This window comes from Conger conger, chromosome 9 (genome assembly GCF_963514075.1).
Source record: "Conger conger chromosome 9, fConCon1.1, whole genome shotgun sequence".
Classification (NCBI taxonomy): Eukaryota; Metazoa; Chordata; class Actinopteri; order Anguilliformes; family Congridae; genus Conger; species Conger conger.
Window position 1 is genome coordinate 38,554,381 of NC_083768.1, and position 288,358 is coordinate 38,842,738.

Here is a 288,358-nt window from a genome sequence, read left to right on the forward strand (position 1 = left end):
TGGTCTTCAAAAAGGCTAATCCTGACAAATATCCAAAACTAAAAGTTTTATTGAATCCAATTTTTTCCTTAACCCTGACTCTCAATAATACATTAATAATCAAATTAAAACTTGCATTAAAAGTCTAAATTCATGACAAAATGTATAAGTTGGCAGAATCAAAGCTTAAGTTTAACTTCCCTTTACAAGTTTTGAAATGTCTGAGTTATATCGAAAGAACAGGCCATTAATAATCTGGACACTAAAAGAGAAGCATCATTCCCAAAGGAGCCATGTTGGGTCCACTACCGTGTTATGAATAAATCAATGTCCATCTAAAGCTGTGTAATTTATTATAAAATTAAAAAGGTTAAATTCCTGCTTGACATTATGTACAAAGAAAATGTTCCATTTTTAAACCAAAAGCTATCTTCCAGTGAAATCATTCAATGTCAAAATAATTTGGGAACACAAGTGAGGAAGGAAATGAAGTTCCAGCAAGTCTAATGGATTAGAGATTGCAATTTCATGAACATGGCGGCACGGATGGTGCAGTGGGTAGCACTGCCGCCTCACAGCAAGGAGGTCCTGGGTTCGAATCCCTGTCGGCCGGGGCCTCTCTGTGCGGAGTTTGCATGTTCTCCCTGTGTCTGCGTGGGTTTCCTCTGGGTACTCCGGTTTCCTCCCACGGTCCAAAGACATGCAGGTTAGGCTGATTGGAGAGTCTAAATTGCCCATAGGTATGAGTGTATGAGTGTATGAGTGTGTGAGTGAATGGTGTGTGTGCCCTGCGATGGACTGGCGACCTGTCCAGGGTGTATTCCTGCCTTTCGCCCAATGTATGCTGGGATAAGCTCCAGCCCCCCTGCGACCCTGTTCAGGATAAGCGGGTTAAGATAATGGATGGATGGATGGATGGTTAAAAAGCCTTTAACCATTAATATCTAAGTGAACAGAAGCTAACCTGACCTCAAAATGGTACAAGGTTAAACATAACATTATTTTAAAGCAAGATTACTTTTTATTTTAAGTTTTTACAGTTTCAAAAGAATAAAAAAGGAAAAAGGCCCTGTACAAAAATTTGGGAACCCTGTCAGTTAGTACTTTGTATCTCCTCCTCAAGCAACTATAGCAGCTCGTAAATGCTTCCTGTAGCCTTTCAATTCTCGCTTTTGGAATTCTTCCCCATTCTTCCTAAAATAACACCTCTAGCTCTGAATATTCCTTGCATGTATGGCTGTTTGAGATCTCTTCATAGATTTTCTATAATATTCAAGTCTGGGGACTATGGTGGCCATTCCAAAACCATCATCTGACTTGTCCTGGAGGTACTTCATGGTTGATTTTGAGGTATGCTGTTGTCTTCCTGGAACCAACCTCTCCAACTTGAATATCTGGACTGACCTTTTGAACATTTGCACCTCTAGAATGTCTTGATTTTTGGTGGAATCCATTCTTCCTTCTGCTTGCACAATATTTCCTGTGCCCCCAGCTGCCACACCCCCCCAAAGCATAACGAATCCACATCCTTGCTTCACAGTTGTAAAGGTGTTCTTCTCTATGAAGGCTCACCCTTTTCTCTTCAAACATACCTTCTTGGTGGTGGCCAAGAAAATCGTTCTTGGTCTTCCAGACCTTGCCTTGACCTCAATTGTTCTATTTATCTTCCATTTTCTAATAATGTTTCTGACAGTGGAAATAGACAATAAACATTGAGATTTGTTTGTGTAGCCTTGTCCTTCTTTGTGGAAATGAACCATCTTCTTTCTGAAATCTTTGGACAACTGTTAAATTCAATTCAATTCAATTTTTATTTGTATAGCGCTTTTAACAAAGAGCCTTTCTCACAAAGCAGCTTTACAGAGAAACTGGGCCCCAAGAGTACGCTTATGTTTAGAGGAACCCATGGTTGTTAAAACCAGACCGAACAGCCACTGCAGTTGGATATTTTAGAAGGCATAGATTTATTTCAGAATAAAAAGTTAAGCTCTGAATTTATACTCACCCCTGACTTATTTTAGCAAGTAAATCACCTGGGTCTGGGCCTTTGTAATCATCTTTTTAAAAAGTAACAAATAATAATCCAAAAGGGTTCCAAAATGTTTCCACGGGGCCCATTTCATATAAAAAGGGTAAAAAATGAAAAGAAAAAGCAATCTTTCTTTACAATTTGCAGAAAGGTCGCATGTTTGATTAAACCAGGGGTGCCCACTGTAGCTCAGCCATTTATGCATGCAACTGACATATTGTGCAATCTTTGGAATGCCACATTGCATGAAATATCAAACATATATAACATTTGCAAACTGTTTTGAACATATTTGGATTTGAACACCAAAATATTTTGTTTGTGCAAAGTATCCAATATCATAAACAAATGACTGCAAACTGCAAACATCATGGTAACTTTGTATACAATATGCTTTATGTAAAAAAAAAAAATGTTTGACACATATCCATTCTTCAAAGCACCAAAGGATAATTTTGAACTTATAAGTTAAATTTGTAGCATAAGTAAGTTAGATTTGTAGTAAAATATCTAAGATATAGGGGATAATACAGGATTCACAGAACTGGATTATAAGTTATAGTTGCCATGAATACTAATAAATACACACTACGTATTCCTCACCATATTATTAGTAAAATATATTGAGAGTTAAGCAATGAAACAGTGCCTGTTTCACCTGCCTCTCACTGAGGGAAACGGACAACATTTGCATTATGCAACACAATCGATAGCGTTTAGCAATGCCAGCAATGAACGTGAACACCAATGTTATGGGCTTAATGACTAGTCTAAAGTGCATTGTCTCCTGTCCCTTCTTCTGAAGAAAAGATTTATCAGGCTCTGTTCATCCAATTACTATTCAAACCCAACTAAAAGCAAAATCAATACATGTCCCCGTAGTGAAGACCCTGGCTGAAAAGTGCAGACAAGCTTTCTGGATCGTTCTTTCCCCATCTCCCTTGGGCTGCAGAAAGTGTCTGAGATATACCCCAAACTACTTACCTCCCCTCTACAGCCACTTATTTCACCCTGCCTGTGTCTGACAGGAGCACATTTAATTCACTCCTTGCTTCTCAGTGTAGAACAAGGTAGCAATGTTATGGAAGTTGCACTGTGTTCTTTCTTTGAGTGCCGTCAAATATGAATAAAAGCAATTAGGCGTGCTGTGTTCTTTACTCAGAGAAATACATTTATACAAGCATTTAACGTGTGCAGACAGAAAGACACAAACACACAAACACACTTCAAAAGAATGCCAACATTACAGCACACACACAGACATGCACACGCATATTCAAACGAATGCAAACACTACAACACACACACATACAAAAGAATGCAAACTCTAGAGCAGACACACCCATAAACGCACACACATATTCCAATTCATGCAAACACTAAAGAGCGTGTGTACAGATCAAAAATGTCAATTAAGAGTTACAGCTCCCCTAGGTATTGTTTACTAGAGTAAATGTTCCGTAAAAAATCCAGTAATGAGTTCCGGGAACTTTTCTGATCTGCTATGAGGTATTGATCCCCGGCATCAATGACAGTTTCCTTAATGAAATACACCACTATGCATAAAATACAGTATTAAAAAAACCTAAACCTAGACTGGAATACACCATCAACGTGGATAACATCGTAAAGAGTTATGCTCAAAAGACGTGAAGCCCAAGGTCACCGGAAAGGACACAGGAAACTTCACTGCTTGCAGACTTTACCATTCTCATCAAAATTACAATGTGCAGCGACAACCCTACTGACACTTAATCTACTTTGACAAATGAGTTCAATTGGACTCTATTTGGAAAGATAAGGAGCAAATGAGGGAAAAATTAAACATTCCCTAAAATGATGAGCCTTCCAATTACTCAGGACACATTCTGAATAGCTCTTTTCATTATTGTTTGGGGATTTATAATAGCTTGTTCATTTTGTTTTCTTTGAAAAAAGAAATGCCTGAATGCATGGCTCGTGATCAAAATGGACCATTTAGTAATAGTTAAGGCTGGGTATTCGATGTTAAGGCTGGGTGTTCGATGTTAAGACGAAACTGTGTGTTTGTCACAGAAAATATTGGGTAAAGTCACAAAGTAGTCATGCCAAAGTTATTGAAAGTCATGGAAAATTTTAAAAAGAGGCAAAAATCACATCTCAATCATATTTTAAAAACTTGAATTTATTTTCAATTAACAAATTAATCACATGCGTAGCAGTGGGGAATGATAGAAATAACATGCATAATAGCGACAGTAGTGCCTGAAAACCATTGGCACTAGTAACAAACAGAAGTAAACTGCATTTATAGGCTAATGTGTTTAATCATGACTGGTCCACTGCTGAAAGAAAGAGCATGCGTACAGAACTGTGTTTAAACTGACAATGTTAAAGGGCGAAGGAACACTTGGCAACAGCACTGTCGATAGGAGCCTTAAAATATCGGATTGCAACAACTGACTGTAGGCTACGTTAAGGTTTACAGTTATCATCCAGCACTGCCAAAAAACCACAGAACACAGTAAAAACTGGGGAAATTGCTGAAACGGCAAAACAATTTCGGAAATTGTCAAAAACAAAATGGCAAAAATCAATGAATCCATGAGACTTGTGACTTTGTGACAACACACAATGTTCAGTGTTAATCTAACACTAAAAGGAGTACATAGGAGTCAATTAGGAACTATACGTATGCTGCAAGAGCGGATTTAACATTAATATTTTACTGTGCAACCAGCCATAGCTATAGTTAGAATGCATTTGCCAGGAAGTAGAATATACAGAACAAAATGTTGAGTGAAATTGTGATGGAGCAAGATTACTCTTTACTGTGTACATGCATACAATGCAAAGCATGTGTAGATAAAACTGTGTTAAAAGATAAACCAAAAATGTTAAGATGAAACTGTGTGTGAAGTTCATCCTGCTATGATAGCAGCACTTATATGCAAATGCTTGATAAGACTGTGTTAAAACATCAAACCAAAAATGTTAAGTTGAAACTGTGTGTGAAGTTCATTCTGCTGTGTGGCTTAAAGAAGTGTCACAGTAAATATACAGTGGTAGCCAAAGTTTTGAGGTCCCTACCAAGTCCTGGTTGTTTTCACTATTTATTACACACAATAATTACTAGTATTAATAGTATCTTATTCAAGAGTACATTATTGAGAACAGGGGGAGCTTATTATGATGGCATTCCCACCACAGTCCCCAGACCCAACAGATCATCCATCCATCCATCCATTATCTGAACCCGCGTATCCTGAACAGGGTCGCAGGGGGCTGGAGCCTATCCCAGCATACATTGAGCGAAAGGCAGGAATACACCCTGGGCAGGTTGCCGGTCCATCACAGGGCACACACACCATTCACTCACACACTCATACCTACGAGCAATTTAGACTCTCCAATCAGCCTAACCTGCATGTCTTTGGACTGTGGGAGGAAACTGGAGTACCCGGAGGAAACCCACGCAGACAGCAGACACGGGGAGAACATGCAAACTCCGCACAGAGAGGCCCCGGCCGATGGGGATTCGAACCCAGAACCTCCTTGCTGTGAGGCGGCAGTGTTACCCACTGCACCATCCGTGCCGCCCATCAACAGATCATCAATGAGTCTATGAGAATTATTGAGGAAGTGCTGAAATGCTGGGATGAAATATAAAATGAGCGGTTGCATAAGCTGGAGGAATCAATGCCAGGCAAAGTGAAGGCAGCAATCAAGTCAAAAGGTGAACCCACCAAGTACTAACTAAGTACTAACAATCTTAGAGCTGCAATAAATACCTACACTTTCAGTATTCTTGAATATGAAATATTAACAATTGTGTTGATACGTAAATAATGAAAACCACCAGTTCTTGGCCGTGTCCTTTGGTTGGCGTGCTATCCAACACCTTCTCGGCTCGGCTTTTGGTAAACAAAATAAATAAATAAACAGAAATCTCTATGACAGACAATGAAGGGCCCTCTATTCAGAAACTGAATCAATCTTCCACCCCCCTGATACACCCTGGGATTAAAAGGCCAGGCATAGCTTTCACCCCCCTGATACACACTGGGATTAAAAGGTCAGGCATAGCTATTGCAATATGATGACCATCAAGCTTTACATTGAGGGCAAATTTACAAGGCCTGACATCTATTCTGACACTCTGTATAATAAATGAATGGGGAAAGCACAGCTGTTCATCACCAAAATAAGCTTTCACAGTAAATCTGGCATCTGTAGAAATGAGATTTGAGGGCACTTACCGAAGAAATGGATACAGGCAAATCAATCAGTACTTACTATTTTGATGGAGAAGAAGAAAGGGTAAACAAGGGTAGGAAAGGATACACGCTGACATATTTATCATTTACTTGTACATCCTGCTCAATCCAGATGAATTTATAACACAATGAGCACAGCATCTGAAGCATTTCAGGACTTTCATGGCCAAACTTCAACAACAATGTATTTTTTCTTTAGCGCTGATACATTAATTAAATCAAATCATGTCTGTTTTTTCCGCAATTAGAAGTTTGATAGATGCGTAAAAGAGTTTTTACTAAGTGTAACTCTCGCTAAAATTACTAACAGTTAACACCAAAGTGAACTGCGGTTGGACTAAAGGCCAGTTTATAGTCCAATGACAGAACGACACTGACTGGCGACATGCAATGGATGTCACAGGTCACAATGACATTTGCTTTATACTCTGGAGTGCGTTAATACTTTTTGCTCAAGAAAACGACCAGTCTACATCAAAACAATAACCTCCTGCAAGAGAACTGTAATTGCTAGTTGAAGAGGTTGAAGTTAGCAGTACTTTTTAATTCCCCAACCGGAACTTAGGCACTCCAACGCCTGTGTTTGAGTGTTTTGTGTCTCCATGTTCAATTAATACTGTTAATGTGCACATCGTGACCCTAATCCATCCATCCATCCATCCATCCATTATCTGAACCCGCGTATCCTGAACAGGGTCGCAGGGGGCTGGAGCCTATCCCAGCATACATTGGGCGAAAGGCAGGAATACACCCTGGGCAGGTTGCCGGTCCATCACAGGGCACACACACCATTCACTCACACACTCATACCTATGGGCTATTTAGACTCTCCAATCAGCCTAACCTGCATGTCTTTGGACTTTGGGAGGAAACCGGAGTACCCGGAGGAAGCCCACACAAACACGGGGAGAACATGCAAACTCCACACAGAGGGGCCCCGGCCGAGGGGGATTCGAACCCAGGACCTCCTTGCACCATCCGTGCCGCCTCGTGACCCTAATCCTAACCCTAAAATCTAACCGCCCTCCGGTTACAATTATTAAGGCACCATTTAAAACAGGAGAGTACACATTGAAAGTGACTAGGAACACCTTTTGCTTTGAATAACTGGTTCTACATAGAAACTTCCCAATGCAATAATTCAAATGAAAGGATGTGTGTGAACATTTCAGCGTCTGGTGCGAGCAAACTGATTAACTGATTAAATGCAGTTAACTGAAAGGTCACTTCCATAATAAGGCTGTGCAATTGGTCCATCACCATTACCATGGATTTCTAAGACTTACTACATTCATACCCACAACCGCCCTCACCTCCACCCATATAAATTCCACCAAAACCTCCTGTCATATGTTGCTTCCTTCCTTTCAATTCCAGTCATCCATTCAACACGGATGGTTTTCATAAATGCATATAACAACTTTCATGGTTCCTGGTATCTAGTATTAAATGTAGAACAGAATTTATTTTTTGTGGCACACACTGAAGTGGTATCACATGACATTCATGTGCCATCTCATAGCATGCATGTGCAGATTTAAAACTGAGCTTTTGCCAACACGCAAATATGCTTTTCTTAAATTCAGGAAATACTCCTCTGAGGGGACATTTGGTCAAGTAACTAATGTGTACATAGTAGCTAATCGCATAATCCACACACAGTTGTACAATGGTACTTGCTTATCAACAAAAGATCCCAAACTCATTATCTTCTTTTCTCCCAGAAAGCAAAGATTTCTCACCAAAATCACATTGTTCATAATGACAATTTAATATTTATTTCCTAAGAAACAAACACTTTCTGTTGAAATACACAATAAAACTACATTATTACAAAATATGTTAAAAGCAATTAAGGTATATAATCAATTCCATCTATAAATGCTTCTCATTAATTTGTTGCATGAGCACAAATAAGGTTAATCGGTTATAATGTAAACTAAATCACTTTCAGTGTGTGTTAAGAAAAAAGTTACTTTGTTGTCAAGCATCTCCACAGAAAGGAGTGTGATCTTCACGTTATCTCATTAAATCTAACGACAACGTTTCTTTTTTTCCAGGGTCATTTCAAACAATAAAAAATGTGTGCTGAAGATCAATTATTTTTCTCAGCATTAAGGTGTGGTGTGGTTGATTGATCCTTGAACACTGAGACTGAACCTTGTTAGCAATTAAAATAAAACATGCATCTGTTCTGAGCTTGAAATGCTGCCAAAGATCTAGGCCCAGATTCAATCTACCATGAATCACTTCATTGTGCCCTTATCTTTAACTGTTACGAATAAGCTGTTATTTTTTGTTAAGTTCATATTTGTATAGTTAACCTGCTGAACTCACAGCAGCTGTGAAAGCAAAAAAAACAAACAGTTTCTTTCAAGTAACAAACAAACATTCAATTTATTATTCCAATTTTTAAGACAAAAAGCACACGGTGTGTTAGAATGAATTTGGGCCGTACGCTGCACTGTGCTAACAAAAAGCTACAAAGCCATATGACTGACAGTGGATTCACTGCTCACTTTCACAATGATATTTAGACAGTTTCCAACAAAGGCATTAAGACAATATGAATACATATTTCCAGAGGCCCACCCGCACCTCAGCTGTCTAACCCGGCCCTGGTTGGACAGCGCTGGACAGCCGACACATATCAGTTCTTACTCCACAGGACAGAAGAAGGGTGGCAGCCAGACAGATCCATCAGGAGAAATGACAGCCTTGTCAAAATGTTTCCTTACTGCAGATGTGATCTTCACAACCACTCCCCTATTCCCTAAACACACCTCCAGCCCTACTGAACTCAATGGAGCTCAGGAGCTGGCAGAGTTCCGGTAGCTCTGCTAACTCTTTCCCCACATGGTGTGTTTTTTCATTGTGATGTCACCTCCTTAAACAGGGTTACTCCTGCCATCATTAAGCTTGCCAGGACGAATTATGAGGAGGACACATTCTTTAACACGTATGTCCCTTGTTTCGGAAGGACAAGGTTTATTCTTATTCAGACTTTTTACCATCTCTCTGTAATTTGCAGGCAGAACCTGACGCCTTTGGGATGAGGTGACCATGCAGAAATGAGGCAACAGGCAACATGTTCAGTTAAGTCATGCAGTCATCCAGTACCATCTCTCCACAGGTTTTCTGAAAGATAGAAAAAGAGTTTCCTTCCTCTTTTTTTTGCAACAAAAACACATTTTCAAAGTCACCCCTCCTACCCCCAGCAGGCCTTCACTGCAGCATTTGCAGAGTTGAGAGGAGTCACTGAAATAAGTCTTCCCCCAGGCATCTGAAAAAGTACTGATGTCCTTTGGCTGGCTGGGAGTTAAGAGCTTCTTTACTTTAGGGCTACTAGTGAAGTAACCACAATGCAGTCCATAGAAAAAGATGAACATTTCAATGCAAATCCATGAGTAAAAAACTCATCGCAGAGGGTGAAGTCATCAGGAAGCAGCCCAAGGCTAGTCATCGTAGGTGTTCAGGTCTGTGAAGTAGGCGTTAGCGTAAGTCTTCGCTGCCAGGTGAGGACTGAAGTACTTATTCCTTTCCTCTAAAATCAGATTGTTTTTATTGAAAATCTGGAAATAAAATGAGAAAAAACATATCAGCATCACCGGCTAAGCAGACAGAGGACCTGCCAGCATAACTGTGTATCTTACATGTATCAGTCCAGTCGGGTGGTCAGAGATCATGTATCATGCAATAAATGTACATAATTTGTCAAATCACATTTTCTATTTTATCGGGAGAGTATGTTTACTTCCTTGAGTCACCATAATGGATTTTTTTTTTTTACCAGATAAATATTCCTTCAGCTGCTAAATGTATGCAAGAACTATTAAAAGTCAGGTGGAACATCAGAGTGATGTTTTCATTTTATTACAGTGACCATGGGAATGAGAGCAAGTATTTTGCCTGATTAGTTGATGGTTATACAGTCGGACCCAGAACTGCAACGGTTTGATAAAGCACATTAAGACAAAGAAAGAGGACATCTTATGGAAAATGAACATATGGTCTCACAGTGATTTCACAAGGTAAGGGCTGGTCCAATGACATGGAATGGGAGTGGATGCTTTCTGCAAATAGAACTCTGAGCAGACCTGCAACCAATCAGAAGCTCTCGGGGAGGGGGGGACGGAATACGGAAGAGGTCAGACAGGGGTCAGTAGTTAGTAGTAGAAAATCTCCCGGCCACTGGACGTCCCAATTTTAGAGGTCAAAGGAGGGCGCATGCTGTGGTCGTCCGGGGGCAACAGAACGGAAACATCAGGCTGTGAAGAGGGAGAGGAATGAAGGAGAATGACCCAAGGAGTGAGTATGCGGCTTTCATTTAAAATGTCTGCAGGACGTGTGTACAAAGTATGCATAGTGGATGTTTGAGTGAAGAGATAAAGCCTTGATTTGAGCATGTGTGCTGGTGCGTGTGTGTCTCTGCGTGTGCGCGCATGTGTGTTCATGCACGTGTGTCTGCATGCATGCGCAGCTGTGTGTGAGAGATAGGAAACGCTAGAGAGAGAGAGTGAGAGAGTGTATGCACATATATGACTGCATCTAGGCGCTATCCATGTCAAGACTAATCAGGGCAGTGTGTGCAGCTTAATGCAATATTATAGCAGGGCTGCTTGTCCAAATCTCAGGTGGGTCATTGCTGCGGTAGCCTGGAGCCACTGCTACCACACTTGAATTCCCTCATTGAAATATAGATAGACAGTTACATTAAATGCAGGCTCTTTAGTTTAAGTGCCCAGGTAAAGATAGCATACCAAGTAAATAAACACTCTAACGTGATGTGGATGCGTTTGTTCATTTGTATTTAAACAGAGGCTGAGAAAATTGACAGGCCCTTAAAACCAGGTCTCTAACAAGAGGAAAGGGCAGGGACGCACCTACAAAACAAGACATCAAATCAAAAAGTGCCATGCCATGTTGCTCGCTGCTGGTTATAAATAGGGTTTAACACTGAATTACATTTGACAGATTAAAATAAGGTTTCTGAACAGCAGGAAACGAGACAAATGAGATGAAAACTCGGTTGTGAAACTGCTGGCACAAACACAATTGGTTTTCATTTTAGCCAAATAAAACTTCCCATAAAAACACAAATGGAGTTACAGACTGTAACCAAGTAATGAATGGGCACAGTTTAAATTAACTTTGCACTGAAATGAAGTAAAACTATTCAATATGACTTATAAAACTCAAGATTGAATACCTCTTGGTTATGGATTGTAAACACATTTTTGCCATTTAGCTAACATTTATCATTTAGCATTTATCACAGCGCAATACTTCTTCATGGAAGTGACTCCAAAATTTTAATGCAACAGTTCATCACCTAACATATCAAAATAATTAATAACTGAGCATTGTAGGAATTTTATGATGGGATGAATACAGATTTAAAATATAATAATATTCATCACCATATCTGAGCATTTTCTGACTGCAGTATTTTCATCTGAAGATGACCTCTGTTTCAGCAGCACTGCAATTGAAATGCAGTTTGCCAAGAATAAAATGCATACTGCATCATAACTGCTACATCATGAGAAGTATTTTATGGGAGAAATAAACTGACCAGTGTGGTCTTCCAAAACAATGCAAGGCATAAAACTCACTTTGTCACTGAACAATATGGTTCTGAACATATGCATGATATCTTCACATGCGTGTTCACAAAAGTTTTACTTCACTCCTGATAACATTTCCTACCAACCTTCCAACCTTTTGGTTAGATATTCATCCAACAGGTTAAATGTAAAAAAAATTAATCCTTCCTTTACATACAGTAACAATCAAATTAATTGCACCCTCTTGCCTGGAATTTCATCATGAAATACCCATGAGTAACGGGAGGGGGTGGTGTGAGTGGAAAAATAAGCTGGCAAGGTTCAATATTCCAAAGGCACCTGTCACTTCTGTGTAGACACGTTTCTCATCCACGGTTGGATGAGCTACAATACTAACACAGTAGGTCAGAAACACTCCCTTTATTTGTCTAGGACAGCCGAAGCGGACATTGCTTATGTCAACTAAATGACATAATGTATGAGATCTGGCTGACAGGAAACCCCACAGTCATCATCTCCCACTGGTCCCTAGTGCACATATTTATCAGGAACACCGCTAAACCCTGACAGGAGCTGACCTTTTGTGTGATTGATTTGTTTTTTGCTTTAAGCGGACCCCTTTCCCGACCAAGGAACTGACCTTAATGGCCTCCACAGAGTCGTACTTATCCAGCTTGTTGATGTGGTTGGTGACACTGGTGTTGAGCGGGGCGGCGGTCACGGGGTGGATGACCGTTGCATCGTGGGATTGCTGCTGGTAGCGCTGGCAGTAGGTGTAGACCAGCAGAGTGGACAGACAGCCCAGGATAGAGCTACTGAGTCCCACAGCCAGCATATGAAACCAGTTAAAATCAGCTGCAGAGGGCACACAAACACATCACACTATCGTTCAATTTCATTTCATTTCATTCCACCAGAACAGAGTTTATAAGAGTCCAAAGGGAATAAAATGGGCTCCGTTACTCTGAGTTGATTTAACACTGACCATTTTACATTCAAACTGCCAAAGGCCCTCTGTGGCTTAATGACTAATGGGCTGTGAATGTATTCAAACACAGTACATGCTGTATATTACTTTATGATTAAAGTGAAGAGGTGTAAGGTTTGCTTACAATGGCTTCAAAAAGTGCATCTATATATAAAGGTGTTATGCATATTTCACATTTAAAATTTCACTTATTTTAAAGTTAGGTTTAGCAGGATTCCATCTGTTTTTGTATGGATTTCAGTGAACATGGATTGAGAAGCTAGATTGATTTCACGTATTACTGCCTAATCCCATCGGACCCTCATGCAAATGCATATTTCATGTGCATTTTCTGAATGTACATAAATAATAGGACCAATGACTAAAAGCTGCATGCATCAATGCATCAAATTGAAAATCAAGCCTCAATGTGGTAATAAAAAAATGTAATAAATAAAAACTGACAAGGAACTACCGAGTGAGACTCAGAGAAATGAGTTTCGCTCCTCTCTTAATGCTCATCTGCCGTAGAGGTAAGACCAGACGCAGCGCGCTAGAAGTGACAGGTAAATGGAGGGAGAACCAGGACAGAGTCGAGTGCAGAATGCTTAGAGTCTCTGTTGCCGTGCCTGTGTCACACAGAGCTGTGAAATGTTCCACTGTGAGCGTGTTACAGATGAAATCACACAAAATAAAACCTGTTTTGCCGTCACTTTTATTTTTAAATGTTTGCTGATGCACATCTTTCTCCCTGTGGGCTAGTCAAACTTAGAATTTTGCTAAAACGTTTCCATCGATAAACAGCTTCCTACCAATGCTAAATATACAGTTTGACCTCAGGGCCTATGTCAGCGTATACGTGTCAAATCTATCACCATCTTTGGGTCTAATTATCCATCAAAAGGCAGCAAGTATAATGAAAAGAAAAACAGGGGAAATCATTTGAATGGACAACTCACACATTTTAATCCAGCATTGCCACTGGCATCTAATTACATGGAGCTCGCTTGATAAATAATGAAATAAACACCTACTCTGCGATTTGTTGTTCATATTTTTACCTGAACAATTTCATATTAACCCGAAGCTTCTAATGTAATAAACACTTCAAACCACTGAATGATAACTTACCATCCAGAGTGCTTTTATGTGTTGTCTGCAGAAAAGAATGATAAAACAATGCAAAATTTCACATTTCCCTGCATATGATACAGCTGAACGGGGGCTCAAACAGCAGAATAGTGCAGTTCAGTACAGGAGGATGAGTGAAATATTACCTTCACAACGTCTCTTTTCCAAACTGGACTGTGCATTGGATTCTGGGAAGAAAAAAAAACCTGGTCATTACTCTGATAGATGTCAAACTCAGAGTCAATTCAACAGATTGATGAATTTGAATCACAGGTAAACAAACCTCAGAACATCAGCACTACACTGTGCACCCATTAACAAGAGAGAAGTGACATCCTTTCATGAAGATGCAATTACAGACAGAATGGTAGTGCTGAATATGACTATGTATGTGGCCTGGAATACAGATTATACATGATGATATACAGATTAATCTCAAAACATAGTCCACATTCTCTAGTGGACAATGCTAAAGGCTCTCCAGTTTATCTGCCTCAGATCATCCTATCCTCACACTACAGAAAAGAAAGGTTAGGATGACACTGAATGCACAACAGCTTAAAAAATGCACTGGATACATACATACATACACGCACAATCACGCTGGCTGACCTGGGATCAGGTTGGAGTCGTAGGCGCAGGTCCTGGTCTCTGTGCTGTTCCCTGTGCACTGGTTTCCAGTGGGGAAGAGGATGTTGCAGTGGCGAACACGGACCTGCAAGCCTGTGGGCTCACACTGCGACCAGCGTGACCATGGAGACCAGCTCTCTGCAGAGGAAACATGGGGACAGGCCCTCAGCCAAATGCACGCAATGTGTGTGTGTGTGTGTGTGTGTGTGTATGTGCGTATGCATGTGTGTGTTTATGTGTGTGTGCGTGAGCATGTGTATGTGTGTGTGTGTGTGTGTGACAGTGTGAGTATGCATGTGTGTATGTGTATGTGTGTGTTTATGCGTGTGTGTGCATGAGTGTGTATGCATGTGTGTGTGCGTGTGTGTGTTTGTATGTGTGGGTGAGTGTGTGTATGTATGTGTGTGTGTGTGTACCTGGACAGGGCTGGGTGTTGCACAGGGCTTCCTCAATGTGTGTGTGTGTGTGTGTGTGTGTGTACCTGGACAGGACTGGGTGTTGCACAGGGCTTCCTCAGTGTGTGTGTGCGTGTGTGTGTACCTGGACAGGACTGGGTGTTGCACAGGGCTTCCTCAGTGTGTGTGTGCGTGTGTGTGTGTGTACCTGGACAGAACTGGGTGTTGCACAGGGCTTCCTCAGTGTGTGTGCGTGTGTGTGTGTGTACCTGGACAGGACTGGGTGTTGCACAGGGCTTCCTCAGAGTGTGTGTGTGTACCAGGACAGGGCTGGGTGTTGCACAGGGCTTCCTCAGTGTGTGTGTGTGTGTGTGTGTGTGTGTGTACCTGGACAGAACTGGGTGTTGCACAGGGCTTCCTCAGTGTGGGTGAGTGTGTACCTGGACAGGGCTGGGTGTTGCTCAGGGCTTCCTCAGTGTGTGTGTGTGTGTGTGTGTGTGTGTGTGTGTGTACCAGGACAGGGCTGGGTGGTGCACAGGGCTTCCTCAGTGTGTGTGTGTGTGTGTGTGTGTGTACCAGGACAGGGCTGGGTGGTGCACAGGGCTTCCTCAGTGTGTGTGTGTGTGTGTGTGTGTGTACCTGGATGGGGCTGGGTGTTGCACAGGGCTTCCTCAGTGTGTGTGTGTGTGTGTGTGTACCTGGACAGGGCTGGGTGTTGCACAGGGCCTCCTCAGTGTGCAAGCCCAGGCAGATGTCTCCTCCGTAGGCAGCAGGGGGGCTGCTGCAGGTCCGTGTGCGTGTGTAGTGTCCCCCTCCACACGGGAGGGAGCACCTCGACCAGGGGGACCAGCACGACCAACCACCATCCACTGCGAGAGAAAGAGAGAGAGAATGAGAGAGAGAATGAGAGAGAAAGAGTGAGAGAGAATGAGAGAGAGGGAGAGACAGAGAGAGATTGAAAGCGTGAGAGAGAGAATGTGAGAGGGAGAGAGAGGATGAGAGAGAGAATAAGAGAAAGAGAGAAAAAGAGAGAGAGCGAGAGGGAGAGAGAGAGAGAATGGAAGTGAGGCTCTACATGTTTGTGAGAGAGAGGTCAGTGGAGATGTTGAGCTGGTGGAAATGAATGTCAGATTCCAAATATGAACTCAAAAAACATGTTTCATCAACAGCTAACACGTTTCATCAACAGCACAGAAGTGCGATGCAAATAACCACAGGTCCATGCCCATCGCCGTGTGACATGACACTGCCGCTGGGTTGGGGGTGGGCCTCTCACCAGGGCAGGGGTTGATGTTGCACTCCTGGTACTCCAGAGCGGGCCCCAGGCAGGGGATGCCCCCGTATCTGGCCTCAGGGCTGCTGCAGACACGCTTGCGGTTCCGGATACCGCGCCCACAGTCCCGGCTGCACTGGGCCCAGGAGCCCCAGGGCGACCACCCGCCGTTCACCATGGGGGAGGTGATCCGGCTGGACCGCAGGAGGTCTCCTGCAGAAAAGGGCACGGACGGGGTCAGAGTCAGGCACAGTATCCACACAGCCTTCTACACCATCACATACTACACTGCTGTTATTCTGAGCTAACCTTACCAGCACCAAATGGAAGTGAGAAGAAAAAGACAGAATAGTTTAAAAAGTCAGTTTGAATATTCAGCATTTCCATGCAGCATTTGCTCATTTGCATTTGCCTTTTACTCTCTGACCCAGAAGCTTCCTTCTTATAGAACACAATGTATGCATGTATTTACATATTGTCAATTTCTGCCCTATATTTGACCTTTGGCTGTGTACTAAAGTAAACTAACAGTAATTGTTATTGTTATTGATGTAAGGGCTCAATAACAGTGGCTTCTGGCTGCGAGTTAGAACAGAACTACACACCGTCTGTGGGGTTGTTTCACAGACCTTAAGAGGGATGAGAACAAAATATCTGGGGTGCTGCTTCTACACACCATTTTAAAATCATTGCGACAGCTAAATGAACTTCAACTTAGATAGACCTTGAGAGAAATATATATATATTTATATATTCCCCAAGAAAGAATGAATATATGTATTTTAAATGAGAGGGTAGTCCACTGCATTGTAATGGAATCCACAGCCCTTGGAGATGGGTTGGTCTTGCACAGCAAGGCACAGCTCTGTATTACACGCGAGTTAGCGGATGGCAGCCCACAGCAGGTTGGTATCGATTTTCCACGCTTCTCCACCTTCTGCGGCCCGACGCCTCTGCGGGGTGGCGGCTGCATTGTGAGAGAGCTGTGTGACAGACGCCCAATTATACATTCAGGTCAGGCGGTGACATCATCGCCTTTGCTGGCGAGCCCCCCCTCGTCGCCCGGGAGACGGCAGGGCACTTGGCAATCTGCTCACACCTGGACGCGCTGCGCGGGTCACCCTGGGTGAGGGCTGGCGTCGAGGCCTACGATAAATCTGAATCCCTCGCACGCCCCCGGAGGGCACAGAGCGAGCATGAGCGCGCAGCTTAAGCAGACCACTGACGCTTTTATCTGCAATAAGGCAGCCTACCGGAACTTTCCCTCTGGGCTAAAACTCAACACCATCATTCACCCCAAGCTAAAACAAACTACCGCCGTCTTAATTCTAAGCTAGAATGGACTACTGACACCATCAATCAGACCATAACTAACAACTGATGTCCTCACCAATCCGTCGATAGTCTGTTCTAGCTGTGAGTGAAGACATTAGTAGTTACTTTTAGAACAGTCAATAGTCAATAGTATTTTAGCTCACTTTCATTGCAGAACTAAATAAAACTACTGATGCCTTAACTTTGAGCTACAACAGGCTAATGACACTTTCATTTCAGAACTAAAACAAACTACAGATGACTTCACACTCAACAAACACAGACAGACACTCCCAGCAACGACTGACATCTGGCAAACAGTCAAAGCAGACCACAACTGACACCTTCACTCAGATTCAAGACTATTGCTTCCTTCAGTTAAAACACTGACTGCTGACACACAGATAAAAACAGACTTCAGACACCCTCACACTGAGCCAAAGAGCGTACAGACACAATCTAAAAACTAAAACAGACAGTAGAGACAAAATAGACAAATGCAGACATCTCACTGATCTATAAAAGGCGACTAACCACTTCACTCTGCACATGAGAGGACACATAAAACACACTACTGACAAACCCACTTCATATCTATGTGGGAATTGTTTATGTCAATATCTATGTGGGAATTGTCTATGATAATAACTATGTGGGAATATGTTTACATGGGAATATTTCCACATTCAATATGTAAGTGTAATTCTGTTGATTAAACTTGAGTGGGCAGCTAAGACAGACCATGCAACCCATCTCCTCCGAGAGCCCAATTTAAAACTGCAAACGGGTTTCAGTTTTTACATGAAATTTCCATTGCTTCACAGCTTGGACAAATGAGGATCACCACCACAGCATGTCCTGCCTCAGATCAGCGCCGGGGGCCAAGCCGAAGGACCTTGTCCACAAAGCCGTAAAATTAATGAAGAGTACTTGGAGATCAGGCAGCACAATTTACGGTCTCCAGTACAATTCCCAGAGCTGTCAAATATGCAGTTTGGAAGCCCCAAGGAAGCCATTTTAATTGATTAGCGAAAAGTCAATTAAAACTCTGTAACACTCTCTGTGGTGGCTCTGAGGATTAGAGGCAGTTGTTTAGTGTTTATACCAAGCCAAGACCAAAGGGGCATAATTATGAAGACAAGGTGTACGTGCTCCCAAGGTTGAAACAGAGCAATACGGTACCTGTGATCCTGGGTTTCACTGGCATTACTGAAGAGTTTGGTTTTCTCTGAGCCAGTGACTGAACTAACAATGCACAAGGCTCAGGGCCCACAATGACAGTCATCATGATAACTTTTTTGCCCCTGAATTCCCGGGAAAATTCGTTTTTCCAACTTAAATGTAAAAGCAGCTTTATGGCATTATTGCCTCATGGGTTTGCATGATGACTCCCTTGATGAAGAGACCAGAAACAAACTAAGCGCCCCTTATGAGATGAAACCCGACTTATAAGACGAAAGGCAGACTTTTATTGAATTTTTGAAACTTTTATAACATGTAAGTATATCAAATTCACTTGTGAAAATGTGATTTTTACTTTTGAAGGCACATTTCACAGGTGATTTTTCCATAACAGGAAAACCGCAGCCTACAGTGTTAGAGAAAGAAAACGAATTCAGGGCTGGCCTTGTCCAGAGTGCTCTGAAAAGCGGCAGAGATCTCTTTCTCTGAAGAGAAAACAGGCAATCATGTGCAGGCCTGGGAAAATGAAGAGTAAAATGACAAACCCCATCATCAGTTGTGTCCTTTCAGTCTCTGCTGAAGCGCATGAACCTGAAGGTCTGGCCACGAGTCGTCTGATTGAGCTGTGAGGTAATGACTGTCATTTGCGCTGTGCTCCTTCCTAACAGAGGCACCAATGCGTTACCGCCTTGAGATCTTCAAAGCGCTGTTGAATCTGAGGGTAATGGGAAGCCTTGAGAACAGCCACGTGTGCGTGGCTGAGAAATTAGGCCACGGCAGCCGGATCAGTGCAATGATCACTGAACTAAGTTTACAACATTTTCAGAAAAACGATGTATCTTGGGAGAAACAAGTCATTACGGTACATGCCAATTACTGATAGGAATGGGAATGAGAAAGAGGAATATATGCATACGCACACACGCTAGAAAATGCTCACACAAACATACACTTGCATTCACAAGAACATATACACACACACACACACACACCTGTGCACAGGTCCATGCACTCTAATGTTAAAAGGTTTCCATCCAAACAAATGGAATAGGAATGGAGGCTAGTTTTGTTGCACAGAATAACATGGAGTATAGAATAATGGTTATAGCAGTTACCAGTCGTTACTCATTTCGATTTGCTATCTCAGTTCTGCTTTTGCTTCGGCATTGTGCTGTGATGTGAAAAGGTTCTTTAAAGGCAACTCTGTCCTTCACCAACAGAAAAATCTGAAAAACATATAGGTTCTGACAAAGGGTATAACGAGAATAAAAATAACCCTCCAGCTGGAAAAAGAATAAGTACAAGAGTATCTTGACAAAAAAAACATAATTTAGGTGCACTGTAAAACAGCTCAGAAAAGGAGAGCTTTGTACAGAAAAAAGGGTGAAGGCACATTTCGTTCACAAGCCATGACAAAGTAAGAAGAGGCTTCTGTGTGCTGCCCATTTTAATTTCTACTCCTGGCCTCTAGTTTCCAGCTGATGCACTCCAATCGATGGAGAGGGTCTACTGCAGCTCATGCATTTAGGCATTAGTTTCTCTCCCACTATGCACAGCTAATTACTAGAAGATGCCCTTTCTATTGACAAAGAGAATGATAGGTACTGACAGACACACAGACAGACTTATACAGAGGGACCTCACCACCAGGTGAGTAAGAGAGGGACACTGGTTACACAGCTCTCGCTATATCAATGCATTTTAATGTATTACAATTACTATTTAATTTATGTTCTTCTCCCCTTGTGACTCATGAGTTCAGCACTGTAATTGTCAACAAAGTATTAATACAGTGCTTTGGTAGCACTGTATTAATGACTTGTCACAAAAGGTACCAAAACATTTCCTTTCAGAAATGGAGACAGACAGACAGACAGATAATGTGATTGTGAGACTAAAGCATATAGAGTTATAGATGGTGAAAAATATTTATAGAAAAAGGAGTGACAGAGAGAGAGGCAGGTGGATAGTGAGAGAGAATGAGAGGGAGAAAACAGAGAGGGGGACTGCAAGACAGATAGAGAGAATAACAGAAAAAGCAGAGATTGACAGAGAGGGGAGCAGATTTTGACAGAAGAGAAAGAGAGAGATAGAAAGAAAGTAGAAAATAGACAGACCCTTAGAGGGACTCATTGTCTATAGAGGGACATGGACTGATTGACAGATGGACAGACAGACAGGTAAAGGGACTCACCGTCAGTAGAGCACCTCACAGAGACATGGACTGATTGACAGATGGACAGACAGACAGGTAAAGGGACTCACCGTCAGTAGAGCACCTCACAGAGACATGGACTGATTGACAGATGGACAGACAGACAGGTAAAGGGACTCACCGTCAGTAGAGCACCTCACAGAGACATGGACTGATTGATAGATGGACAGACAGACAGGTAAAGTGACTCACCGTCAGTACAGCACCTCACAGAGACATGGACTGATTGACAGACAGACAGAGAGAAACTCACCGTCAGTAGAGCACCCGGTGGACCCATCGTTGGAGCAGTAGCGCATCTCTATCCTCTGCCGGCCCACCTCCAGCAGGGAGGGGTCGGGCACGCTGGCCTTGCAGGTGTAGCGGAAACGCTGCTCGTAATGGCCGCCGTGGTCGGAGATGTTCACCGGAGCCCAGGGAGTCCAGGGCGTGGTCTTCTTCAGGTCCGGGCAGGGGAAACTGTTACAGGCCTGGAACTCCTGTCCAATCAGAGCAGGAACAGACACAAAATCAGGCATACCTGAAATTTCCTTAGCACATATATGTAAACACACTCCAGTCGCCTGGAGTACAAACCAAATGTCGCTGTGACCAGCAACATCCATTGCAGTTTTCCAGTCACAGTGACGCTCTGTCGCTGGACTATAAACTGCCCTTATGTGCCACTTATTTCATTTTTGGGATGCTATCTAGGTCACAGTTATAGTACTGGTAACAATTCAGCATCTCAAAGTCTGTCATTAAAGCTGCATCTGAATGATTGATTAATGTGATGATGTCAGCTTATCACTGTCTTATAGTCATGGTACATTTGCATACTGGTTACACTTTTGGAGTGACACTGCAGTTACATTTGCAGATGGTTTGCCAATTTTCAGAAGGTCATTCTGAGGTCTAAGACACATGTGATGCCACCTACTTTGCAGAGATAATGGATTGTGACGATCAAATCCTGAAAGAGTCAAAAGGAAGCCAAAAGCTCCTACTGCAAACTTTTCCAACATTCAGCTACGACTCTATATTTAAGTGTGTGTTTAATAGAACTTAATTACAGTTTGAGTGCAAAATGTTTATAATGACTAAGAAAAAAACCCTTCTCTGTGCAGTTATTTCCAAGCAATGTAATTCAGAATTATAAAACATACTGCATCCTTTGAATAACACTTCAATCTAGCTGCATAAAATGATGTATTTTCACCGATTAATGAAAAAGCAGTAATGTCCCATCTGCTTGAGACAGAAGAGCAGGTGGCATTTTTACCACTGAATCTTTGTTTAATGAATCACCTTAACGACATACGGCAATTATGAAAGTGAGGCAGTTCCCAAGGTCATACAGGTAGTCATGGCAACACTAAAAAAGGCCGGGTAACTAATGCTAACTAATTCTATTCACTCATACCAATGCACGAATTGAAAATCACTCACAGAAACATAAATTGGATGATGACTCCTTTCGGGGTCACGGAAGTTATTAAAAACAGTGGGGGGAAAGCAAAGCTTTGTGTCACACAAAGAAATGTGTCACTTATTCGTTAAACAGATAGGAACAGAGCACTTTGTGAACCCTTACATACATTAATCAGTGGTTTGTGGAGTACAACACACATACAGCAAAGCACTGCATAGTGTCACATTTAGAGTCATTGTGTCTTTCTGCAGGCTTAGACAGCAGAAAACAAACCTGACAGAAAAGGTCACATCAATCTTAATTCACATCAATGACACTGAAAATTCTTGGCCCTGTAGTCTTTCTGCACTTTGCTTAAAAAGAACCAACATCTTGGTTATGAATAGTAGACCTGGCAAATGAACAAATGAATCACACACAATCCAAGCTATGGCAGCAATACCCTTTTGAGGTGTGTGTATGCAGATGGGAATATACTTTAGCTAAAGCCAACCTGACCGAACTGTAAAATATGATTTCAGTGATGGCCTTAGGTCCCGGGGGGTGTCAGGGGAGACATCTTTGGGAAGACATCAAATACCCCCCCCCCCCCCAGTATTATCATGTTGCTTTGGTTGGAACTATTAGTGCCCCTACAAAAAAAAATGGAGAAAATGTCCTGTTGTGTTGCCCCGCCAAAATGAGATCTACAGAAAACTCTTATTTCAGTGTGAGGGTTGATGACCTTCATCAGTAGAGATTTCTGTCTGGCTCATTCAGTCGTGCCCTTGGAAGAGCAAGGGTAAGTATAAGTACAGGACCAAACCCAAGGGCCCTCCCCACTATCACCCTGCACTTAGTCCTCCTCTACATCACTGATCACCAGTCAATACACAGCAGAAGCTGGAAAACTACAGTTTCTACCTGTGGAGGAAAGAAGCAGATTGCCTTTTTTTCTAGCCCAAAATTCAGAATGGCTGCATTATGACATGTAAGAAACACTACTACTGCTACTCTGTGGCAGATCTCAAATGTCAAAGTATGTTTTTTTGGAATTCCAGAAACAAAACAATGCCTACTGCATACTGAACTACATTTACAATATTTTTGGTCTCACTACTCATAGCTTTAAAGGCGGCCAAGGTATGCCTCTGAACAAAAAAATAATTAACCATTTAACTCTGCTGTCAAAATCTCATGTTCATATCAATAGGTTGAATTTATTATCAAAGTTTCCCCAAACAATAGACAGGAATGGTTTATAGTGGGTCAAAGTTTCCCCAAACAATAGACAGGAATGGTTTATAGTGGGTCATACTCTATATGTGCTAACGTACATCAAATCAGACAAGCAGGCAGGCAGCACTGTCCATCAGCTGAGATTTCCACACTAAGCGAGAACACCCCTCTTAGTGTAAATGCTGTAACATTCTTAGGTACTTACTGTATGTTTCTACTAGTAAGCACCTGAGGAACTAGTGATGTGTCACAGTTTAATTCAAATACGTTCTATTTATTTTGGGCAGAAACCAGGCGTGAACCCCTAAAACAATTCCCAGTGAGAAGGAATCTCAGGAGGACCCCAGCTACAGAGGGGGAGGCCATTCTCCGCTGCCCATCCTGGTGTAAAGTAAGGGCAGCCTGGATGCTAACAGAAGCGTAATGAGTTTTGGCGAGTGCGTACCAAGCCACAGCCGGGACACTCGTTCCCGTTCTCACACGCCCTCCGCCGTGACTGCACCCCTCCTCCACAGGGCGCCGAACAGCGTTCCCATGGCGACCAGCCCGACCAGTAAACGTGCGGGGGACAGGGAAGGTGCTCATTGCAGTACCTGTGAACAGAAGGCAGTTTAGCATCCTTCTGCTAAATAAATGCAGTGTCTAAAACAGCAGTGTGACTGACAAACAATGCATGTCAATGTATCTAACAGTTAAGAGTGTTTCATCATCTGTGGAAAAGGGTAGTTAACATTATCAGTGTTAAATCACAGTTTATTTTAATCCAACAAGGAACATATGTACTCTTTTAGATGTGGAAGCATGCAGTAAAATGTGTGGCACTGAATTAATTTAACTAGCAGAGTTTATATGAGCTCAATAAGGACCATGTGCACTCTGTAAGAGGCAGAGGTGGAAAGTCCAGAGGACAGAAGGAGAAGTCTTCTACCTGTGTTTCTTCCACCCATTAACTCAGCCAGCAGCTTTCACTAATTAGCAATGACTTTTTTAAGCTTGGATTTTTCACCCCTGGTATTCACTCAACACTGAATATTTTACTGTGCATCAGAACTTATTTTACACTAAACACCAGCTGTGCAGTAACAAGCAAATACATGTTGGAAATCACAGAAATCATAATCTATCATAATTTAACACCAACTGAGTTAACATTATTAACATCTTGACAGCTATGTTCAATCACTTGACTGTCACTTTATCAAGCAATGAAAAAAGTGAAAGATTCTTCTTGGTAACTTGAAGAACATCTTAATTTGACTCATTTAATTTAATTAAATGAACCTAATAGTTTTACATTCAATTTCACTGAGTTCAGTGAAATTTCAGTGCGTATTACATAGCAGGTGATGATAAATTGTATTTACAGTCACCTAATACGTATGATAGAGTAATGATAACACCAGACAAACCCTCAGCAACTTGCTTTATATAATTATATGATGAAACTGTATAATGAAACTGTACAATGTACATTTTTTATGTCACCTCTGACATTTTATGTGTCATATTCTTATATTGCAATGATAGAAGGATTTTTCGGTAGGTTAGCATATTTTCCCAGGAATGCTAATCAAACCTTAGTCATAATGCAGTGCCATTAGCAAATCACCAAGGACACTTGTCATTGTAGAAAGAATCTGATTGATTCAATAAGAATAACATTATTATTATTATTATTATTATTATTATTATTATAATAATAATAATAATAATAATAATAATAATAATGTGGCATTACGCACACATTCTAATAAAAGTTCAATGCATTTTGACTAATTTATGGAACAAAACACTATGTCCTTTCTACAAGTAGAACACTGCTCAAAATTCCTTTAGAGTGCCTTGAAGGCAGGGGTGCACAACAAGGGTGATCCGTTTGAGGATTTTCTGCACCCATGCTTTAAGGGAGGAGGAATGTTGAAGAATTATAGCAATGCAGGCACGACACTTGTATCCCTGGAGGGACCCTCTCGCCCTGGGTGGTGCGGAGCACCAAGGAGTTTATACACAAATTGTAATTCAGACTGACTTACAATTAATGAATGCAATTTGGACTCAAGCAAACACAAACATATTTACGTATACAAGTCCATTTTAAAATTGCTGGACCACAGCTTGCATGAAGATACGCAACCTTGCCAAAAGGTCAGAGCTTTGGGGAACAGTGGGAAGGAAAATGCCAGACATTTTATTATTTTTAGTTCTAAAAAAAAAAAAAACGTTTGTCAGACCTTAGGCACAAATATTTTCTATTTTCCAAGACTAAATGTTTCAGCCATAAGAACATTTATTTGTCTTTTTTTGGCAAGCATATGACCTATTCGTACATTAACACATGAAATTTAGTAAAAATATTAGAATATAAATTTAGTCAAGCTAATGGATGACGTTTTATATCTCTGCTAGTGGCAAACTGTGAAGGATATACTAATATGAAGGTATACAGTACATTGACATATTTCAAATATATTTTTAAAATATATAATCTTTCAACTGATTTTACACTTACCACCTCACACTTTTTTAGACTGTCATGTCAGTGCCACAGTGAGAAAATAACCTGGTGCATTTTATCAAGGAATAAAGAAATGAATAAGATTCAGGGAGCAAATACAGTAATGAAGCATCTCCCGTTCTTACTGTCCTGCTGGTGCGCAATGAGTTCTAGTCCTGCGATGAGCACCAACTCGTTGCCTTTTCACAGAAATTTCACATAACAGGCAAACCCGTCTCTTATTGAACAGCAAAGGGGTGTGAAAACAGCAGGCACCTCTTCTAATTAGGCAGAGAGAGAGTCAAAGATTACCCTGAATCTGACCACACTCATCTCCCTGCGCAAGTTTCCACCGCGCACAGCAGAGCTGCCCAGCCCTGTTTCTCAAGATCTACCGCCCTGTACGTCTTCATTTCAACCCTAATTTGGCACAACTGATTCGACCAATTAGCAGCTCAATGAGAGCTCTATCTGCTGAATGAGGTGCGCTGGTTTGGAGTGCAAACCTGCAGGCTGATAGGAACAGGGTTGAGAAGCCATGGCATATGGTGTTATAATTTCCTACATTCATACTAAAAGTTAGTAGTAATATTACATTAGTTGTATTTCTATTATTATTACTACTACTAAATTGCAAGTGTTTTGCAGATGCTCTGATGCAGAGCATTTTGATATTACTGCTACAATAAACTTCTGTTGCTACTGATACTACAACTACCACCACCACCGCCACCATTTCTACCACTATCGCTACCGATATAACAACAGTACATTCAATCACAAAATGGACACTGTCTATGTGGTACATGAGTCCACTTTCAGGCCACTGGCTCATCTGAAAAACTGAGCTCCATTGCTCTGGTCTTCCACTTTCAGGCTAAACGTACTGTAGACATAATACAGTACATACAGTGCAGTCTGGAAGTATTTGGACAGCAAGTAATTAATTTTGGTTCCCCTATGGAGTTGCTAGCAATGGTTGGCACTGGCAAGGTCCAGATTTGATTTATCCATGCACCACCAAAATAAATAAATTCCCAATGCCTTCTCACAGAGTCATCTAAAGTGCCCTTTAAAGCAATACTGTTAACTGGTTTATCTTATGCATGTTGTCCGGTCTTTGGGAGGATTCCTAAATGGAGGTAAGGTCCCATCTAAGGCACATTCTCACAAAGCATATCAACAAGCCTTAAACAAGTGCATTAATTATGCCACAAAACGTAAATTACCACAAACAATTATGCAAAATGTTACATTTTTTTACTATCATTATGAATAGGAAAGCAATGTGTCATAAAACAGAAAACATATTATCAGGATATTACAGGTTTCTCCCCTTTGTCAATTTCATGGGTTAAAATAAGGATGAAATATGACACTGACATTGCAAAAACAGCTGAGTACAGACAAGTGATGTGGTGCATATTAATACGCAACAGTATTAGGTGTGGAGAGAACACACTGGTGTTGAGACCTTGAAACATCTATTACCCTTTGGCTGCACAACCAGTGATGATTTCTACCCTGCTGTACTTATTTTGTTTTTAAACTACAGATTCAAAGGTATCTTAGCAACCGGCTGGACCACATGGGTTGCTAGGACACATTCATTATTAAAGCCACTATGTTTTTTTTGAGGGAATCGCGCTTTCAAGCTAAACTCTTAATTGGGTACCCGACCCTTTATCTGAGGGACAGAGGCGGTTTGCAGGAGCGTTTCACCCCGCAGAGCGCTCATTAGCGGCAGGCTGGGGGACGGCGCGGGCCCCCGGCGGTGCGTACCTCTCCTCGCGGCCCGGCCCCACGCACACACGGCCCCCGTGGAGAGGGGAGGGGTTGCTGCAGGCGCGCTGCCGGACCTGGAAGCCGATGCCACAGCTCGTGCTGCAGGGCGCCCAGGGAGACCACTGAGTCCAGGCGCCGTTTCTGCAGGAACACGGAGAACGGTCACGACAAGAGCAGTGTGACCAGCGACCGGAGATGACACCTGTTACGATGCTGCCTGTGACCGGCTGCTGTACCCACAGAAGCCAGAAGAGACAGAAAAACTGACTGAAACACAAAGGAAAATGTTGAAATAAACATGTTGACAAATGAATAAAAGTAAAAGACTGTAATATAAGCAAAGTAAAGAAGTAAACAACTAAGGAAGATCAGAGATTAGTGTTGGGAGAGAGAAAGAGAATTTCCAACAGGAAATGATGCAATGTGTTTTACTGCTGACTTAGCAGGAAGTGACATGTGGGTGTGGGTGCACTTCCTCCTGTACCTGGAGCAGTTGGTGACCTCGACGCTCAAGCCCGTGCACGTTCGCCCGCCGCACTGCGGACTGGGGCTGTCACAGGACCGGGTTCTGCACAGGCAGGACCCTGCCGCCCCCTCGTCGCTATGACTACAGGCCCGCCACCCAGACCACAGCCCAAACCTTCCATCAACGGTCACGTTCTTCCTCTGTTCGAGATGATAGGGGGAAATAGGGGGCACAGTCAGGAAAACACAGAAGACTAATGGCCACGTGACCAAGCACAGTATATGAACATGATAAAATTAATGTGGAGCCACTGACTGTAGATCAAAAACAGTACATAACATTAGTGGAGGGGTCTGTAACACAAGTGCCTCAACAATGACCAATAACAGATAAGTGTATGTGCTCAAAATATTAGGGAAAGGTAGAGAGAGAGTGAAAGCAAGAGCGTTTCAACTATATATACTTTTCTAACTATATATACTTATTATGTCCGTTCAGAGACCCAAGCGCAGACCAAGGGAAAATCAGGAATCGTAGTTCATTCAGTCCAATTGTCAAAGCCAGGCAATCCGAAAAACGCAGTGCCAAATCGAGTTGCAAAAAGAAAATAAACAGGTAACTAAACAGTCCAAAGTCAAAAATCCAGAAGCAAAAGTACAAAGGGGCTAGGCAAGAGAGATGTTGAAAACACAAAGCATAGATCAAATCAAATTAGTGCTACAACATGCAATGGAGAGAAAGCAGGAAGTAAGAACAGCGAGGCTGAGAAGGAATTGTGGGAAACCAGAAAATTCCAAAACCACCCAAATAGTGAAGCACGTAGACAGGGGAGTGACTCGGGCTCAGAATACATTCAGACACAGACACCACAGGGGAGATGGATGCAATAACTATGAATGGATGAAGAGAAAAAACGGATAAATAATGAAAAATAATAAATTATAAGAATAACAAAATAACCAACAAACAGAAATACAGGAACATTACAATACTTCTACATACAATGATATCTGAGCACTAGCAGATAAGAACCCATTATTCAAGCTTCCCACTGTGGAATTAAACCTCAGTTTAAAACCCCAAAAGGTGTACATTCTTTATATTCCTTTTATAATTCCCTCACAACGCCACGTCAAGGCTAGGAAGAAGCTTTCAGACAGTTCATTCAGTCTTTTATTAAGATTATGCCACAGTTGTGAGAACCTCTGAGGTCCAAATGGATTGTTAACTTCAAGCAGCTTCTTTCTTTTCATACATTCAAAACTTCATGTTCAAAACATTCTCCTTGAAAATATGTCCAAGATTGCATTTCCTGCTGTGAGCCTCTGGCCTGGAGGCAGGGCCTCTAGTCTGTTTCTGTTGCCAGAATTGGTCTATTCAATTCAACCTTCATGCCTTTTCACAAACACACTTTACAATGGGGAATACAAAAAATCGCTGTTGGGAAAAAGTCTTGAGAAGAACCTGGCTATTGGGATGGGGAGCCTGGTTGTGGGGTAGCAGCTTGAACCTGAGATATTCTGCTTAAGAGTATTTGGTGAGAGAAAATGTAAAATAATTTCCCTATTCAATCGAGTTTTATCTGCAATCTGCCATCACATAAGCAGTCTATCAAGAAATCTAACTCACAATTTACCCCTCCACCATTGGCTCCTGGAGACCTACACAGTCTCAGACACTTATGACATGGCAAATGTTAACAGATTTTGGAATTGTTTGGGGTAAAGAATTTACTCAATCTTATATCAGCACCACCATCCTCAGCATTCACACAGCAAAAAACACAATTATTTTAGTCTTATATTGATAATTCAAATCTTATTTCTTTTACTTTTTTGCTAAACAAGGACAACATTTTGACTCATTTGAAGATTTGCCAATGGAATAAGAAAACTTAACTTGTCAAGCAAACTTAAAAACTTTGACATCATGAGTATTATGACATCATTAGTCATACATAGAGGATTCCAAGAGACAACATAGAGCACAGGTGCTCCTGAGGACAACTTAACCTGCTAGTTGAATTAAAGCAGCTTGAGGAAGCTCATTGGCTCATTGGTGAGTGCAGCTGAGCAGTGCACAGTACATGTCTCTGGTGTAGTAGACCATGTGGGTGCAGCAGAGCAGTGCACAGTACATGTCTCTGGTGTAGCAGCCTATATTTATTCAAATAATTTGCCTGGAAGACCCTGAGCCCGTTCGAAAAACAGACGGTTATCAAGTAAGGCTCTTAAGATGAAGATCGAGTGCCAGCCCATGTCAATCTGGTAGCAGGTACAAGTGACAGAGCAACACTCCAGACGGCAGGGAGCCTATCTGCTTTCACATCAGGGGAGATCTTAAAGCCTGACTTTAGCCATACGGTTTGGCTCAGAGGGAGTATAAATCACACAGCTTGTGGCCCTGTTAGCCAGGCAGCTGCTAGGACTGAGGCAACAGATGTAATGTGGCTTTCCTGGGCAGGTAAACTGCTTAACCGCTGAGCTGCATTAAACCCACAGGAATATGTTAGATCAGCGGGGTGCCCTTGATGCACACTATTCCCCATGGTGCCATCCTATTATCACTGAGAAGCTGATTCAAGTAACTGTTCCAAGCTTTCATCAAACACATATCCATGGAGAATATAACTGGAGAATGAAAAAAAACTTTTTGAGTACAGAAAGAAGCCATTTTCAGTTGCATAGCTGGATTTTAATAATGCAATGTAAATGGACTTTGACACCGCAACAAATGCGAAATGTTATTTCTAGGCGTATAAAAGGTAGTGAGTCACGGTGCCCTGCCGAAACTAATCACCGATACACTGTGACATTTAAAAGATGTGGTCTGGCCTGATACCAAAATCATCCTTTTTAAATGCCCACCTAGCTACAATAAAAGGGCATGGTCTACCCGACCTCATCCTCCAGAATATGAATGTGAGCATTGTTTTAGGAGAAAGACTGGTGTTTCTGATATCACCAGTGCCTCACATTAAAAGGATTTCACATGCATTACGATGAGAGTTCACTCCATTGTGACAACAGTCAGATTGGGTAAGGTGAGTTCTGCTCCTAACCAGAGGAGTCAGTCTTAGATACAGGTCATGTTTTCTCCATGAAGAATTTGTGATTACCCAAGTTCCTTTTAGCCAATATGAAATTAACACGGTGCTTTTTTCAACTTTCAGTGCTTGGTTTCTAAATTTTACATAAGCTAATAAGGTACAAATGTGTTTAGCTATTCTATTTCGGGCATTAGCATCTTTGCTGTATTTCTGCTCACAATGTCTTGACAAATACCATCCAATCCTGCTTTTCAGGAATGTGACACTGCTATAAAATGAGGAAAAGATTGAAGATTAGCTTTGGTTAGGTGTTAAATTAAATTATTAAATAATACACATGTTAATACACCTCATGCTTTATCTGAGTTCTTCATATTCATTAAAGATACTTAGCCTTGGAACAGTTTATTTACAGACTCTTTGGAAATAGTCTACATTAATATCCCATGAATTAATCATGGACAAAACACTATTACTATATATTAACGTTATTAACATTAGTTAATCATGCAAAGGAATGAGTAATAGAATCTGATGTCTGGTGACATCACAATGGGAGGTTGAGGTGCATTCTGGGTAACTCACAGGACACTCGGTGATGCTCTGCTCCCATTGGCTAATGCTGCGATTCTCATCCAATGTGGTGCACCTCTTCAGCACAAGATCCCAACCGCAATAGGGATCTCTGGCTCCCACACATGCCCTGTATGGGGAGAAAGGAGGGCTTTTAGGAGGGGATCATCACAAAGGCCTGTGGGTAATACTTCAGCTAAAAACATAATACAACAATAAATATCAGTTTGAAGGAGACCAGGGGCATTTCTGTGACAAATATGGACATGCATCTCAGGAAAAACATCTGATTGGAGGAACCAAGAATGCATAAATGTGCCTTTGCTTGGCATGCATTTGGCACATACAACAAGACATTCTCTAGGGTTCATTTCAATACGTAGCTAACGGAAAACTTGTTTGAGTTATAATGATGAAAATGATGAATAGCGAGTCAAAATCACGGTAGAATACACTGTACCGACCGCTTTTAAATAGGGTTCTCCCAGGCTTCTCAGTCAGCCTGTGTCACCCGCCTCCCTGTAATTCCACAGTCGTCTAATAAAACTGGACGGTTATTTCCCAACTGCAGGTTTCTGCATTTAAATGCCAACGGAGAGCTTCCTCCTTTCCTCCACAGAGAAGCTAAAACAGCAGCCTGATTGCCTCTTTATTATTCAGCACTAGCAGAAGTGTTAATAAACTTTGCATTGTTTAAACAGAGGGGCTTTTGCACTGTGGGATCTGAAAAAAAAAAACACAAATCTGATGACAAAAAAGTGCCATTACTCATTTCCTTTCCAGTTGCAATTCATTTCACTCTTGCTTCAGCACTTGGAAGTGCTAAAAAAAATAGTACTGGCACATATGTGTAAGATTTAGATCACTTTTGTTCATTAATCAGTAATACGATATCTGACAAATGTGTGTTTAACCCCATGCCACAGTGGCAGAGAAGACTTCACATCACGAATGAATACATTTGTCATGGCAACAAAGCTTTCCAGTTATGAAGATGAATACCTATTGTAGTGCACAGCATGAATACCGTCTGTACTGCACAGCATTTAGACATAGTGGTTTCTGCTGATCATGCACTCAACTGAGTGGGCTGGCTAGGATCCATATGAGGTTCTGTTTTCATCCCTTAAACACGACCCTGGTGTAAAATCCAGCAATGGCCAGTTTGAAATGACCAGCTACCATGCTGCTTCAAAACATAGCTTGGTCAAACCATGTTGAGTATGGAGCTGACAATAAAAACAATAATAATAATTTGTTATTTAGTTGACACCTTTATCCAAAGCAACTTACAATTAATTAGGCTAAGCAGGGGGCAATCCTCCCTGGAGCAATGCGGTTCTTAAAGCCCTTGCTCAAAGGCCCAACAGCTGTGCCGATCTTACTGTGGCTACACCTGGGCTTTACCCCCAACCTTCCTGGTCCCAGTCAGGTATCCTAAGCCACTAGGCTACAGGCTGGCCCTACAATTATCCAGTTGTACAACTGTGAAATGTTGCACTGACACTCCAGTATGTGAGGTGGGTTGCCATGGACACCGCAGTGCGGTGGTGCACTCACTCTCTGCTCTTGTGGAAACCGCAGCGCTTCAGCTGCACCCTGATCACCTGATCCCGGACACCCACAAACAGAACACTGCGCCTGGGCTGGATCAGGAGGCTTCTGACTGGCTGAGACTTCCTGGGAGGGAAGAGCTTGATCTCGTCCAGCACACAGCTGCTCAGAGACCGGTTCAGAGGAGCCAGGACCTTCCGGATGGTTCCGTAATCTGTGAGGGAGAGGGGGCCAGGAAGAGGAGGAGAGATGAGAGAGGAAATGACAGGGATGGAGGGAGGGAATGAGAAAGGAGTGACAGTGAGAGTAAAAGAGAGGTTGAGGTAGAGACAGGGACATAGAGTGAGTGATGAGAAAAGTAGTGAGGGAGGAGGGGATGGACTCCCTGCTGTGAACTGAAGTATTTCTTCACTCCCATTGGATCATACAGAAGAGTGGGAAAGGCTTCTAAAGTCAGGCACTTAACCTGAATTGTAAAAAATGCCATATGCTGTGGAGGGTGTCTGCAAAACAGATAAATAGTGTAAAACATTTGGCCTAGACTTAATTAGAGAAATTCATCTTTATTCATGCACGCTGCCTCTGTTGATCTTTCTCCAAACTGTCCCCTTTTCTAATTTCCTCTCAACTAAAATAAAATGGAGGGGGGGCAAAGATGTTAAGCACACAAGACTAAACCATTAATCCAGCACAAGATAATTTGGTTTTACACATGTGTAGAGAGTGACATAAAGTAAGTGGATTCTCCAGTAAGGTATTTTCGAGTGCCTGCCATACCTGTGGCCAGGTAGATGACATGGAAGACCTGGTCTCTGCCCTGCACCACATCCACCACCATGTGGGAGAAGCGCACACTGTCCTCCAGGAAGCGGGGGGTGGGGGTCGCCGGCTGCACCACCTCGTGCATCAGGAGGAAGCGCTGGGCGTCCTGCAGGTTCCTCTCCGTCAGATTGACGTACGAGCCGTAATCTATGGTGCCACACTAGAGCAGACAGGATTTACACATGAGCTGTATTCTATGGTGCCACACTAGAGGAGACAGGATTTATACATGAGCTGTAATCTATGGTGCCACACTAGAGGAGACAGGATTTATACATGAGCTGTAATCTATGGTGCCACACTAGAGCAGACAGGAGTTATACATGAGCTGTAATCTATGGTGCCATACTAGAGCAGACAGGATTTATACATGAGCTGTAATCTATGGTGCCACACTAGAGCAGACAGGAGTTATACATGAGCTGTAATCTATGGTGCCACACTAGAGCAGACAGGATTTATACATGAGCTGTAATCTATGGTGCCTCACTAGAGGAGACAGGATTTATACATGAGCTGTAATCTATGGTGCCACACTAGAGGAGACAGGATTTATTCATGATCTGTAATCTATGGTACCACACTAGAGGAGACAGGATATATACATGAGCTGTAATCTATGGTACCACACTAGAGGAGACAGGATTTATACATGAGCTGTAATCTATGGTGCCCTGTTTAAGGGCAGCAGATTTACAGCACATATTGGTGGCAATCTATGGTGCCACACTGGAAGAGAAAAAATTATATGAACCACAGTCTATTGTCACACTAGAGGACAGTAGACTCTCAAATGAGCCATGGTCTATGGTGTCTCACTGGAGCTGCACTTATTCTTGGTAATACTGATAGGGACCACCCTTTCATATTAGCACTGTATTAAAATTGAATTCAACTGGATAACTAATTATAGTAATGAAGAGCAGATATGCTATTTAATAATGAAGCTATAGTTCATTATTGAATACATAAGCTATTCAGTATGAGCAAATTTTGTCTGGTGCCTCAGAGAACCAGTGGATTAGTGCTCGGTGCTGATTCTTACCTGGAAGTCGGGGTTGGGGTTGGGGTATGGCAGCCAGGCCGAACGGGAGTTCTCCTGGTACCGGAATGGTCCCCTGAACACCTGGTTGATGGCGCTCAGGTTGAACACACACACAGCTGAAGCCGCAACACTGTTCCTGCAGGAGAAACCAGGAGACAACAGTCAGCCCACCCAAAAGAAAGATTGTCTGTGGACAGTCAGTAATCACTTGCTTATGATCTTACAATTCATATAAAATCTGACTCCATAGGGACAACATACAAACAGGAGTGGTTTTCATCAGTTGCTAGTGGTTCTGAACCCTCCAAAATGGCCCTTGAAAATAAAACTTAAATAGAGTTTTACACCTCAGGACAAGGGTTCCGAGACTTCCCCCTCTCAATGATGAGTCTGTGACAGAGGACTTGGACAGTGCAATTTAACATCGTAAAAGGTTAACCTGGGAAACAGATGTGGTGAATCTAAAGTTTACAGCCCAGCAGAATTTACAGCCCCTGTTCCTGCTCAGGCTCTCCTCCCAGCTCCAGTCACAGTCCGCCACAGGAGCTCTGGAGCAGGGCTGCCCAACCCTGGTCCTGGAGATATACTGTCATGTGGGCTTTCACTCCAGCCCTAACAAATCACACCTCATTCAACAGCCAGATATCACGTCGAGCTGCTAATTAGTAGGTTTGTCAAATTATGGCTGAAATGAAAAGCTACAGGACGGCAGATCTCCAGGAACAGGAAGGGGAGCCCCGCTGTAGAGGTGCCCGCTCAGAACGAGCAGCCTCCCACAGCCAGTCCGTGGCGGCGCTATCCCCAGCAGTAGCACACAGGAAGGACAGGGGGTGCCCTCACACATTGGTGGTGAAGATGGTGTAGAGCAGCTGCTGCTGGGGCAGGAGGAAGGTGCCCTGCAGCTCGCTGTAGTAGAAGGGGACATCGCCCGGGCGGGAGCAGTTGAGGCGCGCCTTCATGAAGGTGGTCCAGGTGTCCTCCAGCAGGAAGCGCCCCCCGACATCGTTCTTGCACACGCGGGCCACGCGTGAAAACACCGTCCGCCCGCAGTCCTGCTCCACCGCGTTCTCCCGGAACAGGAAGTAGGTGAAGTTCCCGATGTCGTAGGAGGACACGAAGTTGGGCTCTGCCGTGAAAGCAGAATGAGAGCATGGGATGCAAAACTGTTGCTGTTAGGCTTGCTTAGTTAGAGCGAAGCATTCCTGAAATCTTTAGTCGATTTTTCTGAACAATGTAATCAATAAAATAGCCCAAGTAATTGAACATAAACTAGTTATATCACAATGAAGCAATGCAGTGAAATTTAACAAGCACTGTCGCACTCAAATTCCCATTTCCACTATTTAGGATAATGTACATGTAAGTTCCAGAAACCTAGGTGTTAAAATTGATGGAAAATTGAGTGTTTTGTTTTTTCTGATGATGAAGTGAGCTTTATATATATATGTATGTGCATTGTGTCAAAACTGTGGCAGAACCATTTATGTGTTCAGAGATGATCTTCTGCATACCACTGCTGTAATGTGTGGTTATTTGCGTTACTGTCACCTTCCTGTCAGTTTCGACCAGTCTGACCATTCACCTATGACGTCTCTCATTAACAAGGCATTTCTGTCTGCAGAACTGCTGCTCACTGGATCTTTTTTCTTTTTTTGCACCATTCTTCGCAAACTCTAGAGACAGATCAGCAGATTCTGAAACACTCAAACCACCCTGTCTGCCACAAACAATCATTCTACAGTCAAAGTCAATTAGATCACATTTTTTCCCCCATTCTGATGGTTGATGTGAACATTAACTGAAGCTCCTGACCCGTATCTACATGATTGTATGCATCGCACTGCTGCCACACAATTGGCTGATTAGATAATCGCACGAATAAGTAGTTGCAATAAAGTGCTCGGTAAGTGTATATTTTTTAATTAAGTGAAAACCTAAAAGTACTTTACTAAAAAAATTTATGGACCATTAAAAAGGCCACCAGCCTTTCCAGACTTTTGCCCATGTAGCTCAAAATCTGTGACAGTCTGGTTTTAAGATTAAGGAACAATGGTCTGGCTAATGCTAGGCTAACGTCTGTCCTTGAGCCAGAAGAGATCAAAAGATTTTTTTCCCCTCTGAATAAAAGACGCAATTTTGAAATCAAATACCGTGGGTCAAGAGTGAACATTGAATCTTTTCACACAATGCCATTAAAAACCTGCCCTCCCCAGCTATAACAACACCTGTATGGTTGAAGAGGCTCTGCTTTCAGTGGCGTGACTGTCCTCATATCTCTAAAGGCTATGAAGATGGTTTTGTGCCAACATAAACCCCAGGGAAAGGTCAGGTTGGACGTCACAAGAAATTCAACACTTAAAAATTGTTTATTCTTTAAGTTTTGTTAAAAACAATTCGTCTCAAGGGGACACTCATTTTAAATATAACAGATGTGTCCTGTATATCCACTGAAGCCGTGTCTGAATAGTACAGTTTTCCTGCAATGAAGGCCTTGGGTCTCCTTGTGATGTCACAGCAGGAAGGTCGTTTATTCATAGTAATAACATAAATATTAGCTGAGACATGAACTAATGTCAAGTGTGATACCAATAATAGCCTTAGATGCAGAAATACACCTCAGATTTTCCCATATGTACTAACATTACCATATTAATAACCCTCTCTCCTTGTAGCTGACGATAGAAAAATGTACCCACTGTAATGAAGGCATGCTTTTCACTCCCAACGTGACACCCTCACTCCCTCACTCACCTCCCCTCCTGGCTACATTTGTCCTCCAGACCTTGGTGGGGCTTCAACTTTACTTATTTATTTATTTGGTGTAAAATGAAGCTCTAATATTTTACAGTGTAAGGCTCTAATTAAAGCTTTTCGAATGTACATATGTTTTTTTCCTATGGCCTGATAGGCTAATCAAACAACCTGCCAAAAGCACCTGTGATAGTGCTCAATGGCCTCGTCCTCCAGGGTCAAAGGTCAACCTCTATCGTTCTGGGTGATATACCGTAACACAGGAGACTTTGGATAATCGGACGGTATGTTTACAGTACGGCCTCTCCTCCCTTCCTAACCCCAGACCCCCTCCCCCCCTCACCGTTGAGCCATTTGGAGTTGTACTGGGCGGTGCGCAGGGGGGGCAGGCCCCCCAGGCTGCGGTAGATGGCGGGGTCGCGGCCGGAGAAGTCCATGGCGGTGGCGGCGTACAGCTCTCCGCTGGCGGTCAGGAGCACGGTGGAGTTGTGGCGGGGGCTGTAGGGACAGCGCGCCATGCCGCTGATCTGCTCGTGCACCTGCGTCAGGTTGGTCAGCTGGCGGCCCGCACAGGATGGGAGAAACACAGACACGCACAGACACACGCAGACACACAGACACACACAGACAATCACAGACACACAGACACGCACAGACACACGCAGACACACAGACACGCACAGACAATCACAGACACACACAGACAATCACAGACATCCGCGGACATCCACAGACATGCAGACACACAGACACACACCCACAGACGCACAGACACACAGAAACACACACACACAGACATCCACAGAGACACACAGAGACACACAGACACCCACAGACACACAGACACATAGCATTATAGCAACGATGGTAATTTAAGTCTCCTGAAACTTTCTTTTAAGTTGAAATTGGTTTGCAGGCAATAAAGTTTGGTTTGGTCTCAGTAGATTTCATTTACAACTGTGCTGGATATTTGGGTTATGATTGCATGAGCAAAGCAGTGAACCCTGTTCCTGTTCCTGAAAAGTGATACAAAGTGTGAATATAAATGAGTTATGTTAGCATAAATATGGGGCAAATAATTGATTTACTGTTCCTATATCAAAGCGCAAACTGAATTCATTATCATTTGGCTCAAGCGAGACCTTTTTTTAATTGGAGAGGGGTGACAGTCAGTCATTTGCTTTGCTTTAAACCCAGTTCCTGGTGTTCTGTGTGCCAACACAGCTATCAGACAGTTCAGTTGTTTTGTTCTTTAAAAAAGTGACACCACTGGCTTTCAGACTGCCTCCCTATAGACCAGCGATGGCGTGTTCCCCCATTCAGAGCCCATGTGACCCAGAAGAGTCAGGCCCAGCGAGCGCCTTCCTCACATCAATGCTGATTATGAGAACTCAGAGACCTGGGACCAGAGCCTATTCTGCATATCAAACAGGGCTCAAAGCAGGCCTTCATTATAGCAGAGGTGCAGCTGCGCTTGAGAGACACAGTGGGTGACTTTACTGCTGCGACACCCGCCTCTTTCAGGATCCGGCACCATTACCCATAATGCCAGAGTACACAGAGCTACACTTATTCACTCCGGTTCTTATTGAGATATTCCCTTTTCCTGGTTCCTGTCATCAATGGTTCATACTTAGGATGCCAAAATACTGCCATCGTGACTTACAAAACATGCACACAACACACACACACACACACACACACACACTTTCACACTTCTGTAGAGGTGTATCAGTAAAAAATGTCATAGGCTCAAATAAATAAAATGTGTGAAATGGATGAGGAGTTAAGGGGGTGTAATGTCCCCTCTATACAGTATGTGCATATGAGGCCATTGCTTCTGATAAAACTCAAGCCTCAAACTGTAAGCCCTGATTGAAATGCAAAATATTTAACATACTATCCAATGACTCATATGCAAATCTGTCCCCTAAATATGTCATGAGAGCACTGTTCTACCACTGTGACTGGGATAATCTTCTCTGATCTGCCTCAACCCCCAAAATTCTCTTTCTGAAATGCCAAGGCAGTCTCTTTAATGGTGAATCACACATCTGATGTCATTCTTTCTGACTAGAAAAATCAGGAAAGAATCTAATCCTGGAAGAAATACAAACTGACTGACACAGCAAAGGGGTCTCGTTTGGTGTATTTTTTGTCAGCAGAAGCTGGTGATGGAAATGTCTCTGTCACTAGTCTGCCACTGTGGCCCAAAGCAGCCTTAAAATGTGAGTGAAGGGTCTATATTGAAATGTAGACTGTATACTCCCATTTTATTTCATTTTTCTTTATTCCTAAGCCTGTCACATGGTTGCATCATCCTCCAACTACTCAGAGTGCAGCTAAGCACACACTCCTCAAGAGCAGCCATTTTGTTTCATTCAACAGTCCACCACCAGAGTCACTGCATTCATGCACAGCTAGAGCAGGCAGAATACACATGCCTGACCAACCAGTGGAGGTTGCTGGGATGCCCCAGATGAGATGAGGGCAATCGTGAAACCCTCAATCAATTCTGTATCACCCTCCATTGGGATTGTAGTCATAGCTGACAATGCTACATTTAAATTAAGCATTCACATGGCAAGAATAGCAAGTGCTTTAATACTACTGGTGAAACTTAACAAATGTATTCCCATTACCGTGCGATTGGTGCAAATAGGAGTGAATGCATTAGTTCCACAGGTGAACAACCTGTCGCCTTTAACAAGAAGGACACGGATGTAGTTCTGGCACTCCTCCTGCAGTGAGCGAGAAAGAAAATTCATGTTCATTTATCAGAAAATTAAGATAAGGAAGCAATATATTACACACAATTGCATCCTCCTCCTTGTGAAGTAACTTTAGAGTCATTCCCAAGAATATCAAGCAGACTTTTGAGACTTCAGCTGGGCTCCACTGAAAATAAAGGACTTTTTTTTATCATGTATCAAGTATCGATATCTCTGATCTGCTTCATTCGTTAATTCTAGTGTAACTTTTTCAAGCACATAGCACTGAACCATGAGTGAGCAAAAAAAGAAGGTCCATTGTTAAAGTCTATCAGGATATGAGGTGAATAAGGCCACCAATTCTGCAGCATGTCCTTTGAGAAACAAATGAAGCAATATATAACAGTTACAAATTAAAATATTATGTGAAATGCATTAACAAGAGTTCTGCATGAATCACCACAAAACAAAGTTTGCACCTCCAACAGCTTTTTCAGAGTCCAGAACTGTAACATGCTTCATAGGCTGATGCGTATTGGCTTACCTCGGACTTGCCACGACTGAAACAGGCAGCTTTAGTAAACTCATCACTCTGCCACTGCTCCCCCTGGTGGAAGAGAAAAGCATGGCAGTGTCATTTACAGGATTTAATGCGCAGTCGAGGAACACAGAGATGCGTTCACGTTTCAGTAGATCCTGTCCAAAAGTCTGGATATTTCACCATCCTGAGCAGGACTCAGTCAGGCCAGGGGAATACCTAGCAAGTTAAATATTCTTAAACAGGAAAACCTGGCCTGTTAAAATAGCATTACACAGGAATACATGGGCAGTTAAAATAGTGTTAGACCAGGAATACCTGGCCTGTTGAAATTGTGTGAAACAGGAATAGCTGACCAGTTAAAACAGTATAGAACAGGAATAGCTGGCCTGTTTGAACAGTGTAAAACAGAAATAGCTGGCCTGTTTGAACAGTGTAAAACAGAAATAGCTGGGCTGTTATAACAGTGTAAAACAGGAATAGCTGGCATGTTAAAATAGTGTCAGAATTGGAATACACGAATGTGACTATATTTCTCAGTGCTCTGTGTTTTGGCTCAGTGGGAAGTCATTTTATTTTATTTGCTCATCTCCTGCCATTTTCCACGGAACAGAGGATTCAGCAGAATGTCACTCAGCTTAATCTGTAAACTTCCTCGCTGATCATAAAAAGGAAAGTAAGGCCTCGGTAACCATTTGCTATTGGCAGGAAAACGGAGCCTGACGTCCTGCCTTTTCAGCCCGTTCTGACGTTTCTTTCTTTATGGCCAAAAAGCAAATGTGCCCATTTGATAACTTGTCATCTAGCAGATGAAATTCAAAGCCATTTCCCAAAGGTAAAAAAAAGAAGTCAATGCAGTATGAGGACTGAGACACTCAGACAGCTATTGGCAGAAACCGCTATTCCTTTGGTGTTAAAGAAAAAAAAAGTTACCTCACAAAAGTATTTTTTCTAAGAAAGTGAGGTAGAATGCAATTGTAATATCAATCTTCCCTGAATATTGCTGACTCAGTGGCCTTGTCCTGTCTGCAGGTAAAGTGCTCCCTGCTGAACAGTGTTTGCCAACCATGAGAACCATTGTTACATTACCATTTGCTATACAATTACCTCTGACAGCCAATGTGAGCACAATGCAACTGTAACAAGTGAGAAATTGAACGAACGCGTTACCAGTCAGCTAAAGACGAACTCGCCTCTAGCCAAGGGCAACAACGTTCTTTTGAATTTGAGGGTTACGTCATCGGGGAGTGTTGTCGCGATAACCTGCTACCAGCCTTCGCTTTCACTGCACATCACCATGCTTACTAGCGAACTAGCTGAGCTAACCGTGCTACACTACTACACTAGTAATTCAATCACGTGTGGTTTTATCAGCAATGTGACAGTGCATGAGTTACAATTCAATTAGCAAAAACAGAGTGGCCCACAAGCAGGGTGTCATTCAGGGAACATACATGTGAATGGCCACACTGCTGCTATATACAATACCGGTGGACCAACAGATCATTTCTTGCTGTGACATAGGTGAAGGTAGTTGCTCCTGGGTGTTAGTATAAGTCCATTCCTGACAGGTGAGAACATTTTACCAGATGTACGCTCATGGCCTGGTTTCAAGTGACTGATGGAACGGATTACATAAACTATTGAAAAAGAAGCATTTCAATAACGCCATTTTCCTGCGCCTGTCTCCAGAAGGAAGCTGTGGAAGAAAGGACAAGGTAGCTCGAAAGTACAGGCACACAATACAGAGGAGGAAGAGGAGGTTATTGAGCAAATAGAAACACATTTTGCTAATTTAATCCTTAGAGAACTGACGACCATGACCAAAATCTGAACGCACAAGAAAAATCCAGCAAGCTCACCCAAACTTTCTACTGAGTTTCCAGAGATAAGCAAGAAGGAAGAAAAGTCAGAAATGAAAGTAGGAAAGCATGTTAATAATCACAGCCACTTGGCTGAGGTTTTGAGGCAAATCACAACAGCCTCTAATTCAGAAAAAAAACCCAGGCGATGTCTCAGCCCCTGTTCCATCAATTAACCTCCAGCAACCCTAATTAATTGTGCCTTTACCTGGGAAAAATCCCCACTAGACAGAGTTTTCCTCTAAGCCCAGGGTCAGGAGTCACACTCTGAGACATGACCGGAAGATGAGCCAGAGGGCTGGGGGGAACGGGGGTGGGGGTGGGGGGATGAAGGAGCAGAAACAGTAGCCTGCATCTGGTTTACTGTCACTCCAATCCCAGACCACACACAGCTGCTTCTGGACCGAGCTCCCTTACTAATGCACCTGCCAATACACCAGAAAGCTTTAGGCAGCTCACAACTTTGGCATGCGAGGGTGTGAAGGTATCACTTTTCATGAGTTCCCCTGCCCTCCCCGTACTCCACCCCCGCAGAAATTGCCCAAAAAAAACCAAAAAAAAAACATGCAGGCATTTTAAAATATGCCTTCTCCGTTTTGTTGCCATAACTTTTGTTTTTGTTTGCACGCAAATGCCACTAAACTGACAAAACAAGAGTGCTTTGCTGGATATGGTATATTTTTGCACCTGCTGAAATAATAACCTTTCATTTAATGAAATTCTAAGGCCGCTCCCTTTTGTTTTTCTAATTATTGATCCTCTTTGAGCACCTTTCATTTTCAATCCATCGCCTGATGCATAACCAGCACTTTTCTGATGGATGACCTTTTACAATTTTGTAGCTTGCCAGCCGTCTCTGCTTTCAACGTGACACAGCAAACAGTGGCAGTCCAAGGACACTTATGCTTCCTAAATTCTTGTTTTTTTTTTTATTTAACAAAAAGTACAGAGGCCGGAGATGAAAGTAAACAGAAATTAATGAAAGTGAAGTTCCAGAAAAATGCATTGCTTTGATTATCATTCTGCTGAATGAGTATGAGGTTAAATGGTTGGCATTTATATGGAACCTTTATCCAAAGTGCTGTACAATTGATGCTTCTAATTCACCCATTCATACACACACTCACACACCAACAGCTATTGGCTGCCATGCACGGCACCAACCAGCTCGTCAGGAACATTTGGGGGTTAGGTGTCTTGCTCAGGGACAATTCGACAGGGTGGGATTGAACCGGCAACTGTCCTACTGCCAGACGACTGCTCTTACTGCCTGAGGGCCAAATGTCATAACTTGATCCTGGACAGTTTTGTCTTCTGACGTGTAATGTCTAATTACAAGATCTAACCAATGAGTAATAGATACTACTATAGAGCCTAATTCACCCCTGGAGCCATCTACAGCTTTATCCTTTATATGTACATCTGTAATGTACATCTACTCCTCCCAGTGCAGAGGCATTCCAGACTGCACTGAACCAAACTGGAGATGGAGTGGCTGAATGAAGGGGAGCGGAGGTGGAGGACCTGAATGAAGGAGACCGGAGGTGGAGCTGAATGAAGGAGACCGGAGGTGGAGCAGAATGAAGGAGACCAGAGGTGGAGCTGAATGAAGGAGACCGGAGGTGGAGCTGAATGAAGGAGACCGGAGGTGGAGGAGCTGAATGAAGGGGAGCGGAGGTGGAGGAGCTGAATGAAGGAGACCGGAGGTGGAGGAGCTGAATGAAGGAGACTGAAGGTGGAGCTGAATGAAGGAGACCGGAGGTGGAGGAGCTGAATGAAGGGGAGCGGAGGTGGAGGAGCTGAATGAAGGAGACCGGAGGTGGAGGAGCTGAATGAAGGAGACCGGAGGTGGAGCTGAATGAAGGAGACCGGAGGTGGAGGAGCTGAATGAAGGGGAGCAGAGGTGGAGGAGCTGAATGAAGGAGACCGGAGGTGGAGGAGCTGAAGCGTAGTGGTTAAGGTAAATGACTGGGACACCCAAGGTCGGTGGTTCTAATCCCGGTGTAGCCACGATAAGATCCACACAGCCGTTGGGCCCTTGAGCAAGGCCCTTAACCCTGCACTGCTCCAGGGGAGGATTGTCTCCTGATTAGTCTAATCAACTGTATGTCGCTCAGATGAATTTGTATGACAATACAAGTAAGTTATTTCCCATTGCACAAAACAATAGCACCAATGTGTTCCATTTAAAACACATTGGTGCAAAATATATGCAAGAAGTCTTTCTTGATGACTTGCTCGGGGTTGTTCCGGGGTAGAATTTCAGATGTTGAAAAAGAGCTTGTGCGAAGAGAAGATAAGAAGATAAGATGAGAGCATGAATAGGAATATGTTTCCTGGCATTTCTGCCAGCCTTAGAGAATGCTCTAAAGGGCACAGAGAGTACACACAAACTAAGCTTCAGCAGTCAGAATGACCGGATGAGTCAAACATCCATAAATCAGGCTGCCACTTGCCATTTAACAAGATGGGCCCCCAGTGCAACCAAATCCTGAAAAACAAAAGTGTTTACCATTTCTGGTTTACTTCACACTCCATTTACATACCCATTTGAAATAATAACTCTCAGATTATTCATTTGGATATGGGCCTTTGCTGCCCTTCAAAAAGCTTGAGAGTGATTATTCTAGACCTTCCATGTGACAGGAGGGTGTGGCAACTCTGGCAACAAATGGGGCCTTGAATGATATATTTTTATTTATCTGTGCCACTGGGCATCATTGCAGCCCTAAATCCCTGTGTTAGGGGGTCTTACGGGGGGAAAGGGGAGCAGATGGCAGGAGGCGAGTATCACAGGGGCAAGACAGGCAATCTCACGGCCAGCTGGATCCAAACGACTCGGTCAAGGACCCCTGCCCTTTCTGAGAGGAGCCTTCTCTTTATGATGACAGACTGATCTTTCAGAGCACACACCAAGCACGCGCATTCTGCTCTAGATGCACGCACAAACGCACACACATTCCTCTTTAGTCTACTTTGCATAAAAGGTTTTACTTTGCCATGATAATAATGTTGGTTTCATTGCATATAATATGTAAATGGTGCACATGAATCAAAAATAAGACCCACTCTTCACAGAATAAAACAACAAACTACAAACCGTTTCTGATGAAAAGGTAGTTACGGTTCATCTTGTACATTGAATATTATTCTTCTAGTCCTTTTCACTATTCATGATAATTCACATGCTAATGCAAATTTGCTTATTATCAGTTTCTAGTTAGTGTTAGTGGTTTTCCAAGGCAGAGAACACATCTACATCTACATGTAGGTTTATATGACGTACCTTCATTAAAATCTTCAGAAGAATCTTGATAAACTTCACTCTATAGAAATCCCAATTTAATACATTGCATAGATCAACAGATAATGCCAGGTCCGGGAGACAATACAACATTCAGCATTCAAAATTAATCAAACGGACTGCTGAGGGAAGATCAATGAATCAATGTGTGTAGAGTTTCTAGCCTAACCATCCTGCCAAGCCATCCACCTCTAATGAGTTGAAATCAACTCTTTGCAAAGTTTCAAAGGCTCACAGCAGACATTGGTCCCGTTGCGACTGGAACAGTCGAAAAATGCCAAACCTTGCCTGCGGATAAAAAGCAGGACAAAGGGCAAGCCATTTTGTTTGGCTTTTCAAAATGGAGGGCGAATCAGAAGAAAACCTCACACAGTTCCAGGCAGAGTTCCGGGTTAAAGTATTGAACTCTGACACTGAGGCGTGAACGCCACAGCCCCGTCTCTAATGGCCGCCCAGCCCCGTCTCTAATTGCCGCCCAGCCCCGTCTCTAATGGCCGCCTAATTGGCAGCCTGAGGGTTCAGCGACAATATCTTCTGATGCTCCGCGACAGACAAGACCCTGCGAGAGAGAGAACAGAGAGATCGAGAGGGAGGGGGTGGGACGGAGGAGAAGAAAGGAACAGGGGAGTGTAGACAGACTGGAAGGGACTCAGAGAAATAAGAACAGAGCAAAAGAGAGAGTGAGGGAGCGAGAGAGACTCAAGACAGAGAGAAATGGCAAGAAAGTGAAAGTGGGTGAGAAAACATGGGGGAGAGGGAGGAGGAGACGAGAGAGAGACAGAAACAGAGAGAATGAGAGAGAGAGATCCCACCTGAATCAATGACAGGTCCTCCAGACGTAGCCTGAAGAGGTGATTTCTGAAATGGAAAAGATAAAAGTATGATCACCCTTATCAGTCTAACAGAGAAAAGCCAAGCGAAATCCACACCACAATGTAATACACTGTAGACAGCCTGCGGTGGAGACGCCATTTCTTCTTACCCTTACGGAGGGGAAAAAATGACACTTCATTACCTAAAGGTTTTATCTTTCACACACCGAACAATGGAAATCAAAAAGGTTTAAATCCACAGACGGATCAGGCAGTGCAGAGTTACTGCTCACCCCCACCCCTCCCCCAAAGTTCATAAGACAAGCCGGGGAATAGGAAGCACTAACCTGCTCATAAAACATTCATAGCCCTCCTGCACATGTCTTGTGAATCTTATAAATGAAGGACTCCTGTATGTGGTCTGACTTTGTGATCAGATCTCAGTGACTGCTGAACGGAACAGAGGCCCAGACATGGACGGTCTCAGAGGCAGTGAGACAGCAGAACCACCGCTGCCTCCTGTTCTGCAGTACGCACTGTCTGTCTGCCAGTCAATCAGTAAAAGAAACAGAATGACCAATCAGCAGTCCAAAGATGAATCGATTAATAATGAAAAAACGACTTTTGTTTAAGAAACAACTATAACACCAAGTCATTGAGGACCAGGACCTCTCAATAAGGCCTGAACTGCACCACAACCAAACCTTTCCTTCCCTTCCTAGGCAGAATGGTCACTACACTACATTTCCCATGATGCAGCCTCATTTGAGAAAAGTAACCTGCTTCAGGCTTTCCCAACGGTTTAAAGACGAACTTGGCACGTCCCTTCCACAGCCTTATCAGCCTTCAGCAAATCACAAACAAGCTTTTAAGCCCAATGACACAGATGCCCGTTCCCACATGGTGGCAATCCTCCCCGTTCTTAACTTACTGTAACACTGGAACAAATGTTACATTTTAAATAAGATTTCTTGTGCAGCGTTAGAAGTTTGCTAGCCATGGACTTAAATGAAGAATGTGAAGGTAAAATGTCTCCAGCTTACTCAGAAAATATACCAAACACAACAGACAGAAATCGACTGCCCTTTAAATTATTTTATTAATTATTTTTACAGCTAAATTAGTCTCAGCGTGTCCTCAACCCCAACCCCCCCCGCCCCCCCCCCCCCCCCCCCCCGCTGGTCCAGTCTCTTCCCTTTGACATAAAACGCATTAGCGTTGCCCCACAGTAGGGCTGCCCTCCCTCTCATTTCATCTCCCAGGGCCCAGTGTATCCCTGACCGTCTCACACACGCTCCGTAATAGAATCTGCACTGACAACCCAGGCTATTAGCACCAAGTGAGAGAATTGGCAGACCTCTTATCAGATGCTGAGGCTGTCCCCTTTCATAAACATTACATTACATTACTGGCATTTAACAGACACTCTTATCCAGAGCGACTAAGAATGCTTTTTGCATTTTTACATGGCATCTGCTTATACAGCTGGATATATATTGAAGCAATTCAGGGTAAGTATCTTGCTCAAGGGCAGTGTCCTAGCTGGGAATCGAACCTGCAACCTGTAGGTTATGAGGCCTGTTCCATTCCCTAAGCATTACATTACACTCCCACCCTAGCACCCTAACCTCACAAAACTCACCAAGCAGACCATGTGCTGTAGGCAATGGGGGTGCCTGACAAAGGTCTCCGCTGAACTAAGGCCGATGCTCTTTGCAGCACTTTCCACACAGTTAATGTTAGCGGGAGGGAAACCACGTTAGCCACAGAAAACAAAACAATCTGAGAGGGGAAGAGCCCCCCCAAAAAAACAACCAAGGTGCTGTACCTCCACCAACAATGTTTTTACAATTCACTTCAGGCACTTAATAATGCACCAAAGCTAAGAAGTGTGAGACATAACTCACTGCTCACCTGCATTTTAAATAGGATTTATAGGACTAACAATAATGAATATCTGCACAAATCAGAAGTGATGTCATGAATTCATATACACACACATTGTGGTGTGGAGGCATAGTTTTAGAATTTTCCATTACAGTAATAATACTGATTGGGTGCTTTTATATTGTGATTTTCTTTTATGCATTGTCTTCTATAACTCTGAGATGGGGGAGCAATCTCCACTAAAACCATCAACTTGCAGCCCTTACTGTACCTCTGTGATGCACGGCAACCATTTTGTTCCAAAATGCACAGCACAAATCGGCTGAGGTGGAGAGGGAGGGATTTATTTAGCCAATTAAAATGGAGGAAAATTAGATAGCCTTTCTTTGTGATAACCACCATGGGATTTTTAATGGCTGCATCGAATCTGGAGCTCAATTTAAAGCCTTACCTGAAAGATGGCATCTTCTACCTGTCACAGTATAATCCCAGAGGGAAGACTGGCCCGTGCATACTATCAGAGTACTGATTACACCCATCCATGAAGTGAGAAAAGGCAACAAGGTGGGAATCTTCAATGCATACTAACTGCTATTGTGTTTCATATATAGGTATATTATTAAATATTTGTTCTTCCGGGTTAAATATTGAAATATTGATTTAGTAAGATTTAGTAAGTAAAGTGAAATCACTTGATCTTTGCATAAACTCCAATCATACTGTTTTGCTGAGAGGAGAAATGTATATTATTCACTGGTTTCAAAGTACCACAAATGACAGAATGGCTGTAATCTATTTCTGGGTTCAAGAAGCCTTATTCCCCAATGGCCTCTGAACAAACAACGCAACAAACACATTTTTGGCATTGTTTTTACACTATACTGGAAAATGGAGCAATTACATTATGATAGATACTAAATATAAAACGTAATTTGATTCCCAATGATTACACTTTTTGCCAATACAAATTAAATTAAATGACCAACCATAGGATTTTACATAAAATGTGTTGGATTATTCAAAATGAATAGATTCTATTAAATCTTGAAGCCTACCTTCATTTGTAACATATTATAATGAATATAACTCATTCTTCAGTAAAAAACAGTTATCCTTTTAAAAGGAAGTATAATGCAGATATCAGTAGTGCCTTAAGCACAAATACCTGGATCATCTTTTAAAGCCCTGGTTTATTACCAAACATTGCTCTTGTTCTGAGGACATTTTTATATGAAAGACATCTATTCAGAGCATCAGCAGGGGACAGATTTCACCGTGCTCTTTACTAAACTTTCCAAACAATTTTTTTTTTTGTTTGTTTGTTTTATTCTTTCGTGTCAATTGAAGCTTGATATACCAAGGTAGAGCAGTTCTTCAGACATAATAGTGCCAAGGAAAAAATAGCAGGACCTGGCAGTTGAAAAAAAAAAAAGTTTTCTGAAAAGTTTGCCTGTCTTGTTAAAAACAAAAGGAAATATTGAGAGATAAAATAAAGAACCAGTTTTATTCTTACTTCTCAGATATATGACAATGCTGAAATTCTGCAGAAATCGTTTCGGTTTCCAAATGTGCACTTCTGATGGGAATACGAGCAGGAGCTGAGGAAGACTGTGGGAATCTTCTTAGCAATTCGCTCAAACTGAAAAACATTTTACCCGCTCTAGCTATTGTGTAAGAGTCCCGCATGTGACATAATGGCTACCCTATTTCCTGAAGTCTTATTCTTGAATAACCTCCGAAAATCTAATGCAAACAGGTCATTTTACATCAAAAATGTTGTTTCCCAACAACATATACAAATGTATATTAGGCAAAAGTGACACTATTAAATGTTGAAAGTACCGATGTGTGAATTCATAATAAATAAATAAATAATATATATAAATATAAATAATAAGTCTAAGGCTGCTTTATTTCCCAGTAAGGACAAGGGGAGGATACACTGCAGTGAATCCATCAGTCCAGGGCAGAGGGAAAGCATGTCATAGCTTTGCACCATCTCCTCTAACAGCGCTGATAACTGCGTTTTTACACAGCGCTGATACCTGCATTTTTACACAGCACTGATAACTGCGTATTTACACAACGCCGATAACTGTGTTTTTTTACACAGCGCCAATAACTGCATTTTTACACAGCGCCGATAACTGCGTTACTACACAGCGCTGATAACTGTGTTTTTACACAGCGCTGATAACTGTGTTTTTACACAGCGCTGATAACTGCGTTTTTACACAGCGCTTATAACTGCGTGTTTACACAGCATGGATGAGGGGAGCTTGTAGCCGCCAGTCTGACCTTAGCAGCGGTTAAACACTGTCCGTGGTCCTGAAAGCCCCCCAGGGTTTCAGAAACACCAGGAACCTCCAACAGCAGGCAAAGAGGAAGAGCCTTTACGCACCTGTCCCAGTCAAATGCAAGACAATACAAACATACTGCATCTGCATCACTGTTTAATAACCTGTCTACCCTCCTGCTCCCGTTCAGTGTTTGTGGGGACAATATACACAAACCCATCTGCCTCGCTTCAGATCTCTGATCACAACCCCGCATCCCGATTCTGCAAAAGTAGCATTTTCAGTGAAGTTTTCTGAATCTCTGTAAATGTGAAAAAAGTATTTTCAATTATTTTATCTCCCTTACAAAACGTAAAACTGAGCACTCTAGTAGGAGAAAAATAACATTTCAAGTAAAGAATATTGCTGTAACGGGCATTTACAAAACATTCAGAAAGTAGATTCAGAATGTATTGGAATTCAAGGCACATTGGTAGTTTCAGAACATCTGACATTGTAGGACTGCCGGCTTTCAGAATGCTCAGCGATGTCACAATGGAATATCGCACTAAAAAGGAGTGGGAGGGTTCACTCACCTGGCTCCCACAATCAGCTCCTTCTGGCCAGGGTCAAAGGTCAGCTGTGAGTAATCCATCGTGCCTTCGGCTCTGAACCTATGGGTCCATTGCTCAATTTCTGCAACAGGAGACGGAAGGGAGGGGGGAGAGGGAATGGGGGAAGTCAGAACCGACAGCGGGAGAGAAAGGGGTTGAGAAGTTAATGGAGCGGAACAAGCAGGGAATGTGCGCAGACTGCCAGCGTCGATTAAATCCTACCTGACACAGAGCACAGAGAGCTAGGCATGAGCTGTCATCCCCCCCCCCCCCCCCCAGGGGTGCACATGGTATATGTGTGAGGATGGTAGCCCACAGGGGGGCTCATCCATGTGTACCCACCCCCTGACATGAGCTACCATCCTCACCCATATACCATGTGTACCCAGCCCCTGACATGAGCTACCATCCTCACCCATATACCATGTGTACCCACCCCCTGACATGAGCTACCATCCTCACCCATATACCATGTGTACCCACCCCCTGACATGAGCTACCATCCTCACCCATATACCATGAGTACCCACCCCCTGACATGAGCTACCATCCTCACCCATATACCATGAGTACCCAGCCTCCTGACTGCTACGTTGACATCGTCACCCTGGTGCTGGCCCATGTCATCCTGGGGGGCATGTCATTAAAGTCTCTCTGAGGCTAGACAGAGAAATGGCCAACTTTCGCCCTCAAACAGGGACCTCTAATGGCTCTGCGGATCTTTGGGCTCTTACCCTTAACTGGAGGCCTGCTCCTCAAGAGCTCATTACAGCTCAAAACACTGATTTAATGCAACAGAAAACAATGCATTAATTCTGTTACAAACACTGTGGCATCTAGAATTGGGCACAGTAGGTTGCAGGGCTGAATCCAGCATGATGCTCTGCCACACTCACTTGCTTTAACAGCTTTGGTAAACTATCCACGGGTGCCAATGAGAAATATAATCTGTAGAATGCAATTTGCTGGGGTTTCTCTAGGTAAAAGAAAAAACATTGTTCATGGTCCAATCCAATCTGATTAAATCGCCTTTCTGTTTTATCCTTAATCATTTACTAATTTCAGCTTTTTCCCTTGCCTTGCATTTATACCTGACGCTATATGTGGGAAGTAGGGGAATGTTGGATTGCTATCTTGGGTACAATGCATTGCATGCCATCAATGCGTGTAAGCCCTGAGAAATAATAAAAACTACATAGATATTTTTAAATGTATTCACCCTCACACCCTTCTGCTCATTCATTAGTGCCACAGACTCAGCAGGGATTTACTTGATTAAGCTTGACAACATTCAGAAATTACCAACCAAATGACAAAGCAGAATATACACAGGTTCACACTCCAGTTGATATTAGACAATAAGTAATGTTTCACTGATTACTTTACTGCCACACCAAGCCAAAAAAATGTATTAATGTATTCTCAAATAATTTATACTGGATCATTCTGGATTCTAATGAACTATTTGGTTGAGGGCTTTTAAGGCATAATTATTTCAAGAATTTATACACTGTGTATGAGATAAGCCGAAAGGTTTCCAGACAAATGTCGAAAAACATTGCATAAAGTGAGGTATCACACACAACACTGATTACCACGCTCCATTGGCATGACCCTAAATCCCAGAGAAAAGAAACGTGGGATTAGTTTCTCCCAAGTGGGAGATGAGGTCATTTCTCATCAAGAGGAACATTTTAAGGTACACGCCCCTAACAGCTCCCTCTGCTATATCTCACACTGTCCCTCTGTAAATCTTAAAAATCACTGGAGGATGTCTCCTTTTATGTCCCTCACTTTAGATCTCAAAGACATCAGTTACAGTGCAGTTCTAGCCTTCTCACGCATTCTCCTCACGGGTTCTATGTGCAGGTTTCTTCATTACTGCCACTAGAGTCCATTAATGCTAAACATATGCTAAACAATGCTAGGACTAACAGTGAATAACCCTCTTGAAAAGTTTGCGCTAGCATGAAATTGTTTACCAATAAAAAAAAGCCTTAAGCCCCAATACTCTTAGATTATTTCTTTCTCGACTTGGAATGCCAGCCTGTAACTGTAATTCATTCTGAATTAATTCAAATGTTCCTGGGATAAAAAGTTACAGAGCACCTGAAAATGCACCCGGAGGAAAGGGATTTTGCCAGCAGTACCAAGCACGATTCTATGGCCCACAAATGCCTTATTTAGAAAAGCTTTTTCCATCCAACTGAACTTTTTCCTTGGAATATATCCCTTTGACAATGCCAAGTGCCTCTTAACCAGGAATTATCACTCTAACAGACTACATTCAACAATTATATTGTTCTTTAGAGTACCAAACAAGCCCACACTGTTGTTATTCAGAGAGTTCTGGCCTCATACAGATGGTTCTTTTGGGATTATAATAAATATTTTCCCCTGATAGAGGAGCATAACAGATGGATTTCTGAGGAGCACTTGACAACCCGTGAGCATCACACCACTTTTCTTACAATTCAGGAACACATTTATAGTATGCCTAAAGTCAATAATCACCTCTACTCTCTCAACTGCAGGTCTTGGTTCAAAACTTTTGAAAATGATGTCCTGATCTTCCCAAAACATATTCCCCTGCTTTACAGCAGCACCATGTCCTCATAAAATCGCATAGCGCTATCTGTATTAGCTGAACACCAGCTTCCCCCGCCTCGTTTGAATGCTAAGTCGTCCGTTACTTTTACTCTGTGCTACCTGACAAAGAAAACATAACATTTACCCAGGGCCTGTGTAACACTGTCAATAGCACTGTGCCAACTGTCGCTTTAGGACGTGTGCTGCCGCTTCCTTATCGCAGGCAGAACACCTTGATAGCCAATTAATTTCACTGACTGAAGTCTAATTCTCGTCCTCATTTACAAGTCGCTGGGGGACCGACAGGGACCCTTTGGGATTTCAGTTCACCTGTCTAATCCACATAAACATCTGAACTGACGGATAGCGACTGCTTATCATTACCGTCCTGCACCTTCAGGTGGAGGGAAACATATATCTCAGGCAAAACGGCTGCAATAAATTAAAAGGAGGAAAGAAGCCCATTAAAATTGTGACACAAATATTAGGGGCAGTATTCCAGACCGTATATTTGGAGGTACTCAATGCACAATGCAGTCTGTGATAACAAAAGGTGTCTCTCATTGACAGTAAAAATATTGTGGCATTCATCACCGTTATTTTTCCAGCTCAATGAAATCAAGGAACTACAGATGAACTTCAGAGAAGGAACACATCAGGAATGAAGAACATTCAGAACTCTGAAATGGTTTGTAACTTTGAGAGGCATGTCAAAACATTTGAAGAAATGAATAGCCTTCATTAATTGGAATGTCTCATCACTTTGCATTAGGTTTATTGTATAAATGGGCTTATCTTGTTATGTATCAATGAAATTGATTGTGAAGTTACTGAGCTGTGAAGTCAGGATATCACTACAATGTTAATTTATCTGTATCTGCACTGTAGCCACACCCCCGGCTCACCTGAGTGGGAGAAGACCGGATGGTCCACCCGGTGGCATGGCGATGTTGAAGCCTGGGCGGGGTAGCTGCTGCTGGCTCCGCCCCCAGCCAGCAGGAGCAGAGCGCCCAGGAGGCGGAGCAGAGCCCCCAGGAGGCGGAGCAGTGGGGGGGCCGGCTGAAGCGAAGCTGCTGGAGCCATCGGGGGAGCTGTGCTGTCTTCTGCACAGGCCTGGAGGCAGGGCTCTATTCATCCGCAGGGGGCAGCTGTGAGTGTGTGTGTGTGTGTGTGCGCGCGAGTGTGAGTGTGTGTGTGTGTGTGTGAGTGTGAGTGTGAGTGTTTGTGTGTGTGCGCGCGAGTGTGTGAGTGTGCGAGCATGTGATTGAGTGTGCGTGTGTGTGAGTACGTGTGTGTGTGCGCGTGTGCGAGTATGTGTGTGTGTGAGTGTGTGTTTGTGCGTGCGAGTGAGTGTGTGAGCGTGCATGTGTGAGTCAGTGTGACAGAGAGAGAGAGAGAGAGAGAGAGAGAGAGAGAAAAAAAGAAAGACTACCAATTATCATCTGTGAGGTTTAAATCCACCACTGTACAATTTATTCACAACTAAAATGAAATTTTAATTTTAAAGAATGAGAGCTGCAGAAGAGAAGGTGACAGACAGGAGAGGGATGGACAGAGTTGAGAAAGAAAAGTGTGTATTCTCTTTTCAGCCAAGAAGAGAATGCAGTGTATGACATGACCGGACCACTACCAGAAACATAGAAAATAAGCGTTTACGCCAAGTCTAGACTCTGTGAGCACAGCTTAGTCCTAGAGACAGCAAGACAGGCTTGGCTGCTCAAAAAGCTCCCCCAGGCAACTAAAAGAGATTGAGACAGAGCTAAAGTTTATTCAGAAAGAAATGCATAAAAAGAAAAGGAAAAGCCTGCATCCTGCAAATTAATTGGAGTTGAAACATGAAAGGACGCTTGGATTGCCACAAGCAGTCTTCAATCCAATAGTAATACACTTTTGTATTCAGTTTGTGTAAACTTTGTCAGTGAGCAGAGACAGACATTGTAGAAGGGGAAATAGGGCCATGGCTCAGGTTAATTATCTTGATGTGAGCAGAAAGAGACACAGAGATTTACATACTTTTGGCCTCCCCACTGAGAAGCTGCTGGATATAGGTACCCATGATGACAACCCTAAGCCTGCCCTGCAGTCAAATTCTGTCTAACATCACTAACATCACTCCTGAGTTTAACACGAGACAAAGCTTCTGATTCGACACAGGTCCACACATTCTCCCTGGCAGCAGCAAATTAGAACCAATACAGTGCTCTGGACAAATGGTTCTCTGACCTACCAGAGGCTGGTGAAATGGTCTGAAGCTAAGAACAGCTCTTACAAGCCACTCATCATGAGATGATTAGGACTGGGCTAAAAGCAGGTGATGCCCTGTGATTGGCCAGAGCAGGCTTGGTCTTATGCATGATTGGGTCAACACATTGATCAGTCAAATTACAGGGGAACATAGGACTCTGAATAAGTATAAAGATACTTTTGAGTGAGCTGCCCCTTTAAAGGGTTAAAGTAGAGCATTTTTCTCTTTCATTTTGTTTATACATATTTATATACACATTATTTATTATAATCATATGCCTTTATGTACAAGACATTCTTAGTAGATGGTAGATGGATCCAGAATATAGGAACACAAGAACATAACACATGACAATAAATATAGGTAATTTAGCTTACACTTGTCATCTTAAAGTCTTCCATCACGAAAAACACACGCTGTTAACTCTTAATTAAACAAGCTGATGTAAATGAAAAAGCCCCCAAGGCCAGCTCAGACAAGAGGGGTTATCAGATATGAGAGTGCACAGAAGCGTTTATCAATGAGAAAAGTGAGTACTTTAAACAAGCACATGTCGGGGGCTGCTGCTCGGCTCATCCTGCTAGGACAGGTTCCAGTGTGTGGATGCGCCCCAGCCCATGGTCGGGTGACTGAATTCTGAGAGTGCCAGTGTGGACTACAGAAGGCGACAAATAACTGGCCCTAGTGTCAGCCAAGGAGAGAGCTGAAGCCCACTCTCCTTGGCTGACACTAGGGCCATTAATGTGTCGCCTTCTCTAGTCCTAAGTGGCAGTCTCTTCCTCTCAGAGTGGTTTAGGGAGTCTGCTGGGTGATCTGACACCTGCAGTCTACCTGAGCCAACGGCATAATGCACACTGCTCTAAAGCATTGACTGCACAGCTCTGCCGATTGGTGTGGAAGGCCGCCCGTGCCAGTGACAGTCCATGAACATCTGCGCTATCTTCAAATTAGACGGGACGATAAATGTAACCGGACGTTGCAAATGAGCAAATCAGGGGAGAAGTATCAGTCCAAAAATAAATAAATAAATAATAAATGTGGGGCCAGAATCATTATTGCAAACCACTGTTGGGTTTCACCTTACAGACTGAAGCAAACAAAAGGGATAATTGTGGCAGAGTGCACCAAGTGTAAGGGTCAGCTCTACACCGTGACATCACCTCTCTGCCGTGACATCACCTCTCTGCAGTGACATCAGCCCTCGGCTATGACATCACCTCTGCATTGTGACATCACCAGGGTCTCTGGAGCAGCAGGCTGACTGTGACTGCTGTGAAACTGATATTGCGTGACAGCAATGACAAAGACGCACGGATGATGGACGGCACGCTACCCCGCGGGCCAAGATCAGCAGTGGAACAGATGCCAGATAAACAGATTGCTTTCACACCAAAACAAAGGAAAAGGGTTCCAGTTATAAAAAAGAAATGCTCTGCGCAGCTTTCTAATGAAATACTAGTAGCACGTATACCACAAGGTAATAATTGTAGGGGATTATAAAATGAAATGTGAACATTAGTCGTCGGGTTGAGAGCGGATAATGCATTGGGCTGAGTGCAACAGTGCAGGCTGCGACAGAGACATGGAGCACTAGCTCAGACACAAGCAGCCTCACCCCCTTTAAAGTGCACACAATACACGACACACTACGGTGAAACAACACCAGCCCGGAGAAGGAGAATCAACCTTCTCCATGTCCCGGCCCTAAGCAGAGACTTCACAAAGGGCCGGGAACCAGGACTCTGACACATAATCTGTGCCTCCGTGTGGAATAATGGAAAACTGATAGCAGGAATAAGGGCTGGGTGGTGCCGTGCCAAGTTCTGCATTTCCCAGCACAGTCTTTTTTTCCCCTGACTCGGATGAAGAAACATCAGCTTGGGCCAGAAAAATCAATCCTAGATAATGTATTTTTTGGGGGAATATGTACTGTATAAGGTGCAGTCTGTATTTGGACAGTGACACATTTTTTTTTGTTTTGGCTCAGTACTCCATCACATTGGATTTGAAATGAAAGAATCAATACGAGTTTAAAGTGCAGACTTAAAGTGCATGGATCACTGTATTGGGTGATCCATGCAGGGATTGCAGACTTTTTTAAACATGCATACACGCAGTGACATATTTTTTAGACGTATTAAGTCTGCTGCTGTAGTCTATCCGCTTTGGATAGAGGTTTGACACATTGTGTGTTCAGAGATACTCTTCTGCATACCACTGTGGTTATTTGTGTTACTGTCACCTTCATGTCAGCTTCGACCAGTCATGCCCTTCTCCTCTAAACTCTCTCATTAACAATGCATTTATGCCCACAGAACTTCTGCCCACTGGATGTTTTTTTTTTTTGCACCATTCTCTGGAAACTCTAGAGACTGTTGTGTGTGAAAATCCCTGGGCAGTCAGCAGTTTCTTAGCTACTCAAACCACTCTGTCTGGCACCAACATACATTCCACATTCAAAATTACCTTTCTTCCCCATTTTGACATTTGGTCTGAAAAACAGCTGAACCTCTTCACCATGTCTGCATGCTTTTATGCATTTAGTTGCTGCCACATGATTGGTTGATTTAATATTTGCAAGCTGGTGTACAGCTCTACCTAATAAAGTGCTCAGTGAGTGCATATTCCCACAAACAATATACACAAACACAGAAACACACATATAAATACATTATGGGAAGGAGGATAAAATCAATCCAAGCACTTCCAAGATTAACGGCCCAAGGATTAACAGTGCCAATGGCTGTTTAGGAACTAGTCACAGTGGCTAATTACCACTTAAACAAGAATAAATGAAAGGCGGTTTTAATAGCATTTGAGAGCCAGTTGGCTTATCAACAATTCATGAACTGCTTTTTAAATGAGAACACCACAATGAGTAAAACTCTTAAATTCATCCTGCCCAGGAACTACAAATAAAATAATGCTAATAAAAAAAAAGATAAATAAAGTTAAAAAGGTCTTGTGCAGTGCATCCTGGGTAAACCTGCTGTTGTTTGTCAAGTCACACTGACCGCATGTACGCCACGCCCAGCGCTCAGGCTGCAGCTGGGAACAACGTGACTGACAGGACTGCTGCCCAGTAGATGTGACTCATTCCAGGGAAGACCAGACAGCCATGTAATGAGACAGAGACCAAACCCAGTAAAGAACCTGTCCTGAACATTAACAAGGAGGCGGGCACTGCTGGTCTGCCCCTTTCTGTTCGATGAAGTATTGTCTTTAAAGAGAGAGAAAATAAGACCCAATAAAACACAGGCTAATGCTCACAAAACCTGCATATTGTTCGGCATATTAAAAAAGAAAGCAATGGTATTTGAAATTCTTCCTGCATGCTAAATGACTCTGAGCCGCATGTATTCCAGTATAAAACCATGGGCCCTGCAGTTCACCCAGCCCCCGGCCTCGATGAATGACATAAAGCACGCCATGGGACGCATATTCTTGTGCTTAACTACAGCATTTCAATCACAAATTAGCATTACATTCATTATTTGCCAATTATAAGATGCACTTATCGAGGAAGACTTGCGCAGCTTATTTTTGACACATTATCCATTTATGCAACCAGATATTTTCATGAATCAATCAAGATAAAGCACTCTAATACTTAAGTACTCAAGTGCGTGCCCCAGAATGATGCTTTGCTCAGTGTGTCACTGCGTTAATTGAACACAGCATTCTCCGTGTCAGAGCACGGGACATTTAAAACATATTAGATGTGAATCAGGCTAAAAGGATGTGAGTCAGATTCATCAAACTTGCTTTCGTTTCAGTCCATCTGTGTCTTTAAATGTACCAAATGTGTATTCTGCAGGCTCCAAAATGCATTAGTTCCTGTTTTCAATATAACAAATAAATATAAATCAATCAAGTAAATGAGCAAGCATGTTTGTATTAATTTATTTCTCTTGCAGGGTTTGGAATGTTAATGTGCAAGCGAAACATCACTTGCTCTTGCGGTATCAGACCAATGAGATTCTCAAGATTTTCTGTAGATGTTCTGTCCAACACAAGTTTTTTCTCTCTCTCCCTCAGAGTGACTAAGGCTTGAGCTCCCTGTGTCTGCTTGTTAAATCATCTCTCGGTAAGCACTTGAAATAATGCTGGAGGGAATGAGCAGTTTCACTTCAGGGCCACACACGCAATACTGGCGCACTCCTCTGGCACAATACCTGGCTTGTGTCAACATCAGTTCTAGCTCTTCCCTTTGGTTCATAAATAAATACATTTAATAATTCATGTTTCTTTATTTCAGACCAAACACATTTTTTCATGCATTTTTTGGGGGATTGCTGAACTCTGCTCTGCCTGTGTTTGTGAAGTGAAGTGTAATGGAGAAGCTCTATCAGAATCCAGATCAGGGTGCAGGCTGAACAGAGCCAGCGCTATGAAGAAGCAGCATGGAGGGCTGTGCCCAGACCTCCAGCACGCCCATCTCAATGCAGAAGGCCAGAGAGTCTCACACACCTGCGGCTGGGCTCGGTCTTGAAGAAGGAATCGGGGCAATACATACTCCCAGAAGGAGTCCAAGACCAGGAACCCCTACGCCAAAACAGTGAGTCTGAGAGAGGTAAAGAAACTATAATGAACCTGGTTGAAAAGCTGCCGTCCCATTGCGGTTTATTCTGTGACCGGCCGTGTCATTTAGTGAGTGGGAACACCAAACCCGGAGAAACAAAGTCAATAGCCTGAAGTTTTTTAATCCATAAACTGACACAGCTAGCCCCCCTGATCACCAAGCAACATGACAAATGCGAGTGTGTGTGCGTGTGTGTGTGTGTGTGTGTGTGTGTGGGCGCACACGTGTGTGCTTATATGTGTGTGCGTGTGTGTGTATGCATGTGTGTGTGCATGAGTGTGCGTGTGCGCATGTGTGTGTATGTGTGTGTGTGTGCGCGCGCATGTGACATAATGCCGCAGCCTCATTACTGCCTTGTTGTTGTGATCTGAAACTGATAAACTTAATGAAAGTCATTAATTATTCAAATTAGTTCTAAGTTCAAGGCATTGTTCAATATCAAATGAATAATGAACTACTCTTCTACCTTCTGTCTCCACTCATATTTTTAATATTCAAATATAGCAATTAACATACGCGCTGGAAACAGAATAGTACCTAAATGTTTTCAAAGTATAATAATGAAATTACACTTCAATGCAGTTGAGGGGAGAGGCCAAACCGCATAGCTGAAAAATTACGAACATTCATTCAGTCAAATGAATAACTACATTCATTCAGTAAATTCTTCCTTTCATACATAAATATTTCAATGCTATGTACAGGTATTCACAGTGATCTCGAATGTCGTTGCACTCCACTACTGCTTTCACTCGTCATACTCCTTGAAAATTCCATCAGTTCCCTTACCGGTAGGTACTGTCTTTGCTTGTCTTTTTAGTCTAGTCGATACGGTCTTTTTTTGCCTTGAGTACAGTACGGCATAATGATGTAACCGCATGATGTAACCTTGCTCTGTAAAAAAATCACACTGAATAAGAGGCAACGGCCTCATAATGAGTAACTAATAAAATGTGTATTTTCTGGGGTGGCAGGGCAGTGCAGTAAGTAGCGCTGTGGCCCAGTTTGAATCCTGGCTCAGGGCCATTCTGTGTTAGCATGTTCGCTCTGTATTTGCGTGGGTTTCCTCCAGGTACTCCAGCTTCCTACTTGAGTCCACATTCCTGCCTTAAACCCAATATCTGCTGGGATTCCAGCTGACCCCCGTGACCCTGACCAGGAAGAAGTGGTTTATAAATGGGACGGACAGATGCATGTTGCTGTGTTCCCATTTAACATGCATTTGCTCTGTGAAACGTCAGCAGAAGATGCAATTATTGCCACTAGCGTTCTGTTCCAGGCCGATATGACAGCTCCATTTTCAACCTGTCTTCTGTTGTATCATGGCTTAACTTCAGCTTGAATTATCAATTATTCATTAATCCTTCAAACTTCCTCATGACACAAAATCAGTTCCCTATTCTGAGATAGGCCAAATACCCACATCTGCACACTTATAAACTGAATTATAAAGTCGATGATTGAGAAGGGTTACAAGATCAGACAAAGGAGTGCTATTACTGCAAAAGAAACAATACAGATTATACTTTTATATGCATTCATTCTGCAATCAAGGTTGTACGTGCACATCCAAATCTTAAGGGAATATGCACAAAATAGCAAAAGCAAGGAGACCCACATACTAATTAAGCTCCCAATAGAAAACTAATGAGCAGACGAACATGGACCTGCAATGGGTCTTCATCAAGATGATAGATGAATTCCACTAGTTCTACTTAATATTTTTATACAGATACATTCAGCTCACTATCTACTGTACGCAGGGAACTTCACCAAAATTCGTAAAATTATTACTTATTATGTCCGCTGTAGCCACAGCGGTCAATACAGTTTCACAAACACTTCATAACTCATTCCATAGAGCATTATGGGACAGCTCCAATCTACTGCATGGGGAGGAAATAAACACGGCAATATCACCGTATTTCAAAAAGGCCACTAAATGACTACATTTACATCAAAACCCTTTTAACTGCATGACATAATGAAATACAACTACAGAAATAAAATAATCCACATACACAAACACACACACACACACAATTCTTATACAGAAGTGGTGGCATTCCCCTTGAAAACAGAATCACTTCAGGGAGCAATGATAACCCAGCCATACACGTCCCAGTTTGACATTTGAAATGTGATTAACGTGAGATGCCACGGTCAAATTCCGTACACACAATGAGGGACAGAGGGACACAGCCAAGCTAGATAAACTGAAAAGATATAGATAAAAGCAAAAGGCACACACTATCACTTTACACTCGTCTTTGTTTGACCTGCTTAAGAAATATGCTTTACAGAACTGCAGTCCCATATTCACCGGAGACACTTGCAGTGCAGTAACACACCAAACAGTCCAGGCTGAATCCCAACCCTGCCAATGCCACCAGTCATTGCCTAGAGGGTAGGGCCAGGTTCTTTGTCATTGCTCAGTAGCGCCTCTCCTGGTCAACTGGGCACATGCGGCATCCAGCGATACTGTATTAATCAGTCATCACCAACTGTTCCTGGAGATCTACCATCCTGTAGGTCTTCATTCCAACCATATAGGCACACTGGTCATTACTAGCAGCTCAACAAGGCCACTAGCTGTTGAATGAGATGTGCTTTGTGAGGGATGGTGTGAGGAACAAGGCTTGGTGCCACTGGTATATATGGTGCATCTTGTTCTGTGGATCTGCAGAGTAAGTAAATAGGATAATTACACTGCGGCGATGAAAATGGTTTATTTTTTTATTTATTAAAGTCTCAAAGGTTTCTTTTCAAGAGAACCAATACACACTGCTGTCCCACACTATTGCATGGTGTTACCTCACCAATACAAGTTTCAAGTTATATAAGATGGTAAAGTTTTGGAAAGCATTAAAAAGTCAAAAGGAATTTTTAATCTGAAATTCAGTACACAAAAACATGCCACTTCAAATTAATGCAATTTAATGCAAATGTCCAATTAAGTAAAATAACTTTAATCATACCATCAATAGCATTTCCCAAATACATAACTTGTTGTTAAACACAGCGACGCTATAATCTGAGATACGCTAGTGGAGATGCCTAGCCTGCAGTAGCATTCATAACAGCCCTCACTATGTTTAGTGTGACCGTAATGCTCACCATTGGATACAAAAATGTAAAATGCTGCCATGGGCAAAATCAATCATCTTTCTTATAACTTCTCTGTTTATAAGAATTCAACAGGTTGTGATGTTCACATTTATTTTACAAAGCAAATGTGAAGGTTGCAAAATATTTCTGGAAAAAATTTGCGTAATTCAAAAAAAAAGGACCGTGCTTCATATTCCCCAGGTGCAGACTCCATTTTGCAATATGAATCGTTGACTTTGCCTGAAGGGATCCCTCAGTGTCTCTTTTCCGTTTGGCTCATTCTCTTTATCAGCACTTCTTCCTCCATGGAGAGCTCTGATCTTGCATTTCTGGGAAAATGAACTCCAAAAACCCTTGTACCCGACACAGCTCTGTGAACAAAGTTCATCTCTGACAATTGGTTTTGGATTGCCAAGGGATTCAACATAATGTGCATCAGCACACTGTCATGTGACACATTATTTTGGTGGGTCTTAGCCCCCTGGAGCTAAAGTATGTGATTTATACACTGAAGCGTATAAGTCGCATACTACAAAATTGGTGATTACAGTATTACAGTGAGAGAGTAACCTGGCAACAGTGCAGGGGTCAGTGTATGGGATGATGAGGCTTAGGAAGCAGATGAATACCCACTGCTGTGGAAGCCCTTTTAAGGCCTTTTGCCTTTTCATAGAGAGATAGAGAGATAGAGAGAGAAAATTCATGTGGGATGGATGGAAAGGTATTCAGAATATGTGGCACTGGGGAAACCAGCTGGCTCACACATAACCCATCTTCATTTTAGGTGGCAGACTGACACATTGTCAGGCAATTGAACTGCAGCCAGAAGGACATGCGTTTTAAGCCTGGAGTTTATTAGCCTGCAGAGGATACTAATGAGTAATATATGAGTATTCCCGTTGCTACATGTCAATGGTTACTGAGGGTTATTAAGAAGTATCTATGTCAGATGTCAGCAATTTAAACACTAGCAATTGGCACAAGTGGCAATGCAAAAGCCAACACCAGTGAGAAACCATTCATAAATAGTAGTGGTGTAATCTGAACCTAAATACTGTATTTGGAAATGCAGACCTGTATAAAGATGGATTTTCTTCTGTAAGCTGATCAATGGTATTTAAAAGACATTTTGAAAATAAGATTGACAGATAAAGTAAGCATCATATGGAAAATGCTGCAACTGTATTTTTTTGCCCACGTGTTTGCCCAAGGCATTTCAACACATTGACATATGCATTTAGCAAATAACTGTGCAAAATGAACAGGTACCCCCATCATTCTGAACCAGACCCTCATGGGATCATCTGAGTCATTGAGAGAAGGAATTATTCATCCCAGTGCAGTATAAATGATAAGATATCCACATGTAGTAGTACTGTAGTACTGGAGGGTGCAGCTGAACACCACTCTATGTGAAGGAACCAAATGTCTGTAAAGAAAATCCAGGTCTGAAGGATGACATTTTTGTGTACAGCCTGCTTTGCCCAGTGGGTTAAAGTCATTTCAACCATTCCAATGGGCAGACTCTTTCAATTTAAAATGGACTGCAAGTTTTGCTATGCATTTTTGGTTGAATTGAAGTCTGAGCACTGAAGACCATTCACCTTCTTCCTCTAAAGAATTCCCATGGCGTCTTTGCCTTTTGCTTTTAGTCACCCGTTGAAATCACTCCAGTTTTCCCCCTAGGATTATTCTCCACTCCATACCACCCATTTACCACTCAATCTTGACTATGCTCCGAGTCCTCACTTATGAGAAGACAGCACCATTACATGAAGTCACTCACTGCTGCTCCACCATGTTTAACAGCTAGAATGGTTCCGGCTGGGACCTGTGCTGCATCCATCTGGTGCTAGAAGCTGTACTTTCAATTCTAACCAAGAATTTCTCACTTTATCTTATCTGGTCACAAAACCTAACCTAATCGAGGCCGGTCTTAGAAATGGATTCTTTCTTTCCACTTGTCCAGAGAGGCCAGCTCTGTTCAGGGACTCTTGTGTTGTTTAAATAAAAATACTGTCTATCTTAAATACAGAATGTCAGCTCATCTATTTTACAATTACTGTTAGTTGCTGAATGGCATGAAATATGTCCCAAATTTGAATGGTGGTGTTCATATTTAAACAGAAATTTCCTCTCCAGTTTCTCATGCTCTTTGCTTCTCTGCTACAGTACATCATCCCTGACATGTTTCAAAGGCTTCTCAGCCTTCATGGTCAGCTTTGAGTATCACCCATGGAGTAAGTTGTGGCTTCACATTAAATATGCAACAGTGAAGCCTTACAGAGCCAGAAGCATTTATTCTGCAGTCAACTTAGAGAACTATGATTACATACAGACCATTCAATTTTTGTGAAATTTCACATTTTACCTAGGCCTCAATTCACATAATCAATAATACTACTAATCTCAGATCAGGTCTCCCCTGTTGATATGATAACCTTAAAGGCAAATTCACCACAGATAAGCACTCTAATCAGAAATGCTTTACGAATACAGGACCTGAATGGATTCTGCCACAACTATTTTTCCATACTTATGCCATTCAAAATCTCACTAACATACATAATATCATCACCACTTAGCTTGATGTGTATCAAGCCTATTTTGCAGGGAATACAAATATTGTTATTAGCAACACACATTTAAATGCGGCACATGCTAAGTCTTAGGGTACTGTAATAGAATAAGTGGCTTTCAAAAGAGGATATGAGATAACAGCCTACATAATTTAGGGTAGCATAATGCACATATTTTCTGGCAGCACACTACAAACATTCTATTTGAAAAATCAAACATAAGCAATATGAGGCAAAATAATTAAAACCATAGATCCGTGATATGAGAATAAATTACCCAACGACATCTCAGTTATACAACAGTATGCGTGATGACATTCATATTTCTGGCATTCAGCAGACAATCTTATCCATACAACTCAGACATCTTCCACTCTTTACATACAATCAATTTATATAGCTAGATAGTTTAACTGAAGCAACTGCTTTAAGTACCGCACAGCAGCACTCCAGCTAGGACTCAAACCAACAACCTTGATCTACAAGCTTAGTTCCCTAACCATTAAGGTACACTACTGCCAAATACCATTTTGTTTCAGCAATAGAGCTTGTATCTTATTATGGGGGATAAAATATGAGATGGGACACCTCCATTGTACCTTCAAGCAAGGATCTTAACAGTAGGTAAACACCTACTATAGTTTTATAAATAAAATACATATTTAAAAAAATACACATTGTAGTCTGAGTAAAGGAATCTACTAAGTAAATACATTGTGTCTTAATAACAATACACAACCTGGGCAGGTGTGGTGTTAATCGATCCAAACTCACATGGAATATAGCTTTGCTTGGAGAAACCGATACTCGGTGGAACACAATGAAATGTCCTTGCCAATAACAAAGAACGCGCTTCAGTTCTGTAAAAGGAAAAACTTAAGTCATTTTACGCAGTGCTTCCCAGTGCATCTGGGAAACGTACACGCGCAAATAATTTAGGATGTCTTGCTGTGTGGTCGCCATATGTCCCAATTTACCACCAAAGTGCAACATCTTTCCCTCTTCTATCACGTTGTCTGCACGGTAATGAGGACTTGTATTGAACCCTATGCCTCGCGCACTCGATGCATTCAGCAAATACAGTCACAGTTGGTTTCGTTGGTTTTCAGCAAATCACATAGCTCGATGTGTCTTTATAAGAAACAAATCACCTGCATAAATAACACATTTGAAAAAACTCATCCGCCAAAGTGAATTCCATATCGATACTGTTTCCCAAGTTTATCATCAGTCGGATGTCAATTTCTAGTTTAATTTGGATAGAATTGATTCACTTTCCCTAAGTTTTGTGATTCGTCGTTCTCCAACAACAGATTTGCCGTAAGACAAAATATAGGAATAATAATAATTGCATGAACGAAAATAGTTTCAGTGTGTTTTAAATATCTTTGGACATTTGTAAACGAAAAAGCACTATCGACGAGCCACATTGCTCGTTCAAATTGCTCGTGATGACGTTTAGACGGAGAAACCTTTGCATAACATGTGTTGTGTGAATTACATTAATCAACATGTGGTTGATTCAGTAATATATGTTTTCATCGTGCCAATAAAATTGTTTAAATCAGAGCTTCTACAAGTAGTTAGATATTTACGTGATGCATGACATGTACTATTTTATATCTTCACTGGAAGCCAAGTAATAATTAGGCTACTTACAGTAAATACTGGCAGCCTGGCGTAAGAATTGACAAGGAAACCACATTTCTGCTCATTTCAACGGAATAGGAGTGACACCGTGCGTACAGTAAGAACGCAAAAAACATACAAAATAATATATATATTCGGAGACTCACCAAGTGAAGTAACCAACTGTTCCAGATCATCTGGTAGGGTAGATTCAACTAAACGACCTGTTAAAATGACTGTTCAAACGTCCCAGTTGCGCAAAGTGGGGGAAACTGCAGTAATCCAAGTTGTGCTCACTACCTAAAGCACGCGCAACATTCGAATGGCATCGTGTGCGTCACCGGTACAAGACCCTTTCTACTGAAGATCTTTGGTCGTTTGGAACAGAATACCGTACGCGCACTTTCATACGAAGAATGGATTCAGCCAGTACATTTTGGGAGAGGGGGGTGTAAATCCCAATTAAGTCAGCGAACTTTGAACTTTGTAAGGGGGTATCTTCGGTCCTTTATGTGGCCCGTCTGATCAAGTGCATTACTGTGTGCCTTATGTTTAGTCATTATCGTTATTTCATAGTGCTAAAGTCAGTACGCTTTCCACTTTAATAACCACTGTTCCCGAACCAAATGGTTCATCCCAGCACAACCACTGAACATAAAGCGCAGAAGGAATTCATCGAAAAGGTGGGAAACGCATAACTAGAATACACACCTGTACACATAATTGCAGATGTATAATCGAAGTTGAAGACTTCTAAAGTTATTTTGAATATGAATACTGTAACTACTATTTAATACAATGTGAAAACGCGACTGAATTTAATGTAAAAACTAGTGTAGTTTGAAATGGAAAAGTTACTCACGTGTATGCATAACACATACGAGAGACATTCGTTGAGGCTACTGCCAATTTTTATTCTGTCAATCATAACTTAAGCCATGTACAATTTTTCATTACTGTAATGGACACATCCACTTTTGGGAGACAATTCCCACGCTGATCGTGTGCTAATGGTCTCAATTACTGACCCCATAACGCTCATGTACCTACTTGTGTCTCTTAGCATTCAGAAATAGGCCTGTCCGCTATCTACAGTAAACTGAAAAAGCTACCTTGCGACATGCTGAGCAGACATTGTGAAAATATATACATACAGATAGAGAGGGGTACAGAGGGAGATTATCTCCTGAATGTAATATCTTATTCAGGTGATCAGCTCTACATTAACTTCAATGTAATGACTGGCCTATTTATTTTCATTGAATGAATGGGAAAGGGCTTGAGAATTCCTCAATTTAAATGTCTTATAGAGTGGTATAGAGTGACTGGAAATTACATAGATGAGTGTTTTTATTTTTTCCTTTTGTTCTTAAGAGGGGAAGACAGCAATAAATATGCAGCTGAAGTACGTGATTCATTTTTTATGTACCATCTTACACTAGGGAATACCCCCATTTCCATTTATTCTTATCCGCTTATATTGGACAAAATTAGCAAACATAGTCAACTAACTCATTCTAAAACTAGAATTATCAGTAGTAGCACTCATAGGAATATAAGCACTAGTAGGCAAAAGGTAGGAATATGAAAAAAGCATGTTTTTGTATTGTCTGCTGTGTTCCTCTATGCTTGATTTATGACTGCTATAATTTTTTTCAGCCTGCATTGTGAGCCCTGTTCTTTTAATGCATCTGCACAGTGCCAAGTTCTATAGATTCTAGTGAAGTACAAAAAAATGACTCTCATCCAATTCATCTTTAAAGAGTATCTCAACGCTACACCTCAGAGGGATGCTAGCGCATTGACCGGCTTCCTTCTCTAAACTAGCGTGTTATTGAAGCTAGACTCCTTTTCACATCTTTGTTCGTTTCTTTGATGTACACTGTTACCTAGGGTGACACACAGAGCGGTGTTACGGCAAGTGCAATTACACGGCACGGGGGGCAAGCAGGCAAAATTAAATTGACGCCCAGAAGAGGTAGGATAGGAATTTGGATAGATGAGATTAAGTGAGTATTGTATGTTAGAAAAAATATTCCAGACAGGGGCCGTAGCACGGCTCATTCTGCTGAGACACCGAATACGGTCTACGGATGGAAGCCACGGTCTGATGGCGAACACTGACTAGGCTGTACCAGTTTTGAGCATGGCCAGCCGCCCAGTAGGGTGCGCTGTCACCCAGGGAGGGAGCTGGCAGGCTGCCCTCTCATCCTGCAGGAGCAGCTCTTTTCCACCAGGCACCTGCATTCTGCCTGAAGCAACCTTGAGCAAAGCCTGCTCTTTCTCTGCGTGCAATGCATGGGCTCAGCCAGCGGACACGAAAGGATGTACACGCAATAAACTCCAAAATGAAAAGAATGTGTAATGTAACAGAAAATTATTTGGCAGTGTGGTTTGTCACCCCCTTTGGTCCAGACTCTCTGGTTCCAGGTAATGGAGAGTGAAAATATTGTTCCGTATTGCTTACGGAAAAAACTATGGCATATATCATACCTAGCAAAATTGTTCTGCAACTGGCTGGCCTCAACATTGAACTTCATATCAGATCAAATCAGATAAAGCCGTATTTTCTCAAGTGGTGGCAGAATAGAGAAAAACAGATAAACAGATAAACAATGTTGTTCTTTGTGTAGAAAGCCTTTTTAAAGTATGAAAGAGAGTATGTTGCCTTTGTTTTTCTTCCTGGAAAATGTCAGGTTTTATAATAATAAAAAACCTAGGACTATAAGGATACAGGGTGCTCCTTCACAAAGACGTTTGAAAACCCCCAGGAGAATAAAAACAGATAAGAGTTAATGATGTTTAATACATAAATAAATTCCCTTTCAGCTCTTGCCTGCAGTTGCCGGCAGGGCCTCTTCAAACATATATTTTTTCTGAATTTCACAATCTGATTCATGACTCAGAGATGTTGCTTTTATTAGTACCCTCCTTCTTCTAACCCTCCTTTTGTGACTTTGTCTATAGTTGCTACTACCTGTCTACTGCTGCTGTTGCCACAGAGGCTGCCGCTAAAGTGTTAATGTCTGTACAACTACTACCCCTGCTGATTTTGTCTGTATTGCAACACTACTATGCAATAATCTGGCTGCTCACTCACCCTGGGTCTCATACATCACTGGTCCTCTTGGGGACAAACAGAGCAGCTTGCTAAAGATACTCATTAAGAGGCAGCCGCAGTTTTGAGGTGGATAATTTATCAAGATTCAGAGGTGTGCTGCAGAGCCCAGTGGTGTTCTATTTTAAATGACTTGCTCAGGTTTGTCACAAGAGGGGGCACTTTAGTTGACAAGAAAGTACGCACTCGATTAATTGGCCGTGGCGACACAGCAGACATGTTCCCCTAATTTTAATTTTCATTGCACGACTGCCATGGGATAGACTAGCGCACACTGCAAATGACACACTGGGCATACAGTTAAATGCTAAAATGTCGGGACAGTACACTGATTTTGTTGTGTTGGCTCTGTACTCCACTGCACTGGATTTGAAATGAAACAATGAATATGAGGCAAAGTGTAGACCGTCACTTTTCATTTAAAGGTATTTACATATCTAGTGATCCATGAAGGAATTGCAGCCCTTTTATATACCCCCCCCCCCCAAAAGTGGACTAAAAACAACTGGCCAAATTAGCATAATCTGACATTAAGTTGTATTTAGTACTTGGCTGCAAATCATGTGCATTTGATGAGTACCTGAAGACCCTTAAGCTGGGAATACAGCAGCGGATACAAGCCGACGGACACCCAACATCACCAAACACTGAGTATCCTCCCTGGTAATGCTCAGCCAGGCCTGTACTGAACTGTCTTCAGTTCCTGTTTGTTGCTGGGGTGTTTTGCCTACAGTCTTGTCTTCAACGAGGAAAACAGTTGGATTCAGGATGGGTGATTGAATTGGAGCAGTGGGTAGCGCTGCTGCCTCACAGCAAGGAGGTCCTGGGTTCGAATCCCGGTCGGCGGGGGCCTCTCTGTGCGGAGTTTGCATGTTCTACCTGCGTTTGCGTGGGTTTCCTCTGGGTACTCCAGTTTCCTCCCACAGTCTAAAGACATGCAGGTTAGGCTGATTAGAGAGTCTAAATTGCCCGTGGGTATGAGTGTGTGAGTGAATGGTGTGTGTGCCCTTGATGGGCTGGGGACCTGTCCAGGGTGTATTCCTGCCTTTCACCCAATGTATGCTGGGATTGGCTCCAGCCCCCCTGCGACCCTGTTCAGGATAAGTGGGTTAAGATAATGGATGGATGGATGGATGGATGATTGAATTGGCCAGTCAAAAACATTCCACACTTTTTAGCCCTAAAAAAAACATTTGGGTACTTTGAATAATGAGCTGTTCCTTGCTTTCACCACACTTCTCTCTTTCCATCACTTTGGTATAGGTGAGCAGTCTTCTCATCTGTCCATAAGACTGTTCCAGAACATTGTAGTAACTGTCGTGTTTAATATACTGTAACCCGGCCATTCTGTTCTTGAGGCTAACCAGTGATATCTTACAGTAAACCTGCTGCAGTGTTCTCTAGATGGTTGTCAAGTATCAAGCAATTTTGGCTGACATCTGGTTTCCTCAACTACAAGGCTGAGACTTGGCTGTAGGCGCACTTTCCAGCAAGACAATGACCCAAAGCATACTTCAAAATCCACACAGAAAGTGTTCTGTGACAAGACCTCAATCTCAATCCAATCAAAAACCTGTGGGCAGAACTGAAGAGGGCAGTTGAGAAGCGCAAACCCAAGAATCTGAAGGATCTTGCAAGGATCTGCACAGAGGACTGGTCCAAAACCCCTCCAAATGTATTCCGTATTCTTGTCAAGCATTACAGGTAAAGACTCCATGCTGTCATGCTTGCCAGAGGTGGATGCACCAAGTACTAAACCAGGGGTGGCAATAATTATAAAACCATGATTATGGCTAAATCTTTTTTTCAATTATTATTAATATTTCATTTTGGTTGGTTCTAAAATACAGTATTTTTCACATGTTCAGCATTTTGAGTTTATCAGTTATCATATTGTTTATTTTCTGTATTTTTTGTGCAATGCCGGACAGGGGTGCCAATAATTATGAATCAGAAATGCAATACACAATTTTTCTCAACAAAAAAGTTACAGATTGGAAGCAAGAGACTCATTCCGTGACCTGAAGAAAACTGCTATTATGGTTTATTTTAACAACTTAATGGCAAATAAAATGTGATTGTACCTCAAATCTCAAGAGTCCATTTACACAGAAGGGCAAGTTTCATTCATACATTTCTGTAGTCCAGGACCTCCACAGATAAAGTGAAGGTGAACAGTTAATGTTCAGAAATTGGTTTTACAATCTAATAATTGTAGGAATCAATGAGGTCATTTTCAATTTTACTCGGAAGTTCATCTGAAAGAATGACTCCTGCGATACAAGAAGCCAACTCATTCATAATACCTATTTCTATCTAGAAATATCACCTTAAATATTAATAATTATAATCATATTTATAATAGTTTATTTTTATATAATATTCCTGCAGTGATTTGTAACCTCTGTTTCCTTTTGAGTGCAGTTTAAATACTATATTAAATATTAAACCCTTTCCAAGTCTTACTGCCTCAGGCCCAGCACTTTATTCAGGCTAGATGTGAAACATAATCACTTTGAGACATTTCTGAGCTTTAACATTAACAATTAAGCTCTTGTCACAGCTTGTCCTTTTTGGAGAGAAAACGGTGAGGAATCTCGAGGAATCATTAAGAGCTTTTTCTACCTTGTTTTCATACCTGTCTAAAACGTCCATCAAATGAAATGTTTTACATGAACATATATATCGTGATCCCATCATCTTGAAGATGACATCTGAAATAAGATGACCCCCAGTAGAAATGGTAGCAATAATCCACACACTGCATCCTGGATTAGAAATCAAAGGAATGAAACAAAGAGAAGCAGACTTTTTTGTTGTAAACTTGTAATAAGACTGCACTTTTTAATTGTTATTGTTATTATATTAGAATTTTTTGAAGTACTGAAAAATAAAGCATTAAGATGCTTAATTATTCAATTATTAAGTTATTAAGATAATAACTGACCAGTGCTTCGCTTTCTTAGCACCCCAATCTCATACAACACACTTTTCTTATAGCGGATTAACAATCAAGTTTGGTATTGAATAAAACAGGCCGACTGAACTTAATTAATTATTGGAACAAGGTCTTGTAATGTCCCCAGAACCAGGGTTTGGAAAGAAGTCACTTAATTTATCAAATTAAGTCCAAAACAACCATTTTCTCTGGGGCCAGTGTACAGTAAGACTGGCCAACTGTTGTGTTAAACCTATTGATGTTTGGCTGTTTTACAATTGTGGTCTTGTTAAGAAGCCTGGACCTCCCTTTGATGAGATAATACCTTTGGCATGGAAGCAGAGTTTACTTGCCTTAAAGATTACAAGTAAGTTGTTATTTCAGAGCTAAGTACAAGACCTGCAGGAAAATAAGGTTCCTGCTCTGGCACAGCTTTAACTCTCTCAGCATCGAGACCAAGTGCTGGAAAGTATGCCCAATGGCAAGAAAACGGAAAAGGTTAAGGACAGCTACTTAATGGATCAATACCGCCACCCCGTGGCAGAAAAAATACAAATCAAACACAAAATAGCAACATGGCTACTGTTCATTTCTACAGTGGAATAAATATGCAACAATTTAAGTAAATAGCACATGTGAAAGACATTTTTAAAATAAATGACACATTCAATTTCATGGTTCATTGAATTAACTATGTTTATATCGACAACCTAGTAGCTTAAGAACAACAACAATAATAATAAACATAATGGATAATCATAATAAATAATAAATAATAACAACAATACGTTGAGAAAATTTCAAAACGTTCAAATGGTCCCATAATGCACTGAAAATTGCATTAACTTAATTAAAATCACACAACAGAGTCTGAAATAGAGACTGCAGAGAAGTCCATAAACCCAATAATAGACCGTCTCGGACAAAACGTTTCTTTTTCGAAGTTCTTTCCACGCAGCCTACGGCCTGGCATCCACCGCCGAGTCAACATCGTTTGGGAATTCAAATCCTTTATGCAGCAGGCAACTTCGTCGCGGGTTCCAAATCTGGACGTGTAGTCTGGAATCCAGAATTGGCAAATTGGCACATTTTTTATTTGCCACGACCCGTTCGCATGTTGTTTTCTGTACCTTTATTTATGAGGTGTTTTAGTCTTGTTATCATTGCTGGAGTCCGCCTTAGCTTTACTGTCTTGGGCCGTTTGTCCGTTGACTAAGACACTGCCAAGCCAGTACATCATGTTGTAATTGTCCCCGATTTCGCGCAGCTCCAGCGCACACTCCTCAATGGGATCTTCTTCTGTAAAAGCAGAAAAAACAAGCATTTTTAGGGAGCATCAGAATGTGACTTGAACTGCTTTATTGGAAGCTGATCGTTTAAACTACTAATAGCCTTGGTTATTCTCGAAGCACTTACTTTTAGACATGTTTATTTTCTTAGGGTAAAAAGCCTGGTCTTCGTCTCAGTTGGTTGGTCTCTGCGCTCAAAAAGCTCTGTGAGTTACTAACTAACTAACTAACTTCCTTCTTTCCGTTTTGATCTATGGACGAGTTTAGTTTCCTTTTCGATGTCATTGCGTGCGAACACGGTATGCAGTGGATCTCACGCGTCCTAGACGGGTGTTCACGGGAAGAAGGTATCTGGCCACTAGCCTGTGGGGGTTTTCCACCACCGTAGGCCATATAGCCTGCCAAGGCAGAGCGTAAAGGCTGTCTTGTGACAGAATAGGCGTACTCAGAAATTATGCTGCTGCTACCTGTAAATATGACCCAAACGCTGCCAAGCAAGAGGAAGTACAATTCGTCCCAGTAAATGATTCTTACAAGTGATTCATGGTACATGTTCATGTTGCAAAAACATATCCTGGAACGATTCCATTTGATTTTTCACGTGGCAGCAAATAAGTTAAATTCAAATTATTATTTTTTTAATCGCGCGGTTTTAGTTTTTTTTATTTATTTCAGTGAAGCGTGTTCACCTTGTAAAAGTAGTGGTTTGAGATCATCCAAGGACAGAAACATTTTCGCTGGCATTTCAAGGAAACCACTGTCGGGTGACTGGCCATTCCGAAAATAAGACACTCACAACTAAGCAAATAGGAACGAAGGGAATGTTGCATATTACATAACCATGCACGCTGGCGGCTGCTGATAGTAAACGCCCAGGTGCGTCACAAACATTTTATTGTCATGTTCACTGTTCAACAGCCATCTGGTTGGCTGGTGTCAAACAAATATAACCCCCTTAGCCCCTTAGGTACGGTAGACACCGTTGAGGAACTGATTGTACACGAACAGAGTAACCAAACCATTGTACATTTATTTAAAAAAATAAATAAATAAATAGATAAATAAAGGGAAAAAATGAAATGGAAAAATAATTAAAACTTTGCAAGCACCTTCCCGAATCCACATTTCATTTATAAAGTATAATTATATTGACCTCGTTTATGTTGAAAACGATCACTGCAACACTGCAATGAAATGCCACAGATTCATCACAGCGTTTTGTTCCAGACACGCTAAGAGTCTTTCCGTTGGGTTAACCAGAAAGTGACCTCCTTCATGTCAGAACTCTGGAACACTGTGTAGGAGTAGAAGTGAAGAAGTGAAACTGCACCCATGATCTTTATCTGTTGAATTCTTCCAATTCTCTTAACCCACCAGTTATGTTCGTTTCATGTTAATTTAGTGTTCCAGTCAAAAATGACCGCCCCATTACAGCTTACAAATCCATAATAGTACATATATTATCACCTAATGTTGTGTTCTTTTTATCAACTTAATGTTCTTGTAAACATTACAGGTTTTGAACTTCTATTTACTATTTATGGCCTTTAGGCCTCATTTACCTGACCTCATACAACTTGTTTTTGAGTAAAAAAATAATATGTGTATTATTTTGACAATAACAAATACTCAGATTAAATATACTGTGCTATTTATCAGAGTACTCTGTGTCAAAGTTTAACAAGGACAGTTTAAAAAGGTTTTTGAAACCATTTTTAATGTTAAATAGTGGCACAAAATAACATCTGTTGTGTTCCTGGTCAAGACTGACTGGTATGATTTTAGTAGTAAAGAAAGGACATAGGCACAAAACTACACATGCAAACTTTACCATATCACAAAATGAATGTCTGAACACATTAAAGAACAACAGTAACAATAACAGTATTACTAACAATAACATTAAAATCAATAAATCTGTCAATCAATGGTGGTTACATTTTGTGTGTTCTCATGCACGTTGGACAATACGTGGTGGTTGTTGCATGTGCCTTGCAAATATATGCACTGAAATTATGGTACATAATGCTCATTTTGACATTTGTGCTCTTCCTTTTGTTCCAAGTTGGTCACGTTTATCACAATAGTTTAAACATGATAGTTAAAAGTTGATTGACAGTTAAAAACAGGATTTTATGTCATCAACCTGGGATATGCCGTATCTCATTGGCCCTGGGGTCATCCTAATAACATTTTCAGCCGACAGCCAACCTCTCCTCTCTGGTGGGGATGAAGACCAGGACAAATCCCCATTCTTTGACCTGAATGTAACAACAACTTCAGCATGGCCCTCTTCCTCATCACTGCATTCTTCCACATCGGTTCTCTTGGTCTAGCTCATATTCTGTGTTGTCTTCCAACTTCTGACACTTCCTCTTCTAATGCATCTTCATTGTCAGTTTCCTGGCCTCTCCCCTCCTCACCAGTGTCTTGATCAAAGATATGATGAAGATCCTCAAATACAGTATATCAGGTCATTGTGCTGCCACAGAATGAATCGTGAGCAAGGCCTCAAAAAAGCTTTATCTACCAGAGCTGCAAGAAAAGTTCTACAAATTATTGAAGTGTTGCGATTGTTTATGAGAATGCCAACAGGTGTGGTTCCCATGGGATAAAGTGGGGGTTTCCATGGAAGCCAAAAAGGGGAGTGAGGCGCACGCGTTTGTGTGTGTGTGTGTGCATGTGCTCAAACACACATGCATGTGGAGGTCTGGGAGAGAAAGTGTGTGCATCTCATGAATGGCCATGTGCCTAAATGTAGTCTTACCCATTCATTTCTAATGTCTGGTCATTTTTGACCGGGAACACCACAGGTGCACAAAAGTTATGAAAACAATCACATTTTCTTTTGTGTGCACTTAACAAGAGTACATGTACAGTATGTCATACAATGAAAAAACCTGAGTATGCAATAACAGGGAGTTACGATTAGGCACTACATTATTTTGAAGTGACCAATAGAATGTTCATTGCATTGTTCTGGCTGTGGTGGGCCTGTTTGAATATTTTGCACCTACTGTGATACATTCATTGTCACATTTTGGCGATTAACCAACCAGTAAAAAAAAGGCAAGTAGTAAGTGGCTGTGACTTCTCTGCTCACTCTTTGAGATTCTTCACTTACAGAAATAACACTGGCTGGAAAATTAGAAGACTAGGCTGGTTTTAACTCAATTGTGAATCCATGGCAAGGGAGGAAAAGACAATCAAAGAAAAGATTTCTGCTGAACTCCGCCAGCCTAATCAACTGAGGACAGATGAGGCCAGAATTTGTCACACAGCCTTCCTTCTGTGTGCCCGACAAGCCTGTAGAAAAACCCCACCCAAACTGCCACTGTTCATAAAGCGTCCATATTTCCCTCTTTTCCCTTCATCCTCAAAAAATAAATGTTCCAGGGATACCCTCCCCTGCCCGTGGGTACTGAGGCAGCCCTGCTCCAGGGGGCCCCTCCCCTGCCCGTGGGTACTGAGGCAGCCCTGCTCCAGGGGGCCCCTCCCCTGCCTGTGGGTACTGAGGCAGCCCTGCTCCAGGGATACCCTCCCCTGCCCGTGGGTACTGAGGCAGCCCTGCTCCAGGGGGCCCCTCCCCTGCCCGTGAGTACTGAGGCAGCCCTGCTCCAGGGGGCCCCTCCCCTGCCCGTGGGTACTGAGGCAGCCCTGCCTCTATGTGTGGGTGGGCCTTGTAGGGAGGAGGTGCATCAGTGACTTGTCGGGGGTCGGAGGTCATGGTGGCGAGATCGGTCCAGGGACCTCCGGTGGCTCCACCCTGTGCGTATCCGGGGGCGTATGGGGGGGGCTTCAGCTCATCCACTGTTGGGGAGGGGGAGGGGCAAGAGAAACAAATGTTACTCCACCAAACTTTCTCCACCAACCTCTAAACTTCACGCAGGAGACAAAAGCAGAGCAACAGCAACTCAGATGCACAAACAGGTAGTTAAATATCAGTCAGAATGGGCTCACAGCAGTTTCCTGTCAGTAGGGTCAACAGGGATAGCATGTCTATCTGATGGCAAATCAGTGTCAAAAAAGATAGTAATAGTCAATACAAGAACCTACCGCATAACAGAAAGTGCAAGTGCAGTTTTGCAGTGAGGAGAATGTGTGTGTGTGTGCATGTGCCTGAATGAGAGAGAGAGAGATTCTGTGCAAGAAAATTGATTTTTTTTTTAAAAGCTAAAACTCTTAACATGAACTCTTTCAACAGAGTGTTGCAGATAGCATCACTCTGATGATCACCACTGACTAGAACTGGGACTAGAACCAGACAACTTGTGATTGTTCCACATGGAGCACCATGCCTGGTATACAGTTTATACATCCAGTGATCACTTTACTAGGTAGACCTGTACACCTGCTTGGTAATGCAAATACACAATGCAAATAATGCAAATCAGCCAATCATGTGGCCCCAACTAAATACATACAAGCATGCAGACATGGTCAAGTACTTGATCTGTACTTTTTCAGATCAAATATCAGACTGGGGAAGAAATGTGATTTAAGTGACTTTGACCATGGAATAATTGTTGGTGCCAGACAGGGTGGCGTGAGAATCTCAAAAACTGCTGATCTCCTGGGATGTTCATGCACAACAGACTCTAGAGTTAGCAGAGAACGGTGAGAAGAACAAAAAACATCCAGTAAGCAGCAGTTCTGCAGGCAGAAATACATTGTTAATAAGAGAGGTCAGAGGAGAAGGACCAGACTGGTCAAAGCTGAAAGGAGGGTGACTGCACATTACACCAGTGGTATGCAGAAGATCATCTCTGTACACATAACGTGTCAAACCTCTCAGTGGATAGGGTATAGCAGCAGAAGACCAATAAGTCAAAAATATTCCCATCACTTCACTGAGGTAAAAGACTAGCTCAACTGGTCCAACAACATCACTTCCTGTTTCTCGTTTCCTGTTTTTGCAATGCTCTGCATTCAGTTATCAGCCCACACAAAGCAGAACATTATTTCATTGGAAACTGGGCCAAAGCAGCAGATAAGCTGTCAGAGATGGTGATACACGCCATAGAGGAGAACTGACTTCTGTAGATGGCCTGATATGGAGGGGGTGCGTCCAGCGGAGAATAGAGTGTAGTGGGAGGTAGAGGTCCAGAAGTCTCTCCAGTAGAGCCGGTACTCACACCACCTCTCAAAATGGGCTGCACTGCAGTCTGCGAGGTAAAACATCAGTACAGTTACACTAGAGACCGACACCTCAGACCATGTTAACAAAACTGCAAAACCAACCCTATGATAAAGAGCAGGGATGTCTACCGGGTTCAACTAGTTAATGTATCAGGGGCTGCAAGGAAGACCCGGATAAGTTAAAAGCAGAATCAGGCAGAATCAGAATCAAACAGCTTCTAAATTTAGCTCTATTTATTCAAACATTTAATCTTATCTTTTATTTTTTTATTTTATTATTAATCAATGTTCAGTTATGAAGCACACGGTGTCATGCACCCCATACAACACGTGTTGCATCTTTGCATCTAGTCCTGATTCCAGACTTTTCCCTCTCAAGGACATAGCAATTGTCACATTCCCCTTTCTAATTCTTGAGATTTTAAGTCACCATGTGTGGAAACACAGTCTGTGTGAAACAGATGCTTTTCAAACTAATGAGAGTACATTTCTAAAGCTGTGCAATGTTGGCAGCAATCGCTCACAAGCCATCTGTACATCATTATGAAGTAGGAAACCATCAAGGTAAAGAAGAGAGAGAACCTCTCTTTTCCCTATCAGTCCCTTTTTTAATTTCAGTGCAAATGGAGATGGACTTAGACCAAGCTGATTTGTTTATGTCATTGAAAAAGCTCAAAGCAGCTCAGAGTACCTGAGGACAAAGGCATCATATATTATGAATATTACAAATTTGTAAACTCTATTACAAATGAAGTACCTCATAATCACATGCTACTTATATGAACTAGAGTCTTCACCATCATCTTAACCATTTCCTGTTAACAACTCGGTCAGCTTCTACAAATAACCCGTTACGGACCACAGCGTTTGAAGATGCGGTTTCTCATCTGGAATGAGGACCTACTGACCAGTTTCACTAAGGAAATTCTGAAGGGCACATCCCCAGCCATGTAACGACAAAGAAACACAACCAAACAATTTGACTTCTATTCCATTCTTATGTAACTGGGGCTGACATGAAGTGCTGGGTTGCCATTTTGTTTCCTGCCGACCCGAGGCTGCATAATTGGCTGTTATAACGATTTGGACAAGGATGAGGGTTTGGGACCATTTCAGTTTTGTGGTATACTCACGTTTGGTCTTTCACACACCTGGTGCCCGTATGCACGCCCTCCCATGACAATGACCTGATTGCTGTGTGGGTTACCAATATAGGCCCCCAACTGACGATGACGTGACCGGTACCAGCAGATGTAGATAGTGATCTTTAGGATGATGAAGAGGAAGGCGACTCTACAGGTAAATACAAGAAGAAAAAAATCAAGTCTGCCCATTTCACACACATCCTACACATGGTCTGCATTTTATTTATACAATCAGAAACGGTTTGCTCTTGTAATGAGAGGTTTGGTTCAAGGAAATCAAGACAATAGCGGTTGTCACAGAGAACTGTCACAAAGACACTCCCCAGAGTAACAGAAGGGAAAAAAATAAAAGGGAAATACCAGCCCTGAGCCCCCAAATAGTAAGAGGCAAAAATAAACTTCCTCTTGGGGAGAAGAAACCTCAAACAGTGACGAGAAAAAAAAAACTCCCCAATGTGAAGGAACCTGACTATAGGGGGGTGCCCATCCTCCACTTTCCTATAGGTTGAGTTAGTAAAGTCCACAGAACATTTTAAAGGTACAATAGGTCATTTTGGACTTCTAACGGTAAAGAGAGGAATAGCAGCAACAAACACCTTCAAACCACAACATTGTTTAGCCCTCCCCCCTCTGTAAACACGCTTACGTTAAAACGCCACTGGCTGTGGCAATTAAAACCTATTTTCAACCAATAAGCTTCAATTATTGTTCAGTTATAAAATGTTTTGGTACGGAGTGTCGGCCGTCAACTGTATATTTTTTATATATATATTTCGACTATAAACACAGGCAGAGGGTGAGTCAAAATGTCAGTGAGCCGTTTTCAATGATAGGAAGGGATTTACAATGGTCTTGTAACAATGTTTTAACACAAAAAATCTTACCTTGTACCTTTAATGAAATACAATTCACAGATTTTAGTTTTAAGGGTTTTTGTTTGAAATTTGGGCAGCAGTGTAGTATACAGTTTAGTGGACTTGGCTTGATGGTTGCAGATACAATTCTCAAGTAGGACACTGCTGTTATACCCTTGAGCAAGGTACTTATCCTGAATTGCTTCAGTATATAGCCAGCTGTGTAAATGGATGGCATGTTAAAGGCAAAAGCATATGTACATTTCTCTGGATAAGAACTTCCGTTAAATGCCAATAATGTGACGGTAAAGTGATTTTTTGGAAATGTAGACACTGTCTCAGCCTACGTTTTGCCTCTACCCATTACACTACACCTCTGCAAATGCTCTTATCGAAAGACATTTGTTTGCTCATGTTTGTTAATAAGAACCTACAGTAAGGCAGCTGATGGTGAACTGCATACACAAGCAGTAAGATTCACATGAAAAAATTAAACAAGTGTACTTACATGTACCAGAACAAGTCCATTTTTCTTTTCTTTTTGTTTAGCCTGAAACAATATCCATGGAATAAGCTCACTCACAGGAATGTCATTTTAGCATAACTACACTTATAGTGATATTCTTAAAAACCTTTTCCAGCATCCAGCACAAGCTTTAACACAGCAATATGTGCCCACTGGGTGTAATTCTTTAAAAAACCCCATTAAAATACAAATAAGCAATCAAGATGTGAGAAGTTATATTCTGGATTTCCCCATAACTGTAATGTATGCTATACCGTGCGGCCTTGACAGCTTTAGTTTAATTCTGTTTTCACATGAGAGATATTCTGATAAATACAGATTAGATACCCGCATGTACTAACGTAAATAACACTGCAGACAATTAGCAAGTGAAGGGAACATTACAAAGGACTCCAAGTAATTCTAAGTATGTTCACAATGAACTATCAGCCTAAACAGAAAGCAAAAGCAAAAACGTAAAACACTACATAAACCAGTTGCCTGAAAATTGATATTAAAGAGGATAAACTATCAATTATTTTTTCTTATTTAATATATTGCTAGTTGGCTAATTTGTCTTACACATCCTGGTAAAATGTATAATTGTCTGAAAAGACACATTTATGAACATTTGAGAACAAAGAGTGACGGATTCCACATGATACTTACACTATAGGCTTTACTTTTAAAAACCATCAACAAAATTTTATGAAAACTCCTCCACATTCAAAAAGGTCAGCCTTGTTCGTTTCCACTCGGCATGTCTGCACTCCTGTAACAAAAGCAGAAATAAGGCCCTACGTTGACAACCCCCGTTTGAAATAACCTCAGCTCCAGTCAATAGCAGTAAGTGTGCGCTGATCTGACTAATCGCGCATGTCAGATACTCTGTGGGTGGGTTATATGCCAGCAGGAAAACACCTCAGCCCTTCAGTGTCAGGGCTCATCCTACCAATCATGTTTGAGTAGGCAAAACTTTGTTGGCTTAACAACTAGTTTTGTGCAGTACAATGTGAGAGAGGCTGTCGGTTTAACAACTTTTATAAATAAAGTTTATTATTATTATTATTATTATTATTATTATTATTGTTGTTATTATAATAAAAGCAATTTTAAAGATGGAAAGGCTGGTGATGACTGGAAATAAAGATCACAGAGGGGGTAAAAGCGGCACTTGCAAGAGTGAGCTCCACTGTTTCAGATCTAATCTGGTCCTGCCAGTGTCTGCAGTGAGCTCCACTGTTTCAGATCTAATCTGGTCCTGCCCGTGCCTGCAGTCAGCTCCAGTGTTTCAGATCTGATCTAGTCCTGCCAGTGCCTGGAGAGGGAGTGCAGTTGGCATCACCCAAGGGAAGGGACTGGATTCAGTCAGTGGGGACAGCAGTGTTCTCCTCTGGAGCGACTCTTGTTGGAGATTCCAGCTTGCTCTCCATGCATGCATGCGCATGATTGGACTCCCCCGGCTGCTCTGGTAGCATGTTTTTAATGGGAGATCCACCATTGTTTTCCCTACGGATCGTGGCATCTTTATTCTAGCTAGCTGGCTAAATGGATTGCCGGATGTTTGGGAGTGTGGCAGTGAATTCAAGCAAAGCACCTGTAGATTCCCGGCTGAATCCACAGTGAAACTGCAGTGTGCAGTTTCAATCTGTTTGGTGGGGTCGGGTGTGATGTCCCCACCACATTCAAATTTGATGACACAGGCGCAGAATGTTGCAAACCAAAAGACCGAGAGTGCAAAATCAAAAAAGCATCTTTAAAATTAAGTTTTAATGAGGCTCAATGTTAGACAACACTGTTTGTTGTCTCTATGCAGTCAGTCGTCTTTCTTCAAAATAATACTGCTGTATTATCCTTAAAAAACGAAAAACTCCTCATTTTGAATGGAACTCTGGTTATTTAGAGTGTGAAAACAAACTTTTGGGAAAACCAGTCATAACAGATGCTGCCACATCTGCCAAAACTATAAAATGAAGGATAGACAATTTAAAAAACAATAACCAACTCGGTTTTAATTACTTAAATTGCTCTTTGTGAACAACTTGTTCTTTTTGGATTAATCTTTGTGGTGAATGAGTGTGAACGAGAGCAGGGAACAAATTGGTGAAAGGTTAATCAACCGCGCCAAATGATTTAAGGTCAAATTAACACCTGAAGTGGAAGTTGACTTGCAGAGAGGGAAGGCAGGAGAGTTTGACATTTTTTCAACGGATTGCTTGGTTTTAAACATTTAATTGCGTGGGGTTTCTTTTGGAACAGAGTTTGGATTAAGGATGAAAGGACTTTAACAATATGGTTATGTATTGATGTGGTAGAGAAAAGTAAAGGAGAAAGCAATACAATTTTAATTCATCTGGCTACTCTCAGTCGTTTTTATAATATAATAATTTCTATTGCGTTATTAAATCACTTGCAGTTTCTCAAGAGTATAAAAATTAGGTAACAAGCATGCAGAATCCCTTTGTCATCCATCAGCCAAAGAACTGTCAATTCAAAGTATTGCACAAAGTATTAAACCAGGGGTGCCAATAATTGTGAAACCTGATTTTAAGGGGAAATACATTTTTTATTTGAAATGTAAAACGTTGGTTGATTCCGTTGAATCATTACTAAGGCACACTACTTTACACATGTTGCAAAATGTGTATAACTATTAACTATTATTTTTTGGTTTACAACATTATTTGTGCATATTTATCATTAATTCTGCAGCCCATACAGTAGGATTGAAGGTGGAACTGGGATTGGAGTGAATTGCGGTTTTAATGAGGCCCATGAAGTTGGGAGATTCATGAAGAAAAACACTGGAAAAGGAAAGGCAGTGAGGATATCCATCAATCGTAACAGTGGAATGCCAGACAAAGAAACAGAGGAATAAAGCCTTAAGACTTTATAAAATATTTGGCCTTATGAGAGTGAGCAGCTGAAAAGCAATGGGTATGGAATGAAGTTCTGTACTTCTAGAGTTTGACCGTCAGCTTCCAGAAAGGATGTTATTAGATTGCATTAGTTCATACGATGAGGGCATTGGAAATGGTTCCACTAAGGTGTTTTTGGTGTCAAGATTATAGACATGTGGCAGCTGTTTGTAGGAAAAGGGTGCGCATGTGTAGAAGGCATGGGAAAGATGGGTGTTCAGAAGAAGAATGTAGCCTAAGCCATCTCAAGATCAGGCCGTATGTTTTACCTGCAGGGGAAATCTTTGTGGTAAAACATTGTGAAAGAAGGAAGATGGAAAGTGAGGGGGATGCGGATGAGAGCACAGAACAAAATGTCAAGCAATAAACGAGGACTATGAGGAAAGAAAAGGAGAGCTTGGACAGTGGAAAAACAACAAGGGGGTGGATCAAATGGATCAAAGAAGGTTTTTTGGTATTTATCGCAATGATTATCAATTGTGCAAGTGCAATAGAAACTAAGGTGGTTGAAGCAGCAAGCGTGATCTTGGGTGCAACAACTGTGAAGGGGGGGATTTTGGAGAAAGGGTTTGGAGAGAGTTAGATGCCAGGGGAATAGAAAAATGGTAAAGAAAAGACTGAGGGTTTAGGAATGGGAGAGTTTACTGTATTTTTAGATAAAGAAGAGAAGAAATAGAATACATTCACTAGGTGGCGGTAATGCACTATTCTTGTATTACCAGAAGACGAGGAAGAACAGACAGAGGAAGAGAACTGTGAAAAAGAAACCGTAAAGAACAGCATTCTTTGGACATAAGTACAATTTTATCTTCTAGCTTTAATCAGCATTAAGCCACACAATGAACTACAGCCCGATAAGAACACAATGGTGAATAAACAGCATCTTTAAAATAACTCGCAATTCAACCGAGCCGTAACCAACTTTTGAAAGGGGATTTTATGGTGACCGCATTTAGCCAAACGTTAGCTGCTAACTTTGCGACAATCAAAACAAAAGCACAAAACTGAATCGAAATCAGACAAATTCGACAATCGACATTCAAAACATTGTTTCTTGTTTAGCCTGCTTGTCACATATTATGAGTTTATAAATTCGACAGGTGACAGTAATGTAACAATATGATCTCACATTAGCGTTACATTAACAAGAAATCAAACATACACCGGCATCTGATACAACAGTAGTCTAAGTGTAGCCTAGCTAAACACATAGTATTTGCGCAATAACTCACGACATGCATTGATGGTTACTTGTACGTTCCAATTTTGTAGACTGAAAAAACTATCCAACGTCAGTGGAATCACGTCCTTCTTCTTCTTTGAGTTTTACGGCGGTTTAAAGACCGAGAATAGTGCATTACCGCCACCTATTGAAGGTATTATATTATTTATCTTCTTAGTTTATTTCTTAAAGATAAATAAATACATTTCCTGTTTCCTGTTCTTTCTCACAATTTCCTTTTCTGCCCTCACTCTCTTCGTTATATAGGCTACGTCCTGCTCTGAGCTCTTGCCCTTTCCAGCTCACTTTCCATCTTCCTCCTCTCACACTGTTTCGTACCCACTTCACATTTCCCCCCACAATGAAAACATACAGCCTGGTCTTCAGAACACCCATTGCCACACCTTCCACATCTATGCACCAGTTTCCTACCGAGCATATGCCATTACCCAGTAACTGACAAAATCAGGTGGAGTTATACTAGGGGATTTACACTACTGGGGGCTAAAACTACTGGGTTATATCACAATGCTGTTTCTTGCAACTGGTTAAAGGCTTAAAGTAAGACAACATGGTCACAGAACATTTCTTGTAATGTTTTTATTTTTTGTATATGGCATGAATATGGTTTACAGATTGGTGTCGGAACAGATGTACGGAACAGACCTACAGTACTCACTTTTCATCATGAGCATAAATGCATACAAAAACAGCTGAATCTCTTGACCACATCTGCATGCTTTTACGCATTTAGTTGCTGCCACATGATTGGCTGATTAAATATTTTCATTAACAAGCTGGTGTACAGGTCTACCTAAAATGCTCAGTGAGCGTATATTGAACTGACATGGGTTAGTGTTATGGATTACTATTCTCCATATTCCCTGATATAAAGCCAGTATGGGTAACATTAATGATTACTAAATATGCTGTAATTGTAACAATATAGATATATACTTTTGGGTTTTTTTTTATTAAAAATTATTAAATGACATTATATATGTCCAAAAGAAGGGGTATGTTCAAAAGAAGAGAGAAGAGAGAATACAACGTAAAACAAAAGCGGCATGAAAAAAGAAACAGCTTCCTAATACCTACAGTGATACTAGTCCAAGCCTTAATACTGTAACTATTACCTCCCAGTAACCAAGCAGAAAATGCATGCAAATAAGATTGGCCTTGAATTTTAAAAGATTAGGCCCACAAAGATATCACAGGTCATAAGAAATAAATTTAAGGCACTCCAAAATGATTAAACTAACAAATAATACTGTTTACGCTTAAGCAACAGAAAACCCGACTTTGATGAAAAATTTGTCTATGTGAACTATTAGTAATTCTCAGTTAAGGCAGACCTCATATAATGCAATGCAGTGAGCTCGCTCACTCTGTCAGACACTCTGGGCACAATTCACTCTGGCTATTGGTGTCAGCACTTTCCCTGTAGTATACGTGTCCTCTGCTACACTTGAACCAATGGGCAAGTTTCAGAAATTTGCAACTGAGGACAGTTGAGACATCCGTTGTGTCCTCCAGCATCTTCCATTTTGTGGATGGGCTAATCTCCTTTGCAATACCATTGAGAACTTCTTGCATATTTTTCAAATCAGGATTGCTCAATGGGGGCTTGTTGGCCAACAACTTAGAAATTACTCCCTGCAGTTGCTCTGGAGTGAGCCAGTTGGCAAAAAATACAGGATGTCGAGGTTTTGAATAGATAGCTGCTAATCCATATGCTTCGGCCAGACACAAGATCCGTTTCACTTCTGTCTGACACTCGGACACCTGTGTGGGTTTGGCCGTGGCAACCTTTTTAATGCAAAGATGCACCGCATGGTCTATCGTTATCCGATGGCGCAATGGCATGTCCATCATTACATTCCATTCTATTTCTGCCAGCTGTGAGAGGAGTGTAATCTGCTCACCGAGTAACGCCACTCTTCCCAAGTCAGCACCTGTTAACTTAGAAAGCAGAGGCGCGATTTCTGGAGATTTTATCCCCTTCTTCTCTTTCTCCTTCACGGTACTTTGAATATGCTCCACCAACATCACTGCGGCTTTCTTCTTCATTGTCTCCATGTCCAGCTGTGCACTTTTAATGATAGCATTGTAGCGCACACTCCTTCGGATGGGGGTCTGGCACTTGGGACAGGACTTTTGTCTGATGGCCCCATTTTCCTCTGGCGATGCCATCCAGGAGTCGAACCCCGTCACCTCAAAGATGTGGTTGCAGTCAGCCAGCTGCACGAAGCGGGCCTTGGGGTTGGCCTCACTGCTGACGAACAGCTTGAGAACCTCATCAGCATTGCAGACACGACACTTATTTGGGCAGGGCTCCCCGCACATACCAATGCAGGAATGTCCGCATTTCAGCTTTCTGTAGCAGGCAACATTGCATGGTGGTCTGTCACATGGCTCGTGGCACAGGCGAGTGCATTCGTGGTGCTTGCAACGCCAGCCACAGGGGTCAGTGCATGGTGGACAGGCCTCTGAGCACAGCTTTGGGCATTTTCGGTGGTAGCATTGGGTTTCACATGGCTTACTGCAGGGCATGCATCCCTGCTTGCATACCTGCTGGCACCGGTGGAAGCAGATCAACTGAGTGTTGCAAGGAGAGGCGCATGGAAGATGCATGCTGCCCCCTGCACACTGAAAACAGCTGCCCAAGCAGATGTGTCCACACTCAAGCTCTGCATCGCATTTCTTCCAGCACTTAACCTGCTCCTGGTTATTATCGACCTCTTGCTTCACGTGACACTGCATGACTCTCTGGTGGCCACAGTCCAGAGGGACCGTCACTCTTTGGGGACAGTTTTCGGTGCAGGACTCCCCACAGCCACGGACACATAGGTGACCACACTGCAGCATCTTGTTGCAGGGGACCTGGCAAATGAAACTGTCGAGAGAATGCGAGCAGGGAACCTCCTGCTCGTGGCCACATTTGGGCATCGTCCTGGTGACGATCACCTGGCACTCACCACACTCTTCGGAGCACTTCTTGGGGCACCTGTGCCCGTCCTGGCACAGGGTCTTGGTGCAGGGCTTTGTGCATTTGAACAGTTTGTGGTCTGAGTCGGTTGGGTGGCATAGCCTGGTGCAGACATGGCCACAGTCCAGCCGGTACTCACAGGGCACACCACAGCCACCAAGCGGCACCTTGAGGAAGTCCTCCTGCTTGGACACCTCTGTGATGGTGGCAGGATGGTTCTCACACCGCAGCATCAGAGCCTTGCCAATCTGCTGGTTGCGGCTCAGCACAGCCATGATTTTGCTCCACAGAGGGACTGAGGAGAGCATGGTCATGTTACTGATACAGAACAGGGCCTTCCTGGCTCTCGACAGAGCCACGCACACCCGGTTGGGGATTTTCAGGAAGCCCACCCTCCGTTCCTTGTTGCTCCTGACTAAGGAGAGTATCACAATGTCATTTTCCTCACCCTGGTAGCGGTCTACCACACAGAGGTTGACACCCTGAAATATGCTCTTGGGCATGATCTTCTTCAGACAGGAGAGCTGGCCATTGTACGTGGTGAGGATGGTGATCTGGGAGGGCTTATAGCCCTGGCACATCAGGTAGTGGCAGAGAGCTTTCACAAAGGTGGCCTCATGCATGTTCTGGTGACTATGGCCTTCTTGGATGTTCTCTTCCAGATGCTCATGATCCACAAAGAACACATTTGTTGTTACTCCCTAAAAAAGAACATTTCATAGTAAATATACACTCAAGTTGACCTCACACATACCTCATAAATAGTGTAGATGTTGGTGTTCCACATAACAATGAAGAATATAAAATTTTATGTACTTTGGTAAAAATGGCAGATACTGTTATAACATGTTCCCATACTGCACTATATAGCATGGACTAATATCTACATGCTACGTACAGTAAAATGGAGAATAATGTGGACACTTTATACCAGGGGTTTCCAAACTGTGAGTTGTGACCCCATGTGAGGTCGTCTGATTTGAGGATGATATATTTTTTTAAAAGGGTACATTTTCTCAATTATTTTATTTTAATTTGTAAGGATTACAATTTTTTTGTGTTACAAATATGTCAATATAGGTGACTACATGTCAAACATTACAACAACCAAACCATAGTAAAGCAACAAGGCCAATCTAGTCACATATATATGGTGTTGTTCAGCACGAGGCATATGTGGGTGGGATGTTTGGGTTGCATACATTTTTTAAGAATCATTCGTGGTCGTATCAGAAAGACATTTGGGAATTCTACATTATTCTGTTTGGTGTTAGTATAATATTGACAAACTCCCATTTTCCTCATTTGAAATTACTTTAGTTCCTTTGTTACCAATAATTTATTTGCACTACCTTAATATTTTCATACAGATGAACAGAGGAGTGGTTTTTCAGTTTGTCGTAGATGTGTGGTGTCAACAGCTTTGCAATCTCAGGACGCATTCGGTGCTATACAGGAAAGAACAAATTCAATATTACAGCATATCTAGGTTTTCATTTAAAAAAACAATAGCAGTTTTTAGGCATTCTTTTCACTATTCCAGGAACTTGGCTGCCGTTACTATACCTGGTAGTCCAGTCTGACATAAGGCACGTCCATATGAACGAGACGCTCAAACAAGGACACTTCCAAGTTAAAGTCCTTTGCGAGCTCATACACTGCAGTGCTGGGGCGGAGCTACAATGGTGGAAATGAGAAATATAAATTATTCCAGGAACATTTCTCCCAGAATTCCAAGCAAAACAAATATGACAAGAAATTCAGATCACTGAGAGATCATGGAAAAAGCCTCCCCCCACCTCCCCTTCCACTGCCTTGGTTTGTTTTTCTAATGTAATGCATTGCAATACCAATTTCAATAGAAGTCCCTTTCATATTGCAGGCTGTTAAGTTGAAATTAATTAATTAATTAATTATCCTAACCCGCTTATCCTGAACAGGTTCACAGGGGGGCTGGAGCCTATCCCAGCATACATTGGGCGACATTTGGAATACACCCTGGACAGGAATACACCCTGGACATCCAGTCCATCGCAGGGCACACACACCATTCACTCACACACTCATAACTACGGGCAATTTAGACTCTCCAATCAGCCTAACATGCATGTCTTTGGACTGTGGGAGGAAGTACCCAGAGGAAACCCACGCAAACACGGGGAGAACATGGAAACTCCACACAGAAAGGCCCCAGCCGACCGGGCTTCGAACCCAGGACCTCCTTTCTTTCAGTGCTACCCACTGCACCATCTGTGTACTACTTGTACTATGGCAGAGATTAAGTGCAGATCATGAACATACATAGGCAATATTATTTTTATGCCAAAACGTACCAATTTTTGTTGTAACTCTTAAAATTGTCCATATGACCTTGTCATCTGACCTATATAGATGTCATTTGAGTCAAGCTTCAAGCTTGTTTTCCAAGATGGCCGCCCTACCAGATGAAAATCATTCACTACGGTGTATCAGCCTTATTTTTCTATGATCAAACCTGATGCAGGACGGAACATCCAAACTTCAAAGGACATGTTTTTTGTCAAAAACAAATACGCACCTGACATCATTTAGATGTTGATATGACAGTCAACCAAGTGGTTGACAAAAACACATCACAAAAATAAATAAATCAGGATTATTAGGTACATTTAATATTGACGAGCAGATGAAGTTAAACTGAAGATGGGCACCTGCTGGTGGTCTCCGATCAGTATGAGGTGCTGGCAGGCAGAGGTGAGCGTGGTAATGATGTGGGCTTCCAGAACCTCAGCTGCCTCCTCCACCACAACTATCCTGGGCTGGATGTCCTGCAGAACCCGTCTGCAACGAGCTGCACCTACAGAGAGCCAGATACATTATTATTATTATTATTATTATTACTATTATTATTATTATTATTATTATTATTCATTTAGACCACCACTGTTGCTTGTACGCAAAAATATGTTAATGGTTTACAGTACAACAGAATATAAATAAACGGAATATATTCAATATATGAATAAAAAGAAAGTGAAAAATGTTCATCTCTACACTGGCTTACATGTGGTTGTCATTCCGATGACGCTGGCACTCCTGAGAAGAGTTTTGTCCTCCAGCTGCCTCAGCTCATCCATGCGGTGCACAATGCTCTGGTACTCATTCTCATGACTAAGAATCTTGACCCTTAGGTTTCTGCGGTATTTTGACAGCCAGAGTCTATGGGTAAGAGCAATTTGTGTGTGTCTCTACCAATTTTAGACATGACTAAAACAATCAATTCTTTCACTACTTCATGTTTGAATTTGTTTATGTTAGTTTGTTTTGTTGAGAGCATGTCTTCCAATATCTTTTAACCAACAGCTACTGACATGATCATACAGAACAGCCCTATTTCACAATGACTTTAGAATATGAGGACAAACTGTGTTCATCTTATGATCTAAAGTTCCCTTCATCAGCTGATAGGTATGGCATATCACCAGCAAGCATTTTATCTGTGCCTGTAACAGATTCTGTACACAAAGCTGACTACCGGTTTCTGTTAAGTTCCTTCCATCCTTCCTTCTTCCTGCAGAAAGTTCAGTTGGCAACAGTTTCAAGTACCATATTACAGCTTAGGAATTTTAACGAATACATCCATTGTCCTTGGTTATGCCCACTCAGGAAAATGCAGTAGTGGTAGAGACAGAACTTTAAATGAAGCAGAAAATCTGGTTACACTGTATGAACTGTGGATGAAAGTTCACCTATAGAGATGCCAGCGTTGCTTTTCAGGCACGGCCCAGAGATCTCGGATCCGCTTTGCACTCTCCTCTAGCATGTGGTCCGTTTTCTCAAGTTCCTGCTTTACCACATTCTTCAGCTTCTTCTTCATTGCTCGGGTTATCTGGGGGAACGGTGGTATTGACAACAATCTGATACCCACTTACATTTTATATTTATGTTTGAGGTATGTACAGACACATTTTATCTGCTCAAGTTCAAGCAAATGTCCCCAAACTCATGCAAGACAATGATCCCAAACATACTGCTAAACCAAAAAATGAGTTTTTCAAAAACAGGAAAATCCTTGACTAAGTCAGGCAACTGATATGAATCCAATTGACCATGTCATTGAAAAAATGTATGGCATGAAATGTCTGATTATAAAAAAGAGTACAGAGCCAAATCCATCTATCCATCCATTATCTGAACCCGCTTATCCTGAACAGGGTCGCAGGGGGGCTGGAGCCTATCCCAGCATAAATTGGGCGAAAGGCAGGAATACACCCTGGACAGGTCGCCAGTCCATCGCAGGGCACACACACCATTCAGTCACACACTCATACCTACGGGCAATTTTGACTCTCCAATCAGCCTAACCTGCATGTCTTTGGACTGTGGGAGGAAACCGGAGTACCCGGAGGAAACTCACGCAGACACGGGGAGAACATGCAAACTCCGCACAGAGAGGCCCCGGCCGACGGGGATTCGAACCCAGGACCTCCTTGCTGTGAGGCAGCAGTGCTACCATCCGTGCCGCCCAGAGCCAAATCGCCAAATCAAAACATTATGGAGAGCACTGTACATACAACCCATTTACATGGCTGGATATATTATATGCTGAATCAATTCATATTAAGATATTTGCTTTCTAGTGGTGTGAGGGGGTGGTCCAGTGTGGTTCCACTCTGGGCTGCTGGGAGGCTCCCACGCATTTTCTTCTATTTTTGTTTTCTCTGTCTGTTTCTATCACCTGCCAATTTTAGCAGTTAGACTACATGCGTTTCCTCTCAGATACTTTTTGGTGTTCCAACAATTGGTCAGCTAGGTTTTCATCTGTGGGAGTTATCACAGAACCAAGCAGAATGAAGCAGCGAGGATCGGTTTTTCAGGGCTGCTGTCAAAGCAGTTAATGTTTTCTGTTTTATGTTATATAAAATTAAATACAACTATGAACCATCGACAATAACAGAATTTTGCAGGGCCTAACACACAAGCTCACCTCCCACCCCTCATCACCATCCTCCTCTGGCTCATCATTGTCCTTTAACACAAAGGCGAGGTCCTCCCTCTCTCTGGCCTCCCTCCTCTTGAGGGCGCTGTGGATGTGCTTCTGCATGTCGTCCCCCTCCATAATTCTCTCAGCCTGCATCTTTTCCGCCTCTTCTGTCACTTGGAGCAGATTGGCCACGTCTCCATCTCCCTCGGTTACATCGCTTGCAGAGTCTATCAGTCAAACCATTGTTCAGTAAATAAACTAATTGATCTTGATTTTGCAATTGGTTTAAATCAGTACGCCAGTGATAACATTTTGTGGATTACACCGCCTCACTCTTAGGCCAAAAGGGGGAACAGTGAAAATATACACTTAGTGACCAATTTATTTGGTAGACCTGTACACCAGGAACACCAAAAACATCCAGTGAGCAGAAGTTCTGTGGGCAGAAAAGCGTTGTTAATGAGAGTTCAGAGGAGAAGGGCCAGACCTCGAAGCTGACAGGAAGGTGACAGTAATGCAAATAACCACACATTACAACAGTGGCATGCAGAAGAGCATCTCTGAACAAACAACGTATCAAACCCCTAAGTGAATAAGCTACAGCAGCAGAAGAATTGGGAATTGCATGTTCCAATCCTCTCCACCAAATTAGCCTGGGCCTCTCCCCCCAGTCCTTGGCTTTCTGATGCTCTACGAGCTGTCCGAACCGAACTGCCGGCAGTGGAGAAAAAATGGAAAAGGTCCTGCCTCCCAAGTGATATAGCTTCCTTCCATGCCCTCCTATCATCTTTCTATTCCTCTGTCTAAATCTTCCTTCTTCCTCCCCCCCCCCCACCTCCCTCATCACTCACACCTGATGACTTTGTCTCCTTCTTTGGAAAGAAGGCGGATGCCATTCACAATTCCTTTCCCCCACCCTCTCCCCCTGCTGACCCTCCTACCTTCCCCAACTCCCTATCCTCCTTTTCTCCCCTCTCTGACTCCGACACTACAATATATGCCGTATCCGTCATCTACTGACGGAGAAAGCCACCCAGCTCCTTGTCCGGGCGCTCATCATTTCCCGCCTGGATTACTGCAACTCCCTCCTAGCCGGTCTCCCAGCTTGTGCGACCAAGCCCCTCCAGCTGGTCCAGAATGCAGCAGCCCGCCTGATCACCAGTCAGCCCAGGTCGGCTCAAGTCACCCCACTCCTCATTGGCCTCCACTGGCTTCCTATTGCTGCACACATCTGCTTCAAGGCCCTAGTGTTGGCATTTCAGGCTGCTAAAGGGACTGCCCCACCTTACATCCAATCCTTAATCACTCCCTACTCCCCAGCGAGACCACTCCAGTCTGCCAGCTCTGGTCGCCTTATGGTTCCCTCACTACGAGCACCTGGCGGTCGAGCTGCACGTTCACGCCAGTTTTCCGTTCTGGTTCCTCAGTGGTGGAATGACTTGTCTACCACTGTTAGGACAGCAGAATCCCGCCCCCTATTTCGACGCAGACTAAAAACACACCTTTTCAAACTGTACCTTAGTCCTCCCTCCTGATTTCCCCCCTTGTGGAAGAACCTATGCACTTGTAAATCGCTTTGGATTAAAAGCGTCTGCCAAATGACTAAAATGTTAAATGTAAATGTAAAGACTAATAAGTGTAAAAATAAGTCTAATAAATACCCAATAAAGTGTTCGCTGAGTGTATATTGAACTATGCTAAAAATGTTTAATTTCACTGCTTTCCTAATTGTGAATTATGGGACTCATGCTTGGTCCAGCATGACAGAACTGTGACATGTACCTCCACTGTCCAATGGCCCTAAAGAGAGAACTTCTGTCACTCTTGCAAGGTCATCCACTGTGCAGCTGGCCTCCTCCCAGCTGACCTGTTCATCCCACCCTTTAGGAATTCATAAAAAATACAGATTATGTATAGCCCAGTGACACTATTTTTAATTACAATCTTTAAAATGAAAGGCTGCCAACTAAAGCCAAAGGCATTGTCAGATGTGAATGACCAATTGCAGCATGTCTGGCCACAACATGTGGGCTTGGCTGTCAATCATGTGATAGGAGGGCTGTGATAAGAACAATGCTCCAAACTGTTTTTTCAATTGGATCAGTCAGCGTGGCTGCTGCACACTGTGCATAGTTTGGTATTGATACGTCTGGTTAAACCATTTGCTGCTCTGTAGTACACATAGCATTATCACCGAATGGAGGCAACCAAAATGTTGTAAACAGATGTTATTGACTTTTAGATTTTTACAATTTTATTTCTGTAGCATTTCAATGGACATTTAACTATAACATTATACAGGTGTTGTCCACATTTCCCCCATTCCAGAAGCAAAGCTGTGGATCAATAGGAAGGGATATTTTTCTCACCAATTGTCCTGGAGCTGTGAGTCGACAAGGAAATTCCCAGCCAATCCAGCATCAGTGACTGAGCCTTTCTTCTACAGGACCCTCCTCCTCTGCCAAGCTGATCAGGAAATTATAAAATTGCTCAATGAAGGGGGTGCTATATGCAGCAGTGTAAGAAAATGTCAAACCACAATACTGACCTGTCGTCCAAGCGTCACACCATGGAGAGAGAGTATGTATTCTTTCAGCACACTCTCGTGTATAACTCCCTTAGCTGAGCTTGCAAACATGGCCGCCAAACTTTCAATTTTGCCCTCCAGAATTTTTCTTTCTTCCTTGAGCTACAAGCAGAGCGTTACTTTCATTAAGGCTTTCTTTATGAATCTCCTGCATTTGTGGTGTAGCTAAGAACATCTGCATCTGTCGCCTGCCAACATTTCTCAACATTTCTTGAAACATCTTCTTGACATGGCAGGCTAGTGATCTTAAAATTTAAATTTAGATGTACCAATATGTTCAGTGCTCATTCATAATGAGTTCAGAATTTTACATACAGAACTAAGTGACCTGGCAATTTTTTGACATGTGATTTTGTGATTAAAAATACATTGACATTCTCAGTAAATCTCATCATGCAACAATTAAATTGAGTTTGATAGCATCACACATTTAAACTTATTTTTAGTCTCACCTTGAACTTCATGGTTCTCAGATGACCCGGCAGGTTCTGCCAAAACTTTCCTTGGTTCCTCAGGTTAGTCAGAGAGAGCTTCTTTAAGGCATCGTTTGTGCTTCTCCCTCCCAATCGCACCAACACTGAGGATTTACTCATGAACTTGAGAATGCCTTCACAGAAGAAATCCAACAAGTGCAGCATTAATATGGAACTGAAGACTGTGAACAGGGTGAGCAACTGATAGAGCATCAGAGCAACTGACACAATATCACTGATAACTGAATGGTATCAGAATAACTGACACAGTATTGGAATAACTGATTCCGTAACAGAGTTACTGATGCAGCATGATTGGTGAGAGTAAATTAACAATATGAGCAGTGGGAGTGAAAGAACAGCATAAGCAGAGAGAGAGTAACACAAGGAAATATAAAATAATAAATATATAGAAAGGTACAGCACGGTACCTTCCAGGAATTGATCCAGTGCATGGTTTGTGTAACAGACAACCAGGATAGGAGAGCCTGCTGTTGAACGCCACATGTCAGCATTGTCCAGAAGAGCCTTGACAATTTTCAGACCAACAAAAGTCTTTCCTAAAAGCGAAGAATTTGGAATAAAATTATAGACTTATAGTGGATACAATTTATGTTATTTTGGCGCTGTACACCATATGAATATGAGATTAAAGCGGGTATTTACATCCGTATCGGGTGATCCGTGTTGGAATTACTTCCATTTTTATGTAGTCCATCCAACTAATTGGACGGTAGGATTCTCAGCTGTTTCTGATTTGTCAGGTGGATTTAGTTGTTGCAGTTGTTGCAGTTATGCAAAAGTTGTCAGCAGCACTTTTATTCCATGTTTAACTGGATTAACAGGATGATCGGAATAGAAATGCCTCATGTAACCACTCAATCGGAACAAAGTATCCTATTCCGATTGAAATTGTATTCGGTTTAAAAGGGGTAGTCTAAACCTTTTGACAATCTGATTAACAAGAAAATATATGCCATGTCAACACTCAAACCGATTACTTTGTTGGCATACTGCATATTGTTTCTGCGCATATTCGTTTATATGGTAAGTGACGCCACCGAGTTTCGCCCCAGCAGGTGAAATCATCAGATTAAAAAAAAAAAAATCATGAAATGCTTCGATGGTTGAAAGACTCAAAAGTTATTAAATTGCTATCCAAATAAAGTTTATTATATATTAATATATGATATATTATATTATATTATTATTATATTATACATGCCCAAACTATAACACCCCAACTACCAAGTTTCACAGATGAGGGAGGTGCTTTGTTTCTTGGGCAGTTCAGCCACCACACTTTGCTCTTGCCATCACTCTTGATAGAAGTCAATCTTGGCAATCTAGGTACATTACTACTTAGCAAACTATAATCTGGCCACCCTGTTTTTGCAGCTAACTGGTGGTTGCAGTGTAGCCTCTGTAGATCTTTTTGAAGTCTTCTGTGAAGAGTAGTCACTGATCCACGCCTGCTTCCTGAAGAGTGTTTCTGATATATCGGACAGATATTTCTTCATTGTGGTGAGAATTATTCTGTCATCAAATGTATAGGTCGTCCTTAGCCTACCAGCCCTTATGCAATTACTGAACTCCAAACTGATTACTTTGTTGGCATACTGCATATTGTTTCTGCGCATATTCGTTTATATGGTAAGTGACGCCACCGAGTTTCGCCCCAGCAGGTGAAATCATCAGATTTCTCTGGGAGACTTGCTTTTTTCTTGCAGTCAACATTAAATGTTAAAAAAAGTAAAAATCATGAAATGCTTCGATGGTTGAAAGACTCGAAAGTTATTCAAACAGATGTTTGAAAAAATGGAAGAAAGTGGAATCGACAGAATTAAAAAAAATTTAAAAATGATTTTTTAAAAAATCTGGAAAAATTTGAGGACTGCAGTCCGAATTTGGAGGCATTTATTTTTTTATTATTCCTCAAAACTGTGGAACATGGATGGTGCAGTAGGTAGCACTGCCGCCTCACAGCAAGGAGGTCCTGGGTTCGAATCCCTGTCTGTGCGGAGTTTGCATGTTCTCCTCCGGGTACTCTGGTTTCCTCCCACAGTCCAAAGACATGCAGGTTAGGCTGATTGGAGAGTCTAAATTGCCCGTAGGTATGAGTGTGTGAGTGAATGGTGTGTGTGCCCTGCGATGGACTGGCGACCTGTCCAGGGTGTATTCCTGCCTTTCGACCAATGTATGCAGGGATAGGCTCCAGCCCACCTGCGACCCTATTCAGGATAAGCGGGTTAGGATAATGAATGAATGAATGAAAACTGTGGAACACACTACCCAGACAGATCAAAGCTTTGTGAACATTTTTCTAAAAACTTCTCAAAACCTACCTATTTGAGCAGATCTTGTCTGTGAACTTGCAGAGGGAGCTCTCTCCCTGTGTTCCTTTATAATTGATACTGTATATCTAGCATCTCTGGCTAGAGTCTCCCATTATAATTTATCTCCCTGTGTACCTACCTAGAATCTCTAACTAGAGTGTCCCACTAGAATTTCTCACCCTATGTATCTAGTGACCCTGACTAGAGTGTTCCACTGACGTGGAATTTGCAGAGGGAATTCTCTCCCTGTGTACCTAGCATGTTTACGTTTTTGTCTGTGGAACTTGCGGATGGAGCTCTCTCCCTGTGTACCTAGCATCTCTCACTAAAGTGTTTGCCTAGAATGTCTCACCCTATGTACCTCGCATCCCTAATTAGAGTGTTCCACTGATGTGGAATTTGCAGAGCGAATTATTTTTCCTGTGCACCTAGCATGTCTGACTAGTGTTCCACTAGCAAGGAACTTGCAGAGGGAGTTCTTGATCTTTATTTACTATTTTATTACTTTTCAATGTATTCTATGTAATTTTAACATATTCTCACTTTCATGTACCTTAAAGGCTTTTATCTAAGGACATTTACCATCTTAATTTATCTTTTATTTCATTGTTTTATTATATTTTCTTAAATTCCTTTATTTTTATTAAATACCTAGATCAAGATGGTTTATTAAACCATCTTAATCTATCTCTGCTTTTTAATTAGTTCTGCTACGATGTGAAGCACTTCCATGCATGGAAGGTGCTATCCAAATAAAGTTTATTATATATTAATATATGATATATTATATTATATTATTATTATTATATTATACATGCCCAAACTATAACACCCCAACTACCAAGTTTCACAGATGAGGGAGGTGCTTTGTTTCTTGGGCAGTTCAGCCACCACACTTTGCTCTTGCCATCACTCTTGATAGAAGTCAATCTTGGCAATCTAGGTACATTACTACTTAGCAAACTATAACCTGGCCACCCTGTTTTTGCAGCTAACTGGTGGTTGCAGTGTAGCCTCTGTAGATCTTTTTGAAGTCTTCTCTGAAGAGTAGTCACTGATCGACGCCTGCTTCCTGAAGAGTGTTTCTGATATATCAGACAGGTATTTCTTCATTGTGGTGAGAATTATTCTGTCATCAAATGTATAGGTCGTCCTTAGCCTACCAGCCCTTGTGCAATTACTGAACTCCATAGTGTTCTATTTCTTCTTAATGATGTTCTAAAGTGTTTATTTTGAACAATTAAGCTATTGTTTAGCCTATATCTCAGACTGGTTTTTCCTTATTAATCAGCCTCATAATTACTTCCTTCACAGTTCTTGGCACCACTCTGGTCATCATGTTACCAAACACCAATAACAGACTCCCTAGGCAATCAAAAGCTTAGAATCAAGACCTGATCCTGAAAGCTTTCTGATACCTGCGCTATGGAAGTAATTAGATACACCCGAATAATCAGAAACAGCTGAGAAGCCAACTGTCCAACTAGTTTTGGTCCCCAAAAATGGGGGAACGATGAATCTACAGTTCAACCTCATATTCATTGTTTCATTTCAAATCCAATGTGCTAGTGTAGAGTCAAGTGAACAGGAATTTTACCAGGCTAAATACTCACAGACTCCACTGCACATCAAAAAGTAACATTGACAATTACTTGTATTAATACAGGAGGATTTAGTGTTGGTATACTGTAGATACAGTCATTTCAAAAACCTTTGAAACAGAAAGGTCAATCCCTTTGTTTTTGATATACACTGAAGATTTGAGGTCCAAAGATGTACACTCATTCATTATCCTAACCTGCTTATCCTGAACAGGGTCACAGGGGGGCCGGAGCCTATCCCAGCATACATTGGGCGAAAGGCAGGAATACACCCTGGACAGGTCGCCAGTCCATCACAGGGCACAAACTATTCATTCACGCACTCACACGCACACACACGCACACACACACACGCACACACGCACACGCGCACAGGGAGAACGTGCAAACTCCACACAGAGAGGCCCCGGCCGACCGGGATTCATACCCAGAACCTCCTTGCTGTGAGGCAGCAGTGGTATCCACTGCACCATCCGTGCCGCCTCCCAAAGATGTCAAATCCGAATTTCAGTTTTTATTTCCTGGTATTTCTATCTAGATAAGTTCAACAACTTCAGAACATATCACCTCTTGTATCAGACCACAACATTTTTAGGTGAGCTTAGGTGTATTGGTAGACATGACTGACAGGTGTTTCTTGTTGCCCAGATGTGTCCTGTTAGATTGATTGGTAAGCCAATAAATACTTCTGAATGTCTGCTCTTGGTTTTTGCCTGTGCAGACTGCATTTGTGTTACAAAAGATAAAGCAATATAAAGAGCTGTCTTTTGGAGAAAAGAAAACCATTTTGATGCTTAAAAAAGAGGGGAAATCGATCAGAGCCATTGCACAAGTGACAAAAGAAATAAATTGCTAGCGTACTGAGCAACAGTTATCGATCAGCTCAACCAAAGAAAACAACAGCAGTTGATGACAGAAACATTGTGAGGAAAACCCCAAAACATCAGTCAGTTACATCACAAACAATCTCCACAAGGCAGGAGTGAAGGTATCTCAATCAACCATGCGAAAAAGACTTAGAGAGCAGCAATACAGAGGCTACACCACAATATGCAAACCAGTTGTAAGAATGGGAAGGCGAGAAGTACAGAGATGAGCCAAAAAAGTTATTAAAAAATGTTTGATGGATTGATGACACCAATATTAACCTGAAAAAGTGATGGAAAGGCCAAAGTGTGGAAAAAGAGGGCATCTGCTCATGATCCAAAACATACAAGCTCATCTGTGAAGCATGGTGGAGGAAGTGTCATGGCTCAGAAGTCTACAAAAACATTCTGTCTGCCAACTTACGGAGAAATGCTCCAAACTAATAGGTAGGAACTCGCAGCAAGACAATGACCCAAAACACACTACCATATCTACCATATCACCTTTGACACCAAAGGTGATATGAACCGGGGCGACATTAGCTCAGGTGGTAGGAGCAGTCGGCGGATTTCCGGTTCGATTCCACCCAGGGTGTGTCAAAGTGTCCCTAAGCAGGACACCTAACCCCCAAATGCTCCTGAAAAGCTGGTTGGGCCTTGCATGGCAGCCACTCACCATTGGTGAGGTATGTGTATGAATGGGTGAATGAGAAGCTTCCATTGTAAGTAGTTTAACAGATCTCGGTGTAAATACAGGAAATAAAAGCTGAAATTCTGAATGAGTCTCATGTTCATCTTTTTATCTCAACCCCAAATGTATTAAACGCATTGCAAAAACAAAGGAATTGGCCTTACTATTCCAATACTTTTTGAGGCACTGTACTGTATATGTATATATCCAATACTCATATCGACAGCAGATTACCTGTTCCTGGTGGGCCTTGAATGATGGCAAGCTCCTTGGTGAGGGCCAGCCGCACTGCCTTCATCTGTGACTCGTCCAGTCCAAGCATTTCTTTACTGGGCCAGTCACTGAAGTTCAGGATATCTCTCACGGTATGCCTTCTTGTGGTGTGTTTGGAATCCATCGCCATGGCTGAAAAGAAAGGCCTTTGCTTCATATGTAATGACTGTGTTTTCAGCTGGTTATTGTTCTTCAGAGCCTCCAGGCTATAGCCATGCCGATGAGCAAGAACGTATTTTGGGGGGGATATGTCTTTCTCACAGCTGACGATGTACCTTTGCATGGGAAAGTCCTCTATGGACATCTCCTGCAGGCCCTCCAGGACATGACGGTAAGCTTCGAAAAATGCCATGTTCTCCACCATGAGGAACACATCATTTGGAGACATGTCTGCCAGTTTACTCCTGCTTTCTTCAGTGAAAAAGAGAGCGGTAATACCCTTCTGGAGGTCTTTCACATCCCGGTTGGCCACAGTGGCAAAAATCATTGTCTGGAAGTTGTCCATGGACAGGCACACCAGCGCTCCAAACAGCAGCCTCTTGGAGCTCTCCCAGTTGACAATTTTCAAGTTCTTCTTGTCAAATTTTACCATGTAAAGGATTCCCTTTGGTGTGCACACTGGGGTTATTATTTGTGCATTGAAGTAGATACGAATGTCATCGAAACGTCCCTGCCGAAGGTCCTTCCCCTTGAAGTGGAGGAGTTGGGAGATCCCATCCCTCAGGGGTTTGATGAAGTCCTCCCGGAGCAGGCGGAAATGTGTGTCCAGGTAGGTCTCGCCATCTTTGAACTTCTCCTCCACGATGTTGGGCCTCAGGAACGGCAGCTTGGTGGTATGCACATCCTCATATGTGGGGAAGACGGACATGAGCCTGAAGTCACCCACACTCTCCTCCAGTCTGCCCGGCAGAAAGGAGTAGGTGTCTGACCATAGAGTGCCATCTTGCTTATTCTCCTGCAGGTGGGCTGCCATGTTCTGGAGCTTCCCAAGGCTCTTATAGACATCCTCCCCAATGGTAACACCCACCTTCTGCAGCTGGGTGAGGTGGAGGGCATTGATGGTACTGGATGGAAACACGCTCATCAGAGTGATGTGCAGGTCAATAATCTGCTTGAATCTTGCTATATTCTGACCCCTCCTGCCCTGGTCATTTGTGCCTAATGTTGCTCCTAGAGTCTTTACAAACATGGGGATGGTGCCCTTTAGGAACTGGGAGTCCTTAACCTCAGAGAGGAGGTGCTGCAAGTTATAACTTTTGGTCCGGCAGTTGCGGGCCTTACTGAGGACATCCAGGGTAATATGGGTCAGCCTGTCTGTGGTGTTCTTCCTGTTAAGGAGTTCCTTCAGGCCGCTCCCTGGAGCAGCCAGCTTCATCACTACCTCTGAGGGCTCCATCTGCAGGATCTTTTCCAGGGAGCGGAAGTCTAACCTATGGGTGGGCTTGTGATCAGGGTCCTGGGGCGTCTCACCCCTCCTGGGCCTATGTTCACGGCTCTGTAAGCGATGACTAAGTTCAAACAGGTTGGGCTGGCTTGTTCTGTTTGATGGACCAAGCTGGCCCCTGTGTGAGCTGTGCTCTAAAGGATTCAAAATGGTGCACATATTAGGATGACTTGAAAATAAAATGACAAATATACAAAGAAGCAAAAATGAGCAAAATATCATATTATATCCTGGTAATTTAGCAATAGGTCTAATGATTCATTTCTAACCACTACACAACTAACCATTGATACATTAATTGACAGTATAGTCATGTCATAATTGACTTCAGTTAGTAAAAATGCTGTCACTGCTAGTTTCCATCATACATACATGAGTGTGCACTTAAACAGGCAGAAAAGCACCCAGCAATTGAGCAATAAGACGCAGTGATCCCAGCTGACTGGGCCAACTGCATGTGGGACAACAGTCAGCACTGGCAGGGTCCAGATTTGTCACCAAAGTTTGGGGCCCATGCATGACTACGGCAGTGCCTTAATAGGATGAGCCACCCAGCAGAGCAACCCACAGCTGTACTGCACAGATTACATAAACACAATTTGCATGGCCGAAGCACTGACTGTTTAAGTAAAATAGTCAGCATGTAAGCAAGATACTGGCAATACAGTGTATAGCCTATAGATGTAATGTAAAGACATAATTTAAAAATGCATACTATCCTGCCCTATCCTGACATATATTTTGTCCAATTTAATTGTACAAAAGTGGCTGAAGCCCACCCTTACCATTCTTTGTAGCACTGCAGCCTTTGGTGCCATTTGGAGGTCTCGGATTTCCTTGGGACTTGGGTACACCTACTGCCGGGATTCTGGATGGATTTTTCATGGGATGGAGAGAAAGGTTTTTCAGTCTGTCCCAGAGATCTGTTGTGGCCTCCTCTCCTGCTGTAAGAAGTGAAAAGATATCATGCAGCCATGAATGCAATTACAGTTGCATGGAGTAATTGTCATTACTCTGGAATGTTTTAGGTTCTTTACCTGGCCTTACAGGCCTTACTGTCTCCTGGATTTGCACATCTGCTCCTGCTGGAGGTGGACAGTGCTGAAACAGGGCCGTTTGCTTGCTGTGTTCCCCTCTCCATCGCGAGCTTCCACCTGCCTCCACCTTTCTGCTACGGGACTGCAACCTGCCCCTTCCCCCCTTGTTCTGAGAGTGGCCATTAGGGGCTTCGGTTCCCCAGTGTTCCTCTGCAAAAGAGACATCTGTATGATTTGTCACTGTCACAGTTCAAGGAGGCATCTGAAGCAGCATGGGCTGCCTTCCTGCAACCATACCCCTGTTTACACTGAGACTTGAACTCACCTTTCTCGCGCGATCCTCGGCTTGAAGGTCTGCCATGGCCCTGGTGTTGGGTCAGCCTGACCCCTGTGGCAGAAGGATTAAAAAAACTTACTAAGTGACCTGTTCTATAAAACAAACCATTCAAAGAAGTGTGATTTATAGACAGAAAATACACGAGACTAGACGCAAGTGATCATAGTTTTATTGCGTATCACAAATTTCCCACCAGATGGAGAGCCTCATATTATGTCAATTTTCCTTACATTAGATACAAAGATGTTCATTCAAGACAGCGAACGTTTATGGTAAACTATGTTTGGAGAAACTGTTACCGTTGAATGATTGTAAATGGACAGTCCATTTTAGTTCACCCAATGTATGCTGGGATAGGCTCCAGCCCTGTTCAGGATAAATGGGTTAGGATGATGAATGGATGTGACTTAGGCCTAACAGTGCCAGCTAGCTGATTCGTTGCTTATCTGTGATTTATTAATTTGTAGCTAATAGTTGTCAACTTTTGTTTTTTCTGCACTTTACCCATCAGCAGCCATTTTTCTCTTGCATTTACACCTGTTTATGTGTATTCTCCTTATCAGCATTATGTCTGCACTGTGATATCAGTAAACAGTGGTGTGCAAAAATCTGGGCGCCCCTGGTCAAAAAGTTAACAGAAGCAAACTTAGTACTTGGTTCACTAAATGGTACAAAGTTAAACATTATAAATTTCTTCAAATTTTAAAGCAAGATTACTTTTTTATTTTTTACAGTTTCAAAATAATACTAAAAAAGGAAAAAAAAGGCCCTGCGCAAAAGTTTAGGAACCCTGTCAGTTAATACTTTGCAACTCCTCCTCAAACAAACATAACAGCTTATAAACACTTCCTATAGCCAGATAAGAGTCTTTAAATTTTCCCTTTTGGAATTTGTCCCCATTCTTCCGGACAGAACCTCTAGTTCAGAAATATACTTTGGCCTGCACAGCATGTTTGAGATTTTCAATAATATTCAAGTCTGGGGACTGTGGTGACCATTCCAGGGCACCTGAGCATTTCTCACAAGGTCTCCAGCCATTCCATCAGAAATCTTTCTTGGTCTTCCAGACCTTGCCTTGACTTTAACTGCTCCATTTATCCTCCATTTTTTTATTATGTTTCTGACAGTGGAAATAAGTAGTTTGAAACATTCTCCTTCATGGTGGGGGCTCGTTCCAATCTCGTGTTTTATCTTTGGCTATGTGTAAAACAGCCTGCATCCTGTATACTGTATCCTCCAAATATGTACTGTCTACCAGAGTGTTCCTCAAGTATTTAAGTCAAAGGCCGAAGAAAAATGGTAGTAGAGGCAATTTGGAGGCTTCTGGTGCAATTTAATATGTTCAATTAATCCTTAATAAATGGCTTTATTCCAAAGCATTTTGTTAAATTAAATTAATGTTCAACTATACCAACATCGCATACAATTTAATCTTGTTGTGCCATTAACCAAAATTTGTTCAGAAAGAAAATATGTTAATGATAACTCTTTACTTCAATAAACAAAGTATTTTACAAAGTGTTATGTAAAAGATAAATGTTTCCACTTTAATGATATTGAACAATAACTCTAATATGACTATGTACAAATTCAACTTTTATATAGTCTGTCAACCATGTCATACTCTGCTAGCTCATTATGTAAAACTTGTAGTCATCCTCCCTTTTTGCAATGTATCTCAAAGCCTATAGGAGTTGGAACCTCCTGGCTGATAAGATATTTTTGTCACACAGTTACTCAGTAATTCACAGTGCCCTTTGCAATACAGCTACCACACCAGTGTCAATTGGGTTTCACATCCAATGTTCTATTATTATTATTATGATGATGATGATGATGATGATGATTATTACTATTATTATTATTATTATTATTATTATTATTATTATTATTGTTGTTGTTGTTGCGTATAGCCTACAGCCTTGTATGGATAGGCTATTTAGGAGAGTCCTTACACTTTTACCTCATTAGCAAGATTGCTGAAAATTAATGGGAGCCAGGTATTACACATATAAATACAGTGCAGTCCATAAGTACCTTTAATTTGAGGGTATTTACATCCACACGGGGTGATCCATATAGGAATGAAATCTGTTTTTGTGAATAGTCTCCCCATTTTAGGTGACTAAATTTAATTGGACAGTTGGCTTCTCAGCTGTTTGCCTGTTGCCTGTATTTAATCACTTCCTTAGTGTAGCTATAAGAAAGTTTTGAGTATCTAGTGTTCATTCTTTTGATTGCCTTTGGAATCTTTGGAGGACCTCAGTTGTGCCAATGACAGCCAAGGAAGCCACCAGGCTGAGAAATAAATCTATCTTTCTAAATTGGCACGACGTTTGTGGCCTACGCACTGTGGCCAACTATACCTGGGTCCTAACATACTATTATACATACATATTATACATTATACTAACATACATTATTTATTACCATCTTCAATCACGCAACACAAAGCAAAAAACCCAGGAAATTCAAAAACACTTACCTCGTTGGCCTCCGCTACCAGACATGTATAAAGACACATAAGCATGCAGTTTCCTTTTATATTGCAGTTGGACCTGAATAACGAAGGGATAAAGGCTTCGTGAAGAAGCTGACAAACTTTTCATCATCTATACGCACAATGAAAAAAGGTTTAAACCACATCCTGACATCTTCGCAAACGAAATAAAGTTATGCTTTGTTTGTGGACTGCTATTGTAGCCTGATTTTCTGCGAAAAGTAGGCTAAACCATAGTAGGTATCCTGATATTTTACCTAGTGCGCACGTTGTATACCCATCTCATATATAAGTACTAAACCTTGTATGAAAAACGATGCTAGGAAAAATAATTATATATATATATATGTATATTACTGAGATGCCTAATTATCACACCACAAATATATATAGATTAACTAAGATTGACTTACCGAATGCTCCTCGGTAGGCTAATTGCTGTTAAAGTCAGAGCCCAGGAAGCACCGTTTTTAAATGATTCTTAGGTTTCTATTTACGATTAAAACGGACGTCATTGCTGGGTTTACAGATGAAACTCATGACATCGAATACATACCCGGATATTATCAAACTGATACAACAAACTCGTTCGTAAGTTGTAGCTACATTAAGATCTACCTTAACGCTTCGGCGTGTTTCTCGAAACGTTCTTAGCTAAGTATACCTTCTGTACATCGTACTTTCGTAAGGCTGGTCTGGACCACTCTTCGCTATACCTCAGCCATGTTAGCTCACTGCGCTAGTGGCCACCACTGTCACAACCGCAAGCCTCTAAAATCAGCTGTTGCACTTAGTTACATTTCAATCTGTTAAGCAATATGCGCACTAATGATTATCCAGTTGTAGTTGGGATAATAATATTACTAAAATACCATATTAATGGGACTGTTTTTATGCAAATAATAAAATTGTACTTTATGAAGGATGCTTGTTGCACTTTATTGAACAGGTTGCCTAATTGCCTTTTAAATGATATTCATAAACTGACGATTTCCCACTGGGCTGGAGCGATTTTTAACCATCGTTGTTTCTTTGTTTTGTTGGACGCCGTAGTCCTAAAACTGGAAAATAATGTTTCTTTATTCACGCCACATCTAACAATATCCCCAATTAATTTGCTGTGAAGCTGTCGGTCCGCTTATTTCTTAGTTTTTTTCACCATATCTTATGTTGTTTTCGTGTTCGTGCGTTTTGCTTGTTGTTGCGCTTTTATTGAAAATCATAGGAAATAGTCAATCACACCAGGAATGTGTTGGTGCTTCTGGAAAATCAACCCTGAGAGCAAAGTTATTTAAAGCATCATGACAAAGATAGTAAAATAATGTAAATAAAACGTGACATGCCAAAGAAGGCGTATTGCTAGATGGCGTAGCCACAAACCGTATAACTAACCGTATATATAATTTGGCGATTTGTGCTGAATGCAATATTTTTAAGTATTCCTGAAGTGTTTCATTCATAAATAACATTACTTTCTCTCATAACGCAGTCAAACAGTCGCTGCATGGAGTGCATGTGCATCGATCTTAGAGCGAGTCGATGGGCCTAGTAACGTCGCACTTAGTTCCCTTAAGCATCCGCCTAAGTGATAGGTCGGGGAACACACTTAGAAAAGTAATCAACTTATAGTACGGTATACCTTTCCAGTCTTCGTAAAACGCCAAGAGACACCGTTGTCGGGAAAGTAGGCTATCATAGGTATTTTTTTCTCCCCTGAATCGAATTGTTTCGATATTTTATCACGTGTGTATGACAATACGAAGTTTAGTAGCCTAAATATGAAATGATGTGGATGGAATATTACTGCGCCGTTCTCTAACACTCCAAACTGTAGTCCCTAAACCAAAACAGCAGGCCTAATACAGGCCTATTGAAAATGGGGCATATGGTGATTGCAATTTCTCGAACTTTTGGCATTTGACCATGAAGAAGAGGTCCCGATGTACAGTGCATCCGGAAAGTATTCACAGCGCTTCACTTTCCCCACATTTTGTTATGTTACAGCCTTATTCCAAAATGGAATAAATTCATTTTTTTCCTCAAACACCCGATAATGACAACATGTTTTTTAGAAATTTATTAAAAATAAAAAACTAAGAAATCACATGTACATAAGTATTCACAGCCTTTGCCATGAAGCTCAAAATTGAGCTCAGGTGCATCCTGTTTCCACTGATCAACCTTGAGATGTTTCTACAGCTTAATTGGAGTCCACCTGTGGTAAATTCAGTTGATTGGACATGATTTGGAAAGGCACACACCTGTCTATATAAGGTCCCACAGTTGACAGTGCATGTCGGAGCACAAACCAAGCATGAAGTCAAAGGAATTGTCTGTAGACCGCCGAGACAGGATTGTCTCAAGGCACAAATCTGGGGAAGGGTACAGAAAAATTTTTGCTGCTTTGAAGGTCCCAATGAGCACAGTGGCCTCCATCATCCGTAAATGGAAGAAGTTCGGAACCACCAGGACTCTTCCTAGAGCTGGCCGCCCATCTAAACTGAGCAATCTGGGGAGAATGTCCTTGAGTGGCCCAGCCGGAGCCCAGACTTGAATCCGATTGAACATCTCTGGAGAGATCTGAAAATGGCTTCCCATCCAACCTGATGGAGCTTGAGAGGTGCTGCAAAAAAACATTGGTGCTCGCATACCAGGAATGTACGGGAACAGTCCCAGCATACAACCAAAAGCTCATCAGACCCTACCCACCTGCCAGCCCTCTCTGTTCCGCAACCTCTGGTTGCCTGGCTCCTCCCCCTTGTCACACCTGCACTTCTGTTCTGTTCTGGCCCCAAGTTGGTGGAATGACCTTCCTGTCAACACCAAAAGAGTCTTTTACCACTTTCAAGCACATATCTCTTCAGGCTGCACCTTTCCTTTTAGGTTTCCATGTTGTTCCATGTACTGTATTCCGTCTATGTTGTAAGCATTCCATGTTTTTGTTACCTTTGTGCACACCATAGCCACCCTGTCAGTTTATTAATTAATTTCACCTGTGTTTCACTTCCTGATTGTTTCCCACACCTGATTGCCATTCCTTCTTGTTACCTGTGTATTTAAACCCCTTTGTTTGTTCAGTTGCCCGCCAGATTGTTATGTGTCTTTACCATAACTTCCAGCGGTTTCTGATTGATACCCGTTACAACCTGTTTGGCCCCCGACTTCCGCGTTTAGATTGACCTGCAAAAACCTGTTTTTGTATACCGACATTTGTTTCTTGTCACGCCAGGGGGGACAGAGGAACCAGAAGCAGACATGGGGGTGTTGAAAAAATGGCTGGTTTGATGAGCAGGTGGATGAGGGGCAGACAGAGCTAGTCCAAACAGGCAAGAGTTCAAAACCAGGTAGGCAGTCCAGAAGCAGGGCAGAGGTACAGAGTCCACAAAACAAGAGAAGAGTCCAGGGAAGCAGGCAGGGGTCATACACAGGAATCCAGAAGCAAAACTCAACAAAACAACACAACGGAATGCCTCTACGGAACAAGGGGGCTAGAGCAGGGGTAAAGGGATAAAGGGCTTGGGAACAAGGGGGCTTGAACAGGGGTAAAGGGATAAAGGGCTCGGGACTCATAAAACAGGAAATAACTAACTAGCAATGTGTAACTGAAAAGGACAGTTATAAATTCACAGGGGATTGAGACAAACTAGGCGGGGCATGGGAGTGAGGGTGGTCTAACAAATAAACATCAGGTGAGACACATGAAAGGGTAATAGGACAATAACGAGGGGGACACAAAAACGCAGACTGGATTCACAAAGACACACATGTAATACAAACGGCTTCGGACTAGGGAGTAGACAATTGCACAGAATCAGGAGATGTAGAGATACAGAGAGACAGGTGCAAATACTTCATTGAAACTAAGCAAGTAATCAGTGATAGAATAGGGAGGTGGAGTTTCAGAACAGAATTGAAGCGAAGAGAGAATTACGCAAACATACATACGGTACGTACACATTGTTGTATTTTGAAGCGTTGCTTTAAAACAATCTTGTAAATTAACTGTGTTCTTACCTGATTTAATGCTTGAACTTCTATTTCTTGTTGGAACGGGCAGCATAGCAGGGCCTTCTCTTTTAGCACATGGGTGTAAAACTCCTGGCATGTGCAGCTATAGTTAACCGTCACTTGCATCTCACTTTTGATGAGCTCAACTGCTGCAGCGTTTCCTTTGATCGGTCCAGCCTCTACCATCAGTGGCGGTCATATAGGTGGTGCACAGCAGGTGCAGTTGCACCGGGGCCCCTGGTTTGGGGGGGCCCATGTCATCAGTACGTCTGTTTTCTTTACAGATCTTTATATTTTAACCAGTCACCAGAAAATAACATAACTACATGTACCATGACAATGGTGTGTGCTTGTATATCCTTAAATAAGCAAACTCGCCAATAATGTATAAACTATTCAATGAAATAACTTGTGGAAGGCTAATTAATTTGGTGTTGGTGTTATTTTCTGATATACCAAGAGTGGTGCAGGGAAACATGTTTGCTGTTTTCCAATGTGAACATGTGTTGATATTAGCTAGTCTAGTCTAGTGCATATTGAGCGCCATTTAGCTGCCTCGTGTGAAAATTCCCTTAAAGCACAAAAGCAAACTACCTAAACTGGACGGCTTTTTGAAAAAAGAATCGCTGAACTGCTACCCTGTTCCCAGTAGCAGTTGCCCATCGCAATTATTGCACCGGATGGGGGCGAAACGTTACAGGTCGGAAAGTTTTCTAGCAATTAGGGCATAGCCATGCTATATCCAGGTAAACCCTGAGCTGTATTGGGATTAACCTAGTCCATCTATTTGTCAAAAGTCTCTCAACCTATATTTCCACCCTCTAGATTTATGTTTTGCTTAACGCACTAACGTTAATGTGAGCAAACTTCATTCATTAATTAACATTAGTCAAAGTCCGTAAATGTACTTCACTTGCATTGCATTCAAATTAGCCAAGGAAGCTGCTAATTCACCCAGCAGTTACCATTAATTAGATTTGTTCAATTGCTGGACTGGTTTTCAGCTGGGCTGTAAACTCAGTGTTCCACAAATGTTAAGTCAGGGGACTGTTTTTAAAAACCTTATGATATAGAAAGTATCAATTGTATCACCTAAAAAAGAGGATGCAACCAAATAGGTCCGTTTAGTTTCATCAACTGGAGGAGTTATGTCCATAATAAGAAAAAGTACCTACAATAAAAATAAATATACTGTACATTTTTTCAATGATAACGACAAGTTGAAAGATAAAACAAAAGCTGCGCTGTGCCCAGCTGTTTCTGTTTCAGTTAATGATTGTGTTTCAACCTACATATTAAATTGATGATTATTAGTTTGATATAATTGGTTTATCACATACCTGACGATATACCTACAAAATCCCTGCCTTGTGCACATGTACCTTGAAGAATTGATGCTGGTTTGAAGGCAAAGGCTGGTCACACCAAGTATCAATTTGATTTTGATTTTTCTTCTGTTCACTCACTTTGCCTTTTGTTAATTGATAAAAATGATTCTTACTTTACAGCATTTTTTCACACCTGCCTAAAACTAGTACAGTAAATTTTCCCAAGTTAATACCATACTGTAGCCTATGACAGGCTAAAACAAAACCAGAGCATTTTTACAACATTTGTATTGTTTTTATTTTATTGTCTTATACATTATATGAATATGGTTTACATATTGGAAATATTGTAACAATGAATAATGTATTGGGCAATAACGCAAGTTTGAAAAGAATTACAGAATAGGCTCTACAATGCTCACTTCACACTAGCAGGAATGAAGTGAGCATTCTCCTGGAATGCTGACAGAAGCTAGGAAGCTAGTTTTAACCAGCAGCGGGCAACAGAAAGTGCAATTATTTATTTAAGGGTCATAATGAAATAAAAATGAATTCAGAAGTACAACATTATTATTAAATAAAATACAATCACATTATTATGAAAAGGACATCCATCCATCCATCAATTATCTGAACCCGCTTATCCTGAACAGGGTCGCAGGGGGGCTGGAGCCTATCCCAGCATACATTGGGTGAAAGGCAGGAATACACCCAGGTCACCAGTCCATCGCAGGGCACACACACCATTCACTCACACATTCATACCTATGGGCAATTTAGACTCTCCAATCAGCCTAACCTGCATGTCTTTGGACTGTGGGAGGAAACCGGAGTACCCGGAGGAAATTTAATTAAAATGTTGATAGATGTTCATATCAATACATTTATATAATTTGACCATGTAGCATGCATAATTAGAATGCAATGCAATGAACTCGCTCACTCTTCCAGACACTCAGGGCACAATTCACTCTGGCCACTGGTGTCAGCACTTTCTCTGTAGTATACGTGTCCTCTGCTACATTTGAACCAATGGGCAAGTTTCAGAAATGTGCAATTGAGGACAGTTGAGACACCATTTTTGTCTTCCAGCATCTTCCATCTTGTGGATGGGTTAATCTCCTTTGCAATGCCATTGAGAGCGTCTTGCATATTTTGCAAGTCACGATTGCTCAGCTGGGGTTTGTTGTCCATCAACATATCAATCACTCTCTTCAGTTCTGCATGCTCAGGAGTGAGTCCCTGGATGGACAATACCGGACTTTGTGCTTTTGTGTAGAAGCCTGCTAATGCATGTGCTTCAGCCAGACACAAGATCCGTTTCACTTCTGTCTGAAACTCAGACACCTGTGAGGATTCTGCCATGGCAACCTTTTTAATGCAAAGGTGCACAGACACATTTATGGGCAGCAAATGGAGCGTTGGCACGCTCAGGCTTGCATTATGCTTTATTTCTGCCAGCTGTGAGAGGAGTGTAATCTGCTCACTGATTAACGCCACTCTTCCCAAATCAGCGCCTGTTAATTTAGAAAGCAGAGGCAGGATTTCTGGAGATTTTATCCCCTTCTTCTCTTTCTCCTTCACGGTACTTTGAATCTGCTCCACCAACATCACTGCGGCTTTCTTCTTCATTGCCTCCATGTCCAGCTGTGCACTTTTAACGATAGCATTGTAGCGCACACTCCTTCGGATGGGGGTCTGGCACTTGGGACAGGACTTTGCTCTGATGGCCCCATTTTCCTCTGGTGATGCCATCCAGGAGTCGAACCCCGTCACCTCAAAGATGTGGTTGCAGTCAGCCAGCTGCACGAAGCGGGCCTTGGGGTCGGCTTCGCTGCCAAAGAACAGCTCGAGAACCTCATCAGCATTGCAGACACGACACTTCTTTGGGCAGGGCTCCCCGCACATACCAATGCAGGAATGTCCACATTTCAGCTTTCTGTAGCAGGCAACATTGCATGGTGGTCTGTCACATGGCTCGTGGCACAGGCGAGTGCATTCGTGGTGCTTGCAACGCCAGCCACAGGGGTCAGTGCATGGTGGACAGGCCTCTGAGCACAGCTTTGGGCATTTTCGGTGGTAGCATTGGGTTTGACATGGCTTACTGCACGGCATGCATCCCTGCTGGCATTTCTGCTGGCACCGGTGGAAGCAGATCATCTGAGTGTTGCAAGGAGAGGCGCATGGAAGATGCTTGCTGCCCCCTGCACACTTAAAACAGCTGCCCAAGCAGATGTGTCCACACTCAAGCTCTGCATCGCATTTCTTCCAGCACTTAACCTGCTCCTGATTATTATCAACCGCTTGCTTCACGTGACACTGCATGACTCTCTGGTGGCCACAGTCCAGAGGGACCGTCACTCTTTGGGGACAGTTGCGGGTGCAGGACTCCCCACAACCACGGATACATAGGTGACCACACTGCAGCATCTTGTTACAGGGGACCCGGCAAATGAAACTGTCGAGAGAATGTGAGCAGGGAACCTCCTGCTCGTGGCCACATTTGGGCATCGTCCTGGTGACGATCACCTGGCACTCGCCACACTCTTCAGAGCACTTCTTGGGGCACTTGTGCCCGTCCTGGCACAGGGTCTTGGAGCAGGGCTTTGTGCATTTGAACAGTTTGTGGTCTGAGTCGGTTGGGTGGCATAGCCTGGTGCAGACATGGCCACAGTCCAGCCGGTACTCACAGGGCACACCACAGCCACCAAGTGGCACCTTGAGGAAGTCCTCCTGCTTGGACACCTCTGTGATGGTGGCAGGATGGTTCTCACACCGCAGCATCAGAGCCTTGCCAATCTGCTGGTTGCGGCTCAGCACAGCCATGATTTTGCTCCACAGAGGGACTGAGGAGAGCATGGTCATGTTACCAATACAGTACAAGGCCTTCTTGGCTCTTGACAGAGCCACGCACACACGGTTGGGGATTTTCAGGAAGCCCACCCTCCCCTCCTTGTTGCTCCTGACTAAGGAGAGTATCACAATGTCATTTTCCTCACCCTGGTAGCGGTCTACCACACAGAGATTGACACCCTGAAATGTGCTCTTGGGCATGATCTTCTTCAGGCAGAACAGCTGGCCATTGTACGTGGTGAGGATGGTGATCTGGGAGGGCTTATAGCCCTGGCACATCAGGTAGTGGCAGAGAGCTTTCACAAAGGTGGCCTCATGCATGTTCTGATGGCTACGACCTTCCTGGATGTTTTCTTCCAAATGCTCATGATCCACAAAGAAGATGTTTGTTGTTGCTCCCTAAAAAAACAATTGCATTTTATCATGACCTGTAAGCTCTCTTGGTGCTCTCGCACATGCCTGATTGCATTGTGAAAGAGGCTGAACATTATAGACAGAACAGTAAATAGCATTGACTATGCTGATATTACATGTAACAATGACGAACATGAAATTTCATGTTGACATGCATTGGTGAAAGTTTTAAAGTCCCACCCACTGCAAAAATGTGACTGGACCTAGGAAGTGGTTTGAAACAATGTGACGTCCCATAGAGAAATTATATATCTTTTATAATTTTATATTTTTACGATACTGTTAAAAAACTATACAGCAGTGTGCCGATGACATTCAGCCCTCAATCTCTCTGTTGTGCAGTTGTATCGATATCATAATTCTTAGGATAACATTTTAAATATATATTTTTTACAATCAACTGCAAAATGCATAATTTGGAGAAAGGGGTTGTGGAATTTTTTGTTAAGAAGATACATACAAGTACATTACATTACCACGACACTACATGCGTCCTCAAGTATTTTTCTCGATGCAAATTCCCTTCCCCAAACCACTTCCTAGGTCTTTGTCGTGGTTGGCAGGCCTTTACTCTCTTGGCAGACACCAATGTTATTACATGGTCCCAAACTGCAAACACTGTACAGCATTACATGAAGTAATGTTTACATGCTGCATACACTATAATGCAGTATTCAGTGGACACTGTCCTTTTTGGCATTCATGTAATATGAAAATTAACTCCCATTTCCCTCATTTTAAATAGATACTTTGCTACCAGTTATTTATTTGTACTACCTTAATATCTTCATACAGATGAACAGAGGAGTGGTTTTCCAGTTTGTCGTAGATGTGTGGTGTCAACAGCTGTGCAATCTCAGGACGCATTCGGTGCTACACAGGAAAGAACAAATTCAATATTACGGCATATCTAGAATGTTGTCAAACAACCAATAGCAGTTCTCAGGCATTCTATTTCAAGATGGCTGCCTGATGGCTGACTACTATACCTGGTAGTCCAGTCTGACATATGGGACGTCCATACGGATGAGTCGCTCAAACAAGGACACTTCCAAGTTAAAGTTCCTAGCGAGCTCATAAACTGCAGTGCTGGGGCGGAGCTACAATGGAGTAAATGTGAAATATGAATGTGAAACATTCAATTATATAAGCATATCATAATGGTAATGGTTTTTCAAATTGGTGAGTTATCAAATGTTTCTGAGTGGAATTACAATCATTGCCTGGCACAACAGTCATTCCAGTGTCCCCATTCTGATGTTTGTTCTACAACTGAACCTCCTGACAATGCCTGTGTGCTCTTATGCGTTGCTGCCACATGATATTTGCATTAACAAGCTGATGCTCAGGTCATGGAGCACACTGCGCACTCACTGTAAATGTGCTCACTGAGTGTATATTTAATATTTACAAGCAGATGAAGTTAAACTGAAGATGGGCACCTGCTGGTGGTCTCCGATCAGTATGAGGTGCTGGCAGGCAGCGGTGAGCATGGCGATGATGTGGGCTTCCAGAACCTCAGCTGCCTCCTCCACCACAACTATCCTGGGCTGGATGTCCTGCAGAACCCGTCTGCAACGAGCTGCACCTACAGAGAGCCAGCACTTGAATTTAATAATAATAACGATAAATATAGCTGCACATAGTGATTCTGAGGGTCCAAGCAGCACCAGCAACAGTTGAAAAAAAAAAGAGACTCAATGATGGTGGACACCAGCTTTACATATTCATGTTCCAACTGAGATTGTGGATCTTGAATATTTCTTCATATTTGCATCTCGATATGGATATCACAGATCATAGAATAGGAATAGAAATTTCCAGAATAGAAAAAGGAAGTGAACCACTGGCTTACATGTGGTTGTCATTCCGATGACGCTGGCACTCCTGAGAACAGTTTCGTCCTCCTGTCGCCTCAGCTCATCCAAACGGTGCACAATGCTCTGGTACTCATTCTCATGAATAAGAATCCTGGTCCTTATGTTTCTGTGGTACTTCGACAGCCAGAGTCTATGGGTCAGAGCAATTCTGTTTCTACCATGTTGCATTATCAATACAATGACATTGAATTTTAGAAATCTCTCACCACTTCATGTTTGAGTTTGGTTATGTTAGTTATTGTTTTTTCCAATCTGTCTGAATCAACAGCTATTGTCACTATCATACGCAACCATACTATTTCACACTGCAGACTGTAGGATCTGTGGATGAAGGTTCACCTGTAGAGATGCCACCGCTGCTTATAGGGCAGGGCCCAGAGATCTGTGATCTGCTCTGCATCCTCCTCTAGCATGTGGTCCGTTTTCTTAAGTTCCTGCTTTACCACATTCTTCAGCTTCTTCTTCATTTCTCGAGTTATCTGAAGAAATGGTGGCAATAAAACATTACTCCAAATCTACTTGCACTCTTGTACATACAATCCATTTACACAACTGGGTATTTCTTAAGCTAACTCAATTAATGTTAAGAAATCTGCTCATGGGTACAATGGCAGTGCCCCACCTAACAATCAAACATACCTCAAAGCTGCAAATGTTTGCTAACCGCTATGCTAGACTTACTGTATACTGCTGCAAATTTGCCAATCTGTCAGTCACTGTGCTTAGTCCAGATTCTGTTGCATGAAGCGCCACCTGATTGGACACTATTATATCACATATTACCCATAATCCCTTTTACTGCTTGGACTGGAGCAGAGAGAGATGGTTATGATTAGTTTTTCATCTAATAGTATGATTTCAGGGTCACATTTCTGATCTTTTTTATATTTATTTATTTATTCGTTTGTTTCAGACTTTTTCCATTTTTCTCCCAATTTGGTTGGCAATTGTTGACAGGGTCTATTCCGAGGCGATCAGGGCGATCCTGCCAAGATTGTCGAGCCCCTCCTTCCACCCTCGGAGCGGCTGGCCAATTATGTTGCTCCTACGTGCCCACTTTGGCAGGACTGGGGCGCGAACCCCGGTCCTCGGTGTGCAACTGCATCGGACTGATATCTTAGCTATTGCCACCACAGCACAATCATATTTAAAATATATATAACTGTTGACAGAAATCAGAAACAGAGATTTGCAGCAAGAAAATGCACAGCTGTGATGCTCCTAGCAGGCCCTAAAACACAAGCTCACCTCCCACCCCTCATCACCATCCTGTTCCCCTTCCTCCTCCTCTGGCTCATCATTGTCCTTTGACACAAAGGCGAGGTCCTCCCTCTCTCTGGCCTCCCTCCTCTTGAGGGCGCTGTGGATGTGCTTCTGCATGTCGTCCCCCTCCATAATTCTCTCAGCCTGCATCTGCTCCGCCTCTTCTGTCACTTGGAGCAGGTCGGCCACGTCTCCATCTCCCTCGGTTACATCGCTTGCGGAGTCTATCAGTCAAACCATTGTTCAGTAAATAAACCAATCGATCCAGATTTTACAATTGGTTTAAATCAGTATGCCAGTATAGCCCATTTTGTGGAGCACACTTTTCGACCAAAAGGGATAACAGTAAAATGTGTGAAACAGTATGATACAGTATGATTCCTCAAACTCTCGTAGTTGGAAATAATGACTACCAAGCATGGTCCAGCATGACAGAACTGTGCTCTGTACCTTCTTTGTCCAAAGGCTCAAGCACTGAGAGAACTTCAGTCACTCTTGCAAGGTCATCCGCTGAGTTTGTCCAGCTGGCCTCCTCCCGGCTGACCTGTTCATCCCGACCTTCAGCAGTCATCGGGAATTCATAAAAATGAGTATGTAGCCCATTATGTTGCACTGTTTTTGACTACATTCTTTATCCCTACATGGTATGGTGTTGCCATATGGCAATATATCATTTCCGTTCATGTCCTCACTATTCAGAAAAAACTACAACATATATCATTGTTGGAATTAAAAGGACATTTCTTTAGGTAGCCAATAATGTACTGTTTTTAAGTTGGATGACATTTGAATTTCCCTCTGGGCCTCTCTTACCCATGGTCACCATCTCCTGGTGCCATCTCAGGAAATCTCAAGTGCTCCAGAAATTTCACAACAAAATAAGGTCTTTGTGCATTTATTCTCCATAAAAAAATATTCTTGCATCTTTGCCAACTTAAATAGATGTTGCTGTTCACAAATCAACTTTGTGTAACATAGTTTTACAGTAAATTGAAAAGATAAGACGGAAACTCTATACCACAGAGGAAAAATAGGTATGTTACCATATGGCAACTCTGTACCACAATAGAATAGCAGTAATGGTTTTCCCCAGTGGGAGTTTTCATAGATAGTGGTACCATTGATATAATTGCAGCATTTAGGAATATATTAATTAACACAATTAGGATTTATATCGTATTCTGTTCATAAAAATGGACACATTTATGTTGTGGAAAGGGCTAGAAAAAGCGTGCAACATTAACTCTTCTATGTGACCGCAGCCCTGTTTTAATGCTTTTAAGGCAAATATTGAGGGATAAATGGTACTTATTCACTTATTTTGGGTTTGTAGGAGTTCTAAGTGCATAAATATAATGATGCATGCATTTAATTAGAAGAGAAATTGATCATGTCTATGAAAAACAAGTTTCCTAAAAGTACCCTCCAAACATTTTTTTTCCTGAAATCTCTTATATTTTCTGCCATAAAGAAAACATATTCCATGGTTAGAACATAATGCGTACCATAGAGGGGTATAATTATAGGCTGTGAATGACTAATAATATCAGGTGTGGCCACGACATGTGGACTTTCCTGTAAAAATGACTGATTACGATAAGAACAATGTTGCAAGGTATTTTATAAACTGGATCAGTTGCCATGGCTGCTGAACAGTGTGGTTCTGATACATGTGGTTCTGGTTGCATCAGTGGCTGCAATTTAGCACATCCAGCATTGTTTTCAAATGGGAGCAATCATTACGTACATTACAAGCAGTGAATGTACAGTAGCTTACCACAGTAGGTAACCACAGCAAAACATAACAACACATTTTGCATTTCTAAGGCACTTTGGTTTTGATTTTCCCAGTAAAATTAGCAATGCTTCAAGCTACATTTCCCAGATTCCACAAGCAAAGCCATGGATGAATAGGAAGGGATATTTTTCTCACCCATTTTCCTGGAGCTGTGAGTCAACATGGAAATTCCCAGCCAATCCATCATCAGGGACTGGGCCTTTTTTATGCAAGGCCGTCCTCCACTGCCAAGCTAATCAGGAAATGACAAAATTGCTTATTGTGGTGAGTGTGAAATGAGGTAAGGTCAAAAGTTTTAACTGCAGACTGAAAAGACAAACCACAATCCTGACCTGTCGTCCAAGCGTCACACCGTGGAGAGAGAGTATGTATTCTTCCAGCACACTCTCGCGTAGAACTCCCTTAGCTGAGCTTTCAAACATGGCTGCCAAGTTTTCAATTTTGTCCTCCAAAATCTCTCTGTCTTCCTTGAGCTGTAACCACAGCATACTTAATCCATAAAAGCTTGTTGTGTCAATCTCATATCATTTAAAACAACAGTTGGTGCAACGTTTTTAAATCCAATCCACCTTCGATTCCAATTCAATTGCAAATAATCTGCAGCATATTCAGGGTGTAGCTAAGAACACAAGCATCTAATGTCTGCTTCAGTGCATTTCATTAAGAAACATAAAATGTCATATATCTATACGTATATACAGTTTAGCTAGCCAGCTATCTAGAAAATGTAGTACATATTCATAATGAGTTCAGAATTTTACATGCAAAATGAAAAGATTTTTTGACATGACATTAGTATATTTTGACATGTTAGTCTCAGTAAAGTCCTGCATCCAGCTCACCTCAGCAAACATGGCTCTCAGATAACCTGGCAGGTTCTGCCTAAACATTCTTTGGTTCCTCAGGTTACTCAGAGATAGCTCCTTTAAGGCCGCATTTGTGCTTCTCCCTCCAACTCGCACCAACACTGAGGATTTACTCATGAACTTGAGAATGCCTTCACAGAAGAAATCCAACAAGCGCAGCATTAATATGGAACTGAAGACTGTAAACAGGGTGAGCAACTGATAGAGCATCAGAGCAACTGACACAGCATCGGAGTAACTGACACAATATCAGTGTAACTGAATGGCATCAGAATAACTGACACAGCTTCGGAGTAACTGACACAATATCAGCGCAACTGAATGGTATCAGAATAACTGACACAGTATTGGAATAACTGATACCGTAACAGAGTTACTGATGCAGCATGATTGGTGAGAGTAAATTAACAATATGAGCAGTGGGAGTGAAAGAACAGCATAAGCAGAGAGAGAGTAACACAAGGAAATATAAAATAATAAATATATAGAAAGGTACAGCACAGTACCTTCCAGGAACTGATCCAGTGCATGGTTTGTATAACAGACAACCAGGATAGGAGAGCCTGCTGTTGAACGCCACATGTCAGCATTGTCCAGAAGAGCCTTGACAATTTTCAGACCAACAAAAGTCTTTCCTAAAAGTGAAGAATTGGGAATAATTCACTAAAAATAACTTCCTACTGGAAAAATACAATTGTAGACAACTATTAAATGTCAGCATATGCTAATGAAGTATATGGATGTGTCAGTGACTACTGGCCGCAGTTCACAAATGAAACTACAGAGGCTACAATGCAAGATGCAAATAACTACTTAGATGCGAAACAGGATGGCCAGGTTAAATTTTCCTAAGTACCTCTGGAAAAATGTATTGTGGACAGGGAAGACCAAGATTGACGTGGACTCTATCAGTGTGATGGCAAGAGAAACTTGTGGAGGCTTAAAGGAACTTCCAAAGATCCAAAGCACCCGCTCCCCTTATCCAGGAAACATGGTGCTGGGGGCTACCACTAGTACTGTCGCACTTGTCCTCATTGATAATGTAACAGCTGACAGCAGCAGCAGAATCTTTTCTGAAATGTGCAGAAGTATCTTAGCTGCTCAAGTTCAACTAGCCCTTGAAACAAGCAGGAGCTAAAGATTTCTGCAGTACATGCCAGGCAGTGCATCCCCACAGAAGGGGCTCAGCACATGGTGATGTCCGAGGGGTGGTATGACTACTTGACACTGTATATATATGTGTAGTTCCCTCCCAAGATAATTACCTGTTCCTGGTGGGCCTTGGATGATGGCAAGCTCCTTGCTAAGGGCTAGCTGCACTGCCTTCATCTGCGAGTCGTCCAGTCCAAGCTGTTCTTTACTGGGCCAGTCACTGTAATTCAGGATGTTCCTCACAGTTTGTTTTCTCTGGGTGTCTTCAGAATCCACAGTGATGGCTGACTGGGGACACATCCGCTTTCTTTGGTCTGATGGCTGATTTCGCAGGCGCTGATCATTCATCAGCGTCTGGAGGCTGTAACTGCCCCCATGGGCAGAAAGGTACCTAGGGGGAGAGATGTCTTCCTCACAGCTGACTATGTACCTCTGCATGGGAAGGTCCTCTGCGGACATCTCCTGCAGACCCTCCAGGACATGGTGGTAAGCTTCAAAAAAGGCCATGCTCTCCACCATGAGGAACACATCACTCGGAGACACGTCTGCCAGCTTCATCCTGTTTTCTTCAGTGAAGAAGAGAGTTGTGACACCCTTCTGGAGGTCTTTCACATCCCGGTTGGCCACGGTGGCAAAAATAATTGTCTGGAAGTTGTCCATGGACAAGCACACCAGCGCACCAAACAGCAGCCTCTTGGAGCTCTCCCAGTTGATTGATTTAAAGTTCTTGATGTCAAATTCAAACTGGTACAGGATTCCCTTTGGCGTACAAACTGGGGCCAGGACGTGTGCATTGAAGTAGATGCGAATGTCATCGAAACGTCCCTGCCGAAGGTCCTTCCCCTTGAAGTGGAGGAGTTGGGAGATCCCATCCCTCAGGGGTTTGATGAAGTCCTCCCGGAGCAGGCGGAAATGTGTGTCCAGGTAGGTCTCGCCATCTTTGAACTTCTCACCCACGATGTTGGGCCTCAGGAACGGCAGCTCGGTGGTATGCACATCCTCATATGTGGGGAAGACGGACATGAGCCTGAAATCACCCACACTCTCCTCTTGTCTGCCCAGCAGAAAAGAGTAGGTGTCTGAACGTAGAGTTCCATCTCGCTTCTTCTCCTGCAGGTGGTTCGCCATGTTCTGCAGCTTCTCCAGGTTCTCGTAGACATCCTCCTCAATGGTGACACCCACTTTCTTAAGATGGGTGAGCTCCTTTTCCAGGAGGACCACAGCCAGGGACACATCAATGACAGTACTGGAGGGGAACATGCTCAACACTGTGATGTGCAGGTCAATAATCTGCTTGAATCTTGCTATATTCTGATCCCTGCTGTCCTGGTCATTTGTGCCAATTGTTGCTCCTAGAGTCATTACAAACATGGGGATGGTGCCCTTCAGGAATTGGGAGTCCTTAACCTCAGAGAGGAGGTGCTGCAAGTTATGCCTGTTGGTCCGGCTGCTGCAGGCCTTACTGAGGACATCCAGGGTAATATGGGTCAGGTTGTCTGTGGTGTCCTTCTTGTCCAGAAACTCCTTCAGGCCGCTCCCTGGAGCAGCCAGCTTCATCACTACCTCTGAGGGCTCCATCTGCAGGATCTTTTCCAGGGAGCGGAAGTCTAACCTATGGGTGGGCTTGTGATCAGGGTCCTGGGGCGTCTCACCCCTCCTGGGCCTATGTTCACGGCTCTGTAAGCGATGACTAAGTTCAAACAGGTTGGGCTGGCTTAATGTTCTGTTTGATGGACCAAGCTGGCCCCTGTGTGAGCTGTCCTCTGAAGGATTCAAAATGGTGGCCATTAGTATGAGTTAAAAATGAAATTACAAATATGTAATTAATTGCACTGAAGTTGCCAAAGCCCAGACTTACCATTCTTTGTAGCATTGCGGTTATTGGTAGCATTTGGTGGTCTGCGATTTCCTGGGGTCCTGGGTACACTTATTGCAGGGGCTCCAGAAGGATTTCTCATGGGCTGGAAAGGAAAGTTCTCAAGCCGGCCCAGAGACTTGTTGCGGTTACCCCTCCTGCCGTCGTTGTAGGAAAACTGATCCCCTGATGTAGATAAAAAGTGAAAACATATCAAGCATCCATTAATTCACTTATTAGTTATGTATTATAGGCTGGGTGTAAATGGAGTAATTTTCAATACTAATGTTTTAGGTGGTTTACCTGCCCTTAAGGGCCTTCCTCTCTCCTGGCTATGCACAGGACCTCCTGGTAGATTATAAGGGCCTCTTAAATCTTCTGAGACACGAGGTGGGCCGTGCTGAAACACAGCCATTCCTGTGCTGTGTTCCCGTCTCCATAGCGAGCTCCCGCCTGCCTCTACCTCTCTGCCACGGGACTGCGACCTGCCACCTCTTTGCCTGTTCTGAAAATGGCCACTAGGGGCACAGGTGCCCTGGTGTTTCTCTACAAAAAGAGACATCTGTGTGAAAACGAGACACTGCCACAGTTGAAAGACACAGCTGAAAAAGCATTATCATTCTTACTGTAGCTGTAGCACAAGAAGCTATCTTTTTAGTCCAGGCATTTTGAGCCCCCCTTTCACCTTGAACTCACCTTTCCCGTGCGATCCTCGGCTTGAAGGTCTGCCATGGCCCTGGTGTTGGGTCGGCCTGACCCCTGGTACAGAAGAGGGAGTTAAAAAACGTACAAAGTGACCTGTTCTATCGAACAAAGCCATTAAAACCAGTGTACAGAAAATACCAAAAATATGCTACACTCCTGTGATATTGGCTTCATTGCACCTCACAAATTTCCCCTCCAGATGGACCACATCATATTATGTTAATATTTGTACATAACACTATGTATTACTTGCTCTGTGGAAATCCAGATTTACTTACAGTATCCATTACAAGCACACCTCCAAAGGCCAGACTGCACCCAGGATTTTACTACCTTGGTCCAAAGTCCCTATCTACTTCCTGGCACCCATCGTTGCATTGCTCTCACAACGATGTCAATTGAGTCTCACATACAATGTTTTATTATTATTATTATTATTATTATTATTATCAACTGAAGGCAAAGAAGAGAGAGAGCAAGGTATTACGCACAGAGAAACCTTTACTTGATAAACCTGACTTATTATTTTGGCACTGGAGACTAAAGAATCTACCTGGTTACGAAGGCTTTATTTTAACAAAGGTGTGGTCAGAACAATACCACGTAACTCGTATCTCACGAGGTTTGTGGACGACGGGCTACTGTGCGTGAGTTCCAATATGCGACCGTGATGACGCAGCATGAATTCAAACGCAACCAGAAATGAATGTAAAAATTAAAAAACACTTACCACGTTGGCCTCCTCTACCAAACATGTGAAATGGCACGGCGTAGCATGCAGTTTCCTTTTATATTGCAGTTAGACCTTAATAACGAAGGGAATATGGATCGTGAATCAGATGACTGAGCTGACATCATTAAAACCTCACCCTGACATTACCACAAACGAAAAGGTCCGCCGTTATTGTAGCCTGACGATGTATGCATTTTAAATAATTTTATTCAGATTTCAAGCAAGGTAAACGAAAGTATCCTTACCCATAATGCGAACGTATCCCATCGCATATGCTATAATTAAACATAAGCAGCCTATACCTTGCGTTAAACGCGAAGTATGAAAAATAAATATAGTCAATAAACGAAAATTACGACTGGATGTCCAATTAATGTCTAAAAATAGTTATGAATTTAAATTAATCCGTTTGACTCACCGACTGCTCCTTGTGTAGTTGCTGAAATGCTGTAGTCTGAGAACTGGTAACGCAGACCGCTTTTAAGTGAGGCTTAAGTTTCGATTTACGCGGAAATGAAAGTCATTGACGGGTTTGAAAAGTAGCCTATTCTGCTCGAATCCAAAACACAAGAGACAAAATATATACCTGGATATAACAAACTGTACATTGTGTTTTATTTTTATTTTGAAAAATAGGGGTAAGTTATTTGTAATTTCAAACATTTTAGAAGTTTTGATTTGGAAGGAGAGAAAGGGAGAGAGAGAAATTTGGGTAATTTGGAGTTTGTGATCTAAAGCAATAAAATGTGCCTCCACAGCAGCTTGTATGGACATGTTATGTTTCTAGAGGCTGCGCATACACTTTATTAGGTAGACCTGTACACCAGCTTGTTAATGCAAATATTTAATCAGCCAATCATGTGGCAGCAACTAAATGCATACAAGCATGCCGATATGATCAAGAGGTTCAGCGGTTGTTCAGCCCAAATGTCAGAATGGGGAATAAATGCGATCGAAGTGACTTTGACCATGGAATGATTGTTGGTGCCAGACAGGGTAGTTTGAGTATCTCAGAAACTGCTGATCTTTTGCGATTTTCACCTCAACAGTCTCAAGAGTTTGCAGAGAATGGTACGAAAAACAAAAAACACATCCAGTGAGCAGCTGTTCTGCGTGCAGGAAGGTGTTGCTAATGAGAAAGGTTAGAGGAGATGGGCTAGGCTGGCTGAGATTTGTTCTTAAATCGCTTACACCTCTTAAAATGAATTACTAATAGTAGTAAACATTTTTGAGTGGTCCCGACCTGACGTACGAGTCCTGTAGGTAGCCTGCAGTGCATGTCAGCGGAGCTCGCCTGGCACACAGAACTCTGATCAAACTTTCAAACTCAGTGTGGCAGATGGTAAATGGTTGGCATTTATATAGCGCCTTTATCCAAAGCGCTGTACAATTAATTCTTCTCATTCACCCATTCATACACACACTCATACACCAACGGCGATTGGCTGCCATGCCAGCTCGTCAGGAGCAAATGGGGGTTAGGTGTCTTGCTCAGGGACACTTCGACACAACCCGGGCGGGGGATCGAACCGGCAACCCTCCGACTGCCAGACGACTGCCCTTATTGCCTGAGCCATGTCGCATATTCAGATGAAATATTAATCACGATTCAATAACTGCATTGCTTATTTCTCACCTCAAATGTTTTCAGAAATGTATTTCAGTGGACAGTTTCGGTGAAAAAAAAAGACATTTTATCAAGTCTGCCATATTATTATTTTTCCCAAAAACAAAGGAACCGCAGTCTACCCAATCAGGTATCAGTCGTCCCTTCTTCTTGTTAATCCGATTGGCCATCTATCTGATGGAACCCACCTACAGTACTGTATATACTGTATTATAATGGACATCTTCATTTCGGACAGTTGTCTGAAGTTACGTGAGTTTGTTCAATCCGATGTGGCACATTCGTATGAGCCCTCTGTTTTAACGAAAAAAAGGGACATTTACGAAAAGAAAAGACACGCATGAGGCCCAATATCAGGATTGTACGGGCACTGTCTGGATTGCCTCACCTCCCCACCTCCCTCCTGAACTCCCAGAATGCACCACCCACAAGTAAATCGTATAGGAGAATGAGACAGACTAGGAGAAGGATAAGGTTGGTAGAGGGACTAAGAGCTGAAAAATATCAAAATGCAAATGCCTCACAGAAAGGCCCCGGTCAGGATTCAAAACCAGGATGTTGTTGTGAGGCAATGGTGTCTCCCACTACACTGCCACATACATAGCTCATGTTACACATCTCTCAATAAAACATCTATCGATCTATATTCAAATCTCTTGAAACTATGTTAGGAGATATACAATGAGACTGAAGCATTTATTGACCATTCGGTCAAATATTACCTCTGATAATAAATTGATGCTTTTGCTGATGCTTAAACATACCAGAATAATGCTATTCAATGTAGTCTGAAACCATTTACGGATTTACCGTTATTTTCATACTGAATATTTTGTTCATGCTGGTTTTCACAGCAGTTCATATTGTGTTTGCATATGATAAATTACATGTCAGTAAACAATAAAAAGCACATTTCTCCACAATCTTTTTTTTAATAAATCAAATGCTTAGAGGTTAAAAATATGACTACTAATGTAAACTGACTATGCAGTTTCCAAATTTTAAAGAACTGACCACACACCATCACAAAGAAAAGACCCAACACACACGCCAGTAAAAAAAAAAAAATCTGTATTTTCTTCTTCATCACAATAAATTGGTTGCCAAGAGCAACAGGGCTGAAGATGGAGGGCAGGGGGCAGGGACAGGGGGTACAGTAAATTCCACATGTGGTCAGGGCAGTAGAATGAAGCATCTGCCTGCAGAGAAATAAAAAAAAATCCCTATTAGGTCCAGTGCAGCTTAAGCAGCCAGTATAGAGACCTCTGTACTATGCAGCATCTAATTACTTTAGCTTCTTGTGGAGGCGGTCTTTTAAAGAACACCATAAGCAAACGTTCTGCTAAGACAGTCTGTAAAGGCACCCCCACACCAATGCACACCGAGAAAAAACAACATCAAGAAACCCTAGTCAAGTTAACATGGTCAAAGCCCTTACACGGATTACTTTGTGAGACGAGACAAGAAAAAAAAACATCTAATGAAAAAAAAAAAAAAAAACTTGATGTATTCCATAGTCATCTTTTTATTATACTGTATACTTAATTTCCATGCTGCACATTAACTACATGGTAAATGGCAGATGGTTTAGGACTGGATTATTTTTAAACAGAAAATAACAAGGGAGGAAAAACATGTTTGCATACTCCGGCATACCAAAGCCTCCATTGTTGAAGACTTCCAAGCTATAAAATACAGGTTTGCAAAAATCTCTTCATGCAGAACAGAAGAAAAACAACAGGAACCATACACTGACAAACAGGTGCAAATTACCAAAAAATAAATCTACAGACTACAAACCAAAAATACACAAACTGTTCACTGAATCCATATAGTTACAGGGAAAACAAATGTAACAATTGACATTCACAAACATGCAATAAATAAATAAATAAATATAACACATTTAGAGTATTTGGGCATTTAAGTTCAGCTCAGATTGAAAAGATCTTGACATTTGTTTTATTTGTGTACATCAAAACACAATGATCATCCTTGTTTGTCAAGAACAATATCCTTTCATGGGTAACAATGATTTCTAAAGCAGACAAATTCAAATTGCAACAAAGGAAACCAAACAGTGAGAAAATATGATAATTATGCAACTTGGATTTTCTTCTCTTTTGAAAAGGTTATATATGTGACTTTATTATCTGTATTTCTGTATACCAAAATTAAATACTGGCTGAATCTGCACATGCTCACATACAAGGGAATTATATGTTTACATTTCAATAATCCCCTAACTACCCAATATAAATGTGGATGGATGTTAATGCAGAAAATAAATGTTGGAAATATAAAGCATGGTTGAAGCAGAATTTAAACTAGTTTATCAAGATCCTGAATGCAATTTGCCTTTTAATCATGCATTTTAATTAGCCCATAAAACATGCATGCCATATTACTACATATATATTTTCATTTTAATTAGAAAATACCATGGCAGAATATCCATAATAGACCTGTTAAGTAAAGAGGTAGTGGAGGTTCCTTGGGGGATTTGCAATAGATTTCTTCGTAGATTTTTCAAAAAATAAAAAACATTTACAAACATGAGATCAACATTGTGTGCTAATTTATTATTCAAGGACAAATGTTTTAAGAAGACTTTTAAGAAGACCTGAAGAATCCAGATGTTGTTGGATTCATCTCTCCTTCACCTGGAATCTCACGCACCAGATGAAAATATTAAAATTTTGTTTTTTAACCTCTTTTTACCAGGTAGTCCCACTGAGATGATGAATCTCTTTTGCAAGGGAAACCTGAAATATATAAGATATACAGTAATGCATATGAAATATGTAAGTATAGTTACTCAGCATGCCCTCTCTCATGTTTAGAAATGGTTGGCTCCCTCTTCCTTTAATGTTGCATTTAATATTAATATCAATGTGTGTAAATCACAAGTTGAAGTCCAGGACACACCAGACATATTAACTAACACACTATTGTAGATCAGTCTATGGTGAAGTATTGTGCAGTTCATATACTTTCTGGTTGCAGTAGAGCTGGCTTAGTTGCTTGATTGCTGCATTGAAGGAATGTTTGTACTGTTTAAATAAATTAGGACTCACAAGCAAAGTTATTCAGCGACTCGGTAGCTTTCTAGACTCATGATCTCTGCGTAAAAATAAAGCAAGCAGGCTGAAACATTTTAAATAAATAAAATGCAAATAAAATGTGTCACACTGACATCTGACCTCATCTACTTATTGTATGAATGTGGCAGCTTGGTTGCAGTTTGCTTTTGTGCTATAATGTGAAACACAGAGGCTTTGTTATTGGCCAATACGGGTAGTCAAAGATGTTATTGATATTTTCCCTTGAATTCCCATATTTTGCATTTACAATATTTATGCATACTATCATTTACAGTATAACATCTACAGTACGCAACATTTATAATATGTATGCAACTCTAAGCCAGAATAGCAGCAGAAAACATTAATTATATTCAGAATACAGATGGAATCTGAGCCTATACTGCCATAGTGGAACACTAGTTATAGAAGTTATACAATAATCAATATCTAGCAATAATTATTTTGCATTGTATAATAAGCAGACAGTAAAAATAATATGCACACCATATGACCATGCTATCACATGCAGATGCCAGCACTGGTTTCTGAGGGTGAAAGTACATGCCTTAAGTTTATGATATCCATATTACAAAGTAGTTTGAAATTTCACAATTTACATTTACAGGAAAACAGTCTTTGGGATTTTGAATCCAATTCCCAGGCAAAGTGCTAGGTTTAATGTAAAAAGAAAAACGAACACCTGTGACATCTGAAACCAGGCACTTTCCCCGGGTTTAAATTTCTCACAGGAACACCCTCAGAGCCATTCCATTTCTCATTGCCATGCTCAAAACATACAACCACTCGCGAAAATGCTACACAAGCACAGTAATGTGAAACTGAACAAAACAGTCAACAGACAACATAAGCATTACAAAACACAAAAAAGGTCAAAAATGGCCAATCATTTGCTTTCAAGCTCACAATGAACAAATTGCAAAAAACAGCAAAACATTTCCGTTGTTTTCAATCTTACCTTGACACCGCCTCTTAGACCCTAGTTGTGTTGTACTCAGTCTCAAGTCTGCTTAGAGACCCAATGAGACAGAACCTGCAAGGTTATTGCTAATTCATTTAATTTGACACTGTGCAAGAGCATTCACATTTGTATCCATGAGCTATCATTAATGCAGTACATTTAATCACCAGTGCTCCTGCTGAAATTGATTTGATTTACATGAAACAGGTAGAGAGAAATATCTCAAATTATTCTACTGTACTGTACAGCAGACTATGTTAAGCAATAGGAAGCAGAGTGAAGCTGACTTTGCATGTTGTATGGACATTCACATTACTATGTACACAACTGTACTTCTAAATGTGCATTGTTCTTAGTATCCAATAATAACAATGGAACAGTGAACTGGAGGTGAAAGTAATCTATTTTAAGTAGTATTAGTGTTTTATTCCATTACATGTTCTCACTCTATTGTTGATAATCTTTCTTAAAAGTAACAGTATGATTAAATATTGGTTAATATATTCTTTAACATATACTGTAATATGCACATGTGCCACTGACTAATAGTGTAATAAAATATGAGTTAATATATTCGTATTCTCATATACGTATCTAAATGTGCAACAGTTGTTATGTCTGCATCTGATAAAAGCTATGCTATTTGAAAAGTAAATTCTGCGTAAGATCAGAGGATTCTGCCAACTCAGACCACACAGCAATGCCATTGGCTATAAGCAATGTCAGTCAACACCTACCTCCTCTGACCCCTTTCCCAGAAAATTAATCAGTCACAAAAGTGGTGGAGAGGAAAAAAGGAAATAAGCAAACCACCCCCCCAAAAAAAGAAGGAAACAATACCGGTGATCAAAAAACAAAGAACAAAAAATAAATGATGTAATATTTGGAGGCATTAATAATAAAAAGTCCCACCCCCCCAGGCCTTGTCAGAAATCGATGGATACTGACCGCTGGCCATCCCTGTCGTGGCGCGTCAGCCTGTGGCTGGTGGTGGGCACGCCCTCCAGCTCGTCGTCCGCACCGTCGTCCGAGCCGTCGTCCTGCGAGTAGCTGTGCTTCATCACCAGGATGTTCCTCCGCGCGGCCGGCCCGCCCAGCACCCGGATGGGCTGGCTCTGCATGTCGGCCGGTAGAGCGGGGTCTCCGCGGGTGCTGAGGTTGCCACGGCTGCCCCGCAGGCTGGAGCTGTGGGATCCGCAGTGGTGGTCGCGGACGCACTTGGACGAGGACCAGCGCAGCCGGTGGTAGTTCTCCAGGTCCTCGGCCAGGTCGGCCAGCTCGGCGGGGGTGGGGGGGCCGGGGGGGGCGGGCGCGGTGCTGCGCAGGGTGCACAGCTCGTAGTGGGGCGGCTCGAACACCTCGTGGAACATGGTGGGGTCGAAGTCCTCGCGCCGGACGATGTACTTCTTGCGCGGCTGCTTGATCTGCACCACCACGGACACGATGAGGAGGATGAAGACGATGGCGCAGGTCACGCCGATGATGGCCAGGTTGGTGTTGTTCAGGTTGTCCAGGATGTTCGCTTTCCGCTTCTCTGCGTGGAGACACACAAAGAGCAGTGACATCACTTTCCCCCAAGGCTTCCTGATTCTGTTGTTTTTTTATATTTTCCCTTCACCAGTCAGGTAGGTTACCTATAAGCGGTTCATGTTTTCTCCCTCTGGGAAATTGTGAAGACTGTTATCTAACCTGGTACAATGGTAAGAGAGCATATTAACCAGAAGTTACATGGTTCAAATCCCAGAGGAGCACTGCTGTTTCTGGTCTAGGTACCTGCAGTCACCCTGGAGGTTCTCACCTTTGCAGTGGTTCTCATCCCAGGGGTAGACGCAGTTCTGTATGCCATTACACACCAGGGTGTGGTTAATGCACATGTTACTGTGGCAGAAGAACGTGTCTGACTCACACGGGGCTGGAGAGAATAAAAACAAGATTATGAACAGCTGTACAGACCCATGGCACTGCAATACACTTCTGCACACATACTCCAGTACTAAATATGTGTACAAGTCATGCTACAGCACTATATCCATGCACACCTCAAACTCCAGTACTACACATCAATAGCGCTCACATTACAGAACTATACACTCCATACTCTTGGACTACATCCACACACCTCATACAACAGTACTATAAATGAACACACATCATACACCTCATACTCCAGTTCTACATAACTATGCACCTGACATTACAGAACTATACACTTACACACATCATACTCCCCAGTCCAGTAGTGCAAATCTATACACCTCATACCACAGTACTATAAATGTGCACACATCATACATTTCATACCACAGTACTAAAATTCTATACACCTCATACCACAGTACTATAAATGTGCACACCTCATACCACAGTACTATAAATGTGCACACATCATACACCTCATACCACAGTACTATAAATGTGCACACATCATACTGCAGAACTATATTCATGTACATCTCATACTACAGTTCTACATACTAACATACCCCATACTCCTTTCCTACACAACTATACACCTCACATTACAGAACTGTACAATTACCCATATCATACTCCAGTGCCTCACATCTAAACACCCAATATTACAGTACTACATCCGTACCACAGCATTCTCAACATACGGACATATTACAATCATACGAGCTTAATGTGAGTGAATAGCGATGTATGTCTCAATCATGCAGAAATGTATTCATTACAAGTCATGCATATTTCATTCACATTTGCTAAGAGGAAATGAGTCTCGAATAAGTTTTGTTTATGTGCGATTCATGGTAAGCTAAGAGGAAGACACAGCAGTGCATAAATAAAACAAAATAATTAAAAAAGGTCACCAATCACTTACATTACAAAACAGCCAAACGCTAAATGTTTTTTTTTTTTTCTACAAAAAATTATGCTCATAATCAATAGTCGCAATTACAATGGTCTTTATAAATGGCAGAACCAGCATTTACACTTTTAAAATCAGAAAGATGCAGGGTGTAGCAAGTCATATCGAAGACCTATTTTCTCCAAACAACTCTGATGACTCACGCTGAGTAACAACAATGAGTAGTTTAAAATGACTCATCTATCTGGCAGAAAGCGACTGGCGAAAGAACCATAGTCTCATTGAAATCTCAAAGCAGTTCTTCTGTCAGCCACAGGGTGGAGCCACATTACTTTCTACAAATCAATACTGGTAAAATCTCAGTGGACACTGATGACTAAGCTCCAGTGAAAATAATTCATGCCAATATTATCACTTTATCATTTACAGACCATTCCCTCGGTGAATCAATTAAATAGTAATTGAGTAGTTGGACTATCTTAAATTTTAATTTTCGTGTTGGGTGGTGTACCACCTTCAGTTATAGGAAATATCATGTTTCCACATAAAAAGTCACAATATAAGGCTCTACGCCTTCACATTGTCAAACTTGAATATAGAGTTTTTATTCAGTTCTACGGTGGGTCAAGGGACCAAAGGTGGGTTGCATGCAGAAATTGAGGAAGTAAGCTTGAACAACAGTCTGTTTAAAAAAAGAAAATTAACAAATAAAATGTATTTCATAGCAAACATTAGTGCAAAACAGGCATATGATGTGAGTAAATGTTTGGCTGTCACATCAGCCATTGATACTGACTTCTACAGACATCTACAGATCTGTGTCATTTTGATCACTGCTAATAAAATGTCTGCTTTAATACAGAATCCCTTTTAGAAGGCTGTAGTAAAGAAAAAGAAGAAAAATAGCGAGAATGGGAAAACCAGGCAGCTAAAGCTGAGAAAGCGGCCTGGTTTGGCAGGTGAAAAGGCAGTTTTATCCCATTTTGAGGGAGAGGCTTTTCGGTGTGGAATCTGTACGGGGCGCCTCCTCTCCACACCCGAGAGAGAGAGAGAGAGAGAGCTTGTGAGGGGAATTCTTGAGGAGGTGTTTCCCAGGCAACGGCATATCCCCATGCTCATTGAGCCGATTGGCTGGGAGCTGAGAGCTGAGGCATGTAGCTGAGCAACACCCCCCACCTAAAACCATTCAGAAACGGCTCGCCATCAAATACGCATGCCTCGCCCTCACCCTCGCCCCCCCCCCCTTCCAAAAAAAAAACCCCAACTCCTCCATTCATCCAAACTCCCTGCTCCTCTCCATCCATCCCACTTTGCCCGTCTCCTTTCTGACTCCGTTCACTCACTCACTAACTCACTTGCTCACTCTTTAATTATTTGCTCTACTGGACAGAGACCCTGTCATTCATCACCCCTCCCTCCCCACTCTCTGACAGGTAGTGAACCCAGTGTGAGAGAGACACAAGTGACTGTGGTACGCTGTGATGAAAGCAGGCCTTTTGGTGCGGTTCTCTCAGAGTGTGTGTGAATGGAATCAGATGTGACTGTGCTGTAGTGTGCACTGTGATGGCTGGACAGAAAGCAGGGTTTTGTGCGGTTTTGTGCGGTTCTTTCAGAGAGTGTGTGAATGGGATCAGATGTGACTGTGCTTTGGGAGGGGGCAGCAGCGGGCAGCCCAGGGGCTGTTTGATCCCTGCAGTACACGCTAGTGACGGAGCCGGCGTGCTGCACTGCACACTAAACGCCGCAGTGCCCTGCACAGGTCCTGTTCACACACCGGCGTGTGGGGCTCTGAAGCCCCCTCTCCTCAACGGATGGCTTAGGAGGGGGTGGGGCTGCTAGCTGATAAAACACCCGCAGAAACAGGAAGCAGAGCCCTTTCTACATATATCTACAAATACACTACAAATACTATTCATAAAGAACCACAGACGGAAACCTCCTGCTGGACTCTTCAGCCACACACCTGCACTTGATTGGTCTGAAATGGCACACACTGACTCACATCTAAGCAGTCATTTATTACTATTAAAATATGGTAATTGTATAGCAAAACCAAGGCATTCATGTCATTGTAAAGGGAGGTGAAGGCTCACCCCTCAGACCTGAACTGTACCTGAAACAAATTTTCAGGTTCAATAAGGTAGAGCACATACCCTTAAAGCAATGGAATGTGCTGTTAATATATTGAGAAAAACAGGCCTACTGCTACTCCTTAGTGCATCAATATTAATACTGGTGTATTAGCGTATAGTTTGCGACCAGTGTTATGTTCATTTATGCTCGTGCTGGAACAAATCGATAGGTGGAACCATTGATTTGTCAGGAAACCCTCAGGGACTAGTGTAACGCCTCAACATAACTCTGACTTTCTTAGACTGGAGAGGATTTACCTGACTGACGTCAAATGGCCTAAATATGATTCACCAACATGAACACCGTGCATCCCTTATAACATCTGTGACTGCTGCATTCACAATCTTCCTACACCATATTAGTCATTCTTACATTTTAAGACATCATGTTAAAGTATAATATTGACAATAAATAACATATTGTTATTTATCCAGGCAGTCCATTACTGTTGTATGTTTTCTGGAACAAATCGATAACAAAAGATCAGGGTGTGCTTTCAAGGAGAAAATCTGTGCAAAAAAAGAGACATTTTCAGATATCCTGCCTGTTTCTATGCCATTTCTGTTTTTATTGAATTCAATGCTGTCTGTGACACTGAAGTGTCTGATGCTCGCCTTATTAGACAGTGACTGACTGACTTCAGACTTCAGAAAAACAAGCCGTTTCAGATCAATACTTTTATTATGGAAATCCTCTTAGCGCATGTCACGGCCAGACCACGCTTCTGTAACTGACTGTAACTGTCCAGACTGGGGTTCAGCAGAGGATACGCACAGCAGACGCTCATAAGACATGTGGACTCAATCACGTCTTAAACTTTCACTTAAAACAAAAACAAAATTTCTTATATTTCTCTATTGTGAATACATTCTGCATTTATGAGAAACAAAAATAAACTTTTATCTTTTGACTAAACCATTAGTTGAATAACCCCTCCGATTAATATGTTGTTACAGCCATGAAAATCTGAACTACATATGAAATATTTACCCCAGTTTAAAATCAAATGAACCAAAAAGGACTCAAATGTTATGCTCACGGTGGGAAATGTAAAGAGAAGAGGAGTTTAAAGGGAAATAAATGAGAGGTTTACCGATATGTATTGATGGTCAAAGCCCATGTGGCACAGGAGGGGGGATAGCATAAGCGTTATCGGACTACTCACGCTCTTGGAAAGTGGTGAAGAGAATGCGGAACTTGCTCTTTCGGCTGCCCTCGTCCGCCCACATGCGGACCACGCCCAGCGCGGACACCAGCATCACGTCGTTGGCCACCGTGCTGCAGAACTTATTCTTCAGGTCCTCCACAGAGCTGCTGCCATCGTACACCGCCACAAAGTTCCGCTTGCACTCGTTCGAGTTGTGCATCTCGTACTCCAGAAACCGCAAGTAAATCTGCAGAGGCATATAACAAATAAATATACCGAAGATGAAAACATGCAATGAAAATTTCTTCAGCGACATTATTGACTGAACGCATACAATGTAATCAGGAAGTCCAAAATGGGTGGCGCTGTCAATCACCAATTTTTCCATTATCTAAAGGAGTAAGTGATGTAAAACTGTTTAAATCAGAAGAGTTGGATAAGAAACATTAGCAAATTAATATACAATTAAATATGCAATTAAGGACTGCATATTTCAAAATATATTTCCCTTGTAAGATTTGTTAAAGCTACATGTTTAGTTATTTAGTGGTAGGAATTTAATAGTAGTTACTTAATGCAAACTAGCCATGAACTGTTGGGATGAGGACTGAAATGCAATGACTGCTGGGGGTGCTTTTCTTGTCAAACTGTACAGAATTTTCTGGAGTCAGGAGGCATTTCTGAAATCCGTACGGAGGAGGGATTAGGTTTGAGAAAGTCGAGAGGAGTAAACGGGCAAATTGAAGCCAGGAGGGGTCAGAGAGAGGCTTACTTCAGAGCCGAATAGACTCGCACATGCCTAGAAACGCCTGGCAGCCATTTTGAACTCCCGTCGGGATTTCTTGATTACTTTAAGATCAAAATAATCAAAATAAGGTTTCATTACACATTCTCCTGCACCACTTGGTCATAATTCAAAGATCACTTCACAGCTGACGATTTACTAATTAAAATTGAGTTACAACTGACTGAATATGTTCTAGATTCCTGACAGTTTTATGTGCCCATCAAATACACCTTCAGGTGTGTTAGTCTCCCGAACACAAAAGTATCAACGATGGTTGTTCATGCAGTAGTAGCACTGCCAATATATACAGTCAGTGAGCAATTTATTAGGTATTCATTAGACTTATTTTAGATAGCCTGCTGCAGCCTATCAACTTAGTTATGCTGCGACATGATTGGCTGATGAAATATTTGTATTAACCAGCTGGTGTACAGGTCTAGTTAATACATTACTTACTGAGCATACATATCCAAAGAATGTTAATCAATGTGCTTATTTCACCTAACCAAAAGTCAATGTGAAAAGCAGAAAGTCCAAAATATAAATTGGATCCATAAGTGTAACAGCTGTTGCACCCTTGAGCGAGGTACTTAACCTGCAGTGTTTCAGTAAAACGTATCCAGCTGCATAAATGGATTTTATGTAAAGAAGGCCTGTTAAACCGTCCATAGGCCTACAGAGAGCCATGCGATTGGCTGCAGTATGGCCTCGGTGATGGAGATTGCAGATAGCAGACAGTTTCTGATAGCAGAGTTGTTCTGATATTACTTGTCTGAGAAACTGGCCTCTCACAGTCTGCCAAACGAGCATCATGATAGGCTGGTGCACAGCAGCTGTGCAGCAGAAGCTGCAGTTGTGCAGCAATTTCCTGTCTCCACTTGCTTTACAAAAATGCGTTCTACAAAAATTTTGCAGGTACTAGTTGGGCCTACAAATACAACTGACCCCAATACAATACTTAAGAACAAACTGAATGTGATATTTCAAGTTATGCTTGAAAGAAATGCCTCTGCTTTTTTCTTCAACTACAGAACTTTTTGTGGTTTTGTGATCAAAAACGTTTTGGTTAATTTAAGCCTCCATTACTACAGAAGCATCATGCCTAGAAGCAAACTGTGCTTTAAAACAGAGAGAGTGCTTAATATTCAAAAGAGCCAGAGCAATCAAAGACAGCAGGTGTTTCACCCACTCGATGCAAGAGGAATTTCCCATTACACATAAGTAACAAGAGGGCAACAGGCAATGTGCCTCCCTGCTGTCCATGCGTACATATCTCAGGCAATCGCATGGACGGCACCTGGCCAAGCAACATGGGGGGTAAGAGGGGATCCCAGCAACAGCAAGGGGCAGTGTTGTCCTGTAAGCGACACACAGGACAAAAACTCCCCAGCACTGAGATGGCCAGCCCCTATACCCTGTCTAAAGTGACTTCTGCAGTGTAGCATGGCAGAATAGCATAGCATTAATCACAGGAACAGCTTAGAGAGAGAGAGAGAGAGAGAGAGAGAGAGCTCTCATTTAATATTAACACTTTGGGAAAACATACACATATGCCCCCTCACACTGGAAAATGATCTGTGCTGTGCTAAAGTTTTCATTTATTTAGTTCCACAGTTTTGCAATTGGACCTTCCAAATGATAACTCAGCATGCCTATCAAACCGCATGCTGAAATGAGCTGATAAGAACAGTTTAGGAGACAGTTTCGAGTTGCCTCCGGAAAAGCGATTGGCTGTCGGAGAGTGGCTGTCACTCATTTAGCCCAGAAGAGGATGTGGGTATGAGGATGAGGGGGGGAAAAGACCAGTAAAAATACGCTACTTTTCTATTCTCAATACTGGTCAGCCATAGTCTTTTTCACCCACCCAATTATTAATATTCAGGATAATAAGTATGACCTACCTGATGCAATGCATGTAATTTTTTTTTTATGCTGTTAGGAATTTGGATGTTAGGTGTGTGTATGTGTGTATGTTTGTGTGTGTGTGGGGGGGGGGGGGGGGGTGACTCTTTGGCATTGTGGCCTGTCATTAGGGTTAGTGGAGGTTTGGTGGGGAAGGACACAGCAAAATGTATTGCTGGTTCAAACCTGCAGGAGGTTACATGAGCTGGATGAGGACCAAATGCACTGTGTATAAACTATTCTTTCAACTTAATTTTACACCTACAGCCATTTTGGTTACAGTACGGTTGCATTTGACAATAGAGCCATCACATCATACCCAGCTGCATGAGTACAGTGTGTACAAACTGCAGCTTCATGTATGCAAGAGGCTCCAGTCAGGAGCCTGCAGAGTGAATCAATAATGTAAAGGCCTGTTTCTCCACTGACCAGAAGAGTAGAATGAGAATGAGAATGAGAATGAGAGGTGGGGGGGGGGGGGCAGATTATTCTGCTGGACTCAACATCCACCCAATCAGAGGAATCCGAGCTAATCACATAGGGCACTCCTGCTGTCTATCCTCTAAATCTACCCACTGGCCACTCTAATCAAAGCATTCTTCTGTCCCCTGTGAACACATATGAATTAGGGCTCTACAGCTTGTGGATTTATTTATTTATTTATGTGCTCTTGGAATTTCAAACACACTACATCGAGGCAACTTCCTAAGAGAAAACTGTGAGGAGATAGCAGGAAGTTCCTCTTCTGCTCAGTGGAGAGGTGGACTGTGCACAGCTGAGGCAGCTAGAGCAAAATTGGACACAGCCCTATCTCATTTCTGTAAGCCTTACTGTGTAAGAGATCCTCATCTGAATATTAAACTCATTTCACTGTAAATGCAAGTGTTTGTTAACAAAACCACTCAATTTAGCTTCCAGAAACATGTTGGTGAAAAAGACTTACATATACTGTAAAAAATAAGGAATTTAAGCCAGCTGGTGCTAAGTTAATGTGAGAATCTGGGTGTGTGTGTGTGTGTGTGCATGCATGTGTGTGTGTATGTGTGTGTGCATGCGCAGGCATGTGAGTGCATGCGTGCGTGTGTATAAATCAAAATTGAAATTCTGTGCAGGTCTGTGATAGCATATGATAAAAACATGTTTATCAGTTAAAAGTTTAGTTTAAAGTTTTTAAGCTTTTGAAATAACTTTCTTGAGACAGGTGTTTCCAGCGTATTATCGGGAAGTGTCACATTGAAGGCAATGCCTCTGGGAAGGTAAGAAGCAGGAAGTTATCCGGCTTTCTGTCTGCCTCTCTTTCCCTGTACTCTCACAGACAGGTTTGACAGGCACTGAATCACCCCTACCTGTGACTCAGTCCTACCTGTTGCCAGCAGGTGCTGATCACCTGGGCAACAGCAGGAGCTTTGCCGTTTTAGAGCAAAAATAGATGGCGATAACTGAAGATAACTAATGGACTCGGCAGAAACAATAAATAAAGACACAGAAATACATGAGCTAAATGAAGTATGAAATCAACTGCTCATTATATTAACAAGGTGCAGGGGAATAGGCAAGAAAAAAACAAAGAAACAATCTTCGCTTAAGGACTGCTAAGGACTTCGGGTATATGTAAATCAGGCTGATCCGTTTTACTGATCCCAACGCAGCGGTTCTGCTTGATTCTTAGGGGGAAAGGGACTAAATGGCAAAGGGAAATGAGTACACCCAGAGAGGCCACACAGTGCTCCACAGAAGAGCAAAGCTAAAGTGATGCGAAATATCACAGCAGGCTCTGTCCTAGTTTAAAAGCCTAACTGTCCCTGCCACACACGCCAAAAAAACACCAGCATGATGAATCAGTATCGCCATGTCGAGACAGGCATGGCACATCCTGTTCTCTGTTTACACCTTGAATCAGCAGGGCATCACCACTGCTAGCACGCCTGTTTGTTTCAGAGAGGCAAGAGAAAGCAAATGTAAGTGCATAGGGAAAAGACAACAGAGAGAGGAGTAATGGTGTTATTATCACGGCCCAACACGTCCCAGCGCTTAAGACGACAAACAGCCCAACGAGGAACGCGGACTGCAGCATGTGGGGCATGTGCAGCTGCTCCATGTTCCAACAGCCTGAGGCGAAATAGTTTTAAAGTCCTTCGTCGCTGGTAAATTACACATATATAACCAGGTGACAATATTCTTTGAGACTTAAGCCTGCCTAGGGGAAGATTTGTGAGTCTGAATGATAATGCTGCTGGAATCAACAGAAAACAACAACATAAAGACAACCAAAGAGCCGCAATAGCAAAGGCTATGCAATTCTCTACCTCTGCTATCCGGCAACAGTATTTAAACCAGCACGACTTCTGTTTGTGACTCACACGTTGTGAGTTAAACAGGAAAAACAAAAACAACTCTTGTCTTTTCCAGGCTAAAGACAGGGTCTCACCATGACCAGTGCCATTGTGTGGTCATATGGCAGAGGCTGCCTGAGGGAAAGGTTAATTGTTGCTCTAGCATCTGCACCAAATAATGTGTAGTGTCGGCAGTAACATCATTCCCTACCCGCTCAATCCAGTGGGGTTATGTGGGAAACACCGTGACATCTTGCGGAAAATGAATTCTCTCTAATCGAATAGACCCTCAAATACTGAAATATTGTGAGACTGTTCCATCAGCCACACAGCCATCCCCAGTATCATTTTGTTTAAGGAACACAAACGGAATTGAATCTCAGCTCAGCTCTTTCAGTCTGTCGATTTGGAGAAAGAAATCTGTGCACGGTATTTTATTTATGGCAGGCACAGTGGAAAAAACAGTTGCCTGTGCTGCTTTCCGTTTTATTCTTTCGCGAACAAATGTTTTTCGATGCAACTTCCAGCCACATCTGCGTCAACATAACTAACAGAGCAAACACACAGCTGACCGACCGGGAAAGAGTCTGTGAAACTCTGGATTTCACAGCGGAAACTCAGCTCTGCCACTTGTTGTGGAAGTGACACATGAAATCCCTGAAAGACGAGAGACTGTACCTTATTAAGTTTAATGATGAAAAACATTAGTCGAGCCCAGCCACATAGAGGTAAAAGTAATTCTAAAGAATACAGGAATTTGAGCTGCTTATGTAGTATTCAAAGAACTGATTGTTTGCTTTTGTAATAGCAGTCACAAGCGTCAAACACATAACACATACATATTTTGGCATTGAAGCATCTTGTGTAACTCCTTCCAGGCACGGTCTTGTCTGTTGCCATCTTACCTATTTTATATATTACCTCCAAATGTCACAATGGTTCTTCTTGCGCTACTAATACAAACATCGGCACCTTATTTTCCTGAACTTAGCATTCTTGCATGTGTACTCATTATTCTGATAACACATTAAAACGCAAACTACTGCTACCTTTACCTCTAGACAAATCCTTCTTCCACACAATGATTATCACAGACTCCTGACACAGGCAGCATATTCTGCTTAGACACACTATATGTCCTTTACATGAAACACATGTAAAAGACTGGGCGGGGCTTCGTTATTACCTGTAGGTCCGGAATCTTGGAACTGTGTGGAGCTTAAATATCATGTTTAGGTCAGTAAAACTGGGTGTTCACTTGCTGCGGAAACAAACTTCATACAGACTAAATAATGCCTTTCCTTTGAGAAAACGGACCTTCACATTGACTTTAGCCACTGCACTGTGTGCATGTCCGCTGGCTGAACTAGCCAAAATGTTCGTTTTCCATCTGTGTAGAGATCGACCGCAACTAGAATAATATATCACACAGGTGGCCGCATTGCCTTCTTTCTGTTTCTGTATCGCAAAACCAGTGTCCTCTGTCCTGTCTCCTGGTCTGACTGGGTGGAAGAACATGCAGTGTTCTCTTTGTTTTCCTTTTTGCAGCACTGAATAAATTTAACCAACTTCTAAATCATCCACAACCATCTGCCAGGGTTCTGCTCCTTCACTACAGCCCTTGTTGTTTTCTGTTTTGTGCAGAAAAAGCTTTTGTTTCCATGTTTCCCGCGGTTATCACAACCTCAGAATCGTAAGCTGCGCCCCCCCACTGGCATGGACTGTCACTAAACAAACAGTTTGAAGCCGCAATGACTATACACATTTGTGTGTGGAGCCATGGTTAGCTGTGGTTTCATTTCGGATTGGCTTTGTATGAAGTATAGAGCCAGCGTAACCATAGACCTGAGTAGGGCTCTGCTATCACAGTGGATGAGTCCCAATACTCAAAATAATGCATCCTCCATTTGTCCATTTGTCTCCTCTCCCCATGTTTCCAGATAGGAGTATTTTTGCCTGAGTATTGGGACGCACCCCTTCCGTTCACTAACCTTGGAGCCGGGCGGGGCTCTGATGAACCACTTGCAGTCCACTGCCTCTGTCAGTAAGGCTTTGCCCTCCTTGTTGATCTGCACAGACTCAACGATGCCCTGGGGTCCTCCCAACTCAAACTCGCAAACTGTGGGGTTGAGAGAAAAGGAACCACAGGTCAGACAATCACTCAGGCAGAGGTCGGTGGGTGGAATGTTCTGGAAATATCCCTCAGTGGAGAATGAATTGTACTCACGGGGCAGAGGCTTTGGGCTCCCCAGATCCTTAAAGTCTGGATCTGTAAGAGACACAGAGAAATGGCTGCCTTATGTGTAGAACACCACTCATTCACTGTGCATCCAATTAAGGCTCTCTTGAGATGCATCAGCGATGTGAAATCTAATATTTGCTATTAATGATTCAGCCTTAAACCACATTTAGTGGCACACAAGCCATTATTCACTGGCACAAACAAACAATGGGAGAGGGGGGATCTGGAATGGCCAGAATAGTATGTACATAATTGGTTCTAAAAATTGTACTGTCAAATGCTGCAATTATTATAACTGTTTGATAAATTAAGCTACAATGAATGTGATATCAGGAGGCTATTTTTGGTGCACAGCCTGAATTGATTTTGACTGACTGAAATTCTTAATTGAAATTTCTTTTTGTTGCCTTGTCGTTACATGTATAGTCACTCACTTTAGTGAATACTAATCGAATGCCTGCTGATGAGTTTTGCTCCGCTATATGCAGTTATTACTGTCTTCATTAACCCATTTTTTTTTTTCTCCCTCCATTTCTCCCCGGTAATTTGGACTGCCTCGTGATGGTTTTTCGCCATGAGGCACACACATGAGCACGCAGAAGCGATTCCATGGAGAACGCACTGAACAAACCGCACTCACCCAGAGAAGCTGATACGAGCAACGAGGACAACCGAAACCTTCCCTCCCGGGGCGATGCTGTGGTCAGTTATGCACCACACCACTGGACACATTATTGGGCCTCACGCCACTGCCACACCTCCATAGTCCACTCAAGTGCTTCAACCAGACCTGTCCCGCAATAGCCTCTCATTTACTTGCATTAATCGGATTTTAAAACACACCCATAAACTGCAGATTGTATTTGTGCCACTCAGAAACACTGACTGATATTTTTTGATGTGCACAGTCGGATAATTGGGTTTGGCTGTTGTGTAACTGGCTAATTAGCAACCTGGCCCAATCGAGCTGAGGCTAATGAAAGCCATCATACACAGGACTCTCCAGAGATGAAAGCAAATCCAAACCTGGACTGTAATTCCATGACTGAGCCGCAGAGCATCACTTCTCCATCACTTCTCCATCATTTTGCCTGTGCAACGAGCATCTGACTCATGCTGTGAGCTTTTTTCTACATTTCTGACCATCTGCCCAATCCCTGAAATATGTTGGTAACAGTACAACATTCAACTGTTTATTACAATAAACAACCCAAATGAACCAAAACACGGACAAAAACTCCCTGAATGATGACTTTCCTCCTTTGAGAGACCCCCCCCCCCCCCCCTCGTCCCTCACTCCCTGCTCTGGGGATTCACACAAATGAGTGAAACACAATTTTAACTTAGAGTGAGAGAGAGAGAGAGAGAGAGAGAGAGAGAGAGAGAGAGAGAGAGAGAGAGAGAGAGAGAGAGATTAAGACTTCTGTGTAAATTCTGTTTACCATAAGGCCTGTGACATAAGCTATTTAATTTTAGAATTTTTTATTTTCTTTAAGTAGTATTCTCTACTTAGTCAGCATGCACCATTCTCAAGGGCACTGCTCAGATCAGACAATATTTTATGAACCTGCTATGACACAAGGCTTCTTCTGAGTCACCATCCTGTCATTTTTTGAAAAGAAGATTAACTGATGTGCCTGCTCTCTGGAGACAAAAAAGAGATTTCCTTTCTCAAATGGTTCTTGATTTGTGCATTCTTCAGGAACTCTCTGATTCATGCACACACACACACATACACACACACACACAGGCGTGCACACACATGCACAGACGAGAATGACATTTGGTACCCTAGGGTTGAATTGCAGCAGCTTTCTATAAAGTTAACATGGTTTATGGATATGTTCTCTATAATAGAAATTTCACATTTCCCTTAAGTTAGCATACATACACAAATATAATTCTCAATACATTTATGTATTGACACATAACCAATTTGAAGCAAAAATACAGTTGTATTTACTGTACATACAAACACCTGGACACACACACACAACAAGGTATTTCTTTGGCAGAAATCAAAGGATCTTAGCTCTTTAGTAAGTGTATGCCATGTACTCTATGTACGATATATAGACAATAGGTTTTAGGATTGATCTGGTCATTAGTGTGTTTGGATTAAAATACACTTGGCTGACTAAAATATACACTCAGTGACAAATGTATTAGGAATTAAACTTATTATGTCTTCTACTGCTGTAGCCTATCCACTTAGAGGTTTGACATGTTGTGTGTGTGCAGAGATGCTCTTCTGCATATCACTGTCGTAATGCGTGGTTATTTGCATAACTGTAACCTTCCTGTCAGCTTTAACTAGTCTGGCCCTTCTCCTCTGATCTCTCTCATGAACAAAACGTTTTTGCCAGCAGAACTGCGGCTCACTGGATGTTTTTTTGTTTTTTGAACCATTCTCTGCAAACTCTAGAGACTGATGTGGAGATCAGCAGATTCTGATTTACTGAAACCACCCTGTCTGGCACCAACAATCATTCCACGGCCAAAGTCACTTAGATCACATTTCTTCCCTATTCTGACATTTGGTCTGAAAAACAGCTGAACCTCTTGACCACCTCTGCTTGCTTTTATGCATTTAGTTGCTGCCACATGATTGGCTCATTAAATATTCGCATTAACAAGCTGGTGTACAGATCTACCTAATAAAATGATCACTGAGAGTACTTTCTCCAGTCACATATTACAATGGTGCCTGAACATGACAGGATACACTGCACTGCATTTGGCTGGGCAGCACAGACAAGGATAGAGTGTTACTACACATTACCTAAATTTTCTCTCTACCATCAGAGAAGGCTACTGAGTGTGGGCCCAGAGAGGATATCAATATAATATTAGAATTTCTAGAACATTCCTCACTAAATTAATCAGCCTGTTCACACCCTCGGCTCACCTTCCTAACCATGGTTTACAATGCACTCTTCTGAGCTGATAGTACACAATCACTCCAGCTATTCATTCAGCTAGCTTGCATTCTGAGGGAGCAATCTGATAAATTGTTTTATTCATAACTTACAATCCTTTCCTCTCATTTGAGTTTGAAATAAACTGAAGCATAGAGTTCTCATTTCTCCAGAGCACTAAATCCTAGACTGGCAGAAGAAATGAATTCAAACACAATAGAATCTGAAAATGCAAAACACAGACTTAAGATGTCTGACACAAACATCTTAGCAGCAATAAATAAAATGGCTCTTATCGCAACAGAAAAAAACCCAATAGCAATTCTTCAGAGCACCTTGGGGAAAAAAATAAAGAAATGCATCTTCAAAAGGAAAATTCCAGGCATGTTCCTGGATTTGTGATCCACAGCTACAATGTTTAAAAACAGTAAAGTGACTTTGACTAAACACAGCATGGAGAGCTTGTGTCTTTGTTTGCTTGTCTTACGATGGCAAGAAATATGGGTGGGATGTATTTGTTCCGCAATTACTTATGAACACACTGGTAATGAATTGGGTCCACATAATTCAGCATAATTTTTGATCCTTTGAGAATTGGTGGCAGGGGTAAGATCAATCTCAAAAGAGTGCTCAGGTCATTTCCCTCCATGACTTCAGGCACATGTACAAGAGAAAGTGCATTTTGAGACAACTATGTGTCCACGAGACACACAACACCTTTTCAACAAGGCTGTTCTTCAGACTAGCACAAGTTTTAAGAGCTAGCTAACAGTATCTGTGTTGTTTTATTTAAGAACGGGTGAAGCACCAGCCTCTTCTTCAGTACTTCAGCAGCTCAGACAGCTACTGGAGTCTGCAGGGACAGTGCCCTTTCTTAATGTGGGTTTTTGATGATGATGACGATGAAGAAAAAAACCTTTCTGAATGACAGCCAAAAGGGTGGGGGCTCAACCCCATTCCCTGACCCCTACAGTCCTACATGTAGCACATTCACTTATGATACATCCTGTACATATAGATCATCAAGAGCACAACATGTCCCCATTGAAGGACACAGTGGCTGAAAACTGAATTGCTTGTGTATGGAAAAGGACTGCAGTCACATTTCCAGTATTAATTCCACTCTAACAGAGTACATATGAGTCTAGCTGGTACTATGTGCCTTGTAACTGCTAATTTAACATTGAATATGTTAATATGGGCGGCACGGATGGTGCAGTGGGTAGCACTGCCGCCTCACAGCAAGGAGGTCCTGGGTTCGAATCCCTGTCGGCGGGGGCCTCTCTGTGCGGAGTTTGCATGTTCTCCCCGTGTCTGCGTGGGTTTCCTCTGGGTACTCCGGTTTCCTCCCATAGTCCAAAGACATGCACGTTAGGCTGATTGGAGAGTCTAAATTGCCCATAGGTATGAGTGTGTGAGTGAATGGTGTGTGTGCCCTACGATGGACTGGCGACCCGTCCAGGGTGTATTCCTGCCTTTCGCCCAATGTATGCTGGGATAGGCTCCAGCCCCCCTGCGACCCTGTTCAGGATAAGCGGGTTCAGATAATGGATGGATGGATGGATGGATATGTTAATATGTGTGTTGGGACCAGTAGACAATGGGCATTCACTTCTGTTCTATCTTCTTTATCTGGAGACCAAGATAAAGGCGGTTCACATGGGACATTTATGGTGCATTCTTGGAATGACGGTTTTTTCCACTGCACAATGCTGCTCACACTGCCATTTTATAGCGCTGCACTCTCTCATCCCTACGCCCCATGGCTGTGGCTGTTCGCCGCCCTTTAAAAGAGGTGGCCGGTTCATGTCTGCCTAACGGTGTTAATTGGGAGTTTTGATCAAACGGATGAAATAGCTGAATTAATCATCATGGACCCAGCTGCACACAGGCCTATGTGGTGCCCCTCTGGGCTCAATCCTTCAGAATCAAGCCTTGTTGACCCTGCCCACTTCAGAATACGGGAATTGGCCTACATGTGAGTTATGTTGGGTTTCTGCGCTCCCTGCAATTAATTCAGCTACAAGTAAACAAAGCATGGTGTTATTTTTACAGCAAAATGTACTATTATTATTATTATTATTATTATTAACGTTTTTCACGTTTTTCTTTATTATTGTTTTTCCGGCTTTCCAGTTTCAGGTATGATTGTCCAGTCACTTTGTACAAAACTTGGCAGGATCATAGAGGGTTACTCCAAATGGCAAGAAACAAAGATGAAACCGATCGGGTCAAAGGTGGCACTATTGTTATCAATTGAAATGGCAACAACTTGAACAGACATATCTCCTGCTCCATTTGGGCTACAGTCATGGAATCTTGTTCCACATACGCCCCTCCTCATGAGGAACAATTCTGCCTGAAGGACCCATAACTTCCATCTACTTAGATTTTTTTCCACCATTTTGAATTTTTTTAAAACACTTAAACTCACATCCTACTCCTCCTAGAGGATTTGACGAATCTGCATACGTGGTATATATAAATCTGTGGACCAACACGTAACAATGTTATGCGGGAATTGTTGCATAGTCAAAAGATGACCGAAGGACAGGCAAATACATTTTTGTGGGTGTGGCCAATTTTACTAAAACAGCAATAACTTGTGAATGCTTTGTTCAATCCTAACTAAATTTGGTCTACATACAGTCAGGTGCATAAATATTGGGACATCAACACAATTCTCCTCTTTTTGGCTCTATACACCACCACAATGGATTTGAAATGAAACGAACAAGATATGCTTTAACTGACTTTCAGCTTTAATTTGAGGGTATTTACATCCAAATCAGGTGAACGGTGTAGGAATTACAACAGCTTCTATATGTGCCTCCCACTTTTCAAGGGACCAAAAGTAATGGGACAATTGGCTGCTCAGCTGTTCCATGGCCAGGTGTGTGTTATTCCCTCATTATCTCATTTACAAGGAGCAGATAAAAGGTCTAGAGTTCATTTCAAGTGTGCTATTTGCATTTGGAATCTGTTGCTGTCAGCTCTCAATATGAGATCCAGAGAGCTGTCACTATCAGTGAAGCAAGCCATCATTAGGCTGAAAAATCAAAACCAACCCATCAGAGAGATAGCAAAAACATTAGGTGTGGCCAAATCAACTGTTTGGAACATTCTTAAAAAGAAAGAACGCACCGGTGAGCTCAGCAACACCAAAAGACCCGGAAGACCACGGAAAACAACTATGGTGGATGACAGAAGAATTCTGGCGAAGAAAAACCCCTTCACAACAGTTGGCCAGATCAAGAACACTCTCCAGGAGGTAGGTGTATGTGTGCCAAAGTCAACAATCAAGAGAAGACTTCACCAGAGTGAATACAGAGGGTTCACCACAAGATGTAAACCATTGGTGAGCCTCAGACCAGATTAGAGTTTGCCAAACAACATCTAAAAAAGCCTTTACAGTTCTGGAACAACATCCTATGGACAGATGAGACAAAGATCAACTCGTACCAGAATGATGGGAAGAGAAGAGTATGGAGAAGGAAAGGAACTGCTCATGATCCATACCACCTCATCAGTGAAGCATGGTGGTGGTAGTGTCATGGCGTGGGCATGTATGGCTGCCAATGGAACTGGTTCCCTTGTATTTATTGATGATGTGACTGCTGACAAAAGCAGCAGGATGAATTCTGAAGTGTTTTGGGCAATATTATCTGCTCATATTCAGCCAAATGCTTCAGAACTCATTAGACGGCGCTTCACAGTGCAGATGGACAATGACCCAAAGCATACTGCGAAAGCAACCAAAGAGTTTTTTAAGGCAAAGAAGTGGAATGTTATGCAATGGCCAAGTCAATCACCTGACCTGAATCCGATTGAAAATGCATTTTACTTGCTGAAAACTGAAGGGAAAATGCCCCAAGAACAAGCAGGAACTGAAGACAGTTGCAGTAGAGGCCTGGCAGAGCATCACCAGGGATGAAACCCAGCGTCTGAAACCCCATGTCTATGGGTTCCAGACTTCAGGCTGTAATTGACTGCAAAGGATTTGCAACCAAGTATTAAAAAGTGAAAGTTTGATTTATGATTGTTAGTTTGTCCTATTACTTTTGGTCCCTTAAAAAGTGGGAGGCACATACACAAACTGTTTTACACACAAATTCCTACACCGTTCACCTGATTTGGATGTAAATACCCTCAAATTAAAGCTGAAAGTCTGCAGTTAAGACACATCTTGTTCGTTAAATTTCAAATCCATTGTGGTGGTGTATAGAGCCAAAAAGATGAGAATTGTGTCGATGTCCCAATATTTATGGACCTGACTGTATACAAACCTGGATTCTGTGGAAGGCTTGGGCCCATAGGTGGTGCTATAGCAATAAAGATTCTAAATGTCTCTCTCTCTCTTGAACCATTTGACCAATGAAGTTGAAATGTTGTGGACTCCATCTGTGCCAAAGAGTTTGTCCAAGGAAGAAAAGATATCCCAAAAAACATGGCTGCCATCAGCCAATCAGAAATCAGCTGCCATTTGACAGGCTTAGCAATGGCAGATCATCACGAATCTTGGTGGGTATATTGACCTCTAAATGGTATGTACATGTATAGTGCCTTCGATACACCCAGGGCGGGATTGAACCGGCAACCCTCTGACTGCCAGACAACTGCTTATACTGCCTGAGCCAATGTTGCCCCTCTACACTTGCTATGACTGTGTAAAATTTGGAATCAGTTAGCCAGTAGGGGTGCTTTAGCAAATATGCAGGTTTCAAAGGGTGTGTCATTGGCTGAGATTAGTGGAAAATGGGGGCGCAATAGCACTTCTCCGTAAATGCGTCACTGAATTCATAATGCCTGCTCATTCATTTGTAAGTTTTAAATGTTGATGAAGGAGTAAAATTAGCCTACTGTATGGCTTTCCACTGTTATCTTGTATTGGTATAGACCTGTGTAGCCTATATATCCTTTTTTTTCTTTCTTTTTTTTCATTTTGAGGTCAGGAACGCATCTCCATTAAATCATTTAGGCCAATCTGCCAGTTAAGGCACTTGTACTTCTCCAATTGCTGATGGGGGTGCTATAAAGCCCATATGTTCTGGCCCCCCGGTATTGCTGCTTGCAGCTATATTTATTATTATTATTATTTGTAGTACTAGTAGTAGTAGTATTTGCCACTCTGTTTAGTGAACACAGATATATTTTTATAGTATATTTGCAGTTTTCCAATGCTAGTTCCAGATGGGCTTTCACATTAACAGGAGGAGATAAACAGTGAAGATTTTAATACAGAACAACATATGCGCAGAATACAGAAATGAAACGGTGTATGTTGCTTTAGGCTGACTGAACTGTTCAGACTGACCACACAGCCTCAGCAGTAGTGTGAAAACACTGAGCAGCATATATGTAACGATAGTGTGAAAAATGCTTCTCTGTCTGCCCATCTAGCAGCACTGGAAGAAACACAAACAAAACATCCCACATGCCCTGCTAGTACACAACAACAAGTGCTAAATGTCTGCCAAGCAATCAATTTAGTTTTTATTTTACACAAGACCCTGCAGATAACTACATCAGAGGGCAATAATAGAACAGCAAGAGTAATTCCCTTGCTGCCTCTAAGGCAGAAATTGCATTCCAAAACTAGCCAAAGGTTTAAAATAGAATTTAATCTCTCAGCTGCTAATTTATGACCAGCACATTGGCATATTGCCAGAAATAGTACATAGCACTAAGAGGATATTTAGTCAATGCTAAGATTTAGGATTTTTAGAACACTCGTACATCCTGGCCAAAAGCTGATGGCACGGTGCTTCTCTTAATGCTGTCCTCTTAAACTTTCCACAACAGTCATCTATGAAAGGACATTTAAACACTTCAAAAGCCAAATCTTCTGTCATGCCACTAAATCACAGTGGTTGACATTTGTGAAACAACAAAGAAAAAGCTTTTTTCCTTTTCGTTTCCATTTCATTTGAAATGTCAACCCTGAACACTGATTCCCCGTCGTAGTGCTGGCGGAAGCTCTCTCGCCCGTCTGATTTATAACCCCCCAGCACATGCAGGGATGGTCAGCAGAAGCACCCGGTCCTTGGAACCATCCAGAGAACCCAGCATGATTGCCGTCATTGACCGGAGCTGCGACACCTCGCCATTATGGCATAACTCAACCACCCTCCGCTTGCCACCGTGTCAGAGCCAGGGCCAGGCCACGCCCAATTCCGATCCGGGTCAATACCGCTGGCGCCGGCCCACTCCACGCTTAATGCGATTGGTGGTCGTAAATTTTCGAGCGGCATTCCGACACGGTGTGTGTGCGCTGGCAGGTGAGTGGAGTTGAAGTGAACGATGTCACAATGAGCACAGCTTTCCAGCAGCCACCCGAGCCAATCCGTTTGCCTCTGCTCCTGTAAATGTCATTGCTGTTGGAATTCTGCTGAGTGCTCGATACATGGAGATTTTACAACATAAGTGTTTTGATTATATGAACCTAGTGCTTACTATCATTACTCTACCACTTATGTTTCAATCAATGCAGAAAAAAAACATATTCATAACTGCAATATTATAGAGAGACAGCAAAAAGGTCCAGCTTGCAAATCTTTGCTTCCATGCTGAATATGACTTGGACTAGGTTCATGCCTCTGAACTGAACCACCAAAAATAATTGTATCTATAAACTGTGGTGTATTGTCCTAAAGTTTATCAGTCATAAAAATTAGAAGTATTTTCAAAAGAAGTGTTTCAGTTTTTTTCAGAATACTGCTGAGGCATCATGCATTCTCCTGGCACTAAAATAGCTGACAAAAAGGACAAAAAAACCTGTTGTGGTTAGATTGTGCTTCACTGCTGATTCTAATGGTTTGTGGTGGTGGAAAGGTAAAGGTGAAACAGAGGGAGTGGTGGTGGGCTTCAGGTGATAAGCCCTCACTGCCACAAGGACAATGACACCTTTTCACTGAAGGTAAAACAACTGGATCCGAGTTCTGGGGCAAAATGGCTGATATGGAATGGTGCTGAAATCTTAGTTTTGGTGACGCCTGCTGAAGGGTTTTCTCAGTGAAGGTTAAACAGTGGCCCCCTGAGTTGTCTGTGTTAATGACTGATGTACTCTCACCTGGGTTATGTACAGCACTAGAGAATTCCACAGGCCTAGGGCAGATCGGGTGTAAAACCAAAGAACGAAATGAAGAATTATGTTTCAGCACACCATTATTTCAGCGAGCCAGAAGCTCGGTACGTTCCAAGGAATATTAATTGGATTTATGACAGCATTAAGAATATTACCTCAGCTCAGACCTTGCAGATGACTTCGAGCAGGAAGGATAAGTGAATATACGCATTAGCGCAAGCGTTTGTCCCACAGAGCTCCCATTATGCACAAACCACCAATGACCTGCTTGCCAACGGTCCACAAGAAAAATTGAAAATGTCCAAAATGATTAGCCAAGACTGACTACATGTTCTATATTTTAACAACACAGACCTTTCTTCAGCCTAGATTCAATAATATAAAGTATATCATGAATAGAAGTAGTTCTGATGTATTCATAAGGGCTGTAAATGTGTATGAATGAGGGCGATATCAGCACTGTATTAGCTCTGAGGTTATAAGCAATCTGACGTGGGCTTGTATGTGTCATGCCAATTTGTCTTCATTCATGCCATTAACAAGTGACAGAGCATTTCGCTACTGTGCTACTGTGTCTTTGACAAATCAACATCATTTCCCCATGGCCAGAAGAATTGTAGAGTAGGAAGAATATTCTCAAGTGGAAATAATTGCCCAGCACTAAAGAGTGGAGACATTAGAGGCACATTAGCTGGAGAGGCAGTTCATTTACACAGTGCGCAGTGAAGACAGCATTCACTGTTCTAAGGCTCAGCCCCGCACCTGGAGGACCCATGAGCCAGCAGGGCCACACAGTCCCAGGCCTGAAGGGCCACTGTGTCTGCAGGGTCACACAGTCCCAGGCCTGGAGGGCCATTGTGTCTGCAGGGCCACACAGTCCCAGGCCTGAAGGGTCACTGTGTCTGCAGGGCCACACAGTCCCAGGCCTGGAGGGCCACTGTGTCTGCAGGGCCCATTCCTGGCCCTGGGTGGCCGTCGAGCCCGCAGGCTTTCATTTTAGCCAGACATTTAAACAGCTTCAATTCAAACCATTTCAATAATTGTCTTGATATAACAGTTGGTCTATAAACCAGCAGGAATGGGTTATATGTTTCCTAGACAGGGGGTGAGTAGCCCTGGTATGAATGAGCAATGGTGTTCTGTGGAAACAGAAAAATAAGCGAAAATGGCTCTAGCGTAAATATTCATTACTCTGAAGAGAATAAAGCAGTAAAGAGAAATTATGGGATATAAATGCACATTAATCCCACAGCCTACGTACAGAGAAACACTGATGAAAGAACACAACACACAGCAGTACTGCACCTCCGTGTGCCTTTAACAGGAGTGCTTTTTCAATCCCACAAATCACAGCACTTCCAATGATCTCTGAATTTGAGACGTCGGACCGTGAAGACGCACTTGAGGGGCTCATAGTGCTTAGACTGAGGTTCCCGACAAGAGCATCACGCTTCTGAAGTGCTTTTTAAAGCTGGGGAGCGTGGAAGCGTGCGTGGGCTCACAGCGTGCGAGGGCTCACAGCGTGCGTGGGCTATCTGCGTGCGTGGGCTATCTGCGTGCGTGGGCTATCTGCGTGCGTGGGCTATCTGCGTGCGTGGGCTCACAGCGAGTGTGGGCTATCTGCGTGCGTGGGCTATCTGCGTGCGTGGGCTATCTGCGTGCGAGGGCTCACAGCGTGCGAGGGCTCACAGCGAGCGTGGGCTATCTGCGTGTGTGGGCTATCTGCGTGCGTGGGCTATCTGCGTGCGGCTATCTGCACTGTTTTCAGCCGTAGACCTTCTGGCGAGCTGGTGTGTGGGAACAACAGACCTGATGCACAGCTGCACAGGCACACTGCATACTCCCAGTCAGCCAGACCATGACACAAGGACAACCCCTTAGCTTGCACCTCAAAAATGTGTGCGTTCCATTTCCTGCCGGGGTGCTGTTGTTATACCCATGAACAAGATACTAAACCAGAATTGCTTCAATAAAAAAATATCCAGCTCTGTACAAGTTGCCAGTGATATTGTCCAGCTGTGTCAGCAAGAGAACTTAAATCATGAAGAATCCACCATGGAATTATATACATGTTGAAACTATGAAAGACTTACCACTTTCTCAATTTAATCAAAAAGATTTTTTTTCCATATTTAAACTCATGCCATAAATTGTGTAACTGTCCGTGTAGTTTTTACATTTACCGTGATTAACAGCATTTCAAATTACAGTTAAAAAAATGTAACCAAGTAACATGAGTCTAATACGGCTAATTTTCAGTAGCTATTATCTATCTACATTATATTAAAATGTTTTGAAATTGAATGGGTAGGATAGTACTCTCAAGTACATTACATTACAGTGCAGCACTGTGCTCACTAGCACACAAATACTATTCTGTGGTAAAATCAGAAATGTCTCCCCTCAACCATGACTCCACACTGCTGCCAATACTCACGACTGAGTGCAATACACAGGTTCTGCCTAGTGCCGGTTTCCTGGGAGACAGGCAGAGGAGGTGGAGCTTTGAGGTCAAAGCACCTCAGAGATGCAGATGAGGAGCCCTTCCCTGCCAGTTCACTGCTCTTCCTCAGCCCGGCGGGCAACATGGCCAGCCTCCGCACCACACGCACAGCTGGGCTCTTACCGGGGTCATTCCGGTTTAATGTCCAGCTCAACAGCACAACAGGGACGCCCATGTGGCTCTGTCAGTAATAAGCTGCTCCTAAGTCCCAGGTTCCAGCCCCGGCCTCAGCCATTTCATTAGTCAACCATGACTGAGAGGAATGGAACACAATTGGTCCCATTTGCCATTGGGTGGGGTTAAGCAGGTGTGTGTTCTTCCTATCAATGCACCAGTCACTAACAGACCTCCATCCTTTTAAGATGAAAGATCACACATATATGATTTGAATGCTCTGAAGTGAACATCCTGTTAGTGATGTGACACTCAATACTGGTAACTGATAATAAATAGAGCTCTAGAACACATTTGAAAAAAACCAGAGAGCTCATTATCATCAGTGAGGAGTACACCTCTACACCAGCTGGGCCAGGTGCAGTACTGTGTGCACAGGATGGTGAGAAAGCCAATGGCTCTCAGGCTAGTGCACTGAAAGACTGTGAATGATTCAGCTACAGCGCATTCAGTCTGCAGGTGCGGGAGGTGGTGTAACACCAGAGGCACACCTGCCGATTCCAAATTAGGGATGAACCCAACAGCGAGGTATGCACTGTGCCCTGCCTGGTAATGTGGGCCTGCTCACACACTCTGTTTCATGATTCCAGCCCTCGCACACTCAATACCAGCTGAACCTCCCTTCCTGGATTTAATTTGTTTTCAACACGAATATCAACACCTTCCGTCCTTAGAGACCATACGGGGGTTTTCCATCCAAGGTTACCCTGCAGAGTGTCAGTTCCAGCAATACATTTTACCAGAGTATCTGCTGTGACGAGATGGCTGATTGCATACGCCGTGCTGTGTCCCTGAGGGAACGTGTTCCTCCTGGTTTTACTGCCTAATGCACGGACCGGCTCCTCCGTGCACTTTTACGACCCAGATTCCGCCACAGCTGCATTAACGAGGTAGCCAACATAAAACCACCACACATCTGTACCCGGCGCAGAGATCGGAGCCAGATGTTTTTCTCGGCATTCTTTAGCCATTGCATTACCACAGACCTCGAACAGACCGGTAGTGCAGAGGGCAGCATTACGGGGCTGTCACTTTATTCTCCTAATGCAAAGTTTGAAACACTGCTGAGCGTGTACTCCAGCTCTAGAGTATATTACAATTTTGCAATATCGTTTTCATCACAGCTTCAGACAAAGTCGTAAGTGTAGCTGAAGCAGTGATGCAAGCCTTCCTGTCCGCTCTTCACTGTAAGTGGAGCCGGCTTGATTGCTGCTTGGCAGCAGTCACACCTGCACCCCTGGTTAGTCATCACAGCATCGGCGTGAATCACACACACGTACACCATTTAAATGCATCCTTCAGATAATATAAAGCATGACTAACATATTGCAGACCAAAGTAAAAGAAACTGCTACAATTTGCTGTGCTATGCGATGTGTTATATATGACACATTAACTTTTACCAAAAAAAACCCCCACAAAACTCAGTATCTCCTTTTTTTTTAAATACTGATGTACCATAAACGTTCCTACAGTTTTCCATTCAATATTTTCTCTCACATTGTAAGGTCCATAAGTACATTAGTAAACCAACAAGAAAAGTGATCTGTGAACATACCGTTTATGATAAAAACCCAAATGAGCTATTCAAAGGCACCACACAAAACAAAAATTATAATATCAAACAAACATTTTACTCACTTAAATGATTAATTACTGTTATTCAGGCCATGGTTCAAATAAATTTTAGCTTGCAGTGTTCATTCAATTACAGTTTGACTGAAAAATTGCTGCTACTGAATATTTTTTAGTTGTTTATTTATTTAAAGACCCACAACACATTTAAGGTTTGCCCTGTGATGTGCCTTCAAAGTCCTTCACCCGTATACAAGAGTAATGCCGGTATGAAACTGCCGGTATTAAAGCCAGGAGTTGAACTTCAGACCTCTGACTTCATTATCCACCCCAACAACTACAGATAGGAGTTGCAGAAAACATTACTGCTTGTTGGCACTCATTAAGTCTGCAGTATACAAACTGCTGAGACTTGCTCTGAGGAGTAAACATGGGGCATGAGAATGATTTAACTTGTAATGCCAGGGGTGTAAATGATCCCTGTTGATACTGCAGCTCATCTGTGCACCATTCTGCTGCTCTCGTTTGCAGAGCAATCAGAATGCAAGTCTGCCCTCATGATAGGTCTGCCTTTTCCTCCCATTTGGGAGACGAAGTGTTGAATGCGGCTTTGCCAGCACACATGGCCACACTATGATATCAAAGCGTGGGTAGATGAATGAGTATGTCCTCTTCATAGGAATTCCACAATACGCTTGTCTCACTACAATACTCCACAATTATGTCGAGCTCCAGTGCTATAAACCGCCCTGGGTTGAATATATTAATTGAGGGGAGAGATTCTTTATTTTCCTGGGTGCTGCATGCCTCAGGAAAGTACACAATTATAGTTCAAGAGGTAAATTAAATTATAGTTCAGAGTTCAAGGCTCAACGAGATCACATCCTGACATATGGCCGTTAACACATTTTTACACTCAGCCTGTGTGTAATGCTCTGATGGACATGACATAGGTCAAATTTCTAGAATAATCAATGGTACAAAAGAAGCCCTGGGAAGTGGATAAGATTTGCTTTACTTATGGATTTGCTTTGAGATCATACACAACCTTTACATATTTTCTATGACACCATATGACCAAAAACTGCTTACATTATTGTTCTATTCTGGTATTGTTGTCCCTTTTGAAATGATCCATCCATATTTGCATGTATGTACACTGGTTTATTTTCTGTGCACATTTTATACAGTACTGTCCTTCTATATTTGAATCTTCTGTTCACTTTCTGTACACCATGTCCACATAACTGTCCTTGTTTCTGAACCCAAACTAACAAATCACTATCTGCACAGCACATTTCAGAGAAAAGTTGCAATGCAATGTGCTACAAGCACAATAAACATAATGACAGAAATCACACCAGTAAAACAAAAGGGCATTATAAAAATAAACTACTTACTACTACTACTACTATTCTTATTATTATTATTATTATTATTATTATTATTATTATTATTATTATTATTATTATTATTCAAGGATTTGAAAAGCTTGTTGGTTCAGATTCCCAACAGAGCTTTGTTACTGGTACTATGGAGCGAGACACTTCCCCAGAACTGCACCAGTATATATATAGCCCTCTGAAGCAATAAAGGGGTGAGCAAGGGTAAACCTCTCCAGATAAGACTCTGATGATCATATGATAAAAGTTTTAGGAAGCAGACTTGATATTCCCTAAAGCAAGGGCAAGAACATAAATTCAGTCACTGAATTTAGTGCAAGAGAAAAGAGATACAGAGTATGATGGACCATGGAGGAGGGATGGCACTGTGTATGCAGCAGTGTAGCATCAACTGCATACATCACCGTACACAGCAGTTATGTCTTTCAACATTTGTGTCGGCCTTTCAACATTTGGGGCGGCATGTAGCATAGTGGTTAAGGTAAATGACTGGGGCACACAAGGTCAGTGGTTCTAATCCCGGTGTAGCCACAATAAGATCCGCACAGCCGTTGGGCCCTTGAGCAAGGCCCTTAAACCTGCATTGCTCAACGGGAGGATTGTCTCCTGCTTAGTCTAACTGTACGTCGCTCTGGATGAGAGCGTCTGCCAAATGCCAATAATGTAATGTAATGTGTCCAATAGCTAATGCAGCCCATTGTGGAGATAGTTCTCTTCCCCAGAACCTACTTTGGGTTTACAAAGGACAACTCAACCCCTGAGGAGCACAGAGGGCCCATTCTGAGCTGACCAATGTGTCTCTGCTTTTAATTTGACTATCATTTAAAGCTAACAACACTAAACTGCAAGTATCTTTGATGGTTTCAGTTTAATTCCAGGTCAGTCATTTATCAAAAAAACATATTGTGGATTTGGTTTCCAGGAGTAAAATTAACTACATAACCTATGTTTGTTAAACTATGCATGTGTACACGTGTGTAAATGCCATGTTCTCTGTCTGTACATGTGTGCACGTGTGTGCCTGTGTGTGTGTGTGTGTGTGTGTGTGTGTTTGGATGTGGGGGGCAGAAACATTTTAGTGTCCTGGTTTTAATGACGTTTACAGCCACAACAGGAAGAGCAGGATTTCCAGATGAATCTCTTAGATCTGGCTTTGAGAGACACACACTGACACTGAGCACGAACACTCTCAAATACAGCAGCTTTTGAAGTCAAACATCATCACATCTATCAGTAGCCAGGGGGCACAGAGCAAAAACAGAGCTGTGTAAAAACGCTAAGCAAACTCCCCTCTCCACATTTGTACAACCTTTGCTTTCATGACATGTTTGTTTTAGGCAACATAAAACGGAAAGCATACACACATAGCACACTTTAAAATATCTCTGTGGCCATTTGTTTGAGGCTGAACAAGTTAAACAGCAGGCTGCAGCATGAATATGAATTTGCCATTTGCAGAATCATAGAAATTTGGTTACATTCAAAATGTCTAAACTACTGCTCGGAAAAAGCTGTTTGAAGTATGGATGCAATGATGCTGAAATGTCTGTATGTTAAGCTGCGCTACAGATCTGAGCAGTGAGTAGTCTTCAGCAACAAACTTTACACTTGATAACCAGTTTTCAATCGAATTGATGAGAACAGTTACATTTTTTGTAACTTATCCGCACTGCAAGTGCCATTATTTTTGTTACTTATTTTAGATTTTTCTTTTTTATTGAATTCTTTGATTCATTTTGTCTGCTATACAATTTAAATGTAACATTTTTTCTTCATAAGTTGATGCCTGGGCTCATCTGAACTCACTGAGCACTTTATTAGGAACTCCTGTGCACCTACTTATTCATGTGATTATCTAATCAGCCAATTGTGTGGCAGCAGTGAAATGCATAAAATCATGCAGATACGGGAGCTTCACATAATGTTCACATCAACCTCAGAATGGGGAAAAAATGTGATCTCAGTGATTTTGACCATGGTATGATTGTTGGTGCCAGACGGACTGGTTTGACTATTTCTGTAACTGCTGATATCCTGGGATTTTTACACACAACAGTTCCTACAGTTCACTGGTGTGAAAAATATCCAGTGAGTGGCAGTTCTGCAGACGGAAACTCGTTGTTGATGAGAGAGGTCAGAGGCCAAGGGCCAGACTGGTCAAAGCTGACAGGAAGGTAGCAGTAATGCAAATAACCACACATTACAAAAATGGTATGCAGAAGAGCATCACTGAACAAACCTCTAAGTGGATAGGCTCCAGCAGCAGAAGGCTTAATAAGTCTAAAAACTAAGTCTAATAAATACCGAATAAAGTGCTCTCTGAGAGTATGTCTTCCATGAATGTGGAAACTTGGTTGCAGATTGCAAGTGTTATAATGCAAAACGGTACCCAGTATACTGGCCAGTATATCAGTCCAAGACTTTCCATCATCGTTCTCTGTTCATTTCCACATGACATGTGAACTGAGCTGTAGGAAAGCAAAATTGGAAAAACAGGATATTTTCCAGTAACATATTAGGTGCAGGCAATACCTCTTGCAGAAAAATTGTTTACAGCGATTACAAGGAAATTAAATTGGAAAAAAGCACTCAATATCCTTCTTAATATCCTTCAATATCTTTCCATTTTACCTGCTTCTCTGCTTAGATGTGCTCAGAATCACTGTGATGATACACAATACAATACACCAACAATAAACATGATCACTGATACATTATCTTTCACTGAATTTATACACCAAGTGGAATCATCCATATACTCTATTAGAATTGGCTATGAAATGCAAGTGTTTACTTTATTCTTCATAAGGTACTTTGCATGATTGGAAGCTTCCAAAATTTGTGATTACACCGAACAATTACTTTTTCAAATAAACAATTACTTTTTCAAAGTCAAAGTTAAGGACAAAGTTGGTTGTCTACACTGGCCCATTTTTTAATTATGTGCTTAGAGACGTGTACCCAAGGTGAATTACACAGCTTTCAGCTTTAATCTGCATCCATTTGTACAGCAACATATTTACACTGAAACAACTCAAGTTCAGAACCTTGCAGAAGTGGAGGGGAACTAATGATTTTGAACCTAAAACCCCCCGGTGTTACATGACCTCAAAAAACCATACCACATCGCCCCATAAAATGTTAGTGGACCTATGGTAAGAAAAGCTGGATTCTATACAATCTTCAGAATGATACAGGGTGAGTCATCATATCCATCCTTTCTACAATCTTGTCTTTTTCATTAATAAAATATACACCTTTGCAAAGATGAAAGACTACTTTTGTTCAATGCCTTTGCTGATTTCTGACACGAGATCAAACATTTCTGTGTGGTTCAATTACTCAGAGGGCTTCAGATCACTCAAGTAGGTGTGTAAATCACTTGTTCTTTATGGATATACACAGAGAAACAATGGCTTTGATAAAAAAGAATTAATCTTCTGAGTTGACATCTGTACTCCTGTCCACAGAAGACTGATGGCCCAGTCGCATATTGGTTGAGTTGCTTAATTGCATCATTTAAGAATGAGCTATAAATAATCCGAAAAACAAATAACCTCAGTTATTAATCAGATTTATACAGGAAACAAAGGCTTATGTTCTGGATTAAACGCACCCTGAGAAATCTATTCTGGCAGGAAGATTAGTTAATAAGTAGTGTCGGCAAAGCAACAGCCAAAGTTAAACTCCAAAATCTACAAGTGGCAATTGTATTTTATCTTGTCACAATTTGCCCTTAGTTAAGGCAGAGGCTCGAGTACGATTGCGGACAAAGGCTCGAAAAAGAAGACCATCGACGGAGCAAAATGTAGGCCAAGCATTTCACGGCCGGGGCCAACGATGCAAGGAATTAATCTTGGAGCAATTCGGGACCTTAGGGCTGCAAGACTAGCTGCTTACTGTCTTATACTGCAGAATTTTATAATGTGGAATGGCTTGCCGGGCTTGTTAATGACTTGATGAAACGCAGGGCACGTGCTAAGCCACAGTCCAGGAATGATGCTGGGACTGCATATCTGAAGATAAAGGCACGGCGCGGGTTCAGATAATGATGGCAGCCTCGCTCTCTTATCTCGCAGTTTCACTCCCAGTCGAAGCCTGCACCTCGGCTGGTTCTTTCTCCGGGTCGGAGGAAGGCGGTTAATAACATTAATGATCATAAAACAGACGAAGCGTGGTCTTTATACGACTGCCCTGATTAACCGAGCCCACCGAGGAAAGGGGAAATTGGACAGAGGGATTAGGCATGGGCATGCTGGGTGGTACAGAGATGACCACGCTGTGTTTGGTCAGAGGGAGGAGAGGGCATGTCTGGGCGACTACAGCCCCCCGAGGAAAGGGGGGTGACAGCTCAATTGACTCTTGGAACCTCAGGAAAAAGAGAAGAGCTGAAAGAGTGCGGAAATGGCGGCTGATGACAGTGTCACCAGGGCAGCGCTGCATGGCGTTCTGATGAAGGCTTTTCTTCAGAGTGCAGGCTTGTTAGCAGACTGTGGGAACAGAGAACCTCTACCAGTCTGTACGCTCCACCTGCCAGGGGTCACTGGGGGCCCGGGGAAGATTAAGGGACTCTAAAACCTGCCGTAAAGGCTTGAATTTTATAAGGGTTTTTATTGCATGGTTTTATGCCAAGAAAGAACAATCTCTAGGAAAATGTGATTGAAACATTTAATTTAAAAAACATAAAAATGTGTCACTTTTAGGAAATTTTTACAATTTATTTTCATTTCCTTATTTTAACTATCCATTTTTATGCAGCTTTTAATCTCTGTCAATGAAAGTATGCAGACTATGGACATATTTTTTAGAGCTACTTATACTATAAACTGTAATGTCACTAATAATCTAGAACAGAAGATGTGGAAAGAGACGTGTTATATGCATATGCAGCTTCATGATATGCATGCATGCACTGCATTCCATCATTCAGAATTAGTGTACATGAATCTCTTTTGAATACAAACAATTCTATGTGGAATAGTAATGACAATATAATATGCATTAGACCTGTCCATCAAAAAGTGCAGGTCACCCAATCTTTATCATTTCAAGTCATCTTTCACACTGAAAAATGCTGCACACTGCCAAAAAGGTAAATGCAATGAAGGCAATGGTACTCAGAAGGCAGTAAATCTAACAGGCTTCGATGAGGGAACTCTTGCTAATCCCTGCACACACCACTTGCATGCATAATTTCATTATTCACATATAGCATGCATAATGCACAAGTACAACCTTTTAACTGGGTATGGGCATAAAGAATTGGACACGCATCCAACATCAAATTTCTTAATGTGATATTTTTATGTGCAGAAAAAAATGTGTTTATGGATTTTGCTGACAGTACGAGCCTTGAAAAACGACAACAAAGGCGGAAGACAGGTTTGTGTTTTACACAAATTAGCCAAATTGAGAGCGAACCAAACACTAATTTCTTCCTGACTCAAAGTTAAGGACAAAGTGTTGACTGAACCCAGGCTTGAAAATGGGAGCAAACAGATTGATTTTTGACTAATTGGCTCTGACAAGGATTTTTTAAAAAAACTACCAGAAGAACTCCACGGATGAGGAGACAAGCTCGGAGCTGGGACATTATGAAAGCTCTCCAGGTGATTAACCCCAGACTGGATTTCTTGCGAGCGCGCGGTTGTGGCAGACAATCCGGGGCTTGTTCTGAGGAGAAGACAAGCTCTCATTAACGGGGAAGGAAGAGATGACCTCCTCTCCCAGCCACGGGACACGCTGTCCGCACTGCTAATGAGGACCGCTGTCTTTCAACTAGACAAACACAACAGAGCAAATACTGCTACACCCGCTATCAACTGCCATCTCCTGCAGGAGCCACCGTAAACACACTCATTACAGGCAGCAGTGTCTGGGAAAAGCACCATTTAGGAAACACCAATGGGTGAGCTGTGTATTGTTGTGGAGGTGCGCACAACAGCACTGGCTAAGTGAGCATTGTGTTTTCCCTTGGGATCCCTGCAGTCTTTTCTGTTTGTTTCCACAGTAGCCTGTGGCTCTGTATCAGATGGCCAACATCACACAACTGCAAGGTGCATACACCAGGAGAAGTTCTCCTTGGTTCTCTTTGGATTTGTGTGCCCGGGTTAAAATGTTTCCACAAGTATGTTCAACAGGTGCAATTGCAATGCTGCTTAAGCTTAAGGTCACACTTGCCAACTTGTTGTCACAAAAGTGTCACAAAACCTGCTGCTGTAGCCTATCCACTTTGAGGTCTGAGATACTCAAGCCACCCTTTCTGGCACCAGCAATCATTACACCGTCAAAGTCACTTAGATCACATTTTTTCCCCGTTCTGATGGTTCATGTGAACATTAACTGAAGCTCCTGACCCGTATCTGCACGACTGCATGCATTGCACTGCTGCCACATGATTCGTTGATTAGATAATCCCATGAATAAGTAGGTGTACAGGTGTTCCTAATAAAGTGCTCAGCGTGTGTATATGTAGATCTGTAGTATATATATATATATATATATATATATATATATATATATATATATATATACATATTATATATATGTGTATCGTACTGTGCAAAAGTCTTAGGCACCTGTATAACATTCTGCACAGATAAGACAGCAAAAATAATTCAATGAAAGGTCCTAAATAAACGTACTATACATTTTACATTACATTTGAATCATTTGGCAGAATAGTTGAAAACTGAATCAAATCAATATTTTTTGTGACCACCCTTCGCCGTTAGAACTGCATCACTTCTGTGAGATAGCCAACGATGTCCTGCAGTCCTGCAATCGGCAGGGAGGTTGTTCCAAGCATGTTTGAGAACTTGCCACAGTTCTTCTGCAGACTTTGGTTGGCTCCTTGCTTCTGATCTCAGACAGCCTTGATCAAGTTTTTATGTAAAAAGTAGTAATTGCTTACAGTGATATGTTAAATACAAAAATGTCTCTGTAAAATTAAATCTTTTGGAAAATTAATATTTGGAAATCTCAAATGTGTTCTTTTATACTAACACACAGAAGACAATTTACATAAAAGACTTCTGCACAGTACTGTATATATATATATATATATATATATATATATATATATATATATATATATATATACACACACAATAAATCTATATTAACAAGAAAATACATAGCCTATGCCTGTATATTGTTGTTTGAGTTGTTGGTGTAAATCCAATAATCCAAGATAATTCCACAAGAAAGAAATAGGCTGGATACAGTACAACAATGAATATGAAATATGGTTGTATACTGTAAATATTGCTGACTATATAAATATGCACATTTATTTGAAATAAAAGACTATATGCATGAAACTGGTTTACGAATGTGGCTCTTTGACTTGTTAGAAGCAATATTTATTCACAGTATTTATAAATAACCAGCCCAAATAATTGCAGGCAGAGATAAAGTAGACTGTGATAGATCAGCACCATCGTGCCTAATTGCGCACACCAGAGCCCACAGAGAACAGAAACTGACAAATTGTTTGGTGGGCAGGGGTTTATTTGGAATAAAACAGGCATATAATATACCAGTAAGAAGGTAGGCTATAAGCAGAATCATACTGTCAAATAGGTCTACCTGGTCAAAATGTCATGGCTGATGACCTGCAGCCATCTTCAGATAACCCCGAGACAAACGCTGCCGCTTACTTTCGTCAAATTAACGTGCCATTGCCATGACGCTTCCAGGACATGCTAACGTCACTTTGAGTGACAATGAAACACTCTTATCAATTATTAGCTGTTATATTTTTAGTTCTCACAATTGTGTGTCTCATTATTAGTAGAGTTGTGGCTGCTAAGATGCTTTTATTGCAATTTATTTTATTGCTTTTGTTTGGCTATATTTATTGTTGTTCCTACATAAGTGTATATTATTTAGCATTGTGTTGTATAAAAACAGTTTGTCAGATTAATCTACAAGGTCCAAGTCCAAGTGTTGTATTCTAAGTACTTCCCTCTCGGGTCTTTCAGCACACTTGTCCCTGGTTATGGGCATGCTTTTTGTTGTACCTCGCTCTGGAGAAGAGCATCTGCTAAATGACATAAATGTAATGTAACATCGACATTAATTCCAGCCCAATTGCAACCTTAATCTGTGATATGAAGTCTTCCAAAGAAGGACACTGACATGCATCCTTCACCAAAGAAAGCACTTGAGAACATGCTTCCTTGGCATTTACCATTTACAATTTCAATCAGAGTTCACTCTGTCCGGGTTGAGCTAACACTCAAGATGTTGCTGTGAAGGTAGGATCCACAGTTCCAAACTTTTGCACAAACCCTATGAATGTGGATGCAAAATACATATTGAGGGAATAATTGAGAGTAGCACGATATGCTAAAGAGTTTAGAATTTTGCATCTGTTCCTCAATGAATGGACAGTGATACAAGTGCTGTATTTTTCACCGATAAAAATAATATGCACAGAAAGCAATGATTTGATCATGGCTTAACAGAGTTTGCTAGACAATTAGCTACTTGAGTGCAAATGTCTGTTTCCTTATTAGTAAGTCAAATTTAAAGACAAATGGAGCCTGAGTTCAGACTGTACACTTTGATCCCATCTCAGGGACACGTTTATATTAGGATGGCAGTGATTTCTTCTTATTAAGTATATTTAGGTGCTGGAGGTGCTTATTTTGCATAATGATATACTGCAAGGTGAACACAAACACCCTCGCTGTCAGCACACTGGCCTCGTGCGACATTAGGTCGCACACAATATAATCATGGGAAGGTCATTCTCAGAGCAGACCACAGCAGTGATGGAGTGATGTGTCTATGGAACAAAGGCCATCCAGAGCTAACCCACTTAACCACTGGGGCTTTGATAGTGTCTATCACCTGAAAACATACAACCTCACACCCTATTAACATAATTTGGTCGTACAAGACACCCTTATGTAAATGGCATGGCTTATTATCTTACACAGTTCACATGCTGTCAGTTTACACAGTTGGCTGATTGCAGGGGGTTTAATTCCCGGCTCGAGGGAATGCAACAGTGCCCCCATGTAAAATTCATACCGGTGCCTTTTGCTTCTCAGCCCAGCTCATCCAGGACACAGCGCATTTTTCTTCCATAAGTGAACAACAACAAGCGCTCCTCCCTTTGTGGGCTTAATTTGTCTTCTACATGAATGCCCACCTCCTCCTCTCTTCAGGGACCGTGCGGTGCTCTGCTGTTCAAGGTTATTCTGCTCGGCGTTAAGTTGCGGCGGTAATGTACATTGCACCAGGGTATTGCTCCGGCGAGTTGACTGATTACACGCGCCGCGTTGGGAAAACACGGAGCGTGCGCCTGAGGGAGAGTGCTCCCCTCCGGTTTATTGCTTAATCCCTGGAATGGCGTGTCTTCTCACTAAGGTCCCTTCTTACTTCCTGACAGCTGGAGAGACAAAGGGAGTGAACGAGAAAGCTGGCCTTTGTGAAGGCCCGCGACTCTTCACAGATAACAAGTGCTCCCTCTACTCGCCGCCACTCACTCGACCGCGACGCCATCTGCAAACGCAGGCGGGCCCATTGGCACAGGCACAATGGCTGGATTCTCAGTCCGGCCACTTCAGGAAAATCGATGCAACTCTAAGGCATTAAATAAGTAAATCAACTCGCACGTCTCATAAAATCAGATCGTCCATCATTTTCAACAAAGGTTGTAAGCTGTTTATTTATTTATTTTTACAACTGGATTGTGGCCCCGGATCAGGCTTGTTTTATCAGTCAGGAATCCAGCAAGACACAGGCTAAATAACTGTTCTCCAACATAACTCCTGGTTTTGGAAAACTCCAGTCAGATCCAGAAAACTTGAAAGCATGAAATCAGCAGTACCTATGACGGTTTTATGTCTCATTCTATCCTTTCAGATACAGCATAAAATAACCATAGTTCCTTTTGAAGGCTAAAACGGCACTGAGATTTGCCTCAACATTTTTAGCAGAATTTTCAATCAATCCTAATTTTTAATCCACAACTTTTCATTAATTACACTGACAGCCAACCCTATGGCTCTGTTTTTAAGAAATAAAAGGGTATTAAAGAAATCATTACTCAAGGCTAATAGACAGTTTACTGTGGACAGCTTGAATCAAGGCACAAGAGCAAGTCCCCGAGGGAAGCCTAACCTCACAGATAAACCTCTTTCTCGGATTCATTAAAACCAATTCCACTATGTAGTAAAACAGAAATAAATTGACCAGAAATATATGACCAGAAATATATTCTGCTTGTGCTACATAGAGCCTCTGGTTCTTCATCCCCTCTTATCTGGAGTCTAGACCCCATTTATCACTCTGGAAAAGAACATACAGTTTGTAAGGTTTTAGCCATTTTATACATGAAGGCTAAATAGTCACCTCCAACTGGAACCTCATTATGATCCTGATTCATCAGAAGTAGGTTTCCACTGATTTATATACAAAGCATGACCCTGTAAATTGGGCGATCTTACAGTATGTCATGGTGGATTGTCAATCTGGCAAGTACAGTGAGTTTACAGAAAGAGCCTGACACAAGAAGCCACCTCAGCTGTCTCCTCATATTGGTTATGGCCTCCCCCTGTCCCTGCCAACTCCAGCAGTCACCATCAGGTTACAAATTTGGGTTCCCACTGCCACAGCAAAAGCAACTATAAGCACTATAAAACCCCTTCTGCTGTCACTACTCTAATCAGGTTCTCCATCTGAAACCGTAAAATCTGAGATGCTGGATGTTCTTGCTTTGACAGAGAAGGTGCTGGTGACCTGTGAAGTCATTAAGACCCTCCGGTTTATGGCAGGTTTTTTGTACTGTGCTGTATTGTGAGATTTTGTGTTTTATACTGTTTGTTTGTGTTGCAGAAACCTCTTGGTCAGGGCTCCCCTAAAAAGAAAGATTTCTATCTCAGTGGGATAAATGAAAATAAATAAAGGGGTGTACAATGAGTTAGAGTATGCCATGAGAATTTTATTCAATATTTTAATGGTTGGTAAGGTTTTCTAATCAAATCTAGTCATGGACCCATCCTGGACTGCAAAACTCAACTCTCTGAAGCAGTACCTCGATAATGATTTCTCTTGTACATCCAGGATGGACTCCAAACTGGGGATAGTCGATCAGACTGCACAACACTTTGTCCTTCAACTCTATTTCTAAGTGCAATGATACAATCAGTAGAAATGCTGAGGGAAATTATAAGGAAAAATGTGCTCTGCTGCACAATCATCAATTCAGTGATGGTGGCATCTTAGTGATTTAATGGTACAGTCCCTTTGTCCTTCACTTTCCACTCTCAATTCAATGAAAGTGTCGTGCTATTTCAATGTAAATATCACTTTTTGGCAAGAGCTGAACTTACCAAACTGTAACAAAAAAATCTAACAATGTGTTTTAATGACACTTGTATTGTTATTTGGCCGTGGACTTCTTTCCACAGCAGGCAGCAGGAGAGGAGAGAGAGCCGAGACACAAGCCAGCTGAAAACCTATGTGAGTCGGGTTGTTTTCTTTACATTCGTTTTTTTCATTTATTATTTTAGCCTGGATCCTGTGATGGTGGAGGGTGAAGGCTGAAGACTTTTACTTGTGCTCTCTCTCTCCAGCTATCAATAAAGGCTGGTGAAAACCAACATTTTCCATATCTCCCTGTGTCCAGCTCTTATGACCTCCCAGGCGTGACACACCCTTAATATCAGTAACCTCATTTAAAAATGGAGAAATACTAAACCGAGTTATTATGCTCTTCTGAACAATCACAGTTTTGACACATGTACACTTCATTAGTGTTATTTACATATATAATTACAGATATTTATCACAATTCTATACGGTTGCTTGTGTGGTTACAGTTAATGGAATTCATAACCTCTATGCAATGTGATCACAAAATAAAAATGGAAAGGTAAACTTATTACCTGGGGTGAAATTGTATCTTGCGGAAAATCCTATGGCCTCAAGTTCACCGTCCGCAACAAATTTTATCCACAGGTACCGACCACTGGACCTGACGTACAAAGGGCTTTCCTGGCCACAGTAGCGTCCTATTATCGGAGAGAAGCCAAAAGGACCATCCCGAACTTCTATGTGGTCAAATTTACATTCCCATGAAGGCTCTATTGAGTACTTCTCATCAAAGAAGAGGTCAATGCACTGTTTGGGTGCAGCTGAAACAGAGGAGATAGAACAGGTGAGAGAGAAGGTGCTGGAAGATAAGACTCAGGTAAGAAAACTGAACATGATGACCTGGTTTTACTCAACTGAAAGGATTCTACTTGCACAAAAGTAATTGTGAATAACTACATCCATATTGATTTCTCATAAGCATGCATCTCACAGTTTAGCATCCTGCTGCCCAGTCAGGTAGCAAACTGACAGATGGTTTCATCAAAACTTTTCTACACTAGTTTTTTTGGACTAATGGAAGCAGACAAATGTGACGAACGTTATTGAACAGATAGATTGATTGCTCCAAAATAACTAACTATTGTACCTTAAGGGGATATTTAATGTTCATGTTGCTGTTGAGTTAAATTCATACATTTACTAGGAATACTATTTCAGTAAGCACACGTTCACTAGTAGCAACCCAAAGATACCATTGACACCATTCCCCATGCTGAGTCATGTGAAGGCAGTTGACAATGATACTGGAGATCTATATTTCAGTGTGGACATCCAAAAGTTTTCTCTACAAAAATTCTATAGTGATGTGTTAATAACATCTGTGTTTTGTTGAGCATCAAGTCTTTTTACCATAAAAGGACAAATAACATTTGACATTGTCTTATTAAGTGCACAGTTCTCCCTTGTTATCTCCAAACTCTATACACAGCTGTGTTGATTTCTCAAAATGATCATGTACCAACTGTCATAGAATTAATTTTTAGCACAGACGATGCTTCAGATAAACACTAGATTATGCTAATACGTTATCCATTTCATTTTGCAATAAACCATCGGCATGTTATCTATTTAAGAGTAGGCTGCATGCCCTAAGATGTCTTGCAGTACACAATGAGCTTTCCCTTTAGAGTTGGAAACCTTGGAACAATAGTATGAGTAGTATTTTACAGAAAAGGTCTTCCAATCAAGTGTCATTTAAAAAATAAAGTTAATGTTCCATGGAATGCATTTTCCAGTCATGGCGCGGTTTATAGTGTTTATAGAAAAAATTATTTACCTTCAAGAATGTAAATGCACTCTCGCTCTGGGGGGTACTTTTCGGGGTAATTGGGAGAAGTGAAAACCCCTCCTTCCGGTTCTTTTACCCAGGTACCGCACTGACCTGCCGGCTGCACACCGGAGTTGTTTTTCACTGTGAAACACAGAAAATCTCTTGTTGCTCACAGGCAACGACAGCAGAGTTAAAATGGCAGAGGTTACGATCTTATTTTGCGACAGGAAGGCTGCCTCAACCGAATATTAAACCGTGTTATTAATGGCGTATCCCACGTGTGAATGCCTTATTCATCTTCTTAAGCAACAACATCAATCAAAACAACAAGTATGAATTACAGTAGCCGACGTCATGGGTACTTGCAGGATGGTAAATCTGAACAGACGAATGCATTACCTGCTGTCTTTTTCGTTGCCCCGGACAACCCAAGTACGAGGAGACTTGCAATAACTGCGACAAAAGACGAAAGGAAAAGCGCAGTAAATACAACTTAGCACAACGACGATGTCTGCAGAGGAATAATTATTTATACAATAGCCTATCAGTTTCTTTACAAGATAAGCACTTAGGTAATCCTGGCATTTTTGTTGTTGTGGAAATATCTCTTCGTGCGCTTGCATATTCCTAAACCAACCTACATATTTCCAATAGAAACTCGTAAGCACAATTGTACAATTACAGTGTGATTGTTGTCTTCATACTCATCGTATTCCCTAAAACTGAGGAGAATTAAATCACAAACCGGCAACAACTGTGACTGATAGTTTAGATGAATCTGGATAAACTGAAAAACATTTCCCCAGACATTTTCTTTGACATTTTGAATGGTTCTGTTACACCTAAAAGAGATTTATGAAGAAAACGTAGCCTACATTAATCACTAATGCGTATAGTAAAACACATTTACAATAAGTTATTGTATCAAAACGTGGGAATTATAAAGGATGAGACTCCGTTGAGTGAATTATCCAGCAAAAGCCTAACTTTTGTCATTTTAACATAAAGACAATTTGAAGCTACCCTATGGAAATATAAAATGACAACTTTTCCCTCATATAAATTTTAATTATATAAAATGCATTAATTCCCCAGTCTTATAGTAATACGCGAACAAATGGAACATAAAAAACCGCATGTACCATTCTCCCTTGATGATTTGTTCCAACCACAAGGGAAAAGAACACTGGCTTACAGAACAGTCAAAATGCTACACCACCAGCGCTCTTCGTCCATACAGCACTACCCAAGCCTTTAAAGTGAACATGTGTAATTGTTAAATTAACTGAAAAAGGGGGCACTCACCGTGAAGCAACCTGCGCCCATGTACCATGTCTGTTCCTTTGACAAGGGACTTCAATCTCAACTAATTCCATTTAGATAGGCAACACTCCCTGGTGGAAAGGCTTGATATACTGAGAAATTTCAAAACTGGATAAAAGAGATCATTTTAACAGCAACAGATATGTATAATATTATATATAATCCCCCTGGCCAATGGAAAATAAAGAGATGTGTAAAAATGCAGCATTCCAGGGTAAGAAGAGGCAATTAATCACCGGTTTCATATAAAACTGTAACGCGTCTAAACATTCGCCTGATTCCCATCCAAACGTTCCCAAGAGCTGTCGGTGCCTCCGATGCACTGATGGGATTAATAGGTCCGTCATCAGCGTTCTCTAATCGCTCCACCTTTGCAATCTTCTAAGGAAAAGATTTACAAAAGGGGATTTGGTTATCCTTCTTCAATCCCTATGTCAGTAACGATCCCATAGAATCGAGGAAATCCATTACGAACAGGTTTCTTGACCGTCGTATTTACTCACAAGAGGCTCAAGTTCGACGCTCAACTCGAGACGCACATGTTTGCGTTTATTTCGCTCCTTTTCTCTGACGACTAACAGTGAAGCAAAGCATCCTCTCTGACCGGCCAGCGGTTTCCAGGATAAAATGCGAATGCTTCCCTTTATCATTTGGTTGGCCCGCGCATCCTAGTTCTCTGGATGTTGGCCGAAATGGGGATAACCAAGATATGAAACGCGCAGATTCACAAATAAAAAATATGTAGAAAAAATGCAAATCAGTATTTAAACCGCGGCGTCTCATAGAGACAAAAACTATAATATTGTATAAGAGCCGCCCAACACCTCAGATGGGCTGCATTATGAAAATGTAAAGATAAGGTTCTGGAGGAAGAAATTGTCCGCAGGGAAAGGGAAGGGGGAAAGCACAAAGCAGTCAGCACGAGACAAACTCGCACGTACTCAAAATCAATGCATCTAGAAATGTATGAGGCAAGCGGACTAGTTTGATGTTAAAATCAAACGTCGTATCAATTGTTACTAGATTGAATTTTGGAGTAAGACGGCAAAAGTCCTGACATCAAGTACGTCAATGTACTGGTTTATATTCTTAGAAACGAACAAATTATTTTTAAAAGCTATATTAATTTCCTTGAACGTGTCAACCGAACCTAGACCTACATTAACCAGGAATACTAAAATAGGCTACCATAATCTTCCATAATTTAGCTTTTTTGTCAAAGCAAACCATTCAGCACAATCTTTCCAGTCATCGTGTGGTGTCTTATTTCACATATTTAAGTTTTCCAAAGTTAGAAAAGTGTGCAACATAAGTTAAATGTTAATGTTTGCTTGTTGTAGGAGAACGTATCATCATCATCATCATCATCATCATCATCATCATCATCATCATCATCATCATCATAATAATAATAATAATAATAATAATAATAATAATAATAATTGATCTATTATTATTTTCCGATAAGAAGACTGCACTGACACAATAATAATCTGCCAGGCCTGTGCAGATATCTTCAGCTCCTGCACGATAATGGGTCTAGTTGCCTTATATTTTCAGATCAGTTTCTTGAAAGCATTTTCAATTGGACCAATTCAGATCAGGCAAATTACTTGGCCAGTCAAGATTTTTCCAGGTTTTCAAATATTCGTTTGTTACTTCAGCAGTATGATTTACTTGCTGTAGGATGAAACGAGATAATGGATGACTTTGGAGGCATTTGGTTGAATTTGAGCAGATACGATGCTTTTGTACACTTCAGAATTCATTCTGCTGCAGCTAACAGCAGTTGCATCACCATTGAAGACAAGAGAGCCAGTACCTATGGCAGCCATACATGCCCAAGCCATAAAACCCCTGCCACCTTTTCACAGATATGTGTATGTATGTGTTCCTTTTTGCCTTCACACTGTGCTTGACATCACACTGACACATCTGTCCACAAGACCTTTTTCCAGAACTCTGCAGGTTCTTTCAGGTACTACTTTGCAAACTGTAACCTGGACATTTGCATCTTGCAGTGTAGCCTCTTAGTTCTGTTTATGACAATTCACAATAGCAACTGACACATCCACACCTGCCTCCTGAAGTGTTTCTCATCTATCTGATATGCATTTGGGGACTTTCTTTCATTATGGAGAGAATTCTTCAGTTATCAACAGTAAGTTCAAATACCAGACCCTTTGCAATTATTGAGTTCACCAGTGGTCTGTTCTTTTTAATGATGTTCCAAATAGTTGACTCTGGTAAGTCTAAGGTTTGGCCTTTTTTTCTTTCTACTTAGCCACATAATAGCTTTGAATTGGACTCATATGCACTCTATTAAAGTTGAATTAACACTGGATGGACACTTTACTGTGCAGGGTGTGGGGTGGGCAGGTTGTTGATGGATAACCGGATCTCCCTGATTGCCAGTCATTGGATAAACACTGTAGGCGAGCTCATAATCTGTTCCATCTGTTTCACATGCCTTTATGAAAGTGATATGTTTAAATTGGGTGATTTGGATTGAGTGATGTGTGAAATTGCAGGTTGGTAGGAGGCTAAATGTTAGTTGCGCCACACCTGTGTAGAATGTAAATATTGTTAGCTTTAGTGTTTGTTTTGTGTGTGTGTGTGTGTGTGTGTGTGTGTGCAGTTTATAAGCTCACACAGCTACATAGGCAACAGAAAAAGTAATAAGTAGGAATGTTAGTTGAGACCTTCTAATTCATTCAGTTTATTTAGAGCTTTTCTGCTTCCTGCTTGTGAAATCCAGTGAAGCCTATTTTCCCCAGAGCACATTTAAAATAAAAATGGAATTCTCCACACATACTCATCTGTCTTTAATATTTTCATAATAATTTTGACGATACATGGAGCAACAGGATAGCTTCGTCACACGACTAAGTTGACAGACTAAACGAATGACAGGTTTTCCTTGTGGATTCGATGACAACTTTTTTCATGCTAGTACACACAACAGGGAGCTCGTATCAATTACTATACAAGTCAAATGGTTGGATGCAAATTACCCAGATGGGGTAGGGGTCAGTGGTTCAGGTACCATAACAAATACAGGCATATGCTGGACTTGTTCCATTAATATTTTCTCTAAGACACTTGCAAATGGAGCTGGCCCATCCTTTGGCAGGTCTCTAAGAAATTAATTTGCAGTCGCAGAAACCATACTTCTGCATCTGCATAAAGCACGGTGGTGTGGACTGGGGTCAACACAGATGAAGCTCATGTACATTCTGCTGAAGGACAAGGCTTTGATTAAGTCTTAGTTAGTTATGGCGGTGCATACATATTCACTGAGCTTCCTGTCCATGTAGAGCCAATGGATGGTTCCAGGAAAGACTACCATGTGTGCTTCTTCCAATGGCAGTCCACCACCAATAAAAAAAAAGGAACGCATGCCTGACAGCTGAAAATGCTGACTACTGACAGCTGATCACCGAACTACTGCTGTGACACGTTTTAAGGGATTTCACAGCGGGGTTGGCCAGAATGACCGTAATCGATGAGGTCAGAACAAGTGGCTGTCACAGATGTATGCCACCATATAGGTGGAGTGACTGACATATGTCACCTGACAGCTTCAGGGAAATTATTAGCAGATGGATGCTCTGTCCAGTGTTAATGCCACACAGTTCAGTTTACAGCAGGATAACAACCCTGTCCCTGTCCAGTGCTAACGTAGCGCACAGGGAACAAGGCCCAATGTATTTTCGACCAGTTTTAATGATGATTTAAAACAACTGAATGCCGAATGCTCTCTATATAGTATATACATTTATTTATGGAAGAGGCCCTTATTCCAGGGGACTTGCACAGCTGAAACTGTGTTTATTTATATCACTGAATGTTTACTGAAAGAGCTCAGGTCAAGTGCTTGGCTCAGAGGTGCAATGGCAACGATCCATCTGGGAATGAAGCCTGCAACCTTCTGGGTTGGGTGATTTTACACCACATATTTGCTGCCAGAATGTACAGTGTAATATATTTCAATCATCCAAACTGACCTCCTGAGAGTTTCATATAAATTCTCTCCGCCACATGCTTCGCTGCTGTCGCATGATAACAGCAAATTCCAATAAAAATTAATCTTCAGATTTCATTTGCGTGAGCATTTTAAACAGCGCCGCGAAAAGACACTTGATCAGAATTGAATAATTTCTTCAGTTTTCGGCTTGTTTAAATCACATTTCTTTTTATTTTGCTTCAGTCATTTCCTCTAGGGGCTCAGAGAAGATGCAGAGGGAAAGGAGGGAGAAATTTTAAAAGGCCCGTTTCTTTCCTGAAAGAACAGTCTGTGCCCTGTAAAGTGCATTCATAGTCTGACGTGTTCAATGGAAAACGAAATTACTACTCTCTGGTAAAATTTGCTGTAAACACCTTTTATTGATGAGCATTGCTTCTTCCAACATAAACTATACAAGCACACTCAATTTTGGATTGATGTGTACATCACAAAACTAGTGTAGTAACAGAAAACTTAAGGTTGCTTTTAGTGGTGGCACGTACACTGTGCGCTATGAAAGAATTGCAGCTATTACATAGATGTAATTCATGCATTTAGCAGACACTACTACCCACAGCAACTTTACTTAATTAGAATTATCCCGCACACCCAACATCAGCAGAAAATACTGATGATGGGAAAATGGCCCCACACACTGAGCCAATAACCTTTTTGTCCAGGTAAAAGACTTAGGAGCAGAACATCATGCTTCAGAAAGAGCATGGACTCTGAGGTAATCCATTTTTGTATTGCCTTACAGGTCTGCTCCAGCACTTTATGACATGGGTCTGTGCAATAATTCCAGTGCTTCATAGGAATGCATGGCTCGCACCAGCACTTTTCAAAATGGGAGTGTATAATAGGAGTAATATTTGAACGTACTTCACACGTTACTGCTTATGCAACCAACATGTGTGCGATAATTTTGATTGATCTTTTCTGCTTTAATTATCTATGTATTTATGATAAGTGTATGCATTTATTCTATGCGCAGGGTTCTAAGGGAGGGGTTTGTTTTTATCAAACTAGGATGTGTCTGTCTTTCTATAATTTATTTTCTGCAGGCACACAGAGACAAACTCCGAACAAAAAAGGGTTGAATTGAATTCTTACAAGGTTTAGGTGTATACCTACAAGGTTTAGGTAATGACCAGAACTGATTCTAAATCTGTATCAGCATTATAACAAAAAGTAGTAGTTAATACATATCCTCACAACAGAAGTTTAAGAGCCACTGGCCTGACATATGGCCTGATTCACTAAGATCCTTAGCATGGGCAAAACCTTTTATCACACACAACACCAATAACACAAGCAATGATTGGTTATGAAATGTATTCACACCAATCATTGGCTGGGTTTTTAGTTTTGTGTGCGCTAAAAGGTTTTGCCTGTAAATCAGGCCCAAGGCGTTATATGTACCATAGCTAGAGCTATTAATCTGTATGATGATATGAAATGTGCTGGTCGAGCCAAGATGCAGTGTTCTGTAATGGTGAGTTTTCAGACTGCAGCGGAAGCCAGGAAGTGACTCCTGCTGTCCTGAATGCAGTGTGTGGGGGCAGAGCGGAGCAGAGGCCTAGACGAGGGACTCTTTAGGAAAAGGATATGAAAGAAGCCCAGGATTTTGAGCTGAGCGTTCAGGCAGGACTACAGGGCTTTACAACAAAGGTGCAGTCCCTCTTGCTGCACCACAGACTAGGCTCAGACCCAAGACTAGGGATTATTATGAATTATCCTGCAGGCACACACAAAAAAGACAATTATCAGGAGGTTTGCTTGATAGCCAAAACACAGCGCTGATAAATCAGTTTATAGCAAAGTCACCGTCATTGGCTCAGAGTAGATTCAGAATCTAAGAAGGGAATAAGGGTGCTTGCAGATAAATTCAGCTACCCCCTGGCTTCTTTATCTCTGCTGAAGCTTCTCATTTTCTCCTCACCAGATAATTGCCTGTAACTTCCTATAATAAAGAAGCAGATGTGCTTGGCCCCTGGAGATGCACAGGGATGCACATTCAAACACATGTACACATCTACATCCAAAGACATGTATGAATGCCTTTTTAAACGTATCTACAGCCTAGATTCTATGCATGTACATGCAAAAACATGTATGAATGCCCATTTAAACACATGTATGAATGCCCACTTAAACATATGTACAGCATAGATTCCACGCATGTACACAGAGATATAGTCACACATACATACATACAAACAAAAACAGATTATCCTACGCAATGAAATTTCCACTTCATTGACCAAAATAGATGCCTCTAGCCTGACTGCTTGCAAATATTTGAGTGCTGTCTAATTGGTGAATTAGCCAGCTGCAATCAGTCATTTCAAAGACTCAGCCGTTTTAATGTGAAAAATGCTTCATATTCTGCACTGGAATAATGTTGGTTGAGGCCCTGATGGACTGTCGTGAGGATAGCCATACTGCAGATTTATATAATAATAATATTGTAATGATCCTCTACTGTCCCCTACATTGTCACATCTGAAAGTCTATCTAAAGCTAACCACAGCCTTATTCTCCCAGTGTGGCCATTCACAGTGGTATTAGTGGTGTTTGAACAAGACTGTTCAGTGTAAGGTATCTTTGCATATGGGGTTGTCTGTCTGTGCATGTGCGTGTGTGTGCGTGTTAGTGTGTGTGCGCACGCATGTGTGTGTGTGCATGTGTGTGTGTGAGTCTTTCTGCTGCATGTTTGCGTGTGTGTGTGTGTGTGTGTGTGTGTGTGTGAGCCTCTCTGCCGCATGTTTGCGTGTGGCGGTCACGCTTGTGCAGGCCAGTTTTAACCAGTCAGCCTCTCGCTGTCGCCATTTCAGAGATTTGTAGTGCTAATCCCAGAGTCCCAGGCTGCATGCAGGTGCAGAATCTCTCTGCATGACACCCCGCAGCCTGCCCCAAGCATGTACCCCTCCCCCACAACCCCCCACAAGCCGGAGCCATGGGAGCCACAACAGGGCGACCTCCAGACCGCAATGGTTTCCAAACAATTCTCATGTAGTAACACCCTGCCACTCATCAGTAAATTGATTAACTGTTTTCCGATATCACAGACCACACAGACTGCATTTCCTCAGCCTACACCACTTGTTTTTACTACAAAACACACGGCATAATAGACTTTTTTTTCTGTAGATTTACATTTTTATAAAAATATAAATGCTTAACCTTTTCTATTAGTAGGGTCACTCCAGGAAAAGTAATCAAATTGCATACAATTGCATACATTTCATGGTTTTGCACTGCTGTCAAATATGGATGGGGTCATTTCTGACCCTGTGGATAACATCTGGGTTCAGACAAATTTCACAACCGTACGTTTTACATGACATTACATTACAGATATTTAGCAGATGCTGTTATCCAGGGCGACGTAAAACGAAGTGGTTAAACGAACAGTTTTACACAACTAGAAAATTTAATTATTACCATTTAACATGTGTCTACATACACTCACTGTTCAGTTGTTAATTCAGACATATGTGTGAGAATGTCATTCATAATTATGTATGTGCAAATCCGCTGTTGCTGTGCATTTGTGTCACTAGCAAGATTACTACAATGAATCAGTGGGTTTAAAAAGCAGTGTACATTGACTGATATCTAAGATGTATTCCTCTGTTTACAGGTTGCGGATCTAAAGCCTCGTGGATTTTCATAAGCGCCAACACCTTCCATAGAGTGTGCAGGGGCAGGGGGTTGGGCTGGGGAGGAGGGGATGGGGGCGGGGGTGTGTTACGTGAAAACACGCACCACTACTCCTCTTCTCTTATTAAGGTGTGTGAAGCCATGACCTCACTATTGATTTTCAGCTCAGCCATGATCCTGAGAATGCGTATGTGTGTGTGTGTGTGTGTGTGTGTGCATGTATGTGTGCGCACGTGCGTGTGTGTGTGTGTGTGTGTGTGTGTGTGTGTGTGTGTGTGTGTGTGTGTGTGTGTGTGTGTATGTCAGGGGGGGGTCAAGGCTACTGTCGGGCTCTGGGGGAGTCGGAGAGTGTTTTATAGGATCAGAGACTCTGGCCATATGGGGGCATGGTCGGGCCTTGGACCTTTCCCCCATTGTGACTGCCCCCAGCTCTGAGTGTGTGGTCGGAGAGATGGAGAAATGCATTTGTGTATTTCAAAGCACCTCGCCCACTGCCGTGTGAAAGGACAGAAGAGACCTCTGCAGGGGTTATAAAGCAGATTACAGGGAAACGGCCACCTTCAGTCATACCGCACTGCACTTTGTAATGTTAAGTCTGGGGAATGTCACATTGCAAGGAATTCAATACACTTGTAGTTTGTATTAATCCTGTTGCAATAAATGTACCTTTGCAAAAGCTAGTCTCAAAACGCTGCTCCAATAAAGAAGCCATGACTACCTGTAATGCTTCTACTTTGTGTTACAGCCTCTTCCCTGACTTTACAGGCTCTGGGCCAATAAAGAGCTCCTGAGGAAATTATGAGAAGGCAGTGAATACCAGAGGCAGGATCGTATTTTAATCAAATCAATTATTTGCCCTTTCCCAAGAATTTCATAAAAATGAGATTCTGTATGCAAATTTTAAAAGCGAAAATTTGACCTTTTTCCCCTTTCTTATTGTTCTAAATTAATTTCATACTCACAATGAAACTAAAGAAATGCATCCTGGGAAAATGTGATATCTCGCAAATACTAAATATATCACACAAAACCTACACACACATGCATTGAGTACCCATGACCTGAAATTAAAGGACACCTGCCTATCTGCCAAATGTACTGAGAGATACCTACAATCTTGGCACATTTCCCCCGTAACACTCAGATCGAACTGGACCATTTCGGTTAGCACATTCCAATTTCCATTAGTGTTCAGTGCTCAACGACCCAGCACTAAAAAAGGAATATTCCTTGTAGGCTGTAGATAATGTTCTACACGTGACCTACCCTTGAAAATGGCATCTTGTGATTGCTAAGATGGTCATTACCCTGCTACATTATACTGGTAATGGCCAGCGGATTCTGTTGTCAAGTAAAGCACTTCCAAATTATAGTCAGTCCCTGTGCAATTTTACAGTTTCATAGCATGTCATATCATTCATTTGCGAACGTGGGAAAATCGTTTTCTTTTTCATGTCATTCAGGTTGCTGTGCAAAATGGAAACTGGTGTATAAATATGGACAGTGTCCAACTCAAAGGGCAAATAGTGGCACATGTAGATTCTGTTTTATGAAAAACACACTTTACTGGCTCCATACAATGGCAGTATATATTATTAATTTAGCAAAATCTTTAATTGAATGCACTGCTGCCTACACTGCACCACGTTAATGTTTTCCACATGCAGTATGTCCCATTTGAAATTAAAATATTACATAAATTATAAACACACTATCATGCATTGAAAGTATATTCACTTGGGATATTAGATGCACCCTCACCAATGATGTCAATCAAAGCCTAATCCAGAAAACCATGAATATGATTGATCAATGGCGCACTGCAAATCTGGTAGACATTCTGTTTCATGCATGACAGAACTTGAACCAATCCACAATCTGTACCATTGTGAGACAATGTTGGGCGAGAGAGCGGTCACCCTTTAGGCAGTTTCACTGTGAAATCAGTATTAATGAAATTATCATAAAAATAGTCAGATGAATTGGTGACTTTCAAAGGAATGTGTAAATTCCGCTCTAGGACTGGCCAGTGAAACTAAAACTAATGTAAAGAAGGAAACTGGATTTGAAAGCATCTTGAGCTTCTGAGAATGACGAACACACACTCAAAGATGCAAACGGCGTTCAGAATTCACCTTGAAAGTTTTCTAAAGTTATGCTGCTTCCTCATTTCCTCCGCGGATGCAGTGAACACTCACATAACCTGTCAGGTGGTTCATTAACCAGCAGAGGGTAGGCTACGCTTTTTGTGTGAGGACAAAAGCGACACACCTTACCCTAAGTTTTATGAACCATACAGAGCAACGTCTTTGGTGATAAACTCTCACAGAGCAGGGTTAGTCCCCTTAAGGACACATACACAGTCCAATTGAGCTGAATTACCACAGAATATGATACATAACACTGTTATAACATGCATATACTGTACATGTATACGACCACCATATACTGTAGTGCTATAACGTCCCAGACAGGCTATGACTTCAGACTCAGACTGGGTCATCTCTTCACACTGAATCTTGGCTACTGGCCTGCTCTGAGCCCCTATCACTCTCTTCTCATGTAATTACTTTAGGATCACTACTGCCATACCATGCTTTATGCTATCATATAAATGCTAGCGATATGAATCGATGATGTGTATATTTTAGGTTGGCATAAGTTAATGTACATTTAGTACTTCAATGATGTTGCATATACCATAGAGCTGCTGGCCTGGGAATTATTTCTGTCAGGTCTGGCACGGTTTCTCACAAAAGCTACTCAGCTGGACGCAGTGACAGTATGTTATCATAGCCTGCAGGTCACTATGGATATACTGTATTATTGAAAGAAAGGAATTGTAGGTTCTCAGGTATCAAGCTATGGGATATCTCCATTCCATTTGTCGATGGACTCCAGTCAATTAATGTAGTAATTTCGGTAAACAGGCACACTGTGGCTAAGCCTGCGTCAGGTTATCCACACCGACAGTGAGCGATTCTCTGTGTTACTGTCAGCATAATGAACTGTCCACAGACTCATTCATCTCTCACATATATATGCACACATGTGCGCAAACATGCACAAACAAATACGCACACACACACGCACACACACACACATGCACACACACACACACGCACGCAGGCACACACACATACACACATACACACACAGGTAGGCACACACTCACACATGCACACACACACACGCAGGCACACACACACACACACACACACACACACACACAAACACATTAATACATTGAGATAACTGAGACAGGAATACCAATCGTACAGCAGCCTGCTGAACAGATCAGTGCTGATAGGAAGAGAAATATTAATCACACCATTAAGCTATTTTCATCGGTGGAGATAAAGTGCGGCGATCCTTTACAGGAGCATTAAGACCTGTCTCAGACACTGGGAAATGTTATCCGCACGTCTTTAGAGGGGCAAAATACATCAGCTGGTTTGGACTCTGTTGTACTGTTGTACATAGCAGGAGCATCACAGCACGCAGACATATATTTAATGCAAAAGTATTGGGACAGTGACACATTAGTTGTTTTGCCTCTGTACTCAAGCCCATTGGATTTGACAAACAATCAATAGATGGATACAGTGCAGACTGTCAGCTTTAATTTGAGGGCACATCCATACTGGGCCAGAACTGAGTTCTCACAGTCACACAGGAGAGAACTAGTGTTAATTTGACACTCAATAGTCCAATGGGGATATGTTTTCTATTATAGAAAAAATCATAGTGGCTAATGCCTCCTAATAGTTATATTTGGGGAAAAAAAAAGAATCAACGATTTTTAAATTCTTTGATGTTCTCTGATTTTTTTCCAACAACTGGATTGAAACCCCTTAGGTGGTGTGATAGCTATGCACTTCCCGCTATCTCAGTCAATAACAAAAAGCAGTCACTCCCAGACCTACAGAGATTCTAGTGCATTAAATGACTTTTTTTGAATGCCAGCACAAACTTATCAGTTAATTATTGGCACTAGGGAGTCTATCCTAACTGACAAATGTAACAGCTGTGAACTGGGATCTGTAATCTCCTAACACCAATTAACTGATAACCGGAATTGAATATTACAAAGCTAATAGTGCCAAATCACATTGTGTCCAAAGCAATAAAAACTGTCAGTGAGCCGTCAGAACAAGCAACTCAGATCGCTGTCTGTCAGCCCCCTGAAATCCTATAAATAATGATGTTTGTATTTACAGCAATAACAGTAGCGTAGTGGTTAGGGTAAATGACTGGGACACGCAAGGTCGGTGGTTCTAATCCCGGTGAAGCCACAATAAGATCCGCACAGCCGTTGAGCAAGGCCCTTAACCCTGCATTGCTCCAGGGGGGGATTGTCTCCTGCTTAGTCTAATCAACTGGATGTTGCTCTGGATAAGAGTGTCTGCCAAATGCCAATAATGTAATGTAAAAACTCTTTACTATGGACAGAAATAAGCAACTGAAAGTGAGCCTCAGTTTTCAATGTTATGGTGATATTCAGGTTTGCACCAGTGCACTAAAAATCAGTGTTAAGCACATCTGACCCTGGCAAATTACCCTGCTGACAAATCCAAAAAAAGGAACAAAAGGGAGAGGCAAAGGAGAGTTCTGAACAAGAATAGTACCAAATAATGGCACATGAACAATCAAAGCAATTTTAGTAATTTAGAACATGAGAGCACAAGGATAATATTCCAGGCTACTGCAATAAAAAGATGCCCATGGCTATAGTTCCCAGCTATAGTATGCCCTCTCATTAGTATTAGATCTCTCTCTGAAATCTACAAAAAATGTATTTCATGATTGAAATGTTTCACATTGCAACACAATGATGAGCCATTGTGTGCAGAACATAGTGGTCTCTATTTGGACAACTGCATGAGCAAAACGGCTTGCCCACCCATCACAGAAAATACAATGGCCGAGGTATTTAATTGGCCATTTTGAAATATTGTCTCTAATTACATTAGCACAATGAGTAATCAAAAGAACAAGGCAGAACTACAGTATTCTTCAGCTATGACTGCAGAATACTGTGCTGCAGTCCAGCTCATTCCCTCCCTGCTTTCACCATCTCCTGCAGTGTAGCTATTTAAAGTTAATTATATTGCTCTCCCTGTGCTGGGATGGACCTTTGTTTTCCGGTCAGAGTTGAGAAGCTTACCGAAGAGGGCCATAATTAAAGATGGCAGCCAGCAAAACGGCAGAGGAGCTTAGTGAAATGAACTCGATGCTCGATTGGCTGTGAAGGAACAGGTGGTGAATGGCCAGGCTTGTTCAGAGTATTGGCCGGGTGGCATTGTGGCAAAGCCACAAAGGACCTATGCTTGGGAGGTTGCAGGATTGAATAAGGCGTGAGGTTGCTGTGGAAAAGTTTCAGCGAATATCCATAACATGCCCTGAGCCAATATGTTTAGTTTTTTTCTCAGGTGAACCTTATGATATGTGATATTAATAACATGGAAGGAATTCAAGACTAATGACTTTTTCTTCTGTTGATATACAGCATCACTGCAGCTGAAAATACTGATTAATATAATTTCAGAAAACATTATGCTTTACATTTTACAGATGTTAACATTTACAAATGCCCTTAAAACAGTTTTTCATTTTTTGCATCATCCAGCTCTGTTGAACAGATTGTTTTAATTAAGATTAACATGACTGATTTATCTATGGAAACTGGTTGGGTTCTGCACGGGAATATTAATAATCTCTAATTACTGGGCGCGAAAAACACACTGACTGTTTTCCCACTGTTGGCAGCAGCCGCAGAACCTCATTACATGAATGTGATTATATCAATTAGCCTGTGATAATGAAATGTATAAAGGCCTGTGGTCACAGCAGTGCCTGTTGTCAGCATAAGCTGGCAGGAATTCAAGTCCTGCGAGATCACACCTGATTCTGACACGAGGGCTTCAGGGCAGACAGGATTCAATCAGCTCTTTGTCTTTAACCTTGCAGTTTGTTTGACTTCAGGGCTGTTGGGGGGTTGCAGGGGGGGTGAAAAAAAGCCTTTGAAACCTGTTGCTGGTTCATTAGGTTTGTTCAGAGATACAGGGCAGCCAAAGTATGGCCAGGCACTGCCATTCACTCTCGTGAATCAAAGAGTAACAGTGTTCAACTGCAGAAGGGTTCAATACAGACTCTGGCTGAAAGTCCCTTCTTTCAGCTGTAAATACAATTTTTGCATCACAAAGATAATTGGAAAAGCAACCTATAACCAGTTGGCTAGCATACCATATAAACAAGACCTTGAAAGAACTTCAAGATCACCACAAGACATTATTGTTAGCATGTTCTCCCCTTGAGCCGCATGTTGTCAGAACACCTCTGCCTTTGTTACATAGCAACACGTGTAACAAAGCCACATATACCGTAACAAAGCAACACAAAAATCACAGACTTCAGGCGTGCAGCCTTCCTCTGTCTAATTTCACATTTAGTACTTTAATAATGTTGCACAAAGGCTAGTAAATGTATCTTTAGGTTTCTCCTTTATTATTTTTTGTTTTAACTTAATGCAATTTCGCATACGTATTTAATGCTACTCTCAATACTATAACAGAAGCTACTCACATTTGTCCGTACGTATATGCAGAAAATATATTCATAATAACACTTTTCTTGCGCATGGCTCAGTATTTTTTGTTAGCTGTAATTGCATTTTGTTATTCTAACCCTCACTCCTAATTATTTTCCTGGATAAAACAGTACAGAGTTTTTAATTGTATTACTGTTTTTGTGATTAACTTGAACCACATCCGTATTAATTTATATACGGTGAGCCATTCAGCATTGTTGGTAAAGCTCATTGATCTGTGATCTGCAAATAAACGATAAAGGCAGTGATGGATGTATTTTGTGTGGTTCTGCAGGCGAACGGTCCAATCAATAGCACAGGTTCTGAGCCCATACTGTATAATGAGTTTGGCTTGGTCTTAGGATGTGGTGTCATAGTCAAATAGATGGCAGGTACATATGAACACAATGAATAGATTACACTGATAATCATGTGTCTATTTAATACATTTACTTCATATTACTTTCAATAAACGGTTACATTTTTGACTGCAAAATTTGAAATGTCAGTTACTATAAATAGATGAAGATGAATGGAAACCTTAATTGCCGGCATATGTTAACCGTGATTAATTTAACAATTTGAGTTACAATCATTGTTTTTCAGTGACAGTTACAACAGAGAAAAATGTAAATTAATTTAAATGAACATTGATTCAAGTTCTTGCTATTTCCTCTGGGTATTCCCCTTTCCTCCCACAGTCCAAAGACATGCAGGTTAATTAATTGGAGAGTCTAAGTTGCCCCTAGGTATGAGTGTGTGAGCAAATGGCGTGTGTGACCTGCAATGGATTGGAGGGTTGTCCAGGGTGTATTACTGCCTCTTGCCCAAGCACTCCAGCAACCCCTAATTAAGCCCCGGGTTAGATAATGGATGGATGGATTGATGGATAGATGGATGGATTGATTGAGAGTGTTCAGAGCATACACAGTTTAACAAAATGGTAATCTCACATCACTTATAGATAATACATGTATGTAATGAATGTTAATACATACCCAATTAATGTATTTCAGAATGGCTAATTATTGGAAGCATACTCTAAGGCTTGAGTTGATTGTGTCAGGCAACAGAATGTCTGTTAAACCTGAGTTTACCTTTACCTGAATAACACTTCTGTCAGGTAACACTCCGCATCCGGTGTTACTGCACCAATCGCAGAGGTGTTATGCAGTGTTCATTCAAAAAAGAATCAATCCCTTTGCCGCAATTCCAATTTCAAATGGCATTCATTTCCATACGCCGATCAATCACCGGAAAGCTACTCGGGACAAACATTTCAAGAGGGATAAATTTGTTTGATCTAAATGTCAATGGGCGGGAAGGAAGGCGGTGCCCTTCGGCTGACGGGACACGCCCCCTGGAAAGGCGAGCAGAGCTTCACGGTTTCCACTCACCCTCGCACGGAAACGGCCAGTATTCCAGGACGATAGCTCAGACGCCGCCGCCGCTTTAATGGGATGAAAGTGGTGCGCTCTGGGACATGGAGGCGGATCATTTATTAAACCTTACTGCCTGCCAATCAATCCTTCCGCACTAGTCACTGCGTTACTGTGTTACTGTGCTTCCCTGTGACTTCGGCTCTGTTCACAACTCTACCCAGGCTGGAGCCGGGTAACCTTTCCTCAGGAGGATACCACTGAAACACTGGAGAACTACTGTCATACCCCCCTCCTCCCCCCCTCTGGAAATAAGTATTCACTTTTAGGATTAAAGTGTCTGCTAAATAAAATGTAATGTAATGTTTGGTTTTGGTGCATTCAATGCACAGTAAATGTATTTTGTAAATACAAACCTGAATGTAAGTCAAGGGCAGGGAGAAAGGTAGACTGAACCCAGGCACTTTAATAATATGTAGAACGACCAGTGAGTGTATGCGTTGGTTAGCGAAGGAGGTTATGCAAGTGCAGGTGGTGTGTATAAATGTGTGTATCAGCTTGTGAAGATGTTACGTGCAGTAGTGCTTATCCAGGAACTTTATCTAGCGGTGAATACTGGAGTGTAAAACAAACCATGCATTTGCCTTACCCTCTTATCTCTGTACAGATTGTGACCGTCCTCCTAATTTCAGTATTTCTTGATCTTTACTCCCACACGGATTATCCAGTATCACAGCCAAGTGTGACGAAGACCCATTTGGTACAAACAGAAAAGTGTGTCATTTTCACAGTGTGCTTTGTTTTTCTGTGAAATGGACAAGGAATAGAGACCATTTCTATACACGCATAGCCACACGGCACAGAAATCGTTAGACATGGCTGGAATTCATGACATGACTGAAATCTGCTGCACATAAAACTGGGAGTATTGTTACGGAAAGGTCACCTAAGTTCTTAGAAGTAGATGTAAACAATTTTATCTTTCAAAGTCCCACCTTGTAAGCTAGATATTGTATTGCCAATAAGCACAACACAATAAGTGTGCACATTTCATAAAGAAACCAAGCACATCGTGAAACCGCTGTCTGTTTGCACCGAATGGGGGCTATGGCATACTTGGGGATGTTACTGGGTTTCAAACCGATGCCATTTGACTAAATTACCTTTCCACCAGCAGCACCACCACTGTGTAATCATGCCCATACACTTCACAACAAAGCACTTTGCAATCATTGAGAACAATGGAGGCTGCAGGAGGCTGGTGTGCACACGCGCATTCACTTTACAAACCCAGGAGATTGGTCTTGTCATATGAAATAAATGGCACAGATAAAAACAAGCAGCATTATAGAGCAGTGTCTGCTCCACAGATAAACTGAAGTGCTCTGAGAGCTGCCACTGCAAATTAGAAGCGCTATATAAACTGAATGTATTATTATTATTATTATTATTATTATTATTATTATTATTATTATTAATAATAATAATAATAACAATAATAATATTAATAATAATGAATTATTAATTAATAATAATAATAATAATAGTAATAATAATAGTAATAATAATAATAACAATAAGTTATAGGTGGTAAAGTAAATACTTATTTATTCCATTTAACATGCCATTATCAGTGCCATTTTCAGCATCTGTTCTGAATGAAATGATCCATAAACAAATTAACATCACTAACCACATGACAGTTCAGACCATGCTGGGTTCCACACACCTGTCCTTCACACTGAGTGTCATCTCCATTCACTAGAATACACCCTTGTCTTTGCTGATACATTGCAAATAAGCTCTGGCTCAGTTTGAAAACGCCCAGTGTGGTGAACGCAAATGCAAAGGGATAAAAACCCCACACCCTGTCTGCCCTGTAAAATAATGCACTCACAATTCCCGCCATGAATCTGTTCAATGTCACCTTGCGTGTCCCCCATCCCAGAACTGAAGACTCAGATTTTATAAAGCACGAAACCTTGAGGACGGTGGCTATGTCAGCCATTTGTGCTGAACAGGGAGTATTCCCTTAAAGGTCTACTACAGATCAGGCACCCACGCCATTACTCAAAAGTGACAGACTAATGTACAAGGCAATTAAGTGCAATGTAAAACATGAATCAACATGAATTATGCTGCGATAAGGAGTTTCTCAGAAGCCAATTTATTTTATTATTTTGGCAGTGTTCTTGTTTCACTCAACTTAAAACTCCACAATTCTACCATCATGTACCAACATTATTTTACTAATGACATCTAATAAAGAATGAAATGTTGTTTTGAAAGCGAAGGGCAATAGTGAAAATAAATTCACAATCTACTCATCGAATGTCATCTTTTATTAATATTATATTTCTTATGTCTGAAGCCAGCCAGGGTCAAATATGTAATTGTTTTTGATTAAAATACTTTCTGTGCTCGATTGAACTTGCCTGGTGTAACTGAACCAACCAAGTACACTTTGGTTTGCACTTTTCAAAAGTATTTCATAGGTTCAAATACACCAGACGAGCTCAGTAAAGCGTAGAAAACAATTAATGTATTTCACCCAAGTCTGACAGAAGCAATACGATTTCTTAAATTATGAATAACCTGTTGAGTTGGGAGCCCTGCAATTGAAAACTCATTATAAAAACAGAAACCTTGTTTCTTCTTTCTTTTTGCCATTAGCAGCAATATAGCTTTGACAGTTCAATGAACTGACAAATGCTGACAAGGACATTTTGGAGCAAAAAATGAATACAATATTGATCGAATCTTTGCAATAATTTAGATTGAAAGAAAAAAAAATCCTAAATTGTTTGATTTTGTACATATGCGTGTAGACCTGGATTCAGTCAATATTTGTCTTTAACTTTAAACCATACTGTAATTGTTAGATTATGTTCTTTGCAAAAGCAGAATGGCAATCTAATGTTGGACATTTGCCAAACTGTGTTTGAAAATAAATTAAACAAACCTTCAACTGCCCAAAATGAATGAATGAATCCTAAGTCAACACTAAGGACAAATGTTGATTAACTTCACACCAGTGTCTTTGAGCTCTCCCGCTGGCTGCTGAAACAGGCACGTCCTGACCACGGCTGCCCTCCACAGTGCCCATTGGACCTGGTGCATGGAGCCCAGCCAACACTAGTATCTCCCAGACACCAAGAACAGGCCACAGAATCTTATCTTTCATTCCCACAGAGAAGGACACAGTTTACTACACAGCGAAACCCACAGTTTCACACCACATTGCCAGAGTTCAATGCCAGCTCAATGTATGCAGGTCAGACCAAGAGCGTTTCAGTGCAAAATGTTAAAAACATCAGAACCTAAATCCCAAGGTAGTATTCAGCTGAGCAGAAGGCATCTCCACGGTATTGCAGTTCCTGGAAGCAAGTCTTTAGTCACCTGTGCTGAACTGAAATGAATGCATTCCTTACCTCACATACAGCACTTATATTAATTATGTTCCATATAAACACTGCACGCTTGTTTGTGTAATTCCAGTAGTCCTTGTTTAATTATTTGTACAGTCTGACAAAAAAGGGAAAATTGAACAGCTTCGCAGTAGCACTGCTTTTGATTTAGTAGATTCCTTTTTTAGTTTATTTTTTTTTACATTTTATTGCATATACTTCTTCTGCTTCCGGTTCTTCTTATCCCACAATTCCCCGGAATAATACATTATGAGCATGAGTGTATCAGGTAGTGTGTGACATTCAAGCATCAGCCAACTTAATTAGTTCTTGTAGATTAGTCATGGGCAGCAGTGAAGTGTGATAAATTTAGCATCTGCGGGGTATATCTTCAGGTATTAAAAATACGGGTAATTTATTTTGAAAGATATTAGTGTTCTGCTGTGTTTAGCAAACCCAAGGGCACACTGTAGACTGTTCTTTCAGATGGTGACACATCACACCCTGAGTCTAATTATAGTCACTCACTCAGTCAACTCACTCTCAATGGTGTATGGTACGAAATTATGATGGCTCTGATCGGTTCTCTATCTGTTCTCAACCTTCTCTGTTTTCCCATATCTGAATAAAGCAAAAATAAAACATGAAAGAAAATACAAAATCATAAATGAGGGCAGACTGCCTGATTAATATGAAAAAGAATGCTTATATTGCTCATGTCTCTTGGATCTCTTCCCATGGCTTTTCTTATCATTCTTACGCTGATGACACCCAACTCTTTATTTCCTTCCCCCCCCGACACCCAAGTTACCACACAGATCTCTGTCTGCTTGGCTGATATCTCTGCGTGGATGACTTCCCACCACCTGAAGCTCAACCTTTCCAAAACTGAGCTTTGCTAAGTCCTCTCCGTCAATTGACCTCTCACTGACTGTTGAGGACTTTGTAGTTTCCTCCTCCCATACAGCAAAGAATCTTGGGGTGACTCTTGATAACTGCCTCACCCTGGCTCCACAAGTATCCGTCACTGCCAGAACCTGCAGGTTCATTCTCTATAATATACCATCATCTCCTGACGGAGAACGCCACCCAGCTCCTAGTCCAGGCGCTCGTCATTTCCCGCCTGGATTACTGAAATTCCCTCCTAGCCAGTCTCCCAGCGTGTGCCATCAAGCCCCTCCAGCTGGTCCAGAATGCTGCAGCCCGCCTGATCACCAGTCAGCCCAGGTCGGCTCATGTCACCCCGCTTCTCATTGGCCTCCACTGGCTTCCTATTGCCGCACGCATCCGTTTCAAGGCCCTAGTGTCGCCATTTCAGGCTGCCATGGGGACTGCCCCACCTTACATACAATCCTTGATCACTCCCTACTCCCCAGCTAGACCACTCCGGTCTGCCAGCTCTGGTCGCCATATGGTTCCCTCTCTACGTGCACCTGGCAGTCGAGCTGCACGTTCACGCCTGTTTTCCGTTCTGGTTCCTCAGTGGTGGAATGACTTGCCTACCACTGTCAGTCCTCCCTCCTGATTTCCCTCGCCCCTCCTTTCTGATATCCCTATCCTTGTATAACCCCCCCCGAAAAAATAAAAATAAATAATAATAATTGCACTTATGATGACGACTATGAAATGACAAAAATGTAAATGTAAATTGTGCTTACTGCATGAAGCAGACATTCCGTGCCACAGATTAAAACTTTCTTATGCCTGAACGTTCATAGAATGTGTTGCCATACATATTAAATGCGTGGTACCTTCTACAAAGGACTTTCAGATGGAAGACTGGTTTGAGAAAATTAATATAACTGCTGCTACACTTTTATCCAGAATGAGATACAGTTGGCCTGTATCTCATAGCAATATACACTTTATTGCAGGATCTATCAATTCTTTAAAATGTTTAATAATTGTTATGTACCTAAAGTTTGTGTGCAAGCTATATTGAAAGAGTGATACGATATGTGTTCCCAAAGAGGACACATTCCACATATTGGAAATATCATGTTTTATCCATCCATCCATTTTCACCAGCTTATCCGGGGTCGGGTCACGGTGGCAGTAGGCTAAGCTGCGTATTCCAGGCGTCCCTCTCCCCAGCAATGCATTCCAGCTCCTTCTGGGGGATCCCGAGGCGTTCCCAGGGCAGGAGAGATATATAATCTCTCCAGCGGTTTCTGGGTCTACCTCGGGGTCTCCGCCCAGTTGGACGAGCCCGGAAAACCTCCAAAGGGATGCCCGAACCACCTAATTGGCTCCTTTCGACTTGAAGGAGCAGCGGCTCTACTCCGAGCTCCCTCGGGATGTCCGAGCTCCTCACCTTATCTATAAGGCTGAGTCCAGCCACCCTACGGAGGAAGCTCATTTCGGGCGCTTGTATCCTCGATCTTGTTATTTCGGTCACTACCCAAAGCTTGTGACCATAGATGAGGGTTGGGACATAGATCGACCGGTAAATCGAGAGCTTCGCCTTCCGACTCAGCTCCCGCTTCACAATGACAGTCCGGTGCAACGCCCGCATTACTGCTGATGCTGCACCGATCTGCCTGTCGATCTCACGCTCCCTTCTACCCTCACTCGTGAACAAGACCCTGAGATACTTCACTTGGGGCAATGACTTGTTCCCAACCCGGAGGGAGCAATCCACCGTTTTCTGGCAGAGAACCATGGCCTTGGACTTGGAGGTGCTGACTCTCATCCCAGCTGCTTCACACTCGGCTGCGAACCGCTCCAGTGCGTGCTGAAGGTCACGGTCCGATGAAGCCGAGATGCAATTCTGAGGTCACTAAACCGGACACTTTCTTCACCTCAGCTGCACCTTGAGATCCTGCCCATGAATATCACAAACAGGACCGGTGACAAGGGGCAACCTTGGCGGAGTCCCATACCCACTGGAGACGTACTTGACTTTGTGCCGAGGATGCAGACACAGCTCTCACTTTGGTTATACAGGGACCTGATGGCTCGTAACAACGGCCCCGGTACCCCATACTCCCACAGTAGAGTACGAGAGTAAACTTTCCCAGGTAGGCTGAGGAGTGTGATACCTCAGTAATTGGAGCACACCCTCCGGTCCCCCTTCTTGAAAATGGGGACCACGACCCCGGTCTGCCACTCTGCAGGTACTGTCCCCGACCTCCACGCGACAGTGAAGATGCGTGTCAGCCAAGAAAGCCCAACAATGTCCAGAGCCTTCAGCACCTCAGGGCGAATCTCATCCACACCCGGCGACTTGCCGCTAAGGAGCTTTTTGACTACCTCAGCAACTTTTGCCAGGGATATAGGTGCAGATTCCCCCAAGTCTTCAAGCTCTGCCTCTTCCATAGAGGACGTGTTGTTCGGGTTCAGGAGCTCCTCGAAGTGCTCTTTCCACCACCTGACAACATCCCCAGTCCGGGTCAGCAGGTCTCCTCCCCTGCTGAAAATGGCCTGAGGCAAGCCTTGCTTTCCCTTTCTGAGTCGTCGGATAGTTTGCCAGAACTTCCTCGAGGCCAACCGAAAGTCCTTCTCCATAGCCTCTCCGAACTCCTCCCATACCCGGGTTTTTGCTTTAGCAACTGCTGAAGCCGCAGCCCTTCTGGCCACCCGGTACCTGTCTGCTGCTTCAGGGGACCCCCGGGCGCCAACCAAACCCGAAAGGCCTCCTTCTTCAGTTTGACGGCCTCCCTCTTGGGTTCTTGGGTTGCCGCCCTGACAGGCACCGATGACCTTCTGGCCACAACTCCTGCTTGCCGCCTCTGCAATGGAGGCTTTGAACATGGCCCACTCAGACTCCATGTCCCCAGCCTCCCCCGGGATGAGTGAGAAGTTCAGGGGCCACTGGACAGGGGCCTCCGCAAGACATTCCCAGTTCACCCTCACTACACATTTTGGTCTGTCCGGCAGCCTCCCCGGCCACTTGATCCAACTCACCACCAGGTGGTAATCAGTTGACAGCTCTGCTCCTCTCCTACCTGAGTGTCCAAGACATATAGCCGCAGGTCTGATGATACGACCACAAAGTCAATCATCGATCTTTGGCCTAAGGTGCTCTGGTACCAAGTACACTTATGAGCAACCCTATGCTTGAACATGGTGTTCGTTATGGACAATCCATGACCAGCACAGAAGTCCAATAACAAGACACCGCTCGAGTTAAGATCAGACAGGCCATTCCTCCAAATCACCCCCTTCCAGTTTTCTCCATCGTTGCCCACATGAGCGTTGAAGTCGCCGAAGCAGAACTATGGAGTCTCCGGGTGGCACCCTTTCCAGGATGCCACCCAGTGACTCCAAGAAGGCTGGATACTCTGAACTGGTGCATAAGCCCAAACGACAGTCAGAGCTTTCCCCCCAGCGACACGTAGTCGCAAAGAGGCAACTCCAACACAGTGGCACTCAGCCGGTGGCTTGTGAGTATCCCCTCACCCGCCCGGCGCCTCTCACCCTAAGCAACTCCACAAAAGTCCAGTCCCTCTCCAGGAGTTTGGTTCCAGAACCAGTGCTGTGCGTGGAGGTGAGCCAAACTATATCTAGTTGGTACCGCTCCGCCTCCTGCACTAGCTCCGGTTCCTTCCCCACTAGAGAGGTGACGTTCCACATCCCCAGAACCAGTCTGCGACGCCGAGGATCAGCGCGCCCGGATCCCCGCCTTTGCCCACTGCCCGTTGGGCAAAGCACCCGACTCCAAAACTCACCCCTGCAGGTGTTGAGCCCACAGGGCGACCCCACGTTACCAGTTTGGGCTGTGCCCGGCCGGGCCCCATGGGATAAGGCCCGGCCACCAGACGCTCGCCGACGAGCTCCCCTGCCAGGTCTGGCTCCAGCAGGGGGCCCCGGTTTCCCTTTTCCGGGCGAGGTATCTAGGTACTTGTGAGGCCGTGTCATGGAGTCTTTGAATCGCTCTTAGTCTGGCCCCTCCCCCGGGATCAATTTGCCTTGGGAGACCCTACTGGGGGCTAATGCTAGTGCCCTTGACAACATAGCTCCCAGGATCACCGGGACACACAAACCCCTCCACCATGTTAAGGTGGCGATTCCTTGGAGAGGTAAATCATGCTTTAGAAAAGTGCAAAATAAGTATATTGCCTCTTATTTTTAATTAAATATAAAACTTAAACTAATGTTACCAAGCAGGCCAAATAGGTATCTTCTCTCTCAAGAAAAATAAAGTATAGCTAACTTCTTAAAAATGTTTGCTAACATAGCTGGCAAGTTACGTTTTGTTTTCCGATAATGCTAGCTAGTTTGCCGATTAGTTAAGATTTTTTGCTAGATTTTCTAAATTCAGTTTAGTTGTCATTATAGTGTTCTGTTGTGTACTTGTTTGTTTGTTAGCTATTACAAGTGGTGTTTATTTAGATTCAGTGAAACTGGGTTAGGTGTTTGTTTCTCTCAGGTAAGCTAGGCTATTAAGTTAGGCTATTGTTTTACTGGCTGGCAGGCCACAGCTTTTGTTGTAGGAGGAGCCAATACTTTGCACCCTGCTCAGGCTATTATTACTGGCACACCTGACATGGGCAGAATATCTCTAACCTCATCTTCCCTCCCAGATCCCCTGGTATTGATCTCTGTGTGGCTGGTGGCCTCTGGAACTGCCAGTCCGCCGTCCTGAAAGCAGACTTCATATCTGCCAATGCCTCCCACCTCAACCTTGACTTTCTTGCTTTAACTGAAACGTGGCTCTCACCAGAGAACACGGCCACCCCGGCTGCCCTTTCCTCTGCCTTCTCTTTTTCCCACACACCTAGATCCTCTGGCAGAGGAGGTGGCACAGGTCTCCTAATCTCATCCTCATGGAGATCTAGTGTCTTCTCCTCATCCCTCTCCTCCTCCACTTTTGAATTTCATGCGGTTTCTGTTACTCTGCCGTGCAAACTGTTTGTTATTGTTGTTTATCGCCCCCCGGGTCCTCTGGGGAACTTTTTGGATGAGATGGACATCCTCCTCAGCTCCTCACCTGTCAATGACACCCCCCTGATCCTCCTGGGTGACTTCAACCTCAACTCAGAGTCCACCCAGTCTACCTTTCTCTCCCTCCTCTCTTCTTTTGACCTTACCCTCACTCTTTCCCCTCCCACCCACAAAGCAGGCAACCTTCTTGACCTCATCTTCACAAGGAGCTGCACAACAACCAACCTCTCTGTAACACCACTCCATATATCTGACCACTCCTTCATCTCTTTCTCTCTTCCACTCTCCTCTAACACCCATCCATCTCTCCCACCATCCACTGTCACCTGTCGACGGAACCTACGCCACCTGTCTTCCTCCACCCTCTCATCTACAATCCTCTCCTCCCTACCATCTGCGGAGTCTTTCTCTCGACTGTCTCCCGATGATGCGGCTACAACTCTCATGTCCTCCCTCTCATCTTCCTTTGATTCTCTGTGTCCCCTCACCACCCCTCACCATTGCTATTCGCAATTCCTTCTCCCAACCCTCCACCCCTGCTGACCCTCCTACGCTCCCCAACTCCCTAACCTCCTTTTCTCCCCTCTCTGACGCCGACACACTGAAACTCCTTACTTCCCACTGCCCAACCACCTGTCCTCTTGACCCCATCCCCTCTCCCCTCCTACAATCTATATCTGATGACATTCTCCCTTTTCTCTCCTCTCTAATCAACACCTCCCTCTCTCCCGGGAACCATGCCCTCTTCCCTGAAGAGGGCCAGAGTCACTTCCCTCCTCAAAAAACTTACTCTTGACCCCTCTGCCCTGAACAACTACCGGCCTGTCTCTCTTCTTCCCTTTCTCGCTAAAACCCTGGAACGGGCGGTCTGCTCCCAACTGTCCACTTATCTTCTCCAGAACAATCTCCATGACCCCAACCAGTCTGGCTTCAAGAGTGGCCACTCCACTGAAACCGCCCTGCTCGCGGTCACTGAGGCACTCCACTCTGCTAAAGCAAAATCCCTCTCCTCTGTCCTCATCTTCCTCGACCTGTCAGCCGCCTTCGATACAGTCAACCATGAGATTCTGCTCTCATCGCTGTCTGGGATGGGTGTCACAGGTTCTGCACTCGCTTGGTTTTCCTCCTACCTCCCTGGTCGCTCCTACCAGGTGACTTAGAGGGGCGCAGTCTCCGACCCTCAACCCCTACGAACTGGAGTGCCGCAGGGCTCGGTTCTTGGGCCTCTCCTCTTCTCGCTATACACCATGTCTCTTGGTTCTGTTATCTCTTCCCACGGCTTTTCTTATCATTCCTACGCTGATGACACCCAACTCTTCATTTCCTTCCCCCCCGACACCCAAATCACCACACGGATCTCTGCCTGCTTGGCTGATATCTCTGCGTGGATGACTTCCCATCACCTGAAGCTCAACCTTGCCAAAACTGAGCTTCTCTACATCCCTGCTAAGTCCTCTCCGTAAATCGACCTCTCATTGACTGTTGAGGACTTTGTAGTTTCCTCCTCCCGTACGGCAAAGAATCTTGGGGTGACTCTTGATAACTGCCTCACCCTGGCTCCGCAAGTATCCTCCACTGCCAGAACCTGCAGGTTCTTTCTGTATAATATACGCAGTATCCGTCATCTCCTGACTGAGAAAGCCACCCAGCTCCTAGTCCAGGCGCTCGTCATTTCCCGCCTGGATTACTGCAACTCCCTCCTAGCCGGTCTCCCAGCGTGTGCCATCAAGCCCCTCCAGCTGGTCCAGAATGCTGCAGCCCGCCTGATCACCATTCAGCCCAGGTCGGCTCATGTCACCCCGCTTCTCATTGGCCTCCACTGGCTTCCCATTGCCGCACGCATCCGTTTCAAGGCCCTAGTGTTGGCATTTCAGGCTGCTAAGGGGACTGCCCCACCTTACACATACAATCCTTGATCACTCCCTACTCCCCAGCTAGACCACTCCGGTCTGCCAGCTCTGGTCGCCTTACGGTTCCCTCTCTACGTGCACCTGGTGGTCGAGCTGCACGTTCACGCCTGTTTTCCGTTCTGGTTCCTCAGTGGTGGAATGACTTGCCTACCACTGTCAGAACAGCAGAATCCCTCCCCCTATTTCGACGCAGACTCAAAAACCACCTTTTCAAACTCTACCTTAGTCCTCCCTCCTGATTTCCCCTGCCACTCCTTTCTGATATCCCTATCCTTGTCTAACCCCCCCCCCCCCCCCAAAAAAAATAAAAATAAAAAAATAAATAAAAATAATGCACTTCTGATGACAACTATGTTTAGAACAGCATTTCCTGTGTATTTTGCTAGTTTCTGGATGTGATGCTCTGACTTATGGGAGAACCTATGCACTTGTAAGTCGCTTTGGATTAAAAGCGTCTGCCAAATGACTAAAATGTAAATGTAAATGAAGGGTTAGAAGCTGATAGGTTGTTTGAGAGTTAAAATGTCGTACTGCGTATTAACATGCAATGGCTTAATGAATTGGAATTAAGTTAATGCACAAGGTTTGGCCCATAGCAGAAAGGGATTTTGAAAAAGTATTTTCGGTATTTTGAAAATACAAAAATACAGAACGCTAAAATATTTTGATACCAATTGCATAGAGGTTTTTCCCTCCACCATATGATTCTAATTACAAAATACTATTTTGTATTTCAAATACTTATTTCAAATACATGTATCAGAAATACTGCCCGTTCCTAAACATATCTAGATAATATGCTATATCTTTATAATATAAGAATTGTCTAATATTGTTCTGCATTTATGCAAGACAGGTAGCTTTGGTGTGTGGGAGTATGGCCATTGTTGTATGTATGGTCCAGGTGGTGAATAACCATCATTCGCCTGTTTGCGGTGGCGGTAGTTGCAGCCGGACAGCTCCATTTGTTGTTATTATTTTATCGACTCGTTCTCCACACCCTTTACTGATGCTTCTTGTTTCCTGCTGCAGCCTCAGAGTAGCACGCCAGCATGTTCCAGACACCATCAGATCAAAGCTGCATCACTGACACACCCTATCTGAGCTCTGGAGAGAGCGCACTGGGACACGTTCCACTCCCAAAGCCTGCACAGCCAGCCATCGATCCCCTTCCAGCAGAGCGGTGCTGGAGGAGTACACCCCATTCACTCCTGGCATTGATACAGTCAGGATTCATCCTCAGAAACCGCCCTCTAGGGAGGGGTGAGGGAGGATTGGGGGCGATTACCATGTTTCCTTTTCAACTCATTTTTTCCTGAAATCTCATCTTCTGAATACCCATAAACCTTAGCGGTCATTTTAAACCCCAAACTCCCCTCTTCTCTCCTCTCTCATCCCCTACACTCCCCCTGGGCTACATCAATGTAGCAGTAAGCCAAAATCCATAACAAGAGCCAAATAACAAGCCAACTTAATAACTACAGTCCCTGTACAAGGGTATAATTTTCCTGCTAATTTAGAACTCATTAGGTCTTAATTAAGGCCTTATATGTCAACCTTGAATTTGTGTCGCCCAAAAGACTCCAAAAAACCTATAAAGTGGCGTACACTACACCCAGGACCTCTCCACTCAAGGACGTAATGGGATCATTTTTGAGTTCCCACAATGCAACCTGACAGTTCCTTCTTATGGTTCCCCCTCTAGAGCAGATTTATATTGTGCCTCATTAATTTCTGACAGCCTGCTGAAATATAGCAACAGAGTGACTCATACCAACCCAAGAGAATGTTCTGTCCTGCCAATGTGACCTCAGACAAGCAGGGGTGTGAATTGTATGTGACAACATATTAATTAGGCGAAACGACAAACCCTCTGATCACACAAAAAAAGGCTTTACCTACTCGGACGGAAAATATCTGGTGACCACGAGGAGCGGACCTTCAAGGTTCACATAATTTAAGCATTGCGGAAAGCCCAGTTGAGTTTGGCGAAGCCTACTGCTGTGGACCTGGCTCGTTTCATCTCGGTTACAGTCCAGAGGCATTAACTCTCCAGACAGGGTGCAGGATGAGGGCAAATCTGCATGCTCCACCAATCAGTGCTACCAAAGGACCCGGAAATCAATGAGGCGTAGGTTATTAATAGGGGTCTACCATTTCCACAAGGGTCTAGGAGGCCTTTAAAAATGTGATTCAATGCAGCTATTCCCCAAGTGCTGACTTTGGTTCAGTTAAAGCTACATAATAAGTGAACAGTTTGGTAGTTTAATGCATGTACATCTGTTAAAGGCTAAGGTAAATACAAAACCATACCCAAACATTTAAGCATCCTTGCTTAAATTCCTATTGCTTGAATCTACACAGATTACCATACACTCTGTGCCATGCCAATCATTTCATTTCAGTGCAGAATCTGCCTTAAATTGTGGGGGGTAACTGCCCCATTACTCTGCTGCATGTTAAGGCATACACTGTAGATATTATTGATTGAGCCTTTTTTCATCCATTATGGTTAAGAGTTGCACCAATCTAAGTAATTCAATAACTATATTCAGATCTGACGGGTAGTTTCTCCTCGCACGGTATATATGATGGTGCTTTACAGACTATAATACTATAATCAGTGCAAAACATGTTACTGCTGAAGGCAATACGCCAATAGGTTTACATATATTCAGCCTTAACTAAAGATGTTGAGCGTGCTTCTTTTTGCAATGTACAGTCATTGGATTCTTCACACCAGGCCTTCAGTAAGGGAACACACAACAAGTCTTCTGTGAGCACATTATGCGGTATGGACCAGTATCCAGGTGTATGTATTATGTGTTGAGGAGCTGTTAAATGCTTTAAACATAAATTACAAGCTCAAGACATTCTGAATCAAATCGCAGACAAAATACTGGACAAAATATTTAGTTTGAGTTTAAATACAAACTTTAATTTTACAGCACTTCCATAGACTGTCAACTATCCTCTGGAAGAATTATTATTTTTTCTGTTCAGTCAACATCATGTGCGATATTCAGTGAATCCTGGACCCAACAGCACATAACAAACCACCATCACATTCGATTAAAATGCAGCTGGGAGGAAGAAGGGATTAAGATCATGATTTAAATATGTGCAATTTCAATCTACACATTCCATTAAACGTAAACAAGAGACAAATAAGGCAAGGGCAATGCTTAATATTCAGAGCCAGCCACGCTGCTTTAAAGGAATTCCAAACATTTGACAGACCAGAATTATGCTAAGCGTGGGAATGATATTTCCAGCAGTCTCAAAGCAAAAGTACTAAACTGTATTCTATGAATGAGTATAAGCGAATTTGCCATTTTCTTTTCTTGATATAAATGACAAAAGGACTGGAAGTCATTCACATGCCACCAAAGGTAATTGAAGCTCTACAAGTCTGGAGCCATTAAGACATCAATAACACTTTTACTGCCACGAAGCAATCTCACTTAACAGCCATAATGGAACCAACCAAAAGAGGATAAGTCCTACTATAGATAATAATGTCATTAATTACCCATATTAAAATGTGCTTTTGGTCTTATTAAATAGCAACAAAATCAATGCAGTGGTCATCTCCAATTTAGAAGACTATCACCTACAAGAATGAAATGTAAGATCCACCTATTATTGACTAATCACAGGAAATAAGTGCACCCCACCCCCACACTCAATGTATTTCCTAATACCGCATTGAGAAGTGGGTTTCAAAGAGAAAGGACTACAAAGGGAGAAATCCTGCAACATCCAAGAAAGCCTTCCTTATCAAGAGAAAGCAGGCCTCGCCTATTACTTTTATTCCTCAAACAAAAGAGCCAACAGTCCAAAATAAACAATGCTGTTCTTTCAATTTGTCTGCTTGCCAAAAGGAAAAAACTGCAAGATAAGAAGTGGAAAGAAGGGAAGAAATATCTGTAAGAAAGGCAGAGAATAAATGTAGTGTAGAGATTGGGGAACAGAACCCACAGCCAGGAGAAGTTCTGATCCAAGATGGCCACCCCTGAACAAAATGCCTAACTTCAGTTTGAGATATATCCAACTGATGGGAATGGATACCATTATCCATTGAGATTATCTAAAAAACTGTGCAATGCAAAGTGACGAGGTAAGCTATCAAAACACATTTAGTATAGGTGTGTAGCATCCTGGATAGAATTCTCAGTTTTGTCACTTACAAAGACCACCAGTAGACTACAGCCAGTTCTTTTTTAGGTGGTTTACCGCACCCTTTGTGTTGAAGGTGCCCGTCCTAGGAGGGGGGACACACATTTATTTATTCATCTATGTCAGAGGAAGAGGTCAGACAGAGGTCAACTGTCATTTGCCAGTAAAATGCAGTCAAAATGCACATCCTAAGGTATAATAACCAAAAATACACTGGATAGCTCACTCGGACAAAGTGGCACGTATGAGGCCATGAGCGAGCACCATGGTCTCGGAGTGAGGCCGGCCCATGCCCGTGCTGTCTCTGGGATACATGGAAGTGGGAGATAGCAGCAATCGTTGCCATCCAGGTGACCGTGGCCTACTGCACATGCGTATGATCGCGTCTCCTCTGCCCCCACTCTGCAGGTACATGGTGGTGGTGGTGGGAAAAGAAGCAGTTGGCTGGCACCATGTATTTCAGCGGAGAACAAGTTTTCATCACTCTCCTCAGATGAGAGCAGGGAGTGTACATGAACATGCTTGTACGTAGTTCAGAACTGGACATTCCTAATTCGGATGAGATTGGCAGTACCAATCCTTTTTAAAAATTGAGAACAAATGAATAATAATTTCAGATAACCGAATCATTCATTTTATGCTTTATCTATTTAAAATGCATTTACACAGAGATTGTTTCTCTCTTTGTCCCTGACCATTCATTAATCCCAATCAAGAGATGTCTGACTAACTCCCTCTCTGCTGAGATACAAATCAGTGTGAAAATGGCATTTTTAACAAGACGAACACATCAGATACAATAGATAATAACAATATTAATACTGTATGTCTGTACTGAATTGAAATTTTAAATATGAATTAGGAATTGCCTGCAACAGAAGACAATGCTGGGTTTCCAATTCAGAACCCTGAGGAAGACAGTTGGCTTAAGGCAGGGTGTACTGTGAAACATATTGTATCATAAATTATTTGAAAAATGATTTATAGAAATCTGATGTGTCGCAGCTAAACACATAAACAGATTTGACATTACATTTCGCTGATGCTTTTATCAAAAGTAACTTACAGTTGATGAAGCAGGGGATCTCCCCTGGAGCAATGCAGGGTCAAGGGCCCAACAGCTGTGAGGAATTTATGGTGGCTTCACCAGGGCTTGAACCACCAACCTTGCGGGTTCCAGTCATGCACGCTATAGGCTGCCCCTGCTTTGCTATTCTATATGGAGAGGTACAGGTACTTCAATTCACAAAGGAGTTCTCAGCATGAAGTACTATGGGCTTGTGCTACACTGCCTTTATCAGTGAATTGTGTTGTTCTGTTGACAATATTTACAGTACAGTACATATTCCTTTTAACCACATTCACCTCTGTCACCATTTGTATGCAGGCTTGTTGATGAGGAAATGGTACAATAATATCTTACATCTGGGAATGGATTGCACTGAAAGTTAAAAAGAGTAGTGTTATAAAGAGATGAGTGGACGGTAGATTCTGAAGATGAAGCTCAGCAATGAATTGATATCTTTATTTCTATAGTTGCTCCAGTGACATACGGCCTACGGAAATGTTAGAACAGCCTATTCAGCCAGTCAACTGAGTACTGTAAAGAGAGAGCTCTTTCTCATAAGAGTAAGCATGGGATGAAGTGGAATACTTTCCATTTTAATATTTCTTTATTTTTTCTTTCTTTTCTTTTGTTTCACTGTAAGGCATCAAAACTAGAGCGCATTCTGCCTGCATGGAACGCTTGGCGGAGTCAGAGTGGAGACCCACGGAACAGTGCAGAACATTCTCCCGCTCCACGCACTGAAGGACTGCATCCCTGCAGGAATGTGGCAGTGTCCCAGTGGATATACCCCCCTCCGCCTTTTTAATGTTTATCTGAGGGATTGAGGCACCTTGTGAAGATGTATGCTGGCAGGTTGGGTAATTGCACTTAGGGGCAGCTTACAATAAATCATTCACCATCTCTATTTAACGTCCTGTATAACAGCGGGATATTTCAGTGTGCGCTATGCAAATCAGGCCAATAAATCACAAAACCAGCTTCATAAATATGCATAAATCATTTTGATGATTATTACTTACAATTACATATGCATCCAGGAGATGGAGGTAAAAAAAAAAGAGAAACACTCCATAGGATGATGACAAAAGCTCGACTATCTCTCAGAATGTTTTCTGAATCTCTGCATTTTCAGGTCCCTGACACCTTTACAAATGGCTCTCTGGTTCAGTGTAAGCACAGCACATTCTGTTCCTGCAGGATGTATAAAAAACCTAATCTGCAATGAAAAGACTATTGGCAGGTTTGTCTTTTATTCACAAGTTAATCATAGCAGGGAATCCAATTTCACAGGCTTGTTAAAGGAGTGCAGAAGAGACGTGTGTGAGTTGGTCACGTGGTGTGTCTGTGTACGTTTTTAAAAGGTAATCAAAGATGTCTGCTCATGCCAACAAAATACAGCCGGAAATCTCAATACTGTTCAATTACGTTAACCATTATGTCCGTTGAGAAGCTTCCCCCTTTGCATTTTAAAAATGTAAGTTTAAACATTTTTTTACATTCAGTTTGTAAAATAGTCAATTCAAGTGATATCTTTTCCATTATCAAATATCAATATGTGCTGAACTCCTTTGGGTATAGTATCTTTCTCAGTGCAAGCGCAATGACACATGCATGACCATGCAGTATGACCTTCTGGGAACTTACCAATACACATACAAGCGCAATACAGATTCTCTAATAGTAGTGTATATATTTAGTGAGTATTTTCATGTTCTATTATTGCATTAAGCATTTAAATTGCTCAAATGGTTTGAGTCGCATAAAAGTGGAATGAAAGCCTATACTGTCTGATGAATGCGGGATTAATTTCTGATTCTGTAAAATTGATTATGGGAGATTATCGGGTAAGAAGATGAAGAGATGGAAGCTGGCGCAGGAAACTGAGTTGAAGCAGCACAGGCAGATCAGAATAGATAAGCCACAGTGATACAGGGCAGTAATAAGGATATATTTACAGGGAAACAAGCTCAACGGCGTCCCTCTATTTTTAAGAACATTATGTCGGCTCCTGCGGTCATCACAGCTCACCACGTGTCGCCTAATCTCCAAGTCGAATTGTGGTCAAATGTGATTGATTTTCCCTTAAATGTTTGCATTCAGCCCGTACCGCATACTTTGGGTTGAGTAGCACGTTTGTGTGACAAATATATTACTGAAAAATTTATTTTGATGTATTTTCCATAGTGTGACTTATAGTCAAACAAACACTTTTTAGTTATTTAACAATTATAGAAAGCATTCTATGTTCTTTAAATTCTGCAGTCAGTGCATAATATTAAAGGCATTACCTTTTTATTGCATAAATGTACATTAGAGAAATGTTAATTAAAAATCATACCAAGTCACTCAATATATTCACCATGTGAAATGAATGAAATTGACGAATTTGAGAATTAAAATGCAGAGACGGAAATATAATGGTGTTCCCAGCATTTTTCACAGGGGTATTATTTAAGCAGAGAGAAGCAGAGAGAAAGGGAGAGTGATTGCTCCTTGTTCAGAACAGGCTATAGCTCACATTATTATTAGTCATTCTGTCAGGGATTTCAGGCCCGTGGCTTGACTACACAATCTCATTTTCAAAGAACAAGTGACATCAGCATTAGGTGCTAATACCCTTAGCCTGCGGCAACCATGCCTTCTTTAGGGGCCAAATGGAATATGATCTATTTCTGACGTGGATCCCAATGCCTCAAATGAATGTAAAACAAATATTGTGTGTTTGTGTGCGCGTGCATGTGTGTGTGTGTGTGTGTGTGTGCAGGTGGTAAAATTAATATGGAAAAATATTTTAAACCTAGGAATACACAGTTTGGCTCAACAGAAAATTGTTTGCTGACGGAGTGGCAGAGATCAGTAAAAATGTTTGTGTGTAAAATAAAGTAATACTCAATATTCATGGTGCAGTGCAGGAAGTTGAATTCCTGGCCAAAGCTATGAGAGGTTTCATGCCACTTCATAAATCCAGTGTCTGGTCATTTATTATGCCATGCAAAGGTTTTCAAAAAGAGGATATATTTTAGACTGTTTTAGAAAATCAGTCTCACCAGAGCTATTTTTTCAGATAAAAATCTTGTCAGATCAAAAGCACTGATTTATGTTTTTGTGCCATGATATATTTGCACATTTCCAAAGCCCCTGCTTTTTGAAATAGTTCTCCTTTTAATGTGTTATTGTCTTTGATTTGTTTTCACTAAAGTTTGAACCTCCAGGCCACCATACATCAGCAGTCTAAACCACCACAGCTTTTCATCATTAAGGAAAGGCTCCATTGGGTAAATGTTCTGTCATTTTGTTTTATTATTAAAGGGCTGCCTCTAGTTTATCAGTTATTATCCAAGGTTGACCTTGTGAATATCCTTTCATTTTTTACACCTGTCACTGTAGCTTCATATAAACTTGAGGTTTATATTTGAAGTGAATATTAATTTGAAAAATAACCCCATCGTTAATGTGGCATATCATATTTATTGTGGAAGGATCAAGCAGATACTAGGTCTGTTGGCCTCATAGAAACTCCATGGATCCCATTTCACATCATAGTGCTGATATACCCTAATTAAGGTAAATGAAGGTAACTGAAGGTAATAAATGAGGCTAAGTGAGCTACGTTAATGTCTTCATGACTTAATTAAGGTAAACAACACAATACAATGATTCATACGTATTACAGTTAGCAGTTAGCCATATGTGAAGTGGAATCATGTGCTACTACATGACCTATCTGATCATTGAATTAAATTGAATTTTAGTATATTGTTTTGTTTATGTGCCATCATTAAATGATTAATACAAAAAATATGTATAAACACTTTATGACTTCTGAAGGCATTACTGTATACACACTTCATGAATTATTTTGGGCAATAGTCTTTCAGTAAATGCTGATCCACCAGTTATTTATACTGATGCATGGAGACACAGAAAAAATAGAAATTATTAATTTTGTTCTGAAAACAGTCATTCTTTTTTATTTTTTTTGCATCCTTAGACTGAGTGCTCCATGTGGTGTTTTTGAAGGTATGACTCATTCATGGAAACAACTTAACTCAACCTTTCTCAAGGGTACATCTGCAGTCCCCCTCCTCCAGGATTTGAAGCCAAAACCACGCACTTATAAACCGTGTTCCTTATCCAGCTATCCCAACTGCAAAAGCAAGCAGCACAATAACCATTTCTAGGCCCATTAAACAAACTCATTACTCTGGATCAATGCAGCTGAATACCCCTTTGTGTAACCCATTAATTTAAGGGCTGCAAATGAATAGGAATGACAGATAGAAATAGCTCTGTGTCCTTGTGCTGCAAGATTCGCTTATCCTAGAACTGATAACTATAAGGAATCAGTAACAGCCCTTAACTGATGGACAGTGCCACATCAGTACTGAATTAACACCTCTGTCAGACCTCATTAACGGAGGGCTAGCAACACTAGAGTGAAAGACGCTGAGCATTTGAGATAATCTCAAGCGTAGCCTTGGGGGGTTTGTGTGTGCGGCTGTTGTAAGTGTTAACCCCCCCCCCCCACACACACACACACACACGGGCGTTTATGAACCGTCATCGTGTTTGAGAAACACCTCAGATAATCTCAAGCGTAGCCTTTGTGGGTTTGTGTGTGCGGCTGTTGTAAGTGCTAACCCCCCCCCCCCCCCCCCCACATGCGTCATTGAGTTCCATTCCCGGATGCAGACTGAGCCACAAGCTCGCAACAGCAAAGGCCACATACGTATGTTTATTTTTAAAAATCACCTTTAAACCAGTAAATTGTCCTCAGCCTATTTTTAAATCTATATTTAATCCAGTACTTGTTCGATTTTTACTATATTGAACATTAACAGTTTAAAAGAAGCATGTCTCATCAGTCAAATAAAATATTAATTGTTAATTAGTTGTCTGTAACAGAGGTTATATGGGTGGAATAAATTCAGTATACTTCATTAGAGTTCTCTTTCAGCTGATTTGGTGGTAGATATTCTGTGCATGGAGCTCAAAGCCAGAAGCGAAAAGGCACACAAGAGATGAAACGGCTGCGTGTTAGGGTTTGAGAAACACAGTGGTACGGTGACCTTCCTCTCTCCTCATCCTCACGACAACAGACAAAAGACAGCCCACACTCTACTGGGAGCTATGCAATAAATATGGCCTTTTACCTACAAATAGCAGCCTGGTCTGATGGTTATTGGCAAATTCCACAGTGGCCTGACCTTTTGGAAGACAGCACAGGAGGTGTCGTGAGTAGAAGTCACACTGAATAAGTTGAACTGAGTGGTGAATCTTTGGAAATGTAAGCCGATTTCTCTCTTCCTCTCACTGCTGGAGAAAGGGTTGTTTATTTCTATTTAAGCCTACGCATAATGGACCGTGAATTTTAACTTTCAATTTGACTGAACATTGAACTGAAGAAGTGGCTTGAAGCTGCTTTATAAAGGCATGTTTTGTAGCTTCCTTTTTTGCTGTGCATAACCATGGTGTCAAATGTTACACTGTCAATGTGGTTGTATACATTTGCAGACCTGTGCCTTTCGTGTTTAATCATGCTTAATGGTCAATCACCACAAACAAAAATAATGATGCCGCATCTCGGTAAACAAACATCCAGTTCAGAATCTCTCATTTGAATGCCGTTCCACTGTAGCCATTACCAGCTCTACCCTGAAAAGGTAACAAAGTATTTCACACTCCAGTTAGAATGGGCTAATGTTAATTAAATCGAGGTTACAAATTGAGCATCGCTTTTCCTTTTACTTACATTCATTTAAAAAATATATAATTTCCAGAGTGACAATTTACTGTTAAACTAAAAAGCAAATATTCACCACTGGTGAATCGATGTGTGTATTAGAGGTCCATGTGTTTAAGAGCACTATTAAATTATTAGCAAGTCTATACAACACTTTTTACACCCATATTCTAAATTGGTCAAGGTTTTGCTTAAAAAATGCTACATCCACCCCATTTCAGCTATTATAAAGTACAGCCATCTGTAATGCCATGAGCTGTTTATGCTTTACAAAGGTCTTATGAAGTTGTACTTAATAAGAAAGTATGAATCATTTAGTTGTGTTTGAACTGATGTCCCACTCTCCTGTCATCACCACAGTTTGTGCATAGCCCCGCATCAATTTGTGCCCAACCACTGTTTTCACCATTTTTCATTTGTAGTACTTACCAGTCCTGTTCCATTCCTCATTCAATTTCATCTGTGGGCCAGGCTTTGAAAAACAGTTATATTTCCTGTCACTTTCCATTAGAACAGGGGTGGCCAATTGTGGTCTGGGAGGGCTGGTGTATATGCAGGTTTTTGTTTTCACCAATTACCCTGGATAAATGAGCTGATTGTCTGTACACAACAACATTGGTTCACTCTTAGATCATAGTAAAGCGCAAAATAACTTACTAGTGCTTATCAAGAAATGTCGCTAAAATGTCAGATGAAATGCTAGGGATAATTAAGTAACTAAGGCCAGAAGCTTCCATGAAAACCAGAAACACGAATGGCTCTTGTTGCCCACCTCAGCGTTAGAAAGTTTCACAGGTGACCAGCTTCAGGTTTAACTAGTCTGCTAGCTGGGTTAGCCAAGGTTAACCGAGTTATATGGAAATCATTTCACCGACACGTCTCATGTTGTCACACAAAGGTGGACTCCGTGTTGTGGACCCACTCTGGAGACTGGGATTTCAGCAGTGGTGTGTTGACACATCAGCGAGACTGAGATCTTTACAAGCCTGTCCAGTGAAAGATCACTGTCAGTTGTGCTTGACATTCATGTAAAAGGTCAGGCAGCCCATTGTGATCAGCTCCAAGTGACCAGTCTGAAAAGTCAATTAACTGCTTCCAAAAATCTGGTGCGCCCGCTGGCCCATTTTGGATTAGAGCGCCATATTTGTGCAACTCAAATAAAGCTGGTAGCCCAGGCCTGTACATTGGGGGAGGATGACAGCTATCCTCATATTTTATTGAAATGTCTAATAATGACATCATGTGGGGTTGTGTGGTTGCCACATGAGCTGCCGGTTGCCCCACTGAAGAATCCCATACTGCATTGGGATTTGGAGTCATTATGGGATACTTTCATTGCCCCCCCCCCTTCCTAGATGACTCAAACCCCGTCCGTCCTGGATCATGCTGCTCCCATGAGCCTCTGTTCTATAAACATCAGAACGAATATAACATGAGAATAATGCCATGATAAATCCATCATGACTGGGAGTGCTATCAACAATGTTCATTCAGCGCTGGAAGATAGCTCTAAAGCTGGCACTGTATCTCAAAGGACCGTGAGTAAATCACTTAGCGCGTCATGGCTATAGCACAGCCCTCAAAGCAAATGGTCTCCACTGACTTACAGCGCAAACACACAGCCCGGCGCCCTCGATGCATCACCAAAGCTTCAAAGAGACAGAGGGATCTGCTCAGGATAACTTCTACTTAATTCTGAGTTAGGGATTCATGGAAATCTTCCATTTTTACTTTGCTTCAGAGATTGATATACAGTATTTGTGAAGATGTGTGAGTTGAAATATAATGAGATCTCATTTTAACTAATCTAAAACAGAATCGCAGTTAGAATTTGGTCGAGTAGTGTGATTATTTTTGCATAGAAATATGCACTAACATTAATACTCTTGTGTTAAAGATGTTGAAGTGCGCTGCAGCTACAGTAGAAGGACTGTGTGTAAAAATGATCATGAGGTGGTAGCAGTACATGGTAAATGGTTGGCATTTATATAGCGCTTTTATCCACAGTGCTGTACAATTGATGCTTCTCATTCACCCATTCACACACCGACAGCAATTGGCTGCCATGCAAGGCACCAACCAGCTCGTCAGGAGCATTTGGGGGTTAGGTGTCTTGCTCAGGGACACTTCGACACAGCCCGGGCAGGGGATCGAACCGGCAACCCTCCGACTGCCAGATGACTGCTCTTACTGCCTGAGCCATGTCACAGTACAGGACAAGGGCTGTCATCCATTGGCTTTCATTGATGCACTGCTTTTTTATTTTTGCACCCCACTGCAATGGAATGTAATGTAGTCTTGATCACCTGACCAGACCTTTCTAGAAAGCTGTACTGACTTGCTGTTGTTCACATTTCACCTTTACAAAACTAAGTGATGTGATGTTTTCTTGTCTTTTTCCTCATCTGTATTTCTGCTTTTGCTGTTTTTTTTTCTCTCCCGTTTTCTCCTTTGTTGCATTTTGACAGAAGCAGTAAAGCTTCTGGGAGCAGACTGGTGTCTTGTATTCTCTTCTCTCAGTCATAAATCCAACTTTCATGCTTTAGTGCTTTGAGAGAAAAACAAAATAGCATTCATTCTCCAAAACAATTTGTCAATTTCCATTGACTGTTGCTCTTTGATGAAAATTCTGTTATTTACTTTTGAAAAATAATTGTATCACAACTCTGAGGTTACGCGTGGCTGTTGTGCTCACTGTAAAAACATTAGAATTGTTGTGAATTGCACTGTTAAAAATCGTTGTGAGAACAAATAGTTTTAATAGCCACTTTTATATTCCATTCCATTTCTGGCATTTAGCAGATGCGCTCATCCAGAACTTGTTTTTTAAGATAGTCTCCATTTACACAGCTGGATATCCTGAAGCAATTTTAGGCTGAGACGAGGCTACAACTGCAATGTCCTACCTGGGAATCAAACCTACAGCCTTTAGGTTACAAGCCCAGTTCCTTATCTGTTATACTACAGCAATGTTTCATCTTATCATCGAGGTGAACACGACTGTACACCTGGCTGTCACGCCCGCCCTCAATGCTAAAAAAGCTATTAATAGTGAATGGCTCTTAAACTGCTTCCATCGCACGGAGACACTTGCATGTTATAGGTCAGAATCTGAAGGGAGTCCCATCATGCACCTTATCTGCCCTGACTTTGAGGACAAATAACACCAGTAACTTCTCCAGAATCTGCCCTTGATAAAACCATGTTCAGTTGCAAAATACAGCCTTATTTCATAGCCCCAAATGAAATAAATAGGCATGTCTTCAGACAACAGTTTATTTAGTGTCCCTAAAAACATCAATTTGTTGAGAAAAATATATAATGCATGCCTGAATAAATATATTCACAGGCTTAGATGGATGATTATTTTGTGGATAATCCAAAATCACAGATTAAAGTCCTAATCTTTCATTACTAAGTACATCTGTGATTTGGAAAAGGATTCTTTTTTTGATGCCATCTGCTTCAATATGGTGAACTCTGTTTTATTTTCTTCGAGTGCAAATGGGTCATCATTTCAAATTAGTGATAATACACCACCAATGTCAGAAATGAAATCAAGGCAGTGCAGTTCCAACGCAATCATTCTCTCCTGCTTGTAGTTCATGCCTGTATAATGTATTTCATAAATATGGAGCTCAATAAAGAATTTAAATGTGTGTGTGTGTGTGTGTGTGCGTACAGTACATGTATCTACCCATATAGCCAGAGGTATAAATTGGGTGATATAGTCTCATAACAACCTGGCAGGGATTTGTATTCACAGCTGTGAATACACTGTGCGCTTTAACCCAACACAGCTTTATCGACATCTGAGAAAGGGAGGTTAAACTCGTCTGCAGACAGGATATTCAGAGATTTATAAAACACACAGCACACAGCATGTTGTATGTAGCACATGCACAATTTCTCCAAAGTAAGCCATTTTTACCTTGTTATGCAACTTAGTGTTTATTATGGAACACAACAAAACCTAAAAAAAAAAAAAGTATATAAGTTTGTGTATAATTCCATGTGTAGTGGAATTAAGTAACTAAATAAACTATACTTACAGTACATATGCGTGTATACAAATTATTTGTATGTCTGATACTAATAAATACAAGCCTCAGAAAACCTAAAATACACCATGCACTTTTTCTCTACTTAAGATAAGATAATTTCCTACCTCTGAAAATAAGGGACAATGTTGGCTATTCAAACTGGAAAGCAAAACCTGGCCATAATTGAATAACAATTTAGATAGAAAGCAAATAGATCCAAAGCAAGTGTATCAATCAGCTCTCTACTGCTACATTTAGTTAGCACTTAATTAGGTATTTATTACAGTTATTTTTTAAATCTTCTGCTGCTCAAACCTATCCACTTACTCTATGTTTTTTTTTTTGTTTTTTTGCACCATTCTCTGCAAACTCTAGAGACTGTTGTGTGTGTAACTCCCAGGAGATCAGGAGTTTCTCAGATACACAAACCACCCTGTCTGGCACCAACAATCATTCCACGGTCAAACTCACTTAGATCACATTTCTTCCCCATTCTAACATTTGGTCTGTACAACAGCTGAACCTCTTGCCCAAGCATTTAGTCACTGCCACAATTTTCATTAGCAAGCTGGTGTATAGGGCTACCTAATAAAGTGCTCGGTGAGTGCATATTCCGGCAACATTACATATTTGAGAAGAAAACTGAACAGTATAGAACAGTATATGTGGGCGGAAATATCAAAGTTGAGGGGCAAATATGGAATGAATGCTGTTCTTATCATAAAACAGACCCGAGAGATCCGCTACCAGTTCCCGTATCGGGGCTTTCAGAAACCAAAATTTACTTCAGTCTGTTGGTGAAGTGGCTCCAGCTCCATTGACTGAAGCTGGCTATTTATGGATTCAATTACCTACTCGGTCTAAAATAGGGAGTCACTCGCATCACGAGTGATGAGGAGAGCATCAGCTATGAAAGAAGCACAGCATTTTTCCTCAGCCGTTACACAAATGCAATCACTAAACACGGCAGGAGTATAATAGCGAAGTTGCAGGAAGTGCGGTCCTTGGAAATGATACAGAATTTCTGAAAAAGCAGCACTAATACTGGGACTAATGCAAAATTCTGAAAAGTCCCTCAGCTTCCGTGAGCAGGTGGATACCTACAGTACTGCAGTGTATCGACAGCCAGTAACCGCCTACAGCAGTTGCCCCTTTACAGTTGGGTCATTCCTTTCAAAAAATGCAATTAGGTTAAGTGGTCATTCAAGAGCAGAGCTCTGTCATTGCAGAATTGCCTATTGATTATTTCTGAACTGTGAATTATTGCACATTTCACATTTCTGCCGATTGACGTCAGAGCAGGTTACACTTGGCTGAAAAAGGTTGTGACCTATAAAAGAAGAATCAGGTATTTGTCCAGGCTCCAAAGAGACAGACCTATTAACAATTTAGAGGTACTAAATACTTACTCATTATTAAATCTTTTTTGGATTGGAACTATAAAGAATAAAATGCTTCAAAATCATGTGATATAGTATAAGCACTGGGGAATATATGTACTATAACAATTTTAAGCCAATTTTAATTTGGTGTAATTTGTGGAAGAAGTATTCAGGATTGGAATTTTGCTACAATAGTTCCTTTACATTAGAGCCTTTTGTGACGATGCATCTTCACTAGCTGGTTCAGGAATGTTGTTAGCTAGGTCTGGGAATATTGGCCAGGTTAATACGATATCAGATTACTGCACTAATGTTCACCTACATTGTACAATTCTATGGATAAAAGTGGCAGCTGAATGTTTACAATGTAAATATCAGCTCTGATTAACATAATTGCTGAACTCAAAAGGAGCGTTTGTGGTGTCATGGGCAAATCGATGGTCATATATTTTTATGTTTTACTATGCACTGTGTGATATGTGTACCACTTCTGCTCTGTGCTCTGTTATGTGTAACAGAAGAGATAACATAGACAGCCTTATGCAGTACATTCACATGGTAACAGCTGTCTTAAGCAGGTTTAAATGAATATTACTTTTGATCTGGCCTGATGGATGGCTCATTCTGCCCAGACACTATTTATTTTTGGACTCTAGGGTGAAGCCGTCACATAACCTTGATGAATGCCCGCAGCGCTTTGTTCCTCATTTTGAATGGCACAGTGGCAAGTGTTATGATTATTCAGTGCTTAAAGTACGTACACCCTCTGTCGTCACTGGAAACATGAACAGAAAAAGCCAGAGAAAGAACGTGGAAAGAAAAAAACAACTTTACTCAAAGTTAAGGACAGAGCATGCTGCGGTTATCTGTATGATTAATGGCTGAAAATAGCCAAACATTATGCCACATTATCCTTTGTGGTAAAGCACTCACATTGCAGTGATGAACTGACCAGACTGAAAACAAGAGGAAAAAAGAAAGATTATTATGTTTAATGTTTCAGTGGTCATTGTGCATCATTGAAATTGATAACTTGATAAAGCCATTTAATGGCACACTAAAGCCATTTAATGGCACACTAGTTACAGTAATGTGAGACCTTGGCAACAAGGTCAGTTTGTTAGCACATTTATCTTACCTCCACAGGTATGATTTTGAGTTTCAGTGGCATTCACTGGAACCCAGATAATGGTCTGTCTGAGTCACAGTACTGTATATCCTTTGAAACATATCTTTGATATGTCATTATGTGTATAATAATTGTTAGCATGAAGTGTACCATGATGGTCATGAGTACAGTACTATTTCCTCATTGTAATAATTTAAGACAGTGTGTGCATGTGTGGGTGAAGAAATGTGGGGAAAGGGCAAAGTGGGGAAAGGACAAAGGTTTCCATAGGAAGTGTGGGCAAAACACAGTGCAATGAAGTGACATTTCCTTATACACAATATAATTGTATTATACAGGACTCTGGTCCAATTAAATCCATAATGCTGTAAAGTCTTAATAATTTTGCTAATGAGTGTTTGGTGCAGATGGGAAAAACTCTAAAGTTTTTGTGTTGTAGCAATTGTTCAGTGTACTAGTTGCCAGTGTGAGTCCACCAGCTCATTCGGGGAGTGCTAATCAGCCCATACTAGTGGTGTAGTCTGCATGCACTTATCTCCATCTGCTGACAGCCAAGATTCAGATTCTTAGACAAACAATATCTGTTTTATTTCTGTCACAAAATGATGATACAGAGCCAACACTCAGGTGGGGAGCGAGAAAGAAGGCACTTCAGATGCCGTGTAAGGATGAGGTCCAAATCAGAACAGAAAATATCCAGCGCCACTTTATTTTTAGCTGGACTTCAAGGCAAAGATCAGATAAGTGGTGAATATGTGATTTGCAAGTCAAACCAGGCACTTCAAACAAAACAGGACAAACTAACTCGCACACGGCATACCCAACACACATCAGAAAAGGTTTCCTCTGACTTTGATGGATGTTGAATGGGTTGAATTGTATTGCTTTTTTCCCTTAACGGAGAGGGGTTCTGTGTTGAAATGCATAAGGTTTCTCAAGCTCTGATTGGCTCATTCTCTCTCATCCATCTACCATTCCGGAATTTGCCAATGGTCATATGTAACTGCTGATAAAAGAAAATGAGACAATCAAGCTCTCTCAGGGTTTACGGAGGACATCCTGTCCTTTTTATTTTTGCACCGGCCCCTGATTCAGGCATCCTGAAGCAATCCACTCCAAAGACTGCAGAAATGAATTAAGATAACGCCCGCAAGTAAGCGTTTAGTCCCCCACCCCTTTTTGTGTGGAGATGTTCACGGCGTTCTCCCGATTCCCGTTATTTCAAGACGATTAAACCCTTGCCTTGTGATTTCCCACAATGTTTGCATAATCCAGGCTGCCTGAAGTCAATTTGCTTAATGGTCAGAATTGAGATGGTAATTTAAAGGGAGAGAAAGTAAGCCGTCAGCAGGTCTGTGTGTAAGTTGGGGGTAAATAGAAAGCGGAGGGGTTCTGATGTGGAAGCCATCTGCTGAAAGGATGTGTGGATAATAGGGGTAACGTGAGACATGAGAGGCTATTTCCCTTTGTCAGCAGGAAGTCCAATACTCGCTGTCATCAGCGTTAATGGCTCCATGGAGGAAAACGCTACCAACCTAAACACACGCTATGTATAACACTTCCATATATCAAATTCCTCCTCACTACAGTATGGCTAGAATACTCCTGGATTCAATCAACCTGTTGTTCTCACATTTAGATTCAAGCCCAGGTCCTTTACTTCAGGGTCACAACTAGTTCAGTTAAGAGCTCATATTGAAAATATTGAAAATTAATGAAGTGTGTGCTGAAAATTATTTGCATAAATAACAAGGATGTTACATTTTAAACAATCAGCAGTGTGGCTGTTTAGTGTGCTTCCAATTGGAAGAGTGGGAAAAGAGAATATCCATACAGAACTGACAAACCATACAGTGCTCCAACTCATGTTTAGTCATGATGACATATTTGACATTAAAAGGCAATCTTATTGCTTTAGATTTGAAAAAAAGCGAATGCGCGTCCTTATCTCCTGGCTTAATGAACACTTTAAATGCAAGACAAAAGTCATTGCACCGGCTCTTTTAACGAAGAACCCGCCCCCAACAAAAAAGATGAACAGCGCACGTGCGCCTCTTGATCACACCAAGAGAAAAGCCATCATCCAGCGACGGTGGCGTCTGCAGGGTTATAAACAAACATGTAATCAGAGTGAAAGCGTGCGGTTGTGTGTCAGCGTGCGTGTGCGTGAGCGCCATGCTTGTCCATCACCCGGCTGCACGCCTGCGAGCGCTTTACTTGGTGGAGCGACATGATGGATGGCTTTCCGCCCGGCTCAGGAGAATGCATTTAGAAGTAATATTCACATGGCCATATACTTTTATTGAACACACGCGGTAATCACGTGCGATGGGGAAGCGGGGTTCAGCGGACTCCATAATTCGTACGGCTACGTCAACATGCCAATCAAAAGGACCGGCTCTCGGAGGCGAAGCAGTGCCATCGGCTCACGTCCCAGAGTCACTGAGACAACGGCATCAATGTGCTCCCTGAAGCCTTCATGATGCGCTTCTCTCCTACATGACAGCTGGAGAACCCTCCAAGCACAGACGCACAAACATACTTGTTTATTTATTTTGCATTAAGGTATTTGTGACTGAAATTAAAGTGTCACCAAATTAATTATGTAAATTTTCAATCCTCCAGTGTAACACATTATGCCGGTATCTGCAACATTTACAAGACAAGCCTGCCTGCTCAGGAAGACGACTTCATCTGACAGGTTCTGGATTTTCCATCCTGTTCCTGATGTATTTTCCATTGGTAGACAACAGTGTCCATTGCGTCCCCTGCCCAGTAGTTAATTATACGCAAAGCAACCGGACCTAGATACAGGCATGTCTTTAGGTTTTCTGTGACTGTTTCCAAGTCACAGAGGACATTAACGCACACGTGCAGTGCACATATTGTCAAATCAACATCAATATGAAAAGCAGCAATTGCTGCATCCATTTAAATAAATATATAACTAAATAGAAAGTTTATGACTATCAGAGAGTTAGTGCTGGTATCACATTACATATTGCACTTGGGCATTTAGCAGATACTCCTATCTAGGCCAGTAATTCAGATGAAGTGCTGTGCCTAAAGGTATACTGGCAGCACCCCAACTGGATGCTGAACACACAGCCCATTTACCTAACTTTTAAACTACACAGCACCGCATGTGATAGTAAGCTCTGATATAGCAGCCAGCTGCAGCTGGTAAAATACACCAACAGCGCATACATGGCCAGGGGTACATGGGGCATAATATACATGGTCAGGGGTACATGGGGCAGAATCTGTATTCTGTGTTTCAAACAAAGAGCTGAAAGCTTTGGGAGTAGAGGCCATTCCTTGTAAAGGGAAGGGTGGTCACGATTCTAGGGGCCCACATCTTGGGGGAGGGTGGGGGGCACACCTGGAGAGGGCCCACAAAAATTCCAGAAGAATGGGGAACAATATTCTTTCAGTGCGCCCAGAATTCCTGGCAATACCCCTGAGTTGAAGGAACACTAAGGCTAGGGAAAACAGACTTTGCAGCAAGCTTTTTTTCCACATGCAAATTCTACCTGCGCCGCACAGCTGGTCATCTTCCTGATGGCTCAGAACTGAACATCCGTTGGCAGCTGCACACCTGGCATTAATCACTGCCTTCACTGCTCAACACTGAGGCCAGTGAATCTTGCTGACTGTGTGAATGAGACTTGAGAATACTGCCTCTGCTCATCCATAGGCCTTGCTCTCGATTTTGGAGATGATAGACTTGCGGAACTTAAAAAAATGGTTCCCTTGAACTATTTTCTTAGCTTGTTAAGCATCACCTTAACTGTGTGTTAAGAATAAGTAACAAAACTCTTAGAGTTCACATGCACAATTTGGTATATTGTCATATGCTGGGTTTTTCAGAATGTGCACATAGTAAAATTATCTGTGTCAAATAAACTCTTAATAGAGTACATTGTATCTCCTTCAGACACTATTAGAGTTTAATTAACACTTAATAATTTGCTGTGCCCACACACATACACACATTTCATATTGGCATTTTAATTTGTGTATATGTTTGCTTCTGCTGCCTTTTCAGTTTTGTTCGAACCATGTAAAAATAAATAGCTCTGCATTACAAGGAAGGTCGAAGGCATAAAAACAAACTGATGGTTTTGACCAGGGACTGACAAAAGAGTTCTGCACTGGGAGCAGCTGTGAACCCGTCCCACTGCAGAGAGAACATTGCAGGAACCTGTCCCGCTGCAGAGAGCATTCTGCAGGAACCCATCCCACTGCAGAGAGAACGCTGCAGGAACCCATCCCACTGCAGAGACACACTGCAGGAACCCGAACCCATCCCACTGCAGAGAGCATGCTGCAGGAACCTGTCCCACTGCAGAGAGCACGCTGCAGGAACCCGTCCCACTGCAGAAAGAATGCTGCAGGAACCTGTCCCACAGTAGAGACACACTGCAGGAACCCGTCCCACTGCAGAAAGAATGCTACAGGAACCCGTCACACTGCAGAGAGAACGCTGCAGGAACCCGTCCTACTGCAGAGAGCACACTGCAGGAACCCATCCCACAGCAGAGACACACTGCAGGAACCCGTCCCACTGCAGAGAGCACACTGCAGGAACCCGTCCCACAGCAGAGACACACTGCAGGAACCCGTCCCACTGCAGAGAGCACACTGCAGGAACCCATCCCACAGCAGAGAGCACACTGCAGGAACCCATCCCACTGCAGAGAGCACACTGCAGGAACCCGTCCCACAGCAGAGACACACTGCAGGAACCCGTCCCACAGCAGAGACACAGGCCTTCAACCCCACATTGCTCCAGGGGGATTCAGCGGTTCCAACAATTGTTTGATGAAAACAGATTTTAGTTTTGATGAGACAGTAAAAACATTTCAGCATGTTTCTTCAACACTCTGATGTCAGGCTTGCTTTCTTGCCAAAGAGCTTTCAACAGAACAGAACAAGCAGTAGATTGGGAGTAAATAAGTAACTGTAGCTTCTGTGTTATTCTGAAAAACTGTTCTCTCTACTGTTGCGGTTTCTTGTCACTGTAAATATGGTTTGATGTGTTAAAAGTCTGATGTTTTCCGTTTTCCATCTTTTTATTTGGTGTGCACATGTGACAAATTATTGATCATTACAAATGTATTTTAAAAAATTTATTTTTTATTTTTTTATTATTACTATGCAGGGATCTGGCTGTCCACCTATTCTCAAGCAGCAACAGAGAGAGATAGAGAGAAGAAAGGATAGGTAGAGAGAGAATGAGCAAGGAAGAGGACAAAGAGAATGGTATAGATATAGAAAACATGCAAGAAAAGACAACAAGAGGGTAAAGAAAGAGAGAGAACAAGAGAGAAATAGAGAGAGTGAGAGAAAACTTGCATGAGTAAGAAAACCTCTCTCAAGGTCTGCTCTCTCACTAGGGAATTACACAGTACATTGCGAACTACGGTATTCTGGGCAAGTCACCAAAGGTTCCCTTTTGTGTTTAGCGAAATTAAAGTAACAGCCTCTAATTTGTGTGTGATGCCTGGTATACACACACCCATGCAAAACAAACACACAAACATACACACGCAGATACACGATTGCACCTGCAATCACACACGCACATTTACAACCTAACAGCTTTTTCATTTTATTTTGTACTGTTTAGGATATATTCTTTTAATTCAGACTGAAACAAGTTTAATATTTGAATACAAGATAACACAACCCCACCCACCCACCCGCCAAAATTCTCTTGGTGGTACCCATTAGAATGATACCTTTTGAGAACAGTAACAGTAAGGTACCTTTTGAGAACAGTAAGCACATCACAGTGAGAGATGACTGCATTTGGAATCATTGTAAAGGGGTCATATACGCTCCGTGAGCACTTTATTAGGTATTTATTAGACTTATTTGTAGATTAATTAAGTCTTCTGATGCTGTAGCCTATCCACTTAGAGGTGTGACATGTTGTGTGTTTAGAAATGCTCTTCTGCATACCACTGTTGTAATGTGTGGTTATTTGCATTACTGTCAACGTCCTGTCAGCTTTGCCCAGTCTGGCCTTTCTCCTCTGACCTCTCTCATTAACAATGCATTTCTGCTTGCAGAACTGCTGCTCCCCACCTTCAAACGCAAACTGAAGACGCACCTCTTCAAGCAGCACCTCTCCCCATCCCTCCCTACCTCCTTGTGATCCTTAATTGTTGTCTTTGTGATTTACTTTGTGTTTAGTTGGCTAGGTAAGCAGTATTTGGATAGTTGAGTTTGGTCACTTTTGCTTTGTTGTTTGTTCATTTGTTGTTTAAAAAGAAAAAAGAAAAAGGCCCTGGTCCTTATCTTTGTTGTACGGGTAGCAATTGAAATTGTACTTCCCTCTAGGGTCTTTCTGCGCACTTAGCCCTGGTTATGGGTATGCACTTTGTTGTACATCGCTCTGGATAAGAGCGTCTGCCAAATGGCAATAATGTAATGTAATGTAATGCTGCTCACTGGATGTTTTTTGTATTTCGCACCATTCTGTTGTGCGTGAAAATCCCAGGAGATCAGCAGTTTCTGAGATACTCAAACCACTGGCACCAACAATCATTCCATGGCCACTCAAGATCACATTTCTTCCGCATTCTGACATTTGGTCTGAAAAACAGATGAAGCTCATTGCCTGAATTAATATTTGCATTAACAAACTGCTGTAAAGGTCTACCTAATAAAGTGGTCACTGAGTGTATATTCTGTAAATAAATTTTAGATATATTTTGATGGTTTGGATTTCTATGTACAGGCAACTCATTTCTTTACAGGTTTGTAATTCAACACATTTCTTGTGGTTGTTTTTGCTAAGTATGGCACATGGTATCTTAATTAACAACACTTCCATTACTACTGCTATTACCATGACTACTCCTATAATAATACATAGCACCTTCCATACAGGTTATTTGTAGCTTGTAGCTCAATCAGTAGTATTTGTTATAGTACTGAAATCACACTTGTAGCACTTATATACATATAGGGGAGATTTGTTATATTTAGATAACTATATATTATGACACGATGTTGTTCTAATTGGGGTGAGGGGGCCCTGTAGCAATTACAGTGCATGCGGTTTCCCTTGGATACGGTGATAAGGGAGAAGTCAGCGCTAATCTCAAAGGTTTCCATGTGTTTGCCTTCCCGCTGCTGTGAGAGAGGTGGAACCTCTGTCCAAAAAAAAACTGATTTGGGTTCAGTTCATCCCAGGCTGCACAGATTTTCTTATTCAGCTGTGGAACGGTTTCTATGGTGACAAAAACAAGTTGTTCTCCTGTCTGATTGCTGTGGCCGCAGATTACTGGGTCCACCCCCCCCTCCGCCCTGCGCCCCCACCCGCACCCCTCCCCTCAGCCCACGTAGCATCTCCTACATTTCCTTGTTACCGCGCGGTTCCGGGCTTTCCGCATCTCAGAAACACTTTCACAAGCCCAATAAAACGGCCTCATCATATGTGAGATATCCATCGCCGCTGCGACAGACAGTGCGAGCAGTGCAGCGTCATCAGCCTATGGCTCATAAGTGAAGGGAACAGGGAGGCCGGTGGCGGGCGTTTGAATTCGTTAACAGGTTCATTATACAACTGTGAAAACAGCACAGGCAAGAAAGCTTGAAAGGAGCATGCACTAATTCTCTATATGCCTGCCACTGACGAAAAAGGCACACAAAATTAATGTAAAAACTAAAAAACCCAATTAATTAATTTAGCCATTTTGTCTGTTTCTGTTCTAACATACACAACCGGGAATACATTTTGCATAATAAAAAACGCCCAATATAACTATAACTCCTCACCTCCTCTGTTCATTAAACTGAGGATCCCTCACATCACACTGGATCGGACTAGTAAAAACTGAGCATATAAATATAATGAGACATTTGTATTGTATTAGAGGCATTTAACAGACACTCTTGTCTTGAGTGACTTCCACAACTTTTGCACAATATCCATTTATACCGGTGGATATACAGTATACTAAAGTAATCCAAATGAAGGGTACAACAGCAGTGTTCTAACTGGGAATTGAACCTGCTATCTTTAGTTCAGCTCCCAAACTCTTATATGACACTCCAGTTCCAGCCAACTTAGCCAAAGTTCACGCCTCAGGTTTACAAACGGCATCAGAACTGTGAGATAAGCAGTGGCTGCTCCAGCTGGACTGAAGTTCTGAGGGCTTAAATCTGAGTCCAACCTCCCCTTAGACAGGCTGCAATTGCCTGACTGTTAGAACTTATAGAAAGGAGCAAACGCCGATCGGTCATCACAAAAACAAGCGAAGGTAGCTCAGAGTGCCATGCGGATTCAGTGGCAAAAATAAAAAGTCAAAAAGCACTTCAAAATGAATCCCAAGGGAAAATGCACCCAGCTGATGTCTGAATGTGGATTCCTCTGGAAAGAAAATAGTGCAACTCATTGTCCTGAACCTGAAGGCATACTTTGGGGCGGTCTGCAGTGTAGTGGTTAAAGTAAATGACTGGGACACGGTGGTTCTAATCCCAGTGTAGCCACAATAAGGCCCATAACCCTACATTGCTCCAGGGGAGGATTGTCTCCTGCTTAGTGTAATCAACTGTATGTCGCTCTGGATAAGAGCGTCTGTCAAATGCCAATAATGTAATGTAACGCATACAAAATATCTATTAGCAGCAAACTAACCGTCTACATTTACCTGTATGTGCAAACTCCTGCTCAAGTCAAATCTGCAGTGTAAATGAACATGCGAAGTTGGCACAACTGATATATCAGTGTTCTACCAAACCTCTATGCACTGGCAGTGGTTGCACATCTTACCATGTTTGTGTAGCACAGGCCTTGGAATAATCTGCACCAGTGCCCATTAAGACGTTATTGGTCTGTAGCATATTGTCTCTTTATAGAAGCACAAACTCAAAAAAACGCATTCAAGTGCTAAAGAAATCTGATCTGTTTGTGAGGCAGGGACACAGGTATGAAATCTACCCTGAATATGAATAATTATACATGAAACATCTTTTCAAATAAAAATGGTTTGAATTTCCCATTAAATAAATAGGCTAATTTCCTTCTTAAGCCTCTCTCAGCCAGCATTGCTCAGTTTAATTGTCTGGAGAATGTTGTTTCCCCAGTCTCTAACTGAACTGTCAGTTACCTTGGAAATAAGATGACTAAAAGGCAGGTCACCACGGCAACAGTGAGATGCACATTGAAATTGCATGAAAAAAACAGCATCACATTTCGATCAAAGCTCACAATATGCTGTATTTATATTTAATCTCTGTTATTTCTACAAGAAGCTTGGTTTCTTTCTTAATCCCATCCATAACTGCAGTCCTTGGTTAAATGTATGCTTTAGAAAGCTTTGAAAACATGATGTATATATGACTTTAGGCTATGACTAGACTTCTGGCATGAAAAACAACACAAAATGAAAAGTCCAGCAAGTGTTTTCAAATGTTTCCACCACGTACAGTGTAGGACATTTTTATCCAAGGCTGGCTCTACTGCCCATGTCAATCGAGAGAATGCAGTTATGTTCTTCTACATTCAAAGTCGATCTGTAGGCCGAATGCAACAATCACATTTCCTGACACAGATCAAATTTCACCAGCAATCCATTTACAGAGCTGGATATTCCCTGAATCATTTGACTTTTATTACCTTAAGACCATCATGGTACTGTAGTGCTTACCTTGGGACCCAAAGCTGTAATCTTCTGCATGCAAGCTTGGTTTTCCTTCCATTAACTGCAGTGATGCAAATAACAGAAGACATGTGAGCCATTTTTTTAAATATACTATATAATATACAGCATAACAGCTGTATTTTGGCCAATAAAAATGAGTTGCGATGAATGCTGACACCACTTTATTCAGACAGAGCAATACACATCCTCAGATCAGTCAGAAATACAATTAAAGAGCAGAAGCAGGCTCTTTAACAGGTTTTAGAGAAAGTGTCCTTTCCCAAACACACTTTCTCCAGCTTTGTTCCTGCTTTTCAATGCTGTTTAACCCATTGATGGCCACATCAAAAAACAAATACATATTTGTACCACTTGTTTGAGCAGACTGATATAGGATTAAGCAGTAAGTAAGTTAATAAATAATACATAAATAAATAAACAAGACCATGCTGGGGCAGCAGATGGGAACTGAGTACATACATTTATTGGGTATTTATTAGACTTATTTTTTAGACTTATGAAGTCTTCTGCTGCTGTAGCCTATCTACTTAGAGGTCTGACGTGTTGTGTGTTCAGATATGCTCTTCTGCGTACGACTGTTGTAATGTGTGGTTATTTGCGTTACTATCAGCTTCGACCAGTCTGGCCCTTTTCCTCTGACCTCTCTCATTAACAAGGCATTTCTGCCCACAGAACTGCTGCTCTGGCACCAACAATCTTTCCACGGTCAGTCACTTAGATAAAACTAATTGACTACGTCTGCATAATTTTATGTATTTAGTTGCTGCCACATGACGCCTGGCTGATTAAATATTTGCATTAACAAGCTGCTGTACAGGTCTCCCTAGTAAAGTGGTCACTAAGTGTTCATTTAAAACAGATACCATCCATTGCTTAAACAGATGTCATACCATCGGTTTAAAGAAAATATGTAGTGAAATATCTAAATTGGGGGAATGGGGTCTTTACCTAATGTGTCATCTGTTCTGCAACCATTACCCCTAGCTGACCGTGCAGTGCTGACATCTATTGGTCGGACCATGGAACTGCAACACTGCTTATTACATTTTGAGTGACAGCTAAATCAGTCTTTGGAAACGGAACCATGGCTGTGCATTGACAGTGTACCTGCAGCATTATTACTTTAATCCTTTTCCGGACATTTGGTTTCAGTAAAGGTATTGAGCCAAGGGTTCCTGTGTGATCACTTCATTTTATCTTTTGGCTTGTTTTGATTTAGCTGGAGATTCTGATCTTCTTCTGATTAGAACAATGAGCCCCTGACCAAAGAAGGTATCTTTTGGAGAAAAGAGGATGAAGCTTTTGTATAGAAGAACACCTTTTCAACTGTTGCGCCCGGAGGTGGATCCATTATGCTTTGGGGTTGTGTGGCAGTTGGGGGCACAGGAAATATTGTGCGAGTAGAAGGAAGAATGGTTTCCTGCAAAATTGCGCTCAGCAACCATACTTCCGGGTGCCTCACTGCTCAGATTAGCTGAGGTCGTGCTTTCCTGTCTAGTTATATATGCAAGACTCTTAGAAAGATAGAGATAGAGAGACAGAGAAAGAGAGAAAGAGAGAGAGATTTAGTGTGAGTGAAAGTAAGCACAATGTGTAGCCATGTTACTTGACAATTTGATACTTAGTCTTCTTCATCAGTGGCTATTGAATTGAATTGAGTAATTAAGTGCATTTTTCAGAGTTTACAGGCAACCAGCTACTATACTGCAATTTACAAGGTGATCCAAATAAGTATAAAACATGATTGCAAGCAATGGACAATGCCTTTTTCGTTCGTTTTTTTGTTTGCTTGCTTGTTTGAATGGAACTGTGATTTACTGCGGAGGGAGACCACAGAAGTGTTTTTATTGTGCGCGTTAAGGCGACATTCAGTGTTACTCAAGCAAGGAGAGAAAGGAAGCGAGGCATCAGCCATTAAATCTAGACCCGCCATTAAAAACATCCTGTTGCATTAATAAGACATGAGAGTTATTTTGGAAATGGATCAAAAATTATTGGAGTGACTCAGAGACTGTAAAGGTCACCAACAGGACACATTCTGCGAAAAAAGGTTCTCACAGGAGAGAAGACGCAATTAACTACAACTCGGCAGACAAGGACGTTATTACATGTAGACGTTGTACAGCCCTGGAATCCCATTCAAGCATTTGTCATGAACAGTCCACAGCAGCAAGAAAATGGGAGCATTTTGAAACAAGAGAAAAAAACAAAGCATCACAGTGCACAGTAGTTTAATGCCCTGCTCAGAAAATTCTGAAATGTCCAATGAACCCCAGAAGGCCAGTTCTATTGCAGAGATAAAGCACTACAATGTTCAGCATATTAATCGCATCTTATTCAAAATGAAGCAAAAGACACTTTTTTTTTTCATTTCTGTGTGTCAAATACAGGCCTGTTGACCTCTTAGCATGGAATAAATCCTAGGCATTCCTTGTACTGTTTTCTTGTAAGTTGCTCTACGGAGATCCAACCTTCCACATAAATTGTGAGTAGCCTCAGCTCCCCTCAAAGACAGGTCATTGTGGTCCAACAAACACATTCTATTTCACTGTAAGTTCAGGCTATTTGTTTTCTTCGATATTCAGCACATGATTTTAATATGTATCCACCAACGTCATGCTATTCATTCACATGGTCAAACCACACTGTAAGAGCCAATATGAAGTTTGCCATGTTAAATTCATCTGATCAATGTGGGCGACTGAAGAGTGCTGGTTTAGCAAGGAGCTTCGCATGCTGCCAGATGCAGGGAGAAGGTCATGGGGACTGATGTGTAGCTTTATCCCCCTGAGAAGCCATGCCTCACCTTTGCCGCACAGGGACCGCAGGGGACCCAGTGATGACCCAGTGATGGAGGCTGTTGTCGGACTAGGACAGTGACGATAAAATGCGAGGGAGGCTGGCAACAAGGAATAAAATAAAATAAAATAACTGTTTTGTGCTTCATTCGTGTGACCGTTGACGGTTTCTGCATTGCAGATAAATGTCTGAAACTAATCTATCAATTAAATTCTGTGATGCAAATCCATACTCCCTTAAAGGTTAGACTAACCTTATCAGGGACTATATCAGCAATCGCTACCTGCCTTGGCCCCCTTCTCACCAGTTATACAGGCTACACCTTGTCGTAGCACTGCGGATCCTAAAGAAACAGCTGCTGTGTTTCTTATCAGACTGTGGCAGTGTTTTCAATGAGCACGAAACGAACAATGGCTTTGTTTTCCAATCGAGTCAAAAAGGCTTGACTTGTGGCATGTAAGAACAGGCCATCCAGCCCAGCAATGCTTGCCTTTTCCTACTAAGTGTACCTACTGCTTAGTTTGCCTAAAAGTGAAATAGTATCTAGCACTGTATCAAGCCTAGTCTTGAAAATCCCCATTGTTTCTGCCTCCACTACATGTCCTGGAAATATTCCACACTGGGACCAAAAATTCCACACTGTGTGAAAAATAATTCCTAATATCTGCTCAGAATATATCCTTTGCCAATTTCCATTTGTGCCCTCTCATTCTGCTAACTGAACTCACTCTGGAGAATTGCTTATAGTTCACTTTGTTTTATGAAATCCCCACTGAATCTCATGTCACTAAGCTTGTAGAACCATCCTAAGTCTATCCTCATAACTCTTATCTTTTATACATGGAATCAATCTGGTTGCCCTTCTCTGAACCTTTCCCAGCATTTCTATATCTTTCTTATAGTGCTGTCCCCAGAACTATGCACAGTACTCCGAAAGTATTGTATAAGGTGAGTATAACTTCCTTAGACTTATACTCAATACTCTAGGCTATGAATATTAGCATCCTGTTGGCAATGACTAGAACCTGAAATTCTTTGATCAACTATTACTCCCAAGTCTTTTTCAACTTGAGCACTGTTAGGGAAAAAATGCCCTTTTTAACATTTCACAGGTGAGCATCGTCTGATGAAACAGATCTCAGTAAAAACAACAATTGCTGTTTCAAACAAAAGTTTAACTTTCATATTTATTTGCAATGAAATTACAGAAAGTGAGAAAGCTTACTGGCTTTCTGATTTGAATCAGACATAGTAAGACTCTTATACACACTTTTCCAGAACGGGGGGGAGGGGGGGGGGGGCTTTACCTAAACAAAAAGACATGAAGCTGGCCACAAACATTTATCAGTATTTTGTCTTCAGAATACCCCTTGTTGACCTTGCTGTCAGAATGTGCTAGCTGAGAAGCAGAGACATTAAGGTCAAAGGCTGTCTGTCTGCTGGGAGAGAGACAGAGAAAGACTCCTAGTAAGCATTTAATTCAGAAAGTGGTCTAATAGTACATAACATTACATTTTTGGCATTTGGCAGAATCTCTTATCCAGAGCGACATACAGTTGATTAGACTACGCAGGAGACAATCCTCCCCTGGAGCAATGCAGAAGGGCCTTGCTCAAGGGCCCAACGGCTGTGCAGATCTTACTGTGGCTACACCGGGATTAGAACCACCAACCTTGCGTGTCCTAGTCATTTACCTTAACCACTACGCTACAGGCTGTCCCATAAGTAATAAGGTAAAAAAGTAATAAGGATTAACACTAAAAGGTTATTTGTAATCATGTGATTGTCTTTATGTTAACACACATTGTCAATTAAGGATCAATTAAGAATCAATTCAGAAAATTACCCTTACAGCACTTCCCAATTTTGGACCACCCATAAAGTAATCCTGCCTTATGTTTTTATTTCCCACATGTAGAACTTTACATTTAGTTGTACTGAATTTAATTTGCCAGGTTTCTGCCCACTTTTGGATTCTGTTTAAATCTCCCTGGATTACTTTAGTAGATTCCAAACTGTTAGCTATTTGGATGCTTGTACCCAAGGCCAGACAATGTATATGTGCCAGAACTTTAAATCTGCCTCTGGAGACTAGTTAGATATACAGTAGACTGCCAAAATGTTCTGTTGTTGTTCATTTCAGCGATTGTTGATTGCTCACATTCCACTGTCATTTGTCGTAGAGATTATTGATGGGGAATGGGAGTAAAGGGAGGAGCTCTGCAGTTGTTCATCATCAAATTAAATTTAATCTGAATTAACTGAATAAATGGTGTTTACTGAGAAGGAAAACATTAAGCACTTTCCTTTATATGCAAGTGAAAGGTCAGGGGGTTAATTCACTCCAGGCCACAGTGTATTGCAGTTCATTTTCAGAGCTGTGTTTGTCACTGTGACTACAGCAGCATGATATAACCCCAGTCTTAAGGAACTTTACTGCTACCACATGAACAGTATAGACTGGGTAGACAGTTTGCCTTTTTAATAAATGTGAGTGTTGACATTTCTTCGTCACAAACACAATCTAAACATGATATGCTTGTTTTTTTTTCTGGATAAGGGTATCCACTTGCTGTTTGAATAAATTGAAAATCAATGTGTGTACCAGGTGATGGATGGAAGCAGTCATTTAAAAGGGCCCAGTAATTGGTCTTCTCCACTTTATACGATAACAGGAAAGACAGAGAAAGCACGGATTCACGGAAAGTGTGAGACCACTTCAATAGAACAGCAGAGGCCATTTGTCATTTTTGTTTCATAATGGTTCTTTATCAGCAAAACATCACTTATGAACAGTAGTGCTGACATAAAATGTGCTTTTTGGGCACATGTTGCATTTCTAAACAGAGTAGCCATTTGTCTTTATTTTATTTTGCACCAGAGTTTCCTGTACCGCTGGGACCAGCCAGTACGCTGGGAGAACCTGTCAGCAACAAAGCTGACCGGACCATAAAGAGAACAGGAAAACACGTAATGCATCCACTTTGGAGAGAACGCTGACTTGCTGCAAGCCCATTATTATTATCATCTTAACTCTCAATGCACAAAGTGTTCAGTGGGACTTAATGTCCCTAAATAATATGCACAGTAAAACAGACTGTGGATATTACAGTATAAGAATGATTTATGTAAAAAAAAAAAAGTCAGACTGTCAGCCACAGTCTCTTGTACAAGTACAAAGTACAAAGATACATATATTTGATATTTAGATATTCGTTAAGACATTGCTGACAATGGACATAACTGGACCTGGGATGTGAGGAACAATGGGATGTTTTTCTTTGCATTATGGGAGATGGAGTTGCACCTCTTTTTCTGTGCACCTAAATCATAATGCCCAACCCCCTTACACTACACACTAATTAAAATGTGCATTTTGAGTGCTATAAGAGTCTTACAGATTGGTATGCTCCAGTATCACAAATATGCTTTACTGTGCATGCATTGAAACAACTCTACCACCATCTATTGACAGATATTAACATTTCACCTTCATTTTATGCTGGGAACTGGTGATTTAACCAAAATTCAAGTGATCTATTACAAAGATTTACTATTTTGTAATGTGAAATGTCTGATTCACCTAGACTAAAATATTATTATACAACCATTGACCTGATATGGCAGGTTAAAGTACACAGACTTTTGTGCATGGGGGGAATAGTCCTTTCATATGGATGAGCAGAATAGGGGGTGACATTAGCTCAGGCGGTAAGAGCAGTTGTCTGGCAATCAGAGGGTTGCCAGTTCGATCCTGCCCTGGATGTGTTAAAGTGTTCCTGAACAAGACACCTAACCCCCAAATGCTCCGGACGAGCTGGTTGGTACTAATACCCATGTGAGTCTGTGTGAATGGGTGAATGAGAAGCATCAACTGTAAAGGTGCTACATAAATGCCAACCATTCCACAGAATGCATAAAATCACATGGATTATTGAAGGTAATCTTGTAGCCTGACTGGAAATGCACTAGCCTCCATCACTGCAAAAAGATTAATATTGCACGCAAATAGTTACAAGGCTATTAAACTGTTATATAATGTTATCTAAGTGTTTCCCAAAATAACTCTACCGTATTAACGATATGTGATTTTGCGAATGGTGAGTCTTGGGTTGAAAATGATTTACTGACATATTTGGATAGGCTCCCAGCAATCGAAGCTGTCATAATGTTGCATTAACAGGTTATTAATGATGCCTGAATGCAATCAGAATATCTGCATATTATTTATTGAGTTGAACCAAAAATGCCTCAATAAGAAAAAATGCTACATAACCATAAACAGCATTTGAATTGCCAGTTGTAAAAATGAATCATTCACACTGAATATTTTAATCAGGATAATTGCTGCATTTATTATATATACTGGTGCATCAATCAGGATTTTTAGTTCTATGCAGAAACTGAGTGAATTGATTCAAATCAGAAAGAATTGTATATTATCATGAAAACATTACAACCAATATATTTCTTTCTTTTCCCCCTAGAACATTGCATCATTCTGCTCATATTAAAAACAGACCACTGATCCAAACGGCTGTTCTAAGCCTCCATCTCGTAACCTGCAAAATGAGTTTAACCCTACAGCCCTACCGAGGGTCCCTGTTCAGCATCATGAAGCCCATGTCAAAATAACATTGTGGACTGAGGGGAATTTAAAAATCCCACAGACAATTTGTCTGGACTGTCTGAGCTCAGAAATCTCGTTCAACGATTATTAACAAGGAAGATCGTGTACATGCGGGTATCTACAGTGGAGTGTCTGCTGGGATTCTGTTCAACACCTGAAAGGATCAAGCAATTTACTTAGGTGATTCACAGGGCAGATAGCTTTGTTTCCTGTGCATGACAGTGGTCCTGGAGCTCACAATGTAGTACTGAGGCACTACTCAACACAAACCAGCACACACTTAAAAAACACTGCTTGCTCAGAGCCACGGAGTTGTTTCCATTTCAGAAGTCCCAAGAGCCTAATCTCTTCTTCCACTTCAAACAAGCAGGGCGCCTGCAGGCAAAGCTTTAGAAAACAACAAGAATTGCACATATGGTCACATAGACACAGCAGCTTTGATTCATTCAGTCGTGTCGTTTTGTTTTACTGGGCTATTGATTGTGAAAGTATGAAATCTTACTTGGGCAACAGATTGTGAAAGCAGCATTATCCTTTATATTATGTTAGCAATGTATCTACCGCCATTTGTGTTGTAAAGGTGTTGCTATGGCTCAATATGACCTGATGAAATACCCCAACCTAAAAGATGTTTCACATTTTTTGCATGTACATGCTCATACTTGCAGCAGCTTTGAACTGAACACAACCTGAGAGGGGTCATTTCTATGTGTTTGTGCATTTGTAGTGATTTTCTATGCAAATGATAAACATTATGTGTTTGTTTGTGTATTTTTTTTCTGTGAGTGTATACTACTCTAATTATACTGTATTAATAGAGCGCTATTGTAGTCCTAAAACTCAGAAGCGAGCAAGCCTTTTTGAGCCATGGGTTCTCTCAGCAGATTTCCAATGCTTTTTTTCCAATAGGAATTTTGATTTCCGTTCAAAATAACGTAACGTAAGCTTAAGATAGTTCCAAGTTTTGTGCTTTGCTGCAATATTCAAACTTCTAACTACCACATCCACCAGTTACTGTTCAAGTATCATACTATCTCGCCTGGCAGGATTTTTCATGCCCTGGAAATCGGTTTACTGGATCCTGGATTAGCGACACTCCACAATGGCATTCTGCAATTACAAGGAGAAATATAATAGATATAAAATAGATGCATTTACAGATAATCCATGGGCAAACGGCAAAGAAATGTAGCAACAGAGGTTCTGGTCAGGGTTAGGGTTAAGATGTAACATTAACAATAGTACCGTTTTTTAAAATCACTTTCTCACACTAATCTCACAAGTTTCTGCTCAATTTTCAAAACCTTAGACACAAGACTCAAAATGGTAAGCATTTGTAACAGCCTGTTCGCCAGTTCAAAACATGCATTGTGCATTCATATCTTTGAAGAAATCTTGCACTTCCACACTCACTGGTTCAAGTAACTCATTGATAGTGAAATACTATGGCAACATTTGTTTAGATTACCTACACAAAATATATCCATAGCTTCACTGTTTAGTTGTTTTTACAACACTTTACAGTGTTTTTACAATCATTTTTCAAAACTGCAGACACAAAACTCAAAACGGATAATAAAAACATTTCTAAACTCTAAACCCTTTTATCAATTGCTTGGATACAATATACATAAACCAAAAATAATTTGTTCGGTGAACCAAATCATTTGTTCACACGGATTTGTTCACAATAACCCAATTTAACGTTCAAAGCATTATCATTTCAAAAATACATACATTACATTTGAAAATACTGTGTTTTCATTCATCAAAACACATCTAACTTCCTATGTATCCAACGATTCAAAATGATAAGTAACTGCAACATTAGTCCTAAAGCATAGTTTTATGGAAACGGATTACTTGTAACAACATTCCATGTTTAGATCAATGATAAATAAATCAATTGACACCAATTAATTGGAACAGGATCAATTTTACCACATTATGATTGATTGTAAGATTTCCCCGCCATCCGTTGTCACAGGGATTTTCAACCTAAGGATGTAAGGATGTGTATCCACCTGCAACAACATAGTGACAACATGGAGCAGTCAGATGATCCATGTTAGAATAGACTCAAGCAGTGAGAGGAGGAAGAGGAGATAGAGGTGGTCAATGGAATGGCAGACAAATACTCCTTCAGAGATGTGACGTTGTTTCTTGTCTTAGAGGTGGTGGTTGTGGTTATAGATACTCTGTATCTATAATTTTGTCGCTATGATTACAGTTTTTTTTACAATTGCTAACAATTCACTTTTTCAAAACTCTTCATACAACTCTCTGCACCAACATGCGGCTTCACACAGCAGTTCATTTCATTCACAAAATGCATCAAAACTGCCAAACCATGTCACTGCAAACATGTCTCAAAGGAAAAGCACCAGCTCTAGATTTATTTTGTCATGATCTAAAACAACCAGTGGCATGACAGTAGATGCACTATTTTCTGTCAGTGATCAGGAAATTGGACTGTAGAAATGTATAGATTTTGGTGGTTCAGCATGATAATGTGTAAAAGCAATGAAAAAATCATTAAGTTTGGTCCACATACAGTGCTCTTGTGCTAACTGTGTGAAAAGTTACTCTGTATCAAAAAATGCTTGTTTGCAGTTGTAAACAAAAACAGTGAAACAAATCCACAGTATGTTGTAATTATATATATTTTTTCTTACAGTATTCTGATTTTGTTCAATGATTCCACCCTCTCCTACTGTTTCCACTATTTCCTTTACTTAGAACCACAACATTCTGCATCACTAGTCACAGCTCACCAATATATAAATCCACTCCGCAAATGGGAGGAGTCGATTCTTATGCTCTGATTTAAAATTATGTAAACTGCAGCTTTTGTTTTGGATTTATGTTCACCTAGGCGTATTTGTTGATTCAGTTTTAACCAAAATAAAAAATGAGTTATTCCCTACACCCTTAGTTGGTGTGCATATGTGCTCATGCAGGATGTAAATTGTACATTTGGGAACATGTTTGTCAACCATGTCAACTCAACCATGAATTATTGTATTTACAAATATCCGCATCCTTTCAGTGTCAAAGGAGCAGCCTGCAGGATTCCCTCATTGGTGGAAAATCCCTCCAGTAGAGGGCAGCAAGACATTCTTCTTGAGCATGAGGAACCACTCACACTGGTTATCGTTTACTTTGTGCACAAACCTATGCTCAACAATTATTACTTCTGGGACAAGGCAAACATAAGAAGAGTTTCATGGACATGAATGGTTAGGGTAGGGGAGGTTTGTCTTCAACTGTGTGCTACTCAATTTCATTATCTGTCTGGTAAACACGCACAAGATTGTCAGTAATAAGTAAAATTTGGTGTCATGCACTGGTCAATGTGCTGACTTCCCCCTCCCGGAGCATACATTGTTAGCCCCCACTTTTTCGCACCCATGCCTGTGGGGGAGAACTAGAAAAGTGTGGATTCCTGGAGGAGCCTTCCTGGGCCCCCTGTGGAGCCCCCCTTCTCTGACATTCCTTACAGGGTTTGAGCACAGGGATACTGGAGATGACATAAAGATGTTTCATGATAATCCCAGGTCAGAATATAGTAATGTTTGGTGTTATTCTGAATGGTTCAGTGTGACTGGTGTATTGGTCTTGTTTTTGTAACAGTCTACCTTTGATATCTTAACCATCTAGGAGCCAAGGGGAAACTGGGCAAAAGCTGTCTCTGTAGAAGCCATTTGTTTTAGCTCCCTGACCAAGGTCTCACTGGTGGGAGTTTGGCTGTAAATTCCAGATGGGTGACCCGTTTTCAGGGTCAAGAACTGAGGCCTAGATTTTGGAGATGAGGAGAAGAAACCAAGCAATCTGGGGTTTTGTCTCCTTTCCTTTAATTCACCCAAATCAGGTTTATCCAAAAGGTATATTACCATGAGAGGTACAAATACATATTTACAGCATAATGCAGTTATCATGAAGACTCCCAATTACATCATTCATAGATATGATGGGGCGACCTGTAGCATAGTGGTTAAGGTAAATGCAAAGTGGGAAGGGCTGCCATTTGTGAGGAACCTGCGAGCTGGGGCTTCTGGTATGTGTCAAAGGAACAGAGGACAATACACTGTTTGGACTAGCTTTGGGGAGTTTCAGGCCATCAGCCCAAGGAGATAAGGGGAAGATGTAGTGGTTTGAGGGGTCAGTAAGTTATGGGAACCGTGACTCACCACCAGGGCACCTCCTATGGGAAAGGCTCCGGACACTCCCACAGTGCCCTCATTTGGGCACTGTTGTCATTACACCAGTGACTGCTCTCCTAGATTAAATATTCAAAACTGCTATTGAGATAGTAAATAGACCCGATAAAACCTTGAAAACATTGTCAATGTGATCCTTGTATTATTGCATTAAGTCTTATGTAATGGTAACAGGAATTGCATGTAAAATGGGGGGGAAGTTTCATGATAACTGCAACATAATAAAACATAAGGGTAATCTGTTTGGTATGGATGTGATCCGGTAAAATCAGGGAATCGGATGAGATACATTTCATACCAAATGGAGTTTAATAAACCATAGTTTCAGTAACTCAAGGGAAAACCTGCATGTCCTCTCTTGGTAATCATCTCATTTTCCCTACTTAACAACCCCCAAGGGTGGGGGTCTAAATTCCAGATTTGACCACCCCTCCAGGTTGATTTATTGCACTGCCGCCTGGTTCAAACATATGATTTGGCATAAAAGCAAGGGAAACAGACCAATCTGGGAAGATCGCATTTGACTTCCCACACTGCATATTCTGCGTATGTGCATGTGTATGTCACACTGTGTATACTCTGTGTTTGTTTGTAGCCAAAGCAGACTAGGTATGATTATTTACTCTATCTCTATTCTTAATTTGTGTATTTTGTCATTGACTATTGGTATTCAAAAGCTAATAACCTACCTGTCTGCGAATAAACTATTTTATTTGTAACTTTCATCTTGTACCTTTTCAGCCTAAATTACAACTCAGGGGGAAATATTGACCAAAGATTGACTGATCAGCGGCTTGGTGCTTTCGTGGTGTTCCCAAGCTGGGAAAGGCAGCCAAGGTCGGCCCATACAAAGGGTTGGTGGAGCATGGCTCTTGTAATTTGATGCGAAGGGAACCCATGGGCGTTTCTACGCCGGTCCCTGTCAAGTTAACTCTAAAGAGCCCTGTAAATGCACGCCGACCTGGGCTCGCAACTATCATGGCAGTGTTTTGCAAGTATGTCTTGGCTAGACTCAGCCTCTGAGTTCTCCGCCGAACTGAGATTTCAGCAATAATGCTAATCCCGGGAGCATATATTGAGTATTGGTGGTGCAGGTACGAGTCGAGTGTAATCACTCCCGAGGTTTGTGTATGTTTCAAACCCAAATTTCTTAATTATATCTTAAATGGAGTCAGATAACGAAAGTAAATGTATTGACCCTACTGTGGAGATTCTTGGTCAGTCCAGACCAGTAAAGAGCGAAAGGCAGAGTGGTACAACTGTCTTTGTAACGTGGTTTATTCATTAGCTGATCTAGACTCTCCACATAGTGGTCATTACTATTTAACCCTACTCATATTCTTCCAGCAACACCAGAAGGTCAAGCATGCAAACCCCTTCGGCCCTCGCTAAATTCCATCATATGGTTAGCGTGGGGTTTTACAAGATTAATTTGGTTCGTAGTATTGAAATCCTCAGTCTGGCTTAGGGCTGTAAGATGACTTATACTGAAAACTGATAATACATGAATAAAATAAATCTCATATTGAAATATTCTTGTTCATTAAATGTTCAGCTATCTGTATAAGTGGACCCTGTGTAAAATTGTAAGATATAGTATATCTGTGACAGCTGGGCTCGATTTGTGGGAAATAAGTTGGGCAATCCAAGGACCACGCCTACTGGCTAAGTAGGAACATACCTGGACACCATTTCAAATCAGGGTGAAGACATTTGTTAATTTTTCTGTTTGTGGGCGTGCGCTCTCTCTCTCTCTCCAGCTTGTGTGGCATCAATAAAAGCCGGCGAAAACCATTTTCCATATCTCCCTGTGTCCAGCTCTTCTGTCCTCCCAGGGGTGTGTAATGGCGTGTGACAGTATCTTCCCAAGATCATGACCTCTGCTAAACAAACATGAAGTAATGCAATTAAAGTGCTGCTCATCATGACCAGGCTGATGACACAAACACGGCAAAGTTCAATACTATAAGTACTGAATGATTCATAACACCAGTAGAAACAGACTAACCACTGGTAGAAACAGACTAACACTGGTAGAAACAGACTAACACAGGTAAAAACGGACTAACACTAGTAGAAACGGTCTAACACTGGTAGAAACAGATTAACACGGGAAGAAACAGACTAGCACCGGTAGAAACAGACTAACACTAGTAGAAACAGTCTAACACTGGTAGAAACAGACTAACACTGGTAGAAATGGACTAACACAGGTAGAAATGGACTAACACTTGTAGAAATTCCTGACAAGAGTGGGGCGCTCAACCAGTTACTACATCAGCCCAGTTCTCATCGCCTGAGAAGAGTGATTTATTGCTCTGAATTAAGCTGTGAGAGTACCTTCAAAATCATTCATGTTCTTCTATGGATAAGACGTTGACATGGTAGTGCAATACCTGTGAATAAAAGAACTGGTATTCCAAGGATGGTGAAAATAATGTTGTCAAGTCAAGCTCAGTCATTCTGCTCAATTACAACAGCATTGCATCATCTATGAAGATCTAAACTGCTCATCAATAAGCACCAGCAAGTGAAGAGAGCATCACTCTTTCCCAAGACTTTATTTGATGTCCTGAGCTGTCCATACTGTTGCACAGCAATACGAATAAAACTTAAAGGTACATGAAGGTAGCCTTTAGATCCTGTCTACTCAATACCAAGCAATCTACCATGAGAGCGGTCTCACATCTTTAAATTAAATGTAATATTACAAAAATGGAACTTCAGTAAACACAAAACAAATTTTATTAAATTACTATTTAATTTATTTAATACAAAATACCACCTTTAGCAGCAATAACTGCAATCAAACTCTTCCTATAATTAATCTTTCACATCACATATTTTAGCACTCTCTTCTTGGAAGAACTGCTTTAATTCAGCCAAATACATGTTTGGTATACCATGATCAAAGGAAACTCCAGAACAGATGAGAATTGTTTTTTATAAATATCAGGCAGGAAAGGGTTACAAGGCCATTTCTAGGGATCTGTGAACCACAGTGAGAGCCATTATCTCCATAAGGGAGAACAATTGGAGTAGTGGTGAATATTCCCAGGAGCGACTGCCCTACCAAAATTCCTCCAAGGGCGCAGTAACAACAAATCCAGGAGGTCACACATGATCTAAAAAGAACATCAAAAGCTCAGCTCTCTAGCTACGTATATCAGTGTTCACTCCACAATAAGAAAAAGACTGGACAAAGACGGGATTCATGAGAGAGTAGCAAGGTGGAAACCACAGCTAACCAAGAGAAACCTCAAATCTCCCAATTGAAAAAAAGCCCCAAGCCTTTTGCGATAAGACAGATTCATCAAAACTTTTTGAATGATATGGGTCGCATTTAATTTAATTTAATTCCATTTCAGCATTTCACAGTAAAAATATCATACCAAGTCAAACATGGTGGTGTTCGTGTGATGCCGTGTTGATGCTTCGCTGCAATTGCTTTTACACAGGGCTGACATGGATGTCTGATCAATGAAACAATAATTTTCAAAATGTGTTTTGTGTTCCCTCAGAATTCTGCTCCGTCAGAAATTCTAGTAAGACTTAGAACACTGCAGCGCAACACGGCCACTTGATGGTGCTAAAGGATATCAAATGCGCTCCCCGTGACTGAACTATCCGTACTTCATGAAACTGAGACGAGTGGTTTATACTGTAACATGAATTTAAGAGAAAATCAGTGCGTTATATTTTGACATTTTTATATTTTAGCAACATACCCTTGGAAAAAGGAAATCTTTAATAAAAATAATTAATTAATATATCAATCCATGTCACACACAATTGGCGTTTGGCACATTTTTATTGCACATAACTATTATACATATTACGTTTGCAGCAGATTAACTAGTCCCCTACTGTCTCCTGAAATATTACCTTTGATTTACACGGCTATGCAAACATCTCATTAATCCACAAATCCTCGCCAACCCCGGAGAGCTTCCTCTTTGAACAAAAAATACAACAAGGAATTACTTTCCTATAAAGGATGGAAGGGAGAAGCTCGAGGCCAGTTCGCGCGCACTGAAGGGGAAGGCTTGAGGTTATGATATCCTGTTCCTGCCTTCGCCATGAACTTACAGGTAAACTTCAACAAATCGCTTACTTATACTTATGAATTAATGCGACTGTTCATGGCAGACGATGTTCAGTCGTTGATCGTAGGCATGGTGATTTAGTACTTATTTATCTGCTATATAGGCCTAGATATGAAGTTCGTTCAGTGTAGTAATCGTGGTTCTGTTTAATTGTCAGGATATGTCATGCGAGCTGTCTGAAGACCATCGTATTACCGGTTGAGATGCGGAAAGTGCGTGCCAGCATGTAAGAGGGAGAGAGAGAGAGAGGAAGATAGCGAGAGAGAGAGAGAGAGAGAGAGAGAGAGAGAGAGAGAGAGAGAGAGAGAGAGAGAGGCGGGAGAGAGAGAGGAGGGGTAGGGGTAGGGAGAGAGTGTGTGCGCGTGTGAGTGAGTGAGAGAGACGGAGAGAAAGAGACAGGATTACAGTAGTTGGAGCAGGTGATCTTGCCATAAACCTCCAAGGGGCTGATCGTTAAGATCACTGAGCACAGGATTTCTGTCCCGACCATGGCGCCAGCTAGCTGCCCAGCACTGCGTGCCACGCTGCCGATGCTACTTCTCCTGGGATGTGGCATTACTTTTTCGCTGGGACAGAATGACACTGAACCGATCGTTTTGGAGGGAAAGTGCTTGGTGGTTTGCGATTCGAACCCCTCGGCAGACGGAGGGGTCACATCCTCGCTCGGAATATCTGTCCGATCTGGCAGCGCGAAGGTGGCTTTCTCCGCTGTCAGAGGAACAAATCACGAACCTTCAGAAATGAGCAATAAATCAATGACCATCTACTTCGACCAGGTGAGTTGCCATATTACCGTCATTCATTTGTTCAATTGTTTGATTCAACTTCATATTTATACCCGAACAGATTTCGTAAATGACTTTGGGTCATTTAAGTATTTGAAACTTAAATTGTAACAGTGAGTCATCCATTGAAATTACGTTATGTCAGGTACACCTAATGTGAAAAGTATGTTTGACCCACTATGTTAGACGATTTAAAATATTAATTGATATGATAGCGCATTTAATGTGGCGTATCATCTCTCCTTGTGTATCCATCTGTAGGACCAAATATTTGACAGCTCATTTCACTTTTTAGAATTAGCCTATTGTAAAAATCGGGTAACTTGGTTATTAGAAATTAAAGTCATAGTAATAATAACGCGTCCAGTAACACCACGGACGTGCATTGAACTATAACCTGTTAAATGTCATGATAAATTGTTTTCCCTCAGTTGAGGCTATACCATATTACACCTAAAACAGGCTACAGGTCAAACGATGTTATTTCGTTGAGTGAAAGGGGAGGACACGTGTTCCAGGGTGGACAATTCAAGTTACAAAGGAGCTGCCAATCAAACTGTTTTTTTATTTATTTGTTTGATGCTTTAACTTGTGCTTTAGGCTACTACGCCCGGGAGTTAGCTTATGGCCTGGGCGCACGCAACAGCCTCGATTGATCCACCTTATTACATCTGCATGAACCACCGATTATCGCCTCCAAATTCACCGCTTGTGACAGCAGAGAATGCATGGACGTTTCCCGCAAACAATCGAAGCAACTCTTGACGTCACGTCATCTCAGACAAGCGCGTGACGTGCATTACTTAATCATCTGACTCCAGGACTCCAGGACAGTGGGCTTTAGGTATCCACTTATTTTAGAGATCCAAAACGTGAAATAAAATGTGACGTTAAATGTGCACTGTGTACATGTATTTTAAGATTACATGCAACCGTAGATATATCCATACGCCGGGAATAAATTATGCGACCTAACACGACGCAATTTTGGCTAAGCGAGTAAGTGTGTGAGTAAAATGCTTGCAAAATGTATTTTTCGCCAAGTTATCATGTTCTGCCAGTGTTCACGTGATCATTATCGGGTGTAAATGTTAACACGTATTACAATGAACCGTAAGGTCATTGTCTTATTAGGCCTATTTGGGTTTTAGTTTATCAAAGTTACTCTGAATTAATTGGTCGGCTAAGCACTGGTACAGTATTGCATCTGGGGTTTTCCATGGTCGTGTATGCTCTCCTGAACCTACTTTAAAATGTATATTGCGTTGCTTTGCTGTTATTGTTGTTGTTGCTTCTGTTGTTTCAGGTATTAGTTAACATTGGCAACCATTTCGACCTAAAAGCGAGCGTATTCCAGGCCCCGAGGAGAGGAATTTACAGTTTCAGCTTTCATGTGGTCAAGGTATATAACAGACAGACGATACAGGTGAGCACCGGCACCGCGCATGAGCATGACATGAAAATCTATACTGAAATCTCCCCCCTCCTCCCAGTGCAATAATCCATATAAATAACACGCCGTCTCGTTATTTAGGTGAACTTGATGCAGAATGAATACCCCGTGATATCAGCGTTCGCCGGAGACCAGGATGTCACCCGCGAGGCCGCCAGTAATGGAGTTCTGCTGCATCTCGAGCGCGAGGACAAACTCTATCTGAAGCTGGAAAGGGGCAACCTGATGGGCGGATGGAAATATTCAACATTTTCTGGTTTCTTAGTGTTTCCTTTATAAACATCGACTTTGTTTCAATCGACTCTTCTGCGACCGAAGGTCAAGTACATATAGCCTACTATTCATTTGAAAAGAAAGAAAAGAAACAAACAAAACAAGAACGAAAAAAAGAATCAACACAAAAACTGCCAAAGAAGCAGAACGATATCGACATAATTAAATATCTACGTTGAATAGTGGCACTTCCTTGGAGCCCGCACTTCCAGATAATTTCAGATTTTTGTTATGGCTTGGATAATGAACCTGTTCGTATTTACAAACGGTGAAGCTCGATATTCATGCCCGGGATTGTATTGCTGGGGAATCGGTTAAGTTTCTGTCTACAGACAATACGGCGGACAGGTGAATGAAAGAGAGTGTTCACCAACCCAGAACCGTCATATCTTTGTCACCATGCTTTATTTTTTTGTGTCTGTGCAGTCCTTAAGAAAACGGCCTCCGTCAAGTAAAGTGTGTGGATATCTGGACGTTTCATGTGACAAGAAGTGCTTTATCGAGAAAAGCAAAGTTTGCACGAATGGAAGATGTTTTGCTTTGTTCTGTGTTGTTCCTGGTGTTTCTCCTGGATGCCAAGCATATTGGAAATAATTCAAATGTTATTAAGACGCATACTATTTAAAGTGATTGTTCAAAAAAGAAAGAAAAAACCTGCGTCATATTTCTGTTAATGAAGACATATTAAACATTGGAAAACTATTTTGCTAAAACATTAATCTAATTTATAAAATATATATATACAAATATCGTCTACGGTACGTTTCGGATATGCGTAGCTAGCTTTGATTTATTTGTTCAGTAACGTTGCTCTTAAATGTTTAACTATGTTGTGAAAGAGCTACAGAAAATCCTCCTATAACATTAGGCCTAAATGATAATAAAATATCGTATTGTTATGCTTATCTACTTCCTTTCGTTTTTCCCTACACTCATTTCCAGAGCAAAGCTAGACAAAAACGCAATTCTTTTGAAGGGCGCTTTCTCTCTGAAGTTGTAGGCTACACATAGAGAAAAAATGCACATTTTCTTTAAAGAACTGCATGACTAATATTAATTCATCGTACTTATACATGTTTGAATTAGGACCTATATTTAATTGTTAAAAAACGGCTATTTTCTACTTGCATGTTGACTGGTCCCAACAGCAAGAGAAAGCACCGTCGGCACACATCGTCCTGTCCATGGTCCTGAAGCAGAAATCTTATCGTCCCTGCAGCTTTTAGAGCACGAGGAAGCCTGTACCAGCGCATTATACGCGAATTCAAATCAAATCATACATTATTATCATTATTATTAGTATTATTATTATTATTATTATTAGTAGTAGTAGTCAATTCGTAGTAGTAGTATTGATTAGTAGATGATCATATACAAGAGTAAAATGAATACATAAAGCTGTGAAAGTTTACACGCAACTACACGTTCTAGAACATGCCTGGTTCTAATAAGAATTCTAGATCGATTCCAGAAGACAAAAGTTCAAAATTATCAGACGTGTAACATTCAGAAAGCTTTTGATAACCGTTTCACAGTACGTCATTCGTGACAATAGAGGGCAACTAGGATGTTCAGTGCGAACAGCTAAAGCATCCACGGACAACTTTGATAAAAATCGACAATGTACGGCATAACGCGTTTTCACGCATCGCGACGCTGTCCATACCTCGAAAGCATTTCATACTACCATGCAGTCACATTGAAGAGGGTTATAGAATAGGCATGTGTTCTTTTCAATACAAATACCTTTTCTGTGTGCGTCTGTCATATTTTTCAACTGAACTGGTTGGCAATGGGCAGCATTGACAATATAGCCACAGGAGCCATAGATATCTGTTTAATTGAGTGGCCTGTGTGTCTTATATTTTTTTATCCTATGTAACTTACAGTTGAATGGAACTGATTTTTTTTTCATTACCTCAATTTATTATACAGCAGAACAGAACGCTAATATACAGTGCAATCTCAGTAAAATATTTGCTTATGCCAATAGGTAAACCATTTTTGTGTGAGTTTTGTTATATTATGCATGGAACAGTTATGTGGTCAGATGTTGTTCAAAACACACATACCACATGTTTACAATTACGTTTTAAATGAATATGCATTTTTTTGTATACAGTAGCTAAGTAAATCAATAAATCTGAAGTATACAGCCACAGGCCACTTAAAGATATTGAAAACAGACAGAACAAGAAAAATGAAACACGCATTTGTTAAAGAAAAAAAAAAAGAATGATAGATGTATGTACCAGAAGAAGGCTTCCCTGGTTAGGCATGCTGCCAAATGCTGAGAGTGGCACCCCAGAGAAAGAAACAACTTATGTATTCATGCTGCCTTTGATTGGAGCTTCAATCTAAGTTTTCATGATGAAACTGCAAAAATGTAATTACCCTTATCATGTTGCCTGTTCCCCAATGCTGTACCGGGAGCAGTAGAACAGACTGTTTCTAATGGGGATTCTACTAGACAAAGTAAAAAAAAAACTAAAAAAACTTCAATTTTAGGCGCAGGCTGAGAGGATTCATGCTTGTCTTATACTAGGCATAAATAGTCATTGTCTATTGGTGATTTTCAGTATAATGTTGAAGAGGAATATTGCTCCCATTTTCCTGAGGAAAATGAATGTAATCAGGTGACCCGGAAGATGGGACACCAGTATCCAAGGCTGTTCTTGGCAAGAGTGAAAATTATGGCTCCAGATTTGGAAAAAAGCCTAATCTCAATAATGGTATTAAAATATCAAATACAAAAGGATAGGAATTCTCAAATAAAATGCTCTACTATTGTTTTAGTTGAATCTCCAGTGCAATTAAATAAATTACATCACAGTATGATAGCAGATGCAGCTGATTTTAATAAAATGGGTGCATTGCAAAAAAACTCAAAGTAAAATGCCAATATCCCCAGGGAGCCCACCACTGGTACAGATAACTGGTACAGGTAACTTCTATAGGAAAGGTAGCAGAAATTAAATACCTGAATTAGAAATCAGGTACCATGTAGACTCCTATTCCCCTTTAAGTAAAAGCTGGTCCCATGTCCAGTTACTCTTCACCCTCATGTTTGTTTGAGAAGTGAACAGTGGCAATAGGACAGAACTTAGAAGTTCATGTACCAGAAAATGCATGGTACCATGAGGGGTTGTCAAATAATAACTGGACTGAACCAATCACAATGTTCTGTGATACCCAGTAAAGTTTTCTGATTGGATTATTTGAGACAGCACATGGTAGAACCACTCCGATTAGGAAACCTTACCTTCCTACCTTACCTTCCATATACTGTATTTGGGCTCTAACATGGCATAAGATTTCTTATGTCAGGTTTTCAACATAAAGTCAGTGTCCGAAGATTTTAAATGAATAAAGTTTGATAAATCCCTCCAATTTTCATTTGCAAATGAGAAACTTGCTGCAATTTGTATTTTTCATTCTATATAGGGAAGCTATGCTCCTTTTCAAGCAAGCCAACAATACGACTTACCGATAACAAGCAACACTCTGAAATCAATCTCTTTCATTCAGGCACAAAGTTAGCAGTGGTATTTTGTTTATCACAGTCCATAACATTGTATGTTGCATAGCTAACAAAGCCAGAGCGTAAATCTCTTCAATGGACCAGTCTGAAGTGGTCTGCATACATTCATTATCTGAGTTCTGGAGGAAGCTAAATTATTTGTATGTATTTTATGGGCAATGACAATCTGCTCTGGAAATAATATTTGGCAACCAAGCAAAAAGATAGTAGCTGCTTGTTTTCTAATGGTCCTTTACAACTGCAATTGGAGTTCAACCATGTTGGTTACTTTTAATTTTCAACCTGTACTTAAACTATCTTTGTCAACAGTGCTGATCTGGGGTTTAGGGAGATGGCAACTGAAGTAATTCCTATGTTAATGAGCCAAACAGAGCCAATAGAGCCAAACAGGCTTTTGTTCAGTGACTTCAATCAAAACCGTAGAATATAACAATAGAAATCGTACAGAAATGATCCATGCGATGGGTTTTTAGTGACACAAGGATTACTACCTTGTTTACTTATGGATGATGTTTGGCATGATATCAAGTGTGCAAGTTCCCTGAACAGATGGATGGCAAACAATAAATAATGATTGACTCCTTGCAGTCTGCATGCAATGCAACATGCATGTTTTGATCTGTGTTTGTTCTTCAGGGTGCAGTTTTTATTGAAGACAGTCTTTGTTTTACTATACGCATTGTGCTTGTCTGGGAACCTTCCACCATCTAGTGGCGAAATGGCATTACTGCCATTCACTGCTGAGGGAGTCGTTGCTCATAGACAGAGACAATAAGGAAAAAATATTGTTTGTTTTGACACAAAGGACAATGAAGAATTGGCACGGACTTGACTTTTCTCAGTCATCCAAATATTATAACAATGATTAAATTAATTTAATTTGAGCATTGTACTCAAAGATGGACAGTGGCTATTTTTTATCCACCATAGTATAACCATAACAAAAATGTAATCCTCCTAAACTGAGTCGCAAATTCAGAAAGAATGAGACACTCCTTATTGACCCCATCTAGGAGTAGCAACTCCCTCAGTACTGAATGGCAGTAACAATATTGTCCCAGTAGATGGTGGAAGATTTATAGTCAAGCACAATGTTCATAGTAAAATGAGGATCATCTTCACTAAAGATTTAATCCTCAAAATAAAAACGGTTCAGCGAAGACATGCAGATTGCAGTAGCTAGCTGTTGTTTTTTTGTTTGTTGTCCATCTGTTCTGAACATTACTTGCATACGTCATGTCATGCTGAACATCATTCAACAATAAACAGATGGTTATTAACATCACCATGTCCAGAAGATTTTATAAAGTAGGATTTCAATGAATGACATAATTAAATCTGATGAGACAATGAACTTCAGGTAACATGGCTTGGTTTGGCTAAACTAAAATGGCTGATGAAACCCTTGAAACAGACATGCACTGATGAACATTCAGTTAAAGATAATTTGTCTTGCCTTGTGTTGGTCTTCTGGAGACCCCTCGTGGAATCATTAAGACCTGTATATCAAAATGCCCAGCAGGACCTGGTATGCCTGCTGTTTCCTCTCTGCACAATGCATTGAATTGAAAATTATAGCAGGTTGATGCTTAATATTAAACCAAGCCCAATGAGATTATACCTGCACCAGGATTTTACATCTGTGGCAGCTGTTCAGTAATAGCATGCCATTTCTAACATGTCCTCTATCAGGGACCACCCATTGTGTAGTGCAGTCTTAGTGCCTACTCATAGTGTACACTCCCATGTACACATGCACACACACATACGGTGTATAAAATCAGTGCTGCCTCACAATGGAACAGATTTTCAATTATCAAATTAAATCCTACTCTGCTTCCTCTAGGATTTGTAATCATGCTTTAATTCAGGGTTCTCTTATGGCAATAATTTACTATTTAAAATCCTTGAAGAGTTGAAGATGTTTTTGTTATTTGTGTCTCTTTGTTCAGAGTTGTAAGGGGAAATCAGGGTCCGACATGTTGTGCATTGTAAGAAAATGGGCTCTGCATCAAAAAGTAAAAGACACAGCAGGGTTCCGAGCTCAGATCAATGGAATGAGTGTATCATTAGTTATCATTTTTGGAGAGGATAAATGATACACTCATTCCATGGATTAGCATATCAACAGTTCCTTCCAAATTCCTTACCATTATATCATCTCTTAGGATAGCAGCATGGATTCCTACTGTATGTAGCACAGAATTTACCCTGGGATGTCATACTAAGGACCGCATTAAATAGAGATTATATGCATAGAAAGGTAGTTATTTTTATCTTTCTTGTTAGACCTGTAAGGTTTCATGGATGATGAAATGGTTAATCTGTATAGAAAGTTAATGCGAGCTCCTTCTGTAGGGAGTGGGGTGTTAAAGCCAGTGCAGAGTGGGAGAAGGCACTGGTTTCCTCAGTTTTGGTGCTGACAGTTGGTGGGATCATGAGAGCTGGCAGCTCATTCACCACGCAGCATCATAATGGTAATGCCAGTTTGTCGGCCTTGGATTTGTCACTGTACGAACTTCAGAGTCCATGCCAGAACAGAGCATTGCTGGCCCTGAAAGCAAAGTTATATATGAACATGAAGGTAGGAAAGAAAAGCAAAGAAATCTGTAAAAATTCAAAGCTGGGAATGTTGGTTTCCAAAGACAGCAACGCTGGGAATGTGACATATGAAGAATGCTAATCCACAAACACTGGTATCTGAAAGAATGGAAAGATTGAAACGGATACATCTGTAGAACGTAAAATCAGGAATGTTAACATCGAAAGAACACAAAGCCAGGAAAGCTGGCATCCAAAGGACCCACGTCAGGGAATGGTAGCATCTAAAGAAGCAAAGCTAGGAATGCTGTAAAAAAAAAAGTAAAACATTGCGAATACTGGTGTCTAATGGACACAAAGCCAGGAATACTGACATCTGAATAATGCAAGCCCAGGAATGATGGTGTCTAAGGAAGGCAAAGCAAGGAATACCAACATCTGAAGAATGCAAGGCCAGGAAAGCTGCCATTGACAGAAAGAAATGATGGGATCACTGATTTCACAAGAACTGAAAGATGCAAAGAACTGGCAATGAGAAAACACAAAGAGGACTCCTGCTGTTTAAGAGAATGACAGGAACACTGGTCTGTCTCCAGAAAAGAAAACCGTGAATGCTGGTGTTGAAGAATTCAAACACACTTGAAACTTTTATACATTTCATTCTGATCCACAAACTAGGTCACTGTAACCAACGCATTCTTGAATTAATGTAATGATGCACAAAAAGCAAAGACAAGGCTCACAGTTAAATGTGAAATTGAACAATCAAGGTTCATTATTATAAATATTATTCTTAATATTATTCTTATTACTATTCTTCTTCTTCTTCTTCTTATTATTATAATTATAATAATAATAATAATAATAATAATTATTATTATTATTATTATTATTACTAGCCCTATTGAAATGTCTCAAGGCAAATGAGCTGTGTATTTTATTCAGAGAGGAAAATGAATATGCAGACCTGCTCACTGCAGAAGGCACGCTGCAGGCATGTTTCAGGGCACAGAATGCCAGGGAAGAGCACTGCAGAGGCAGGGAATGCAAATGCAAGTGCAAGTGCATTTGCAAATTCAGCTAAATTCAGCTAAATTCCGCTAAATTCAGCCACTATTCCCGCATCTGAAGTGAAAGAAGATAACATAGCTCCCGCTGAAGGTCACTGAAGATCATTGTCATTCTGATGTAGATCAGTTCTGCTGTTCTGCTGAACCGGGAAGAAACAGAAGCACTATATTAAAATTCAATAAGCAGTTGTTGACAAATGGATACACATCTATTCCAATACAACAATTCCAACAATACTTTTCAGGTATTATCAGGATAGTGCAGATGCATGGAGGATAGCATACATACATTTTTAAAGTTTTACTGACGGGAAATATTTTGCAGAAGGGAACAGGAAATAGAACTATAGTGTGCTAAAGCAAACGAGGTAATATTTGTAAATACTGGCGCGTTTGTCGAAACCATAGACGTCCTGGCCAAGGACTCCGGTTGCTTTCAGCTTCCCATCTGGTTTGGCAATCTGTTTTGATTACATAGCAGCCCCCCCCCCCCCTCCCCCCCTAACCCCTCCCACCCCCACAAGACTCCCTTCTATTTCATTGCCACTCCATTTTTCAGAGAAAATGGTTGTGAAACATGATCAACCTTGGCCGTGTTTGCAGAGCGAGAGGGAGTGCGGGCGAGGGCCACTGCTGGGGCGGCGAGCTGACCGAGCCTCCAACATAATCACAGTTATTAAAGGCAACTGGAGTCCAACCAGGAATGCTTCGCAGCGAGATTGATTTTGTTAATCGCCTTCTTTTTGGCCAGAACATGCCCGAGTTGCATCGACTTACCCCCTTCCCCGTCGGAGAACAGCACCCATCAAAACATAATCGAAGCGAGCCCACCTGCACGGAGACCCAGGTTAATGGCAGTGGGCATCTGATGCCAGCTCTTTCCAGATCTTTCTCCCGCCTTCCTGAAGGACCACAGACACAGCGGGAAGCTGACGCCTTCACCGAACCGGCAAAGAGTGAGCCATTTTTATATGCTTTTGATTTTTTCTTCAGCACCCAAAGCACTTCCTTTCCCATGTAAATGAGCAGAGGGTTGTGGTATGTTATCTAAGGCCCAACCTTTCTCCCTCTCTTTCATAATCAATAAATAAATAGCAATACCTGCAGGGTGAGCACAGGGCTCAGGGAGGCTATGGAGCTCACAGTATGGGTGCGTGTGCCAGTTTGACTCATATCTCCACTCAAAAAGCAGGAATCTAATAAAAGCTCTCCTTCAACACTGGTTAATTCCCAACTGCTTACACTTCCTGCAGACCATAATACTGGACATATCACCTAAAAAACTACATCAAGCTAAATTTACAAATATCTTGGCATGGTCTACACTGTTAAGAAGGTGTGAGGCCAATTAATTTTCTTTTGAAGAGTGTGCAGTACACGCATGCATGCATGCACACACACACACACACACAAATTACCATGTGTGTGTTTGCGCTTGTATTTACTATTTCTGAAACCCTTTATCAACCACCCCGAAACCAGAATTCTTTTTAAAAACATTTTGCGTAGATGAGCAGCTCAGGAAAGGGTTAATAATACACTATACTGATCCAACCATGGTTGGCTGGAGGAATATTTCTGAATATATTATTATGCAATTTAAAATCAATAAAATATTGCTAAAGAAACATCCTACCAGCAATCTCTCAGAGTAACTCCTCTGCCCTGCCCTCAGGCACCCCCCACATTTCAGTGCCTGTTTTACATATTTATCCATCATGTACTTCTGCTCAACCATGTGCTCCTCTCCTCCCCAAGTCTCTGAACACTACCGTCAGATTCACAGCCAATCGTAATACCTTTATTTTCAAGACATTAACGTTCGCATTATTCACCATTAAAAAGAACTCTTTCTCAAAAACATGGCTTTCTCTAGCTGACTGTCTTTCCGGTATATCCTTGTTTTAAATAGGTAGGTCAAGGGAGCATCAAATGCAAGGGATTGTGTGATTCAGTTGGTGGCCAGCTAGACTGTAGAGAGCCAGTTTCCAAGGTTAGCACCCCACCAGTACTGAGCCAGTATGTCAGTTTAATGCCTGAAACTGGAACTGCACCGCCTACAGCACAGTGCACCCAGTTGTGACATGGTCTACTGCCCCTACTGCCCCACCATTCAGCACAGGTTTACCAAGAGGGGTCCAAGCACTAAACAACCCCAAACTTGGGGTGGGGGGGCTTTGTTTCGAAGCAGGATTATTCATTGAACAACTCAATCCCATAGCAGCTCTTTTTACTTTTTACTTTGTCAAATACTGTACCCCCCTGCATAGCTTTGAGCTGTTTGATATGAGAAAGCCATGGCTGCTTTCTCATTGAACAAAGAATAAGTGTATATAAGTATATGACTGCCGCTTTCATTCAGAGACTCGATTGAGACAGGCCTCCCGCAGTGGAAGTATGTCATTTCAGTCAGTATAAATTACTCTGTGATCTTGCTGAGATTAAGAGTCCAGCTAGGATGTCTGCGTGGTCACTACATTATATTACAATCACCCAGCAGGGTCTTTACACAGTAATATCTATAAAATTATTATCCCAAAAAGAAATCCAAAAATAAAGACAGAGCATGGCTAAAGAGGATCACGGGAGGTAGAGTCTGAAGAGATGGGGATGAATCATTTTCACTATAGGATGCGGCTTCACCAGCCCAGAAATGGATGTGTTATCAGTGGCTCTCTCACTTAAAGCAGTCATGCAGTTCTGGAATTGAAAGCAAGCGGTTTGATTGTTTAATAATCGGTTGTGATTAAAAACCGTTGGTAGTTCTCCTTGTCATTGTATTCCTAAGGCTGCAATATCCCGCCACTAGGAAAGCAACCATAATGCATATTGTAAAAATGTTAGTGTGAATTAAGCAGTAACTTGTGTTCAACAGAAACATTAATTATTTTGGATTGCTGACCTCTTTTTGAATTGAAACTTTTTGTGTCAATAAAAAAGTTAGACGCATTTAATCGCAAGTCAGACAAAATGTTGGTTGAATTTGTGCGTCACTAACACTTCACTCAAATCAAAGTCACATCATCTTGTGACCATCATTCAGAAAAAGCAGCGTTTTGATGATGGGGCCTCAATGGAAGCATTCAGACATTTTTAGGACAGATCCCAGTATGGATAACTTTCCCACTTTCGGCAAATCAGCCTCCGCTGTACTATTTTTCAACTTGCATGACTTTGACAAAACAAGCAGGCATCTCTCTCTCTCTCCTTCCCAGACAGGTGGGAAGAAAAGCTTTTCTCTGGCATGTGTATACCCTTTGTATTCCATGTTTCAACTCTGCCTTTCATATGCTGGAGTTTGAGAGGAAATGTTTTAAACAATGCGGTTTTTGTGAATATGTCTCCCCACAGAGAACGCTGCCATGAGCCACATTTGCTTTACCCCTCACTTTCTCCAGACAATTCCCTTTCACTCCGCCACGTACTCATCCCATATAGTTTTTGCAAACTTTGCTACCTTTTCTTCAGACTACGTTTCAGTGAAGGGAAAGATCAGGTTGAAAAGTTAAAAACTTACTTTCCCTGCCGTTTATTTACTGAATTTCAACTGCAGCCTGCACAAGCACGCGCTGCAATTTGGGCCGGATCATCTCATCTCCTCCAAAGGTTCTGCAAGCACTGACCCGGGATTAGTCTGGATTGCTTTATAAAATAGATTAGTCAGTAAAATGAGCTGCTGGACAGAGCATGGATTGCTAGCATTCCTTCCTTTAGCTCAACGCTCCTGTAGAGCAGGGTTCTAGAGCACACTGTGATATTTTCATCTCATGGTCAAGTGGGAACAGAGACTGATTTTAGAAATAAAAATATATTATTTATTTATTATTATTAATAATAATAATAATTCATTCATTAGACCTCTCTTGCCTTCACACAAACACTGTGTGTGCGCATGCATGTTTAATCATTCTCCCCTTCACAACAGACGCTTCAACTAGCAACTGTCCCTGGTGGATCAAATCAGAAAACATGTACATGTAAACATTACAAATTGGCTTGGAGAGGGTGGCTGAAGTGGGGAACCAATCTAAATAGAACATTTCAAAAAGGAAAGCCTTGGGAGGTGTTGTAAAAATTGAACCTGTACAGTTCAGGCAAATCAAGAGCATGAAATATCAAATTATACTAAATGAAAGAACTTTACACTTTAGATGCTGAAGTCATTGGGGGAATACAGACAAGATGGATAATAAAAAATCCAATATTCTATATGGTCTCATATCTTTATCACAGTGGCTTTTATTGATCTCAATCGAGAGTATATATTTGGCATATGATATAAAAATGAATACAGTATTTTCAGTCATCTCATCAACTATTCTTCTGTTCCTACATAGAATACAAGATGACCTACTTGCTCTCGATGTGAAAAATTGCTAAATCAGAAGTATACTATGGGGCTTTTTATACCAGTGTGTTCTATTCTTATATTGTGAGAGATTGCCTTTCATTTTCTGTACTGCATACTTATATTTTATTTGTATAGAAAGCAAAATACCCATTCACTATGAAACTCAGAATTCTGCAGAACTCTGTCAACATGAGTTCAACATATTGACATTGCTGGCCATTCAGGGTCAAGGGTGGTGGAACAAACACAGATATCCACCCCCACACTGCTGCTGGAAAAGAGTCTGTTACACAAGGTTAATCACTTACGAGCTGCTTGGAGTGGGTTTGTTTTCTTACGCCAAGCCAGGAGAATATCATTGAAAATTAAGGGTTTTTAAATTGCATCATTATACATAAACATTTATAACCTTAATTATTTGCGTAGCAGATGCCTCATGTAAGGTGACTTGCGCACTATGGTTTACATAAAAAAATATTTGTTTTATAAATATGGTTGGATTAATTCAACAAAATAATTTATGGTTCAGTTAATTTTTCAGGTGCCTCAACGTGCATCCTTCTGATGCCAAACAGGGCCGGACTGGGAGAAGCAGCCCGGTGGGCAGTCGGGCTGTAGTGCCCCATCACCAGGGGAACAGCCTCGGGTAGTATAGTATCAGCAACTAAATGCATAAAAGAATGCAGATGTTGTCAAGAGGTTCAGCTGTTTTTCAGACCGTGGAATGATTGTTGGTGCCAGACAGGGTGGTTTGAGTATCTCAGAAACTGCTGATCTCCTGGGAGTTTCACACATATCAGCCGCTAGAGTTTGCAGAGAATGGTGCAAAAAACATCCAAGTGAGCAGCAGTTCTGCAGGAAGAAATGCGCTGTTAATGAGAGTGGTCAGAGGAGAAGGGCCAGACTGCTCAAAGCTGATAGGACCTCTAAGTGGATAGGCTACAGCAGCAGAAGACTTAAAAAGTCTAAAAAAAAAGTCTAATAAATACCTAATAAAGTGCTCACTGAGTGTATGTCTGTGCTATAATTTATATTTACATTTATACATTTAGCAGTACCCTTAATTCAGAGCGACTTACAAAATAACAAACATAATATTGTGCATCATTCTGTATTTCCAGCATTTTTCACATAATGAGAACTACAGGACAATTGAGGACAGAAAAACAAACAAAAAAACATTTCAGAGCCAGGTTTGTCACAACTGAATCATTGGTAATGCAAATTATTATTTCAGCAAATTACATGCCTCTTTTTACTGGGCAGCCACACAACTCAACAGCCAGCTCAGGGCCATTTGGTCCAAATATACAAAATATGGGAGGAGGTAAAATAGCCAGTGGCCTTTTCTCAGCCATACTAACAAGCTTAGCTCATTTTACTCATAGCTTCCTTCTTCCACCATCATGAAAATTATATATTTGTTTGAGCTTTGTGTTCCTTGCTTTTATTTTCTCAAGGACTGTAATGACATTCAGTCATTATGTCTGTGGCTGTGGTTGCTAATAGGCTGGCACGGTTAGTGATGTTGCACATACTGTACTATACTCTCTGTGGTCTGGCTAAGTGTGCTTAGCCTTCAAGTGCTCTTAGGCGGGTTTATGTCACTGTTGCTTATAACTGAGTTGGATGCACTGTAGACATGAGTTAAATTAATGAAATGTAATGTAATGCAGACATCCCAATCTCACAAAGCTCTGCGACACCTGCTCGAGGTCATAGATCATAATTCAGCAATCTCCACCACAGTTGTAAGTGAACCCCCCCGAACATCTCCCTGATTCGTCGTGCAAATGTCCTGAAACTAATATACGGTTGAACATATTTCACCCAGAATTCATTGGGTCCCTAGGCAGATTCCAATTAGCGCTGCCAAGTATCAGGTTCACAACAAAGGCAGCCATAATTTCACGAGCTGAGGACATGCCGTTGAGCGCGTACCGCACATTACCTACACAAGTGGCACATTCAGTGTTCAATGGGAATAAAACCAGTCATTTTCAATAACAGTCATGCCTCCGTGCTGCCCCCGTGAGTGCTATGGGACGTGTCCACGGGACAGCTGCAGTGTCACCGAGCTCGCCGTGATTTCTGACGCACGGCTAGCTTTTTGCAGACAGGGGTCAATCAGTGCCCCGTGCATAGGCCACAGAACACTGGTCAGGCCACCAAATGTTCATTTGGAGAAGCACTTCCCTGAGCCGAACAGCACAGCACAGGAGCAGAAGAGAATGGAGCCGCTCAGCTTTTGTAGTACGGCTGATGTGGCTGTTTCGTGGATTTGCTGGAAGTGCCGGCTTTCTCCACAAAGACACACCATTGCTGAAGTTGGGGGGGGTTTGCTTTTTGTTTCTTTTTTTTTTAACACAGGCCCTGTTACGAAATACAATAAAACATGCGATAGCATGACCCCCCCCCCCCCCCCCCCCCATGCAGTTTGGTGCAGTGAGTTATTCGTAATAACTCTCCCATATTATCCGGGTGTGGGTCTTGCCTGTTATATTTGGGGCCCACGTTGGGAAGCGGTTTATGAGATTGCGGTCCCGGAGGAAGGGGTGATGGAGCGGGAGTGGGCTGTCATCTGTAGCCGGGTAATACTGCCGGTCAGGAGGCGGCGAGGCCGCGGTGGGTTATTGATAGAGCCTCATACGCTCCTCCACTGACAAATATGATGGCTCCCCTGCAAGGGCTCGTAATCCTGAAAAATATCTGTGATAATGTGTTGCCTCTGCGCGTGTGTGCATGCACGCGAATGAGTGAGAGAGAGTGTGTGTGTGTGTTCTCTCTTTGGGTTCATTTCCAGGGATATCCTTTATTTATGTAGTGATGAACGATCTCAATCTCCGTGACCTAAGTGACAAAGCAAAGATTGATAAATGCAATGGAGCCTTCCTAAGCTGCTCTGTGAACCACTGCAGTGCTCAGTACAGGTTGGACTCTTCAATCTCCAGCTGCCTTCTTGTTTGCGGAGTGCTTCAGCCTTCAATATCCTTGCTGAAGTTGGCCCAGTTTCCATACAGTAATTTCTCTACTGTCTTCTATAAAAGACATAATACCAAAATACTGTCGACGGGATTTCAATTAAGTAAGGAGAGTGAGATTCATAAACCCCCATCTTACTATTGAGGTTGTTCTCTCATTGTTTTCTACTGTACTTGCTTGTCATGTTGTATTATTCTCTAAATAAAAAATAAAAATCTTATTAAAAAAAATATCTATTAAAATTGAGTGACGGGGCAAAGCCCGCAGGTACTTGATTGTCCTGAAATTACAACAAAAAATGTAATGCTATGTATGAGTAAAATACATTGACTGATCAAAGCACCTGAAATTGAGAAAGAGGTGGGGGTGGAGGCGGAAGTCTATCCCAGCAGACACTGGGCGAAAGCAGGAATACACCCTGGACAGGTTTAATTGAATTTCAGCCCACCAAATATGAAACCGTGCAGCTAAATACACGCCTTGTGTCCAAGGCAGGTATTCGACAGACTGGTTAGATTCAGTGTAACCATCATATTTGCATAAACAGGAGGGTAAATCAGCGAATGAGCAGTTATTTGAGAAACCGATGCCATGGCATTTATTGGAAAGACTGCTATTTATCGGTGCAGCCTTAACTATGACCAAATATCCTTACAATGTCACTGTGGGGGAAAGGTGACTGTTTTTTTTTCTGAAAATAATTAGAACGTGCTTATTTACATAGGCCAAGCCTCACGGACACTCGGCAATGTCTTTGTCGGGGAATCCCTTGAAACAATATAATTATTAAGATGTTAGAATTTAGATGGCCAACCATATTTGCTTAATCTTACTTATATGCGTTTATAAGAGGTTAGTTACCATGCATGACTAAAGGCGCGTGGAGCCTTAAATCCGTCTCTTGAATGAAGTACGGCACTTACCACTGATAAAGGGCATCTTATATTATAGCTTTTAAATCTCACGACTCGTGATCAGTTTGTAACATGGGAAGTAGAATGCAGCCACATGCAATTTGTCTCCTTGTAGTTGGGACGTCACCTTGTCCCAAGTGCGTATGCCTTGCCTCAGTAGCCTATATTTTAAAACATTCAAAAGGCACCACGTCCTTAACATGCATCGGGAATATACGCGTGCTGGTTGGCCTACGTCTGAAGTTCCACTCCCAGCTTGTGTCCGAGTCTGTTGTGGCTCGCCTTGCAGTAACACATCGCAAAGACATTATTACATTTAGTGGAATATTACTGTCATCCGCATGCATCTATACTAGCACACTGAAAAGAACGTATGCGTTTGTCGTCTGTTGAATCCTTGGAAAATAAACAGAAGAGTAATGTGCGCTGTAACCTTGTCTCCCGGCATGGACACTTTGAATTAGCTTGCCCCGGTAAGTTTGCAAGCAGCTGGCAAAATTGCTTCTCCGTTTCCGGCAACATGGAAAATAATTTAAAAACAGAGCGTAGGCTATTATTACCTTGGGCACAATTAAAAACTGTGTAGACGGCACTTTTGCTATGTTAAAATGTAAATTGGATAAGATGTTGAGATGTTGGGGGCGTAATTTTTGCAAGGATCATGCCAGGCGAAAAATTAAAGGGCCAGTTTCCAGTAAATTCAAGCATTATAGAAAGATGTAGATCATTGGACAAAATATCAAAGATCATTGATATCAACTAATATAAAAACTAACATTTTTCGTGTTTTACTATAAAATTAAATACTATAAAGAAAATACCCTTTCTTTCAATTCACGCAATATCTTACCAGATGTATATGCCGCAGACATAATTGTATATGGTGCGGCTGCACTTGCTAAACAACACTCACAGCCTACAGCCAACAACAACCTAATTCCAAATGTTTGGTCGATATCAGTGGGTTAAATCCAAACAGTAATTTAACAGTGACCTGAAACAACTCTGTGGTCAGTCTTTGGGCTAGGCTAACAAACTCAGTGGCAGCACCACGTGCTCAATAGGGCAGGATTGGCGAACTAAAAGAGTGCATTAATTAAAGAGAACGTCGTTTGAAAGCTGACAAGCAACTGATTTGCATTCCCATAGTAATTTTTGTACCAGGACCCATCCAGTTAATTAAACTATAATTTATACTTCTTTAATGGTTGTAGGCTAGCTGTCAACGTGGTAAAGTAAAGTCAAGTAAATAATAATAATACAAAAAGAAATCGCTAATAAATCAACCTGGGACTTGGGAGTAATGATGATATACAGTATACTGTCCATAAAGAAAAGGAGAAAGACATATTTCAAAATGTTTTTTGTTTTTGTGAACATGCATGAATAAAGATTGCAGGGCTCCGAAAAGAACCTGCCAGCCTGTAGGCTGGTGTCAATTAAACTGAAGAGCAGTTTGTTTATATCAGGCTGCGGTGTAATGATTAAAAAGTGGGTTGTGAATGTGAAGTGCAGTGCTGAATAGGGACTTTTGGGGTGGGGGAGGGAGGGGATGTTCTAAGGGGTGGTTGGAAGGAATAAACAGACTCCAGGTTCTAGAACGGCTTGCTCATTATGAAATCGTTTTGAGCAGTGCTTCATAAGAGACATTTGATTACTAACAAACCCCTCATTACCCTGGCAACAGTCTCAAGCTTATGCTCTCAATTTTAAATTGCATCACAGCAGTGGCAAGCTTGAGAGTTAAGGCTAAAATGTGCCACATTCAGCTCAAACTCCCTGATGTGGAGCTAATATGTATTGCCACAAATTGGGCACATAGAAATTAAATCGGGAAGTATCATAGGGAAAGCAACGATGTGTGTTGTAAGAACCACGTAGCGGAATGTGAGAACATCTTTTTAATTGGGAATGTCAAAACAACAACCTCATGTGCCTTTGATAGCTAGCTACCAATATGGGCAGCTACTGTATTTGTATCTGGTATGTTTAAGTTTGGAAATTATTATTATGAGGTGAATACATCCCCATGTCGAGTCTACAGTGTGTGGCTTCACTTAGAAAATTGCCATGCAAGGCAACAAACAGGGAAGTTGCTGTAATTTGGAACAATTTCACAATGTGCAATTTGCAAGGTAATCAGACCCTTCCATGCACTGATATTAGCCTATCTATCCACAAAGCTATACAGTAGGTACATATCAAGTTAAAGTGTGTTCATAAAATAATGATTTCTCATCAGGGAAAAGATATTTATATTTGAGATATAAATTGTGTTTCACTGTTTCACCACAATTTGTTTCTGGGTGCTGGTTGATTATTAATTTAAATACTATGATAAACAATTGAAAAAAATAATGGTTGTGATTGTAAAAACAGATGAGACATTTATGTTTGTATTAAACATTACCCAGGGTGTAAAAACTAGAATCTCAACATCTCGAGGTTGAGAAATATTTTGACATTAACAGACGATTAGCTACGATTTTATCCTGGCTAACTGCTAATTGGTTAGAACCTTTCAACCAAATGTAGTGGGGGTTTTGCCTGAATGCAAAGATGGCATTTTATCAACTTATCAAAGACAAAAATGTCCACTGGATAACTTTGAAGCCATAGCCATGTAATTCAAGGGCCATTGCCTGCAAGCTCAATGATAACCGCAATGAACTCTTGCCTTTAATTGCGAGTCAAAGTTAAAGACAAATGATTGGATCCTTGCCTTGATTGCTTTAATAACAACGTGTTGCCTGTTCATTTATCAGGGACTCTAAAGGGGAAGTTCAGTGAGTAAATATAACTAATAAAAATTTGTGCACCTGCTGCCCTCCTGCAGTCATGCTGCACCACAGTCGTGATAGTGGCAGGCGAGAGAGTGCTAGTATATCATTCATTTCATTGTGTGGACTAATTCTTTTCAAATGTAAGCCCTTTGCTTTGCCTTTCTTTTTCTATGATTTGCTCTATACTCGTGTTTTTCACCATATGGAGGGACCTTCACATTTCACAAATCAATATCAAACATTAAATAGTTCAAAGCAATTCCTGTGAAGGAAGAATCTATTGTACGTACATGTTATCAGGTGTGAGTGAGTGTGTGTTCAGAATACTGTACTTTATACATGTATAGTAAAATCTCATACCTGCCAATTAGACACAGAAGAGGGTGACTGCACACTTCTTATGATTATGGCTCCTCCAGACTCTTACGAACAGAAACATTTCAAGATGCAATTTATGCACAGGATTCTTTTTTTCTTTTCTTTTTTTAAATCCATATTTTCCTCCTTCCGTTCGTTTGATGTTGTCTGGCTGAGCAGTGGCAACCTGCAGGGGCACTCGGGTGGGAGTGCTCCAGGCTTTCTCTCTGGTGATTGCTCACCATGTGACGAACACCAGCGCAGCAGCTGCTCGGCTCCGAAGTGCCCCACCTCCCAGTCACCTCCGCCGCGTCAGATCGAGATGTCACAGTCGGTTAAATATACCGACGGGTGGCTGTGCACGCAGGCGGCGTGCCACCGCATTTAGCCAGCGCGCTTTGTGAAGCATGCAGCTAAAATCACAAAACATGTTTACAAGAAACAGGCCACAACTCCAGCTGGCTGCCTTTTCATCAAGGTCTTGTTTATTGTTTGGATTCAGGAATGATTTGTTGTTTTTCTTTTAATTGCCACAATGTTGATTTTCTGGGTGCATATGGCTGGCACTTTTCAGATGAAAAGTTCAGAAAGTCTGAATTGCCTGGATTTTGTCCTTAAAGCAAGTATGATCCAGTACTATTTGGTCACTGCCTATATTTTCACCTGATTTGGTAAAAAAAAAATGGCACATTATTGTCAAATATGTATGGAATAATACAGCATGTTAAATATTATATGTATTTGAAAAACCCCTCATGACAAACAAGAAAATAAGAAAAAAGAAGGAGGCAGGTTAGAAGCAGCTGGTATGAGAGGATGGAGGCTTGTAATCATTTTTATTTGGTCCTGTACAAAAGAGAGCTTTAACCAGCTGAAATAATACTAATGTAATAAGTATTATTACTCTTCCTTCCTTCCTCCACTTTTACCTCATAAAGGATTGCAATTCCATGCTTGGAGAAAGAAAATCAAATGCATTAGTGTACTGAGGCTCGCCCCGGGTTGGTTAGCCAGCATACCAGACTCTAGTAAACATGCCAGTCTTTTTCAGAGAGGATGCTCACTCTTGCTGAAGTAAAAACGAGGTGTTTTCTGACCAGCGACTGCGTTTTGTCTGATTAAAGCGACGCCCGGGGCTGAAAACTGTCCACATTCCTCTGTCTGACCTTTCTCCTGCACGACGCTGATGAAGAGAGAAGACCTGACGCACCGCGACATGTTGCCAGGTCACTAGACATGACTTTGGCGGTTACAGAAATCCTACTTTGTTTTCAACAACGAAAGACTTCCACTCATCCTTTGAGAGGAAAACAAACCTCTGGACAATTTCACTATTTCTATTGTTGTTGTTTCTCTTCTGTTTTTGCTTTGTAGTTCAAGCGAATCTTTTGGTGGCGGAAAACAGAAACCCAAGTCTGGATTTGGACAGGTATACTGGTAGAGACAGCGCACAGCGCCGTTCTCTTGATTTTCATCGTCTTTGAAATGCTTCATGCTCACAAGTACATTTGTTTTTCTTGCAGATGCAGTCGGGTTGCAATTCCTGAGAGGAAATGAAAAACATGAGGAGCTAGGTCTTTATATAAGTTTGGCACCCCGTTCTGTCACCATGAGATGGTATATACTGTGGGCCTTATGCCTTTGTTATAGGTACAGGCTCTGCACATACTGCATAGTCCTATGGCACCAAACAGAGAATTCCTCCCACTTGCTGAGATTTCCTGCCAACAGCATCGCTGGGCACTCGTGCAACAATCTGTCCCTCCAATGCTACCTATTCCCTTTATTTATCTCACTCTCTCTCTAAGAAATATTGTCGTTGTTCTTTAGACAAAATCGATCACTGCTCCATATTTGCAATGTGAATGATGGGGGAAATCATTGCAGTATTCACAAGTGCCTTAACCTGCCCTCCACTCATGCCCCAAGAGAGGAGTATGACACAGAACGCAATAAATAAATAAATAAATAATGAAACCACCATAGCATTATTTGGATAAACAAACAAGGTTACTTATTTGTAAAAAAAAAAAAATCTGGCAGTCCAAATTTCAGTATTGTTGAATTAAAATGTAACCTAGTTTGCAGGAACAGCTGGATGTTAAACATCTGTTTGCTGCTAGTAGCCAACTGCTAATTAGCATCTTTATCCTGACCAGACGTGGTTGGTTTCCTCAGAGAACCTTACAATGTGTGGATCAATGCATGTCCGTCTACTGACATGCACATTGGCTAGGCTAGGTGGTGTGAACGTATTACTGAGCAGGAGCTAACATGATCATTTATTTGTTGTTTATATTCTAGAGTACTTTTAGCAAAAATATGATCTCAGTTAAAAACTACTGTAAAATATGAATAATTTATAAAGAATCATGAATATTCTTATACTATTTAAAAGTGTGCTCAATTTCTTTTTTATTATTATTTGTTTCTCTCCCAATTTGGTCGGCAATTGTAACCTGTTTATTATCAATTCTCATGTGTAGCTGAGGAAACGGCGTCATAACCCTGCCCCCCTGCCGGATTGAGAACGGCATGGCTTGAAGTCTCTGGCCCTGGACCGTAATTCCAAGCCGATAAGGGACGCTTGCATGCAGCGATCTTCCCCGCCAAATCCCTTCCCCCACCCTAGGAGCGGGCCAGTTATGGTCAGTCCCTCATGCGCCGGGCCATACTCGGACCTGTCCAATGCTTTAACCGCACTCCAAAAGTGTGCTTAATTGTATTGTTTCCATGGTAAACCATGCATTAGACCACCACTCCCAGACTACAATTCCCACAATCCACTGCACACATCCACACTTCATCAATGACCTTTTTTAAAGCTAAATTTCACTCTCGGCCTGGAATAATCCGTGTGGAGAATACAACAGCCAGCAATACAAGAAAAGTCTATTTGAGGGATTAAAATTGAGAGGAAACTCTCTTTTTGTCCTTGTCTGTATCAGAGTCAGTTCAACTTCAATTCAGTTAATTTCAGAAATGAACTGAAATTAATTTAATGAATGGAAAAATCTACATAGAGCCTGATGGGCATTTATCAACTCATTAATTGAAATCTGAATTAGGGCCTAATCTGAACAGGCCTATCAGTAAGATGTTTCCATGTTTAAATATTAACACAACAAGACTTGTAAACAGTCAGACCTTTCCATGTTTAAATATAAACAGTTGGACATCTTTAAAAGTAAACACAAGACATGTCCCTTGCCACTGTCATCATGTTTCACACCTGTACTTCCGATCTAAACATGCTAAATACCATGGTTTGTGAATAGTGACATGAAATATGTCAGTGGTTTGGAAAAAATGTGGTCAGTGTATCAATGTATCTGTGCGTTTTGCTGATGTGTTGATATTACAAGTCTGCTCAGACAAACAGGTCAATTCGTGCCATTGTTAACTAAAAATGTGTACTTAATACGGAAATTATACTTTGTTCAACTGAAATCTTTACTTTGACCTCCAAGATTTTCATAATTATTTCAGTGGAAAAAAGCATCTTTGATTTGGACTCTGGAGGTTTCCAGTAAAGTAGGATACCAGATAAGATTCCTCCGGTTTCCGGGTGTGGAATGAGACACAGACCGTTGGAAATATCCTGGAGGGATGCCCTAAAAGAAAGGAAATTTAAAAATGCATGACCATTGGGAGAGCATTTAGTTGGACACATCTCAAGTAATAGCTCTCACACCGCTTAATTACCAGTGTTTGGTGTGTCTAGCCAAGCATTTTCCTTGTTGTTTAATGGTTATTTTTTTCCCCAGAATCACACACAAGTGCCATTTAACTTCACTCTTTCCTCTTGTCCTTGGCATGGAATGAGCTGCTGTGATTACAGCCCATCCTGGTCTCCCAGTTCATGAATCAATCATGGGCCTGAAAACCCCGCTTCTAACACCCAACACTGGAACACAAAACTGAGTTAAGTGTGCTCACAAACTCGCACCAGGTTCTAAATGTGATGAAATTAATCCGATTTCCCGAGTCAATACTCCACCGGTGGTGAACAGATGACACTAATTACTGTCTCTTATTATGCTACAGACGTAGTTTACTCCATCTTTATTTATGAAAAAAGACTGAGAATTTCCTAAGGGGTACTTGTGCACCGGATTGGCAGACAGTATATGTGTCCCTGTTGGGTTTTCTATATCTCATTCGTATGCAGAAGTGGGGGAAGGACTATTATTATTCAATTGGTGTTGTGTGTGTATGTGTGTGTGTGCGTATCTGTGTGTATGTGTGTGTTTGTAGCATTTATAAAATATCATTTTAGAGTGTTTGAGTGTGTGCCAGGACTCATATAAGGAGAACATTTCAAGTGATCACATCTAAATTATTATAATTTCACAGTATTATTAGAGCTAACATATTTTAGGTGGATAATGAGATTTCATTTTCACAGTGTTAACATAATAGCATAATTGTCAGGCTTTTGTTGGTGCCTGTGATTTGCACTGAAGTGGGGCTCCATGCTGTCTTTTGCAGGTTTGAATTTTAAGACGACGCCCCTGGTAAATGTGCTGGATTGCCGATTACGATTGGAACATCCTTTCATCATATTAATTTGGATCTTTTTTTCCCTCTTCTGTACATGTCCACTGTATTCCACACAGCATACAACCCCCCACCGTGTGAAGATGGAGATCACGGTTCAGATCCCGGTTTGAGTCCGACCTCATCTGGAGACATCGCCTACAGATATTTCTTTCCGCCAATTTTTTTGTTTATTTTGTTTTGTGTTTTTTCCTGCGGTTAAGGAGAGAAATCAGCTGGGTTCCGTTCAATCTCCGCGCTCTAGCCACACACCTCCACAGTGGGGTACCGTGGGGGCTGACCCCACGACTCTCCTATACAGCCATGGCCCGAGCGTTGTTGTGTCTCCATGGAGACCGGCCGAGCAGGGCACCGCAACGAGAAGACACAGCGGCTGGCAACGTCCCAACTTTTCCCTCTGGGAAGGGCTGACATTTACCATGAAAAACAGAAAGGGGGAAAAAACAGAAGTGAAGAATAACTCCCATAACTGTTTGCATTTATTGTATTGGGGTTGTCTTAATATAGCCTTTCCAGCTATTGGCCAGGTGGTATTGCTATAACATACAGCATATTTGTGACCCGCTGTATCATAATAAGTCATAAGTCACAATGCTCAATTTCACATAAATCAATGTTATGGTTGATTTAGGCTTTAATCGTCATTTTGTAGAACAATATCTTTGCTTTAATAATCTGCTGGTCTTAATGCCAAATACAGTGTATCTTTTCAGCTTTTTAAGCTTTTAAATGCAAGATTTGGAAGTGAAAGTAACACTGGAATTGTGCATTATTTTGAGGCTAGCAAGCTTCAAAATAACAGGCTAGTCACTGTTCACCAGTCACAAATAACCACATCAGCTGCACTCGTGGCTACATGTTAAAGTGTTTGCTTTCATGGTCTATATTACTCAATATCAAGAGTAAATGTTCTCCCTGGTGTAAAATCCTGCAATGACCAGCTTGAAATACCAGCTACCAGCTGTCTCAAACCATAGTGTGGAGAATGGAGCTGGTTGAACTGGTCAAGTGGGTTTGTGGGTTTGTGGTTTATTGCAATAGCATGCACTTCAATCAACTACAAATAAGCTTGTACAGTGACACTATCTTCCCAGATCATACATATTAGCAGATTGATTTTATAGCATTTATTCACAAACATGCAAGCTGCTTTGGAGTTTTTATTTTAATGTATTTCCTTGCATTTGAAGTTCTGAATGCAAATGCCCAAAAAAAATCAGCATTGTAAAGCCAGCAGGTCATCAAAAACTTTTTGGCAGAATCTAAAATATATTTCATAACACATACAAGCTGGTAGGGCCAATTATAAAGGCACACTTAAACTGAATTAATACAAAAGGAAACTCCATAAAGTAACCCATCCCTTTTAAAGCGAGCCAACTTTTCACTTTTGCTCTGCTAGATTTATAGTTAAGTTTAAAAGAACCAGCCTACAAAGAGATAGAAAGTAATATATATATATTATTTTTTTGATCAGCTATATCTTGGTGCATATCAAACAATTTCAGGTTTGTGTTTAAAGGTATTACCTGCTCAGAAGATGCAACTCTTTGTATGGCAGGATTATACCATTGCAGCTTGAAAACAATGCAGCCTCATCAAACATGACTGCCGTGAATTTAATAGTGTTGTGGCAACTAACCACAGCAAATCCAGGCAGTGTGGTTTCATTGCAACTGAACGAAACCAATGCTAAACTGTTCTGCATGGTACATGCATGAAAAAGGTATCACCCAACAAAATATTTATTCATGTGCTTCCACTCAATCAGTTTTCTAGATATACCAGAGTACCCCAGGCAGAAAATCAATCCAAGGTTTCTGGAAGCTAAGAAAAACCGAGCTAAGGAATATTACGCTGAAACCATAGTTGCAAATCAGAAGCACACAAGGTTAATCCGGCATTTAATGAATAATTTATCAGAGACTCGATCTGACATCAAGGTATTGACCCTCAAAAGAAAGGGCTACTCTACACAGGAAATGACATCCAGGACACTTGATTCGATGCTGTCTCCCTGTGCTCGTATGAGGACTGTTTTTTCACCTTAATGATTTTTAAATCCGTAATCAGTTCTGGTGTTTGGTACAAGATTAAAGGGGTCGTTTTCTTAAATCCATCTATGTCACACTACCCTCTGAAAGACCGAAAAGCACTATCCCTACTGTGAACCTTCCCTGAGGCCTATGACAAACTTCATGCTAACAAGCATTTTGTAATACATTTTGAGTGGACTTCTGCTCTTGGGCCCGGTATTAGAATCCTAAAAATAAGGACAGCAGTATGTCAACTAGTGCAACCAGACACACCATTTTCGCTCATGCATGGTTGAGCCCGAACCATTAGTTACAGATACAAACTGTGCATTATCCCCTCCCTCAAAGGTTCAAAGGGCACAGCTGGTGTTATAACTACATACAGAACAGCTGTTTGATTGCTGCGGTAACAAACAGAGAATGTTGTTTTCACTTAGCCCGCCCGTCGGTCAAACCCTTCCCTGCTCTACGCAGCAGAGGAGAGAGAGGGCGGAGGCCCAGAGAGACGGATGGAGAGGTGAGAAGAGTGAGGAAACGCACACGTCAACAGAGGACAGAGCGAATGAACGAAGACAACAGATGGGTGAGAGGGTGGCGAGAAAGAGGGATGAGACGGAGGAGTGACGGGATGAGAGAATGGGTGCAGAGACACTGGATGGGAGGATGAGTGCCACAGATGAGTCAGAGAACGGAGAGAAACGACGTGCTGTAGGTGCAGCAGCCCCGTCATGCAGTACCTGCTGCAAGCCGAGTCTGCTGAGGTGAAACCCTGTTTGACGTCACAAACCGCTAACATGGAGTCCCGTGCGGCCCTCCACTGCACCTCTAATTTAAGGACTAATGCTAATTGAATGCAGGCCTAAGCAGCTTCTGAGCTGTTGTGGAGCAAAGTGACAGTGAGCCCAGATCCCCCCTCATGCCTGCCTGCTAATGGCTGCGCGGGTTCCTTGGCAAGGCGGATGTGTAAACAGTGTTAGCGATCCGCGCGCTGTGCCGATTCCCAGGGTTATTTCTTCCTCTTGATGTGGCGCAGGGCGGAGGTGGCAGCACGGAGATGTGAGAGTTCTAACAGGGAGGCAGAAAGGGCTAAAAATACCACCTGCTGCCCCGGCGGGGATGGAGAGAGGGGTGTTGGACTCCTGACACGGTGGGAGAGTATTAGCGACGCCCGGCGCTCAACGGGCCTCTGATTACACACTGCACACTGCCCTCACAACCGCTGGAAAGGCCTGGGATTATTAACGGCCCACAGGCCCGGTTCTGAGCTGCACTACAGGTGACCAATGAGGACTCTGCTTTTTGCGGTCTGCGGTTACGCCCGGCAGATGAAGTTTGTCTCTGTGGGGAGATGTTGTGGTGTTATTGAAGCCTTTGGTACAAGTTCAGGAAAATGCAGCTTGTTTCCGGTTCTTGTAACTCAAAATTCTATACCTATTTCTGCCTTTTGCATTTGTCCTTGATGTAGTAATAAATACAAATTCTAGATTTTTTTCTCCAGACACAATTGGCAGGTTGATCACGATGATGGCTAAAGCTGCAGAACTGCTTTTAATCCAGGCCATGTGCACATTGAATCCAGGCCTGTTTCAATGCCTACCCTGATTTTTTGTACTTTTCTGTATTTATTTTAAGTTTTACCAGTCTAGTCCAGAATCAATTGAAATAATTTGGAAAGATAATCTGTGAACATTGTTTATTGCATTTGTATTCCATAAATCTACATGGTTTTAGGCAGTTAATTCAGTCAAGCTCTACATTTATCTTCACAGAATTCAGCAAGACAAATTAATAATTGTACAATAATGTACAATAGTGTATATGTCAGGATCTCCAAACAGCCTTTTAACAGGATATGATGGAATGCCAGTAGTAGACCATTCTACATATTGATTAATAAATTTGTTTTCAATGTGCTTTCACTTTTTCTTTTAGTTTTTTTTTTACAAGTCATCATTAGGCAGCTGCTCACTTGCTTTGAAAGTTTAAGAAATATGCAGGGCCAGTTGGTGTTCTTATGCCACCTTCTGTGCATGACACATCAGGTGGAAAGTATGGACTACATTAAGTTGTCAAACTGCAAAATAAAGCTTTGCATTTGGCCAAAGCATGACTACTGTATATGAGATGCTGTTCTCAATGGACAGGTATAAGTGTCCAATTCTGACAACTGTCGTCAAAATAAAACCGGCTTGGTGCCTGAAGAGATTATTTATTAATTCATTTTTGGCTACATTATCTATATAAACAGCCTCCTACAGATGTTATTTCTTGCTGAAGCACAATGTCTTCTGGGTTAAATTGACATTTGTTGTTGTTTAGTTATAAATAAGGTTGAGTTATAAATGAATAAACACGCAAAGGCAAATGCTCTGGTTTTTTTTCTCTTCACAGAATTTGGGGACAGGGAAAAGTTTAGTACATGTTGACTCCTTGTACATACAATTCGGCATCTGTGTATTACCAAACACCACCTTATCGGAAAAGTGCTGGTGGATAATTTTAGTTTTTTTAGTTTTTTAGTCAAAGGACACATGTTTTAAAGACAAAGATTGATTTAATTGAGTCCTAATGCAGTCCTTTGTTTGTTTTTGTCAGACATATAGTATAGCGAGTTAAATCCAATGGCGAATGAATCTGAGCCCATGTTTTCATGATCCTCCTCTCTGGCTGGACCTTTTGAGTCATGACATCATGACATCATCAAACTGTGCCTTCTGAGCGCCCTGGCCTCACTGGGAGGTCCAGCTTATCCCAGCGTGCCCTGCTGGCGACGGTGCTCTCCATTCGAATTTCCAGGGAGTGTTCAGATGGTGGAAGTGCTTCTCCAGAGTTGCCTGGGTGCCGTAGCTCTTTGAAGTGTGATTGCTTGCCGAGGCCCAAGCTGTGCACGCTGCAGTGGCTGGGGATAGAGACAATCTGTGGCTCACTGGCACCTGGCAGTCAAAGGTCTCCAATAAATCCCCTTTTCTCAAACACCCTGCGCCGATATGTCCTTTTCTTGCCTCGATAGTTAGTGGTTCCTTTCTAGTGACCCCGGCCACCGATCGCTCCAGGCATCCAAATGTTTTCCAGGAAAACTGGTTTCTAACGGCCTTGTTTTGTGAGCACATTTGTGTCTGGAGGTCAACTTATATCCAGGTGTTAGAGTCCGCTAAGCAGGGGATTCTGGGTTCCAATGTCCTACTGAACCACAGTTCACTTCACTTTTACAAAAAAAATATAAGTACATTAAATCATTTAGGATCGCTTCCTATCACATGGACAACATTATGAGTTAAAAATGTTGAAATTATATCATTACATTTTGTTTATAATTTTAAAGTATATTAATTTGGTTTTTCAAATGAAAGAAATAAATCAATAATTGGAATGTGCCATGATGGCTATAGGCTAATTGTCAGGATTTAAAGTAAACGGAGTGAAAATCTGTCCTCAGGTTCATTTAGTTGTCATCTTAGTCAAGAACAAGTCATTCTTCAGACAAACGCTATCAGACAGCTCTCTTTTCTAAAAGCCGGGGCTGTGGTGTATGATGCGGTTATCATCTGATACCGAGCCCTGACTGCACCGGTCACAGTGGTCTCCGGCAGACCCCCCACACGGCGGAGGATGATTGGCTGCGTCGTTGCCCAGGGAGAGAGGACTTGGGTCAGCGGGACCATCCGTATCTGACCGTGCGGCAGGCGCTCCTCCGGCCCATCAGCCCGCAGTTCATCCCGCCCCAGCTGTGCCTGGGCTTTACGGTTTCATCAAGATGGCCGCCCAGCACAGCTGGGGACGACCGGGGGAAAGCAATCAGCGGCTCGTGCAGGTCAGAGTGCTCTTGCCTGCGCGCTCCTCGACCGACAGAGGATTTGTACACGACAGACCTATGAATACAACTGGCCAATCAAAATGAGGAGAAAATAAAATTGGAGAGGAGAAGGTTTGGCAGAGGCTGAGTGTGTATGCAAACTGCTTAAGGGACTGTATTTCTCAGGGCCAGCTCAGCTCACAACTGCCCTCTGGATTTTATTTGCATAAGTCCACGACTTTATAAGCATCCTTAGTTGTTCCCCAACACCGCTTTGTGAGTTCAGTATTTCACCATAATGAGATTGTGGAGAACACTCAGACATTTAGCTGTATTTTAAAGTTTAGGACAAATGTAGGCTGAAGCAAGGCTGTTGTTGGCTTTTAATGAACTTATGTTGCCTTCATGAAATGACTATGGGTTGTCTGAACAGTGGTTTTATTACACTTTAATTCAATTAAATTGTATTTTTTTAGAGTGCTTATTAGAGACACTGTCACGGAGACGCTTTATGGGGAAGCAGGACATTGGAAAATCTGTGCCTGAACCCCTAAAAAACCAACGTGGGGACAAAATCTCCTCTGTCGCAAGAAAAAACACTCAAACAATGCTGAGAGAAATTGGGAAACATCAAAAATTATATATTGCTATAATAAACTAAAACCATTGTCTCACTTTTAAACAACATTTTGCTGCACTGTTTTGGCGGCTCACAATACTTAATTTTTTGAGAAAGGTGCCAATGGCTTTTATTTTGACAGAGCAATTTTGCAAGTCAGCAGACGGGACCTTACTCGGTTTAAGAGTTAGGAATAGTCCATCTGTTCCCTTCACATCAAACTTTTCCAGTCTGCCATAATTCATTCTCTGGCGACAGGCAGTAAATGCTTTTATTGAACTTGCAGTATTTTAATGTTGTTTTTAAACACGTCTCCTGAATATTTTCTTTAAAACCACTAAAAGGTGCATCAGGGCTCACTTTTCAAGTACACAGGAGACATATACGCATAGACACACACGGACATGAATATTATATCAGGTGCCTAACAGACTATGTCGCAGTCTGTTGGTAGCATAAAAAAACAAACATTATTTTTGTTCCCTTTAAATACACTTTCATCTATGGCAGCTTATGCTTGACATACTAGCAATCTCCCATATTGAAAAACCAATAAAGACATACAAGAAATTTCTATAACCAGATTTTTTACAGTACTCTACTTCAGCAATTCAAGTTTAGCAACTTCAAGGGAACAGCAGCACTGGCTAAAAATGGCCGCACTTTTGCTTTCCATTTGGTTGGCCGTGTCTGAAGCAGCTTCCTTGCTTACTATTGAGTATATACGTTGAGTACACTGGATGAGAAAATCCTTACAGTAATTAAGAGCCCAGTAGGTATGTTGGGCCCTTGAGAAAGGCCCTTAACCCAGAAACACCAGGGGCTTTACCCCAGTTCTGTCTCTCACTCCACTTGCAACTATTCTCTCTGGCATTTCTCCCTGGGCATCCTTGCAAAAGAGAACACATTCTCAATGGATCTTTAAATAATGGATAAAAAAGCACATGGTTTCTAATTGTATTGTACTTAAATTCCTTGGATGACATTCATGTTTTGAACCAGTTCCGAGTACTCTTAAACCACAGTCAAATACTCAATGTTGTTGCTTCTGAAGAGAATTAGCATCTTAAGCATGTGCTCATAACATACACCTCAAATTCAGATGTTACATACGTATCCCATAAAGGATGGTGCGGTTCATTTCTGTTGCTTCATTGCATTATTAGTTTGGTCAAAATCATTTTAGCTTTTGTTTATTTATTTGGTATTTAAAGCTGAATTTCAGCTGCTTCTGTGGCACATGTCCTTTCGACACAAGGGTACTGCAGTTGGAGGCAGAAGAGATTTATCAAAGGTATAATGAGACCCTTAAAATTGTATGACAATATGTCTGTCTGTCATCAGGACTGCCGAAGGGTGCTTACTGACAATAGAAAGGGATTAAACTTCAAAGCCTTGTTTGAGAGGTGTTCTGATGAAAGAGACATTAATAAACGCTGGAAGACCATCGGGTTATGTGCTTAGAAAGCCTTATGGGTAGCCAGGGGTTGGGCGAACAGTGAGCCTCTTTCCCCCCACCACCCACCCAAAATTTCTGATCCTAGCCAATCTTTTTTTTTCATACCGATTGAAAATCAATTAAAATGCATAAACATTTTGCAAGATCATTGCATCATTGTGTCAAGATCAAATCATGCAAACAGTACTAAAATAAGCTCCACAATGCATAAGCTCCACAATTTTTTACTTTATGTTATTATATTTACATACAATCCTTACTTTGACATGACTGCACTAGACTAGCACTTTGAAATAGCTGATTGTTGATAATATGGGGGCAGCCTGTAGCGTAGTGGTTAAGGTACATGACTGGGACCCGCATGGTTGGCGGTTCAATGCCCGGTGTAGCCACAGTAAGATCCGTACAGCCGTTGGGCCCTTGAGCAAGGCCCCTAACCCTGCATTGTTCCAGGGGGGAAATGTCTCCTGCTTAGTCTAATCAACAGTATATCACTCTGGAAAAGAGCATCTGCCCAATGCCTTTAATTACTTTTATTTTCATTTACTCTCATGTTCCTATGTTTTCGATTTCATAATATTTTTTTTATGAAAACCACAGGTGCCAAAATTATTGTATTTTATTTTAATCGTAAATAATTTTAAAAAAGTGAAATTGGCAATACAATTTTACTTTCATTCTGTTAATCTCAGTCTTAATGAACCATATTGTGTCATTCCATTACTTCCTGTTTCACTGGAGTATAGAAATTAAGTAATAATCATGCGAAATCCCTTTGTTAACCATCAGCATGGGAAAAGTCTAAGAAATGTCAATTCAGAAGACACAGATAATTTGCCATCACAAGTCGGGTAATGGGTACAAAAAAATACATAAACAGTTAAGCTTATGTCAATAACTGTCTACTGTATACTCAGCATTTTTCCTAGAACCAATATGAATGTGAAAAAGCAGGATGAGCTTCAAATCTTCCACAATTTATCAACAGGCATTTTAAGAAATCTGTGATGGTAAATAAACACCAAAGGAAACACATAATCAGTTAAAATAATGGGTAAATGTGCCACTGGGTATGTTGCGTACATTGCTATTACCTCAGTGTTGTTCACCGATGTAATAACAATGTCTCTGAATTACAGGTCAATAACTTCATTACAAATTGCATATTCAGAGATGGTTTGTGATCAGATTCATTAGGTTTTGATTTATCATATTTTGTATATCAGGCCATAATGGTTGATTGTGAGGCCACAATTTGTTACTTTAATTGCATGAAATCATTTAGCTAAACCTGGAACTAACATCAAACTAGACATAAATGTGAATTGGTCAATATTTTATTTAAAGGTTCTCTCTGCAGTTAATTACTGCAAGCATGAATTACTTCATAACTGAATCATTATTATCACTGATTGCAGTGTCTATTCTAAAAAAGCCATCATTCACCCATAATGAATGGCTTTAGGATAAGACTTCTAATTTTAATGTTATGTGCAAAACATTTCATTTCCTTTAATAAGACATCCGTAAACGGTGAGTAATACTTACTTTATGCCAGGAACAGCAAAACTATTAACTTAGTTTTTTCTAAAATTAATGAATGTTAATTCATGATGAATTAATATTGTGGATAAATATCCAGATGAAGAGAGACAGCACTGCAGTAATAGTGTTTCATAATGAATTAATGTTATCTCTGATGCCTTCATGAAGCATGAGTTTATAACCAGGATTTAACACTTGTTCTCAATTAACAACTCTCAGACAAACAGTAAGTTTTCATGGTTTCATCACAAACAGTCTGGGGTGTTTCAACAAAATGATTGAAAAAGAGTGACACCTACTTCTTTTTTTTTTTTTTTTTACAAGCTTTTTACTGAACTATAGGCAATGAGTCTTCAAACAAGACAATACAAATCATCCAGAAAACTTTTACATTCTTCCACCATTCTCTCAATCTCAGTGCAGTCAATCATAGGGCATTGCAACTTGCCAATATCACACCTTCAAGTATTATGGAACACTTTTTTCTATTCTCACAAGCATCTATTTCACACTTTCTCAGGTTTTTTGCATGTTGAATACGCCTTTAGGAATTTGCCATTTAGACCATTATTATCCGGCCAACCATAAAACTCTTGAAGTGCCAGTTTCATGTCAAATCCGCCCTTTCCCATCTGCTTTACCTCAGATCGAGGGCTGTTAAATTCATTCAAGGGGGAGTGAAGTACATGAAAATCACCTGGTAGAATATCTTTGAAAATGGAAAAAGTGCTCATGATACTTCACTGAAAGCTGCCTGCCTGCACACTTTCCAACGAAGGGGTCAGTCCTTGCTATGCAGAAAATGGGAAATCAATGGGAAGACTATACAATACTAGGTATTCTATAGTACAAAAATGAGAATGTGTTGTGTACACAAAAGAACAGCAAACCTCCACAGGTAACTCTCATTATGAATAGGGATTAGTCTTGTTGCTTTTTGAAAATAACAGTTGCAATCTGGCAGTCTGAAATGTGAATTTACTTCATTGTATTCTTGTTATTGGGCTTAAGGAACAGATGAGCCAACATATAACTTCCTTCAACTAATACATATTTCAATACTCCATATTAGCCTTAAAAACAAATACGTGGCTGTCGTGGAGCATTTTAAGACACTTGTTTTGTATTGAAATGTGACATTTCTGTGAGATTTTGTGGGGGGTTGGTCCAGGTCCAGACGTTCATAAATCCTGTGATCAACACTCAATACGTGGTCGAGAACAATGCATTTGGCCTAGATTAGTGTCCTCACTACAACATCTCCTATTGTATCTTCCTATACATTTTAGGCAATGTCATGTTTCTGTGGATGGCTACGGTTGCCAACTCCCTCCCGACAAATTTCAAGTTTTTGTTTTTCATGCAGGGTGGGGAGGAATGAGGAGCATTAGGGCAACCCTAGTGGCGCCACATCCTGTTAATAAACCGGGTTTTAGTGCAGCAATGCACCCCAACATATACTATAGTGTTATGAGAGCGCCAACTGTGGCCAGTAGCACCACAGGTAGGGACTGTGGTCATCAGGTCTACTCAGTCTGTTGCATAATGTGTACTCCAATCAGAGTGACTGTGTGCTTCAGCTGTGAGACTGCCCTGTGAAAATAATAATGTACAGTACAGGGATCAGACAGGGCAATGAAGTCAACAGGGCATTACAAACAGTGAGGAAAGAAGAGTGTGCATAGATTACTGTGTGCATAGAACAAAAATCAGTGTTGTGATTAAGCTCAAATTTGTACATATGGTATATGTATGTGATATCTCAGGTGTCTGTCACACTGTGACGTGATACTATGGGGACACTAGTTTTAGCATTGTATGTTTGCAATATTAGGTTAGGAAACATGGTTTACGTGCAAATTTTGTTAAAATACATCAATGACCATTTTTGTGTGGACTGTTGTTTTTTTGCGGACCTTCTGCGCCCTCTATTTCTCCGGCAAGAACACTGATACTCCCCACACGCTGTTCTCCCACAGGAATGATTGACCTCCCTCTGATGACAGAAAGCCTGGAACTGTGATAGCCTAATTATGAGTTAATATCACTGTGGCGCCCCATAATTTGCAATCATTTCAATGACGGTGCTAACAACTAACATTAGCCTAACATCAGTAATGCCATCATACACGTGAAATTTTGAATTCCATGTGCATTCACCCCGATGACTTTGTGCACATTAATTCTATGTGTACGTGCTTATGCTGATATAAAAATAAATAAATAAATAAATAAATAAAATTTGGGCAAACAAGCTATTTAGGGAGTACCCAGGTACCAAATGTCAGAGCCATGGCATGATTAAACCACAGTGTATAAACAAACAAAGATGCAATAGACACATAATAATTTGTCGTTTTTTTTTTACTGTAATTTATTATAGCGTACCCAGCTGAATCGTATAAATGTGATTAAAGTAGTTATTCTTCTCTCCAGAGTGTACAAAGAGCCACGTTCCACTGGAACCGGACAGGAAATAATGCTGATGGAAGCTGGCGGTTGAGGCCTCGATAATTAGTTTAATGAGATTTTCAAATCCTCTGTGATACCGTCAAGCTCAGAGCTCTGTCATCAATCTTCATTCTTCAGCAAAACAAAAAAAAAATAATAATAAAGAAAAAACAAAACTGTAATGATGTTCACTGAATCATCCTCATTAGCAGGACAGCTTACGCAGCAGATATGGTGCGCCGGACCTGACATCCAGGATGGTGGTAGCATTCTCTCTTTGAGGGATCTCGCTCCATCACCCACCGAGCTTGACCCCTGGTCCGCCCATTCGGCTGCAGTCTCGCTCACAACCAATTATGTTCCCCGCACCGGTGACGAACACGCCTCTCGCAAGCACGGGAGGAGCTGAACGGCGCTAGAGCAGAGATAGGCTCCACACTAACCAGCCACAACCAGAATTCATCCTCAGGTTGCCTGCCCAGACATTACAGGTTTCATCTGTCATGGTCACACGTGGGATTATTATGCAGGGTGGTGAGGGGGCAGACCAGCATGAAATGAAGGAGTCGTGGCTGTTTGATTCCTGCCTGAGGGTGAAAATGAAGCTAAAGTGGATAAGAATGCAAAGTAACGGCACAGAAGCTGAAGGCAAAGGCCAGGGAAGTGAGAGTTTTCATCGGTGCAGCCTGTAAATGAAGCTGCCACTGGCCAATGAACTGAAGGTTTTTGGGAGTAGAAGCTGGGCCAATGGGGAGGACCAGCCATTTTGGCTTCACTCACATTACTCAGAGCATTACAAGTTTATGAAAACCATTTCATCATCAAAATGCTACAAGCATGTTAATTGTCAACTGAAAAATTGAAAAATGTTACATGCTTGCTTGGTAACTGTTCACGACTTATTATTAATCATAGTCTCCATATTGCTTTCAGAATAGGATAGCTTATTAGCTGGCAAGAATAAAATAAAAAACCTCGCACTCAGCTAGCAACTGAAATGAACACCCACTCCACACAACTCCTGCAGACAACCCGCCAACTACTGCCCACCATTTCTCTTACATTTATTTTCGACAGCAGAAGTTTGCAAAGTCATACCTATAATCATAAAAAAATTTACCTCCTTCCAAAAGATTGTCTCTACCGTGCTATTTTTCTCTCATTTCTCAGTTTTTTTTATTATCTTGAGACACCTCCACATCAGTTAATTTTTCATTTGCAGCATATTCAGTTTTATTCTCAACACTTTTCCCTGTCAAATGTAAAAAAGAAAATAGGTGGCAACATTTCTTACATGGGCAGTGAACTTCAGGAATACACAGTCAATACAAGTTCAATGTCAAAGTGTTGACTCTTTCATGAGGCAGCCTGTAGCCTAATGGCTAAGGTGCATGATCGGGACCCGGAAGGTTAGTGATACACCGGCCACTGTTGGGCCATGACCAAGGCCCTTAACCCCACATTGCCCCAGGGGGATTATCTCCGACTTATTCTATCTGTAAGTCACTTTGGATAAAAGTGTTGGCTGAATAATTGTAATATAAAATGTAATTTAAACTCAAGGTCATTCTGAATGTAACTATACCCTAAGATATAACTTGGTGTTTCATAAGGAACAATTCCATGGTCATTTATAATGTGGGACAATACTGGATATCTTAGGCATTCACTCAGGGTAAAGCACGCTGCAGGCTTCATTGAATCTGGCCAATTAGTATATACATATACAAAGTTATTCATCGAAGGGAACCTTGATGCCTGAGCACAATGTTTCCCTACATTCTGGGTGTGATTTTTCCCTGCTTTCTTAAAATGCTTAGAATTATAACTTGTTGTACTTATTGTTGTAATATCAGACAGTCCTCATCAAATTGAACAGAATCACCAGAAAAGGCTTCAAGAAGCCATGAGAAATCAGCTATATTGGATCTTGTGCAATTTGGAATTTAAAAAATGTTTAAATATTTCACTGCAACAGTTTTTGTAATCCAAGACACTTGTTTTATGCCAAAAAATTTAATACTTTGTTTTCTCTGCCAGGTCTCGGGAGGTTAAAATGCAGAAATAAAGAGAAACTGTTGTTTATCTTTGGTGTGCCAAAGATACACTTAAAATAGTATCAGGATGTGACAACATCTGATAGAAGAGTTTTTCTTGTCATGACCATCAAAGAATAACAAGAATCGAATCGGTCAAGCCCCTTTTCGTCAGTTGCAGTATGTTCCTGTATTGTATCGCAAGCAATATATATACAGAGGACGGTTAGAACTGGTATTTTTTTGCGCACTGTACGTTGTTTCTTCATATCAATGTAAATAACATCAATAGACCCTGTCTGGATGCTGGACAACTTTGATTAAATGAACAGCAGGCACCATATGCTTGGATATTATTTTTTCCAGAGACATTTCAGCACACAGTTTGCTCCATATAAAGTAATTATCCTCCCTGTATTCTCAACCTTCCTAATGCACCCTGACATTAAAAGAAGATCAGGACGCCCAGAAATTGGAAACTGAGCTGTAGAAGCATTCTAAATTAAAACATGCATGTCTCGCTGACTGCCAAACTAGATTCAGCTTTTGAATTTGGATCGTGAATATAGAGTTGTTGCTTTTCTCATTGCCTCACTACAGTACAGGTTGTGAACAAAGTAATGGAAACGCCAAGGGAATTGGGCCACCATGTGTGTCAATACAGCCTGTATGTACCAAAAGATTCTACATGAGGAATGTGACATTACTCTTCCAGTGCAATGTAAGCAAACCCACTCAATTATTGGTCGATGTAAATGGAAATCATGGTTCCAGAATATTCTATAAACAGTCAGTTTGTGATTGAGAAGGCCAGGACTGATTAATAATGGTTAATGCTCCTCAAACCACCATGTGG

The 288,358-nt window shown here is 41.7% G+C and overlaps 6 protein-coding genes and 1 long non-coding RNA gene across 10 annotated transcripts; 1 reads left to right on the plus strand and 6 right to left on the minus strand.

Annotated features, from left to right (window-relative positions):
* Positions 1-8,016: 8,016 nt before the first annotated feature.
* On the minus strand, positions 8,017-69,201 carry LOC133137005 (semaphorin-5A-like). Of its 2 annotated transcripts, XR_009709580.1 has the most exons (23): positions 69,010-69,201; positions 55,605-55,847; positions 52,093-52,192; positions 47,334-47,379; positions 41,362-41,424; positions 40,749-40,847; positions 38,450-38,663; positions 36,196-36,481; positions 35,356-35,491; positions 34,266-34,470; positions 33,495-33,702; positions 31,947-32,064; positions 28,331-28,512; positions 27,844-27,987; positions 24,013-24,160; positions 21,192-21,417; positions 16,231-16,440; positions 15,653-15,823; positions 14,542-14,697; positions 14,076-14,117; positions 12,472-12,686; positions 10,362-10,532; positions 9,705-9,836 (listed from the first exon to the last, which is right to left on the minus strand). XR_009709580.1 is itself a non-coding variant. In XM_061254952.1 (22 exons), the coding sequence occupies exons 2-22, from the start codon at positions 55,780-55,782 to the stop codon at positions 9,720-9,722; spliced, it is 3,264 nt and encodes a 1,087-aa protein (XP_061110936.1). In that variant the 5' UTR covers positions 55,783-55,847; positions 69,010-69,201; the 3' UTR covers positions 8,017-9,719. The 2 variants fall into 2 exon arrangements, 1 of the variants encoding a protein (XP_061110936.1); XM_061254952.1 differs by lacking the exon at positions 10,362-10,532 and having other exon boundaries at positions 8,017-9,836.
* A 6,375-nt stretch (positions 69,202-75,576) lies between these two features.
* LOC133137867 (uncharacterized) lies at positions 75,577-76,715 on the minus strand. Its single transcript, XR_009709634.1, has 2 exons — positions 76,315-76,715; positions 75,577-76,197 (listed from the first exon to the last, which is right to left on the minus strand). It is a non-coding gene; the product is annotated as an uncharacterized LOC133137867 (long non-coding RNA).
* A 1,169-nt stretch (positions 76,716-77,884) lies between these two features.
* Positions 77,885-88,123, minus strand: LOC133136250 (proline-rich protein HaeIII subfamily 1-like). Its single transcript, XM_061253574.1, has 6 exons — positions 87,981-88,123; positions 84,500-84,602; positions 83,834-83,875; positions 82,460-82,619; positions 81,223-81,352; positions 77,885-79,997 (listed from the first exon to the last, which is right to left on the minus strand). The coding sequence occupies exons 3-6, from the start codon at positions 83,851-83,853 to the stop codon at positions 79,564-79,566; spliced, it is 744 nt and encodes a 247-aa protein (XP_061109558.1). The 5' UTR covers positions 83,854-83,875; positions 84,500-84,602; positions 87,981-88,123; the 3' UTR covers positions 77,885-79,563.
* A 431-nt stretch (positions 88,124-88,554) lies between these two features.
* LOC133136205 (NFX1-type zinc finger-containing protein 1-like) lies at positions 88,555-110,806 on the minus strand. Of its 2 annotated transcripts, none has more exons than XM_061253496.1 (18): positions 110,481-110,806; positions 110,053-110,125; positions 107,556-107,618; positions 107,231-107,440; positions 106,979-107,134; positions 104,711-106,327; positions 99,414-99,542; positions 98,962-99,116; positions 98,471-98,611; positions 98,292-98,388; positions 97,705-97,803; positions 95,926-96,149; positions 94,688-94,827; positions 94,003-94,157; positions 93,650-93,795; positions 92,526-92,636; positions 92,312-92,407; positions 88,555-91,660 (listed from the first exon to the last, which is right to left on the minus strand). In XM_061253496.1, the coding sequence occupies exons 2-18, from the start codon at positions 110,075-110,077 to the stop codon at positions 89,354-89,356; spliced, it is 5,871 nt and encodes a 1,956-aa protein (XP_061109480.1). In that variant the 5' UTR covers positions 110,078-110,125; positions 110,481-110,806; the 3' UTR covers positions 88,555-89,353. The 2 variants fall into 2 exon arrangements, with proteins under 2 accessions (XP_061109480.1, XP_061109479.1); XM_061253495.1 differs by having other exon boundaries at positions 106,979-107,137.
* Positions 110,807-115,676: 4,870 nt separating this feature from the next.
* Positions 115,677-129,423, minus strand: LOC133137787 (NFX1-type zinc finger-containing protein 1-like). Its single transcript, XM_061256132.1, has 18 exons — positions 129,341-129,423; positions 128,920-128,994; positions 128,181-128,243; positions 127,788-128,030; positions 127,488-127,670; positions 125,743-127,392; positions 124,984-125,112; positions 124,454-124,608; positions 123,944-124,084; positions 123,747-123,843; positions 122,264-122,371; positions 121,799-122,037; positions 120,890-121,029; positions 120,526-120,680; positions 120,113-120,258; positions 119,660-119,770; positions 119,448-119,543; positions 115,677-118,655 (listed from the first exon to the last, which is right to left on the minus strand). The coding sequence occupies exons 2-18, from the start codon at positions 128,942-128,944 to the stop codon at positions 116,343-116,345; spliced, it is 5,994 nt and encodes a 1,997-aa protein (XP_061112116.1). The 5' UTR covers positions 128,945-128,994; positions 129,341-129,423; the 3' UTR covers positions 115,677-116,342.
* Positions 129,424-131,603: 2,180 nt separating this feature from the next.
* Positions 131,604-178,555, minus strand: LOC133137154 (neuropilin and tolloid-like protein 1). Of its 2 annotated transcripts, none has more exons than XM_061255232.1 (11): positions 178,113-178,555; positions 177,207-177,260; positions 176,814-176,925; positions 175,549-175,797; positions 147,974-148,015; positions 147,738-147,865; positions 140,743-140,971; positions 136,413-136,526; positions 135,563-136,148; positions 134,612-134,686; positions 131,604-131,748 (listed from the first exon to the last, which is right to left on the minus strand). In XM_061255232.1, exons 1-10 carry the CDS (start codon positions 178,131-178,133, stop codon positions 134,626-134,628), a joined length of 1,596 nt encoding a protein of 531 aa, XP_061111216.1. In that variant the 5' UTR covers positions 178,134-178,555; the 3' UTR covers positions 131,604-131,748; positions 134,612-134,625. The 2 variants fall into 2 exon arrangements, with proteins under 2 accessions (XP_061111216.1, XP_061111215.1); XM_061255231.1 differs by having other exon boundaries at positions 176,814-176,948.
* A 69,749-nt stretch (positions 178,556-248,304) lies between these two features.
* On the plus strand, positions 248,305-252,462 carry LOC133137191 (cerebellin-2-like). Its single transcript, XM_061255296.1, has 3 exons — positions 248,305-248,729; positions 250,045-250,164; positions 250,273-252,462. The coding sequence occupies exons 1-3, from the start codon at positions 248,442-248,444 to the stop codon at positions 250,468-250,470; spliced, it is 606 nt and encodes a 201-aa protein (XP_061111280.1). The 5' UTR covers positions 248,305-248,441; the 3' UTR covers positions 250,471-252,462.
* The last annotated feature ends 35,896 nt before the right edge of the window (positions 252,463-288,358 follow it).

Coding starts and splice junctions, on each gene's coding strand:
- LOC133137005 (XM_061254952.1), bottom strand. CDS start 55,782: ATGGCTCCAGCAGCTTCGCTTCAGCCGGCCCCCCCACTGCTCCGCCTC. Junction 41,425..47,333: donor AGGACCTGTCATTGATTCAG/GTGGGATCTCTC, acceptor CTCTTCCACCAG/GGGGAGCAGTGGCAGAGTGA. Junction 35,492..36,195: donor ACCATCTTCACCACCAATGT/GTGAGGGCACCC, acceptor TTTCTCCTGCAG/GAACAGTGTTGCGGCTTCAG.
- LOC133136250 (XM_061253574.1), bottom strand. CDS start 83,853: ATGGACTTGTTCTGGTACAT. Junction 82,620..83,833: donor ATGGACTTGTTCTGGTACAT/GTAAGTACACTT, acceptor ATTTACCTGTAG/AGTCGCCTTCCTCTTCATCA. Junction 79,998..81,222: donor ATATCAGGCCATCTACAGAA/GTCAGTTCTCCT, acceptor CCTCCCCAACAG/TGGATGAGCTGAAGCCCCCC.
- LOC133136205 (XM_061253495.1), bottom strand. CDS start 110,077: ATGTCTGGTAGCGGAGGCCAACGAG. Junction 97,804..98,291: donor TCACAGCTCCAGGACAATTG/GTGAGAAAAATA, acceptor GAATTCCTAAAG/GGTGGGATGAACAGGTCAGC. Junction 96,150..97,704: donor AGGGCCATTGGACAGTGGAG/GTACATGTCACA, acceptor TTTGACTGATAG/ACTCTGCAAGCGATGTAACC.
- LOC133137787 (XM_061256132.1), bottom strand. CDS start 128,944: ATGTTTGGTAGAGGAGGCCAACGTG. Junction 127,393..127,487: donor CCGCAATGCTACAAAGAATG/GTAAGTCTGGGC, acceptor TGAATCCTTCAG/AGGACAGCTCACACAGGGGC. Junction 120,259..120,525: donor CATCGGAATGACAACCACAT/GTAAGCCAGTGG, acceptor GGCTCTCTGTAG/GTGCAGCTCGTTGCAGACGG.
- LOC133137154 (XM_061255231.1), bottom strand. CDS start 178,140: ATGGTACATGGGCGCAGGTTGCTTCACG. Junction 136,527..140,742: donor CTTCACCACTTTCCAAGAGC/GTGAGTAGTCCG, acceptor TATTCTCTCCAG/CCCCGTGTGAGTCAGACACG. Junction 136,149..136,412: donor GGATGAGAACCACTGCAAAG/GTGAGAACCTCC, acceptor GTCTCCACGCAG/AGAAGCGGAAAGCGAACATC.
- LOC133137191 (XM_061255296.1), top strand. CDS start 248,442: ATGGCGCCAGCTAGCTGCCCAGCACTGCGTGCCACGCTGCCGATGCTA. Junction 248,730..250,044: donor TGACCATCTACTTCGACCAG/GTGAGTTGCCAT, acceptor CTGTTGTTTCAG/GTATTAGTTAACATTGGCAA. Junction 250,165..250,272: donor ATAACAGACAGACGATACAG/GTGAGCACCGGC, acceptor CTCGTTATTTAG/GTGAACTTGATGCAGAATGA.